Consider the following 217985-nt stretch of genomic DNA (forward strand, 5'->3'; position numbering starts at 1 on the left):
GGCCCAGGTGCCCCTCACACTTGGAGGTAGAAGTGGGGAGGGAGAGCGTTGTAATTAGACCAAATTCACTCTAGATTTTGAGATCTAGGGAAGGAAAGGCTTAGGTTGCTTCTGGAGAAAGTACAGGGAACCTGGTGCTGCAGTGAACGTCATTGATCTGTGTTTCTATAAACATAATCCTTTGACGTGGACCTGTTGACAGAAATCTAGGTACAATGTAAATTTTGATTGCATAGTTAGCTCTTAAAAGCCCCATACCTGTGTCTGCTTGAAAGTAGGAGAGAGACAGTAGCATCGCTGCAGGCATATCACAGAAGAGCGGATAGACGCTTCCCTGACTGCTTAGCAAAGGGAAGCTCCCTGCCGTGTTCCAGGACACAAATACCGTTACAGAATCCTCTTGAACAAAGATGCCAGAACCCCAGAAAAGCCACTGGCCAATTTGATGGGAACTTCATGAGGATGTTGATGCCTTGGTTTGTGAATGTTCTTTACAGACAAGGAAAGAAGGAATTCTGGAGAGACCAGGAAAGGCAATTTATAAGGTGCAGTACAGTTAACAGTATAGTTGTGTAGTGGGAAAAGCCGTCATATGCAATGCTAGCATCCCAGTTTGTGTCCTGGCTGCTCCACTTCCAATCCAGCTTCCTGCTAATGGCCTGGGAAAAGCAAGTGTTTGGGCTCCTGCCACCCATGTGGGAGACCTGGATGAAGCTCCTTGCTTCGGCCTGGCCCCGCCTTGGCGTTGTAGCCATCTGGGGAGTGAGCTAGCAGATGAAGGATCTCTGACTTTAAAATAAATGATCTTTTATTTTAAAAAAGTTTAGCTTTAAAGATACTTGGCTTCTAATTAAAGAATCCATTCTATAGTGATGCCATTTCCTGATGCTGCTCAGATAAGCAGAGATACAAGGTGACAGATCTGCGAGGCAAGGCCATGGGATATCCCCCAGCTCAGCAGTCCTAAAGGATACGGCTTTTGACACAGGAGTTCATCCTGAGACTTTGTAAGGAGGAAACAGCATACAAAGAGTCGCATGCTTACATAACTGCTCAACGTGTTCCCCTTAACAGATGTGGCTTTCTATTGAGAGATCAAGTAGATCCTAGTTCAACCACGGTTTGGAGACCACATGTGTTAGAAATGATAGGAGGTGACACAAGATGTCATTTACCCTCATGTTAGAAAAAGCATTTGTGTAATGAGACTCCAGTTGGACCTTTAGGATACTGCGGTGTTGGAGCAGCAGGCTCCCAGGCTGTTTGGAATACTTGCAGTGAATTTGTGGGGTGGAGGGAGGGGTGAGAAGGAAGAGCTGACACCATTGGAACCAGAACCCTGGTCCCATGAGTGGGTCAGCCTGCTCCTTGAACCAACCAACCTACCTATGAATCCTCACTTCTGCGCCCTGAAGACAGATCCCACTTCCTGATGTAAACCAAGAACCGGGCTTGGCCCCTCTGGCCCCTGACAGAGCAGCTACCCAGTGGATTCCCACAAGGCTCGTGTTCCATCTACCTCTGAGGAAGTTTGAGGGAAGCATTTTCCCCTGGGCCCCTCATCTCAACTTGTAAACATGTCCTCATTTCAAGAAAAGAAAGAAAACTAGGTAAGCGTTAGCTTTGGGGAAGAGAAGTTCTAGTTGGTAGTTAATTGCACTCAATAAACGTAAATCGGCATACTATTCTGAGTGTTCCGATCAGTTACCTCACTTTATCCAACATATGGATGAGGAAAACAGGCCCAGAGAAGGTCAGCGGCTCGCTTAACATCACACAACTAGTAAGCAGCAGAGGCTGTAACTCGGGCTGCCTGGGTACCCGAAGACAGAAAACGTGGCGTGGGCCAGTCATGTGTGTGTGTGTCTTGGGGGCACTCGTGTGGAACCAAGGTCACTGACTGGCAGAAGCGCCTTAGTTTCCTTTGTACCCTCTAAGCCCATGCCCTTCCTGGAGCCAAGGTCAGGCTTCCCTGCCAGATTCTCTACCCATTCCCCCAAGGCAGAATCCTACATCTGCTCCCATCGCCATCCTGGAAGAGCCACCTGTCAGTCTGAAGGGCTTTGCTGCCACGTGAGAGACAAAGGCCCAGGTCAGATGCAGACCAGTGAGTCAGCAGCACGCTCCATGCTGCTGCTGGCCTGGCTGGTGGCCTTGTCCTCGGGGCCACAGGAAGGGACAGGAGGGCAAGTGCAGCCTGGCCTCCTGGAATACCTGGCAGGCCCAGGGCAGGCCCTGGGAGGAGCTCCCTCTACTCGGGTTTAGTTCCTTTGTCCCTGGGAACCTGGCAGCCACACTGGGGCTAGGAGGATGTCCCCATCAGAATGCCTGAGTCTGCTGGAAGGTGATGACCTTCTTGGGTCATCAGTTCTTGCCAGCCTCCTGCTGCCCAGCTGTGGCTGTTGACTCGGCCATGTCTTGACCCTCCTGTCCCCTTGCCTGTGGTGTTCTCTGCCTGGACTGCCACTGTCCTTGCTGAGGGAGACAGTCTATCTCCAGGGTACGGTACGTATTAAGTAGTGTGCCATGGGTTTCAGCCAGCAGTGCAACTCACAGGACTAGGGTCCCATAAGATAACGGAGTAGAAACATTCCGGTCACTTAGTGACGTCACATCTGTTGCCATGTCATAGCACAACACATCCCTTGTGTGTGGTGACGCTGGTAGAGAAACCTAGCACACTGTCAGTCACAGAAGAGGACTCGCAGCACGCGCATGTATGGACAGCAGGTAATACGCGGTAAGTGTCCCTGGGTTGGGCATTTACTCTCATTACTGTTTGTATTTACTGTGTATTTTGTCCAGCTTGTAGAAAGTTTCCATAAAGCAGTGTGCCGTGTCAGACCAGCAGAGCCTCATCCATCTTGTGTCACCGTGTTCCCTAAGGAGGTCAGCTCTGGTGGCTGACCTGTCCCCCTAGGCGTGTGAGTGCACTTTGATGTTTGCACAATGGCACAGTTGCCCAATGTTTCTCAGAAGGTGTCCATCCCCGTGGTTAGGTAACACGTAACTATGTATAACAGAGGCCACAATGCTGAAAGACCAGCACAGAGTCTAAGGAACGAAGTTCTTAAAGAGTTCCATTCTAGTTATCACAAACAGCTTCTCACACCTGCCTTCTGTAGGTTTGCAACAGCGGTTTATTGAGCCTGGTCGGTGAGCCTGTGGCCTTCCCGGAGCTTGTGGGCCCAGGCCTGGCTCAGGCCCACAAAGACACCAATCCCCAGGACAAAAGCAACGGCCAGCAGCAGAAGGACCACCCAGAGCAGAGGCTTCGGGTTGGAGTTCCTGCCGGAGCCTGCAGAGAAAGGATTTGAAGGGTGGCAGGGCTGGGTGCTGCCCCTCCAACCTCGCCTGCACACCAGACCTTGGTCCTCGCACCGGGCAGCACCGCAGCTGTCTCACTGCAGATAAGGTGACCTGGGGCTATCTCTAGTTCCCAGTTGCGCCACCTCCTGCCCTCACGAAAGCTACAGCTTTCCCACTTTGTCAGTAATCTTGGAGGGGCTGAGGACTTAAAGGGCCAGCCCACCAGCCCTTGTACCTGTGGACTCCAGTGTGGGCTCCTGCCTGTGAGAATCCTGGAAGCCCACTGGCCCTGGAGAACTCACGATGTCCAGGGGCCTGGGGGTGCCGTCATGGTAACCTGAGGATCGTCGGCGTTCTGTCCAGGGGAGAACAGGAGCTTGGACTCCCCTTCCAGCCCCTGGGGTTCAGAGCCCAGGCACAGGCCCGAGGACGTGTGTGCTCCCACCCGACTCACTGGCAGTCCTGGAGCTACACGTAGATGAGCAAGTCTCTGGCCCTGAAGGGTGGCAGGCTGAGGCACTGCAGAAGAAGTAAACCTGGTGGGAGAAGGATGCCACGGTGTGGGGTTGGCTCTGCCACCAGGCAGGAGGTGGAGGCAGACACAGGACCCAGGAGCAGGGCCAGTCAAGGCTGCAGCTGCTGCCCATGCTGGCAAGGTACAGAGCTGCACCTGCTGCTTCCCAACATGGAATCCGTGTCCTCCTCCTCCCAAGGGTCCCGGTCTGCACTGGAGGACGTTGCAGGCAGAGTGGCATTTGGTGGAGCCCCAGCACTCAGCCTGCTCCTCCCACGCTGCCTGCAACCTCAGTGCCCCAGGATCGCTCCCTTCTACCTGCCCTGTCCACCCGACGGAATTCCAGAGAGGCAGGGCTTGGCCAGAGTGCAAATATTTGTGGCTTCCACCCTCTGACCCTCAGAGACCAGCGGCAGGGGCAGAGGGAAGGCAGGGTACAGCTGCTTCCAGAAACCCAAGGGCAAGGGAAGTAGCTCCAAAGGGTAGAAGTAGGAGGAATGGACCTGATCCAGCACCCAGGGCCCCACCCACGGGCACCCTTCTTCCTACAGGGCAGCGTCTCCTGGCTCAGGAGGCAGCAAAGGCCAAGCTGAGAATGAAGCCTTCCCTGGTGGTGCTTACCAGTGAACTCCATCTCCATCTGACAGGATGATGGGCAGTGATTTAAAGACATGTCTGCGTGAGATACGACCCCTCGCGCGATAGAACAAACTATGCCACAGTGTCATTTGTGGGGTCACTTGTATGTCACATGGAACACCTACATATACCCTCAGCTTATCTACTTGGACCTTCTGGAGAAATTCTAAGTTCTAAGAACTTCAAAGCAGAAGTACATTAGGTGTTTCTAGAATCAGAAGCATGAGCACTCTAGAACACTGACCAGCATGCGGATTTTGGATCGATTGCAGCCACACTTAGCAGCGCTCTTTCCTCCTGACCTGAAGCCAGGACCCATCTCATCGCTAGATAGTCAGTCCCCTTCCCTTAACCCCACTAAGCCTGGGCCAGGCACAAGGACTGTGGGTGCTTCGTACCAGTCCCCTGAGGGCTCGCTGAGCGCCCGAGTCCAGGAAGGTGAAGGTGGCAACCGTGAAACGCTGGTAATGAGACCGGAAGGGCAGCTCTGCCCGGTCCAAGGCTAGCACTCGGGTTCTGTAGCTGTCGCCCTTGAAAGGACACCTGGGAAGGACAGCAGTCAGGGTGGCCGCCTCTGTGAGGCGAGGCAGGTGGGTGGGGAGGGGATCCTCAGGGCAGCCTGGCCACTCGGGCCACTCACCCATCTGACAGGAGGGGCCACTGGGGCTGCTGGACGGGGTTGGCACTGGGAGTGGCCCAGCACTGGTGCAGCTCCAGCACCAGACTGGGGTCTGTCCTCTGCAGCAGCCGGACCTCCACGTGTACCGGTTCTCGGAGCAGCCTCACGAGGGGGTAGTCCTCCTCCTCATAGAAGGAGCTAAAAGTCTCATCTGTGGGGACAGGGACCCGTGAACCGAGGGCAAGTTGTGCATCCGGAAAGTAGGGGCCAGAGGAAAAAAGCAGGGACACTGTACCCCTGGCAATCCGTAGCTCCAGGCGCAGGGGGCCAGCCTGAGTTACAGGGGCAGGCAGTGGAGGTGAGAAGATGGACGCCTGGATGGGCAGGAAGTCGCTGGCATTGAAGATACAGCGGACGAGAAGCCTCAAGTCCCAGCGTGAGAGGATGAGAGAAGGACACAGTCAGTTTCTGGTGATATAGACTAGGTACCAACTGCATAGATCCAAACACGGGCACTGTACTGTCTCGCGGGGCAGCAGATGCTCCCGAGCCATCACATCTTAGTAAGGCGGCCCAGGAAGCTCGCCCTGCCCCATCCTCTGCCCACCTGGCCTTCCCAGGACATCTCAAGCTCATTATGTCATGCCTTGGCTCCAGGTTTGTGCAGGATTAAGATGAGAAGGAGCCCCAGGAGACTGGCACTTGGCCTGGCCAGGCTGCCCAGATGCCTGCCTTGTTCTGGCATTCGAGTCCCTCGCAGCCTGTCAGTGGAGCCTGGTGGGTAGGCCTAGGAGCTCTGTTGTATGAAGCTTAGCTAAGTTGTTCAACCTAAGCCTTGGTGTCTTCGTTTGCAAGATGGTGATGAACATTGCCCTCCAAAGCCTCTAAGTCCAAGGGCCTGAAGCTTGGCGTAGACTTGTTACCCTGCCTCCCAGCCCAGAGCCGCTTAGTGATTAAGACAAAGACACTTGAATCCTGACACCAGTCCTCTGCCCTCCCAGGCTCGTGCATGCAACTTGGGAACAAGGAGACGCCTGGGCATCCACATGGCCCCAAGTGCAGTTTCCACATCCCGTGGCTCACGCCTTAGCTCTGATGCGGGAAAACAAGCAGAAGCTGGCACCTCGCCCCGGGTCACAGTAGCAAGGAGGTGTGGGGGGTGGGGGCTCTGAGCCAGGTGTGACAAGGACCGATTCTCTTGGAGTCAGCCCCAGTGGCCTCTGGGCAGCTGAGACGGTTGTGCCACAAGGCCAGCAGGTCTGGAGGCCCCTTTCAATGAGGGGCTCTTCCCCCAGCTCCTCCCTCCACCACATCCTCAACTTCAGCCCGAGCCACCTTCTGCCTCCTCTTTGGCTTCCCGAGACCAGGAGGTGGCAACAGCCTCAGCTGCTGAGCTTAGATCTCAGAGGGGTAGAGCAGGGCCTGAGGGACTCCAGTCCTCTGGGACTTGATGTTAGCTAAGCTACCCGGGGCAGACCCAGCCCTGGAAGGGGGCCCTTCCCCTGCCCACTAGGGTGGCTGGGAAGAGCCAAGGTTGCAGGGCCAGGTAAGTAGCAGAGCCTGGATTTGAACAAAGCCTGTCCTAGGCTCTCCTGTGGTCCCTCACACCCAAGCCCACCGCCGGGCCCGTTAGAGGGTCTGCCTCACCGGAAGGAGCTGTCCCGTGTGATGGAACCCTGCGGCCCCTCCCGGACATCGATGTCAGACACCAGCTGGTTCTCGTAGAAGAGCTGGCTCCCCAGCACCTGGGAGGAGACAGCCGGCTGAGGCCCTCCCAGGGGCAGGACCCAGCACCGCCCACAACCCTCAGGCCCCGCTGCTACCTGAACTGTGGTGCCGCAGTGGGTGAGGGGGACGTGGAAGATGACAAAAGCACTGGTCTTCTGGGCCGGGGAGCAGCGCGTGGGGGCATAGGCCAGGTGGACGTTGGCCAGCGTGATTCTGTGTGCCAAGGCCATTTCTTGGGCAACAACCAAGATGAAGTAGCCGTTTCGGAAGCACTGGACAGTAGCTGGGGCAAAGGCAGGCCAGGGCCTTGGGTTAGCAAGTCTGCAGCTGGGTGGCATGGCTACTTTGGCCTCAGCCTGCGTGTCAGGGGCCTGGATTCTCTTGCCCTCCATTCAGGCCAGGCTTGAGAAACCCTCTGTGGACCAACTTTCTCATCCATGGGACGCAAGGGCTAGATTACAGCTTGAAAATGTGGTCACAGGGCACTTTGTCAGCCACCCTCCTGTTTCAGACAGAAAGATAAACAGGTCCACTTATGGTGCCCCTGGTCAGCTATTAGAAGGCAAGCTAGGGTGTGCGGTCACCCAGCTAAAGGGCCCTTCTGCAACCCACTCTGGGGGTCATTGCGTGCAAGGCTGAGCTTCAGCCGGGGGACCAGGGTGGGACTCAGTGTTGGAGGCGGTACCTGTGTTGCCATAGTAGCAGGGCACCTCCCTGGCACTGTCATAGCAACAGCCGGCCTGCTCACAGGCCTCCTTGGAGCTGCTTTGCGCTATGCAGGGGATGTGCCCAGAGGCCACCTGGCACCGCTCCTGGGGCAGATGGCTACCTAGGGTTGGAGACAAGCTGGTGAGAGAAGTGGCCCCTTAGGACCAGCACAAGGCTGTGAGGTCACCCCACGCTCTAGAAGGCACCAGCCAGAGGACACAGACACACACGCACGCCCTGCGTACCTACGGCATCCGGCTTGTCCACTTCCCAGCGTTCCACCTGAGCCAGCACGGCGGGGGTGGGGCCAGGTCCCAGGGAGGGCCCAGCAGGGGTTGGGAGCATGAGGCTGTGCTCCAGGTACAGAGGGCTGGGGAAGGTGTGGGCTGAGGAGAGGTGGAAGGGGAGAGCATGGTGGGTAGTAGGCGAGGGCGTGGTGGGGGGCACCTGGTGGGAACCCACGGCCCAGGTGTGGCCAGGTTTGGGACAGATCAGAACCACCTCCTGTGCGACCTCCACGTGACCATCAGGCAGCATTGCTTCTATGAACACCGTCAGGTGGGAACGCCCCTCCTGCAGATGAGAGGGCCGTGAGCGGCGAGGCGAGGCCACCTGGCATCCCAGGCAGAGCTGAGCGGGATTTGTGGTGGGCCCGGGGAAGGGCCTGTGCCCAGGACTAGATGTCCGTTACTGCCCTACCCTGGCCCCGAACTCCCCTGGTGACCTGGGCTCCAGTCCCTCCCCAGCCCAGGGGGGGCTTGCTCCCTGCCCCACATCACCTTCTCCAGCACGTGGCAGCCTTTGTAATCAGCAGAGAAGACGGCGGGCGCCTGGGGCTCGGCGCTGACCCAGTGGAAGCAGATGGAACAGTTGTTCACCTCAAACCGGTTCCCGAATTCATCTGGGGTAGAGGAAGTGGGGGCAGGCTGCCGAAGGGGGAAGTGAGGGCTGCTGGGCTCTGCTGGAAAGACCCCCACCCGGGAGGCGTGGCAACAGCACAGCTCTGCACCCTGGCTTGCTGTGGCATCTGGGCAGCCAGGCTGCAGCAGGCAGGCTGGGAGAGGCAGAGGAGAAAGGGAACATGGGAGGCAGGTGTTGGGCAGAGGCCGCATCATTTCCTGTAAGCCTGGTTTTTCACGATCTGTGGGCAGGGGGAGGTGGAGATCCTGGGGCACACACAGCGAGGCGCAGAACCAGGATTTGAGGCGCCCAGGGTTTTGTAGAAAGAGCCGAGCCTGTTCTTTGAGTTAACTGGCTGCAGCAGTCCCCTGGGCACACCTGCTGGGTGTTCTCCCCGTCCTCCTGCCCTTGTTACCCCAGAGCAGCCAGGACACCCTCTAGGTGGGCACGCCCCCTGCACTCCCGTTCAGAGCAGGCGTCATCTCTCCTACGGTGCAGATGAGGGAACGACAGAGGTCAATCAGCTCAGACGCCCAAGATGGCACAGCCTAGAAGCTGCAGATTCAAATCCCGATTCCAAATCCCCACTCTCGATTCTCGACACCAGGCCACATCCACTCGGAGAGTGGGCTGCAGGTGGCAGCCTCGGCACCCACTTGGTGTGGTTAGATGTGCAGAGCCCGCCCTGCCCCAGCCCTCTGCTGAATCAGGACCTCAGGAAGGTGGCCAGGTGTGGCCTGTGTACGCTGATGGGGCAGAATTCTCCTGGGCAAACCCGGGAGTCGGAGGAGGCAACGCTCTCTCCCCATCCCCGTTACAAGGTGAGGGGCTGGGATCTGGCATCCCCAGGCAGGAGGGAGCCCCTGCTTTTCTCACTCCTGCTCCCAAGGGGGATGGCTCTGGGTTCCACAACACAACACTCACCCACCACCTTGAAACGGATAGTCCGGCCCGGCCTGGGGAGCACCACCAGTTGCATGCCCCGCATCCCACAGTCATAGCTGTACTGGAGGCCTGGGAGGCCGGGCTCAGGGTGTGGCTGCTGACCCAGCCCCAGGGAGGCCGCCACCAGCAGTAGTAGGGCCACCAGGCGACCCCCAGTCATGGTGGAATCTCCTGCTGGGTACTAGCACACAGACAACACAACAGCCCTGCCTCAGCCTTATATGAGAGAGGCAGCAAGTGGATGCCACTAAAGGCAAAGGGGCGCCACCTGGGGGCACACCCACCTGGCCACTAGGGGCTGTGGTGAAACTCCTACCCTAAAGTCAGGGGAAGGCACCTTCCCAGCCCGGCTCTGTGGGGCTGCTCTGCAAGCTGCCCTCGGCCCCTGCCCTGGCCTTCTCCCTTGCAGCTGGGGGGCTGCTGCCGCTCAGCAGGAATAGCTGTGGCTCTAACTGGGGAGGAGGGGGGCTCCAGGAACGGTGAGGCTACAGGTGAGCAATGGGACAGGAGCTGTGCCTGCATGTGGTTCTGGAGGGTTCGGGGCCTGCTGCTCCGCTGCCTCCCTGCCCAGGCGGCCTCTCCAGGCCTCCTGCCTGCCGTGGGTCTCGGGACCATGGGGAGCTGCAGGCTGGCAGACTGCTTCCCCAGGAAAGCCAGAGCAGGGGGACAGGGTCCCTGCCCTCATGGGGGATGGGCTGACAGGTGAGGAAATGACCTCGTGGCACCGCACAGAGCCACTGCTAATCAGTGGCTCACAGATGGAGCATCCCTAGGCCAGAGATCCAAGATGCCCAAAACCCAAAGTGGAAAACGTCCCCCAAGTGGAAAATTCTACGCCGGACCTCAGGCGACACTCTCAAAGTGCAGGTGCACTGAAAATAGTGTATAAGCTACCTTTAGGCACCGTGTATGAGATGTATGCGAAGCTTGGAGGAATTTTGGGTTTCGGCCTGGGTCCCAGCCCTGAGCTGTCTCGTGGATACACAAGCATTCCAGAATCCCAGGCATTCAGATAAGGGATGTTCAACGTGCCCCAGCTACATGAACGGGGGATCCCGGGTGGGAGGGCGGAACAGAGAGCAGATTAGGTGAAAGCTAAGGAAATGGACGTTAGTGAATCCTAGTGTGTCTGCACTGGCTCATGAGTTGTAATAAATACCTAGTGCTAATGTGAGCTGCTAGTTAGGGAATGAGTGTGGACTCCCTGGGAGCTCTGTACCAGCTTCTTGGGTTTTCTCCATAAGCAAGGCTGTCCCACTGCGTGCCGTGAGCCCATCACCCACGCACTCTCCATGCCCGCTTCACGGCCCAGGCCCTGGCAGTCTACAGATGGCCCACGTTAGCAGCACAGGTTAATATTATCTGCAGCAGCCCAGAGGGCATGGGGCTGATTCAGCCCCGGAGGAGACCCTAAGCTGTGACCCAGCACCTGTCATTTTTCTGAAGCTCTGATGTCCCCTTTGTAAATCGCAGGCTTACAGGAAATGATGTGGCCTCTGCCCAACGCCTGCCTCCCGTGTTCCCTTTCTCCTCTGCCTCTCCCAGCCTGCCTGCTGCGGCCTGGCTGCCCAGATGCTGGCCTCATTGGGTGGACAGGACTGGAAGAGGCCGAGGGAGGGCGGGCTGACTCGTGTTGGGTAATGGTTCGGTGTTCGACCATGATGAATTTTGCTGGGGCTGGAGCTCAGCTGAAGGGGCTTATGGGTGGCCCTGGGAGCAGTGGCCAGGCTGCAGGTGGGGTCGTGGGGTGGGCACAGGGAACTGGCGGGGAGGAGGTGGGGAAAGGTTTTCAGAGGCCCAGAGCAAGGGACTGGATTTGAGCCGGGAGTGTGGGGAGGGAAGTCGCTGGGAGGGGATGAGACTGGAGGGGGAAGTGGCTGGTGAGGAACTTTGCATTTTGAAATAACTTCAGGCTCACAGAAAAGGATGTGCATGTAGCCATCTCCCAGATTCCTCAGATGCTAATGGTTAGTTTTTCACATTTGCTGCAGCTCGCTGGCTTTCTCTGTACACATTTGAGAGTTGGTTGCAGACATAACAGAGTCCTCTCTACCCCCAAGTACTTCTTCATGTGTGTATTTCCTTAAAAAGAAGTAACCATATTAGGAAATCAGCATTGTTGTAAACACCAGTATCTAATCTACAATCTCACTAAACAGTCACCAATTGTTCTGATAGTGAGAGTTATGGCTAAGAGTGCTTTGTTGTTGTTGTTCTAGGTCTGGGGTCCCCCGCCAGGCTCAGGCTCGGGATCCGGCAGTCCCTTCTGCCCCCTCCCCCTGGGCTGCCCCCCCCCCATGTCCCTTTGTGTTCTGTGCCCCTGACAGTTTTGCAGACAGACTGGGTACTTTGCAGAGCGGCCCGCAGGTTGGATTTGTCCGGTGCTGCCTTCTGATTGGATTCAGGTGATACTTTTTCTTTTACTTTGAGAGAGAGAGAAGGAGAGAGGGAGAGAAGAGAGAGAGAAGGAGAGGAGAAGGAGAGGAAAAGGAGAGGAGAAGAGAAACTCCCACCTACTGTTTCATTCCCTAAATGCCCACAACAGCCCTGGCTGGGCTGGGGACTGAAGCTAAGGGCCCAGAACCAATCCAAGTTTCCCAGGTGGATGGCAGGCGCCCAGTGAACCGAGCCATCACCGCTGCGTCCCAGGAAGCAGCAGAGCCGGGTGTTGGGCTCAGGTATTCTGATGTGGGACGCGGGTGCCCTCAGTGGCATTTGATTAAAAAAAAAAAAGTTATTTACTTGAAAGAGTTAGAGAGGAGAGACACACGCAGAGAGATCTTTCATCAGCTGGTTCACTCCAAAATGGCCACAACAGCAGGGGGTAGGCCAGGCCCAAGCCAGGAGCCTGGAGCTTCTTCTGGGTCTCCCACATGGGTACAGGGGCCCTGGGACCTGGGCCATCTTCTGCTGCTTTCCCAGGTGCATTAGCAGGGAGCTGGATCAGAAGTGGAGAAGCCGGGACTTGAATAGGCACTCATATGGGATGCAGGCACCGTGGCACTGCGGGTAAGCCAAACACCCTCTCCCCCCGCTCCCCGCCCAGGTTGTAGGTTTTGGCAGTGTATCAGCACGGGCCTCCTTAACCGAGTCCACAGACTGGGTGACTTGAACCACAGAGGCCTGTTTTCTCAGGGTTCTGGAGGCTGGATGGCCAAGCCTGGTTTCCTCTGAGTCCTCCCCCGATGGCTGTAGGTGGCGCCTTCTCCCTGAATCTACACAGGATCTTCCCCATCTCTCTGAGCACACAGGCAGGCCCCTGGCCTCTCTCCCTGTGGCCATAGTTCCTCTTCAGTCAGGAGTAGGGTCCAGCCCAGCAGTCTCACTGTCACTCAAACACCTCTAAAAGGCCCCGTCTCTGAATACAAAGGGTCTCCAAAAAGTTCGTGGAGAACCTGTTATGGAAAAGCTGTGCATGGATTGAAAACATTTTCTGCACTGAGATAGACTCACTTTTTTTTTTAAGATTTATTTATTTATTTATTTGAAAGGCAGAGTTACAGAGAGCAGACGCAGAGAGAGAGAGAGAGAGAGAGAGAGAGAGAGAGAGAGAGAGAGAGATAAAAGTCTTCCATCCACTTCCCCATTTGGCTGCAATGGCCAGAGCTGCGCCGAACCAAAGCCAGGAGCCAGGAGCTTTTTCCGGGTCTCCCACGCGGGTGCAGGGGCCCGAGCACTTGGGCCATCTTCCACTGCTTTCCCAGGCCATAGCAGAGCTGGTCGGAAGTGGAGCAGCTGGGACTTGAACCAGTGCCCATATGGGATGCTGGCACTGTAGGCGGTGGCTTTACCCTCTACGCCACAGCAACGGCCCCGATAGACTCACCTTTTAACTCCACCTCCCTGCTGATTTTGGAAGTCCCCTTGTACGGTCACACTCTGGAGGCCTGGAGTTGGGGATTCAACAGATGACTCTGGTGGGGGTGACGGGGACAACTCAGCCCATGATGCCCGTCCTTGGTGCGTCCTCTTGGGCGGCACCTCCCGCTGCCTGGTCCTGTTCCAGTTGTCGTGACCTCAGCAGCTTAGCGTGGTCTCGGGCAGGTTTCTCTGTGTCTCTCGCGGTGACTGTGAGCATCTTAGGCGGAGACACTGGGAGACTCTCTCCTCAGACAGGTGCCCCAGGGTTGTGTCCATCTTTCCTTCCGCAGCGTCCCTGGCTGCTCTGGGCTTCACCGTGAGGAGCGGGAGCGGGGCCTTGGGGAGTCACACGTCTGCTTCTCTCCTCTACCTGGAAAGCAGGGAGGACGGTGGCTACGGTGGGGACGGAACTGGTGCACACAGAGAGCTGTTTCCTGACTGATGTGGACCTCACTCATGGACCTCCACATTGCTTTTTAAATAACTTAGTCTGCCACGACTGCCCTTTTAATTACGGGGTGGAGGGAGGAGAGAGAGAGAGAGAGAGATACAGACACAGTGAGAACGCCCATTCACTAGTTCACTGCCCAGTGCCCACAAGGGCTGGGACTGGGCCAGGGCTGAAGTCATGAGCAGAGAACTCAGTCTGAGTGCCCCATGTGGGTGGCAGGAGCCCAGTTACTGAGCCATCACCTGCTGCTCCCAGGGTGCGCTTTGGTAGGAAGCTGGAATTGGGAGCTGCAGCTAGGAACCAGGCCCAGGGACCCTGGTGTGGGTGTGGGCCTTAACTGATGCCTTAACCACTTGTCCAAATGCTCACCCCGACTGCCCATTATTACAGGCTCATGGGTGCCAGAGCTCATCTGTCTGGGAGAGAGCCAAGCTCCTCTGCTCGCCTGCTAGAGACCTCAGAGACGTTGCTTACCTGCTCCGTGACTCGTTTTTCTTGTCTGAAATGGGGCTATACAGTACCTAAATCATAGAATGGCTCTGAGCGGGCTGGTACTGTAGCATAGGAGGCTAAGTCTCCGCCTGTGGCACCGGCATCCCATATGAATGCTGGTTCAAGTCCCAGCTGCTCCACTTCCAATCCAGCTCCCTGCTAATGGCCTGGGAAAGCAGTGGAAGATGGCCCAGGCGCTTGGGCCCCTGCACCTGTGTGGGAGACCTGGAAAAAGCTCCTGGCTTCAGATTGGCTCAGCTGCAGCTCTTGTGGTCAATTAGGGAGTGAACCAGCAGATGGAAGACCTTTATAACTCTGCCTCTTAAATAAATAAATAAAATAAAATCTTAAAAAAAAAAAAAGAATTGCTCTGAAGAGTGAGAATTTATGTGACGCCCACAGCATAGGATCTGCACGTGGGGGCCATTTGGACAGGAACGCTATTAAGCCACCCTTGGTTTAGTGATGAGGAGAGAGGAGGGTTGGACTGAGGGGACTGTGACAAATGCCTACTGGTGAGAGGAGGCAATGAGGGAACAGCAGAAATAAAGCTGGAGGCACAGGGTGCCAGGGCTCCAAGGAGCTTATTAGCTGGGAGGAGTCAACGCCCCCCCCCCCCCCCCAAGGTAACTCTGCCTGAGCCTCTGCAAGACACCATGTGGGGGACTGCGGGCAGCTCCAGGACCTCCCCTTTGTGGGCTGGAGGATTCCAGGGCAGCCCTCATCACTTCCGGCTGCGGGTCCCACTTCCTCTTTGGCTGACTTGTTCAAAGTCGCCAGAAAGGAGCAGGAACAAGCTGCTTCCCGAGGCGTGGCCAGAGCGAGAATGCCCTTGTGGGCTGGCCCATGCCTGGGGGACCCTCGACTCTGCGGCCAGGGATGCTGATGGTCTCAGGAAGGGGCCCTGCAGGAGGAGCAGGGGAAAGGCATCCCAGGGAGTAACTACGGCACAGAGGCGGGAACAGAGGGCACAGGGCAGCTGTGGGCATGAGGAAGAGGGCACTGGGACTGGTGAGCAGAGCTGACCGGAGGCCTAGACTGCTGTGGTCAGGAACTTGACAGCTCTCGCAGGCAGCAAAGACGCAGCCGAGTTGTTGAAGAGTGAGATGAGTTGTGTGTGTGTCGGGAGGCAACAGGCTCCGACTTGGCTCTTCCACAGCAGGAGGTGGTGCTGAGGGGAGCAGGACCTGCCCTGTGCCCCTTCTGCTCTGACATTGAGTTCCCAACGTGGAGAAGGATGCACTTTAGGGACTGGGACCTGCGCCCTGGGGATGGTTGCATCCTTCTCTGAGTCCAGAGGGACCCAGGGCAGGGGACACAGCAGGGCAGGGCTGAGCTGGGCGCTTGGAGCCTCATGGAGGAGCTACGAATGCCCCAGGCCCAAGGACCCCTGACTCTTCCCTCCGAGTGCTCCCTTTTCAGTGTGGTCCAGGGACCAAGAGCATCAGCCTCCCCCAGGGCTCTGCATAGGAATGCAAGTTCCCGGCTCTACCCCAGACCTGTTGAATCACTCTGGGGGTGGAGCTTTTTTTTTTTTTGGGTGGGGGGTGGGGTCCATACATTGTTTATATTAATTTTTAAGATTTATTTATTTATTTGAAAGGCAGAGTTACAGAGAGAGGCATCTTTCATCTGCTGGTTCACTCCTCAAATGCCTGGCACTGGGCCAGGCTGAAGCCAGGAGCCGGGTCCTCCATCCGGGTCTCCTGTGGGGTGGCAGGAAGTCAAGGTGTGACTCCCCCCCAGCTTTCCACATGTGCTGCGACTGAACTGGCAACCCCACAATGCCCACCCCGAGCAGCCAGGCCTCCACGGCCTTCCAGGTGGTTCAGCTGCACACCCAAGGTGACCAATGCCGCCCTACACCCTTCCAGGCCTCTGCCCTCCTCTGGCCCCTGAGCTCCATGAAGGTGCACCTGACAGTCTTGGGGCCCCCTGCCTACCCCAACCCGTGCACTGGCACAAGTCTGACGCCTCGGAGGGCTTCACCAGGGGAGCCTCCTGTCCGTTGCTCCCAGCCAGGGAGTGCCCACCCAGTCTACCTAGGGGACGAGGCTCTTCCTCTTTAAGGGGCCAGCACTGACTCTGTTTCCTGATGCCCCCTGGAAGGAGGCACAGCAGGAGCCTCCCTAGTTGACTGCCCACCCCTGGCGTTCTGTGCCACCACAGCTCTCAGAGAACATACGAGGAGACCCATTCCCATAGAGAGAGGGCAGGCAAGGCCCACAGAGGGTGGAGGGGGTGGGGGGTGGGCACTACAGGGTCCCAGGGGACAGAGCTTTCCTCGGAAAATGTCTCAGGGCCCTGCTTCTGTGGAACACTTGCTGGTTTGTTTGTTATGTTACTTTTTACTGCTTCTTTGTTTACAAATCAGCTGTCCCCCGAAGGGCTGGGAAGCAAGCTATGATGGTGATTTCAAGACTGGACACTAAGGCTGAGAAGGGCCACAGGAGTGAGGGTGTTAGCTGGGAAAGAAGACCCTCAGCAGGGCAGCGGGGAGAGGTCGGGCAGGCTTCTGACTGCACAAACACCTGTAGAGGGGCCGACGGCTATGCCCTGTGCTGTCTAAAGCCCTGGTGCTGGGATGTGTCCGTGGTTGGGGGAGGGTTCTGGCTCAGTCCCATTCACCATCTGCACGACAGCCCTGCTCTGGGTGGTGCAGCAGGAGCACCGCTTAAAATCCACATTTTGGGTCCAGCATTGTGGCACAGTGAAAAAGTGAGCGAAGCCGCCCACTGTGACGCCCGCATCCCATATCAGAGGGCCGGCTGAGTCCCGGCTGCTTCACTCTCCGATCTAGCTCCCTGTTAATGTGTCTGGAAGGCAGCCGAAGATGGCCCATGTACCGGGACCCCTGCCGCCCACGTGGGAGACCTGGATGGAGTTTTGAGCTCCTGGCTTTGGCCTGGCTCAGCCCTGGCTATTGTGACCTTTGAGGGGTCAGATAAGATTTCTTTCTCTCTCTTTCCCTCCTTCCTTCCCACCCTGCCTTCCTCCTTCCTCTCTATCACTCTGCCTTTCAAATAAATAAATAAATCTTAAAGTGCTGGAACATAAACATTTACTGCTGGGAAGATACTGGCCCAAGGTCACACCACTAGGAAGAGGCAGTACTGGATCCAACACCACAGTGAGGCCCTAGAGCCATGGCCTTAACCACTGCACCACACTACCAGGCGGGCTGCCTGGCCTTGGCTGTGGCTTGGCTGGGGCAGGGGTGCAGGTCCTTTCTGCACAGTGGAGGGAGTGCGTCCACCCTGTTTCCAGGGCCCTGGTCTTTGAAGCCCAAGCCCAGGGCAGACATTTCTCCTGCTGCTGGTGACCTGGGCGATGGAGGCTTCTTGTGCTCTGCCCGTGGCAGGAGATAGCAGGCCTGTTACCGGCTCCTAACGTTGTATTTGTATTTGTGTTCCGCTCACAGCAGCCATCTTTCAGCAAGACCTGATTAAGCGCTGGGCTCTGCTTGAAGCCTCTGTCTAAGTGTTAGGTAGGAAGTCAGTTATGAGCTTATGTGTGTGTGACATAAAATCCTAAAGAGAAGACATCTATGTCCAGCATATGCATCTGCTGACAATGTTTCAGGGTCAGCCGGCCTTCGCATCCTGCCCTGCCCCCTTCTACCTGATAACCTGCCAGGTGGGGGTCCCCGCCCCTTCTGCCTGACAAATCTTCCACAACCCCCCAGATGCAGCCCAGTATCTGCATTTCAAACACCCTGCTCTGATCCCTATTCTCTAGGGGGTCCTGCTCACCCTTCCTCTGAACCCAGGATGGCGCCAGCTAGGCTTCCTCCTGTCTGATACCTTCAAGGGAAAACTCAGATAGGAGCTTCTTAATATTTACAGCCATAAAATCCTTTGTTTCAGGAGGAGATGTGTGAAGACAAAGACCCATCTCCTTAAAAACCCCCAGCCTCAACCGGACTGCGTGCTCAGCCCTCTGCCTCTCTGCTGAGCCGCCCGCCTGGTCTGGCCAGGTGTAATCTCTCCACTCAACCATGTAACCTCTACCCCCCACCCCCCAATCTCTCAGGCTCTGTCTGGAGAGGTGCCCATCCATCCTTACGGATGTCCCTTCCCTAATAAACCTTGCTATTTTATCTCCCACTACTCTCTGTCTCACGCCTGAATTCTTTCTTGCACGAAGACAAGAACCCTGCGATTTCTCTGGTAACATAAGTGGGAGAATTCCAGCGGCTCCCAAGAGATGCTGGGCTGGAGGAGTGGCCCCCACCCCAGCACACTTGGCACTTGGTCATCGAAGGGTGGTCAAGAGTCAGGGTAGGGGCCGGCGCTGTGGCGCAGCGGGTTAACGCCCTAGCCTGAAGTGCTGGCATTCCATATGGATGCCGGTTCTAGACCCGGCTGCTCCTCTTCCGATCCAGCTCTCTGCTATGGCCTGGGATAGCAGTAGAAGATGGCCCAAGTCCTTGGGCCCCTGCACTCGTGTGGGAGACCTGGAAGAAGCACCTGGCTCCTGGCTTCGGATCGGTGCAGCTCCAGCCGTTGCAGCCATCTGGGGCGTGAACCAGCGGATGGAAGACCTCTCTCTCTGTCTTTACCTCTCCCTGTAACTCTTTCAAATAAATAAAATAAATTTTTTAAAAAACAAAGAGTCAGGGTACAGTAGAATGCCAATGCATAGATTCAGTCTTCTCCCCTCCCCTAGGGCTTCTTTAAAAAAAATGCACTTCTTTGAAAGACAGAGATACGAAGGGAGACACTGGAGAGGGAGAGAGAGGGAGAGAGGGAGAGAGAGAGAGAGGGAGAGAGAGAGAGAGGGAGGGAGAAGAAATCTTCCATCTGCTGGTTTACTCCCCTAAGCCAGGCTGAAGCCCGGAGCCTGGGACTCCACCTGGGTCTCCCATGTGGGTGGCAGGGGCTCAGGCCATCTGCTGCCGCCCTCCCAGGTGCATTAGCAGGGAGCTGGATTGGAGTGGAGCAGCCGGGACTTGAAACAGGTACTCTGATGTGGGATGCTGGCTCAGCAGGCAGTGGCTTAACCTACCGCACCACCACAATGCTGGCCCGTCTCCTAGGGTTTTGAGCCTATTTAGAAAATAAAAGCAGTGTAGCCCTTGCCCTGTACCCATTTCCCTCCCAGGGAGAGGAGCTGTTTTTGTCGGGCACTTACTGTGCACCAGGTAACACTTCCTCAACCCTTGCCCTGACCTGACAGGCAGGCATGATCACTGCCAGTCCCAGGTGGCAAAACTGTGTTGAGGCCACAAAGGGAAGTGACTGACCTTCCTGTGAGAGGGGCGGGGGTAGCGCGGGCAGCGCCAGCACGGGGCCCCAGAATAGCCAGACGGGCTCCCTCTCTTGAGGATTATGGTGTCGGGCAGGGTATCCCAGGGACAGTGGGCAGCTGGTCAAGACGTCCCCTGGCCCCTGCACTCGTTCTTGTCACTCTCCAAAGCATGCTGGGGCTCCCACTTCCGTGCACACAGCAACGACACCATGTGCATGTGCACTGCTCTTGGGGCTTCTGCAACGTCTCCTCCGTGGCAGGGATGGAGCAGGAACTGCCAGCATGGATGGAGAGGAATGAGACTTGAACACCAGTGTGACACTTGGCAGCTGTCCCCGCCTTCCGCCACCCCACCCCTAGACACACAAGCACGCACGCACTCTGGGGCTGAGAGCGGTTTCCTCCCTCAACCTCACTCCCTGCCTCCGCCTGCCTGCTGCCTCTCTTCTGCCTACTGCTGGGAGCTCCCTGCTCGCTCGGCAGGGCCTGGAATCCTGTGCCCTTTCTGTGCTCAGGTAAGGAGGTGGGGGCCCAGGGATGGGGTTGTCCTGGTGCCTCCCTGGATCCAACAGAGAAGGCACAGTTTTACCAGGAGAGAGGGCTCTTACCAATTAGGAGGCAGAGACCAGGGGAGGCTAGATGCTCAGAGGAGGGGACTGCATTTTCCCAGACCTTAACTGGATGCCAAACACAATGGTAAACCGTTCATGTTGTCTCTTTCAATGTGTGCAAGCCATTTGGGTGGCAAGATTACACTAGCAGGCTTAGGATAACTGATCCAAGTTCACCCAGCCAGGAGGTGAAGAGCTAAGATTCAAATCCAGGTCCTGGATTCCCAAAGTTTGTATTCTCTTCTCCCAGCTCCCTATCAAAGCATGACCCCAGCTGCTGCACCCCCTGGAGGTCTGGGGGCTGTCTCCATGTAGCTAGAGGGCCAGGTCTGGATGGTTCCCAGGGGTGCAGCAGGACTGTGCGCTCTGGGCAGCCCCAGGGGACTCAGACAGGAAGCGATGTTTCTGGGCACAGGGTGGGGAGGGTGGTGCACTTATCTGTCGGTGGGGAATGAGTCCCAGCCCCGTGGCTGCGGCCGAGGAGCACTGGGCATGTTGTTGAGCTTCTCAGAACCTGTTTTCTCTTCTGAAAAATAGGGTCTCATTGCGAGTGTATTTGCTCTATAAGCCCAAAAACTTAGGAATTATGGCCACTTTCAGGGTGTGCAGGCCCAGCTGCTCCCCTCCCACCTGCCTGCAGACCCTTGACCCCAAGGCCTTGTCTCCCAGGGAAACTCCAGTTTTGTATGTCAGGTTACTACCCTAAAGGACTGTGGTCCCTGGAGAGGAATCCACTTTCTCACCCTGGACGACAGTTTTCTTGCCCCCCCCCCACCCATTATCTCTAAGCAAGGATAGAGCCCCAGCCGCATTCGCGTTCTCCACTGTTGCTCCTGTACATGGTTCTGCAGTTTGGGTGACTGGGCCAGGTACTTGTACATATCAGCCTCAGTTTCCTGTTCTGTAAAATGGGATGGAGCAGACCCGTGACATGAGAGTGCCTCTTGGAAGGATCTGCTGCAATCCTTGCTGTGGCCTGGGAACCCAGCACAACTAGAGCACCCCCCAACCCCCACAGGGAGTGGCCCACTTGATTCCTCACTGGAGGGTCTGGGGTTCTTGGGGAGGCTGCGAGCACGCACATCCCAGCACGGTGCCTCTACTAGAGCCTGGCTTGTCCAGCAGGTCCCTGAGCAGCTGCTTGGCACCTCCTGTGTGAGCAGGCGTGGGTTTGAGGGCATCAAGGAGGGAGCAGGGTTGAGTTTCCTGCGGCAGGCAGGGATGAGATTCTTGGCCCCTGGGCTCCTAGGGCCCCCATCAGGTGGTTCCTCCTGCAGGGCTCACGCCCTCCTCTTATCTTATTTCCTCTCCTACTTGCGGAGGAGGGGCGAGTTTTCTCTTTGCAGCCAACACACTCAATCTGCCACTATGGTGGACGCCAAGGGTGCTGGAAGCATCTGCAGAGAGGCAAGGTTGGGGGTGCTGTGAGTGGGAAGGGGTGGCCCAGACTGCTCCTCTCTGGACCCTACTCCCCCACCGGGGCCCAGAGTCATCCCACAGGGGTTCTGGGGAGTGGGTAAAGGAGTCCTTGGTGGCCGACCCCGCTGTCTTGGATCTTTTGCTTAATAATCACATGACACCGGTACAGCCTTGCTGTGTGCGTTCTACACGCTTTAGTGTATTAACTCATTTAACTCTTCCAGTTAAGCTACCCTATGAGCCAGGTACTGTCAGGACTGCTACCCAAGCCACATGGGGAGAAAACCGGCGCAGGGAGGGTCAATGCCTTGCCTGAGGTTGTACAGGGAGGAGGAGGGGGAGCTGGAATGTTATCTCCCATCCCAGCCAACCCCAGCGCCTTTTCCCCACCACAACGCTCCCCTGGGTGCCTCCTCCCTGTCCCCACAGGGCCCCACCATGTTGGCCAACGCCACGCTGAAGCCGCTGTGCCCCCTCCTGGAGCAGATGAGCCAGCTGCAGAGCCACAGCAACTCCAGCATCCGCTACATGGACCACGCCTCGGTGCTGCTGCACGGGCTGGCGGGGGTGCTGGGCCTGGTGGAGAACGGACTCATCATCTTCCTGGTGGGCTTCCGCATGCGCCAGACCGTGGTCACCACCTGGGTGCTGCACCTGGCGCTGTCCGACCTGCTGGCCGCCGCCTCCCTCCCCTTCTTCACCTACTTCCTGGCCGTGGGCCACTCGTGGGAGCTGGGCACCCCTTTCTGCAAGCTGCACTCCTCTGTTTTCTTCCTCAACATGTTTGCCACGGGCTTCCTCCTCAGCGCCATCAGCCTGGACCGCTGCCTGCAGGTGGTGCGGCCCGTGTGGGCGCAGAACCACCGCACGGTGGCCGCGGCGCACCGACTCTGCCTGGCGCTCTGGGCCCTGGCAGTGCTCAACACCGTGCCCTACTTCGTGTTCCGTGACACCATCCCGCGGCGGGACGGGCGCATCATGTGCTACTACAACGTCTTGCTGCTGAGCCCCGGGCCGGACCTCGATGCCACCTGCAACTGGCGCCAGGCGGCCCTGGCGATCAGCAAGTTCCTACTGGCCTTCCTGGTGCCGCTGGTCATCATCGCCTCCAGCCACGCGGCCGTGAGCGTGCAGCTGCGCCACCGCGGCCGGCCGCGGTCCGGCCGCTTCGTGCGTCTGGTGGCCGCCGTGGTGGCGGCCTTTGCGCTCTGCTGGGGGCCCTACCACGCCTTCAGCTTGATAGAGGCGCGGGCGCACGCGGTGCCGTCGCTGCGGCCGCTCGCCTGGCGCGGGCTGCCCTTCGTCACCAGCCTGGCCTTCCTCAACAGCGTGCTCAACCCGCTGCTTTACGTGCTCACCTGCCCCGACGTGCTGCGCAAGCTGCGGCGATCGCTGCGCTCGGTGCTGGAGAGCGTGCTGCTGGACGACAGCGAGACCGGCCTCGACTCCCGCCGCCGCCGCCGCCGCACCTCCTCCACCGCCACCTCCGCCACCTCCTTCTCGCTGCGCAGCCACCTGCCACCCGCGCTCTGCCCCGCGCGCCTCCCGGGATGGCTGAGGCGCGGCAGCGCAGCGACCCCGCAAAAGGCCCAGGCCCGCGATGAGAGGGGACCCCTGAACTCGGCGGTGAGCACCACCTCCGAGTAGGACCCGAGGTGGAACATCGCGGTTAGAACGTAGACATCCAGCCTCCAGCCTCCCGGTCCCGGGGTGGCTCCCGGTGGCTCAGGGAGTCAGTTAAAGTAGTTTTCCCAAACGTGGCCGGGCCTAGGATTCCCCGGTGTTACGGTGCAGTTTGGCTCAGCAGCTGTGTGTTGGGGCCAGGCACCCCCCTTGCCTGCACCACACTTGGAGTGACAGGTTGATGTCCTATCCTCAAACTAAGGCAGCAGTCCCAAGGGTGCACCTCCCGGGATGGGGAAAGCTGGGGTTCCGTGTAACCAGGGGTGTATATCAAGCAGTGAGAGGGAAGCTTGGAGAGCGCTGGCTGTTCCTCGCTCCTCCACCTCAGCCATTTAGCCAATGTTTATTGAGCTCTGGCTGCTTTATCCCAGCCATTGATTCCAGTGTTTACAGGTGAGCCAAGGAGGCTGAGCCCGGCTAAGGGAATCACCCAAAGCTTGGGTGCCACTGAGGACAGGGTCTGCTCTCTCCCCTGAAGGGTGCCCACCTACCATCTGGTGGATGAAAGAGCATCCTGGGACCCACCCAGGTACGATGGTCTTCAGTCTTTAGTGTGGAGAATGTGGCACCTCACAGCTCACCTGACCACGGCACCCTGAGCCCTGTGCAGGCCTGTGTTCTGCAGGATGCCTGCTGGGCATTTGGGAATCCAAGATCTTTGTAGCACCTGCTGGGGGCCAGCCAGCGCTCCCAACCCTGTGTAGATGAAGTAACCCGTGTCCCTGTCCTCGCATTTGCACTGTATTTACTTCCTCTTTTAGCCAGTACTGTCACAGCCTGATGGGCACGAGTTACTCAGACTCTAGGGGCTTTGGCAAGTCTGGGGTCCGAGAGGAAACCTGGCTCTCCCCCGGCTCCCAGGGCTGAGAAGTGGGGAGGAACCGTGGACTGGAGGGTGGAGACCACTGCTGTAACTCTCCCTCTCAGGGACAGATAGAGCTGGGGGCTGGGACATTTGTCTGGTGGAAGAACTGGGATGAAAAACTCTCTGACAACCGTGGTCCAGTGCTCCTGACGTCACTGAAGGCTGGGTCCACTAAGGCTGGGCTAGATGGGGGCAGGCCACGCCAGGGCAGCTGCCGGGCAAAGCAGAGACAGACGCCACCCAGCCTCCCTCCAGCTTAGCACTTTCCCATGTGCCACCGCATGTTTCACTTATCTAAGTTTCTTCCATCAGAATAAAAGCTCCAGGATGTATTCCACTTGTTTATTACATTTCTCCATCAGAATGAAAACTCCTCGACGTGGTCTGTTGACTGTATTCCCGGGTGCCTAGCTCAGGCCTGGGCACAACACCCGTTCAGTACCTGTCTCTGTCACAGACTGGACCAGCACGGATTAGATTCTTGGGGCTTCTGCAGGGCCTGGCACGAGAAGCCTGGCTCCCTGAACCTCCCCACTTTCATCTTTCAGTGTTGGAAAGTGGGGCGGAGCCGGGGTCACTGGGCTGTGGAGGTGGCCACAGCAGCCTTTGGGAAAGCACGGAGATGGGGGGACAGATCTGGGAGTCCTGACTGCTGGCCTCCAGGCCCCGGAGATGGACATACACAGCATACTGAGGAACCAGAAGAACTTCCTGCTCTTGGTCTGAAGGCACTTGGAGAAGGAGGGATAAGGGAGGGAGTAGCCGACCTCTTCCCTCCTCCCAGTCTCTGCCAGGTGCCAGGACCCTTCAGGGCTGAGCCCAAGAGGCCCAGAAGCCCCATCTAGGGTGGTCCCAGGTCTGGGGCCACAGAGCTGGATGCCAGCTCCGGCAGAGGCTCGAGACTGCAGGAGCTGACGCGCTTGTTGGCCGTGGAGAGCCCGGCTGTGCTGAGCTCAGACCTTGGCGGCTGGCCGCTGCGGCGGCTGCTTCTGCAGCAGGGCCAGGGTGTCCCGCTTCTCAATGGAGCGCAGCTGCTTCTTCTTTGCCCGCTTGAGCTTGGCCGGGTTTCGGATCTGGGAATGGGGGGAGGGGAGGGCATTAGAGCAGCTGGAGTCTCTGTCCCCATTCCCTAGCAGGCTGGTGTCCGCGGGGGTGTGAGAGCAGGACGTGGAGCTGGGGGGCCGAGGCACCCCAAACACCACATCCGTCCCAGCTGCGGTGTGCACGCCCGCAGGGGGACGGGGGAGGTGAGACACTCACCACTTGGACGACCTCTGCCTTCCGCTCATTCTCCAGGCGCCGCTTCAGGTTCTCAGCCCGGCGCTGTTTCTTCTCCTGGAACAACAGGGGGAGGGGAGTTGAGTCTGGGGGCCAAGGCGGCCCTGGTTTCTCAGTGGAGTGAGAGCTGCAGACTTCCGGGCACAGAGGGGATGGTCTTCTCTCTGGGCTCCAGGTTGTTCCTGGTGGTGAGTGGGAGGCCAGCGGGGGACATCCCGTGCCCAAGGGTCTGCGGTGGGGGTGAGTTACTGACTCCACAGCAGACGCTGGGACCTGGACAGGTGGTGGAGGGCAGGGGCTTCCACAGGAGGGCTGGGTGGTCCGCAATCAGGAAACTTCCTAATGCAGACAGTGCCCACCCTCATACCTCCCTCTCCGTCAGCTGTCAAGGGAGAAGAGGTGGGCTCTCCCTCTCCCTTGAGGCCCACGTGCCAGAGAATGCAAGGCCAGGTGAGGGCGGGCTCCTGAGAGCTCCCAGGAGGGGTGGAGCGGCTGAGCTGCAGAGGGGCCTTGGGACTGTCTGGCCTGGGATCCAGTCTTGACTCTGCTACCTCCTAAACAGGAGACTGGCTAAGTCCCTGTGTACTACCTTCCCTTTCAAGTGAGAACGACCATGGCACCTACTTCCCAGGATTATTTTTGGAGCTAAGCAAGAGAACACACGTGTAGGATTGCAACAGGAATCCAGAGGGAGTGCGTTTTGGGGACAGGAAGGCCCAGGGTTTCTTGATCATGCTCACTCTGTACCCTGGCAGGGCTTGCAGGGATGTTGGCTGCAAGGCCTCTGCATGGGCAGGGGCCTCTCTTGGCTTTGGCAGCTCAGGGCAGTGGCAGCCCATGGGGAGAAATGAGAAGTGTGACAGGGGCAGGTTGGGCTGGGCAGGAGCAGCAACCTGAAGGAGGGTAGGAGGGCAGCCGTGTCCTGCTCCAAGGAGCTGAGGCCCCAGAGGAAGTAAGGTTATGGTGGCAACCATTGTCCCTGTGCCGCTGGCTGAGCCGGGGGACTCCCAGCAGGGGACAACAAGCCACTGACTGGCCTGCTCCCTTTTCTCAGTGGCCAGGGGCGAGTTAACTGTGGCTCAGGGCTCCTCCTTTGCTCCTGGGGTCAGTAGGCCAGTAGCATTTCCTGATAACCCTGGTGCTGGGGGTGGGGCAGCGTTGCTGGGCGATGCCACTGCCGCTGCCACCACCACCACCACCTTTCTCTGGTGTTACCTGCAGAGTGCCCCCTTCCGTCCGTTCCATGGGCTTCCTGGAAACTGAAGATGCTGGGTGTGACCCTCTAGCGGACCGCAGGGGAGGCCTGCTGTCCATGTCACTGGTGTGTGGAGTGGCAGCCACATATTGGCAACAAGGTGTTTCCAGTCTGTAAGGCCTTCCCAGCTGAGCAGGTCCCAGGAGATCGACCCTGACCCACCACACCGAGGGCTCCCATAGCCGGGAAGGCCACCCAGCCTTCCTGATCTCAAAGAGGCCCAGACTGGGCTCAGCCCGCACTTCTGTCCTGGCTGGCTCCCCCAGGCTGGGGAATGTCTCTGACCAGGTTCACCTCCCCATGCACCTGTGCCTGCCACAGCAGACACGGCCGGCCCAGAGCTCCAGCCTCCACCTGCCCTGCCCCCACCTGGCGACGCTGCTCCTTCTCCTCCTCCAGGTGCCGGGCAAACTCCTTGGTCAGCTTCCTCTCCTGCCGCTCCTTCATCTTGCGCTGCCAGGAGGTGCGCAGGGGCTTGTCCTGAACCATCTGGGAGAACCTGGGATGGGGAGAGGGGGCACCTGCAGGTCTGTGGGCCGCTCGCCACATGCTCCTGCCTCTCCTGGCACTCAGCCCTCCAGGTCTGCAGACACCCGGGCCAGGACATGCCCTGATGGCTCAGCTGCCATTTCCCAAGCCTCCTCTCTCCCTTTATAGAGGAACAAACCATGGCTCAGAAATGTTAAATCACTGCCAAGCCCATCTTGTTCCTGAGTCACAGGCAGGACTTGAACCCCTGTCTGTCACCACAGCGCCCAAGCCACATGTGCTCTGCTGACCGGCAGGCCTGGGTGTGAATGCCTCTGGGGACGGGGCACTCACTCCCTACAGAGGGGGCCCCTCCACTACTGAATGGTGGGCCCAGTCCCTTGTAAGGTTCCCACTCTGTCCAGGCAGAGACATGAGGGTGGGGTGTCAGGGCAGTCTAGATTTTTCTAAGAGTGATGAGGACTTCAGAGTCGTAGGAGAAACGAGGTCCTCTGTGTTTGGGTACAGACTGGAAAGGATTCCTGAGGGGATGAGGTATCCAGGATGGACGTTAAATATTCCAAGGAGGGGTGTAGCAGGTAGAGCTGCCAGACTCCGCCCCTTTGTTCCCAAGGGCTCCTTCCCATCAGCCCCAACACTTCACTTCCTTCACCCCAACAGACATTTACTGAGTACATACTACGGGGGCCTCACGCCTGCCTTTAAGGTCACAGTTCAATTCAGGGCAGATCTACAGAGAGAAGCTAAAGGGATTTTTTTTTTAATCATAAAGGCAAATAACTGTAATCTATCCTGGCGGGTGAAGATATCCCTGCGTGTAAGAAGTAGTATCCTTTCTGCCTCCTTCTTGGAGAAAGCAGACAGCAGCAAGCGTTTGCTGAATGAAGACGCAGCTGAAGGGGCTAGGAGAGAGGCCAGAGAGACGACCGCCGAGGGCCTGCGCTCACCAGCCCTGGCATCCCAGGGCACACTGCCACGTTCTGGTTATACCTGCCGGTCTGCGGACCTCTCCTCCGACTCGTCTGTCTTCTTCAAGCTGCCCCAGGGACAAGGCAGGGCCCCAGCAGCACAGAGAGGCACCTCGCCCCTGCTCAGGCTGTCCCCCGCCTCACCTCTTCTTGGAGCGGTCCTTCCACACCCGTCCGGATTTCGGCTTCCCCTTCGGGATGACGGGGATCTGCTCCTTCTTCAGCTTCTTGGACGCTGGGCCCTGGGCGGAGGAACCGTGCTGCTTCTTTCCCCAGGGGCCGGCTGTCTGCGTCTCCCCGGCCGCAGGGGGCTGGCTTGGCTCACGCTGGCCGCGGGGGGAGCCGGGCGCCTGCGGTAACCGCTCCTGCAGTGGCCGCGAGGGCTCCGGACCCGGCGCCTGCTGACCAGGGTGCGGCTCTGGTGATTCTGGGCCCAGCTGCGGCTGGGAAGACCCCGGGGTCAGGTCCTCCCTACTCCGGGCCAAGGTCAAGTCCAGCTCTCCTTGGCCCTGGGGGAACCCTGGTGCTTTCCCACATGGCTTTGGCTGACGCTGGGGGGGTTCAGGATTCAACTCCGGCTGTCTTCGAGGAGATTCCAGGCCTGCCTCTTGCTGACGCGGGGGTGACTGTGGGCCAGGCTCTGGCCGCCCCAAGCCCGCATCCTGCCGCGGACTGGGTGATCCCGGGCTCGTCTCCTGCCGAAGTCGAGGAGACGATGGGCCGGGCTGCAGCACACCCTGAAGAGACTCAGGCTCCCTCGTTTCTCCTCCGTTCGACTCGACCTCCACAAGGGCCCGTCTCACCTGCGAAAGTGACGTGAGGCGCCCGGTGGACTCAGGGTTTAGGCCCCCGAGTCGCCGGCTGCGTCTAAGTGGTGTATCCATGGCCCAGCCCGAAAGTTTTCAACTTGGAGCCCACGTGTAGTCCCTGCGGCCTCTGGGTCTACGGCGCCTTCCTATGACGTCATACGCCGCCACGTCTGTCCCGGGCAGGAGGGGGCTGTTGCTGGGGAAGCCATATTTGTGAGGGGCGGAGAGGCGGAGTCGTCGGCTTGGCGGGGGCTGGGCTTAGCAGGCGCAGGCGCAGTGCGTGGGATTAGCATTTGCCTTTCTTTCATACCCAGTTTTCCGGACAGAGGGTCGGAGAAGGGAGAGTGCAAGAAGGGAAGTTGGGGGCGGGAACCCATTTCTGGGAGAGAAGAGGATTGGGAAAAGCTCCATGGGAGTCCGTCCCGTGCGGTTGCTCAGGGTCCTGGCCCTCTTTGGGCCTGAGTTTTCTCCTTTGTGACAACAGTGTTTTTTTTTTTTTTTAAGATTTATTTATTTATTTGAAAGAATTACACACAGAGAGAAGGAGAGGCGCCGGGGGTGGTGGTGGTGGTGGTAGTCTTCCATCCCCTGGCCCACTCCCCAGTTGACCGATCTGAAGCCAGGAGCCAGGAGCTTCTTCCGGGTCTCCCACATGGGTGCAGGGGCTCAAGGACTTGGACCATCTTCCACTGCTTTCCCAGGCCATAGCAGAGAGCTGGTCAGAAGTGGAGCAGCCGGGATTCGAATGAGTGTCCATATGGGATGCCGGCACTGCAGGTGGCAGCCTCACCTGCTATGGCACAGCCCCGAACAACAGTGGTTTTGCGCCAGCGATCCTGTCGGAGTGCTGACTGCCGGAGTGAGTGGCTTGGGCATCGCACCCCGGCTGTCCCTTCCTGACTGTGCTTTCGTGCTCAGTCCGTGGCTCCCCCCGTCCCACGTGTAAACCTTTTGAGAGAAGTTTGGTATCAGTAAGATGCACCACTGTTGTCCCATGGTTGGGCCATCCCTGAGCGCCTGTGTGTGAACCTCCCCCTCCTCCTGTTGGTTTCACCTGGAAGGTGTGTTGCACACTGAGTGCTTGTGGCCTGGCCAGTGGGCAGGATTTTGGCGCCTGGAGGAGACTGACTCGAGGCCCCTTTGCGTGGGAGCTATGATTTATTCCCAGCACCCTTTTTTCTTAGGAAAAACGTTTTGGAAGTGATTAACTGCATCTCAGCTCTTTCCAATGTTATTCTTGGACCGGCTTGGGGATGGCCTTCAGCGTTCCCAGGAATGGGATTAGGAGAGGGCCTGGGAAGTTGTCCAAGGTTACCCAGCCAGGGTGTCTCAGCATTGAGCCCAGCCTGCACCTGCTGAGTCATTCTGCTGCCGAATGGAGTGTCCGCTGGGACACGGGGTGTCTTTTCTCCTGGACAAAGGTCCCTGGGGAATGGTGAAGTGGACTGCCAATCCTTTATAATCATCCCGCCTGTTAGCCTGTGCCACGGCCTCAAATATGCCTCCCAGTGGATTCCACCCGAGTCCTCCCTAGGGGACGGTTGTGGCCTGGCTTCTCCCCTGTCCCTCCACGTCGACAGAGATGGAGCCAACTGTGTGCACTGATCCCGTGGTCAGTTCCTGCCCCCGTGCCCTTCCAAGAAGCTCCGTCTGTAGGCTCAGTGCCCTTGTCTCCCGTCCCCCCAGTGCAGAAGCAGGTCAGACACTGTCTCGCCCAGCTCTCCCAATTCTCAGATGAGTGGGATCCATCCAGTTTCTTTCTTTTTCTTTCTTTTTTTTAAGATTTATTTATTTATTTGAAAAGCAGAGTTACAGAGAGGCAGAGGGAGAGAGAGAGAGAGAGAGAGAGGTTTTCCATCCTATGGTTCACTCCCTGGATTGCTGCAATGGCCAGAGAGCTGTGCTGGTCTGTAGCCAGGAGCCAGGAGCCAGGAGCTTCATCTGGGTCTCCCATGCAGGTGCAGGGGCCCATGGACTTAGATCATCTTCTACTGCTTTCCCGGGTCATAGCAGAGAGCCAGTTCAGAAATGGAGCAGCCGGGACTCGAACTGGTGCCCATATGTGATGATGGCACTGCAGGCGGTGGCTTTATCCTCTATGCCACAGCGCCGGCCCCCATCCAGTTTCTTAATTTCCCTGCCCTTGCAGGGAGACCTAAATGGTCCGGTGCTCGTAATCACACCAGGAAGTGTTATCAGGGCAACTGGAGAACCTGTGGGTCTCCCACTGTGGTGGCCCTACTTCCCGACTTTTGTCCCCAGCTGGAAGGATCACGCTCAAGTGCCAATTAGATTGCAACCAGCCTGCTTACAAAATCAGAAAGGGGCCGGCGCTGTGGCGTAGCAGGTAAAGCTGCTGCCTGCAGTGCTGGCATCCCATATGGGCACTGGTTCGAGTCCCGGCTGTTCCACTTCCGATCCAGCTCTCTGCTGTGGCCTGGGAAAGCAATAGAAGATGGCCCAAGTCCTTGTGTTCCTGCATCCACATGGGAGACCTGGAAGAAGCTCCTGGCTCCTGGCTTCGGATGGGCACAGCTCCAGCCATTGCAGCCAATTGAGGAGTGAACCAGCAGATAGAAGACCTCTCTCTCTCTGCCTCTCCTTTTCTCTCTGTGTCACTCTGACTTTCAAATAAAAAGACATCAGAAGGTGGTCTCAGGTCCCCACCAGGGTGGTGAGAGAGGGGCAAGTCTTCCAGAGGGGAGCCCTTTGGGTGTGTCTCAGGAGTGTGTGAAGGTGCTTAATCAGCATCGGCCTCAGGTGAGCTCCGCCCCGGAACCCCTCGCTCCCACGTGAGCTTGATTTGTCATTGTCATTCTGCGGGGTATGCAGAGGCCTGGAGGGGCTCCTGTAGGTGGAGAGGAGCCTGGTTTCCCACAGTCCTCTGCTCCCTACCGCAGCATCCAGCTTCCTTGCCTGCAGAAGATATGGGGGGGTTGCCTGCAGATACCCCCAGCAGGGTTGATCCCCAGCTGCCCACGAAGGTAGCCTAGACTCTTTTGATTTCCTCCCCATCTCACTTTTCCACTCCCCCCCTTTTTTTTACAGGCAGAGTGGACAGTGAGAGAGAGACAGAGAGAAAGGTCTTCCTTATGCCCTTGGTTCACCCTCCAATGGCCGCCACGGCCGGCGCACTGCGCTGATCTGAAGGCAGGAGCCAGGTGCTTCTCCTGGTCTCCCATGGGGTGCAGGGCCCAAGCACTTGGGCCATCCTCCACTGCACTCCCTGGCCACAGCAGAGAGCTGGCCTGGAAGAGGGGCAACAGGGAAAGAACCCGGCACCCCGACCAGGACTAGAACCCGGTGTGCCAGCGCCGCTAGGTGGAGGATTAGCCTATTGAGCCGTGGCGCCGGCCTCCACTCCCTTAAGGTACATGCTGGGATCATTTTTCAACAGCCTGCACTTAAATCCCTTTTTCGGAGTCAGCTGCTGGAGGAACCCAGCCTTAAACTCTGGGGCAAGCAAAATCCACTTACTTTCTACAACAACCCTGTGAGGCAGATGCCATTATGACTGTCGTGTTACAGACAGCAGCGCCTCGCTGCCCTCTGACTGGCCCGCATGTGGGCTTGCTTGCCCATTCCCCTCACCTACCCTGCGCTGTGCCCCGGGAGGTGCTGAGTGCATGTCGCACATGCTGTGCAGAGTGTGCTGAGCCAGCGATGCCTGGCTTGCCTCTGTATCATGAGATCTGCTGACAAGGAAGCAGAGTGACCGCAGGTAGAGCTAAGACATGCATCAGGTGTTCTTTCGGAGCCATTGATCCTCCGCCCAGCCATGGAGGCTGCACCTAGGAGCTTAGGAGAGTCCCCAGATGTCAGGGGCCACAGTCCTGAGGTGGTGGGCTTGGCGGCACTAACTGGGCATCTGTGCCAGGCCCCCTCCTGGGTGCTCATTGAGTCCCTGGGAGCCTCAGCTGGGGAAGGTGAGTTTCAGCCCAGTGCTGAGAAGGCTTTGCTGAATGAGTGAAGAATGGATGAATGGGGCCGGGTGGTCATCTCCATTTTACTGACCAGGAAATCTCAGGTCTGGAGAGGTGGTGATTTGGTGCCAGGTGACACAGCAGAGGGATAGGCCAAACCCAAGTACTCGGCATCTACTTCCACTGGGCCCAGGACAGGGAGGCAAGGGCTGGGCCTGTGTAAGGACTTCCTTGGTCTGAGAAGTCTCTGGCACCTGGGATGTGGGGGAGAGGGCAAGAGCAGATGAGGTACAGCATCCTAGGGCCACGACTGCCCTTCACTAGGCCGGGCGGGTCTGGGCCACGCTCTTGCCACCTGGAGAACAGTCATTTATCTCTTCTAGAAGCACTGCTTATCCGGGAAAATTTTCTTCTTCCTCCAGCTGTGCTTCCCATGACAACGGGACACATCTTGGAGAAAGATACCAGTGCTCTGCACTCTCCCAGAGGGTGGTATCCAGGGTTCCTGCAGGCAGCCGGGTAGATCTGTCCCCTCCCCACTCCACGACCTCTGCCAGCGCACCTGGGTTTCCATCCTCTTCCCAGCACCGCCACCCTGTGCTCGCCCCATTGAAGCCCTCAGTCTGGTTCCAGCCACTGCCAGGCTGTGCCCTCTGACCCTGGACTTGAGTGTTGGCTTATCTGGAAAGTGCAGGATTTTTCATCAGTCCCTGTTGTGGTTTGCTTTAACCTCTTGGTGGTTCAGTGCCCCCTTCCCCTTTTGCCTGGCCGAACAGTTGCTGCTCGGTACTGGATCAGGCCCTCCTGAGAGCGTGAGTAATCACCTTCATTCTTGACACCAGCACTGACCTCGGAGGCTCATCTTTGTTGCATGTTCCCAGCAACTCACAGTGAGTTTCAGGTCCTGGGAGTAGGGGTGAAGTGATCTCAGCAGAGGGGCTGGGGGTGGGGTAGGAGTGGTTCTGGAGACCCCAAGTGTGGGACCTTCCAGCTGTCCCCCAGGGCAGGTGCATAGGGCGGCACTACTGTGCCTGGAACGGTCCTCTTTGCAAAGCTCCTGGGCACCTGCCACTGCTCGGAGCTGAGGGGAGCAGGCTTATCTCCTGCTTTGCAGTTTCTGCTGAAACAGGAAGGGGGCAGAACTCCTGCCAGGTTGAGGGGAGACACCACTTCCTCTCCTTCCTCTGCTGGGGACTTGATAGTCCCCCTCCCCACAGTGTGTTCCCCTGCCCTCTGCAGGCCAAGGGGGTGGCAAAGGGGCTGGAGATGAACACCTGAGCCAGGTGGGAGGTAGATACCCCCATGAAGCAGCACATCACCTCATCCCATCTCCCCCCACCCCAACGCACCCAGTAGCAGTGCTTCCAAAGCCTGGTGGAGCTGCGGAATCCCTTGGAGGGGCTGTCAAAGCCCATTCCTGGGCCCTTAACCCTGAGCGCTCCTTCAGTAGGACCGGGTGGGGCCGTGATTTTGCATTTTGAACAAGCTCCTAGGTGCTGCTGCTGGGCTGGGGACCACACTTTGAGGAGCAGTGCCCTGGAGAAGCAAGGAGCCACACCCGGAGAGCTGAACAGGCGCTGAGTTCTCTGCCAGTGTTTATTCGTCCACCACGTGTTGTGTTTCTTGAATGTTTGCTCTGTGGCAGGCACTAGAGGTACAGCAATCAAAGGACAATCATGGACTTTGCTTTGAAGGAACCTCCACTATCTTGGGAGCTGTGGATATTACACATCTGAATCTGAAAATTCTGCTTTGAGGAAGGCTGAACAGCAAGTATTTTCCCTATTAAATAATTAAATTTATTTTAAATGCAGACAGACACGGGGAAGATAAAGATCTTCCATCTGCTGGTTCATGCCTCAGATGCTCCCAATAGCCAGGGCTGAACCAGCCCAAAACTAGAGCCTGGAACTCCCGCCAGGTCTCCCATGTGGGTGGCAGGGACCCCTCCACTTGAGTCATCAGCTGCTGCCTCCCAGGGTGTGTGTTAGCAGGAAGCTGGACTTGTAAGTGGAGCCGGGACTAGAACCCTGCCACTCTGTCCTTGTGGGCTGTGGGCATCTAAGCAGTGCCTTCACTGCTGTGCCGAGAGCCTGCCCTGTGGTCCCTATTTTTACAGATAAGGAAATAGCAATCTCGGAGAGGTCCCGTGATTTGCTTTCAGTTACCCAAATGCTTGGTGGCAGGACTTCCTGACTTGCTGTTTGGCCCCCGACCTCTGGATGTGAGCTACCTCAGCCTCGTGGGGTTGGATTAGAGCTACAGACCCTGCACATTTGTAGCCAGTGGGGGGCCCCTGGGGGCTTCATCCCTGTGTATGGAAGGAGAGCTTGACAGACAGAAAAACAGACCTACAGACAAGCCATGTGCTCACACATGCAGATTCTCAGTTCTTAAGACCTGGATAATTATGGAGTTTCACAGTGAGTCACTTCCCCCACCTTCTTCTCTGTTTACTTCTCCCTGTGCTCTCATTTCCTCTCTCTTTCCAGTTCTCTACAGCTTTGCTCCTTCCTCAGTGATATCTGCTTCAGCAGTGGGAGCCCCTCCCCACCAATATGGCAGCCGCATCGCCATGACAACCTCTGGAGACCTTGTAATGGTGACCAAGATGGAGTGCACCCAGGGGCAAATTATGAGGCCCCTTCCCGGAACCACAGACCAACTTGGCCCCTGGTTTAATGGCAGCAATCTGTTGACCCTGTGGTGGTGGTGGGGAGCCGCTGTCTTCCTGCCCATCACAACCAGCCCCAGATCCAACCTAGCAGCCAGTGCAGCACCAGCTTGGTGAGAGGAGCCTTTTCCGACGTCAGCGGTCTCTGTTCTTCTCATGGAGACCCCAGAACATCAAGCCCAGCTGTTTCTTCAGGACCTCAGACGCCATGACAGAATTGATGAAAATGTATTCTATTGCAGTGGATTAAAATACCATGCTGGTGTACCAGTTCATGGGAGGCTGGAATAATCAATTGAGATTCTGTGAGGAATGGAGGGCTCTTTGTAGGTACTGTCTCATCTCATTCCCATAGCAACTCCACGAGAAAGTGGATCCCACTGCCTGGTTTTTCAGAGACAGAGAAACTTGTCCCCACAAGGCAGCTGGCAAGGGGCAGAGTGTGGCTTTGAATCCAGAACTCTGCTTCCAAAGCTTGTGCGCTTTCATCCACACCTCACTGCCTCTGTTTCGGCACTTGTAAGAGTAAGTCCCTTGTTCAGTCTTTTTTCTGTTCTTTGGGAATAAGCCAGACCTTTCCGGGCTGGCACTGGGCCATGATGGGTTAACCCACTGCCTGTGAGATCAGCATCCATTCTAGGCACTGGCTCAGCCCCAGTTCCTCCCCAGAATTCTGCCCCAGTTCCTCACTAATGTGCGTGGGGAAGCAGTGGGAAGATGGCCTGAGTACTTGATCCCCTGTCACCCACGTGGAAGATCTGGGTGAAGCTCCTGGTTCCCGGCTTCCACTGTGGTCATTGTGGGAGTGAACCAGAAGATGGAAGATCCCCTCGCTCTCTCTCTCTCCTCCCTCTAACTCTGCCTTTCAAATAAAATAAATAAACTTAAAAAAAGTTAGGGCTAAAGGGTGCATTCCATAAAAGGCAGGCACTGATGGATCAAAGGAGTATTCTGCTGCTCTTTTACAAGTATTTTCTGCTCAAAATGAAATGTTACACAACACTCAGATAATATCACCTTCTGCTCGAGCGGTTTTAGCTCTCTGTTTTCGAGATGACTCTGGGGAGATCAAGATACCCTACTTTTTTGGAAATTAGGCACAGGAGGTGTACCAAGTTGGCTGTGGTGGTATCTCCCATCCGTGTGCTTTTCTTACCACATGACTGGGACCCCTCTCCACCTTCTCTTAGGTAATGGGGTCTTTTTCCCTGGACTCTAAACCTGGGTGGGTCTTTGAGGTTGCCTTGGACAAAGAATATGGCAGAACTGTTGGCAGATGACTTTCTGTTTTAAAAAGATTTATCGGCCGGCGCCGTGGCTCAATAGGCTAATCCTCCACCTTGCGGCGCTGGCACTCTGGGTTCTAGTCCCAGTCGGGGCTCCGGATTCTGTCCCGGTTGCCCCTCTTCCAGGCCAGCTCTCTGCTGTGGCCAGGGAGTGCAGTGGAGGATGGCCCAAGTGCTTGGGCCCTGCACCCCATGGGAGACCAGGAGAAGCACCTGGCTCCTGTCTTCGGATCAGCGTGGTGCGCCAGCCGCAGCGGCCATTGGAGGGTGAACCAAGGGCAAAAGGAAGACCTTTCTCTCTGTCTCTCTCTCTCTCACTATCCACTCTGCCTGTCAAAAAAAAAAAAAGATTTATTTATTCACGTGGGGGAGAGAGAGAGAGAGAGAGAGAGAGAGAATTTTCCATCTGCTGGTTCACTCCCCAAATGGCTGCAATGGTCAGGACTGGTCCAGGCAAAGCCGGGAGTCTGGAACTCCATCCTGGTCTTCCACATGAGTGGTAGGGTCCCAAAAACTTGGGCCACCTTCCGCTGCTTTCCTAGACACATTATAATGGAGCTGGATTGGAAGTGGAGCAGCCAGGTCTCCAACTGGCATTCTGATGTGATATGCCAGCATAGGCGGCAGCTTAGCCTGCAGCACCACAATGCCAGCCCTTACTGTTTTAAAATTTTTTTTAAAGCGTTATGTATTCATTTGAAAGGCAGAGCCAAAGAGAGACGGGGGAGGGAGAGGGGGGGGGGAGAGAGAGAGATCTTCCACCCTCTGGTTCACTCCCCAGATGGCTGCAATGGCCAGAGCTGGGCTGATCCAAAGCCAGCTGGGACCCAAACCAGTCCCATATAAAACGCTGGCACTGCAGCCGGCAGTCTTACCTGTTACGCCACAGTGCTGGCCCCTAGACCCTTATTTTTGAGGGTAGATCTTAAGAATACCACACACTGGGAAGTCGAGAAGTTGTGGCAAAAAATGTCCTACATGAAAGACCTCAGTGGGTGAGACCCCAGAGGAAACAAGTGGCCATCAAAGAAGGATGTACTTTTCTCTAAAGGGAGAAGAGAACTTCCACTTTGCGTATGGCCTTCTTCAAATACTGACGGAGTTTGTGGACTCAAAAGGCTTCCATAGCATAGGTAGCTCATGTCAAGAGCCTCAGGTGATCACTGATGTCATACATGAGTATAAATCATTAAATTAACAACAGGAGTCACGGTGCACTACCTTCCCAGGCAGGACCTGTGTCCCCAAAGAGTTGTATTATAATTATGTCTAAAGGCTCACAAAAGATGTATCATTCTTGGGTGTTTCTTTAAAGTTAATTAAGTTCCTAAAAAAGAAGTGAAATTAACTTCAAGTTGTAATGACATTGAACAGGCCTTGTCTGGACTGTTGAGGAACAGTTTTCTGTGTGTGTGTGTGTGCAAATTGTTGAACTCTTTACTTAGTATAGAGTTGGTCTTCTGTGTACAAAGTTAATCGAAAATGGAGCTTAGTGGAGAATGGGACTGGGAATGGGAGAGGGAGGAGGGGGAGGGGTGGAGGGCAGGTATGGTGGGAAGAATCACTGTATTCCTGAAGTCGTGCTTATGAAATGCATCAAGTATGTGTTCCTTAATTAAAAGGTTTCTTTGGGAACAAAATAAATAAAGTGAAAAAAAAAAAAAGATTAGCATGTGCACTGTCTGGCCCTCACTATATGCCAGCTGTTGGGAGTCAGCCACTGAGGAAACCCACATCATCCTCACACAGAGGTGCCATGCAGACACCAGTGAAGGGGTTCCGGCTGGTGGCCCACATCACATGCCAGACACGAGGGAAGATGCTTCCAGGTGATTCCAGCGTAAGATGCAGATGCTCTCAAGATGGGGACATGAGACCATATCTGATGTAACCAGCCAGGAAGGCAGCTGGACCCAGTGCTGAGACCCATAGGGTCTACGGGAGGCCTTCCTGGAGGAGGCAGGGTAGGGGATTGAAGGGCTGGCATGTGGGCAGCTTCCTGAGCCACGGACCCCAGGAACACTGAAATGCCACAGGAGCTCCTCAGAAATCTGCTGCCTGTTGATTCAGGCTTCCACCTGTAGATGCTCACCTAGGAAGTCAGTACGCTTGCTTCCACGATAAATAATAGCCTTGCATGGGAACAAAAATCAGTCCCCAGCACGTCTCCGAGAATGTTGTCTGAGAGAACAGAACTATGGAAAGGAAACCCCAAACACCCAAGGCTGACTGCAAACCCTATTCAGAATACAGCTTGTGGCTGCCCCACTGTAAGTAATCTCCACTGTTCACACATGGGGCGGGGGAGGGGAACCTTGTCCTCTCTGGGACGATGCCATGGGAGTGCTCCTGCTGCATGTGATAGATCTCCCCGGAACCACAGGAATGAGGGTTGCAACTCTTATTAATGCGGAAAGAGCTGCTTCCCATTGTCACTCTGCTAACACTAGGCGTGCGCTGGAAGACGACCCGTTTGGATGGTGCTAAATTTTTTGCCTGCCCTAGGAGCCCAAGTGTCTCTGATCTGCTCTGAAGGCAGGGCTTGTGCTGGGCCATGTGGAATAATTTTAGAATGTTCTAAAAGCCAGAGTGAGGGGAGCTCAGGCTGACCACAGCTGGAAGAGTGGTTGTCAGTGGAAGCCCAAGAAGGCACCAGCTTGGTGTCCCTGACCGTGACATACTGACTGTTCCCTTATTGACAGATTCTGTTGCCTTTTTTTTTTTTTTTTTTGGACAGGCAGAGTTAGACAGTGAGAGAGACAGAGAGAAAGGTCTTCCTTTTTCCGTTGGTTCACCCCCAAGTGGCCACCACGGCCAGCGCGCTGCGCTGATCTGAAGCCAGGAGCCAGGTGCTTCCTCCTGGTCTCCCGTGCGGGTGCAGGGCCCAGGGACCTGGGCCACCCTCCACTGCATTCCCGGGCCACAGCAGAGAGCTGGATTGGAAGAGGAGCAACCGGGACAGAATCCGGCGCCCTGACTGGGACTAGAACCCGGTGTGCCGGCGCCGCAGGTGGAGGATTAGCCTAGTGAGCCACGGCGCCAGCCATGTTGCCTTCTGCAAATAAGTGTCTTCCTGGGTGCAGCCTGGAGCAGAGCTGACCCTGAAGGGTCCTGCAGCCTTAGCCGGGGCACGTGAATCTCTGACTCATGAATTTGGCACCTTGTGGGTGCCACCTGGCAGTTGTCCAAGTCCTAGGCTCGATGCCACACCACCACCACCACCTGGTGGCCTCTTGTCCTAAGTGTCTGAGGTTGCCTGTCTGTAGAGAACAACTTTCCTAGGGTCCACAGTGATCATCTGATTTGGATTCTTCTGTCTAGAAGGGACACCAGGACAACAGGTGCAAAGGAGGCCTCGGTCAGGGGCATCTGGTCACCCTTGTTTGGTGCTCCCTAGCTGCCGGGACGTGCACTCTGCAATCTGCTGCCATGTGTCAGTCGTGGGTACCAGGAAGCACTGCCTCTGGGTGCCCATGAGTACTCTTTCTTCCCCTAGGAAATGCCTGTGGGTCTTCTCAGTCTCTCCTGGATCAGTGACACATCCATCAGCTCTTCATATTCCTGACTTCCACCTCTGTGTGTTCAAGCAACGGCAGCCTGAAAGCACTGCATTAGAGCCCCTTCACCAAGATGGCACTGAAGGTGAGGAAGGTTCTCCTGATCCTCCCAAAGCTTACACGAAACACTTTAAAGACCAAGCAGGCAGTGCCTGGGCAAGTGTTGTGGCGCAGTAGGTCAAGTTGCCACTTGGGACACTGCTTCCTTCTAATGCTCCCGGGAGGCAGCAGATGATGGCCCGAGTAATTAGGTCCCTGTCACCCACGTGGGAGACCTGGATGGAGTTTCAGGCTCCTGGCTTGGAGGGCATCTGGGGAGTGAACCCGTGGACGGAAAACCCCTCTCTCTTCTTCCCTCATTCTCCATCACTCTGCATTTCAAATAAACCTTTAAAAGAAGAAGGCAGTGCTGAAAGGTGTTCAGAACCACTGCAAAAGAGTATCTGCATGCTACCTACCTTCCAGTGGCCCAAAATGCTACTGCCCCAATGTCCCTGGAAGAGTGTCCACGGAGAAGTGAGTGGATCCTGACCCTGAGTCAGTCATGAGTATAGAGGATCCCCGTGTGCACTGGGGATGTCTAAGCCATCAAGCTCCTGATTAAACTGAAGAAGCCGCTCTGTAACACTGATGTGCCCAGGTCAACGCCCTGATGGGGTCTGCTGAAGGGAAGAGGGCCCAGGACCCACTGGCTCCTGATTGTGATGCTTTGGTGTCCCCAACACAATTGGCATAACCTAAACCGAGTCCAGCTGGCTCATTCTAAATAGATGCATTTTTCACCGTAAAAAACACTGTATTAAAAAAAATTGCATCCATATTGAGCACGTACAGACTTTTCCCCTCGTGGTTCCCTAACCAGTGCAGTGTAACAATTATTTATGGAACATTGACATTATATTAGGTATTTTTTTTTGACAGGCAGAGTGGACAGTGAGAGAGAGAGAGAGAGAGAAAGGTCTTCCTTTACTGTTGGTTCACCTCCCAATGGCCACTGCAGCCGGTGCACTGCTCTGATCCAAAGCCAGGAGCCAGGTACTTCTCCTGGTCTCCCATGCAGGTGCAGGGCCCAAGCACTTGGGCCATCCTCCACTGCACTCCTGGGCCACAGCAGAGAGCTGGCCTGGAAGAGGGGCAACCGGGAGAGAATCCGGCGCCCCGACCGGGACTAGAACCCGGTGTGCCGGCGCTACAGGCAGAGGATTAGCCTATTGAGCCGCAGCGCCGGCCTATATTAGGTATTATAAGTGATCTAGAGGTGGTTGCAAGTATACTGGAGGGTATGTGTGGGTCCTAGGCAAATACTGTGCTGTTTCATGTAAGGGGCCCGAACATATGCAGATTCTTGTATCTGGTGGTGGTGGTGGGGTGTCCTGGAACCGTCCCCGATGCCTGGGAAGGTATGGTAGACAGCACCACTTCCTAGTGTGAAGGTAGCTCTTTTCCAGTCACTCCTCCAGCCAGTGCTTCACATATGTTAGCCCATGTGGTCTTCACTCCACAAGGTGTGTGCACACACACATGTGCACACACATGCACACATACACACACAGGTGCATGCACACGCACACGCATAGTTCCCATTGCTTCTGCTCCTCAGGAGGATGCTGACCAGTACGCATGGGGAGGTTGACGTGAGGAGGAGGTGAGCCCAGGAGCCTTCTCGGGGGAGGGGTCCTGCGGATGGGACGTAGGGATTTTGGTGGCTGCAGTGAATGCGGAGCAGTGGGGAGAGGGGACGATGTCCCTGGGGGCTTGGGGACACTGTGGGGCAGGCGAGGTGAACAGGTGCCCCTTTAGAAAACTTACAGGAAAGCCTTCCCCATTCCTCTGTGCTTTCAGAGTCAGACTTTGGGGGCCCTGGGCCTCGCTGAAGTCATTGCCAGGGCTGGGAAACGCTGTGGGTGCCCTCGGTTTGGCGCCCTCATCTCAGCTGGAAGTAAAGCTGAGTGTCCCGGGGGAGTTCCGTGGGTCCCTTGGCCCTCGGCACGGTTGCTGCTTCAGGTGGGGCCGGCAGCTCTGGGTTCAGCCTTTATGTTACTCTGCAAGCTCTGATCCGTGCTGTGACTTTCAGAGTAGATGGAAAACGCGGAGCCTCCCGGAAGTTGACAAATTGGGGAAGACAATGCAGCTCGGGCCTCCCAAAGCAGGGCCTCTGCCCCCTTCCCCAGCTGTGGGTAAGGCTTTCCTTCCTGCGGTGAGCGGGGCGAGACCATCGCGGCATCCTTCACATAACTCACCACTTACCACTTGTCTCTTGCCGCCACGTGGGCCACAGAAGCTCAGACAAGGCCATTGCTGACTTAGCAATGGACATGCGGGGCCACTTCTGCCTGTTCTGCCTGTGGCAGGCAACATTAATCAGCCCTCAGAACCTATGTGCCACTGATCTATGTGTCCCCTTTTGTGTGAATTGTGCAATTCCACCCCCCCCCCCCCGCCAAGAAAGATCTGCTGAAGTCCCGACCTTGGGTGCCGGTGAATGGGTCCCTTTTGGAAACGGGGTGTCTGTAGACACAGACAAGTTCAGATGAGGTCAGTGGGATTGACTGGTGTCCTAAGAAGAGAAGGGTGCCACGGGGGGCAGAGGTGGGGGCATGATGCGTCTACAAGCCAAGGAACACCCAGGATTGCCGGTGACCACCAAAAGATGAGAAGGCACGAGACCAGACTCTCCCCCAAGCCTGCAGAGGCCAAGGAGCCTGCCAAAAGCTTGATTTCCGGCTTCTAGCCTCCAGAATTGCAACAACTTTCTGTTGTTTCAAGCTACTTAGTTTATGGTCATTTATTTAGGCAGCTCCAGGAAACAAGTCCAGCATCCCAGTTCTCCAGATTTAAAAACAGATGGCTCTGGTTGGAGTTATGGCGCAGCAGGTTAAGCGGTCACCTCTGACACTAGCACCCCACATGGGTGTTGGTTTGAGTCTCGGCTGCTCTACTTCCCATCCATCTCCTTGCTAATGTGCCTGGGAGAGCAGCAGAAGATGGCCCAAGAGCTTGGGCACCTGCTGCCCACATGGGAGACCTGGATGGAGCTTCAGGCTCCTGGTTTTGGCCTGGCCCAGCCTTGGCTGTTGGGGCCATCTAGGGGTTGAGAACCAGCAAATGGAAGACCTCTCTGTCTCTCCATCTCTGTAACTCGGCTTTTCAAATAATTTTTTTTAAACCAACTGATGGCTATGGCTGGGATCTCTCAAGGGACAGGACGGATGCCAGCCTGAAGGTGTGACTGTGGAGGTCCAGCAGGGTCAGTGCTGCCTGGGTCTGCATCCAACCTATCTTGCTAGGGACACCTTGGTGGCCAGGGTGAGGTCCTGGCAAACACCAGTTGTGGCAACGGAGAGGGGACTGGGGCATTTTCCAGACCCAAGTGAGATGCAGGAGGCTCACATGGGAGGGGAGGGTGGCAAGGAGCTCAGACCCGTGGGTAGGTGGGCTTGAAGACCCCACTTCCCCATCATCACTCACACGGAATCTCCCAGGATGTTGGTGCCCACAGCCAGGGTGACAGCGCTCACTCGGTGAAGTGTGCAAATGACCAGGATCGCTGCCCCTGAAATGAGGAAATGCACAGAGACAGGGAGATTGATGGGCCCGGGAGCCCAGGAGCAGCTGCTTCCCCGTAAAGCCCGCAAGCTGGGAAGGCTGCTGAGATTATTTACGGCTCACCACAGTGTGGCCACCCGGCAGGTGCAACGGGGTGTGGGGGAACAGAGGGACATGGCTGACTCCCCCCACCACGCTCTGCTGAGCATGGAAAGACAGGGTTCTGGGAGGTGATGGCCACAGATGCCCAGGAACACGGTCTAGGGCTCCTCAAGCTTCACTGGGCATAGGAACTGCTTGGGGTGCTTGCATTGCAAACCAGCTCCCTGGTGATGCCAATGCCGCAGGCCCCTGGACCAAGGCTTGAGGAGGGAGGGACAAGTCTCATATTTTGCAGATGATGAAGTTTAGGCTGAAGGAGGGATGCAAGCTATTCAGTGACAAGGTCAGCTGGTGACCGACCTGGAATTCACATGCTGGACTCCACGTCCTGGGGCTTTGTCCCCTGGCAGCCGTTGCATTGGGTGCCATGTTGTGGGGAGACCTCCAGGCACCTCATCGATGTTTTCCCTCAAGGCAGTTTATTAGGGTGGGGGTCTTTCCCCGCAGCTCCTGCCATGTGCTGGGAAGCAGCTGTGGCTTTTTAGCTGACCCCTACCCCAAAAGCCCAGCTCCTGCCCTGGGTGCCCGGGGCCTGCAGGGGGCTTCTCATTTGGGGTGGGCCCAGAGCTTCCACTGGGAGCAGCTCCACCACCTGTGACTTCCTGCCCACTCTGCCCCAGGGGCCCCAGGCGCAGGGGCATGCCGGATGTCAGGGCCAGGGTCTCCAGGGCATTCCCAGGCATCCCTCCTGCCGGCAGGTGCCAGTGTGGGGTGGGAAGCTCCACATCTGACGCGAAGCGAGCCAGCGGCCATCTGCAGGCCCTGGTGTGCTCCCCGGAAGGGATTTTCTCCCAGGGGCTTCCAGGACTGAGCTGGGGAATCATTCGTTTGGATGACTGCCAAAAGGCATCTTAGGCGAACCCCCTCTGTGCCTTCTTCCTTGGCAGCTAAGGGAGCCTTGCCAAGCTCACACAGCCCAGCAGGGGCAGGACCAGGCCTCTGCGGGCCCAGCTGGGCACCACACATTTGTAGAGCCCTCGAAGCCTTGGGTTAGGGCCCTCTCACACACTAAGCCCAATCTTCCTTCTGGGAAGTTTGATTTTTTAAACCAACACACAACTGTCTGTGCTTATCTGTAGGCTGCAGTACTGTGATTTAATTCATGTACATGATGCGGAATGCGGTTTGTCTGGATAAACTTGTACGTCTTCTCATGGTTCAAAGGGACCACATAGGATGTCGTTGTGCTGAAGGGGCTCCCAGCTTGCTGGGGACAATGGCACAGACTGAGAGGCCAACCTAACCTTTCTGCTCAAGGCTCTTGGTCACCATTTTTGGTGGGGAACGAGACACCTGCTTTCTTGGCTCCTTGGTGGTGCGATTCTCCTGGCTGCCAAAGGGCTTGGAGTGTGAGACCCTTCAGGACGAACACCAGCCCACGAGAGTCGACGGTGTGCGAGGGCACAAGAGTGACAGGGCACAGAAGGCGGCTCCGCAGGGGAGAGGGAGGAGGGGTTGTGGCATGGCAGCTTTCCAGTCACGAGGACCAGACACAGGGGAATGGAGACCCTGGGCGTTTGGGGCAGGTGAAGGTCAAGTGGGGTATGGCGAGTGGGAGGGATTTCTGGAAGGTGGGGAGGAGGTTGGTGGGGCTCTGGGGCCCAAGGGTAGCATGTGAGGCTCCAGGCTTTCCTGACTCCTGCTCTCTGGGCTCACAGGAGAGTGGTACCCAGACAGGTGAGGCTGCTGCTGAGCCCGGACTCCCTTCTTCCCTCCCTCTCCTGCTGGGCCCAGAAGTCACGTTCTTCCAGACAAGAGCCAGGGCGTCAGAAGAGCCTCTCTCATACTTGGGCCTGGGAAAGACAGTGGGGGCAGGCGGGCGCTGTGGGCACAGAGAAGTGACCAGGCAGGGAGGAGGCGGGGAGGGATGAGGGAGGAGGGAGGCTGTGTCACATGGGGGAGCAGAGCTGGGAGTGGTACCACAGCCTGGGTTTCTCTTCTCCAGACCGGCCAGCTGTAGCACTGCCCTGCAGGCCAGGGGCAGGCCAGGGGTGTCTCCAGCTGACACTGAAACAGGAGAGCCTGTGGCTGCTCCCGCTAGCTGGGTGTTGGGGGCAGGCTGCAGCGGGAGCCAGCTGTGCCTCCCCCACCTCTTTACTCCACATTCTATGCTCTTTCCTTCCCCTTCCTGGAAAGGATCGAGAAATCTTGTGAGGTCCGAGTCTGGGTTCTTCTCATCCCAGGGAACGAACAGAGAATGGGGGCAGGTGACAGCATCTTTGGGTTTCAGTGGCTGCCCCTAGTTGGGACATTTAACCTCCACAGGTTCAACTCTTCACATTATTCCTGGCTCACCTCTTACCCTGCTCCATGGGCCAGGGGGAGAGAAGAGCAAGGTTTAAATAGCTAGGCCACTGCCACCACCTTCCTCTCCGTGAGCCGTGCTCTGGAGCATGTCTGGGCGGGTGGCAGGTGGAGCAAGCTGCTCCCCTGGTTGGTCTACTTTGCGTTATTGAACATTCTGGATCTTTCCTCCGCGTGCGTCCGTCTGACCCCTGTGCTTGGTGATGTTAACCTCTCTGTCAAGGGGGCGCCCTGTACACAGAGGGCACCTTTGCTCCCTGCTTCTCTCATCTCTGCCTTGCTTTGCCCATCCTTGTCCCCATGCCCGGGACGCTGGTCCTCTCTTTGGGATCAGCTCAGGCCCTGAGTCCCCTGCAGTCTCTCTCCAGCTGCCTACCCCTGTCTGAGTTTGGGTTCACATCTCTGTGTTCCCATGGTGCTGGCCCTGGTACCCCAAGTCTACCGTGTGATCCCGTGCCTACGTTTTCACCCCTTAGAGCTGCCTGCAGGAGGGTTCTCCTCCTGCCTTGCAGGGAGGCAGAGCCTGAACTGCACCGTCATGTTCTGCCACCGAGGAGCTGACTACGCCACTGCCTCAGGTCTCAGCTTCTTCACCTGAAACAGAGGCAACCGTCATCCTCTCCTTATAGGATCCTGGAGGATTAGGAGGTGAGGCCACATCCAACGTATGTGAGCCAACAGAAAGAGGCCACACTGCAGAGTGATCCCGAGGTCAGGCTCCGGCACCCCATTGAGTGCAATTCCTGGTTCTACTTTCTTACTGTGTGACTTCAGCAAAGTCACTTAACTTTTCTGAGCCTGTTTCCTCCACCATAAACTGGTTTTCATGAGGACTTCTTACAAATGTGCTTAGAAGAGGCCTGGCCGAGGGACGTTCTTCAATAGCAGATTGCAGGGCTGGTGCTGTGGGGTAGTGAGGGTAAGCCACCATCTGCCAGCATCTCATATTGGACTTCTGGTTCAAGCCCTGGCTGCTCCACTTCTGATCCAGCTCTCTGCTGGTGCACCTGGGAAAGCAGCAAAATATGGCCCGAGTTCTTGGGCCTTTGTCATCCATGTGGGAGACTCTGACGGAGTTTTGGGTTCCTGGCTTCTGCCTGGACCACTCCTGGTTGTTCTGGCCATGTAGGGAGTAAACCAGCAGTTGGAAGACTTTCTCTCTCTCTCTCTCTTTCTCTCCTCTCTGTCACTCTGCCTTTAAATAAATACATCTTTAAAAAAAAGTCCTCACACTCATGACCCTTGGCTAGGTGACTCTAGCTGTCAGTTTGTGGGGAGCCAGACCTGGCTCTAGCCTCTCCCCCATCAAGGGCCTGCTGGATAAGCCTTGGTGAGACCTTCCCCAATCTGGACCTCAGTTTCTCTCTCTGTCACAAGATGGGTAAGTGAGATGATCCATGAAAATTTTTCCAACACAAAAATTCAGTGAGGGGCCAGCACTGTGGTACCTCTGGTTAAGCTGCCTCCTGCAATGCTGGCATTCCATATGGGAGTGCTGGTTCGAGTCTCACCCACCTCCCTGCTAATGCACCTGGGAAAACAGTAATGATGGATGATGGCCCAAGTGCTTGGGCCCCTCCACCCACATGAGAGACCTGGATGGAGTTTCTGGTTCTTGGCTTTGGCCTGGCCCAAGACCTGGCCATTGTGGCCAACTGGGGAGTGAACTAGCAGATGGAAGATCCCTCTTTCTGTCTCTCCCTCTCTCTCACTCTGCCTGTCAAATAAAATAAATCTTCAAAAAGTTTTTCAATGATTTTATTTATTTTTTAAGACTTATTTATTTGAAAGGCAGAATAACAAAAAGGAGAGAAAGAGCAAGAGAGCGAGAGATCTTTCACCCATTAGTTCATGCTCCAAATGGCCACAACAGCCAAGTCTGGGTCAGGCTGAAGCCAGTCTTCCACATGGGTGACAAGGACCTAAGTATTTGGTCTATCACCTGCTGCCTTCCCAGGTGCATTAGCAGGAAGCTGGATGGGAAACAGAGCAGCAAACACTTGAACCGGCACTCCAATGTACTGGCATTGCAGGTGGTGGCTTAACCCTCTGTGCTACAATGCCAACCCCCAATTCAACGCTTTTTAGTATATACAGGATCACCGCAATTAATTTTAGAACACTTTGATCACTCTTCCCTGAAAACCCTATCTGCATGATCTCTTTTGTTTTAGCCTATATATGTGCACCGTAAAAGGACACTTGTCACTGCCACAAGCGGAAATTCAGTATCGCTCACCACAGATAGAAGAGAAGCATGCAAGCAAAGCCAGCGGAAACAAAGCAGCCCCCTTTAATTCTGGCTGCACGCCCTGCTCTGCCGCAAGCCAGGTCTGCCGTCTTGGTCCGAAGAGACATTAGCAGGTGCTGGACAGGAGTTGAAGATGTTCTCAATCCAGAGGAAGACATTCCCCTTACGGAAACCAAAGAGGTCAGAAAGGGAAGACTGTCATCAACGCATTCTGTGGTGTTTATTGTCTGAAGCCGGCCAGGGGGGCTGGGGGCCTGTGGTCCCCTCAGACGTAGGTAGAATGTCCTTCACAAGCAGGCTGTCAGCTGTGCCTGGAAATCCCGTCTCCAGACTGACTGGCATCTCCCCCAGTAATAGCTTCTTGTGCTGCCTGTGTGGCCTGGCGGCTTTAAATCACACCTTCGGGTGGGTGCGATCTTCCACCCAGAGCTGGCAGGGGAGGGGGCTGAGCCCCTGGGGAGAGTTGGAATGGCTCCAGGAGACCCCGGCTATCTTGTGTGACCTTGCAGCTTTAAATCATGCCTTCAAGTTAGTTGCAACCTTTCACCCAGAGCAGGCAGAGGAGGGGGCTGAGCCCCTGAGGGGGAGACAGGCCATCTCCAGGAGACCCCCGTTATCTCCATGAGCCCCAAGCCGATCAACATACGTATGTGAAACCCCCATCCAGTGGGCGCCCCACAGCATGCCCCATGAAAACAACAGTAATGCCTTAAAAACCCCGGCCACTTCCTCAAAGCCAGTGTCCCACTTGGGCACTCCACCTGCTGACCTCTCGGACCAGACGCCTTCTCTGTTGCTTGCCAATCAAATAAAAGTTTCTTTTCTGTCAAATAAGTTTCTGCCTCTTTGCAAATTGTTCCCTGGCTTTTTATTTCTATACTAAGCTGAGGAAAAGAACGCACGAAATTCCCCCGGCAACCTCCCTCTCCTCTGTGACCAGTAACATAACATTTCCCCTTGGAGACTCGATTTGGGCAACACCAAGTCGCTACTTCATATCCAGAGTCCCTGATCTCAGGCCAATTCCGTGAGGGAGGGATTATCGCTCCCATAGAATGAGGCTCATGGAAGTTAGGTGTTTTCTATACGTCCAGCAGTGAGCAAGTGGTGCAGGGAGTTCTTAGTCCCAGGCACTCTTTCTGGGCCCTGAGAGGTGCTCTCGCCCCCTGCCCTGTACAGGGGGCACAGGGCCCCTGGGTACGTGCTGGTTGTGGGGGCCCTCGCTCACAGCCTGTCCCTCCCCAGGCTCAGGGCTCACCCGGCAGCATCTTCGCTAGGGAGTGCAAAAGACGGTGGGAACACAGCTGATAGAGCCTTCTGGTGGTCTATTTGTCCTGAAGCCGTGGACCTGACCTCTCTCACCAAGAGCGTGCTGAGGGCACGTGCTGGCTGCTACTTCCTTCTCCTCTTGGCTCATGCTCGCGGAAGCCTGCGGTGGGAGCGCTGGCGGGGAACCTCCAGACGACTCGGCCCTAGTGCCAGCATTTGTTCAGACTCACTGACCCTGCGTTTTCACACGGCGTGTGATGAACAAGGATCTCTAAGTGCAGGACAAAAACCCGAGTTTAAGTCGTGGATTTCAATAGCGCTACAAAGTTAGGGTTTAACATATTTGACTTTTTCTATAGCATTTGTCCACGAACTAAAGAGACACGTGCAACATTTTCTTCCTTGACAAGTGAGGTGTGCGATTTCATTTTCTTAAAACAAAACAAAACAACGACAAAAAACACAGGCAAGAAAGGAATACACAAGGCTATGACACAGGCTATTCTCTCTGAGCCTGGCATCACTCAGGGACAGCCAGTCCCAGGTAACCCTGATGGGATGCAGTGTGAAGACCATGCTGTCACTTCTGGAATGTTCTCTCCAACAACCTTCCCCTGCACCAACCAAGCCCTGAGGGTCTTGACGGTACCTGCAGGCTACAGGAAAGAGGGAGAATGGAGGAACATGTGACAGGATGCTGTGACGAAGCTGTCAGACTTTACTGGACAACCGTCTGTGTTTTGAAGACAAATTTGCATCATAAGAAAAAGGGAAAGATTGTTCTAGAAGAAAAGAAACTAAGGCTGTGCAACAATCAGGTCAGTCTGTGAGCATTAGTCCAGGCTGGAAATAAGTCCCAATACAGGCACTTTAGGTCCTTGAGGGCAATTTGAATATGGACAGGGTATTAGTTAGGACTATAGAATTGTTTTAGATTTTCTTGGTGTCACACTAACATTGTGATTATGTAGGAAAAAGTCTTTTTTTTTTAAAGATTTATTTATTTACTTAAGAGACAGAGTTACAGAGAGAGGGAGAGACACACAGAGAGAGAGGTCTTCCATCTGCTGGTTCATTCCCCAAATGGCTGTAACAGCTGGAGGTGTGCCGATCCGAAGCCAGGAGCCAGGAGCTTCTTCCAGGTCTCCCACATGGGTGCAGGGGCCCAAGGACTTGGGCCATCTTCTGTTTCCCAGGCCATGAGCAGGGAGCTGGATTGGAAATGGAGCAGCCAGGATTCGAACCGCCACCCATATGGGATGCCGGTGCCACAGGAGGATGCTTAACCTACTACCCCACAGTGCCAGCCCCAAAGTCCTTATTCTTAAGAAATCATCCAGGTGGAAGAATTTAGAGACAAAGAGTTACAATGCCGGAGATGTACTTTAAGCAAAAACGTTTATATGAATTTTTGCATGTGTATGTATATTTGAGGATGGAATTAAAGTGGAATTAAAACGTAAATTTATTCTGGTGTAAAGTTTTGAAATCCATGTCTATGAGGAGGTCTTCAGAAGTTTATTGAAAATGCATATTATGAAAAAGCTATTCATGGTTCTCATAGCTTTTGTACCAAAATAACCTTAACTTTTCATTGAATCTTTCCAGAAACTTGCAGAAATCCCTTCATCTCTGTACATATTTATGTCCCATATACATGCTATCTAAACACAAACGTGGTTTTTAGAAGCTATACATCTAGATGGAGGAGAGAGAAAAGAAATATACAAAATGCTACCCTTTTAAAAATTATTTATTTGAAAGTCAGGGTTACACACAGAGAGAAGGAGAGGCAGAGAGAGAGAGAGAGAGAGAGAGAGAGAGAGATCTTCCATCCACTGGTTCTATTCCCCAATTGGTCGCAACAGCTGGAGCTGAGCCAATCTGAAGCCAGGAGCTTCTTCCAGGTCTCCCACATGGGCACAGGGGCCCAACCACTTGGGCCATCTTCTACTGCTTTCCCAGGCCACAGCAGAGAGCTGGATTGGAAGTGGAACAGCTGGGACTCGAACCAGCACTCATATAGAATGCCGGCACTGGAGGTGACAGCTTTACCCACTATGCCACAGTGCCTGCCCCTACCACTCCTTTTTAATCTTTGTGGTGGATATAAGAGTATTCATTCCTTTAACTTTTCTGTAGGTTTGCATTTTTTCCATAATGGGCAAAATGATGTTAGGCTTAGTTTTGGGGCAGAATGCATTTTTTAAAATTAATTAATTTATTTGAGAGGCAGAATTACAGAGAGGCAGAGGCAGAGAGAGAGAGAGGTCTTCCATCCACTAGTTCACTACCCAGATAACGTCTGGAGCCAGGCCAATCTGAACCCAGGAGCCAGGAACTTCTTCTGGGTCTCCCACATGGGTGCAGGGGCCCAAGGACTTGGGCCATCTTCCACTGCTTTCCCAGGCCATAGCCAAGAGCTGGATCGGAAGCAGAGCAGCCGGGATTTGAACCAGTGTCCATATGGGATGCCGGCACTCCCGGCGGCAGTCTTACCTGCTACACCATAGCACCGGCCCTGGCAGAATGCATTTTAAAATGTGGACTAAAACTTAACCAGAGCATCCATGGCGCTCGAAGACTGCTTTCAGCTTCTAGCCGATGTGAGGAGTTCTGTATTCTGTGCCAAAGACGCCGGCTGTGGAGCAGGCCTTGGCCTTGACAAGCTGCACAGGGACTGGGCCGTGGCCTTGCTCTTTGAGGTCTGTTAACACAGCAGGGTCTTTCACCAGCCTCTCGCAGGGCCAGGCCCTGTTCCTGGGCAGGCTGCTCTGGCAAGCCTTTTGAATTTTGAAGAATGTTAAGTTGAACCTGCTGCATTTCTACCTTCATTGATGCAAACCGTCAGTCTGGCCCAAAGCTGTATTTCTAACAGGGGCTTGGAGAGGGGAAGGAGCTGAGTGGCAATCATGCAGTTAGGGGCGGAGCTGGAGTTTGCACTCTGGTCTCCTGGCAGCCAGGCTGGGGTCCTCTCCCTCAGATCCTCTCCTCTCCTAGGATTGCACCCGCCCTCATCACGCGATCCCCCTCTGCCACTCTCTCAGCCCCTCGTGACTCTATTTTACATTCTAGTCCAGAGCCGGCTGCAGTCTAGGGGGGTGAGACGCAGATCTGCAGTGGAGGACAAGTGCCATGGGCAGGCCAGCGATGGCACTCCCGAGACAGGAGTGGCAACGGGGGAGTGACAAGCAGACAGGAGCAGTCAAAGAACTTTGAACCCCAGGGATATCCAGTGCCAGGGCACATGGTACGTGAGGCATACTTCACAGCAGGGATTTTATCAGCCAGTGGAGAGCAGATAGCTCTCCCAGGTACCTAAGCACGTGGGCTGCCACCTGTGTGGGGCCCTCAGCTGGGTGGGAAGTGGCCTGTCTGGGATTACAGGGTTCCCACAAGCTCCCAGGCTGACTTTGCTGCATGGACACCTGTGGGAGCCTTATTTATTTATTTATTTATTTATTTTGCACCAGTCTCCCAAGTGGAACTTCAGGCAGGGCCTGTGCTAAAGCCAAGTTTGAGCATTGTTGGGGTAGGGATGGGGGCAGCACTTTGGTTCGGAGCCAAACTGGCTGGATCCAGATCCTTGCTCTGCCAATTTCTGTGTGTGCTTATGATGCGCCTACTAATTTATCTGTGTAATAAGTAAAATAAATAAATACCCGTGAGTCTGTATGAAACAGAGACAGTAAAGGCCCAGACTGACAGGAGGATTAAGTGATGGTGACCTTGGCCCAGAGCTGGGGTCTGCAAATACCTGAGTGAGGACAGTCTGGTGGAGGAGGGGTGAGGGTGACGGCTAGAGGCAGGGCTGTGCCTGGAGGATCAGGGGAGCCTCAAGGAAGCTGGGGTGGCTGGAGCAGAGTGAGCGAGAGGAGAAGCAGTAGGTGAGGTCAGGGAAGTGGGAGGGGGAGTCAAGTTTGGTTTTATTTTTGCTGTTTTTCTGTCTCTTTGGGGTTAGCTTTTATTTTATGGAAAGATAATGATTTCTCATTTGTTGCTGTTACAAAGTGCCCTTTGAAAATGATCTTAGAAGAAACAATCAATGTAAGGGAACAAAGAATGCAATAGAGCCCACAGACAAGCAACATTGGAAAGGCTAGGAGGCTGGGGAATGGGGAGGGGCGATGCTCTCTCCCTCACCAGCATCACCTGGCCCAGGTAGGTGATGTGTTGCCAGCAACCTTGGATGTCAAAACCAGGTCCTAGAATTAGAGCCAGGATGTCAGTTTTCAAGGTGGAGGCCACTTCAAGCCCCACCCCTCATTTCACAGATGGAGACAAGGGTACCTGCTGGTGGTTCATCTCACTCAACATCCCGCTGCCCCCACCCCAAATCCAGGCATTCAGATGTACAAATTCCCCCTGAACCCTCTCAGTAAGGTTTGGCCGCAAGGACTCCTTTGGCTCCAAAGACCTACTCCTGTGGCTCCCACTGTGGATGGCAGGAGGGAGTGGAGGGTCTGCCTGGGGGCTGCTGGCCTAGGACCTGCCCCAGGGGGAGGGAGGGTGGGAGCAGGCCACGCCCAAGTTCAGCTGAGCTATCTGTGGCTTACCAAGTCAGGTGCTGGCGTGCTCCTGGTAGGATGGGACCACCCCTGCTTTGACCAGCACTGTGTCCCCTTTGCGGCCACCACCCTCTGTCTTTCCAGGCAGAAGTGGTTGTGGGTGAGTTTTGAGGGTCTGGGGAGCCCTGGCTGACTCTTCACCTCTGAGTTTGCTCCTTTTGTCTGTGGTCTTGAGTCACATCCTCGTAGGAGGGTGGCGGCCCCACCGTTGGAGCCTGGAGTTCCCACGGTGTGTCGGGAACAAGGAATGACTCCCCCGCCTGCAAAAGAGGAGTCCCCGTGCCCAGAGCAGATTGGCAGCCTCCAAAACCTTTGCCCACCGTGTCACTTTTGAAGTCTCAAGATCCCCAAGAAGATGGAAGCTGAGGGATGAAGGGGACTTGCACCATGCCAGCGTGTGACAGTCTCCAGTCTTCCTGGGTTTAGGAAGGCAGCCAAGGAGAGGCCCTGAAGTCTCTGGTCCCAGGGACTCACCCTGCTGGGATCTGGGAGGAGGACTGGGCCTCCCTATACACCAAGTCCTTCACAGCTGGAATGTGCTCTGGGGGCAAGTCTAAGGTCCCAGCCTCTCCAGGGACAGCTGCCACGTCCTCCCTGCTGGTCCGTGGTGAGGGCCCTGACCTAGAGCCACAGAGCCCGTCTTTGGCACTGTACTCCCGGTGAGGAGGCACGAAGGCTCCCAGGGGAGGCTTATTATGCTCCTACCACAGCCTAAGGCCACACAGGCTGTCCTGTCACTGTTGCTGCTGCCCCTCTACTGGCAGCCCCTCGTCCATCTTTATTTGCAGGTTCAGCTCTTGCCTGGTCTGCACAGGTCCCCCTGGAGCCTGCAGAACTGGGAGCTGTTGTTCTGAGCACCTGTGGCATTTTCCCTTGAACTTGACCCTTGAATTGCCCTTCTCTGTCCCCCATGACTTGGCTCCCCTACTGGATTGTAGGTTGCTTTTTAGCAAATGCTCAGGACGAGTGAATGAGAGATGCAGTCCTGTGAGCCCTGCCTGCCGTCCCCCCTCTCTGAGCCCTCTGCTCCTCCTGTCCCCGTGTCTTGGGGCTTTGTCACCCCAGACAGGGCCTCACCTCTGCAGACAGGCGCTCCTCCCGATGGGCCAGGATGGCTGTGGGCACCGGCAGGAAGAGTTCCAGGAAGGTGCAGCAGAGCAGGGCCAGCTCCAGTCTCTGGATGTGGACCTGAGGGGCAGGGGCACAGGCACGGCCTGGCTGGCGTCAGCACCCAACACGTGGGCTTGGCAGGGGAGCAGGTGTTGGGGCTCTGTGGGGCGGGGCTGCCTTAGTCACTGCTGCACATTCAGTGCCTGCACGTGGGGTCATCAGTGAGTCTTCACCTAATGTATGTGGGCTGGAGAAACTCAGGGCTCCGGGAGAACTGAGGGTGTCCCTAAGGGCCATTGGATGCAACCCCACTCAACAGATGGGGACACCTAGGCCCAGGGAACAGGGCCTCTTGTACAGAGGGGGAGGAGAAGAGCTGGGCCTGGCACCGCCATGCAGAGAGCTGACATCTCACAAGGCCGCTGGCATTTGGTAAGGAAGCATGTGTGTGTCCATGTATGTATGCATAGGTATGTAGCGGGGAGATCGGCAACGACAAACCACCGTGGCCCAAACCCTTGGGATCTGGCCCAGAGGCACCCAGTCTAGGGGCAGCTGATGCCCCTTGTGCTGCACCCATGATGCGGTGAAGAAGGCACTGGACTTGGAGTCACGGACCCAGCTTGGAGTCCTCACTGCTCCCCTGATTTGCTCATCTAGCCTCTCTGGACCTCAGTGCGCACGCCTATAAAATGGGGATGACAGAGTGGACCGCGCTGGCTCTGCAAAGCTGCCAAGAGGCTCATGGCTAACAGGGGTCCCCGGAGGACATGAGGTTTAGAGGCTTGACTGGGGCATCAACAGCCCTGGGTGGGGGTCCTGGCTTTGCAGCCAACCTGCTGCCCCATTGTAGGCAGGCCCCTCCCAGTCCTCGGGCTTGTTTCCCCATCTACAGAAGTGGGATTGGACTCAGTGACCTGGGGATCCATCCAGTGCCTGGACACTGACCAGTGCGGGGGCCAGGCAATCCCCCTCCACTGTGCCCCGGGATGGATGGGAAGAGCTCTATCCCCGAGGGCTCCATTGTCTGCACCTGGAGAAACTGGCTGAGCGCTGGAAGCATCCTCTTAACCAAGCCCAAGGCAGTGCCTTCGCCGGGGAGCCCAGCCACTCACAATGAAGTTGGGGTACGGTTTCCAGACTGGGGACTCAAATGAGTTCTCCAGAAAGAAGTCCTTGGCGATGACCAGGAGGCCAGACAGCACGCAGAGGAAGCTGATGAGGCTTGTCAACAGGCACAGCACCTTCTACGAGCAGGAGGGAAAGTCAGAGCCAAGCCCCAAAGCTCAGGGACCTGGGCTTCTGTCCTTTTCCCAGGCCTGTCAGGAGCTTGCTGTGTGCCCAGAAAGACTCAACCCACCCCTGGGCCTGGGCTTCCTCACCTGCACCTGAAGAGCAGGGCCACTGGCCGCTGGGGGGACCCACCCAGCTCTCAGAGTCCCTGGGACAAACTGGGAGAGCCCAGGAGCTGCCTATAGAGCCCCAGAGCTTGGTAACCAAGAAGACACTCCCTGCTGGCTCCCCCATCCTACATCAGATAGGCCAACTGGCTGGGCACTGGACACCCAGGTGGTCCCTCGCCCAGCCGCTTCCCCACAGGAAAGGGTGGGGGCCCTGGAGGTGCCCTGTCCTCCACATCCAGTGTCTTCCCACTCCACTGTGATCCCTGAAGTGGTGGTCCTGGGTTCAGCATCTTCTTTGGTTAAGCCCTATTCTAAGAGTCTCTTGCCCAGTGAAACTCTTCCAACGAGCACACAGTGAGTATATGGAATCTCCACGCTTCTGTGCTAGAATGGCTCTCACTGCCATGAGCGGGCCCTGAGCTCAGCTCTAGGAAGAGGAAGGATGACAGTTCTGTGGCTCTGCAGGTCTGGGGGAATGGACAGGTGCTTGCCAAGCGTCTCCTGCCTCTGCGGCACAAGCTCCCCCCTCCCATCCTCTGCCACTCCCAGCCCCAGGCAGTCATGGCACTGCTGGGCCAGGGCTTCTGGGTAGAGGCTGGGAAAGGGATCCATCTACCACCACCCATCTGTCTCAGCTTGGGGGGGGTGGTCTACCCTGTGCCTCCATGGCCCACCTTGGGCTATACAGATGCTCAGACACCTGCTGCCCACATAGAACTTATTGTTTGGTAGGGATAGGTCAGTTTGAAGGGCCAGCTGGAGGTGGACAAGACACAGAGGCTGAGCCTTAAGTCAAAGAAGGAAGAGGGGGTGGGCATCTGGCCTAGTGGCATAGTGCCTGGGTTTAAGTCCAATCTCTGCTCCTGATTCTAGCTCCCTGCTAATGCACACCCAGGGAGGCAGCAAGTGAGGGCTCAAGTGCTTGGGTCCCTGCTACCCACATGGGAGCCCTGGATTGAGTTCTCAACTCCTGGCTTCAGTCTGGCCCAGCCCCAGATGTTGTGGGCATTTGGGGGAGCGAACTAGTGGGCAGGAGCTCTTTCTCTGTCTCTGCTTCTCAAATCAACAATTTTTTTAAAAAGATTTATTTATTTATTTGAAAGAGTTACACAGAGAGAGGAGGAGAGGCAGAGAGAGAGAGAGAGAGAGAAAAAGAGAGAGAGAGAGAGGTCTTCCATCTTCCATCTGCTGGTTCACTCCCCAATTGGCTACAACAGCTGGAGCTATGCCACTCCAAAGCCAGGAGCCAGGAGCTTCCTCTGGGGCTCCCACGCAGGTGCAGGGTCCCCAAGGACTTGGACCATCTTCTACTGCTTTCCCAAGCCATAGCAGAGAGCTAGATCAGAAGTAGAGCAGCTGAGACTCGAACCGGCGCCCATATGGGATGCCAGCACTGCAGGTAGTGGCCTTATGCATGGCCCCCAAATCAACAATTTTTAAAAGAGATGAGAGACATGAGCAGGGGGAGAGGGCAAGGTGTTCAGGCAGGGGTGATGCTGGTAAAAGGGGTTTGTATGTCTGTGTGTTGAGGGGGGCAGGGGGACTTCAGGTCCCTCTGCCTGACACACAGAGACGGGAAGTCAGTGGAGGTCCACCTGTGGGCAGGGCTGCAGGCCTAGCAGACTTGTGGTCAGTGGTGCAGTGATGGGGTGGGCTTACATTGTAAAGGGGCCATCGGGCTGCGGTGTGGAGAGAAGGCCAGAGCCGACCAGGGCATAAGTGGGACCACCATTCTGCTGGGGTACCCACTGCTGAACTCAAGGCACACACCTGCTCCCAGCAAATCCTGGAGGTCGGCCTCTCCTGTCACTACCCACAGATGCCCGATTGGGACGGGAGAGGGTGGGCTTGATGCCCACTCACCAGAGGTGATCTAGGAAAGGTCTTCATGCATATCGCCGAGACCCCTGAAACGAGAAACTGCAGGGCAGATTGGAAATCAGGGCAGAGAAGCTGTGGCTCCTTGAAACCACAGCCATCCTCTCCCCAGTCTGTGAGACCACCAACCCCTGGCAGCAGATGAGGCTGAAAACCCCACTCCTCCAGTGACAGGAGCTCACACGCGGCCCGTTGCACGCACACCGCACCTCACCTGACCCATTTCCCCTCCTGGGACCAGGCTATCCTCACAGCCCTCCCACCCTTCCTGCTCGCCCACATTATAAACCCACACCACCCCTCTGGAATCCGCTGCACTGTCCCCTCTGCCCCAGCCCCTTCTCCTATCCTGAACCCTGCAGTTAGGAGGAATCAGCACCTGGTTCTAAGGTGATGGTGGTCATTCTTCCTTATGTTCACTGAGCACTTACTATGTGCCAGCCCTGGGTGCCACACGTGTAGAAAGTTCTATCATGTGTGGTGAAAGCTCCAATCTGGGGGTTTTGGGGACAGAGGACTGAGGTGGAAGTGGGGGTCAGGACACTTGCCCAAAAGGGGCTCTGGAGCTGGGACGTGGTGCATTAGGAAGACTCCTCCAAGGAGGCAGGATGGGGTGGGCGCTGCGGGGACCTGGACGAACGCAGTGTCTGGAATACGTGCACTGCTGCTCTCGTCACTCCCGATGGCCTTGGAGGCCAGGAGCTGCACCTTGCATCCCAGGTGCTCCTGCAGCTCCACCCTGGCAGAGACCAAGGACACCAGAGATGCAGTGCTAGGTCCCAAGGCAGCTCTGGCTGTCCCAGCTCACGCTCAACCTCCCCCCCCCCCCATGAATGAGTTCAATTAGGGGAGGGTGCTGAGAGCCTGAGGAATGGTCTTCGGAGGCTCAGGAGCAGTAGGGCCCCCAGAGGGGGAACTCTTTCCAGTGGGACCGAGAGAACAGAAGCAGAGATGGACAGAGACTGGAGAAAGGAAACTTCGCCCCTGCCAGCTCTCTCCACTCCACTGTGCATGGCCCCAAATGCCCGGCTTTCCAGGCCTTGCCACCCCCCTACCCAGCTCCTACTCACGGAGGCAGCCCCCCAGAATGGGTACCAGCACTTCAGCACCACCAGGTGAAGGTTCTTGACTGTGCCAGCCAGGAAGCCCCCAAAGAGCAGGTGCAGCAGGCCAAGAATGACCTGGAAGGCCTGGGTGGGAAACAAGGCAAGGACATCAGGTGGCTGCCCTGGACCTCCTGGCTGAAGCGAGTTTCCTCCTTACCCTCCTAGGAACCCCATCTGCAAAGACGGGACCTGCGCAGGATTTCCCATGGGGAGGCCAACTGTCCTGGAGCTGAGCCCCTCCTCGTGGTTCCCCCTGCTCAAGCTCATGGGGCGGCAGGTGCACACAGAGTTCTCTCCACACTGCAAGGCTTTTCTCTCTCCTCGGGGCTCCCAGCATGCTTCCCGTGTAGCTCCCCTCACTCCCTTCCTGCTCTGCCAGGGCCCATGGAGTGGGCACTCACACCCAGCTGCTGGAGAAGGCTGCTCCTTTTCCGGGGCTTCTGCTGCTGCCAGCTTGGAGCCAGACGCTGGGGCTGGATCACATCCGGGAACACAGCTGTGTGCCCAGGTTGGGTTGGGCTGCAGGCTTGCCACAGCGGGAGCGCCCCAGCACCAGAGCTGGAAGTAGCTACACCTGCTCCGCAGGCGTCCGCCATTGACTCAGGCTGGGCGCCCTCCCTGCAGACCAAGAAGAAGCCTCAGTCAGAACCTGTCCTGTGTCTGAGGCTTGTGCCTGTCTCTGCCTGTCACCTTTGCCTCTGGGCTGGGGCTTTCCAGAGTGGTGCTTGCCCTGCCCAGAGCCCCTGACCTCGATTTGATCTGGAATAATCTGGCCCTTGGGGATGGGGAGCAACTGGGCTCACAGCCTTTCTTGGGTTGCCAGAATACAGGTCCTTTTAGGGTAGAAAAACGAGGACTTGGGTGAGACAAACTCAATCAAACTGACCGCACTGCAGTCTGGAAGGAGCCAGAGACCAAGGAGGCCTGAGCAGGTGTGGGGAGCTTCGCTAACAGCCCATTCACCAGCCCGGGACGAGCTGATGGAGGAAAGGTGGGAATCAAATAATTGTCCGACCAGCTGTGGTGAGGCCCATGCCTCTCTGGTCTGGGAGGATGGGGGAGGGAGAGAGAGGACCCTTCTTTGCTGAGGACTCTCCATGACCCAAGACAGAGCCAGGGAGTTGATATTTAACAGTGTCAGCACTTACGAGTACTTGTTCTGTTCTGGGCACTGGGATGGGCATTTTCCATGCATTATTTGACTGTATCCTCATCCCAACCCTACGAGGTGAATACTGCCACCCTGTGCTCACTTCTGTTGTGCAGGTGGGGTCCAGAGAGGTTCAGCCACTTGCTCAGTGTCACACAGGCAAGCTATGATGGGGGCTCAAAGCATGGCGGGCTTTCCGTGGAGGGGAGGGAGCCTTGGGAGGTTGGGATGGACAGTAGCTCATGTGAGTAAATGCCCAACAGAGAGGACAGGGAAGGACACTATTTCAGAGCCAAAGGCCAGATGGGGACGTGCAGTTGGTGGGCACTGAGTGAGGGACGGTTTTGTGAGCTGACCTCCCTTAATACCCAGGGAGTGGACACAATTACATAGAATAAGGAACCAAAGTTCAGAGAGGTGGAGTGCCTTGTCCAAGGTCACACAGCAAGGAGATGCCTGGGATTGGAACCGTGCACGGTCTGACTGATCAGCAACGCTGTGGGGTCAGGCTGCTGGGTGGGATGGGACCTCCTGTCAGATGTTCCTTGGCCTGCGAGGAGGTCCCCTGATTTAGTGGGGAGGATGGTCGAGGGGTCTCCCTCCTTCTTGGGTTTCAGAGCCACGCTCAGATACGTGGCCGCACGAGTCTCTTTGCTGCGATCTGAGTCGGCCATGTTGGCCATTGTCCCTCTCTCTGCGATCTGAGTCGGCCATGTTGGCCACTGTCCCTCTCTCTTCAGAGGCCCCTGCATATGGCTGGACCGAGGGATGGGGTTCAAAGTCTGTTCCGTGGAACACTGGTCCTGGCAGATCTGTGGTAAAGGGGTTCTGCTGCCAAACACGTTTGGCAAACCCTAAACAGCATTGTCTCCCTCTTTTGCTTGTTAAAGGCTGCGAGAATTCCTGCCATGGAGCATTCTGCTTTAATGTGAAGGGCCACCACATGACAGCAGCGAAGGCACCGCTTGGGATGCATGCATCCCCTAGTGGAGTGCCTGGATGGGTGCAAGACTGGACTCTGCTTCCTGTCCTGCTTCTTGCAAATGCACTCTGGGAGGCTGGGAGCTGGCTGGAGTTCCTGGCTCCTGGCTTTAGCCTGGCCCAGCTCTAGCTGTAGGGAATGAACCAGTGAGGGCAAGATCTCTGATTGTCTCTGTCTCACTACCTTTCAAAGAAATAAAATCAAATAAATAAGAACGTAAATATTTATCAAGGGCATTTACCAAACCTGACTGGCTCTCCAGCCTTGGTTCTTCCAGCCCAGTGATTTGATGAACTGGAACCCTGTGGGGTCTGCTTGTGGACAAAGCAGCCTCAAAATCCCAAACTCCTGCTTTTGGGCTTTTTCTTTTGGCCTTCTTGGTCTCCCTTGGGTTTTCCTGTCTGCATAGCACAGCAGGATGGCGCTTGGGTGGTGATCTCCAGGGCTCCTCTCCTTTGCAAGTAGCTCTCATGGGAGGCAGGGGTGGGGAACATGGGCTCATGATCTGGCTCTGCCAAGGCAACTGCAGGTGGGACTTGCGGTCAATACATCCATAGCAGGCTCATTTGCCGGTTGACCATGTGGTATGCCCTGCGAATGATGTTATCGATCTCCAAATGGCCCTTGGCAGAGAAAAGGTTCCCCACTCCTGATTGGAAGTCCCCACCAGGAGCTTCCTGTAACTGGGGGTGTGGTGGGGTGTGGGAGGGAGGAGCTGAGGAGGACAGGGCCATGGATTCCGGAGGGAAAGGCCTGTTTGTTTTGAAGTCTCCTTACCACTTGTCAAGGCTAATGAATTCTGATTCTTAGAATATTTATGTCCTGGACAGGTAAAGACACCACCTAGCAGTGCTGGCATCCCATATGGGCGCTAATTCCAGTCCTGGCTGCTCCACTTCCGATCCAGCTCCCTGCTATGACCTGGGAAAGCAGCAGAAGATGGCCCAAGTGCGTGGGCCTCTGCTACTCACGTGGGAGACCTGGAAGAAGCTCCTGGTTCCTGGCTTTGGCTTGGCTCAGCCCTGGCCATTGCAGCCATTTGGAGGGTAAATCAGCAGATCTCTTTCCTTCTCTCTCTGTAACTCTGCCTTTCAAACAAATAAATAAAAATAAGTCTTTTTTTTTAAAAGCATATTTATGCCCTGCTCTCCTGCCTACCCCAGCTGCAGGACCCATGCAGGGTTGTCTGGGGGGGCGGGCAGCAGACCATCTGGGAGCAGTGGGGGTAACTTCTGTAGCTTGCTCTGGCCAGGGCCCTCAGCCAGCTCAGGACCCACAGGTGCAGCCAGCCTGGCTCCTGAGGGAAACGCATGGGACCTCGGTGCTCTGCTGGGTCCTGCGCATTTTCCCTTTCCTGCCATGGCTCTAGAGGGCCCCAAGGACAGGGGTAGAGCTGGCCAGGACCCCTGGCCCTTCCTCTACCTCAGCAGAGCACCAGAGTGGGTGGACCATGAGCACGGACAGTGGATGAGCTGGGGCCCAATCCTAACTCTGCTTCTGGAAGCCTAGACCTTGGACGGGTTGTTGTGTCTCCCCACCTGCCTGTCCCTGGGGTGCCAATGGGATAATGCCTGCCTCAGGCCAGCCAGCCAGTGTCACCTGTGCCGGCCTGCGGCACGATGAACTGGGTCTTCCTGAAACAGAGAGTGGGAATGCGGGGACAAGGACGCAAAGAATGGAGCCAAGACAAGTCCTGATCAAGGCTCGTTTATTGAATAAATGCAGTAGTATTTAAACATGACCAGTTGTTTACAAGGAGGAGCACTAAAGATTTACATATCAAAACGGCTCTTAAGGTTACAATAAAAACACTTAGGTGATAAATGAAGGTTACAGGTGTGACTGATTATTTGTTATCATCTCTTGTGAAAGGTTTAGGTTCCTCCTGCCTCTTCCCAGAATCTCCCCTAGCCTAATTGTCTGTGCCGGGAAGTCTCCATTCATATGTTTAAGTGTAAACAAAGGGAGTGACTACCTGTGGCTGCCCACATTTCCCCCTTTTTTTATTTTTTTGAGGCACTGTTCCTGTCTTAGGTTGCCCGTGTCTCTTCTTGTCCTTACCCGTCATTGGACACCCCAGACATTCTCTGAGGCTCCTGTCTTAGGTTGGTACAAGGAGACTGAGTCTTACCCGTCATTGGAATTCAATGCCATCCTTTTTGGCTCAGGGGTGAAGCTGTGAATGCAACTTTAAAATCTCAGACCAAACGGTACCAAATGGCACAGAGAGGCCTTGGAATATACAGGGGAGCCACAGGCAAAAAGGCAGGAGCAGCAATAAAGGACCCAGCAACATCAAAAGCCAGTGGGTCCATTGAGATCCACCAAAAGAAAAGACATTAGTTAGAAACATATGCTGAAGTTCACCTTTTAGCTGCTGTACCAGATATTTTATGTAAGGAACATTATTTGAGATAATAATCAAGTCACAGCTTATAAGATCTTTCAGTATTAAGTAGTTAATGGCAGCTAAATGTAGCCAGAAATTGCTACTTTCAACAGAGAAGGAGGAATTGACCATAAGAGTTACTTCAACAGTTTTGACCAATACATAAACGAGGCTTCTTTTCTAGAATTGACAAAGGTATACCCGAGTCTGTCAGTGTGACCAGTTTTGATATGCTAAAATCAGTATTTTCCCTTTTCGATTGATCAGTCACATTAAGCCATTGGTTTTCAACTATAACCCTCCCAGTACGGAACAAGGTTTGATTGTTCCTTACCCATTGTACAAATTCTGCTGTTTTAATTCCATTATTATAAGTGCATGAACAATTTTGAACTACTGGTGCGCACCAACAGAGTCCATGGCCTAGGTTAGTTTGATGTGAGCCGGCAAGCTTCATTCATCTTCAGGGGGATCCCGATCAGCAATGTTATCATAATGAAGATCAAGGGGTTGCTTCGTGACATTGTCTGTTTGCCGCACAAGTCGCTCAGGTAACCATCGTACTCCATTGTCTTTTTGCGAGAGTATAGAAACATGTCCACATCCCCATATTAAAACAGGGTCAGGTCCATACCATTGAGCAGTTAGAGGGTCTTTCCACTTCACGTAGACTTGTTGTCTTTCGGTTTCAGGATGCCAGTGACGATCAGCTGCAGATTTCCCTTGATTATCCAGTATTAAAAAATTTAAAATGAAAAGAGTATGTGATAGCCATTTTTGTGGGGAATATGCCATGGTCCCGTATTCCCCCTTTTTTATTTTTTATAAATAATTTTTAATGTGGCATGTGCTCGTTCCACAATACCTTGTCCCTGGGGATTATAAGGAATCCCGGTGATGAGAGATGTGGAAGTTAGTACAGAAGTGCTTAAAAGAGTTGGAAGTATACGCTGGGCCATTATCAGTTTTTATCTGTATAGGGGTTCCTAGAACAGCAAAGGCCTGAAGGCAATGAGATGTTTGGCAGCCTCGCCGGATTGTGGGGTGGCAAAAACAAAACCTGAACATGTATCTAAAGAGACATGTATGTATTTTAGTTTACCAAATTCAGGGAAATGGGTAACATCCATCTGCCAAAGCTGATTAGGCATAAAACCTCTAGGATTTACACCATAATGAGGGACTGGGAGAAATGTGACACAGGAAGGGCAGGATTTTACAATTTGTCTTGCCTGTTCCCGGGTGATTCCCTATCTTACTGGTAAGGTCTGGGCATTGAGATGATGCAAATCATGACCACGGGACGCTTTTTAGATTTTGTCAGTCCCTCTTTATAGGATCTGGCTACTGAGCCAGAGACTGGAGCAGTTAGAAAGAAACACGTTTATAGCTGAAGTTTAGCATCATTTCACATATTGGCACCACTTTTAATCTAAACACCCCAATTGGTTATTATCTCTGCAAGATGAGAGATATATCTTTTGACATCTCCAGGGGCCCTCTGGAGGTATCAAAAGTCCAGAAAATTTAAAACTTTGATTTTCAGAAAGTCTGTTAAAGGTGCCAAGAGAATTTAGAGTATCTGGTCAAAATAGAATTCCTTAACATTTAGTCAGGGCAATTTTAACACTTTTAGATCACATCTGGTCATAATGTTATTTAACATAACTTTTTAAGACTTAATGCTTTTTATCAATTAGGATCTGGCTACTGAGCCAGAGACTGGAGCAGTTAGAAAGAAACACGTTTATAGCTGAAGTTTAGCATCATTTCACATATTGGCACCACTTTTAATCTAAACACCCCAATTGGTTATTATCTCTGCAAGATGAGAGATATATCTTTTGACATCTCCAGGGGCCCTCTGGAGGTATCAAAAGTCCAGAAAATTTAAAACTTTGATTTTCAGAAAGTCTGTTAAAGGTGCCAAGAGAATTTAGAGTATCTGGTCAAAATAGAATTCCTTAACATTTAGTCAGGGCAATTTTAACACTTTTAGATCACATCTGGTCATAATGTTATTTAACATAACTTTTTAAGACTTAATGCTTTTTATCAATCATAACTTAACAGACAATAGAGTACACAGATTACTTTGGCAGAATATGGATTCTATGTTTCTTGTTGAATAAACCGGAAATAAAAACCTTGGATGTAGGAATTAGCACACGAAATTATCACATAACTCAGAACTATTTAACAGAGTTAAAAAGAGCTTACACGACCTAACTTTAGAAATGGCAGAGTAACTGATTAAGCAGACACTGTTAAAAAGAGACGTTACAGTTTTTGCAACAACAGATTTTAAGATTTACGATTGAGACCATTTCCAAATAATTACTAACATTAGTACACATTTTAAAAAATCCCATTGTTATAACAGAAGATCATACTTCAACTTTAGGTTAGTGTAATTTTGGCATTAACATTTAACTTATAGAAAACTCTGTAAACAATGTTTTAAAATCGTAAACTTTTTACAACTTTTCATGACTTGCTCACACCTTCTGAAACTTCATACCTGTAGTTAGTTTTACAGTCTTGAATTGTCATGTGTGGACAACCTATGAGAATACATGCTGACAAACTTAAACAGTCTCTCTTATCAAATTTAAGATGTTAAAAGTACACATAATACATTTTTCATGTTTTACTTAGCACCGATGCCTAGATAACTTAAGACACTGAGTTATTAATGAATACCACACCAATATCTGAATTAAAAGTCAAAATTACATTTCCATGCTTTTAAGTAACATGAGGATAACACCACTTGAGCAGCAAACACAGTCACTAGTGCATATTTACAACTTTGAAAAGATCTTCATCCTTAAGAGAAACAAGTTTAAAGCATATCAAAGACATGTAAAACTGAGTAAGCAAACCAAAGGGCGTTTGCATTAGCCCAATTTTCTGAACCAATCTATATTGGCTTACTTTAGTTAACAACATAAAGGCTTGTATACAAAGATTTTACTCTCATTTTTATAAGACTACTCTAGCTGAAAAGCAAAAACATGAATACAACATAGATATGACATCATTTACTATTTACTACATTTTAATACACTTTGTATAATTTGAATTGACTCAAACAGCTGTTACTTTAACAAAGTTAGTCTCATCCTTTGAGAGTTCCAGGGATCCGACTGGAAGCCCCAAAGTTGAAAGACTCGGTTTAGAATTTTAACTATCAGTGAGTCAAACCATTTTAGTCAAAAATTAGTACGTTTAACCAAGGCTGTGGGCTAGATCTGATCAGTGTTAGGTAATCACTCAAACATTAAAGACAGGCAAATAACATAAACAGCTTCGTATTGTAGTTTTTCCAATCAAGACTCATACTGGCAATAAAAAAATGCGAAACCTTCTAGACACATGAAAACTCTCAGATAAGTTAGCTACAGCAGTACAGAAAAGAGTTGATTATCAGCGTATGAGCCCATTGCTTTAAGTTTTTATTAACTGTAAAGAGAAAAACCCATCAAGTTGGAAAGCTTTAATGGATTAAGGTTCTTGCTCCCTTAGGTAAGGCCAGCAGTAGCCAGAGATATTTTCCCTGCCCCCCTCCTAGTGAGGAGGTTATTGAATTGGAAATGGAGACTAAAAAAGCGGCCCTGGGGAGCCCTTTCCCAAGAGATATCTGGCTAAGCCTGCTTGGGTGTGGCAGGCCACATTGGCTGGAATAGAGTGTAGAGAAAGGCTGTGGTCCCTCATTTACAGGGAAGACTGCACACGACAGGGCCTAGCAGGGCTGGCCATGGGGTTGGGTAGGTGCGCTGTTTCACCAAGAGTGCTGGGAACCTCCATAGCGCCTACTCTGATTAAAACGGCCACCAAGTTGAGATCTTCAACCAGAGCCAGATCCAATCAGGCTACTGCAACCACTCAATTAAAACAGATAATTAATAATAGTGTACAAAAGCTTTTCAAGACATACCAGAAACTACCATAAGCTGCAAAGATGGAAAAACATTTATCAGGTTGGAAAGGGTTATCGAATTAAGACTTTTCTCTAGGTCAAGATACCTGTGGAATTTTTCCTCTCTCTTTCTCCTGGCCATAGGTATAGGGAGCAGTGGGCTCATATGCATCACAAGCAGATTTTCAATCTTTTAACATTTTAAAGGGGACTGGATGGTGACTGGCATTTCTTGGCCATCTTCTGTATGTACTTTCACTGGAAAAGCATCAAAAGATTTTGGCTTCCTCCTGGCCTTGCTGTGCTGCTTTTCTCAGGGTTTGAGTGACATTCTTTTTAAGATATTTGGCAAACATTCCCCTTCTTGACAAAGGGATAATTTTTTATCATTATTTTTTATAAATAATTTAAAGGGAGGGGCGGAGGGAGTAACTTTTTCCATAGAACTAGAGGATCCGCAGGATCGATTATCCTCGCCATCACAGCTTCTGGCTTCCTCAATTTTCTCATGTCCTCCCGATGCATCTCATCTTGTAGGCCTTCTTCAATAAACCAAGGACATGCAATTTCTATGGTTTCTATAAATTGCTCTATTACTTTCTTTTTTAACCCTATTCCTTGCGTCTGCAATAATGCCTTCACTGCCTTTACTACTGGGGGATTTTTCCCGATGCTTGTCCCATAATGCCTGCTCAAAATAAATCTCCACAATTTTGGTGTCGGGTACTCACCACAAATTGTATACCTCTATAGTCGCGACTCCGTGAATCCAGGTTCCTCACTGCTTCTCTAATTCTCAGGTCCCACGTTCGGGCGCCATTTGTGCCGGCCTGCGGCACGATGAACTGGGTCTTCCTGAAACAGAGAGTGGGAATGCGGGGACAAGGACGCAAAGAATGGAGCCAAGACAAGTCCTGATCAAGGCTCGTTTATTGAATAAATGCAGTAGTATTTAAACATGACCAGTTGTTTACAAGGAGGAGCACTAAAGATTTACATATCAAAACGGCTCTTAAGGTTACAATAAAAACACTTAGGTGATAAATGAAGGTTACAGGTGTGACTGATTATTTGTTATCATCTCTTGTGAAAGGTTTAGGTTCCTCCTGCCTCTTCCCAGAATCTCCCCTAGCCTAATTGTCTGTGCCGGGAAGTCTCCATTCATATGTTTAAGTGTAAACAAAGGGAGTGACTACCTGTGGCTGCCCACAGTCACCAGCAGCCACCGCTTGCCTGGAACCCTGCCAGGCAGCCTGCACCCAGTGCTGTCTGGCTCTCTGCTAAGGCGGGACCTGCCCCACCCTAATCCCAGGAGTCGAGGGCTCATTGCCTCCTGCTGCTTGCAGGGGGAGAGGGCTGAGAGCTCTGAGCTTCTGGGCAAGCAGCGAGGTGTGGAGAGTGTCCTGAGCCCCCAAACTGCCCTCCTCGGATCTGTCCGTGGAGTTCTGCACTGGACTCACAGGGACCCATGCAGGAATGAGAGCGAGCTGCCCAAGGCAGTAGGTGGCTGAGCAGGCAGGGAAGACCTGGGCTTGAATAGTGTGACCCTAGGCTGATGGTGCAGGGGAGGGTTTCTGAGCAGGTGTGTGTGCATGTGTGCCTATGTGCCTACGTGTGCACGAGTGTCCAGCAGAGAAAGGCAGATGTGTCAGGGAGGCTGATGGGAGGCTTCCCTTAGAGTACTGGGGTTTCAACGTACACCAGTGAGAACGCGTGCATGTGCCCAAACCAGCCTGTGCCCAGTCTATCTAGACAGTGCCCAGAGGTTCAAAGGCAAGGAGCCCAAGGGTCTGCAGGAAGCAGAGAGCCCTCTCGGGCTAGGGGGTGGGTGTCAGGAGGCCTGGATCCCAGGCCTGGTCCCTTGGCTTCTCTGGGTGTCTGTGTCTCTCAAACTGGTGTGTGTGTGTGTGTGTGTGTGTGTCTCCCAGACTGCAATGGCTGGGCTGAGGCTCCCCTAGCACAGGATGGGCTAGGGGGAGGGGGCAGGGAATCCCTCCCTGGGGAGAGGCTGATGGTGGCTCCCCCACCCCCGCCATCTCCCAGATCCTCTTCCTTGGGTGGGCCCCCCATGCTGTACCCATTGGCTCCCTTCTGGGAGTTTAAATCACGGAGTGGCGTGGGGTATAAAGGCTGTCCCCTTGCTTCAGGGAGGACCAAGCCTGGCTCCCGACCCCACCCCCCCATCCATGCCCCTCTTTGTTTCTCTGTGGGGGCTGCTCACCTGCTCTGGGAGCTTCGCTCTGAGTGTCGGTCACGTCAGGGACACGGCTGCTGGCTGGAGCCGCCCCGGGGCCCTGGGAGACAGCACCAGGAAATCAGAACATTGTTCCAGCATTCGACCTTGGATCTTTTCACTCTGCGCCGGCTAGTACAGCCTTCCCGCCCCCACACCAGGGCAGGTGAACATCCTTCGCCGTCTGGAAGTCTTGGCTCTCTTCAGTGGTTGCCGGCTTCCTTTGGCAAGTAGATGTGGACAACTAAGCCATTTCTCGGGCAGCACTGACAGAACGCACATGGTTGCAACCTACAGAGTCAGAGGCTGAGCCTTTAGAAGAAATCCTTTCATCTGGGGAAACTGCAAGCGCTCACCAAGGCGGCATGAGCCAATCCTCCCCGGCCACCCATCTCCCAGCTGCGCCTTGGACGGCTCTTGCCTGGTGTTCTCCCCTCAGTAAGTGAAACTCAGCCACAGCGCTGTGTGAAATAGATTAGTTTGTTTGAAAGGTCAAAATGAGAGGGGGAGAGAAGGAGAGAGAGAGAGAGAGAGAGAGAGAGAGAGAGAGAAAGCTCTTCTCTCTGCTGGTTCACTCGCCAAATGCCTGCAACAGCTGGGGCTGGGCCAGGCCAAAGCCAGGAGCTGGAACTCCTTCTGGGTCTCCCGGGAGGAGGGGGGTGGCAGGGGCCTAAGTACCCAGCTGTCACCTGCTGCCTCCCGGCCGCGTTAGCAGGAAGCCAGGGCGGAAGCAGAGGCAGGACTCAGGAGGCTGAGCAGCGGCTCAGTCCTCTGCGCACCATTTCATTTGTGTGCGTTTTGGTTTTTAATCTCTAAAAGATACGGTCTCTTTAAAACACCATGACCACAACTAAAAAGCTAAAATCAAGTCTCAGTGTTTTTTTTTTTTTAAAGGTCTCATTTATTTATTTGAAAGGCAGTTAGAAAGACACAGAGGTCTTCCATCCTCTGCTTTACTCCCCCAAATGGCCGCAATGGCTCCTGGCTGGGCTAAGCCAAAGCCGGGAGCCAGGAGCTCCATCCAGTTCTCCCACCTGGGTAGTAGGGGCCCAAGTGCCTGGGCCATCTTCTATCGCCTGCCCAGGGACATTAGCAGGGAGCTGGATCGGAAGCGGAGCAGCCGGGACTCGAACCAGCGCTGCCGCCAATATGGGATGCCCATGTTGCAGGTGGCAGCTTAGCTCCTGCACCACAGCGCCAGTCCCCTGGGTGCTCCTTGAGGCACATCTGTGCTCAGCGTGGGACCACGAAGCCCCGCAGAGCTCAGCTGCACGTTTAGCAAGGAGGTGAAATGCAACACCTGGAATCAGGAAAACCTTGGCCGCCCGGTTTCTGCTGCTTCATAGCAATCAAACATATTGTCAGTGTTCCAACAGCTCTGCCGGTCCCATAAACGTCTTGTTGCCTTTGATTTCCTTGAATTAGGATCTTGGCATGGCCTGCAAATTGCATTAGGCAGACTGGCTGGGCCATCTTGCCTCTCTTTGCCCCGACTCTCGGGGGTGTGGTGTGGTGGGGAGTGGTGCAGACCCCCACTGGCTGTTCTGGTGTAGGAGGAGTGGGCGTCCGTGGCCCCAGCTCCCACACTGGGCTCCTGCTCTGTTATGTCCAGAGCGGGCAGGGGAGTGGCATGCTGAGCCCCCCGAGTTCTTAGACGTCTGCGGTGCTGGGACTTGCCCACTTTGGCTTGCTGAGCGCTTCAGCCCCACTCTGGATCTTGGCTGCCTGGGCTCCAATCTCGATTCAACAACACTTTGGAATGTGTGGTCTTTGGCAAGTTACTTGACCTCTCTGGGCCTCGGCTCTCCCTCTGCCAGATGGGGATGATAATGCCCGAGGAGTGGCTGGAGGGGTAGATGAGGGGGCAGGTGACAGGCTCCAGGCAGGGCCTGGCGTGGAGGAGCTACCGTGCAGGAAACTGGAGTCTCTGTGACTCTCAGGGGCACCAAGGCTCTGTGGCCCTCCACGTTCAGTGTGGCAGGTGCACGAGGGTCACTTGCTCGCTTACCTGTCATGCCCACTCCCTGGACTGTGCAGCCCTCCTGTGGGGGTGAAGGGTGAAGTGTGGGGGGATGCTGGCAGCTCTGGGAGGTCCACTTTCCTGAGGGCGCCACCTGCCTACCCCAGCTCTCAGACCCACATCCGGCCTTTAGCCCGAGGGCATCAGGCGAGGTGGGCAGGGCGGGAGTTGCATTCCGCCTGTGCTTCGCTGCTATCTTTTCTTTTCCAGAGATGAGTCATGCAAGCTTGGAACTGGGGCAGGGGTCAGATTAGGAAGCTGACGTCGCGATGTGGGTGCGTGACGATGAAGATGATGATGACGGGTCAAAGGGGGATCGGTGGCCAGGCTGAGCTGAGACGGCTCTAGAGAAGAGAACTGGCGGGGGGGACTGTGCATGGGGCAGAAAGAGGGAGGCCGAGAAGGACGCTTGTGTAGTGGGCTGGGCTGCGGTGACGTCTGCAGTCACACTGATTGACAGCAAGAGACACAGCAGGGCAATTGGCATGGGCTGGAGGAGGACAGGGCGGGGGCGGCTTTCCAGTGGGGCCAGGAAGCAGACGCTGAAGCTGGCTCTAAGAAGGGATGCAGGAAGAAAGGGACTCGGGAGCTGGGAGCCGTCAGGGTGGTGATGGCTGGCTGGCTGCCGCGAGCTCTGTGGGAGCAGCCTCCAATGTCCTCAGGGCCGGCCAACAGGCACCTGCTGAATTGATCACACCCACGTGCGGGAGATCACCTTGCAGTGCTGCTGCGTGAGGCCCGGGTCCCGGGTGAGCCGCATGTCGGGCACGGATGGAGCTGTTCCTACTGAAATAAGGATGTTTGAAAGCCCACTGACTTCCGTGAGACTGATGACATTGGTCTTGCACCGATTTCAGTGGGGGTGGAGGGAGTGGAGGCTCAGGAGAGAGAAGCTCGCAGCTGAGGGGATTCAGGGCGTCCAGACAGGGCTTTGCAAGCTGTGGGGAATGAAATCCATGAATTCTCACTCTGAGTTTAAATGGGCAGGAATGTAGCTGCGGTGGACTGGGTGGCGCCCAGTGACCCTCCCCTCTGAGTGCAAGTGAGGCATGCCACACACTTCTTTTTCTCTTTTTTTAATTTACCCCATTAAAAAATTTTATTTATTTACTTGAAAGTCAGAGAGAGAGAGAGAGAGAGAGAGAGAGAGATCGAGATCTTCCATAACTGATCACTCCCCAGATGGCAGCCATGGCTGGGGCTGAGCCAGGCCAAAGCTAGGAGCCAAGAGCTTCTTCCAAGTCTCTCACGTGCATAGCAGGGGCTCAAGCATTTGGGCCACCCTCCACTGTTTGTTTCAGGCCATGAGCAGGAAGCTGGATTGGCAGTGGAGCTGTCTGGACTCAAACCAGCATCTATATGGGATGCCGTTGTCACAGGAGGCAGCTTTACCCGGTCCTGGGACTCACTTCTAACCTATAGACTGCTCACATTGCAAAGACGACAGGGTGTTAGTCTCATAATTATCTTGTTATATAAGACTTCATTTTAAAACTCTTTATTTCATTTGAGAGGGAGAGGGGAGAGAGAGAGAAACACTCTCTCACCCAGTGGTTCACTCCCCAAATGCCTGCAATGGCCAGGGTAAGCCAGGCTGAGCCTGGGGGCTGAGAACTCAATCCAGATCTCCCATGTGGGTTGCAGAGACCCGAGTAGTTCTGTCCTCATCCACTGCCCCCCCCCCCCCCCAGGGTCTGCACTAGCAGGAAGCTGGAGTTGGGAGCAGAGCTGGGGCTTGAACTCAGGCACTCAGATGTGGGATGCGGCCGTCCTCAATGGCTTCTTAACCACTTGGCCAGACACCTGCTGGTGTCTTGGGTTTTGAAGGAGAAGCAGGTGTCTGTTAGATGGAGAAGTGTGCATGCTGCGGGACACGGCCCCAGCCCAGTCTTTGGGATGAAGAAAGAGAAGGAAGGACAGGGGTTGGTGGACAGCTTCAGGTAGTGAGAGTGTGGAATCCACTGTCAGATGGCGCTGGGTTCACATCCCAGCTCAGTGGCCTGGGGCATGGGCTTTCACTTCTCAGCGTCTTGTCGGCTGCAGAGTGGGGGTATGCATGCTGAGGTGGAGGCAAAACAACACCACACAGAGCACAGCTCCTGGCACCCGTAGGTGCCCTTTGGCTGTGACAGTGTTTGACAGTGACCGGCATGCTCTGATAGTCACTCTTAGAAGTCCCTGAGGTTACAGAGTCACGACAATGAGGCCAGCTCCAAATGTAAGCCATGCTGTTTATTTTCTTCCATGGCGTGGATGGGACAGGCCCCCTGCCAGAGCTGCAGGTGTCTCCTTTTCCCCTGGAGCCCCTGCCCAGCTTCCCGTGGGAATCCCCAGGGATACCCTTGCTCCTGGGGTTGTGGGGGTGGGGAGGGGAACACTGGAAGGCACAGGGAGGTCCCCAAGCTGCCCTGGGGAGGGAGGCCGCCTTCACTGGGCACCTGTCCACGTGGTGGCGGTGGGCAGAGGGGTGGGCTGGCTTCAGTCTTTCCTGCAACGCCCCTGCCCTGGGAGGTGGTCAGGGCTGGCGTCTGTAGGACTTTAGGAGCCCAGGGCAGCTGGCTGGGTCTGACATGCTATGCGGCTCAATGCCAGAGAGACTCCAGGTAGCAAAGCCGAGGCCCACTGATGTGGCGGCGGACAACGAAGGACAGAGCTGCTCTCAGGGCCACGAGACCAAGGTCAGGTCCATGGCCCCGGCTTGCCCTCTGCCCTGTGTGAAACTCCAGGGTCAGGCCCACTCCGGGTGGGCCAGGGCAGGCCCGGAACCTGAGTCTCCAGGCAGACTTGGACTGCCCCTGGGGAGTAGGGAAATGCAGAGCAGCCCAGGGCCCATCCCTGGCCCACCCAGGGCACTGGAGGACAGGGACACATGCCCTTGACATCAGCCTCCTGTCTTTTAGGACAGGAACCACTGGGGGAGGGTGGGGATACAGGTCCCCTGGGGAACGCTCCCCTAAGGAGCCACCGTAGGTGTGGGTGGGGGGATCACTGGGTAAGGTTCCCCATGAACCTGTGGGGATGGGGAGAGGTGGGATTGGGAGGGAGAGTTTGGGTTCTCGAGCTGCTACTCTGACGACTCCTTGGGCGTATACGCCACGTTGTCATAGGCAGGGGGCGGAGAGGCGGCTGGGCTGGGGATGTTGAAGTCCGTGCTGAAGGCGTTTGGGAGGAAAATAACCGGCTACAAAGAAAACACCAACCCAGCGAATGCAGGCCTCCAGGGCGGTGTTACAATAGTGCCCTCTTGTGGACACTTAGAACACAGCGCCTTGGTAAGGAGCGGTGCAAGTCTGATTGGTGCTTCTAATATTTCAGAAAACGTTTTTTGGGGTCAGCTGTGATGCAGGCATGGGGAGTACAGCAGCCAGTGACACAGACACAGGGCCTGTTTCTCTAGCAGCTAAAGTCCTGGGGCTCCTTCTCTCTGGATTGCCCCTGTACCCCGTTCAGGGCTTCCATGTCTCTTGCCTGGATCCCCACTATTCTGCTGCATTTGACAAACCCCTTTGGTCAATTTCCCTAAAACCAGCTCCCTCTCCTGCTCCAAGACCACCAATGACCCAGACCACCAATGAACCCCTCCCCCCAGCCCCAACCCAACCCCACACCTCCCATGAACCGGCCCCACCTGTGCCCTGTAGCCCTGTATATCCTGCCCCAGGTGGCCTCTGCTCCAACTGGTCTGCCTTCTCCCTGGTCCTGAGCACTTCTTCCACCTGTTTCCATGTTCACTAACCGCACTCCCCACCCCCACCATTATGTTGGGAACCAAGTTCAGGTCCGACAGCTGCCCTTTCTGGTGACCCTGGTGGACTTTTTTTTTTTTTTTTTGACAGGCAGAGTGGACAGTGTGAGAGAGAGACAGAGAGAAAGGTCTTCCTTTTCTTTTGGTGCAGCCATGCATCGCGCTGATCCGAAGCCAGGAGCCAGGTACTTCTCCTGGTCTCCCATGCAGGTGCAGGGCCCAAGCACTTGGGCCATCCTCCACTGCCTTCCCGGGCCACAGCAGAGAGCTGGGCTGGAAGAGGGGCAACCGGGACAGAATCCGGCGCCCCGACCGGGACTAGAACCCGGTGTGCCGGCAACCGCTAGGCGGAGGATTAGCCTATTGAGCCGCGGCGCCGGCCCGACCCTGGTGGACTTTTGAGGAGCCCCACTTCTCCCGGCACAGAGGGCCCAATTGTCTCCCTGCCCAGGTGCTCAGCTGTGCACCAAAGCTCTCAGCCCAACCTCATAGAGCAGCTGGTCTTCGGTGCTGGCGCCCCCCTGTGGCGACGAGGAGAACAACCCTGCCTTCATGGATGGGGAGGGTCTGACAGTGGGGACTTATCGCTGGCTCTCCCTTGTCCTGTTTCCCACAGGGGACAGGAAGGGGGCTGGAGGCAAGGAGCCTGCCAGCCACCAGCCGACCTCAGCTTGGAGCACTCACCGTGTTGGCTTGGGTGCGGGTGGCTTGGCACGCAAAGTGGGTGGCAATGACTGCGATGAAGAACTCCAGGATGGTGAAGATGGTGAGCACGGCCAGGTAGCCCCTGCCCACATCCTGGGGACCAACGGCCACAGTCAGGGCCGGCCAAGAGTTCTAGAACAGGAGGTCCCTGGGAGAGAAAGCCTTGCCCACGGTCTCACCACCAGGTGGTGGCTGAGCTGTACCCAGAGCCAGGGCTCCTGTGGCCAGCTCTGAGCCTTCGTCTCCGCGCCACCGTGCTACATGTGCGTGCCCCTGTTGTAAGGTCAAGTGAACACCCACAGTCTATTGGGGCCTCCCTCCCATTCCTGGATCTGCCTCTGCCATCCTCCAAGGTTACTACCGTGGGGAGGGGGGCATCTGACAACACACCCAGTTAGTGACGCCGAAGTCCATGAGCAGAATGGCTGTCCCAGCAAAGGCCGCCATGGCGCTGAGAATGTTGGTGCCCAGGCTGCTCCTCACCTGCGGGAGCCAGGGAGACCGGGGGTGGAGGGCAGGAGCGCAGGGAAGAGGCAAAGGGAGAGAGAAAGGACAGGCAGGCTCCCCCTGCCCAGACTCCCGCAGCCATGCTGTGGGGGTGGTAGGGCTTGCTCTTATCAACCTCTCTCCTCTCCTCTCCTCTCCTCTCCTCTCCTCTCCTCTCCTCTCCTCTCCTCTCCTCTCCTCTCCTCTCCTCTCCTCCCCTCCCCTCCCCTCCCCTCTCCTCCCCCTCCCCTCTCCTCCCCCTCCCCTCTCCTTCCCCTCCCCTCCCCTCCCCCTCCCCTCCCCTCTCCTCTCCTCTCCTCTCCTCCCCTCCCCTCCCCTCCCCTCTCCTCCCCCTCCCCTCTCCTCCCCCTCCCCTCTCCTTCCCCTCCCCTCCCCTCCCCCTCCCCTCCCCTCCCCTCTCCTCCCCCTCTCCTCCCCCTCCCCTCCCCTCCCCTCCCCTCCCCTCCCCTCCCCTCCCCTCCCCTCTCCTCCCTTCCCCTCCCCTCCCTTCTCCTCCCCTCCCCTCTCCTCTCATCTCCTCTTCCTCCATGGGACTTCAGGAGGGCCCCTGACCCCTGCCTCTCCTCCTGCTGGGAAGCCCCACCCCTCCGTGGCCTCTTGCCCACCCCTTCCTGCCTCTCCCCCTCTGCTCTGGGCCGCGACACTTCTGGGCTGCTCCTGAGACTCACCAGGCAGCTGGCGTGGTTCTTCTCGGCAGCCACGGAAAGGGACCCGGAGATGATGAACTGTGGGCAAGAGGCCACCAGTGAGGCTTCGGCCAGGGCACCGCGCAGGGCATGTCCTGCCAGGCCACGGGCGCCAGGGAGAGGGCAGCCGCGGCCTCCTGGCTGCTGTCTCCTCAGCTTGCTGGCCCCCGGATGTACCGCACGTAGGAGGCAAGGGTTTGCACTGACCTCACTCCGGGAGCCCCATGGGGAAGGCACGGCTCCTCATGAGACACTGACCGAGTAGCAGCTGTGGCCGTGCACATCACGGAGTTGAGGAAGGCAGACAAGACCCCTGCTCTTTGGGCTCCCGTTCCAGCCCGGCCAGATGGACACTTAGCAGATAAGCAGTGACAGACATGATGGAGGGATGGTGATAGGGGCCACTTGTGGGGGCAGGGAAGGCCTCGCTGGGCAGAGATGCCGCCGAGAGGATGCAGGGCACGCGGGTGCAGCAGCGCCCCAAAGTGGCTCCCCATGGCCTGTGTGCTGGTGCCGGTTCTGTAGCTGACACTTGGCAGGCTGGCAGCTTGCCCGTTTGCACCCGGCTGCCACCCACAGAGAGGTCAGTAGGCAGCGAGAAGGCTGGGGGAGGCCCGTGGGGCTGAGCGGCGGGGTTGGGCCGGGCGTGGTCACAGCAGTGGCATCGGGGCTCAGGGCTGGGCACACTTCCCGGGAATGGGACGACTGTGGCCACCCGAGGAGCTGAGGGGGTGCATCCCGGCTCCTCTCTGCTTCTGCAGCCTTCCGGGGCTGTTTGGTGGGAGCTGTCACACACAGGCCTGCGTCAGCCTTGGGGTTATGCTGAGAGTTTGGGCAAAGCTGTCCTGTGCCCCGCCAGGCGCCGCGCCAGGGATAGTGGCGGGGTGACCCGGGCAGACCCCTACCCTCCCTGCCCCCGCCCCGCGCCTGCCCCGCACTCACGCAGGCTCCTCCCCAGAAGGGGACGCCGGCGTCGATGAAGAGCATCGCGAGCGGGCCGCGGCGGACCATGAGCAGCACGCTGCCGAAGCCCAGGTGGATGAGGCCGATGAGGATCTGCACCGTCTGCGGGGGGCGCCACGGCTCAGCCCGCTCCGTGCCGGCGGCCCCGGGGCGCCCCTGGCTTCCCAGAGCCCCTGGCTAACAAACTCAGACCGCGCGAAGGGCAGGTTTCGGAAGAAAGCCTGCTCCTGGCGGCCTGCGGGATCCCCGGAGCCTGGCAGCCTCGCTGTGTCGCTATGCACCCGCCCTACCTCCGCCCTCCAGCCTGTAGGCGACGTCTCGTCCTGTGCACCTGTCTTCGCGCCCACCGCGACCCATCCCCGCAGGGTGCCGTGGCCGTCTCCCACCCAGCTGACATCTCAGCCTGCTTTTGTTTTTCTTTGAGAGTTGGCTCTCAGCCCAACCCCCCTCCCCCCACCCCCCACCCCGCCCCATTTCCAGTAGAGGGATGGTTTTTCCAGGGTGGGGGCTTCGGGCGGATTCTGCCACACTGCCTCCTCTAATTTCTGGAAGTGGGTAGGAGATGTGGAAGATTCCCGAATCCAGCCTAAGCCCATCCCTGCAGCCCCTCCCAGCTCCGGGACCTGCATGGGACCCGTCAGTGACCAGCTTGCTTGACCACCACACACCCCTATGTGCCTCTCCAGTGCGCAGCTCTGGCTGTGAACAGCTTGCGGGTGGCCTGGAGTCCGTTTCTAACACAAGTGCCAAGAATCCCGGTGTTTCTGAGCATGGCTTTTTTGAGTCTCCTGCCCATGGCTTCCTGCAAGTCTGTCATCTCCTTGGTTTCCTATACGGTGTGGTCACCCAGCTGCCAACGCTGGGTGCTGGCTCTATGGTCAGGCCACCGCAGTTCCTTGGTAAACTCTGGCCGCCACACAGCCAGTGGCCGTCTCACAGAATCCCAACATGGTGCAGTAGGTATGGGGACCCCGAACCAAGGCTCAGGGGTGCCCGAGCTCTCCTAGCTAGAACGTAGCAGACTGGCTAAGTCCAAGGCCAATGTTTGTCTCGCTGGGTAGCGCTCCCTAGGACCTGTTTGTATTTTTCTCTGTTGATGTTTTCCAGCCATTTGTACTTGTCTCGTCTCACGCTTTTGGGGGGCATCCTCCATGCCCAGAGTCTGCTCTGAGGTTTCAGGACCCCGGCATTCGGTGCCCCATCTTTGCTCACTGTCTGCCGTCCCTGTGGGAGCAGTTTTTGGAGTGGAATTCTCCAGCCCAGCGTGCTCCAGCCTGAGGCCCTGGGCGCCACACTGCAGAGGGGTTGAAAGGGGAACTTTACAGTCGGGCCACCCTAGGTTACCAGCTTACCAGCTGGGGCGCCTTGCACAGGGACTTACCCTTGACAAGCCTCAGTGTTCTAATCTGGCCAATGGGAACCATGAGCCCTGTCTCACGAGGTGGTAGTGAGAATCCAAGACGATGCACGCACAATCCGTGACACAGTGCATGCGCCTCTCAGGGACCCTTAATAAACAGGAGCTGCCATCATCCTCGTCACCATTGTGTATGAAGGCTTTCACCTTCCACTTGGAAAAACTGAGGCCAAGGGACACACTGAAGAATCTACGTGTGTGTAATATTTGTAAGGTTAGATAAGCAAGGGGCTATTAGCTACTCGCCACACATTGAGTTCCAATGCCATATAAATGGACTGAAACGCAACCTGGAAGTTTATTTTTTTGTAACAAATAGCTGGATTTCTGTCAATCGCAGACAGCTGAGCTTCAGCCAGTCACAGGCAGCCAGCCAATCAGATGCTGCCAAAACAACACAGACACCACGTTGTAGCCATTCAGGTGATTTCTCTACTTTGTGTCTGTGTGCAGCCTATAAACGCTCACTGCTCACACCACTGGGTGGCGCTCTCGGGACCTCTCTGGTGGTTCTGAGTGCTGCCCCATTGACCGTTGTTGTTCCTTGCTCAAATCAACTCTGTGAAATTTAACTTGCTTAGAGTTTTTCCTTTTAACAACACGCTCACATCTATAATTTGTCCGTCTTCTCTAGCTATTATTTTACTCCCTCCCAGGGACCAAAGTCATCTGAGGTTGGACAGGAGCGTGGAGGCTGTCTCTCCTGGATTCTCAGTCCTACCACTCTCACCTGCCACCTCCAGCTCCTCGCCTCTCCCTCCTCCCAGTCATGCCAGCGCTCCACGTCTTCCTTGTGACCTCAGGGCCTTTACACTTGCTGTTCCCTCTACCTGGTAAAGCCTCCCCCACCTCCTCCACCACATCTTCTCTTGGCTGCCTTCAACCCAGCATCCAGATGTTGGCTTAAATGTCCATCTCCCCAGAGAGAACTTTCCGTCCGCCCCTGCTGGAGTTGTTCCTCCCCATCCATCATTTTTAACCTCATCAGCCTCTTGTCCGTTGTTTACTGAGCGCCCTGAGGGAGGGACCTTGTCCCCCTGGTATGTGGAGGAATCCTCCCAGCCCTCCTGAGTAGTTCTTGACTGTGCCCCTCTCCAAGGTGTGCGTAGATGCTCTGTTGCTGGGTGCTCATTGCCTGTCCATCACCCCTGCTTCCTGTCTCGCGGTGAGGCTGTTCTTACCCCTAACGCTTTGGGCTCTCCTGTAAGGAATGTCTCCATGGGCCGGAGGTCTGGCGGCTGGCTGGCCCGTGGAGTCTGCACCCCCAGTGGTGGCTCCTCAAACTGCATGATCCCGGGATGCTGGCACAGGGAGGGTGGTCGGATGGCTGGAGGCGGGCGCAGGCCGCTGGCGTTGCTGGGGGGGATGACGACAAAGACCCCATTGCTGGCGGGAGGTGTGGACATGGTGCTCAGAGAGCCTGGGAAACAAAAGCTTGGGAGACAACGATCATACGTTTGCTTTGTGGCCCGTAAGCAACATGCCCACGGGTCCTTGCGTACAGCGGCCCGGTGAAGATGGCACCAAGTTCTCGGATCATAGTCCAGGAAGCCGAGACTCAGAGATGCAGAGGTGGTCGCGGCTGAGCCGTGAGTTCTGTTCTCTCTGCCCCCAGAAACCCTGCTTTTAATCTCTGCGCTGTCCTATGCAGAAGAGACTTTGTAGGCTCATGTGTTCCAACAGAGAGGGCAAGTGGCTTGCCAGGGACACACAGCAGCTGGGGGGCCTGTTTCTTCACCTCTGGACCCGCCCCTCCCTGCCCCTCCCTGCCCCTCCCTGCCTCTCCCTGCCTCTCAGCCCTGTCACAATCCTGCAAATCCATCCCCGGGGAATTCCCTGCTCTGAGAAGCTTTCTCTGTGGCCACTCAGGCAGTTGCCAGGGAGGTGGCCAACACATATACGGATTCTGGAAACTTTAGGTGTGTCTGGCTTGGGCTAACTCTTAGGGAGACGATCCCACCCTTTTTACCCACAGGTCTTGGCCTCCAGAGATGGACAGGCCTCCTCTCATTTTGAGGGACGGGTGGGTGGGGCATGTACCAATAGCTGTGCTTGAGGGATGAGGAAACAGATTCAGAGAGGGTGAGTGTCTCCTCCGTGGTCACACAGCAGCTCAGCAACAAACTCCCGGCTCCCTGTGGAAGGAGTTCTGACTTTCTCTGGAATGTATGCAGCCCTGGATCTGTTTCTATCCAGTAAGGGGACCGAAGCCAGGGCATCACTCATCCAAGTAACAGCTCTCCAATGCTTAGCATTCACAGAGCAGCCAATGCAAAACCAACGGGGACTGGACGAATCTGTCAGCAGGCAGGTCCACTTAGGAAACCGCCCACACACCCTTACCGTCACCTGGGGAGGCGATCTGTTAGAGTCAAGGACAAACCCCACACACAGACCCAGCTGTGCTCAGTGAGAACCTCAGCTCTCTGCCCAGGGGGCTGTCATTCACCAGGGCTGAGTGACGGCTGCGTCAGAGGCCCACGGTGGTGTGTGGGTCCACGCGGGGCCATTCTCTGGGGGTCAGGGAGGACCAGTACTGCCCATTTCGGAGGGACTCTTGCTGGGTTCTGGCCCTGGGTGGGGCCTGAGCAGCCCGAGAAGGGAGCATATGCATAATTAACAACTTCTCTCCAGGGAGGGGTGGGTGGGTGAGAAATTCGATAAAGCAGAGACCTCATGATTCACAGGAGAAGTCACCTACAAAAATAGGCTCTCTGCCGACGGGCGGGGTAAGTGGTGATCACAGGCATGGGAGTGCCACAGTCATCGCCCTCCCTCCCCCCAGCCCTCCCTCTTGTCCCGAGGCCAGGGACTAACCCGACTCCCCAGGCCCCTGCCTTGTGCTACCCATAAAGAGAACCCTGTTTTCTCACCAAGTGAAGAGCCAACGTGCCCCAAACTCCAATGCAAGCGTGTCAGGGACAGACAAGTGGAAACAGGGACAGTCACGGGTCTCTACCACCTGGAGTGTGTAAGGCACCTGCTCAGACATCAGCGGCAGGTGTGCCAACACCTGCCGAGGTAGCAGGGGTCGTCACAGTCCCCCAGGGGCATGGTTCTCTACAGTTTAGAAAGAGCTGTCAAACCCTTGGCACAGGTCTGTGAGGCAGGTGCGGGCTGGCCCATTTTGCAGACCAGGAAAGTGAGGGTCAGAAATAGCCATGGGAGAGGGGAGAAAAGCATTTTGGTGTGATGGGTTGAGCTACTGCTTGTGACATGGCATTTCATATAGGAGTGCCAGTCCCAGTGCTGGCTGCTCTGCTTCTGATCCAGCTTCTTGCTAATGTGCCTGCAAAAGCAGCAAAGAAACTACTTGGGCCCCTGCCACCCATGTGGGAGACTAGGATGGAGTTCCTGGCTCCTGTCTTCTGCCTGGCTCAGATCTGGCTGTTGTAGCCATTTGGGGGAGTGAACCAGAAGATGGACCATTCTCTCCCTCTTCCCCCACTCCCTTCTTGTCTCTGTTGTTTGTCCCTTTAAATAAATAAATCTTAAAAAAGAAAGAAAGAAAGAAAGAAAGGAAGAAAGAAAGAAAGAAAGAAAGAAAGAAAGAAAGAAAGAAAGAAAAATAGCCAGGGGCTTGAAGGCTAACATGCTTGTCATTGATGTTGAAGCCAAAGTTGCAGCTGCGTCCAGACACTGGAGGGCGCTGTGCCACTAACGGCCTGGTACGACTTAGGGAGAGCTTAGGGAGAGGAGGTGGATGAAAACCTGTTAGAGGCTTTTGCATTTGCTACCAAAGGGTTGGGAGCGGGGATTGAGGGCAGGTTTTGGGAGAGAACACTTTTTTTTTTTTAAAAAAAGATTATTTATTTGAAGGCAGGGTTACTGAGAGAGGGAGAGGGTGAGGGAGAGGGAGAGAGACAGAGAGGGAGAGAGAACTTCTATTTTGCTGGATGACTCCCCCAAAGCCTGCAATGACCCTGGGCTGCACCAGGCTGAAACCAGGAGCCTGGAGCTCCATCTGGGTCTCCCACGTGGGTGGCAGGGGCCTAAGTGCTTGAGCCATCTTTTTCTCCTCTCCCAGGTGCATTAGCAGGGAGCTGGGTTGGAAGTGGAGCAGCCAGGACTCCAACCAGTGCCCGTAGGGGATGCTGGTGTTGCTGGCGTTGGCTTAACCTGCTGTGCTACAACACCAGGCCTGTGAGAGAACATTTAGGATGATCTGAACCCTGGATAGGGAGGAAGGAATGCAGCTGTGTTCACTGTAAGATAAGGCAGAGGCAAAATTTATACGTACGTCCTGTTATTGAACCTGCCAGAGTTCTGAGTCGGTGGAGGGCTTTTTTTTTTTTTGGGGGGGGGTGATACACAGGAAAACACAGGGGACAGGGTTTCTCCACAGAATGCTGCAGTCATCAACCTAACCTCTGCTGGCCCCGGGAGGGTGATGCCAGCTTAGGACATCCCCAGGCCCGCTCATGCCCCTGTTTCATTCCTTCCCTTTGTACGGCCTTGGAGAGGTCGGAGGCCCCAGTTTGCAGCTGTAGAGGAGGAGGGAAAGCAGGTAGGGAAATCCCTTCTTCCAGGCAGAGGGCTGACATGACAGTCACAATGCAGAACAAGCTGTTAAATCAGGGCGGCTTGCCTTGCCCGAGGGCAGCCAGAGAGGCTGCAGGACAGCTGCGGATCCCCCCTTATAAAGTCCCTGTGGGCCTTACAGGAAACGATGCCCACCTAGGCCTGGCATGCAGAAGGCACCTGGTCTCGTTAGCTTCTATTAGTGGTATCAACCTTGTGGGGTAGGCACTGTTTTGCAGATGACAAAGCTGGGCTCAGAGAAATTCAGGCTGCCCCGGGGTGCTGAGCTGAACCGCACCTGAGGAGCTAGGATTTGTCGTGTGAACATCTCTGGGCATCAGGTTTATTTCCATGGAGCTGGGAGCTGGCTTCATTTACAGCCTGGTGCTGCTGCCTGGGGAGGGTGTCCTGGACGAAATGCCCAGGAGTGCATCTGGTGGGGGCTGCACAGCTGGGAGGAGGCAGCTTTGCTTGGTGGTTAAGCCTCAGGCCCTGGGGTTAGCCTACTAAGAATCCGCCCTGCCACGCTGCAAGCTTACGTAGCTGTGAGACCTTTGGCAGTTGCCTGGTCTCAGTTTTCCCTTCTGTCCAATGGGTGACTGTGGTGTTGGTGGGGTGCTCCAGGCTGGCCCCTGTCTGCAGCTGTGTTCTCCGGCCCCACCACTTGGTGGGTCAGGCGGGAATCACTCCTGAATTCTAAGTCTGGTCCCAGCACACCAGGCTGCCTGGAGGCAGTCCTGGGGGCCTTCAGTCCCAGCCCCTCCCAGACAACCCAGAGCTGGCCTGCAGGCCTGGAGAGGATGCCAACAGACTCAAACACATGACAGAGGAGTCACAAGTCCCCCCAACCTGCTCGCTCTGGCCTGGGCCAGTCCCACCACTCAGCCCCCTGCAGGTTCTGCTCCATTCCACTCTGCTGCCCAGCCCCACCGAAGGGACAGTGACGGCCCCTTCCCTTCCCTGGGCCTCCCTCGGCCTTAGAGGTATTTCCTGGTAGCCCCTTTGTGCGTGAGAATCCCTGTCAGGTCCTCCCTTTCTCTTAGAGAAGGGGGCAGGGCAGGGCCCCTGCGTCTGGGTTGGAATCCCCTTTCGTGATAGTAGGGACTGGGTTGGGGGTGGGGAAGGCTCCTTCCCCTGAGAGGATGGTTAGAGTCCTGGGGTCCTCTCTCCTCCTCTCCCCTCCCCACCCTGGGCTGGCCGGCGCCTGTCTGTGGCAGGACAGTGTGGTTCAGCCGTCCTCAGAGCCCTCCTGCCCTCCCCGAGTACTGGCTGGGTGGGCAGGACCCATGGGAGGCGAACTTCTCTGTCCAGGGGTCTTTCTCCTTGTCCTTCCCCGGGATCTCACATGCCCCCGCCCCACGTCCTTTGCTGTGCCCCCAGGGTGGCGGAAAGGGCAGCGAGTACTCACCGGGCTGTCACCGCTGCCGTGCCGGCCGCTGGCTCCTGCTGCCTCTGCTCTTCGGCAGCCGCCTCTCCCGACTTCACACATTTTCGTGTGAAAGCCTTGCTGTTCGTACAGGGCTGGGACATCGGCTGCTGTTCTGGAAGTTCTCACTCCCTCCTGGCTCTGAGATCTCCACCTTTGGCCCGAAGGAGGGGGCCGAGGAAGCCGTTCCAGCCGATTCCCATCTTTCAAACTACAGGAGGTGAAACTGAGACCCAGAGAGGTGAGTGGGCTGCCGGGGTCCCACCGTAAGTGTCAGAGTGAGGAGGGGAAACCCAGAGTCCATGAAGGAACAGGGGTGCCCCATGGCAGAGAAGGGGCCAGGTGGCCCACAGCTTCCCCAAGGAGTGGAGCAGAGTGTGTGTGTGTGTGTGTGTGTGTGTGTGTGTGAGTGCGTGAGCATGCACATATATGTGTGAGGGGTCCGTGTGCCTGTGAGTGCGTGGGTGCACAGAGTGGCGTTCGGGTGGCCTATGGATGCGACACCTTTGCATATGAGCTTCTGAGTTCAAGTTCTCACCCCAGGAGCCTCTGAAGCCTGTGTCAAAGTCAGAAAGACACCACAGGACCTGTGGGCTCAAGATGGCCCAAGGAATAGGCTGCAGGGGCCTTGCTGGGCCAGCTCTCAGCTACCCCAGGTTTAGAACAGTGTGGCAGTTGAGTGCAAAATGGCCTTTGTTTCCCCCACCTCCATCCATGAATCCACAGGTCTTGCAGCTTGAGCTGGAGCCTATTTTGCCTGTTCCCTTGAAGTGGGACCACCTCGTGGTTTCTCTTGCCAGCAAGAAGAGCCCGACATGGCACATGCTGGTTCTGGTCTGAGGCCTCTTGTTCTCTTGGGATGCTGTGCCTACCGTGGGAATGTCTGGACTGGCCATAGGGGATCATTCTTATGGAGCAAAGCAGAGCCATTCCACAGAGCCCCACCCATGCAGCCAAGGTCAGCAGGGCCATCTAACCAACTCCAGGTGCATGGTTGAGTCCTGCCAAGCCCAGATCAGATCTGTAGAACCGCCCAGCTGACCAATACATTGGTGAGCAAAAATCAGTGCTACATTGCCAAGTTTTTATAGGTGTTTACTCCACAGCACTTAGGTGGTGATAGCTAAGTGATACAATCATTTCTTTTTTTTTAAAAAAGATTTATTTATTTATTTGAAAGTCAGAATTACAGATAGAGAGATGGAGAGATAAAGATCTTCCATCTGCTGGTTCATTCTCCAACAACTAGGACTGAACCAGGCTGAAGCCAGGAGCTTCATCCGGGTCTCCTAAATGGGTGCAGGGGACCAAGCACTTGGGCCATCTTCTGCTGCTTTCCCAGGCACATTAGCAGGGAGCTGAATAGGAAGTAGAACAGTCGGGACTGGAACTGGAGCTCAAATGGGATTCAGGCATTGTAGGCGGCAGCGCCAGCCCCCTAGTCCATTTCTTTATGGTGATCTTATCACTTCTTACATCAGCAACTCCATAGGATAGGGACCAAACCAAGCATTGTCAGGGCTCAGAAAACTATACCCCAAAGTGTGGGGAGCAACTCGGACTAGACTGTTACTGGAATTAAGACTTATTCTATGCATCTGCTCTCCCACAATATGGCGCTGAGAAGGGAGTAACAACTTCCACGCAGCTGCCTCTCGCCAACTTGAGTGATGACCTGCAGGAGCTGATCCTGCTCCTGATTGGAGGAGAGCAGCGTACTCGGCGTGTGGGTAGCAGAGTTGGGATTGGTGGAAGAGGACTATAAAGGAGGAGAGAGACAACATGCACCAGGAGCATCTATCTGAAGGAACACCTGAGCAGCCCCCGAGAGAGCCGGCCGGCGGTGTGCCACTCCCCCGTGGAAGTGGGGAAAGTGGCAGGGGGAACCGCCCTTCCACGGAGGTGGAAGGGTTGGTAGCCAACCCGGGAAGAACCAGCAGCAAACCCGGGGAGGGCCGAGCAGACGAAAGAACAACGCAGGGTCTAGTGTCGCTCCTCCACGAAGAGGGGGAGCGACATAATGGTGCCATGACTCGGATAGGAAGCCTAGGCAGGGTTTAGTGTCGTTCCTCCACGAAGAGGGGGAGCGACACCAAAGTATGGTGCTTTGTCATGCTGAGTGCTATGAACTGAAAGGGAACAAAGCTCTCTCTGTCCTTCTCTGTTCTCTCCCCTTGACACCCACCCCCTAGTCAGGGGAGGAGGCTTTCTCTGAATTTCCCTTTTCTTTTCTTTTCTTTTCTTTTCTTTTCTTTTCTTTTCTTTTCTTTTCTTTTCTTTTCTTTTCTTTTCTTTTCTTCAAGATTTATTTATTTATTTATTGGAAAGAGTTACAGAGAGGCAGAGGCAGAGAGAGAGAGAGAGAGAAAGAGAGAGAGAGAGAAAGGTCTTCCATCTGCTGGTTCACTCCCTAATTGGCTGCAACAGCCGGAGCTGCGCCAATATGAAGCCAGGAGCCAGGAGACTCTTCTAGGTCTCTCACGTGGGTTCAGGAGCCCAAGGACTTAGGCCATCTTTTACTGTTTTCCCAGGCCATAGCAGAGAGCTGGATCTGAAGTGGAACAGCTGGGTCTCAAACTGGCACCCATATGGGATGCTGGCACTGCAGGCAGTGGCTTTACCAGCTACACCACAGTGCCAGCCCCTCCTTTAACTTTCTTTTTCTTTCTTTTTTTTTTTTTTGACAGGTAGAGTTAGACAGTGAGAGAGAGACAGAGAGAAAGGTCTTCTATCTGCTGGTTCATTCTCCAAATGGCTGCAATGGCCAGAGCTGAGCTGATCTGGAGCCAGGAGCCAGGAGCTTCTTCTGGGTCTCCTACATGGGTACAGTGGCCCAAGGACTTGGGCCATCCTCTACTGCTTTCCCAGGCCATAGTAGAGAGCTTGATTGGAAGTAGAGAGGCCAGGACTTGAATTGGCGCCCGTATGGGATGCCAGCGCTGCAGACCAGGGCCTTAACACACCATGCCACAGCGCTGGTGCCTTCTTCTTATATTGAGAGGAAAATAGCCAAAACATCTTTGGCAGAAGGTTCTACATTGAGCTAAAGGATCTAAAACATGTTTAGGAGGCCACTTTTTTTTTTTAAGATTTTTAAAAAAATTTATTTGAAGGCAGAGTTACAGAAAGGAGAGAGAAAGAGAAAGAGAAAGAGAGAGAGAGAGAGAGAGAGATCGAGAGAGATCTATGGGTTCACTCCCCAAATGGCTGCAATGGTTGGAGCTGTGCCGATCCGAAGTCAGGAGCCAGGAGATTCTTCCTGGTCTCCTGGTTCCATGCAGGAACCCAAGCACTTGGGCCATCTTCCACTGCTTTCCTACGCCACAAGCAGTGAGCCGGATCAGAAGAGGAGCAGCTGGGCCGTGAACTGGCTGGCACCTGTGCAGGCAGAGGCTTAGCCCACTACGCCACAGCGCTGGCCTGGAACCCTCAGATGTGGAGAGCACATTTTCTCTTCCCCTCCGGGATGCTGAAATGCACAGACTAGGAATGAACAGCGGGGCAGGTGGGAATGTCCAGACCCTAAGCCCAGCTGGGCACTTAGCCCCCTGCTCATCGATCACAAGTTTCCTGGGTGATTTGGCTGCTCCAGGAAAATCACTCTTTCTATTCAGTGCTTCTTTTCCTCATTTTTCCTTTTGGGAATGTTTGATTCTTTCCTGTTAGTTACCAGTTCTCAGACTGCCCTGGAAGTCTCCAAAGATGACCAATAGTTTTTTTTTTTTTTTTTTTTTTTTTTTTTTAGTGTTATTATGAGGCCTTGTATTTCAGTGCATCACAGGTGCTGTCGCTATTATTATTCTGGAAGCCACCTCACCTCTTCATGATCCAACAACTAAAGGGCTAGTGCCTGGTGCACCTGGGGACTTCCACAGCCCTGAGCCTCCACTGTGGCCTTTATGATTCTGAGTGGTCATTCTTGGTTGTTCCCTCACCATTTATACGAGATCAGGTGCGTTCAGGGTGGTATGGCCATAGGCTCCCTCACCATTTAGTACAGTACCTGGCACACAGCAGGTATTTATAATGCCCATGGATTGTGTACACAATGGGGCACAGTTTCTTGCAGCCGACCCAGAGTGTCATGGGCGCTGCGTGGACCTGTGCTCCTTCCCTCCCGCTGCACTCTCTCAGCCAGGCTTGGTCAGAGGCTGGGATGTGGCTGTGAGTCCAGTGCTCTGCATCTCAGCCTCTAGGCTCTCCTTATGGGTGAAGCAGGAAGGGATTCCCCCTTCAGGCCCCTTTGCCTGTCCTCTCCCCAGGGATCAGCTCTGTGTGTGGGCGCTGCTCCTTGGCCAGTGGTGCGTTATCTTTTCCTGCCTGTGGGCTAGAAATGGGGGTTGCTTTTTAGGGAGAAAAGGAAACTCCATGATCCCAGGTTGGGTGGTGGGCAGAGAGCAGGTCAGGAGACAGGGAATCCTGCCTTGTGCTCTTTGCTCCTTGACTGTGACTCAGAGAAGGGCTTGTCTCCCAGTCTCAGTTTCCTCATCTGTAAAATGGGCTGAGAATATGTATGTTGGTGTTGGAGATGGAATTACATGTGCCCAGTGAAACGTGGGTGCTATGCACCTGTTAGCACCCCACTGCCCTCTCCCCCAGCACTCTGGTTCTTGCATGTAAATGGTCTCAGAAGCTACATTCTATTGGGTATACAGTGGTCATAGGGCCCTCTAGTGATTGGTGACAGAAATGTGTCAGCAGACGTTGTGATTAGAGAACTTCAGGCTACCAGGTGGCACAGCATGGGGGTTTCTGATCCTTCACCTGTTTCGTTGTCTCCCATTCTCACTCTTGGCAGAAAAGAATACTTGAGCATAATCGTTCACTGAAATGATGCCAGGAACAGAGCGAGAGAACATTCTGCTGGTCCCCTGTAGATGACTCCTTTGGAAATAGCCCTGAGGGATCTGTCAGGAGCCACCACCACCTTCCTGCATGGCACTGAGGATACAGGTCTCATCCAGACCTCATGGTTGGTTGTCAGGTAGCAGTCAGAACTCCACAGGAGGGCAGAGGGACAGGAGAGGGGGGAAGGGACCCCCGCAACGGAGTCCAGGGGATGCAAGATGAGTGCAGAAGACCTGCTACTCCCTAGGAAAACTTTATGCAAACAGGGAAAGGATCCTTCATTAAGTGCTAACATCGTTTTAAGTGAGTGTAGGTGTTATTGCATAACCTCAACATCTCTTCTTCTGGGCCAGGAGTGGGCATACACTCTCCCATTTGCACACCCTAGAGTGCTGGAGCACACATACACACACTGCTAGCTGGCATGGCACACACTCTGTATGGCTCCTGGTACTTCCTGGGAGTGATTGTGTTAGGGTTAGAGTCAGAGGAGAGAACAGGAGTTGAACCTCTAAACGTTGCATGGCTGAGGCAATAATTTAGAACTGGCTTCTCAACAGGGAGTACATACCAGGAGCAACAGAACAAAAATGCACCTGCAGTGTGCCAAGGTTCAAAGATATCTAGAGATGAAGGGAAATTATTTATGAGTCATGAAAAAGCCATTAGTAGCAAACAAGAATGAAGCTTAGTGGTGCGGAGGGGGAGGAAATAGTTGTCATGTTAGTCTCGCAATAATGTTATGTCAAGGTCATGAAGTTTCAGAAGGAAGAGAGGACTCTGCTGCAGTGGTTCCTCCTTGTTCTGGAAGAGGCTCCCCATGCCCACTATCTCCGGGTAACATCAGCTACTTCCTGGTATGAAGGTTCAGAATACGTAGCATAGGCAGGAATGGTGGTGCTAATGGTGGCCGGACTGGTGGCAGTGTGGACAGGGCCAGTGGCAGAGTTGACAGGGATGACAACACTGTTGACAGGGCCGGTGGTAGTATTGACAGGGCCATTGGTGGTGTTGACAGGGCCAGTGGCGGTGTTGACAGGGATGACGACACTGTTGACAGGGCCGGTGGTAGTACTGACAGGGCCGGTGGTAGTACTGACAGGGCCGGTGGCGGTGCTGGTTGTGTTGATACCGAACATGGTTGAAAGCATTGACGTGCTCTGAAAAGCAAAGGACACAAAACCATCATCTTCCTCTGTAGTAAATCGCAAAAGTGGCTACAGATTCTCCCTCTTTCTGTTCCCATGCCCTTGGGTAGGTCCTCGCTCACTTGGTCACATGAGTTTCTCTGGCTAAGGGAACATCAGCAAATGTGAAGTGTTTGTCCATTGGGGCTTGCCCCCTCTTGTTGCTCTTAGGAGTACCAAACAGAAAATAGCCCAGGCGGGCCTGCTGGGGAATGAGAGATGAGTGGTCTGGTTGTCCCTGACGGTAGCCAGCTTGCCAACTGCCAGACGTGTGAGCCCATCCATGACCATCCAGCCCCTCAGCAACTCCCCGGTAGATGGCAGACGCATGGCAAGTCCAGCAGAGATGGGAAGAACTCAGAACAGCCAGAGAGTCATTGGCTAAGTAAGTAACTGTCCAATATGCCACTAAGTTTGGGTATTTTTTGATATACTTGTGCAGCAAAAACTAATTGACACAGAACTTGCAACTACAAGTTAAGAAACAAAAATGTGACCTATGCATTGACTTTGGGTCAGGCTGGCAGGTGGGAGCTGGAGGATTAATGAGTAAATCTCCTATAAAGGCTGGAAGAATGGTGATCTCACTGCTGGGGGATGCTAGAAGTGGGAGAGGAAACTGCCATGGGGTATGGGGTGAACTGTTACCCATGTTCTGCAGCGGGGAAGCTGGGCCACATTTTGGGAGACAAAATTTACCTAATGAACTTTGTGTTTGGCAAAGGAGGAAATAAAATAGAATATTAGAAAAGTCATTTGGGTGCTCCTAGCTGTGGATGGTACAGTTCTGTAAGAAAGAGAGCAGATAGGGACAAGAGTTTTTGGTATAGCAGGTAAAGCCACCACCTGCGATGCTGGCATCCCATAGGGGTGCTGGTTCATGTCCCGGTTGCTCTGTTTCTGATCCAGCTCCCTGATAGTAGCCTGGGAAAAGCAGCTGAAGATGGACCAAGCATTTGGGTCCCTGCCATCCATGTGGGAGACCTGGATGAAGCTCCTGGCTCCTGGCTTCTTCCTAGCCCAGCCCTGGCTGTTGCAGCCATTTGGGGAGTAAACTAGCAGATGGAAGATCTCTCTCTCTCTCTCTCTCTCTCTCTCTCTCTCTCTCTCCCTCTCCTCCCCTCCCCCCTCTCTCCCTCCCTCCCTCCTTCCCTCTTTTTTTCCCTCCCTCCCTCCCTCCTTCCCTCTTTTTTCCCTCCCTCCCTCCCTCTGTAGCTCTGATTCTTAAGTAAATAAATGAACCCCCCCCCCCCTTTTTTTAAAGAAAGAGAACAGATGAAGAAGGAATGATCCAGTGTACAAGGAGTACTCTGAAGGAAGACAGTGGCCCAAGATTTCTAGAGTTGGAAAGTAAGACCAACTCTTCTTATTTGTAAGGTCCCCAATGGATAAATGACATTCAAAGTAAAACTATAATACCTGAGAGTGAACATCAAATCAAGGACATGTTTATACAATCCTTTGTTAAGATCTTTGAAAGGTTTAAGGCAGGGGTTGGTGTTGTGGAATAGTAGGTTATGTATCCACCTGCGGCACTGACATCCCATATGGGCATTGGTTCCTGTCCTGGCTGCTCTACTTCTGATCCAGCTCCCTGCTGATGGCCTGGGAAAGCAGTAGAAGATGGCCCAAGTGGTTGGGCCCCTGTGCCCATGTGGGAGACCTAGAAGAAGCTCCTGGCTCCTAGCTTCAGATCAGCCCAGCTCCTGCTGTTGTGGCCATTTGGAGAGTGAACCAGTGAATGGAAGACCTCTCTGTTTTTCCATCCACCTATAAGTCTGCTTTTCAAATAAACAAATAAATATCTAAAAAAATGTTTAAGGCAATGTCTATTAGATCTTTTAGCTATGTAGAATGACTTCTAAGTCTTCAGAGCCTTGGTTAAAAAATACAGGTAGATGTTGGCAGATCTAGAGAGAGAAACATATCTTGAACACGGCCTCAAGTGTGGCAAGAGCTCTACTCTGTTACATCAAATACCCTCAGAGTTTTAAAGGGAATTGTATCAACAAAGGTACCACTTGACCAAAGATGATTGAAATGGCTCCAACTGCAAAAAACCTTTGGGTTTATCTATACAGGAGGCAGAATGAGAAAACTGTTTGTTTTTATTAAGGTGGAAAAGATGGGCCATTTCTTATGGAAAAGTTGGAGCCAAGAGTCCATAGGTGGAGTCAAGATCTTGGAGAGCAGTGAATTCAAGAATCCCTCCAAAAAAGCAACAGAAAGAAATGGTCGACTTGCAGAGGGCAAAATTGGCCCCCTAATTAAGAAAAGTACGCTGCTCCTCAGTAGGGCAGGGCTTGTCCCATAGGATTTCAGAATTAGCATGGAGCAGTGGCTGTCCTGTACTTTCTGTGCTCCCCTTGTAGAATGGGAGGGTGTATTCTGGTTATCCTATTCTGTCTCACTGAGGTATGTTGAGTACATGGTGGACAGATCTTGTTCTTAGTTCATAGGTTTCTGGATCAAGAACAGTCACATCTCCAAATCCCTCAGCTGCATCTAGATCTGATGTGCTCTCTGGGCTTCCAGCCTGGTGCCATAACCGAATAGGATGTTTGGGATGAGTATATTATGTGTATTGGACAAATGTGAGTAATTTGTGGACAGGGAAAAACTGTTACAATCTTAAAAACTGCCGGATTGAAGACTGCCACAAGTCCTCATATTCAGGATCTGGCATTGTGGTACAGTGGGTTAAGCTTCCGCCTGTGATGCTGGCATCCCATATGAGCACAGGTTGGAGTCCCAGCTGCTCCGCTTCTGATCTCGCTCCCTGCTAATGCACCTGGGGAGGCACTGGAAGATGGCTCAAGTACTTTGGCCCCTATCACCCATGTGGGAGACCCAGATGAAGCTCCTGGCTTAGGCCTGGCCCAGACCTGTCTGTTGTGGTCATTTGGGGAGTGAACCAGGAGATGGAAGGATCTCTCTCTCTCTTTCTCACTTTGCCTTTCAAATAAATAAATAAATAAATACATCTTTTTTTTTTTTAAAGTCCTCATATTCATGACCCTTAGGTCTAGCTCTTCTCAAGAGGCACAGCTGTTTCTCTACTCATTGAGTCTAGGTTTGCCCAAGTGAATGACTTTGATCTATGTGACATTAGCACATTGGCACAAGCAAGGACTTAAAGTGCTAGTCTGTGGGAGCCTGATTGTCTTGCTACTCTGGGAACCCAGCTACCCATATTGGCACCCTAGAGGATGATATAACAAGTGGAGCTGAGATGGATTATTCCCCTAAGGAACCTGGCTATGGTTTGGGATGTTAGTTTACGTGTTGGTCCTCAAAATCTTAGGTTAATGGTACTAAAGGGGTAGAAATGCAATCCAATTATGGTGTTTTAAGAAGATGAGGCCTTTGGAAATGACTGGATTGGATTGAGTCATTAGGGTAGAGTCCCTGTGATTAAATCCTGGTGGCATTTTAAGAAATCATATGGGGGGGGCAGTGTTCTGGTGCAATGAGTTAAGTTGCCACCTATTACATTGGCAACACATATTGAAGTGACAATTTGAGTTCTGGGTGCTCTGCCTCTGATCTGGCTCCCTGCTAATGGGAAATCAGCAGAAGATGGCCCAAGTACTTGGGCCCCTGCCACACACATGGGAGACCTGGGTGGTGTTCCCAGGATCCTGATTTTGGCTTCACCCAGCCCTGGCTATTGTGACCCTTTGGAGAGTAAAGGTCTCTTTCTCTGTGTCTCACTCTCTCTATGTCATTCTGTCTGTCAATTTTTTTTTTTTGTAAAAAGAGATCATAGGACAGACAATGGACAGACATGGAGAGACAATGTGCTTTCTCCTGCCATGTGATGCTCTTCAGTTACCTGGGAATTCAACAACAACACCATCACCAGAGACTGACTGAATGGGTGAATGGGACCTGGCTGATCTTGGACTGTGAACCTCCAAAACCGTGAGCTGAAATAAATCTCTATTTTCTTCATAAGTAATTTCTTTCAGGTATTTTGTTGTAGTAAACAAAAAGCTAATACACCCCTGTACACCAACAATTCCCCAGCCCACCTGGCAGCTGGCAGTAGGTACAGCAGAAGAGTTACTCCCTCATTATGGCCCTGCTTGGTGATACTTCAAAAACTGAACAAATGGTTGCTGTTTGAAGGGACTAAGTTTTGGGGTAGTTTGTATCCAATAAAACGTAACCGCTGTACCCTCTCTTAGACTTTGCTTATTCCACTCTTGGGCACCCATTGCTCCAGCCCATTAGCTTATGTTCTGATTCTGAAACAGAGCCCAACACTTACCTCAACATTTTTGCAGCAGACAGCCTGGCACCCAAAATGTGAGATCATACATGTGAGGATCAACTCCAGCAGGGCGAACGGGAGGAGACAAGCAGAAATTGGCTTCACATAACGCTGGAGGCATAGAGGAATTAAAGAATTTTAGTCCTTAGGGTGAACTGTCTAGGTGACAGTCAAGACCTGTAGAGCTCACCTTAGGCAAATACCACATGTTTCCCCTGGATGGCCCAAGACCCTCTCTTTGTGTGGTACCTTGGAGCAGCTGCTGTGGGCCCTCCTCTTATATGCCCTGTTTATCCCATCTGTGCATACTGGCCTGACTTCCAACTGCCAGCTCCTGCATTTCTTGGCCTTGGGGCTCCCATTGACCTCTGGGACCACTTTACTGATTGTAAAAGAGGCTGGGAGTTTTGAGGAGCTAATTCCCTTGACGAGCAGCCCTGTGTCAATGACCATCAGGGTTTGGTGTATAAAGACCCTAGCTCCCTCACCCTTTAGGCTGGCGTTTGCTTCCTTTCCCAAATCAACTGCATGTCTCCAAGTCTGCTTTTGGGAGGAACTCAAACTAAGACACCCCTCAGCAAGTCCACGGCCAGGTAAGCCTCTGTGAGAGGGCTGAGCTCCTTATGGAGGGTCAAGCGATGGATGCCAGTGAGGTCAGGATCATCAGCTCTGCCTGGCTGCTGGCTTTTCTAACCCTGTTTCCTGTCGCTCTGCCTGGATCTGCTCTTGGTAGGAAGCCTAAGAGCTAAGACAGAAGCCAAGGCAGAAGTGAGGACACCCCACAGTGCCAGTGTGCTCTGGGCCTTGGCTCCACCCACAGTACTGTGGCAAGGTCCTCAGAGTTCCTCCCTCATCCCCTACACCCTTTCTTTTTGCAGCAGAGGCTGGGAAACCCAGGGTTTGGCCCATTCCTATTGAGATCAGAGCCCTGTGCTATACTACACTCATGTACTCCTTGCTGGTAGAGGTCCTGATTGCCCAATGACCCCCTTTATCACTAGGAGATATTGCTGCTCCTGAGTCCCCAGGACCACAATGCACCCCTTGTTGGGACATCCTGTTGCATCATGTTCAACTCTAGAGGCCAGCACCTTGCCTGGGTTTGTGGTTTGCTGCCGTACTTTCTAGATACCAAGTCACATCAGCAGAATCAGGTTTCTTCCTAGGACCTGCAGGAAGCTCTCCCCTTAGGGACTCCCCCTTGTAGGGAGCTCAAGTTTAAGACCCTGGGCCCTGCCAGTCTTGCTTGTCCTGCTTGGTTAACTAGTCTTGAGGATGGACCAAGTTGCCGCCAACTGTGGGACAAGTTATTCTAATTGTCATTCCCAATGCCTACTCAAGTACTACATCAATGCTGCAGGTGTCTTCCTCATATGCCTTTGGCCCTGACTATCTCCCTGTCTACCTCTTGACTTCCATTTTTCCTGAGGGCTTCCTTCAATGACAAGAGACCCCTCTGCCCACATGCATAGCAGGCTGGAGGGGGTGGGCAGTTTTCAATCACCAGAGGAGGGAGTTGGTGGATAAATATTGCCACAGCCTTACAGGATATTCTGAGGGCATAGTGGTCATTGTCTGCCGGACCCCAGAAGGATGAGGCTTCATCAGCAAGTTGCTGAGCACAGTCTTTATCCTGGGGCTTCCTCCCTGTGGCTTCTCTTACTTCTTTCCTCCCCTCCGGGCAAATCCCAAGATCATCTCTGAAATAAATGACTTGCATTGACCCATCCCATTTGCGATAGACTGATCCTCAATGGATTCCTGGGGGCAGGTGATCTTGTGAATTTGAAGGTGGCAGCTGCACCTGGCTGCTTCCCTGGGCACTTTCAGCAGGAACTAGAATAGGTATGAGGTGGCAGGTCTCTCGGCTTCCCCTCGCTGAGGCTCCACATTCACAGAGTTTGGGTAAGGGTTGAATAATTCTTGGTCATGGGGGCTGTTATGCTGGGATGTACTGCAGCTGCACTTCCTTCCTGCTCTGGAAGTAATCTTGTAACCCTTTTGGTCCTCAGGAAGCACAGGGGCCTGGCAGTCAAAATGCTCACCTGTAGGTGATAAAGCAGAGGTGATAAAACAGCCAGGTCTGCAATAAGAATGAAGATCCCCAGCAGGGAGAAGATGGCACTCATGATGTTCACAACGATGCTGCCATTCACCTGCCGCATGTGGAAGGAGAGGAGGTGGTGAGCAGAGTTCGAAGCCTGGGTGTGGGAAACCTTGGCAAGGAGGACAAAAGAGGGAGCCAGGGAAGAAAAGAGATGGCCAGGAGCAGGCATTTGGAGCAACAGTTAAGAGCCTGCATCCTATATTGGAGTGCCTGGGCTCAAGTCCTGGCTCCTCTCCCAATTCTAGCTTTCTGCTAATGTGCACCCTGGGAGGCAGCAAGTGATGGCTCAAGTATTTGGACCCCTGCTGCCAAGATTCTTGGATTGTGATTCTTGGATTGAGTTACTGGCTCCTGAGTTTGGCCTGACCCAACCCTGGCTCTTGTGGGCATTAGGGGAGTGAACTGGCTGATGGATGATGATCTCTCTGTCTGTTGGTCTCTGTCTCTCTGTCTTTCAAATAGATATAAATTAATTAAATAATTTTTTAAGATTTTATTTGAGAGGTAGAGCCACAGACAGAGGGAGAGACACACAGAGAGAGGTCTTCTATCTGTTGGTTCACTCTCCAAATGGCTGCAATAGCTGGAGGTAGGCTGATCCAAACACAGGAGCTAGGAGCTTCCTTCAGGTCTCTCACATGGGTGCAGGGGCCCAAGAACCTGGGTCATCCTCTACTGCCTTCCCAGGCCACAAGCAGAAAGCTGAGCAACTGGGACATGAACTGGTGCTTGCAGGGGATGCTAGCAGTAATGGGCAGAGGCTTAGCCTATTATACTATAATGTAGATAAATTAATTAATTAATTTTAAGCAAAAGCAAAAGAAAAGAGATGGTTAGGCAGGATGGAGAAGCCAGTTAATTGCAAATATAGTGAGGAGGTGAGAGAATTATTCTTCAATAAATTTTCAGGGTCCTTTGAGGGGAGGGAAAATCCTATGCTGAGCTGCTAAGGATTAGGAAGTGAGACCCTGAAGACAAGGAGGTGGACCTGCTTTGCAGAAGAAATGAGCAGGGGTTCCGATTCCAAGGCTGCCTTGAGAGGGAGGAGTAGGAAGGACATGGTCCCTGTGGCGGGAGCCTGGAGCCTGGCTGTGCAGGATTGGTTGTGCAGGATGGGGAAAGCTTTTCAGGGCTGAGAGTCTAATGTCCCATCTTAAGGGATCTGTGGCTTCGTTGAGATATTGAAACCCTCTGGTTATTTACGGTCTGTGTCCTCCTCAAGTCTCTCCCTTGTGGAGATGGGGAAAGCATGAAGAGGAAAAGCCTGCATTTCACATGTGGGCCAAGGCCAGGGCGGCTGTGACACAGAGAGAGCAAGGTGGAGATTTCAATCAGGAGTCAGGTCTTGGAGAAGAGGGGGCCAGGAGGTGCCAGGAGGTGGTGGACTTCTTGGCGAGGGCATTGGACTTTGGTGTGGGCAAAGACACCATTGGCCTGGTGTGTGTCAGACAACACAGCCCCTCGTGGACTCACTGCCTTCTCATTCAGAAGACAGAAGAGAGAGGAGAAGCCATGTTGACAAAGTGAGGGGGAGAAGGTGGATTTGGAACCAGGCATGAGAGGAGTGGTCTGCATTTATCCTGAAGGGGCCACAGCGAAAATCAAAATATGACCAGAAATTTTGCTGGATGCTAAGACAGAACGCAATACCCTAGACGTTCAGGGGAAATATGGGCCCTAGACCCTGTGGTTGGGTCTCTGCATTGTTCACAGCAGACGTTCCTCTCACTTTTAGATCCAGCCAAAGAGTCAGGTGGGAGACACCTTACAAAAATGGCTGAAATGTACACGTATTACTATTAGACTCAGGCCTAACTTTCGCATCATTCTGAGAATACTTAGGCTGTTGCTCTAAGGAATGCTTTTGAGTTTCCCAAAGGAAAAATTTCTAAGTAGTCAAAAGCAATAGGTAAAATCCTACCTTTGGGATCATAGCTCTGGTTCCCATCCCCGCTCTGCCCTGTTCTGTCTGTGTGATCTTGTGCAAGCCACCTGACCTCTCTGTGCCTTTATTTCCTTATCTGTGAGATGAGGGATAATCGAACTTTAAAGCATTGTGAGGACTGATGGAATAAGGTATGTAAAAGTACTGAACTCAGGGGCTGGCGTTGTGATGCTGTGGGTTAAGCCACCACTTATGACTCTGGTATGCCATATCAGAGTGCCAGTTTGAGTCCTGGCTACTCTACATCCCATCCAGCTTCCTGCTAATGCATTTGGAGGGCAGTAAAAGTGTTTGGGCTCCTGCCACCCATGTGGGAGACCAGGGTGGAGATCTTGGCTCCTGGCTTTGGCCAGGCCCAGCCCTGGCTATTGTGGCGATTTGGGGAGTGAATCAGTGGATGAAAGACTGCTCTCTCTTGTCATTTTGCCTTTCAAATGAATAGATAAATCTTTTTTTATTTTTTTAAAGTATTGAACCCAGGCCAGGGCCAGGACACACATCACTATGAGACCTCTTTCCCCTTAAATAGTAGAGGGTCAAATTCTACCATTCCCAGGTCGTCAGAGATAGCACTTGTACTCACCGCACAGGTGTTGTGGCTTTTTTCAGCCCATACCGAGATGGATCCAGATATAACAAACTACACAGCCAAAAAAAAAACCAAACAACAAAAATGAATGATCCATTGAGTTATAGGTTAAAAAAGACAACCATCCAGACAGATGTGTGTCCCTCTGTCTCTAAGTTCTATAGAACTTCTTTTCCAAGATGTGCAAGTCTGTTCCTTCCAGTCAACATTTTCACCATCTCAATGGTGAGGCAGCAATTATGCTAAATCCCAGGATATTCAAACTCCTGTATGTCTAGGCTAAAGCCTTCCTTTCTCCTAAAAATCTGAATTTTTTATTCCAGGATGCTATGAATCTCATTCTTATTTTTGTAGTTTGGTGTTCTCCTTGAGTCTACCTCCTGTACATACCAATGCCTAAACTCCTTTTTTTCTCATCTACAATTTTAGTAGCAAACATTGGATGAATTATGCTTCTCTATCCTTTTCACAAATAGATTTTCTTAAAGCAGCCCTCAGCAGAGCCCTGGGGAAGTCTTCAAACCTCACCTGGTTCTCACAACATCCCAGGACACGCCTGGCATCATTCAGATCATGCTATATGGGAAGTTCTGCCCGCAGGCACTAGGAAGCATGCATAAGACTAGTGGCATAGTCTGCAGTTTGGCAGACAACCCAAATGTTGGTCATGGGTAAGAAAATTGTAGTGTGTAGTGGATTACTATCAACTACTGAAAATGAATGAAGTGTGGCTGTTTTGAGATGTCCAGCAGGGAGTAAAGCTACCAGAGTGTGGCTGTGGCATGATTCCGTTAACACAGGTTTGTGAATATGCAACACCAAGCTACTAATTGGTTAGGCTACAGGTAGGTGTGATTAGACTTTAAAGATAGATAAAGGAATGGTAAACACAAAATTAAGAATAACAGAAAGGGGATACTCTTAGGGATTTAAAAACTGTTGGTGATGCTTTGATTTTAAATTAGGGTTATTTTTGAAAAATTAATTTTTTTGTTAATTCAATTGTAGTAAAATGCTTGTATCATATAACTCACAGTTCCAAGTTTTATCCAGTGTGCAGTTCCCCAGGGCCAAGCAAGCTCATGTTGTTGTGTAACCACCACTACCACCACTACTACCTCCAGAGTGCCTTTCATCGTTGGGGACTGAAACTCTGTTCTGATTCAACACTAACTCCCTTCTCCCCAGCTCTTGGCAATCACCTTGCTAATTTCTCTCTTTATGAATTTGACTACTACAGATAGTTCAGGTGAGTGGAATGATGCACTTGAGAATTCATTTTATTCTTGTTTAAACTTCACCCCACGCGATGTACTCAGGGCTGTGCTGGTAAATGTTTAACACCTGCTTTGTGAGGTGGCAGCAAAGAGAAAGCCCCCAAATTGGAGCGTGTGTTGACTTCTGCGGTGGAAATCACTATGGCCAACTTTCTGTTACCAAGTGCTTTGATGGTCTGTTTACATAATTCCTGATCATTTTACGATGCACTCATGACTGGTAGGTGGGTACTGTCTCTGGCACACACCTTGAGGCACTCTGGTTTGCATATGAGATATTTCATCAAATCAGTAGCCAGAAAGAGTAGAATAGTCAAAGGACATGGTAGTTAATGTCTGTGCCAGACTTCCTGAGAGGCAGGAGGAGGGGTTGCTGGGAAAGGGTGGGGTTGGATCCGGAGTCCTTGGCTGCACCTGTAGAGTTAGGTGGCTGGCTCTGGGCCCTATTCCTGGAAATGGGATTCCAAGCTCCTTCTTCCTCTACTTTCTCCTTGTCCCCACCTGGCGGCCCTGGAAGGAGGCAATATGGCATCATACTTACCATTATTCCTCCCCAGAATAGGTACCCTGAAAGCCCAAGCACAGAAACTTGGTCATACAGCAGAGGGGTGATTCCGTAGACAATATGCATCAAGCCGATGAAGATCTGAACAGCCTGTCAAAGGGAACAAGTTGCAGTGAGAAAACAGAATGGGGGCCTTCAGGCAGTTGAATAGGTGTTTTTGCAGCCCTGGCTGTAACCTGGAATCCCCCCAAGTGTGAGTCATGTTGGGGCTCACCCAGATCAACTGGGTCAGCATTGCTGAGGGTGAGGTCCATGCCTAAGTGTGTTTTAAAGCTCCGTGGGTAATGCTAAGGTATCCCCAAGGATGAGAGTCACAGGCATAAAGGAAAGGTGAGATGGTTTAGAACCTAGGAAGGAACATCTTCCCACAGACTCAGATCTCACAGGTGTGCTGAGAGATGGCTTCAGCAGGAGCTTTGGTAACAAGACACCTGAGCTTGTATCCTCCCTCCTGCACTGGCCAACTGTGGGATTCTGAGTTTCCTTATCTGTAAGATGGGGGTAATAGTACTTGGCTTGTAGAGTTGTGGATTAAAAGGGCTCATAAAGCTTGCACATCAGGTCCATCGGGTAATAGGTGTTTCAATGCCTTCTGCTGACACAATTCTTCTTTCCATACCCCATACCCTTCCCAGCCTTCTTCATGACATGCCCACAATTCCCCTTGGTAATGGATGTACTGAGATATGCTCTGTCCCTTCATCCTCATGAATTCGCATCTTTCCCTCAAGTATGATCTAAGTTCTTTTTATGACCCCAATTCAGGGTGAGTCTCCCTCTCTTTGGGGCTGATACAGCATTTGTTATTCTTGAGACCCCGAGGGTGGCATTGGGCTTCTCTGGGTCTCAGTTTCCTGAGTGTTCAAATTATCAACATGGAAAAGATTCAGCTCTCATGGTCCATGAATCTATGAATGTCACTTTGTAAGACAGGGTGCTTGATTCTGTCTGCATGCCTACTTTAACTGTATCTGCTGTGGTTTGGATGTTGAATGTTCTCCAAAGGCCCATTTGTTAAAAGATTGGTCCCCAAGGTGGTGCTATTGGGAGGAAGTGGAAGCTTCAGGAGGTGTAGTGAGATGCCCTTAGGTCATGGGGGATGTGGCCTCAGAAGGTACTTCCTGCATGAGGGTGTGATAAAGCCTGAGTCTGGCTTGCCCACTCTTTCTGCTTGCTGGCTCACCATGTATCCTTCCTCTGCCCGCTCTATATGATTGCTATTTGTCACCCTCACAGAGGCCAAACCGATGGGACTGCCTGATCTTGGACTTAACCTTCTGGTAAGGGCTGTGGGACTTGGATAGGGGAAGGAATACACAGGAAGCCAGGAAGCAGAGTGGATGAGAGATATGAGGCTGTACACAACTTATATAACCAGTCTTCTCATGAGAACTACTCTCTGAGGGCACATCCACAATGACCTAAGGACCTCCTGCTAGACCCATCTCCTAGACACCATCACTGAATCATACCTCTATCAAATTCATAACTCTGGAACTTGACTGCCTGAACTGAGGAGTGGGGGCCTAAACCATGTCCAAACGACAGTGTTACCTTATAATAATTGGGAGCCAAAGTTAGAAAACATTCCCCCCCATGTTAATTAATAATAAGAAGAGCAACCATAATACAAATTTTTAATTACTACTTAATGTCATATACAATCTCTACCTTTTGGAAGATTGTCACACATATTTGGATTTATTTTTTTTTAATTATTTTATTTTATTTAAGGGATGCACTCTACTTAGTGTAGGGTTAGTTTTATGAGTGTAAAAATTACTTGTTCTTGTTTTTAAAGATTTATTTATTTATTTGAAGGTAGAGTTACAGAGAGAGAGAGAGAGAAGGAGAGACAGAGAGAGAGAGAGATTGATCTTCCTTTTGCTGGTTCATTCCCCAAATGGTTACAACAGCCAGGGCTGTGCCAGGCTGAATCCAGGAGCCAAGAACTTCCTCCAGGAAGTCCCACATGAGTTCAGGGGCCCAGGCACATGGGCCATCTTCCACTGTTTTCCCAGGTGCATTAGCAGGGAGCTGGATCAGAAGTAGAGCAGCCAAGACCCAAACTGGTGCCCATGTGAGATGCTGGCACTACAGGCTATGGCTTAACCCACTGCACCACAGTGCTGGCCTCAGTCACACATTTGTAATCTTGTTGCTTATGACCAGGACTTTATTCCTGATACTGTTTTATAGAATTTAGTCCAGGATTTGATCTTGATCAATTGGGGTTGCAAATAGTGCCTTGTTCTTGGTATAACTCACTTGTGTACTCCTGAAGGATCAACAGGAGGGGTAGGTTGGGTGGGTGATAGTCTGTTTTCCATTGCTATGCTGAAATACCCGAGGCTGTATCAGTTGTAGAGAAAGAAGGTTTATTTAGTTCATAGTTTTGGGGCTGAAAATCCAAACAGCACGGCACTGGCTCTGGCAAGGGTGCCCAGGCTCTGTCATGATGGTGGTGTGGATGAGAGGGAGAGATCCACAGCAAAACAAGAAGCCAGAAAGAGGGAAGGAATCTGTCTTGCTCTTTTTATAGCAAGCCTTCCTCAAGAACTAGCCAGGTGTCACATGAGAAACACATAAATCACCTTTGAGGCTGATGACCCCAGTGACCTTCCAGTTGGCTCCATTTCTCAAGGGATCCAGCACCTCCCAACAGCACCACGTGGGGACCAACATGCTTCTAACACACAAGCCCTTTGGAACACACTCACACTGTATTCAAACCACAGCAGGGTGTCAGTGAGTCTGTTCCCTTCCCAACACTGTTCTTGTCCTCTTTCCTCCAGGAGGGAGTTGGCAACCTCTCGAGGAAGCTGGAAAATTTTTGCTCCTTGAGCATCCATGCCGACCTGTGTGTATGCCTTATGGCAATTGCCAGAAGGGAGTATAACTATGATAGCTGCTATGAAAAGAGAGAACCTCCACGGTGTTCCAAGACAGTGTCTTGGCCATCTCTGAATCTCTAGCTCCTTACGGAGGGTCTGCCATGTTGATGGGTGAATGCATATAGATTGAGTGCCGTTATGAGCCAATTCCCCTGCTAAGAGTAGGCCAGGCACCCAATGGGGCCCAGGACCCAAACTTCGCAAAGTGCCAAATGAAACTGGAGGAGGTAGGAAAAAGGCAAGACTTTTCTTGGTCCAAGAGGAAATCAGACAATGTCAGACGAGGAGGAATTTAAGCAAGATGCTTGCTACACCTAAAGATGAGAAAATTGAAACCCAGCGAAAGGGAAGGATGTACCTGAGGCCGCTCAGCAAGTCCAGCTAGTTCTTAAACATGGATCACCTGATTTCCTGGTCAATGGTCTTTTTACTGAAACTGTGTCTGGGGCTCACCCTTGCCCCTGACACCTGGGTGAACGATGTCTCAGCAGTTTTACAGCCTCCCCAAAGGCTGTGGATCCTGATTAACAAGTGGGGGGAAGAAAAGGGAGAGCCTGGCATTTGTAGGGTTGCCCTGGGCCCAGCTTCCCGAAACTACCACTCCTCTTTTGTCCTTTGCCCTTGAAATCCACTCCCTTCCTCATCTAAATACACTAGAGGTTTATGAAGTGCCCCAAACTAGAGAGAAGAAGAAATCATACTCACCCCTAATGTTTTGCTCTCATCATTGATGAATTTCTTGGGATTAAATGCAGAGAATGCTTCAAATGACATGCTCCATTGGGACTGGTTTGGGGTGTATACTGGCCCGGGGATGGCATTTGGAGGATTCTGAGGAGCTTCAGGCAGGGTCTGGATGGCTGTCGGTCCTGCTGAGTATTGGATGACTCCAGAGGGAGTCTGCACATTGACTGTTGTCCCTGGATGCTGGAGTCCAGGTGCTTGACTCTGTATACTTGGCATTCCTGCTGGCTTCTGGCTCTCCATGAGTGGGTTCTGTAAGTTTGCTCTTCCTGGGTCACACTGGGTTACTTTTGATGGGACTGGGTAAGCAGCTACCCTCGAAGTCTGCTCAAGGCTTTCAGAGGCCACAGTATACCTGGGATGGGTGACATAGGCATTGCCTGGAGCAACGATGCCTGGAACACTGATGGCTCCACTCCCCTGCTCAGTCATAGTGCACAATATCTGCAAAACAGGCAAGAAAGTCCATTTCCATCCTCTAAAGTAATGGACAGTTCACCTTACCTCATTCTCAGCTTTAGTTTCATCTATATACAATAAAACCACTTCCCATGGGACTGTACAGAGCAGCTTCTTGCTTTCTTTGGAGTCCCTGTTCTTGGGGTGTACTATTTTCTTTTTAGAGGTTTGAGTTTTCAAGACTAGGTTTCCTGAGGCTGTTTAGCTCCTTGAAGTCCCTTGCTTATGATTTGGGTAGTGGGTTTGTGTAGGCCCCTGTCATTGATGTGACAACCTACTCGAGTTTGTTAATGGGCACAGGTTACCTCCCTTCCATCTGGAGAGGGGCTGTGGGATCAGTGGACTGGGAGTGACCATGCTTTCCCATCTGTTCATGGACGGGGTTCATGTTGGTGTGGGATTAGGACCAGAGAGACCTTTTGCTGAATTCTGTTTATTTGTGTTCACACCATTCTGGTCCAGGACACTGGAGATGATGGCAGTGGCCACATCCTTACTAGCATGCAGCTTCTGTTATACTCTGGAGTTAGCTGAGGAGGGAATTGCGTGGAGGTAAGCTCTCAGATGAGGTCCTGATTCGACCTCTCTTAAGCTGGATCTGGAGACTTGCTTAATTTTTCTATGCTCATGAGCAAGTATGCAATAAGAGGAGGGAGACATGTTGCTTCCTCCTAATGAGTGGAAAAATATCCCATTCAGATGAGGGGAAAGGTCACCTGCTAGTTGTGGTTGCTCGTCTTATCTCTGATCCTAAATTATACACTCATTGCTGGCAGGAAACCAAATCTCATGGCACAAAACAGCACACACTGGGTTCCAGAAGTATGCTACCAGCTGCTTTCTGCCTTCTCTAAACCATGAGTTTAATGTGGGTCTATAGCATTTTCTTCAGTGTTCTAACTGCTGCCACAGTGGGAAAAGCCCCACAGTCAACTGTCAACTTGGCTTTGGTACTGGCTGATGGATTGGCACTATTTAATATTAATCATCTGGCACATAAACTGAAAGGCATACCAACATCAAGATTAGGCAATTAGACAGCCCTGGGCCTATTCTGCATTTGATAGTTGTGTGACCTTGGGTGAATTGCCTAAGCTCTCAGTTTCCTATCTATGAAAGGTGGATGACAATAATGCCTTCCCCAGAGGGTGTTTTAAAGATTGCGAAAGTTTCTAGCACAGGGCTTGGCACAGAGAAAATATTCAATTAACATCTGTTGTTTGTGGAAGGGTAAAGACCACACATAAAAGAAGGGTTGCTGTTTTAGGTATTTTAACTGACCCCAAACTATTTTGTTTCCAATACTTATGTCAGTGGATCTCAAATTGTGTTCTCCAGTATCATTGGGGGAATTTATTGGAAATGTAAATTCTCCATCCATTCCCCAACTGAATCCCAACCTCCCCAGGGTGGGGATCTACCATTTGTGGTTTCACAAGTGTTCCAGGTAACTCTGACACAGTACAAACATGAAAACCACAGCCATACGGAAATGTCCTACACTTCTCCGTGGTGGTTTTACTTACCTTTCCTTGGATCTCAACAGTTAAAAATATTGGCTATATAGAATTTGAGGGAATTCTCAACTTATTTTTTTAAATTTTTTTCTTTTTTTTAATTTTTTTGACAGGCAGAGTGGACAGTGAGAGAGAGAGAGAGACAGAGAGGAAGGTCTTCCTTTGCCGTTGGTTCACCCTCCAATGGCCACCGCGGCCGGCGCACCGCGCTGATCCGATGGCAGGAGCCAGGTGCTTCCTACTGGTCTCCCATGTGGGGGGTGCAGGGCCCAAGCACTTGGGCCATCCTCCACTGCACTCCCTGGCCACAGCAGAGAGCTGGCCTGGAAGAGGGGCAACCGGGACAGAATCCGGCGCCCCGACCGGGACTAGAACCCGGTGTGCCGGCGCCGCAAGGTGGAGGATTAGCCTAGTGAGCCGCGGCGCCGGCCTCAACTTATTCTTTATTTTAAAGATCTTGCTGCTCTCTAAGTCTCTTTGAAACTCTATTTTTTCCATAAAAATAATTGTCACTGGTTCATCATGTGGCAGCAAAGGCACTGGCCATGTCTTTCTACTCATTTTGTTCCCACCCACACCCTGTGATGCTGAGGCTCTCAAGACGGAACAAGTGCCAATGATCATGCAGTTATAGCAGTGATCAGGAATTCAGTTATTTCTTCTGACTGCGATTTCCATCACACTGTATTTTCATGTCTCAGCAGAATATCTGCCAGATGACATACACATGACAGAGCGTTGAGTGGGGACCACTTCCATCTTGGACTCTGGGCATACCTTGCATTCTCAGAGAAAGAGAAGGTTTTCCAGGGGAGTGGCTTACCCTGATGACCACAGCGACCCGGGGTGTTGTTGATGCTTCACATGCCTGTGGTCGTGTGAAGGCAGCTCATTCAGTGATGGATCACTGCTGTGACCATATTGCAGATAAAGTAGCTGAGGCCAAGAGAGGTTAAGTAACTTGACCATAATCACACAGCTAGGAAACGCCAAAGCTGAAGCTGGAACTATGAGAACTGATGGTCTGTTTTCAATTTTCATAATGAATGCTGGTGCTGAATGTCACACTCCGATTGTAGGAAAAAAATTGAGCTCTTTCTATCTTTACTTTTTAGAGTAGGCTTTCTTCCTCCTTGGGTGAAAACAGCAATTGAAGACCCAACAGCTGACACTGACAGCCGGGCCCTGAGACGGATGCTCCTGAGATATCTTCAGTTCTACCTCTTATGAGGATAATAACAAGAACAAGAACCAAGGAGGCTGATCTGTTAGAAGCTTTTCAACTAGTTTTAGATCAAGGCCCTATATGAACCTTCACAATGTGCTCCAAGCTGCTGGACTCAGGGAGGGCTCAGCCAATAAGATTCCCCACAGGGTTTCCAGTCTTCTAAGGCTGTCTGTGCAGAGATCTGAACTAGTTTCAGGAACCTGTTCTAAGTCTTCAGTTACCACCCAGCTGGTCAAACTGCATCTCCAAGGGAGAACTGCAGAAAGTCCTGTCCTGCTGGAGGGCACCCCTGACCTTCAAAGCTCACAAGGGATGCTTGCCAGGCCTGTTTAGGGATCATCTAGTGACCATCAGGCTGTTGCAGAGAAATGCACAGGATTCTTACCTTGCAGTTCTGACAAACCTGTGACTGCTCCTTCTCCGGCTCCGTGTGTTTCTGTATGCAGGTCTAGAAATTCTTGATGAAAGGAGAAAAATCAGGTTTCTCTTTCAGGCTTCAAAGTCCACTTTGTAGTTTCAGTTACAGAGAATGAGTCTAATATCTAACCTCCATGCTGTGTTCATTTGTCGCTTGAACTATTTATGGCCTTGGCTGGAGTGGGATTACATGGAAAGCAATCCAAAGTCTGTCTTTGAGAAAGTTGAGAAATCCAGAAGTCATTAAGATCAACAAAATTGATCAATCAGTAAGATTGTACCTATTAAGCAATTAATGAGTATTTATTGAGTTCCTGGCATGTGTTAGATGGGTTTTTAAATGCTGGGATACAAAGTGTGCCGGAATGTGCAATGAGTTGGCGAGCCAGAATATGACCATTGTTGGATAGCTGTAGCACACATATGGCTGGGCACAAAGAAACAGATCAGCAGTGATCAACCATCTGGGGAAGTGACACAGATCTTGGTTGTTCTTGGGAGTGTACTGAGTGACTTGAACCTGACATTCAACTCGGGTCAGGCATGGTAAGGGAGGTTGGAATAAAGCTTTGTGAAAGGCAAAGCATATTCCAGAACATAGTATGAGGGGACAGGCACATGTCTGCATCTAACTCATCCTTCAAGGCCCATCTTGAAGAATTTTCCTCCAGAAAGTCATCCTTCAACTTTCCATTCAAAATTAGTTTCTTTAAAAACCAAATGTTTCCAATATGACTGCCCGGGGATGGTGGTATTGCCAACTTTTTTATCCTAGGATCACCCTGTCCTTTAGCTTCACATGGATTGCCTAAAGCCACAACCCTGTTTGTGGTGTCCCCACTCCCAGTTCAAGTGGTAAATACAGAGAGTCTTTGGTTGTTGACTATGATTTTCTTAGTCACTTCTTGCCACAAGTTCTTAATCATTCCCGATCTCACTCACATCTCATCTTTCACAGCTCTTTCTTCACTCCACATGGACTCAGTCATGGAACATAGCTCCTGTTATGAGGTGATGTCTCCTGCCCCACCAAAGACATATTGGAGTCTTAACCTCTTATCCAATTCCTTAGAATGTGGCATTATCAGGAGACGGGGCCGTTACAAAAGTGATGAAGTTAAAATGAGGTTCATAGAGTGGATCCTGGTTTAATAGCACTGGTGACCTCATGAAAAGGAGGAAGATGGACACGGAGACAGACAGGCACACGAGGAGACTGCTGTGTGCACGAGTGGTAGAGGTAGAGCCATGGGTCTCCAAGTCAAGGAAACCTCAATGTTTTCATGAAGCAGCAGCCAGGGAGAGTGATGGCACAGACTGCCCCTTGCAGTGCTTAGGGACCCACAAGAACTTGCGTGAACAGGCCAGTTGTTTGTTGTGAACCTCTACTGGTTCACTCCCCAAATGGCTGCAATGGCCAGAGCTGGGCTGATCTGAAGCCAGGATCCAGGAGCTTCTTCTGGATCTCCCACATGGGTACAATGGCCCAAACACTTGGGCCATTTTCTACTGTTTTCCCAGGTCATAGCAGAGAGCTGGATCAGAAGAGGAGCAGCCAGGACAAGAGCCAGTGCTCATTTGGGATGCCAGCACTGCAGGTGGAGGCTTTACTTGTTAGACCACAGTGCTGACCCCAACTCCCTATTTCAAATAAGGAAGAGCTGATGCTGCCACCAACTGGATCGCACCCTGTGAGCTCAAACAGCTCCTTTTTCTTTTTTTCATTTTACTCCTGAGAGGGAAGCCCTCCCCTTCCCCACTGTGCTCTCTCCCGGGTCAAAAGCTCACAATCCATTGCTAGAATTAACTGTGGAGTTACTAGAAGAACCATCCAGTGCCTGGCTAACCCCAACTTGCATCCTGCTTGGCCCCCAACCTGGGTGCCAGTTTGGGAGATCTGGATGACAGCCATCTTGCTTTGCTCTGACTACAAAAAAGCAACACAAAATGGAACTAGAAACCCAAACCACCCAGAATCAAAAGTCCAGTTGATTCCTGCAGATTTTCTGGTCATTGAGCAGATCCAGGTGAACAAAGCACCCAAGGTATGAAATGGTACTTACAGAGGTCATGATTAGATTAACCCAGACATGAGCTCCCCTTGCCATAATGAAAATGAACAACTTATTTCCTAAACCAAAAGAGGAAATGATATAGAAGAAAAAGATACCACAGAAGAAACTGAAGAAACAAAAATGTATGGTTCAAGAATACATTTTGTATAAAATAAATACAAATTGGGGCCAGCGCTGTGGCATAACAGGTAAAGCCACCACCTGCAGTGCCAGCATCCCATATGGGCACTCGTTCAGGTCCCTGCTGCTCCTCTTCCAATCCAGCTCTCTGCTGGGAAATCAGTAGAAGATGGTCCAAGTTTTTGGGTCCCTGCACCTGCGTGGGAGACCTGGAAGAATCTCCCAGCTCCTGGCTTTGGATTGGCCCAGCTCTGGCCATTGCAGCCATTTGAGGAGTGAACCAGTGCATGGAAGACCTCTTTCTCTGCCTTTCTCTTTCTGTAATTCTGCCGTTCAGATAAATAAATAAATATTAAAAAATGCAAATTGAAAGAAGGATAGAAAGAGGTGGGGATGGGGGAGTGGGGAGGAGAACTTGAGCAGGTAGGAAAAGATGGCTCAAGTTGCGCAGACAGAGAGGTTGAATCTAAGGGGCACTCAGGGAATTTGTGTGAGAACAGCTTCTAGAACAGGATCCCAGCTCCCTTTACATGGCCTCACCATGCCCCTCCCAACACCCCAGAACCATAGTCAAGTCCTGTGGGCACCAAAAGGAGGTGCCCACTCTGCAAAGAGCTCATGGTCTCCCATGGAAAATAGACTTCTGAATAATAGCAGGATTTGTATGCAAGCTTTTAAAACAGGTTAAGGGCCAGCACCGTGGCTCACTTGGTTAATTCTCCACCTACAGCGCCAGCATCCCATATGGGCCCTGGATTCTAGTCCTGGTTGCTCCTCTTCCAGTACAGCTCTCTGCTGTGGCCCGGGAAAGCAGTGGAGGATGGCCCAAGTGCTTGGGCCCTGCACCTACATGGGAGACCAGGAAGAAACTCCTGGCTTCAGATTGGCGCAGCGCCGGCCGTAGTGGCCATTTGGCGAGTGAACCAACAGAAGGAATACCTTTTTCTCTGTCTCTCTCTCTCACTGTCTATAACTCTACCTGTCAAATAATAATAATAATAATAATAATGAGGCTAATTCCCACCCTTCCCAAGACCAGCTGAGTCCTAATTGGGAGTCATCCCTTCCAGATCTTCCTTCTAAATCAAAAGGCACTTACCACAGCCATCCTGAAACCCAGATGAGTGTGCCAGGCATGTGCTCCTCTGCTCAGCCTTTTATATTATTACAGAGGACCAGCTAATGGGTCTATCTGCTCAAAATAAAGCAAAATTTCAGAGTTTATTTGCATAAGAAGAAATTAATGAATTGTGGAACAGTAAACCCAGAGAGGTCTAATGGTCTGAAGAAAAAAAATCATCATGGACAAGTTTTTATAAGGCAGATGTACAAACAAAGCCAAACTGTTATTTGATTGGTTGCAGTTAGAAAAGTGCTTGCCTTCTTAGTTCCTAGCCCATCCCAGGTTTTGCTTTACTGCTGTGATTGGCTGTGTTTCAGTTTTGCTTTATTCTAACTGGAGTATTTACCAGAAATTACTCAAGACAAGATTCAGTTGTATTGACTATTATGGGCAAGTTTGCTATTCTTTACTCAGGAATTTTTTCGGGTGTGGTTTGCATGTTAACTTTGTAACCACTCAGAATTTCACTTCCATTCTGCCCTGCTCAGAGTTTCTCATTCCCCAGCAAAGCACTGAACCAAAGTCCCAAACCTGAGAAGTAATGGCAAAGTAGTACCAGCTGGTCCACAACAGACAGAACCAGGAAGAGAGGTGGTGCCCCTGAAAAGCCAAAAAACACCTCCTGAGTGCCCTTTCTGCCTGGGCACGGCCTGCTTTGAGTCAGTGTGGTGTCCCCCATTGTCACCCTGATTACTGACCCAGCCTTCTCTGTGATAACAAGCAAGCCCCATACCTCGATGACTGCAACAGCCAGTGCTTATTTCTTGTCCATGTAACAGGAGGGCTGTGGGCCACTGAGGTTCTTCTGGACTCAGATGGGTTTAACTTCAGGCAGAAGGTCAGGTTCAAGTGCACACCACCTGGGTTTACATTCTGGTTTCCAGATTATAGGAGCAGCCACTGCTGCTGCGGACAGGTTGTCCTCGTGGCAAAGAGCTCAGTAACTTAGAAAGCTGGATGTGACCATGAAAGTTTACCTGAATCACCTGCAGAACATGCATGGTTGCTCCCATTGGCCAAACAGGTCACATTATCAATCCAAGTGCTGAGGAACATGAACAAATCACATGATGCAGGCAGGGACACATAATGCATTACCCTGAGGGTGTGCAGTGGGGATGGGGAGTGAGGGAACCCATTTAAATCAGGAATGTCTTCCTGCAGCCATTGGGAAAAAGAGAGCCCTGGAAATTCTTTGCTGTCAGGGTTGTGGAATGAGTATGAGTGAATGTGTGGGCTGCTACGTCCATCAGGGGAGAGTCTAGGTTGAGGTGCTTGGTATCAAAGTGTGCACTGCCTCTACTGGAACACCTTGGCTGCAGGTAACACAAGTATATCACTCAAGGTTCTGCAGAGACACAATGTAACAGGAAATGCAACCTCGAAGTGTGGCCTCACTAGGAGATGGGGCCATTACAAAAGTGATGAAGTTAAAATGAAGTTCGTAGGGTGGATTCTGATTTAATAGCACTGGCAACCTCATGAAAAGGGGAAAGATGGACACGGAGACAGAGAGGCACATGAGGAGGTGGTAGAGGCATGGCTGTGGGTCTTCAAGTCAAGGAGTGTCCAACGTTGTCACAAAGCAGCAGCCAGGGAGAGTGATGGCGCAGACTGTGCCCCACGGTCCTTGAGGGTCCACCACTGACACCTTGACCTCAGACTCTGACCTCCAGAACCAGGCGACAGGGACTTGCATGAATAGGCTATGTGTTTGTGGCACTTGGTTCTGGCAGCTCTAGGAAGTGCATGGAGCTCCTTTGCTTTATTTTCAAAAGCTGTCCCCATTCAGAGCAATTTTATGCAACAGAATTGTCTCAAAATGGGGTGCACAGGGCCGCCAAAGTTGGCCGGGCAGCAATCATAGCAGAGGCCCTAATGTGGAGTCTTGGATCTCAGTTCCTGGCCTGCTCCTGACCCAGAGAACTGAACCTGGGTCCTTTCTCCCCAACCCAGGCTTTCCTCCAGATTTCCAGGCCCCTCTCCTGCCTCCCTTCTTTTACGTTTTTTTCCCTTCCCAGGGCTTCACTGTGCCTCTGTAGAGCTGCCCCCAGAATCTCTGGTTCTCCCCAAGGTAATGTGAAGAGCAGTGAGTTCCCTCTCCCCACCCCCCGCTCCTGACCATTACCCGGAGTGGAATTCTCCCACCGTGAAAGCTCCAAAGAGAGTTATTCCCTAAGGAGTGTGCTGTCACTGGTGTACAATACATGGTTTCTCTCCAACACACTCCTGTAGCATTTCTTTGAGCCTTCTTTTGTGCGGCTCCACCACTATCTGTGAATATGCTTAGTCTTCCTCATTAGCCCTTCCTTCCCAAGAACCACAGAAACAGCAAACTCAAGTGTTAGTTTTTTATTGGTGCCCTTTCAGTTGAGATAGAAAATCCTATCAATGAAGTTGGCATACCCTTACTGCAGACTGAAAGTTTCTTTTAATGATTTATTTATTTGAAATGCAGAGTGATAGTGGGGCAGTGGAACACACATGCACACACAGACAGGTCTTCCATCTGTTGATTCCCTCCCTAAATGCCTGCAATAATCAGGGCTGGGCCAGTTCAAAGTTAGGAGGCAGAACTTGCAGCTGGTCCTGCCCTCTGTTCCCCTTTTTCCTGATTCTCCCTCTCCTTCCTTTTCTGCTGCTCTCAAAAACCTTCTTTTTTTATTTAGGAAATATAAATTTCCAAAGTACAGTTTATGGATTACAATGGTCCCCCCCGCATTATTTCCCTCCCACTCGTGCCCCTTCCACCTCCTGCTCCCTCTCCCATTCCATTCACATCAAGATTCATTTTCAATTCTCTTTATATACAGATCAATTTAGTATATATTAAGTAAAGATTGCATCAGTTTGCTCCCACACAGAAACACAAAGTGTAAAATAATGTTTCAGTACTAGTTATAGGATTAATTCACATTGGACAACACATTAAGGACAGATCCCACCTGAGATGTAAGTACACAGAGACTCCTGTTGTTGACTTAACAATGTGACACTCTTGTTTATGGCGTCAGTAATCTCCCTAGGCTCTAGTGATGAGTTGCCAAGTCTATGGAAGCCTTTAGGGTTCGCTGACTTTGATCTCATTCCAACAGGGTCATAGTCAAAGTGGAAGTTCTCTCCTCCCTTCTGAGAATGGTACTTCCTTCTTTGATGGCCTTGTTCTTTCCACTGGGATCTCACTCGCAGAGATCTTTCATTTAGGTCTTTTTTTTTTTTTTTCCAGAGTGTCTTGGCTTGCCATGCCTAAAATACTCTCATGGGCTCTTCAGCCATATCCAAATGCCTTAAGTGTTGATTCTGAGGCCAGAGTGCTATTTAGGACATCTGCCATTCTACGAGTCTGCTGTGTATCCCGCTTCCCCTGATGGATTATTCTCTCCCTTTTTGATTCTATCAGTTAGTATTAGCAGATACTATTCTTGTTTGTGTGATCCCTTTGACTCTTTTTTTAAATTAAAAAAAATTTTTTTTCATTTTTTGACAGGCAGAGTGGATAGTGAGAGAGAGAGACAGAGAGAAAGGTGTTCCTTTTGCCGTTGGTTCACCCTCCAATTGCCGCCACGGCTGGCGCCATGCAGCCGGCACACTGCGCTGATCCAAAGGCAGGATCAGGTGCTTCTCCTGGTCTCCCATGGGGTGCAGGGCCCAAGCACTTGGGCCATCCTCCACTGCACTCCCTGGCCACAGCAGAGAGCTGGCCTGGAAGAGGGGCAACCGGGACAGAATCCAGCACCCTGACCAGGACTAGAACCTGGTGTGCCAGTGCCGCAAGGCGGAGGATTAGCCTATTGAGCCACGGCGCCAGCCCCCTTTGACTCTTAGACCTATCAGTGTGATCAATTGTGAATTGAAGTTGATCACTTGGACTAGTGAGATGGCATTGGTATGTGCCACCTTGATGGGATTGTATTGGAATCCCCTGGCATGTTTCTTTTTTTTTCTTTTTTTTTTCATTTTCAATTCTCTTTATATACAGAAGACCAGTTTAGCATACATTAAGATTTCAACAGTTTGCTCCCACACAGAAACATAAAGTGAAAAATCCTGTGTGAGTACTAGTTATAGCATTAAATCACAATGTACAGCACACTTAGGACAAAGATCCTACATGAGGTGTAAGTGCACAGTGACTCCTGTTGTTGACTTAACAAATTGACACTCTCGTTTATGGCATCAGTAATCACCCTAGGCTCTTGTCATGAACTGCCAAGGCTATGGAAGCCCCATGAGTTCACTGACTCTGATCATATTTAGACAAGGCCATGGTCAACGTGAAAGCTCTCTCCTCCCTTCAGAGAAAGGTACCTCCTTCTTTGATGACCCGTTCTTTCCACTGGGATCTCACTTGCGGAGATCTTTCATTTAGGTTTTTTTTTTCCCTAGAGTGTCTTGGCTTTCCATGCCTGAAATACTCTCATGGGCTTTCCAGCTGGATCCGCATGCCGTAAGGGCTGATTCTGAGGCCAGAGTGCTGTTTAGGACATCTGCCATTCTATGGGTCTGCTGTGTATCTCACTTCCCATGTTGGATCATTCTCTCCCTTTTTGATTCTATCAGCTAGTATTTGCAGACACTATTCTTGTTTATGTGATCCCTTTTATTCTTACTCCTAATATTATGATTAATTGTGAACAGAAATTGATCACTGGGACTAGTGAGATGGCATTGGTACATGCCACCTTGATGGGATTGAATTGGAATCCCCTGGTATGTTTCTAACTCTACCATTTGAGGTAAGTCAGCTTGAGCATGTCCCAAATTGCACATCTCTTCCCTCTCTTATTCCCACTCTTATATTTAACAGTGATCACTTTTCAGTTAAGTTTCAGCACTTAAGAAGAATTGTGTATTGATTACAGTATTCAACCAAAAGTATTAAGTAGAACAAACAAAAAAAAATACTAAGAGGGATGACATATTAAGTTGCTCATCAACAGTCAGGGTGAGGGCTGACCAAGTCACCGTTTCTCATAGTGTTCATTTCACTTTAACAGGTTTCCCTTTTGGTGCTCAGTTAGTTGTCACCTATCAAGGAGAACAAGTGGTATTTGTCCCTTTGGGATTGGCTTATTTCACTCAGCATAATGTTTCCAAAATTCCTAACAGGGATCACTTTTCAGTTAAAATTTAAACACCTAAGAATAATTGTGTATTAATTACAGAGTTCAACCAACAGTACTAGAACAAAGCAAAACAAAAATACTAAAATGGATAAAGTATTACATTGTACATCAACAGTCAGGACAAGAGCTGATGAAGTCACTGTTTCTCATAGTGTCCATTTCACTTCAAAATGTTTCCCATTTGGTGCTCAGTTAGTTGTCGCCGATCAGGGAGAACATATGATATTTGTCCCTTTGGGACTGGCTTATTTCACTCAGCCTGATGTTTTCCAGACTCCTCCATCTTGTTGCAAATGACTGGGTTTCATTGTTTTTGACTGCTGTATAGTACTGTATAGTATTCTATAGAGTACATGTCCCATAATTTCTTTCTCCAGTCTACTGTTGATGGGCATTTGGGTTGGTTCCAGGTCTTAGCTATTATGAATTGAGCTGCAATAAACAGTAAGGTGCAGACAGCTTGTTTGTTTGCCAAATTAATTTCCTTTGGGTAAATTCCAAGGAGTGGGATGGCTGGGTTGAATGGTAGGGTTCTATTCAGGTTTCTGAGGAATCTCCAGACTGACTTCCATAGTGGCTTAACCAATTTGCATTCCCACCAACAGTGGGTTAGTGTTCCTTTTTCCCCACATCCTCTCCAGCATCTGTTGTTGGTAGATTTCTGAATGTGAGCCATTCTAACTGGGGTGAGGTGAAACCTCATTGTGGTTTTGATTTGCATTTCCCTGATTGCTAGTGATCTTGAACATTTTTTCATGTGTCTGTTGGCCATTTGGATTTCCTCTTTTGAAAAATGTCTATTGAAGTCCTTGGCCCATCTCTTAAGTGGGTTGTTTGTTTTGATGTTGTGGAGTTTCTTGATTTCTTTGTAGATTCTGGTGATCAACCCTTTATCAGTTGCAGAGTTTGCAAATATATTTTCCCATTCTGTTGGTTGCCTCTTCACTTTCCTGACTGTTTCTTTTGCAGTACAGAAACTTCTCAATTTGATGCAATTGCAAATGTTAATTTTGGCTTTGACTGACTGTGCTTCTGGGGTGTTTTCCAAGAAGTCATTGCCGGTACTATATCTTGCAGGGTTTTTCCAATGCTCTCTAATAATTTGATGGTGTCAGGTCGTAGATTTAAGTCTTTAATCCATGTTGAGTGAATTTTTGTGTAAGGTGAAAGGTAGGGGTCTTGCTTCATGCTTCTGCACGTGGAAATCCAATTTTCCCAGCACCATTTATTGCATAGACTGTGCTTACTCCAGGGATTGGTTTGGATCCTTGATCAAATATAAGATGGCTGTAGATGTTTGGATTGATTTCTGGTGTTTCTATTCTATTCCATTGGCCTATCCATCTGTTTCTGTACCAGTACCATGCTGTTTTGATTACCACTGCCCTGTAGTATGTCCTGAAATCTGGTATGGTGAGGCCTCCGGCTTTGTTTTTGTTGTACAAGATTGCTTTAGCTATTTGAGGTCTCCTGTGTCTCCATATGAATTTCAGCACCATTGTTTCCAGATCTGAGAAGAATGTCTTCGGTATCTTGATTGGTATTGCATTGAATCTGTAAATTGCTTTTGGGAGAATGGACATTTTGATGATACTGATTCTTCCAATCCATGAGCATGGAATATTTTTCCATTTTTCGGTATCCTCTTCTATTTCTTTCTTTAAGGTTTTGTAATTTTCATCGTAGAGATCTTTAACATCCTTGGTTAAGTTTATTCCAAGGTATTTGATTGTTTTTGTGGCTATTGTGAATGGGATTGATCTTAGAAGTTCTTCCTCAGCCATGGCATTGCCTGTGTATACAAAGGCTGTTGATTTTTGTGCATTGATTTTATATCCTGCTACTTTGCCAAACTTTTCTATGAGTTCTAATAGTCTCTTAGTAGAGTTCTTTGGGTACCCTAAGTAAAGAATCATATCATCTGCAAAGAGGGATAGTTTGAGTTCTTCCTTCCTAATTTGTATCCCTTTAATTTCTTTTTCTTGTCTGATGGCTCTGGCTAGAACTTCCAGAACTATATTAAATAGCAGTGGTGAGAGTGGGCATCCCTGTCTGGTACCAGATCTCAGTGGAAATGCTTCCAACTTTTCCCCATTCAATATGATGTTGGCCGTGGGTTTTTCATAAATTGATTTGATTGTATTGAGGAATGTTCCTTCCAAACCCAGTTTGCTTAGAGTTTTCCTCATGAAAGGGTGTTGTATTTTATCAAATGCTTTCTTGGCGTCTACTGAGCTGTGGCATTGCCTGTGTATACAAGGAGGAATCAAAATGAAATGAAACAACTTGTAGAAAATTAAACTGTGATAGTGACGAGAAATCATAATGAAGAATTCAATAGATCAAATGACAAACACATTAGAGAGCCTTAAAAACAGAATGGATGAAGCAGAAGAGAGAATATCAGACTTAGAAGACAAAGCACAGGAAAATATACAATCAAACCAAAGAAAAGAAGAGGAAATTAGAAATCAAATCATCTATTATTTTTCACTTTATGTTTCTGTGTGGGAGCAAACTGCTGAAATCCTTACTTAATGTATACTAAGCTGATCTTCTGTATATTAAGATAATTGAAAATGAATATTGATGTGAATGGAAGGGGAGAGGGAGTGGGAAAGGGGAGGGTTGTGGGTGGGAGGGACGGTATGGGGGGAAGCCATTGTAATCCATAAATCGTACTTTGGAAATTTATATTCATTAAATAAAAGTTAAAAAAAAAGAACTTTTGCCTGTTTGGGCATAGTTTGATTCAAATTTACCCTTTAAATGATCAAGTAGGTGCTTGACCTAGTAATTAAGACATCTGCATTCCATACTGGAATGTCTAGTTTTGATTCCTTGCTCTGGGTACTGACTCCAACTTCCTGCCAATGCAGACACTGGGAGGCAGTAGTGACCGAGTTCTTGCCACCCAAGTGGGAGACCTGGATTGAATTGCTGGTTCTTGATGCAAGAAGCTGCTGGGGGTATGTGGGGAGTGAAATGGGATGAAATCTCTTTGTCTCTCTGAATCTCCAATAAAGAAAGAAAGAATTTTTTTTTTTTTAAATATTGTCGGGAATCTTCAGGATACTATTAAAAAACCCAACATTTGGGTTCTAGGAGTTCCTGAAGGCATGGAGAGGGAGAAAGGATTAGAAGGCCTTTTTAGTGAGATATTACCAGAAAATTTCCCAGGTTTGGAGAAGGACAGAGACATCCTAGTACAGGAAGCTCATAGAGCCCCTAATAAACATGACCAAAAGAGATCCTCACCACGATACGTTGTAATTAAACTCACCACAGTGAAACATAAAGAAAAGATCCTAAAATATGCAAGAGAGAAACGTCAGATTACTCTCAGAGGATCTCCAATCAGACTCACAGCTGACTTCTCATCAGAAACCCTACAAGCTAGGAGGGAATGGCGAGATATAGTCCAGGTACTAAGAGAGAAAAATTGCCAGCCCAGAATATTATATCCTGCTAAGCTCTCATTTGTGAATGAAGGTGAAATAAAGACCTTTCACAACAAACAGAAATGGAAAGAATTTGTCGCCACTCGTCCAGCCCTGCAAAAGATGCTTAAAGATGTATTACACACAGAAACACAGAAACATGGTCATCAATATGAAAGAAGGTAAATGAAGGAAATCTCACACCAAAAGATCACAGGAAGTTCAAAACATATATCAGAAAATATCTTTGGCAAATGGCAGCGCAAAGCTACTACTTATCAGTAGTCACATTGAACGTTAGTGGCCTGAACTGTCCAGTTAAAAGACACCGATTGGCTGATTGGGTTAAGGCACAAAACCCATCTATTTTCTGCTTACAAGAAATACATCTTTCCAATAAAGATCCATACAGACTGAAAGTGAAAGGCTGGAAAAAGATATACCATGCCAACAGAAATGAAAAAAGAGCGGGCGTAGCCATCTTAATATCAGACACCATAAACTTTACCACAAAAACTGTTAAGAGAGACAAAGTGGGGCACTATATAATGATTAAGGAATCAATTCAACAGGAAGATATAACAATTATCAATGTATATGCACCTAACTACAGGGCACCAGTTTATCTAAAAGATTTGTTACGGGACTTAAAGGGAGACTTAGACCCCAATACAATAGTACTGGGGGACTTCAATACTCCACTCTCAGAAATAGACAGATCAGCAGGACAGAGGATCAACAAGGATACAGTAGATTTAAATGACACTATAGTGCAAATGGATCTAACAGCTGTCTATAGAACTTTCAATCCTACAGCTAAAGATTTTACATTCTTTTCAGCAGTACATGGAACCTTCTCTAGGATTGACCACATACTAGGCCATAAAGCAAGTCTCAGCAAATTCAAAAGAATTAGAATCATACCATGCAGCTTCTCAGACCATAAAGGAATGAAGTTGGAAATTAGCAACACAGGAATCCCTAGAGCATATGCAAATGCATGGAGATTGAACAACATGCTCCTGAATGAACAATGGGTCATAGAAGAAATTAAAAGAGAAATCAAAAATTTTCTGGAAGTAAGTGAGGATAACAGCACAACATACCAAAACTTATGGGATGCAGCAAAAGCAGTGTTAAGAGGAAAGTTTATATCAATAGGTGTCTACATCAAGAAATTGGAAAGGCACCAAATAGATGAGCTTTCACTGCATCTCAAGGATCTAGAAAATCTGCAGCAAACCAGACCCAAATCTAGTAGGAGAAGAGAAATAATTAAAATCAGAGAAGAAATCAACAGGATTGAATCCAAAAAAAAATTACAAAAAATCAGCCAAACGAGGAGCTGGTTTTTTGAAAAAATAAACAAAATTGACACCCCCTTGGCCCAACTAACTAAAAAAAGAAGAGAAAAGACCCAAATCAATAAAATCAGAGATGAAAAAGGAAACATAGCAACAGACACCACAGAAATAAAAAGAATCATCAGAAATTACTACAAAGACCTGTATGCCAGCAAACAGGGAAACCTATCAGAAATGGATAGATTCCTGGACACATGCAACCTACCTAAATTGAACCAGGAAGACATTGAAAACCTAAACAGACTCATAACTGAGACATAAATTGAAACAGTAATAAAGGCCCTCCCAACAAAGAAAAGCCCAGGACCAGACGGATTCACTGCTGAATTCTACCAGACATTTAAAGAAGAACTAACTCCAATTCTTCTCAAACTATTCATAACAATCAAAAAGAGGGAATCCTCCCAAATTCTTTCTATGAAGCCAGCATCACCTTCATTCCTAAACCTGAAAAAGATGCAACAGAGAAAGAGAATTACAGACCAATATCCCTGATGAACATAGATGCAAAAATCCTCAATAAAATTCTCGCCAATAGAATGCAACAACACATCAGAAAGATCATCCACCCAGACCAAGTGGGATTTATCCCTGGTATGCAGGGCTGGTTTAATGTGCGCAAAACAATCAATGTGATACACCACATTAACAGACTGCAGAAGAAAACCATATGATTATCTCAATAGATGCAGAGAAAGCATTTGATAAAATTCAACACCCTTTCATGAGGAAAACTCTAAGCAAACTGGGTTTGGAAGGAACATTCCTCAATACAATCAAATCAATTTATGAAAAACCCACGGCCAACATCATATTGAATGGGGAAAAGTTGGAAGCATTTCCACTGAGATCTGGTACCAGACAGGGATGCCCACTCTCACCACTGCTATTTAATATAGTTCTGGAAGTTCTAGCCAGAGCCATCAGACAAGAAAAAGAAATTAAAGGGATACAAATTAGGAAGGAAGAACTCAAACTATCCCTCTTTGCAGATGATATGATTCTTTACTTAAGGGACCCAAAGAACTCTACTAAGAGACTATTGGAACTCATGGAAGATTTGGCAAAGTAGCAGGATATAAAATCAATGCACAAAAATCAACAGCCTTTGTATACACAGGCAATGCCATGGCTGAGGAAGAACTTCTAAGATCAATCCCATTCACAATAGCCACAAAAACAATCAAATACCTTGGAATAAACTTAACCAAGGACGTTAAAGATCTTCTATTTATTTCTTTAATATTTTATAATTTTCATTGTAGAGATCTTGACATCCTTGGTTAAATTTATTCCAAGGTATTTCATTTTTTTTTGTAGCTATTGTAAATGGGATTGATCTTATAAGTTCTTTCTCAGCTATGGCATTGTCTGTGTGTACAGAGGCTGTTGATTTTTGTGTATTGACTTTATATCTTATGAATTTACCAAACTCTTTCATGAGTTCCAATAGTCTCTTAGTGGAGTCTTTTGGATCCCCTATTTATAGAAACATGTCATCTGCAAATAAAGGTAGTTTGACTTCCTCCTTCCCAATTTGTATCCCTTTGATTTCTTTTTCTTGCCTAATGACTCTGGCTAAAACTTCTAGGATTACATTGAATAGCAATGGTGAGAGTGGGTATTCTTGTCTGGTACCAGATCTCAGGGGGAATGCTTCCACTGGCTGTGGGTTTGTCATAAATTGCCTTGATTGGGTTAAGTAATGTTCCTTCTATTTTCAATTTTCTTAGAGTTTTCATCATTAAAGTGTGTTGTATTTTATCAAATGCTTTCTCTGCATCTATTGAGATAATCATATGGTTTTTCTTCTGTAGTTTGTTTATGTGGTATATCACATTGATTGATTTGCAAATGTTGAACCATCCCTGCATTCCAGGGATAAATCCCACTTGGTCTGGGTGGATGATCTTTCTGATGTGTTGTTGAAATCTATTGGCGAGAATTTTATTGAGGATTTTGCATCTGTGTTCATCAGGGAAATTGTTCTGTAATTTTCTTTCTCTGTTGCATCTTTTTCCGGTTTAGGAATTAAGGTGATGCTGGTTTCATAGAATTAGGGAGAGTTCAACAGTTTGCACCCACACAGAAACACAAAGTATAAAGTACTGTTTGAGTACTAGTTATACCGTTAATTCATATAGTACAACACATTAAGCACAGAGATCCTATATGGGGAGTAAGTGCACAGTGACTCCTGTTATTGATTTAACAATTGACACTCTTGCTCATGGCATCAGTAATCACCTGAGGCTCTTGTCATGAGCTGCCAAGGCTATGGAAGCCTCTTGAGTTCGCCAACTCCAATCTTATTTAGACAAGTCCATAGTAAAAGTGGAAGTTCTCTCCTCCCTTTGCAGAAAGGTCCCTCCTTCTTTGATGGCCTGTTCTTTCTGCTGGGATCTCACTCGCAAAGATCTTTCATTTAGTTTTTTTTTTTTTTTTTTTTTTTGCCTCAGTGCCTTGGCTTTCCATGCCTGAGAAACTCTCCTGGGCTTTTTAGCCAGATTCAAATGCCTTAAGGGCACATTCTGAGGCCAGAGTGCTATTTAGAACATCTGCCACTCTATGAGTCTGCTGTGTATCCCGCTTCCCATGATGGATCGTTCTCTCCCTTTTTGATTCTATCAGTTAGTATTAGCAGACATAAGTCTTGTTTATGTGATCCCTTTTACTCTTAGTCCTATCATTATGATCAATTGTGGACAGAGATTTATCACTTGGACTAGTGAGATGGCATTGGTACATGCCACCTTGATGGGACGGAATTGGAATCCCCTGGCATATTTTTAACGTTACCGTTTGGGGCAAGGCCATTTCATATTCAGTAAGCTCCCTCCATAGTCCACCGTTTTGTAAGCAAGAAAAGACTTTTAAAGATTTACTTATGGGGCTGGTGCTGTGGTGTAGTGGATAAAGCCACACTGGATGTGCTGGCATCCAGCTCTCTGCTATGGCCTAGGAAAGTAGTAGAAGGTGGCCCAATATTCTTAAGGTTTTCATCATGAAAGGATGTTATATTTTATCAAGTACTTTCTCTGCATCTATTTGAGGCCATCATACAGTTTTTGCTCTTCAGTTTTTTTTTTTTTTTTGACAGGCAGAGTTAGACAGTGAAAGAGATAGACAGAGAGAGAGCTCTTCCTTCCATTGGTTCACCCCCCAAATGGCCACTACAGCTGGCGCACTGGGCCGATCTGAAGCCAGGAGCCAGGTGCTTCCTCCTGGTCTCCCATGAGGTTGCAGGGCCCAAGCACTAGGGCCTTCCTCCACTGCCTTCCTGGGCCACAGTAGTGAGCTGAACTGGAAGAGGAGCAATTGGGACAGAATCCGGCACCCCACCTGGACTAGAACCCAGTGTGCCAGCGCCGCAGGCAGATGATTAGCCTGGTGAGCTGCGGCACCAGCCTCTTCAGTTTGTTTATGCAATGTACCACATTTATTGATTTGTGAGTGTCGAACCATCTCTGCGTACCAGGGATTAATCCCACTTGGTCCAGGTGAATGATCATTCTAATGTATTGTTGGATTCAATTAGCTAGTATTGCTGAGGATTTTGTATCTATGTTCATTAGGGAACTTTCCTATAGTTCTCTTTCTCTGTTGTATCTTTTTCTGGTTTTGGAATGATGGTGATACAGGCTTCATAGAAGGAATTTAGGAGGATTATCATCCTTTCAATTGCTTTGAATAGCTTCAGAAGAATTGAAGTTAGTTCTTAAATGTCTGGTAGAATTCAGCAATGAAGCCATCCATCCAGTCTTGGGCTTTTCTTTGTTGGGAGGGTCTTTATTACTGATTCAGTTTCTGTCTTGGTTATTGGTCTGTGTAGATTCTCTGTGTCATCATGACTCAATTTTGGTAGATTGTATGTGTACAGAAATCTATCCATTTCTTCTAGGTTTCCCAGTTTGTTGGCATACATCTCTTTTTAGTAATTCCTGATGATTCTTTTTATTTTTGTGGTATCTGTTGTTGCATTTCCTTTTTCATCTCTGATTTTATTGATTTGGTCTTCCCCCTCTTTTTTTTTTTTTGGTTAGTTTGGCCAATGGTGTATGAATTTTGTTTATTTTTTCAAAAAACCAGCTCTTGATTTCACTCTTTTGTATTTTTTTTGTTTCAATTTTATTTATTTTTTCTTTAATCTTAATGGTCTCTTTCCTCCTACTAGCTTTGGGTTTGATTTGTTGCTGTTTTTCTAGGTCCTTGAGATGCATTGATAGCTCATTTATTTGATACCTTTCCAACTTCTTAATGTAAGCACCAATTGCTATAAAATTCCCTCATAACACTACTTTTTCTGTATCCTATAAATTTTTTTTAAACTTGTATGTAATGAATATAGATTTCCAAAATACAGCTTATGGATTACATTGGCTTCCCCCCCTCCCCAATGACTTCCCTCCCATCTGCAACCCTCCCCTTTCCTGCTCTCTCTCCCCTTCCATTCATATCAAGATTCATTTTCAATTTTCTATATATACAGAAGATCAGGTTAGTATACATTAAGTAAAGATTTCAACGGTTTGCACCCACATAGAAACACAAAGTGAAAAATACTGTTTGAGCACTCATTATAGCATTAGATCTCAATGTACAGCACATTAAGGACAGAGATCCTACATGAGGAGTAAGTGCACAGTGACTCCTGTTGTTGACTTTACAAATTGACACTCCTGTTTATGGCATCAGTAATCTCCCTATGCTCCAGTCATGAGTTTCCAAGGCTATGGAAGCCTTTTGAGTTCTCCGACTCTTATCTTGTTTAGACAAGGTCATAGTCAAAGTGGAAGTTCTCTCCTCCCTTCAGAGAAAGGTACCTCCTTCTTTGAAGACCTATTCTTTCCACTGGGATCTCACTCACAGAGATCTTTCATTTAGGTGGTTGGTTTTTTTTTTTTTCCAGAGTGTCTTGGCTTTCCATGCCTGAAATACTCTCATGGGCTTTTTAGCCGGATCCGAATGTCTTTAGGGCTGATTCTGAGGCCAGAGTGCTGTTTAGGACATCTGCCATTCTATGAGTCTGTTGTGTATCTCGCTTCCCATGTTGGATCCCTCTCCCCTTTATTTATTCTATTGGTTACTATTAGCAGGCACTAGACTTGTTTATGTGATCCCATTGACTCTTAGTCCTTTCATTATGATCAATTGTGAACTGAAATTGATCACTTGGACTAGTGAGATGGCATTGGTACATGCCACCTTGATTATCCCATAAATTTTTGTGCTGTATTTTTTTTTCAAGAGACAAAATTTAATATATGCACACAGTTTTTATATATAATGCAGCATCACACCATGTAAGGCGTTTATCTTATTTTATACATTCAGATATGTTTGAAACACTTCTTAAGGCTACAAAACAGAACATAGAAAAATAAACAGGAATATATTCAACACTTACAAAAAGTGATATGATAAAGAATATAAAGTACTATGTTCCTTTCAACACTTCAAAAGATATGTATATATATAGTTTTTTTTACAAGTAACATCACAAGTGATCACATCTTCACATGCTTTTAAGTATTATTTTTACTCAGTGTAAGACTATTATCATTTTCCATACATAAATTTTTTTCTAGCTCTGTAACAAATGCAATTTTTAATCCATTCAAGTAAATTCAACCCCAAAGTTGCTGCTGCTCAGCATTAAGACATGCACCCACCCCTTATGATTTTCTAAAACTTGTATTTCAGGGGGGAAATTTTTTCTTAAAAAAATTAGTGGGAGAGTAAATAGCTGACACTAGTAGCAAAACCTCAGATCTTTGAAACTGACATACTGGAAGTGAGCCACTGAGATTCTGAACGAAAATAATAGCATTTAGACATAAAATAGGGAGCAAACTATAGTAAACAGAACCAGTGTAGCCAAATACACATTCTCTTCGGCTACACCAGAATGGACCTTGCTGAAGTACCCATAAGTGAAAGGACAGTTTATCTCATCTAAAACAAAGTAAAACAAGTGAGGCAAAAATAAATATTGCTAATTTCTAAGATGGCTGAACATTTCCTAAACCACAAATGGTTAGAAAGGAATTTTATTGCACCAAGTCAATCATAAGCAAGTTTGCAGTTCACAGGCATTTAATCTACCCTTGAGTCAAAAAGGAAACACCACACTGCAAGAACATAGGGTCTGCATCAAATAAGCTGCATCAGCACTGCAGTTTGGGAAAACCTACTCATTGCCAGTTCAAGGCAGGGTCTGAGCTTCAGTCTGCATGAAAATAAACGCGTGGGTTACCAGGAACAGCATGGGGAATGCACAGACACCAGCATCTTGCTGCCAATAAACACCTGGGGCAAGAGTTAAAGGTATGTCTGAAGGGAAATGAACTTGAAAAGACACACAGTACTAAAAAGGGGGGCTAGAATCAAGTTCAGCAAAAGCACCTAACTAAAAACGAACAGGTGAGCTTTGGTCAGTCTAAATACTTGTTCTTCAAAAATGTGTATGTATGATCATAATACAATAAAGTTTTGGTTTCCAAATCAATACAAATGATTCTCAGTTCTATACTTTTGCAGCTTTTCTCTTACACAGAAGTATTTTATCTCATGTCAATAGACAATATGACATAGTTAAAATTAAGGAGGACAAAAGCTTGCTTGGCCCTAATTTGACCTCAACATAAGGCAAAATCCCCTGGACTAGTACATTTAAAAACAAACCTAAAAGAAGAAAACAAAACTGACGTTCATGCAAGAATTAATATTTAAAAAACTATCAAAAGTCAGAATTCTGTTATTCCAGAGGTCACTGAGGAAAGTACCATCTGCTCAAATTCTTTCAGCACTGTTTCCATCATGTCCTAGAGGTGAGATACAGGAAACAGGAAGCAAATCAGTGTTTCCTTCAGGAGCTATAGAGTACTGTTACTCGATTGAGGTAAGACAGCACGGCCGTGAAGAAATCAACTAAGCATTCTTTCCTATCCAATGTTTTAACATTTCCAGAAACTGAGCTCAAACCCCAGTCAATAAAACGAAGCACACTGGAAACAGCCACTTCTTTTGGACTCCTGAGATCAACCATTCAACTTTTAAATTGGTATTCATATCAAAATGTGATTTTCACAAAAATGATCAGATAAACACTACTACACTAAAAAAAAGCATGAGCTGAAAGCGGAGGACCCTCTACCTTCTCATTGCATAATTTAGCCACTGGCTTAAGCAGTACCTTCACAAATGGTTCTAGCTTAGAAGGTGATGATAAAAATTCCTTTCAACAGATTCTCCCAAGAATTTTTTTCTTTGCCATACAACCACTTCAGTCTACAAAATTTTACCTAGCACCATCATAATAAAATGTTATCTTTCAAAGTGCTCTCTAAAATCCTATGTTACAAAATATCTAAATGCTAATCACTACTCAAATCAGCAGTTACACAGACATTAGGTAATTAAAACAGCACAGAGGTAAATAACCATTATTACAGTACAGTGGAGATTCACTGAGCCAAGCTGGCATCCAAACATTCCTATAGGTTAACAGAGAACCCAGAAAACTCGTCTGTTTCAGTTTGTCAAATTCAAGTGAATTGTATTTGCTTTTAAAGTAATATGCTTCAAAAAAACAAGAAAGCCACGACATCTAGTTTTGGCTAGGTATAATTACACATGGCATGCAAGGAGAAATTACTACTATATTATTTGCATAGCACTCAAACTTCCTGATAAAAAGGTAATCAACATAAAAAAGCAGGTAGATTTTCACATTGGTATGTACAAAAAGAAATATAAGCTAGTTATTTTACAAAGTAACACAAATGAATGAATACTGTGCAGACAGTCCAATGTCCAAAGGAGAAGAGAGTGCAACATGCCAAGGAAACCTCTAGTGAATACTGCAAGGACTGGAAGGAACAAGATCCAAGACTTGCAACCTCAGGGTAACAAACTATCCAATGCAAAGCGAAACCACTTTCTAGCAGCGTCCTCTAGAAACGACCTGGAAGTCACAATCATCTCATTTTGTACAATGATTCCAGCCATGACAAGCTGAACATGCAAATGTAAGGTGAGACACATAACCAACAAATGGTGCAAGGAGAAAACAAAACACAGGAACTCTATAGAAACCTGTCAAGCTAAAATTTTTTAACATTTCTTCTCACAAAATATTTAGAATCTGTCAGTGCATTAGTGTTAAAGTGGCATTAAAAAACTTCCGCAGTTTTAACAGATGCAGATTATTTTCAGAATGCATAGCATCTACGTATCTTTCGAGTAGGCACCATGATATTTACACCAGTGCTAAGAATTCTTGGTGGAAACAGCCATTTCAGTGGATTTCCTACTATTTCCTAAACATCTATTCTTGTATGCACTCTCAAATTCAACAAATACTCACCAAAATTCAAAAATATACCCTATGAATATTAAAAGAACTATGTACAACATTTCTAAGACACAAGTAATAGGTTGCCTTATATGAAATATTAAAGAGAAGACATTATTCAAGTTTGACAGATATTGAGATGAAAGGCCTTTGGGTTGGAAGCATTTTAAAAGACAACAGTGTTTTAGGCTGAGAACTGTTTGAGCCCAGTTTACGACTAAGGCATTGCATAATAAAATAAACATTTCTATTTGGTGCAATGTTATATTTTGGAATCTATAGTGTGTCAAATGGTATATTTTCTTGTCACTTTAGTAAACACTATAAAGCACACATTTCCAACATTTAAAATCAAACTTATACAAGGAAAATAAAACAAACACTAAATCTATAATGTTTTATATTAAGTTGTTTATAAAAAATACTTTAACAAACTTATTTCCTAATTGTTAGGGGAGAAGTCACCTGATAAATCAAACTGTGAGTGAAGTGGCAATGCCAGAAATCCACCTGCCCCCTTGAAGTCCTGTCCAGATTCTCTCGTCCAGGATGGGAGCGAGGCTAAATGTGGAGGGGAGGAGACAGTTCCAATTTGGGTTTTTATTTTAATGTATTTTTTAAAGCCTTCAGAAACATTCCACCTAAGAAAGGGTTTCTGCTCTAAAAGACTCCAGCAACAACCATCAAGTGTGTTATCCCCTGTGGCCACCTCCCATCCCTGATCTCCTCCTGTCACCCCTATAGGGCCGTCCTCTGACATTGCGATGGTACTGATAACCTTCATCCCGGCCTCTGCTTGGCTGCCCTTTCCAAGGCTCCTCAGCTCTCAGGTGTTGATAGCCACCCCTACCGGAATAGCCCCAATCACTTTTGTATTTCCTGCCTCCATAAGTTTGATTATAGAACTGCTTAGATCTACCACTTCTCAAAATATTAGATACTTCATTTTCATCTTCTGAACTCTCTTCTTTTGGTCTTTGCACTCTGCTATCCACAGAGTTGGCCCCAGGGCTGACCACATCAGCAGCAGTCTTAGGATCTTTTACTTTTTTTGGTTTTTCTTTCAGACTCTGAATGGTCCTTTTAGGCTCAGGTTCAACTGGCACAGTTTCCCTCTCTCTGTTTAGAATCTGAGTGGGAAGATGAGCCTTTCCCTCTCCTCTGGGAGGGACGGAGGCCAGTGCCAGATCTGCTTTCCTTGTCTGGGATGACTGCTCTGCCCGGCCTTCATGCTTACTGCTCACACTTGCTTCAGGGAGAGAATGTGCACCTTCACCCCTGGCTTCGGGAAACTCCTCTACAGCTGAAACGGAAGCACATTCTTTAGACAGATCCAGATTTTCCAGCGGTAGATCCAATTCTCCTTTCTCGTCAGAGGGCAGCACAATATTCTGCCTCATTACTGGGTTTTCTATGAATCCCTGAAAAGGGTACCCATACCAAACATGAGGGAAGAAAGGAGGCGCAATGGGAACTGGGCCTAAGAATGGATTAGGTCCAAAGGACGGTTGTGAGAACATATTCTTGCCACTTAGTGATTCGTCATATTCAGCATGAAGAAGCTGCCCAGGGTTCTCAGATTCAAGATCAGCTTTGTAAGACAACTGTCCGTCACTTTCAGACACCTGAGATGGAGGGATAACCAGAGGTGAAGAAAACGTTGGCGGTCCAATCTCTGCCTGTGGTATTTGGCCATTAACACTGGCCTCAGTCTGCATAGGAAAGTGTGTGTCGGTGCAGGTACAATCACTTTCATTCTGAGCAGAAGGGGCTTCTTGGAACCAAGGATTATGAGGATAGACAGGGACAGGGACCTTTGGGTACATCCTGCAGGCTGCCAGGTAGGCCTGGTGCAGAGGGTACAGGTAAGAATGTGGGGCCCACATCGGACAACTATACGCCTTCACTCCAAGATTGAAGAAGAAACGAAGAATATTCTTGTCTTTAGGCAAGTCCTCTCCAGTGTGACACAGTGAATAAGGTGGTGCAATGGCTCGATCTCCCTTTTCATTGTAAGGAAACCCAGGATACAGTGGGTCCTGGTAAAGGCTCAATGTCTGAGGCAAAGGCATCAAGGGCTGGTTAACTGCCTGTATTGACACAGGAACTGTTGGTCCAAAAGTTGTAGGTTCACTTGGCCAGGCTGGCACAGTGGCTGGTAAAGAAGGCACCGCAGGAGTTAGATGGACCTCTGGAGACACTAGAAGGGGAGCTGGATTTGACAGACACATGTTCTGCTGGCTTTTGTTCTGCAGGAGATGGGCACTCTAATTTCTTTGACTTCAATGGGGATGAAACTCTTGCACATCTATCATCACTAATATTCTCTAATGTACTTGGTTCAGGTTTTTTATCCAAGTGAGTAGAACCATGGACAGAGTCTTTGTCCTTCCGTTCTTCTGTGTCCATTCTCCGCCTGTTTCCTTTTCTATCACTTCCGTGGGATGATTTTCTCTGGACACATGGGTTGCTACTTTGAGAAGCTGATGTACTGACTAATGACATGGAAAGGGCGGGGAAAGCCTGTTCATCTCTGTTCTGAATCTCATAAAGTAAACGAGATTCTTCTATGGCTTGCTTCTCTCTGCGTTCTTCAGGGGAGGGGCCAAAATAGTGAGATTCTCTATTCATGTGATCAAAATCCTCAGCTCTCTCACGATCAGTTTTCTCATGATCTGTGAAGGTGTCCGGGCAAGATTTTTGTGTTCACTGGAGGATTTCTGAGACTGTGCCCCTGAAGAGTGACTAGAGAATGCATGTTGTCTTATTCCCAAAGGATGCTGGAGCCGAGGAGGTAGTACTGATGGGGCTTTTATTGGCTTGCTTGGATTCTTTGGCCCTCTGTAATCCATTTCAGAATGAAAATTTTGTCCCGAAGTAGAAGGTTTTTTCATCTTCTTTCCTGACACTGTGCTCCAGCTTTGTGGGGGAGGTGGTTTGAGGGTCTTCACGGCATGTTTTTTTCCCAATTCTTCAACCAAAACTGGTCCATTCTCAGAGTGAACTCCTTGAATATCTGCATTAGGAAATTTTCCATTGTGATCCAACCTAACTTGGCATTTCTCTCCAACTTCATATTGTAAACCAGCAGCAATGGAATAATCACGCTTTTGTTGAGCTTGTTTAGACTTCAGCCAAATTTCATATTCCACATTTCTGTAGACTGCTGGATTGAGTGACTTAAGAACCTTTCTAGACAAGGGAAGGCTAGTAGAATTCCCATTGTTCTTCAAGTGCTCATCGCCTGACAAAGGTTTAAATCCATTCACATCATTAGCAGTTTTCCTCTTGCAACTATCATCCTCTGAATCTGATATTTCACTGTTGTTTCCATCAGCTACTTCAGAAGTGTCTAGTCCCATCACGATTTTACTGACATCAGCTTTAAATACCTTCTCATATAGCAATTCATAAAGAAGAGACTGACACATAGCAGAACTATCTTTATACTTTATGGGGTAAACAATATCATAGTGATTTCCATTTGAAAAACACAGTAATACCTTTTCAGGAAAATTATTTTCAGTTACTTGTGCTGGAGAAACATTTGGTTCCCGATAAATTATACAATCTTTCCTGTACATAAGAGAAAGGGCACTTATTTCCACTTGTCCTACCCACTCCTGTGGATTTTCCAAACGCTTTAAATACTCTTCAAGTGATCAAATTTCTCTCTGTTTTCTCGAAGATAGTGAATACAGGCCATTCTAACTTCAACATGACGAGACTGAGAGTGCAACACCTGCTCCGCCACGGCCCGGAACAGGCACGACCCGTCCTTGGCGACCAGTTTGCGATACAAGCCCAGTTTCCGCAGGTAGGCGTCCATGGGCGTCGCGTCCTCGCGGGGCCCCGCGCCGCCCTGGTCCCCGCCGTCCGGGGCGCCGACGGCCGCCTCCATGTTGCCGGTTCCGCTGCAGGCCAGGCGCGGCGCGGGCTAGCCCCACATGGCCGCGCCGCCGGCAGCTCGACGCCCCGGCCTGGCTCCGGCTCCGGCTCCGGCTCCGGCTCCGGCTCCGGCTCCGCGAGCGGCAGCAGGCGTCGGCGCGAGGCAGCGGTCCGCGCTCCCCAGACGCATAGGGCGAGCCCTGCCTAGTGCATGGCCGGCCGCACGCGACCGCCTCCCCGGAGGGAGCACGCGCCCAGAGAGGAGACGGCGTGGGGCGGCAGGGAGCGAAGAAAATCCCGAGGGACGAGAGTCGCGTCCCGGGGGCCTCGCCGCCCAGTCAGGAACCGGGCCGGGGGTCGCCGCCCGCACGAGTTTCCTGGTCCCGACCGGCATTGGAGAGAGGAAGCCCCCGCCCCCGGCGCGCTCGCGGGGCCGGCTCAGGTGAGGAAACCAGAAGAAAAGAGCCGCGGCCTCGCGTCTCCCCACCTCGCCGGAAGGCGCCTGAGGGGCCAGTGCTGTATTTTTATCTTCGTTCATTTCCAGAAATTTTTTGATTTTTCTTTCATTTCTTGTATTACCCACTGTTCTTTCAGGAACATGTTTTTCAGTCTTCATATGTTTGCATATGATCTAGAGACTCTTCATTTATTGATTTCCAGCTTCCTTCCATTGTGATCATAGACAATGCATGGTATTGAATTTGCTGAGACTTGCTTTATGGCCTAGCATGTGGTCTATCCTAGAGAACATTCCAAGTACTTATGAGAAGAATATGTTTTCTCTAACTGCAAGGTGAAAAGTTTTGTAGATACCCTTTAGGTCCATTTGGTCTGTAGTGTTGATTAGCTCTATTGGTCTTTATTGATTTTTCTGTCTATTTGATTTGTCCATTGCTGAAAGTGGAATGTTAAAGTCCTGCATTACCATTGTATTGGAGCTTATGTCTCCCTTTAGATTCAATAATATTTCTTTTAAGTAGCCAGACACCCTGTAGTGTGTGCGTATATATTTATTATAGTCACATGTTCTTATTGAATTGATCCCTTCATGATCACATAGTGTCATTCTTTATCTCTTTTAACAGTTTTTGTGTTAAAGTCTATTTTGTCTGATATTAGGATGGCTACACCTGTTCTTTTTTGTCTTCTGTTAGCATGGAGTATCTTTTTCCATTCCAACCTTTCACTTTCAGTCTGCATATGTCTTTATCAGTGAGATGTGTTTCTTGTATCCAGCAAATAGTTGAGCTTTGTTTTTTTTTTTTTAATTTTTTTTTACAGGCAGAGTGGACAGTGAGAGAGAGACAGAAAGAAAGGTCTTCCTTTGCTGTTGGTTCACCCTCCAATGGCTGCCGCGGCTGGTGTGCTACGGCCGGCGCAACACGCTGATCCGAAGGTATGAGCCAGGTGCTTCTCCTGGTATGCCATGCGGGTGCAGGGCCCAAGGACTTGGGCCATCCTCCACTGCACTTCCAGGCCACAGCAGAGAGCTGGCCTGGAAAAGAAGCAACCGGGACAGAATCTGGTGCCCCAACTGGGAATAGAACCCAGTGTGCTGGCACCGCAGGTGGAGGGTTAGCCTATTGAGCCGTGGCACTGGCTGAGTCTTGTTTTTTAATCTTTTCAGTTGGCCTGGGACTTTTAACTGTAGAGTTGAGGCCATTTACAGTCAAGGTGACTATTGATAAGTAATGACTTGGGCCTGCCATTTTTCCATAAATATTCCTATTGTTTGCTTTGGATTTCCTTTGTAATTTTACTGGGAGATTTTCTGCATTCACCTTCTTTAATATTGATGACCATGTTTCTGTGTGTAACACATCCTTAAGCATCTTTTGTAAGGCTGGGCAAATGGTGACAAATACTTTCAATTTATGTTTGTCATGGAAGGTCTTTATTTCACCTCCATTGATAAATGAGAGCTTTGTAAGGTAAAATATTCTGGGTTGACCATTTTTTTTCTTAAGACTTAAACTATGTCTTTCCATTCTCTCCTAGCCTGAAGAGTTTCTGATGAGAAGTCAGCTGTGAGTATACTTGGAGATTCTTCGAAAATAATCTGGCATTTATTTTATGCATTTTAGAATCTTTTCTTTATGTTTTATTGTTGAAAGTTTGATGACAATGTGTCATGGTGAAGATGTTTTTCTGGTCATGGCGATTAGGGGTTCTATGTACTTCCTGTACTTGGATGCCCCTTTCTTTCATGAAATTTGGGAAGTTTTCTATAATTAATTCAGTAGACAGATGTTCTAGTCCATTCTTCCTTTCCACACCTTCAGGAACTCCTATAACCCATATGTTGGATTGTTTCACGGTATCCCATAAATCCCCAGCACTGTTTTTAATTTTTCTGATTTATTCTTTTTTTTGTCTGACTGAAAAATTTCCAAAGATTTATCTTCTAGCTTATTTTTCTTTCTTCTGCTCCATCAAGGCTGTTTTTAAGGCTTCCCAGTGCATTGTTTTCTTTGATTTATTGCATTCTTCATTTCTAATATTTCATTTTTATTTATCTTTAAAATACGAATTTCATGGGAAAAATTCTCACTCATGTCATGTATGGATTTCTTTATTTGTTTTAAAGATTTATTTATTTATTTGAAAGGCAGAGTTACAAAGAGGCAGAGAGAGAGAGAAAAAGAGAGAGAGGCCTTCCATCCACTGATTCACTCCCCAGATGGCTGTGCCAATCCAAAGCCAGGAGCCAGGGTCTTCCACTTGGGTGCAGGGGTCCAAGGACTTGGGTCGTCTTATCCAGCTTTCCCAGGTCATAGCAGAGAGCTGGAATGGAAGTGGAACAACTGGGACTTGAACTGGCACTCATATGGGATGCTGGCACTTGCAGGCAGTGACTTTACCTGCTACGCCACCACACTGGCTCCCATGTATGAATTTCTTTAGTTTGTGGATTTGCTCCTGAATTTTTTGAGCAATCCTATAATTAATTTTTTGAATTCTTTTTCTGGCAATTCTTCAGTCTCTTCATGTTTACATTCTAATATTGAAATGTTGTTGTGTTCTAATGTGGGGGTCGTGATGCTTTCATTATTCTTGTCTCTTAAATTTCTGCATTTATTTATTTAAAATTTTATTTATTTATTTATTTATTTATTTATATAATTTATTTGTAGACAGTTACAGAGAGGCAGAGGCATAAAGAGAGAGAGAGAGAGAGAGAGAGAGAGAGAGAGAGAGATAGAGAGGTCATCCATCCACTGGTTCACTCTCCAAATGGTTGCAATGGCTGGAGCTGGGCTGTTCTGAAGCCAGGAGACTGGAGTTTCTATTGAGTCTCCCATGCTGGTGCAGGTGTCCAAGGACTTAGGCAATCTTCTATTGCTTTCCCAAGCCATAGCAGAGAGCTAGATTGGAAGTGGAGTAGCCAAGACTCAAGCCAGCATCCATATGGGATGCCTGCACTGCTGATGGTGGCCTTACCCACTATGTCACAGTGTTGGTCCCTTTGCATTTATTTTTTGGCATTGTATAGACAATTATTATTTTACTTTGAAAATATTTGATTAATTTATTTGAGAGAGAGAGTTACAGACAGAGAGGGAGAGACAGAGAGGAAGATCTTCAGCTGGTTTACTTTCCAAATGGCTGCAATGGCCAGAGCTGAACTGATCCAAAGCCAGGAGCCAGGAACTTCTTTGGGGTATCCCATGTGGGTTCAGGGGCCCAGAGGCCCAAGCATAGGATCATCTGCTTTTCTGTGCTAACACAGAGAGCTTGATCGGAAGATGGGCAGCTGGGACTCAAACCGGATCCCATATGTGATGCCAGCACTGTAGGCACAGGCTTAGCCCACTACACCACAACGCTGGCCCTGATACTTATTGTTTTTTTTCTCCTTTTTTTTTTTTTTTTTTTTTTGACAGGCAGAGTGGACAGTGAGAGAGAGACAGAGAGAAAGGTCTTCCCTTGCCGTTGGTTCACCCTCCAATGGCCGCCGCTGCAGCCGGCGCACCGCGCTGATCCTGGCAGGAGCCAGGAGCCAGGTGCTTTTCCTGGTCTCCCATGGGGTGCAGGGCCCAAGCACCTGGGCCATCCTCCACTGCACTCCCTGGCCATAGCAGAGAGCAGGCCTGGAAGAGGGGCAACCGGGACAGAATCCGGCGCCCCAACCGGGACTAGAACCCGGTGTGCCGGCGCCGCAAGGTGGAGGATTAGCCTAGTGAGCCACGGCGCCGGCTCCTTCCTCCTGTTTTTAAATGTGAGCTTTTATTGCTATAATTTCCTTTTTTATAGAACGCTTTTATTTAGTGATACATATTTAATAGGTACAGCTTTAGGAACATAATGGCACTTACTGATTTTTTTTCCAATGGCCTTTATCTTTTTTTTTTTTTTTGACAGGCAGAGTCAGACAGTGAGAGAGAGAGAGAGACAGAGAGAAAGGTCTTCCTTTTTCCGTTGGTTCACCCCCCAAGTGGCCGCTACAGCCAGCGCATTGTGGCCAGCATGCTGCGTCGATCCGAAGCCAGGAGCCAGGTGCTTCCTCCTGGTCTCCCATGCCGGTGCAGGGCCCAAGTACTTGGGCCATCCTCCACTGCACTTCCGGGCCACAGCAGGGAGCTGGACTGGAAGAGCAGCAATCGGGACAGAATCTGGAACCCAACCGGGACTGGAACCCTGGGTGCCGGTGCCACAGATGGAGGATTATCTTAGTGAGCTGAGTGCTGGCCATTGGCCTTTACCTTTGAGCTATGCTTCTGTGGCTTAGTGGCATGTCTGCACTTTCAGTGAATGCCCAGAAGTGTCCTGGATGTGGCCAAGGAGCTCTGATTAGTGCTCCATGTGGGTTGAGTGTTTGGGGAACACCCAAGTTGGGCCTGGTGGATTTCCTCTTATTAACAGAAAGTGGTGGGGGTGGGAAATGGTCACCCCTGTTCATGTGATCACATCCTCACCTCCTCTCCTCCAAGGTGATCAATGCCTGAGTGTTAGCCCACAGTACTTACAATACTCATCCTTGCTTGTGCATGAGCCACACAAAAAATCTGTGCAGTCCTCAGTGTGAGCATAGAACCCACTGAAATGACTCACCCCAGGCAATCAGCTAGTAGACTGAGCTTGTAGAACCACGCAGTGATTGCCCAGAGACCCAGCTACACCTTGCACCCTCTCATGCTGTCACAGTTTCTACAGTTTTAGCACCTGGGGCTCCCAAGGTCACAGGGTGCAGAGCATCCACTCTGCCCCACTAGCCTGTGCCATCCACAGAGGTGCTGGGATATTCCCTGAGCCAGCTGCCTGAGTCCCACCTAGGCACTGGGAAATGTTGAGGACCTGGGGGCACCTCACAGTCATATGTAGGTGCCTAGGGCCCTGTCAGTCTTCCCAGCCAGACTCAGAGTCAGTGGGGAATGCAGATTTTTCCCTTTGATAAAATTCCTGGATCACATATGTGCACAATACCCACTGGCCGCAGCCCTACTTGTTTCATAATCATATTGGGCACATAAAAGAGTCTCTGCACCCAGTACTAATATCCAAAAATGTTCCTTCTTCCAGCCCATCGTCGGGTACCTCCCGCCCTCCCCTCTTCCTCTGAGCTGCTGCAATTGCCTCTGCTGACAAGGTAGTGACTGTCCTTGCCAGTTGTTGCTGGGTGTGCACTGGGTGTGTAGTTGTTACCTACTTATTCCAAAATGGTGCCCGTCTGCAGCTGGTTGCCAGCTGCCATTGAGGAAAGCATGGGGAAAGAGGTATGTGCCCTTTCTCTTTTTCCCTGGGTAAGTGTGCACCATGTTCTCCTCAGGGCTCTGGGCCAGACTCAAAGACAATGTAATCCGCTGGGCTCTCCCCCTGGCTATATCACCGGTGGCATGGGCCACTACAGTTTGATCTCACCTTGCTCTCCAAAGCTGGCACTTTCTCTGGCTCAGGGCCGCTGGGGTCATCTGTTGTATCCATGCTCATTGCTGGCTGTCCACACCTTCCAAACACATCCACGATCTCTCTCCTCCTTCTGCAGAATCTCCACTGCAATTTTCCCTCCAACTCTCCCCTGATAATGCACTTACTCCACTTTTTTTCCCCACTATTTTCACCTAGCTTTGAGTGTACCACCTTGTCACTAATCCGCTGACTTGGAATCTCCTCTACGTTCATTCCTATGGACTCCTAAGGGCACAGTTTCAAAAACTGGCTGCAGGACCCCAGACTCCCATGAGTCAGGTGGTGAAAACAGCACTTCAGGTGTTTAATAACAGAGACAGTCAGTTAGGTAGGTCTGCTGAGTTGGAAGTCCCAAGCCCCTGTGTGTAATTCTATCCTCCTACTTGTCAATCAAAATATCCCCTTTCCTGGAGTGCATCTGTTTCATCTGGGACTCAAGGAAGATGCCATGAAAATATAGATATTGAGCTGAACGTGGAATTTGTGGAGGTGCTGTATAATTCCCTTGTGACTTCACACCTAAGAAGTGCGACCCTGACCTTATAATGGAGGCCAAGTAGGAGAAACTCTCTTCAGCCAGAGACACAGCTGGAGGTACTGTCAGGTGTTCTGTCTCCCTTCTCCCACCCCTTCTCTTTTTGGACAAATTTTTGGCCCACTGCCTCTATATGAGGCGATCTGCTCATGTGTGTGTGTGTGTGTGTGTGTATGTGTGTGTGTATGTGTGTTCACTTTCTCACCTTTTTAATAAAATCTGTCTCTTTGTGCACGTTATTTGTGTCAGCACTTAGAATGTACATTTTTGTATAGAAGACTTCAAGGAAACATTAAAACCCACCTCATCAGTTTTAGCCTATATTGACTTTAAGTTCTTGATCGCCTCTGAAATTCCAGGCTTTCATAAATTCTTGAGGAAGATATTACTAAAATATTGATTTTTCTCTTGAAAACTTTTACTCTTCTTAGTTTAGCAACGGTCTTATATTACTTGAGCCAGAAACCTTGACACTGCCCTCAATTTCCATGTCTTCCTCAGATCCCCCGATATCGTCAGTGCCATTCATGAGCCCCAGAGATCTCACCTGCACACCTGACCCTCGAATTACCTCTTTGTTTCCCCTGTCATTGCCCAGTTCCGGCATTTGCAGGTAGTTTGTGGCCATGCATATCACTGCACACTCCCCCCTGCCATGATTATGTCTTACAGATCCATTTTCATTGCTTTCTCCATGGGAGCCTTGATCATCAAGGGCAGGAGGGAGGGGATGGGCCACAGGCATTGTGTCTCATTGTAACAAGTGACATGGACATCAGGACTCCAGTGCACAGAATGTGGACTTGATCATCGTCTTGTCTTTGATTTCTAGGGTTGGAAAACTCTCTCTAAAGGGCCAGACTGTACCTATTGCAGTCTTTGGGGGTCTGGGTCCTTGTCATATTGCCACATATTTGAATGACAAGCATTCAAAGACAATATGAGTGTGGCTGTGTTCCAGTGAAACTTCCATTACAAAGAAGGCCATGCTGGGCTGGATTTGAGCTTGGGTCTCAGTCTACCAAACTCTGTGCTGGCTGCTTACTGAAGCTCCTTGGGACTGCCTTGCTTCCCACTTCACCCTCCTCTGGTCCTTCCCTTTCAACTCAAGCAGTGCCATCTTTCAAAACCCTAAACAGGTCACTTGATTCTGATGCTTGAAGTGATCCAAGGACTTGTAGCCCTAGAATAAAACCCAGATCCTTTGTGTGGCCGTGGTCACTTTTCCAGCCCCAATTTTAGACACACTCAATCTCCCTATTGAAGTCCCATGATCTCTTTTCAGTTTCCTGAAACTCCAAGCTCTTTCCTGCCTGATGTCACTGCCTCTGCAGAAATTGGCTTTGATGGCCCCACCCTGTGCAGTCAAATCTCCGTGCAGACGTCCATCCTACATCTATCTCTTCTTCCTACTCTCTATTTATGCCTATGAGAGTGTCCTGTTTGTTTCTCTCACCTCACTTTGCTTCACTTGAAAGACCATGTGACTTGCCTGTCTCATACACTGCATGGAATCTCCCAGAGGCCAGGAACTACATCTGTTTACCACTGCATTACCAGCACCTGGGAGACAGAGAGCGGAACAACTGGGTGGATGGATTTATCATGGCTTCTTTACTGGAAGGAAGATGGTACTTTTACTTCAACGAAATATTCAGTGAACAGCTGCCATGTGTCAAGGCTTATCCAGAGCATGACAGGAGAGCAGGAGTTGTTGAAGACATGGTGTCTACACTCAGGAAGACTGAACCTGCCCAGGGAAGCTAATGCATCAACATGAGTGGTCCCAGAAGGAAAGGTCATGGAAATGTGGCTCATAGCATGACACTGGGGTTGGGCTGGGGGGCGGGGCCCTGGGAAGCAGGTGCCTTTCCTTGACATGACACACCCCCTTACATTGTAATAGATCTTGGGAAGACTGAAATGACTCTCCCAATGTAATGTCTCAGTTCTTAGGGAGGATGGGATCAGCTGTGAATGCAAGTGCAATTAGCTACTGTGAAATGTTAAATCACAGTTTTTTTTAAACCACAATATTAAAAAGTCATGATTAAAAAAACTCCAAACTCCACTCCTCAGATTCTGCATGTCCTCACTGCCTTGTCGCATTTGCAAGCACCTGCTTCTTTGCTCCTACCACAGATCTGCATGCTTCACTTTATAGGAACCAATCATATATTTATAGCCTCTGCATCCAGTTGCTGGCATAGAACTCCTAAAACCCTTACAAATTGGGAACAATAAGGGTATTTTGTTGCACTATTTGGTCTTGAGCCAAAACTCCTAATCTTAGGATTTCCTGGGTGACAGGAGAATCATTTGTTCCACTGGGGTGATTCTTGTTGGCTCCTGCATGGCAGCTGCTCATCAGGAAGTCAGAGCCCTGATTAGAAGCTTGGAAATTTCAGCCTCATTCGTCTCCTCTAGAAAGGGGAGAGAGGCTGAAGATTGACAAGGAAGCCTCCAAAAGAATCCCTGAACATCAGGGTTCTGAGAGCTTCTTGGTTGCTAAACAGAAAGCAGGTTGCACACCTGGTGAGCCGTTGAAGATTCACCATTCTTTTTGGTAACCTGGTAAGTGGAAATGCTCTGTCTTGAGTTATGTGAGCTGCTCTAGCAAAGAAGGGTATCATGGGAAGCCTCAAATGGTAACCAGTTGGATGTTGAACCAAAGGCCTGGGCCTGCAACTGGCCTCTGCTGTGGGGTACGTCTTGTGCAACACAACCCTTAACCTCTGGGATCTGATGCTAAGTCCAGGTAGACAGTGTCACAAGTGAATCAAAGTACAGGATACTCAGTGATGTCCACAGGAAAAGCCACCTGTGTGGGAAAAATCCCACCACATTTTGGTGACAGAAATGTTGAGTTTTTCTTTTTTCATGACTCATATAGAACCCCGGGTAGCTTCCCTAAGGAAGTGACACTTGAATTTGCTAACTGGCAGGCATTTCAACCAGGAAAGAGCCAGTCTCTTTCATAAGGAATCCTCAGTTAGAGGATGGTGATTCAGGCACCTGGGTCTTCTGGGTTAATCATTTTGCAGCAATTTATGGCACTGATGAGCACATTGGATTCTCACATCAGCTCCATGACACCAGCTTAAGTACTCTTGAATTAGTAGGTGAAGGGTAGTGCGATAGTGGAGGGACATGAGGAGAACAAGTTGCACGCACAGGAGAATGAGGATTGCATTGAAGAACCTGGAGCAGAACCAGAAGACAATGTGTTAAGATGAGGGTTGTTTTGTGGGTTAATTCTTGCCAAAGACAAATCAGATGAGGTTTGAAGTAGACCTTTGGATGTGGAGGGCATTGGTGACCTGGTGAGAGCCACAGCTTCAGTGCATAGGAACTGGGGACAAAACCAGTCAGTGGTAGCGGAGTCTGAGGAGTAGAGACAGAGTGTTATGATCAGGAAACCCATTTTCCCCACTACTTGCCCTTGTTTTGGCAAGGGGATCCCTGGACTGGCCATCTGGAGATCTGGTTCCAGCCCAGGTTGGGCTCCCATCTGGGCTGAAGACCCTGGGAAAACTTCTGCCCTCAGTCCCTCTGTGTTTTCATCTATGCATAGACCTCCAAAGCCTCTTCTAATTCTTTTGTTACATTGATATGGAGTGGAGTGGAGTAGATGAAGCCTTGTAGATGGGTGGCTTCTGGACTGGTACATAAAAAGCACAGAATTTTGTTCTCCACAGGAGGCACTGTCACCCCAGGTTTATGTGTGTGGGGTCTCCCTGGGCCTCAGAACCCAGGACTATCAGGACAGGCAGTAGGCTACAGAAGGAACTGTGGCGCTCTCCACACTATGGTGATTTCAGCAGGGCAAGAGTCTGCATCAGATATTAGGTGCTTCCTACCTGGAGAAGCAGCAGGTGAATTAGAAAGTACTTTTTCTGAGATGACCTGTACTACAGGGGCTGTACCACTTCCACAATGTCAGAGTCACCCTACCTCAAAAAAGTCAGGAAAGATGCTCTGACTACAGAGTGTAGGGTCAAGTGGAAGATCAGAGTTCAGGATGAGAGGGCGTGGAGTTGGAAGGGTCTTTGGGAAGAAGCAACCTGGCAGGTGGTGTGGAGAAGGGCAGACTGGCTCTGTCTACTCACTGCTCAGAGAAGGGAGCACAGGATGCCATCTTTCAGAGCGCTTGATGTGCTAGCACCCTCACTTACACAACAGAGGCACAAAGGGCCAGCCTAGAACCAGAATATTGCACATCCATATTTATTTTGTAAAAGCCCAATTTCATCACCTGTGATTCGAAAGGCCCACACTTCTAGCAAATGAAAACCTACCTGAAGCCTGGCAACCTTGGCTGTTCCCAACCAAATGAGGGCCATCAGCAGGATTCCAGGCAAAGAGAGGCTTGTGCAGAAGGGTGAGGAATGCCAGACACCACTTCTTAGGTAAATCTGAGGCTGGAACTATTCGCAAGAGTAAAGTTACTTTAAGCCCTGCCCCATGATCATTCTGGGCTGATATTGCCTGTGTTATGTGTCCCTTTTTTCCCTTGGAAAACTGATGTCTGCTAATTCCCCAGATCTGGTGATGGCTCTCACAACCCGTGCACCAGCCACACCAACTCAGCTTTCACTCCCCAAACAGCTTCCCCAGCCAGGTGTGGGCCAGGCCAAAGCTAGGAGCCAGGAACTCCATCCTGGTTTCCCACATGGTAATAGTTGGGCCACCCTCTGCTATCTTCCCAGGGGCATTAGTAGGGCGTTGGATTCAAGGCAGAACAGTTGGGACTGAGGTGGGAGCTCCAATATAGGATGGTGGGGTTGCAAGTGTCCGTTTAACCAAGTGTTTCTCTGCTGAAGGAGACTCCAGGAGGTGGCATAGCAGGGGAGTTACTGGTGTTAAAGAGATGGGCTCTTCCTGTAAGCGGGCTTAGGGGATCTGTGAAAATAGTTTGCTATGCGCTTCACCCAGAAAGCCCCACAACATCATGCAGATCCTGATTCAGATCTTTCTCTTCCTCTTCCTGCCCCGTCCATCTGCCTTTCAAGTAAATCAACAAATCTTAAAAAGGGGGGGGGGTGGCTTTGTGGCACCACACAGCCACTGCCCCTCATACTGGCATCCCATATCAGGGTGCTGGTTCCAGTCCCTGTTGCCCTGCTTCTGATCCAGCCTGCTGGTATTGGGCCTTGGGAAAGCAACAGAAGATGACCCAGGTCCTTAGGCCCTGAAGGGAGCGGCCGTGAGCCGCCATAAAAGTGGCCTTGATGAAATAAAAAAAAAAAAAAAAAACCGGAACTGAGACAAACAGTTCCAAAACTGTCATGGGAAATGGGGGAGTAAACTGGTTCACCAAGAAAGCAGTTAGCTACTACTCAGAGATAAGGGCAACAGAACATCCTGTTATGTACATAAACCCCCTCCCCTGTGCTTGCTCAAGCTTAACAAAGGAACTGCAAGGACGTCAGGCACGTAGCCACCCGTGTCTCTTCCTGAACAACCCCCCCCCCACATACCCTTTCGACCTAGTACTTTTCCACTGACAATACTTCCCTCCCCGCTCCCAAACTGCCATATTAGGTCAATTGCTGAGAATTATCAATGAGCTATTTACACCAAGTAGAATGTTAATTTATGATAATTGTGTGGCTTTTCGCTTTAAATACTGCATGTAATCAGGGCTCGGGGCTCCTCTCTTTCTCGCTGCTTGGGCAGCAGAGGGCCCATTTGCGCACATGAAATAAAACTGCCTCTTGCTTTTTGCATCGCCTGGTCTGGAGTCTGTGTTTCTGGGGTCGTCACAGAAGGGCACCGCTTTTGGGGTCCTTCAGGCCCCTGCTCCAATGTGGGAGACTTGCATGGAGTTCTGGGCTCTAGGTTACAGCCTAGCCCCACCCTGGGCCAGTGTAACCATTTGAGGGTGAACCAACAGATAGGAGCAATCTCTTTCTTTTTCTCCCTCTCTCTGTAACTCTGTTTCAATGAAATGAATAAATCAATCCTAAAAATAGGGGCTCAAATCACATTCACTTTAGGAACACCCAAAAAACTGCCCAGGCCATCAAGGGTGTGCACATCTGAAAAGTCACAAGTATCTGAAAGATGTGACTTTAAAGAAGCAATGTGTGACATTCCAATGGTGGAAGTGGTAGGTGTGCCCAGGCTAAAGAGTGGCCCGGACCCAGCATTGGTATCCAAAAAACAGTGCTGAATTTGTCTTGTACATACTCCAATATGCTGAACTGAAGAGTTTGAAGCAGATTTTCTGGATATTGAATGGATCCAGGTGAACAAAGCATCCACCGTACACAGTTGTACTTACAGAGAACACAGTCAGATTAACCCAGACATGAGCTCCCCACAGTGAAAAGGAACAACTTATTTCTAAATCAAAACAGGAAGTGGCACAGAAGAAAAAAGTCACCCCAGAATAAACTGAAGAAACAAAAACTTATGTCTCAGGAACAAATTCAGTTTAAACTAAATGCAAATTAAAGAAAAGAAAGAAGTGGTGATGGGGAGGTGGGGGAGAAGTTGAGCAGGAGGGAAAAGATGGCTCAAGCTGTACAGGCACAGAGTTTGAATCTACAGGGCACGCAGGGATCTTGTATAACAGCTTCTAGGACAGGGTCCCAGCTTCCTTTACACGGCCTCCCCATGTCTCTCCCAGCACCTCAGAACCATAGTCAAGCCCTGTGGACACCAAAAGGAGGTGCCCACTCTGCAAAGAGCTCCCGGTCTCCCATGGAAAAGAGACTTCTGAATAATAGCAGGGTTTCTATGCAAGCTTTCAAAACAGAGGCTCATTCCCACTCTTCCCAAGACCAGCTGAGTCCTAATTGGGAGTCGTCCCTTCCAGATTTTCCTTGTAAATCAAGAGGCACTTCCCTCAGCCATCCTGAAAATACGCAGAGTGCCTCAGGCACCTGTTTTGATGAAAACAATTGCCAGGGGCAAGAATTTATAAGGCAGATGTGCAAGCACAGCCAGACCGTTATCAGATTGGTTGCAGTTATAAAAGATCCTATTTTGGGCTTGCCGTGTTGGAAAGTCCCTAGCCCATCCTGTTTCACGGCACTGCTAGTTTCAGTTTTGTTTTCTTGTATGTAATTCAAGTGTTTAGCAGATTATTGGAGACAAGATTTTCTGCATTGTTCTTTATGTGCAAAGTCCAGGATATTTCAGAGAATGTTTGTTTTTCTTTACTCAGGAATTTTTTCCGGTGTGGTTTGCATGTTAACTTTGTAACCACTTGGAATTTCACTTCCATTCTGCCCTGCTCAGAGTTTCTCACTCCCCAGCAAAGCACTGAACTAAAGTCCCAAAGCTGAGAAGTAATGGCAAAGTGGTACCAGCTGGTTCACAGCACACAGAACCAGGAAGAGAGGTGGTGCCCCTGGGAAGCCAAAAGAACACCTCCTGAGTGCCCTTCCTGCTGGGGACGGCCTGCTTTGAGTCAGTGTGGTGTCCCCCATTGTCACCCTGATACTGATACAGCCTTCTCTGTGATAACAAGCAAGCCCCATACCTCCATGACTGCAACAGCCACTGCTTATTTCTTGTCCATGTAACAGGAGGCCACCAAGGTTCTTCTGGACTCAGATGGGTTTAACTTCAGGCAGAAGGTCAGGTTCCAGTGCACACCACCTGGGTTTACATTCTGGTTTCCAGATTATAGGAGTAGCTGTTAATGGGGACAGGTTGTCCTCATGGCAGAGAGCTCAAGTTTAGAAAGCTGGATGTGACCATGAAAGTTTACCTGAATCACCTGCAGAACATGCATGGTTGCTCCCATTGGCCAAACAGGTCACATTATCAAACCAAGTGCTGAGGAACATGAACAAATCACATGATGCAGGCAGGGACACATAATGCATTACCCTGAGGGTGTGCAGTGGGGATGGGGAGTGAGGGAACCCATCTAAATCAGGAATGTCTTCCTGCAGAAATTGGGAAAAAGAGAGCCCTGGAAATTCTTTGCTGTCAGGGTTGTGGAATGAGTATGAGTGAATGTGTGGGCTGCTACGTCCATCAGGGGAGAGTCTAGGTTGAGGTGTTTGGTGTCAAAGTGTGCACTGCCTCTACTGGAACACCTTGGCTGCAGGTAACACAAGTATATCACTCAAGGTTCTGCAGAGACACAATGTAACAGGAAATGCAACCTCAAAGTGTGGCCTCACTAAGAGATGGGGCCATCACAAAATTGATGAAGTTAAAATGAAGTTTGCAGGGTGGATTCTGATTTAATAGCACTGGCGACCTCATGAAAAGGGGAAAGATGGACACGGAGACAGAGAGGCACATGAGGAGGTGGCAGAGGCAGGGCTGTGGGTCTTCAAGTCAAGGAGTGTCCAACGTTGTCATGAAGCAGCAGCCAGGGAGAGTGATGGCGCAGACTGTGCCCCACGGTCCTTGAGGGTCCACCACTGACAGCTTGACCTCAGACTCTGACCTCCAGGTCCAGGTGACATGGGCTTTCATGAATAGGCTATGTGTTTGTGGCACTTGATTCTGGCAGCTCTAGGAAGTGCATGGAGTTCCCTTGCTTTATTTTTTTTTAACTTTTATTTAATAAATATAAATTTCCAAAGTATAGCTTATGGATTACAATGGCTTTCTCTCCCATAACGTCCCTCCCACCCGCAACCCTCCCCTTTCCTGCTCCCTCTCCCCTTCCATTCACATCAAGATTCATGTTCAATTCTCTTTATATACAGATGATCAGTTTAGTATATATTAAGTAAAGATTTCAACAGTTTGCACCCACATAGAAACACATAGTGAAAAATCCTGTGTGAGTACTAGTTATAGCATTAAATCACAATGTACAGCACTTTAAGGACAGAGCTCCTACATGAGGAGTAAGTGCACAGTGACTCCTGTTGTTGACTTAATAAATTGACACTCTTGTTTATGGCATCAGCAATCACCCTAGGCCCTTGTCATGAGCTGCCAAGTCTATGGAAGCCTTTTGAGTTCACCGACTCTGATCATATTTAGACAAGGTGGTAGTCAAAGTGGAAGTTCTTGCCTCCCTTCAGAGAAAGCCCTCCTTCCTTGAGGACCCGTTCTTTCCACTGGGATCTCACTCGCAGAGGTCTTTCATTTAGGTAATTTTTTTTTCTTTTGCCAGGGTGTCTTGGCTTTCCATGCCTGAAATACTCTCATGGGCTTTTCAGCCAGATCCAAATGCCTTAAGGGCTGATTCTGAGGCCAGAGTGCTGTTTAGGACATCTGCCATTCTATGGGTCTGCTGTGTATCCCTCTTCCCATGTTGGATCGTTCTCTCCCTTTTTCATTCTATCGGTTAGTATTTGCAGACACTATTCTTGTTTATGTGATCCCTTTTATTCTTAGTCCTAATATTATGATCAATTGTGAACAGAAATTGATCACTGGGACTAGTGAGATGGCACTGGTACATGCCACCTTGATGGGATTGAATTGGAATCCCCTGGTATGTTTCTAACTCTACCGTTTGAGGTAAGTGAGCTTGAGCATGTCCTGAATTGCACATCTCTTCCCTCTCTTATTCCCACTCCTATATTTAACAGGGATCACTTTTCAGTTAAGTTCCAAGATTTCCCTTGCTTTATTTTGAAAAGCTGGCCCCATTCAGAGCAATTTTATGCAACAGAATTGTCTCAAAATGGGGCACACGGGGCTGTGGCCGTGCAGCAATCATAGCAGAGGTCCTAATGTGGAGTCTTGGATCTCAGTTCCTGGCCTGCTCCTGACCCAGAGAACTGAACCTGGGTCCTTTCTCCCCTACCCAGGCTTTTCTCCAGATTTCCAGGCCCCTCTCCTGCCTCCCTTCTTTTACGTTTTTTTCCCTTCCCAGGGCTTCACTGTGCCTCTGTAGAGCTGCCCCCAGAATCTCTGGTTCTCCCCAAGGTAATGTGAAGAGCAGTGAGTTCCCTCTCTTCCCCCCGCTGCTCCTGACCATTACCCGGAGTGGAATTCTCCCACCGTGAAAGCTCCAAAGAGAGTTATTCCCTAAGGAGTGTGCTGTCACTGGTGTACAATACATGGTTTCTCTCCAACACACTTCTGTAGTATTTCTTTGAGCCTTCTTTTGTGCGGCTCCACCACTATCTGTGAATATGCTTAGCCTTCCTCATTAGCCCTTCCTTCCCAAGAACCACAGAAACAGCAAACTCAAGTGTTAGTTTTTTATTGGTGCCCTTTCAGTTGAGATAGGAAATCCTACCAATGAAGTTGGCATACCCATACTGCAGACTGAAAGTTTCTTTTAAGGATTTATTTATTTGAAATGTAGAGTGATAGTGCGGCAGTGGAACACACACGCACACACAGACAGGTCTTCCATGTGTTGATTCCCTCCCTAAATGCCTGCAATAATCAGGGCTGGGCCAGTTCAAAGTTAGGAGGCAGAACTTGCAGCTGGTCCTGCCCTCTGTTCCCCTTTTTCCTGATTCTCCCTCTCCTTCCTTTTCTGCTGCTCTCAAAAACCTTCTTTTTTTTTATTTAGGAAATATAAATTTCCAAAGTACAGTTTATGGATTACAATGGTCCCCCCCCATAATTTCCCTCCCACTCGTGCCCCTTCCACCTCCCGCTACCTCTCCCATTCCATTCACATCAAGATTCATTTTCAATTCTCTTTATATACAGATCAATTTAGTATATATTAAGTAAAGATTGCATCAGTTTGCTCCCACACAGAAACACAAAGTGTAAAATAATGTTTCAGCACTAGTTATAGGATTAATTCACATTGGACAACACATTAAGGACAGATCCCACCTGAGATGTAAGTACACAGAGACTGCTGTTGTTGACTTAACAATGTGACACTCTTGTTTATGGCGTCAGTAATCTCCCTAGGCTCTAGTGATGAGTTGCCAAGGCTATGGAAGCCTTTAGGGTTCGCTGACTTTGATCTTATTCCAACAGGGTCATAGTCAAAGTGGAAGTTCTCTCCTCCCTTCCGAGAATGGTACTTCCTTCTTTGATGGCCTTGTTCTTTCCACTGGGATCTCACTCGCAGAGATCTTTCATTTAGGTCTTCTTTTTTTTTTTTGTTCCAGAGTGTCTTGGCTTGCCATGCCTAAAATACTCTCATGGGCTCTTCAGCCATATCCAAATGCCTTAAGTGCTGATTCTGAGGCCAGAGTGCTATTTAGGACATCTGCCATTCTACGAGTCTGCTGTGTATCCCGCTTCCCTTGATGGATTATTCTCTCCCTTTTTGATTCTATCGGTTAGTATTAGCAGATACTATTCTTGTTTGTGTGATCCCTTTGACTCTTTTTTTAAATTAAAATTTTTTTTTCATTTTTTGACAGGCAGAGTGGATAGTGAGAGAGAGAGACAGAGAGAAAGGTGTTCCTTTTGCCGTTGGTTCACCCTCCAATGACTGCCACGGCTGGCGCCATGCAGCCGGCACACCGCGCTGATCCAAAGCAGGAGCCAGGTGCTTCTCCTGGTCTCCCATGGGGTGCAGGGCCCAAGCACTTGGGCCATCCTCCACTGCACTCCCTGGACACAGCAGAGAGCTGGCCTGGAAGAGGGGCAACCGGGAAAGAATCCAGCACCCTGACCAGGACTAGAACCTGGTGTGCCAGTGCCGCAAGGCGGAGGATTAGCCTATTGAGCCACGGCGCCAGCCCCCTTTGACTCTTAGACCTATCAGTGTGATCAATTGTGAATTGAAGTTGATCACTTGGACTAGTGAGATGGCATTGGTATGTGCCACCTTGATGGGATTGTATTGGAATCCCCTGGCATGTTTCTTTTTTTTTCTTTTTTTTTTTTCATTTTCAATTCTCTTTATATACAGAAGACCAGTTTAGCATACATTAAGATTTCAACAGTTTGCTCCCACACAGAAACATAAAGTGAAAAATCCTGTGTGAGTATTCCCACTCTTATATTTAACAGTGATCACTTTTCAGTTAAGTTTCAGCACATAAGAAGAATTGTGTATTGATTACAGTATTCAACCAAAAGTATTAAGTAGAACAAACAAAAAAAATACTAAGAGGGATGACATATTAAGTTGCTCATCAACAGTCAGGGTGAGGGCTGACCAAGTCACCATTTCTCAGTGTTCATTTCACTTTAACAGGTTTCCCTTTTGGTGCTCAGTTAGTTGTCACCTATCAAGGAGAACAAGTGGTGTTTGTCCCTTTGGGATTGGCTTATTTCACTCAGCATAATGTTTCCGAAATTCCTAACAGGGATCACTTTTCAGTTAAAATTTAAACACCTAAGAATAATTCTGTATTAATTACAGAGTTCAACCAACAGTACTAGAACAAAGCAAAACAAAAATACTAAAATGGATAAAGTATTACATTGTACATCAACAGTCAGGACAAGAGCTGATGAAGTCACTGTTTCTCATAGTGTCCATTTCACTTCAAAATGTTTCCCATTTGGTGCTCAGTTAGTTGTCGCCGATCAGGGAGAACATATGATATTTGTCCCTTTGGGACTGGCTTATTTCACTCAGCCTGATGTTTTCCAGACTCCTCCATCTTGTTGCAAATGACTGGGTTTCATTGTTTTTGACTGCTGTATGGTATTCTATAGAGTACATGTCCCATAATTTCTTTCTCCAGTCTACTGTTGATGGGCATTTGGGTTGGTTCCAGGTCTTAGCTATTATGAATTGAGCTGCAATAAACAGTAAGGTGCAGACAGCTTTTTTGTTTGCCAAATTAATTTCCTTTGGGTAAATTCCAAGGAGTGGGATGGCTGGGTTGAATGGTAGGGTTCTATTCAGGTTTCTGAGGAATCTCCAGACTGACTTCCATAGTGGCTTGACCAGTTTGCATTCCCACCAACAGTGGGTTAGTGTCCCTTTTTCCCCACATCCTCTCCAGCATCTATTGCTGGTAGATTTCTGAATGTGAGCCATTCTAACCGGGGTGAGGTGAAACCTCATTGTGGTTTTGATTTGCATTTCCCTGATTGCTAGTGATCTTGAACATTTTTTCATGAGCCTGTTGGTTGAGGTCCTTGGCCCATCTCTTAAGTGGGTTGTTTGTTTTGATGTTGTGGAGTTTCTTGATTTCTTTGTAGATTCTGGTGATCAACCCTTTATCAGTTGCAGAGTTTGCAAATATATTTTCCCATTCTGTTGGTTGCCTCTTCACTTTCCTGACTGTTTCTTTTGCAGTACAGAAACTTCTCAATTTGATGCAATTGCAAATGTTAATTTTGGCTTTGACTGACTGTGCTTCTGGGGTGTTTTCCAAGAAGTCATTGCCGGTACTATATCTTGCAGGGTTTTTCCAATGCTCTCTAATAATTTGATGGTGTCAGGTCGTAGATTTAAGTCTTTAATCCATGTTGAGTGAATTTTTGTGTAAGGTGAAAGGTAGGGGTCTTGCTTCATGATTCTGCACGTGGAAATCCAATTTTCCCAGCACCATTTATTGCATAGACTGTGCTTACTCCAGGGATTGGTTTTGGATCCTTGATCAAATCTAAGTTGGCTGTAGATGTTTGGATTGATTTCTGGTGTTTCTATTCTATTCCATTGGCCTATCCATCTGTTTCTGTACCAGTACCATGCTGTTTTGATTACCACTGCCCTGTAGTATGTCCTGAAATCTGGTATGGTGAGGCCTCCGGCTTTGTTTTTGTTGTACAAGATTGCTTTAGCTATTTGAGGTCTCCTGTGTCTCCATATGAATTTCAGCACCATTGTTTCCAGATCTGAGAAGAATGTCTTCAGTATCTTGATTGGTATTGCATTGAATCTGTAAATTGCTTTTGGGAGAATGGACATTTTGATGATACTGATTCTTCCAATCCATGAGCATGGAAGATTTTTCCATTTTTTGGTATCCTCTTCTATTTCTTTCTTTAAGGTTTTGTAATTTTCATCGTAGAGATCTTTAACATCCTTGGTTAAGTTTATTCCAAGGTATTTGATTGTTTTTGTGGCTATTGTGAATGGGATTGATCTTAGAAGTTCTTCCTCAGCCATGGCATTGCCTGTGTATACAAAGGCTGTTGATTTTTGTGCATTGATTTTATATCCTGCTACTTTGCCAAACTTTTCTATGAGTTCTAATAGTCTCTTAGTAGAGTTCTTTGGGTCCCCTAAGTAAAGAATCATATCATCTGCAAAGAGGGATAGTTTGAGTTCTTCCTTCCTAATTTGTATCCCTTTAATTTCTTTTTCTTGTCTGATGGCTCTGGCTAGAACTTCCAGAACTATATTAAATAGCAGTGGTGAGAGTGGGCATCCCTGTCTGGTACCAGATCTCAGTGGAAATGCTTCCAACTTTTCCCCATTCAATATGATGTTGGCTGTGGGTTTTTCATAAATTGCTTTGATTGTATTGAGGAATGTTCCTTCCAAACCCAGTTTGCTTAGAGTTTTCCTCATGAAAGGGTGTTGTATTTTATCAAATGCTTTCTTGGCGTCTACTGAGCTGTGGCATTGCCTGTGTATACAAGGAGGAATCAAAATGAAATGAAACAACTTGTAGAAAATTAAACTGTGATAGTGACGAGAAATCATAATGAAGAATTCAATAGATCAAATGACAAACACATTAGAGAGCCTTAAAAACAGAATGGATGAAGCAGAAGAGAGAATATCAGACTTAGAAGACAAAGCACAGGAAAATATACAATCAAACCAAAGAAAAGAAGAGGAAATTAGAAATCAAATCATCTATTATTTTTCACTTTATGTTTCTGTGTGGGAGCAAACTGCTGAAATCCTTACTTAATGTATACTAAGTTGATCTTCTGTATATTAAGATAATCGAAAATGAATCTTGATGTGAATGGAAGGGGAGAGGGAGTGGGAAAGGGGAGGGTTGTGGGTGGGAGGGACGGTATGGGGGGTAAGCCATTGTAATCCATAAATCGTACTTTGGAAATTTATATTCATTAAATAAAAGTTAAAAAAAAAGAACTTTTGCCTGTTTGGGCATAGTTTGATTCAAATTTACCCTTTAAATGATCAAGTAGGTGCTTGACCTAGTAATTAAGACATCTGCATTCCATACTGGAATGTCTAGTTTTGATTCCTTGCTCTGGGTACTGACTCCAACTTCCTGCCAATGCAGACACTGGGAGGCAGTAGTGACCGAGTTCTTGCCACCCAAGTGGGAGACCTGGATTGAATTGCTGGTTCTTGATGCAAGAAGCTGCTGGGGGTATGTGGGGAGTGAAATGGGATGAAATCTCTTTGTCTCTCTGAATCTCCAATAAAGAAAGAAAGAATTTTTTTTTTTTTAAAAAAATATTGTCGGGAATCTTCAGGATACTATTAAAAAACCCAACATTTGGGTTCTAGGAATTCCTGAAGGCATGGAGAGGGAGAAAGGATTAGAAGGCCTTTTTAGTGAGATATTAGCAGAAAATTTCCCAGGTTTGGAGAAGGACAGAGACATCCTAGTACAGGAAGCTCATAGAGCCCCTAATAAACATGACCAAAAGAGATCCTCACCACGATACGTTGTAATTAAACTCACCACAGTGAAACATAAAGAAAAGATCCTAAAATATGCAAGAGAGAAACGTCAGATTACTCTCAGAGGATCTCCAATCAGACTCACAGCTGACTTCTCATCAGAAACGCTACAAGCTAGGAGGGAATGGCGAGATATAGTCCAGGTACTAAGAGAGAAAAAGTGCCAGCCCAGAATATTATATCCTGCTAAGCTCTCATTTGTGAATGAAGGTGAAATAAAGACCTTTCACAACAAACAGAAATGGAAAGAATTTGTCGCCACTCGTCCAGCCCTGCAAAAGATGCTTAAAGATGTATTACACACAGAAACACAGAAACATGGTCATCAATATGAAAGAAGGTAAATGAAGGAAATCTCACACCAAAAGATCACAGGAAGTTCAAAACATATATCAGAAAATATCTTTGGCAAATGGCAGCACAAAGTTACTACTTATCAGTAGTCACATTGAACGTTAGTGGCCTGAACTGTCCAGTTAAAAGACACCGATTGGCTGATTGGCTTAAGGCACAAAACCCATCTATTTGCTGCTTACAAGAAATACATCTTTCCAACAAAGATCCATACAGACTGAAAGTGAAAGGCTGGAAAAAGATATACCATGCCAACAGAAATGAAAAAAGAGCGGGCGTAGCCATCTTAATATCAGACACCATAAACTTTACCACAAAAACTGTTAAGAGAGACAAAGTGGGGCACTATATAATGATTAAGGAATCAATTCAACAGGAAGATATAACAATTATCAATGTATATGCACCTAACTACAGGGCACCAGTTTATCTAAAAGATTTGTTACGGGACTTAAAGGGAGACTTAGACCCCAATACAATAGTACTGGGGGACTTCAATACTCCACTCTCAGAAATAGACAGATCAGCAGGACAGAGGATCAACAAGGATACAGTAGATTTAAATGACACTATAGCGCAAATGGATCTAACAGCTATCTATAGAACTTTCAATCCTACAGCTAAAGATTTTACATTCTTTTCAGCAGTACATGGAACCTTCTCTAGGATTGACCACATACTAGGCCATAAAGCAAGTCTCAGCAAATTCAAAAGAATTAGAATCATACCATGCAGCTTCTCAGACCATAAAGGAATGAAGTTGGAAATTAGCAACACAGGAATCCCTAGAGCATATGCAAATGCATGGAGATTGAACAACATGCTCCTGAATGAACAATGGGTCATAGAAGAAATTAAAAGAGAAATCAAAAATTTTCTGGAAGTAAGTGAGGATAACAGCACAACATACCAAAACTTATGGGATGCAGCAAAAGCAGTGTTAAGAGGAAAGTTTATATCAATAGGTGTCTACATCAAGAAATTGGAAAGGCACCAAATAGATGAGCTTTCACTGCATCTCAAGGATCTAGAAAATCTGCAGCAAACCAGACCCAAATCTAGTAGGAGAAGAGAAATAATTAAAATCAGAGAAGAAATCAACAGGATTGAATCAAGAAAAACATTCCAAAAAATCAGCCAAACGAGGAGCTGGTTTTTTGAAAAAATAAACAAAATTGACACCCCATTGGCCCAACTAACTAAAAAAAGAAGAGAAAAGACCCAAATCAATAAAATCAGAGATGAAAAAGGAAACGTAACAACAGACACCACAGAAATAAAAAGAATCATCAGAAATTACTACAAGGACTTGTATGCCAGCAAACAGGGAAACCTATCAGAAATGGATAGATTCCTGGACACATGCAACCTACCTAAATTGAACCAGGAAGACATCGAAAACCTAAACAGACCCATAACTGAGACAGAAATTGAAACAGTAATAAAGGCCCTCCCAACAAAGAAAAGCCCAGGACCAGACGGATTCACTGCTGAATTCTACCAGACATTTAAAGAAGAACTAACTCCAATTCTTCTCAAACTATTCAGAACAATCAAAAAGAGGGAATCCTCCCAAATTCTTTCTATGAAGCCAGCATCACCTTCATTCCTAAACCTGAAAAAGATGCAACAGAGAAAGAGAATTACAGACCAATATCCCTGATGAACATAGATGCAAAAATCCTCAATAAAATTCTGGCCAATAGAATGCAACAACACATCAGAAAGATCATCCATCCAGACCAAGTGGGATTTATCCCTGGTATGCAGGGATGGTTTAATGTGCGCAAAACAATCAATGTGATACACCACATTAACAGACTGCAGAAGAAAACCATATGATTATCTCAATAGATGCAGAGAAAGCATTTGATAAAATTCAACACCCTTTCATGATGAAAACTCTAAGCAAACTGGGTTTGGAAGGAACATTCCTCAATACAATCAAATCAATTTATGAAAAACCCACGGCCAACATCATATTGAATGGGGAAAAGTTGGAAGCATTTCCACTGAGATCTGGTACCAGACAGGGATGCCCACTCTCACCACTGCTATTTAATATAGTTCTGGAAGTTCTAGCCAGAGCCATCAGACAAGAAAAAGAAATTAAAGGGATACAAATTAGGAAGGAAGAACTCAAACTATCCCTCTTTGCAGATGATATGATTCTTTACTTAGGGGACCCAAAGAACTCTACTAAGAGACTATTAGAACTCATAGAAAAGTTTGGCAAAGTAGCAGGATATAAAATCAATGCACAAAAATCAACAGCCTTTGTATACGCAGGCAATGCCATGGCTGAGGAAGAACTTCTAAGATCAATCCCATTCACAATAGCCACAAAAACAATCAAATACCTTGGAATAAACTTAACCAAGGACGTTAAAGATCTTCTATTTATTTCTTTAATATTTTATAATTTTCATTGTAGAGATCTTGACATCCTTGGTTAAATTTATTCCAAGGTATTTCATTTTTTTGTAGCTATTGTAAATGGGATTGATCTTACAAGTTCTTTCTCAGCTATGGCATTGTCTGTGTATACAGAGGCTGCTGATTTTTGTGTATTGACTTTATATCTTATGAATTTACCAAACTCTTTCATGAGTTCCAATAGTCTCTTAGTGGAGTCTTTTGGATCCCCTCTTTATAGAAACATGTCATCTGCAAATAAAGGTAGTTTGACTTCCTCCTTCCCAATTTGTATCCCTTTGATTTCTTTTTCTTGCCTAATGACTCTGGCTAAAACTTCTAGGATTACATTGAATAGCAATGGTGAGAGTGGGTATTCTTGTCTGGTACCAGATCTCAGGGGGAATGCTTGCACTGGCTGTGGGTTTGTCATAAATTGCCTTGATTGGGTTAAGTAATGTTCCTTCTATTTTCAATTTTCTTAGAGTTTTCATCATTAAAGTGTGTTGTATTTTATCAAATGCTTTCTCTGCATCTATTGAGATAATCATATGGTTTTTCTTCTGTAGTTAGTTTATGTGGTATATCACATTGATTGATTTGCAAATGTTGAACCATCCCTGCATTCCAGGGATAAATCCCACTTGGTCTGGGTGGATGATCTTTCTGATGTGTTGTTGAAATCTATTGGCGAGAATTTTATTGAGGATTTTGCATCTGTGTTCATCAGGGATATTGGTCTGTAATTTTCTTTCTCTGTTGCATCTTTTTCAGGTTTAGGAATTAAGGTGATGCTGGTTTCATAGAATTAGGGAGAGTTCAACAGTTTGCACCCACACAGAAACACAAAGTATAAAGTACTGTTTGAGTACTAGTTATACCGTTAATTCATATAGTACAACACATTAAGCACAGAGATCCTATATGGGGAGTAAGTGCACAGTGACTCCTGTTATTGATTTAACAATTGACACTCTTGCTCATGGCATCAGTAATCACCTGAGGCTCTTGTCATGAGCTGCCAAGGCTATGGAAGCCTCTTGAGTTCGCCAACTCCAATCTTATTTAGACAAGTCCATAGTAAAAGTGGAAGTTCTCTCCTCCCTTTGCAGAAAGGTCCCTCCTTCTTTGATGGCCTGTTCTTTCTGCTGGGATCTCACTCGCAGAGATCTTTCATTTAGTTTTTTTTTTTTTTTTTTTTTTGCCTCAGTGCCTTGGCTTTCCATGCCTGAGAAACTCTCCTGGGCTTTTTAGCCAGATTCAAATGCCTTAAGGGCACATTCTGAGGCCAGAGTGCTATTTAGAACATCTGCCACTCTATGAGTCTGCTGTGTATCCCGCTTCCCATGATGGATCGTTCTCTCCCTTTTTGATTCTATCAGTTAGTATTAGCAGACATAAGTCTTGTTTATGTGATCCCTTTTACTCTTAGTCCTATCATTATGATCAATTGTGGACAGAGATTTATCACTTGGACTAGTGCGATGGCATTGGTACATGCTACCTTGATGGGACGGAATTGGAATCCCCTGGCATATTTTTAACGTTACCGTTTGGGGCAAGGCCATTTCATATTCAGTAAGCTCCCTCCATAGTCCACCGTTTTGTAAGCAAGAAAAGACTTTTAAAGATTTACTTATGGGGCTGGTGCTGTGGTGTAGTGGATAAAGCCACACTGGATGTGCTGGCATCCAGCTCTCTGCTATGGCCTAGGAAAGTAGTAGAAGGTGGCCCAATATTCTTAAGGTTTTCATCATGAAAGGATGTTATATTTTATCAAGTACTTTCTCTGCATCTATTTGAGGCCATCATACAGTTTTTGCTCTTCAGTTTTTTTTTTTTTGACAGGCAGAGTTAGACAGTGAAAGAGATAGACAGAGAGAGAGCTCTTCCTTCCATTGGTTCACCCCCCAAATGGCCACTACAGCTGGCGCACTGGGCCGATCTGAAGCCAGGAGCCAGGTGCTTCCTCCTGGTCTCCCATGAGGTTGCAGGGCCCAAGCACTAGGGCCTTCCTCCACTGCCTTCCTGGGCCACAGTAGTGAGCTGAACTGGAAGAGGAGCAATTGGGACAGAATCCGGCACCCCACCTGGACTAGAACCCAGTGTGCCAGAGCCGCAGGCGGATGATTAGCCTGGTGAGCTGCGGCACCAGCCTCTTCAGTTTGTTTATGCGATGTACCACATTTATTGATTTGTGAATGTTGAACCATCTCTGCGTACCAGGGATTAATCCCACTTGGTCCAGGTGAATGATCATTCTAATGTATTGTTGGATTCAATTAGCTAGTATTGCTGAGGATTTTGTATCTATGTTCATTAGGGAACTTTCCTATAGTTCTCTTTCTCTGTTGTATCTTTTTCTGGTTTTGGAATGACGGTGATACAGGCTTCATAGAAGGAATTTAGGAGGATTCTCACCCTTTCAATTGCTTTGAATAGCTTCGGAAGAATTGAAGTTAGTTCTTAAATGTCTGGTAGAATTCAGCAATGAAGCCATCCAGTCTTGGGCTTTTCTTTGTTGGGAGGGTCTTTATTACTGATTCAATTTCTGTCTTGGTTATTGGTCTGTGTAGATTCTCTGTGTCATCATGACTCAATTTTGGTAGATTGTATGTGTACAGAAATCTATCCATTTCTTCTAGGTTTCCCAGTTTGTTGGCATACATCTCTTTTTAGTAATTCCTGATGATTCTTTTTATTTTTGTGGTATCTGTTGTTGCATTTCCTTTTTCATCTCTGATTTTATTGATTTGGTCTTCCCCCTCTTTTTTTTTTTTGGTTAGTTTGGCCAATGGTGTATGAATTTTGTTTATTTTTTCAAAAAACCAGCTCTTGATTTCACTCTTTTGTATTTTTTTGTTTCAATTTTATTTATTTTTCTTTAATCTTAATGGTCTCTTTCCTCCTACTAGCTTTGGGTTTGATTTGTTGCTGTTTTTCTAGGTCCTTGAGATGCATTGATAGCTCATTTATTTGATACCTTTCCAACTTCTTAATGTAAGCACCAATTGCTATAAAATTCCCTCATAACACTACTTTTTCTGTATCCTATAAATTTTTTTAAACTTGTATTTAATGAATATAGATTTCCAAAATACAGCTTATGGATTACATTGGCTTCCCCCCTCCCCAATGACTTCCCTCCCACCTGCAACCCTCCCCTTTCCTGCTCTCTCTCCCCTTCCATTCATATCAAGATTCATTTTCAATTTTCTATATATACAGAAGATCAGTTTAGTATACATTAAGTAAAGATTTCAACGGTTTGCACCCACATAGAAACACAAAGTGAAAAATACTGTTTGAGTACTCATTATAGCATTAGATCTCAATGTACAGCACATTAAGGACAGAGATCCTACATGAGGAGTAAGTGCACAGTGACTCCTGTTGTTGACTTTACAAATTGACACTCCTGTTTATGGCATCAGTAATCTCCCTATGCTCCAGTCATGAGTTTTCAAGGCTATGGAAGCCTTTTGAGTTCTCTGACTCTTATCTTGTTTAGACAAGGTCATAGTCAAAGTGGAAGTTCTCTCCTCCCTTCAGAGAAAGGTACCTCCTTCTTTGAAGACCTATTCTTTCCACTGGGATCTCACTCACAGAGATCTTTCATTTAGGTGGTTGGTTTTTTTTTTTTCCAGAGTGTTTGGCTTTCCATGCCTGAAATACTCTCATGGGCTTTTCAGCCGGATCCGAATGTCTTTAGGGCTGATTCTGAGGCCAGAGTGCTGTTTAGGACATCTGCCATTCTATGAGTCTGTTGTGTATCTCGCTTCCCATGTTGGATCCCTCTCCCCTTTATTTATTCTATTGGTTACTATTAGCAGGCACTAGACTTGTTTATGTGATCCCATTGACTCTTAGTCCTTTCATTATGATCAATTGTGAACTGAAATTGATCACTTGGACTAGTGAGATGGCATTGGTACATGCCACCTTGATTATCCCATAAATTTTTGTGCTGTATTTTTTTTTCAAGAGACAAAATTTAATATATGCACACAGTTTTTATATATAATGCAGCATCACACCATGTAGGGCATTTATCTTATTTTATACATTCAGATATGTTTGAAACACTTCTTAAGGCTACAAAACAGAACATAGAAAAATAAACAGGGATATATTCAACACTTACAAAAAGTGATATGATAAAGAATATAAAGTACTATGTTCCTTTCAACACTTCAAAAGATATGTGTATATATACTTTTTTTTACAAGTAACATCACAAGTGATCACATCTTCACATGCTTTTAAGTATTATTTTTACTCAGTGTAAGGCTATTATCATTTTCCATACATAAATTTTTTTCTAGCTCTGTAACAAATGCAATTTTTAATCCATTCAAGTAAATTCAACCCCAAAGTTGCTGCTGCTCAGCATTAAGACATGCACCCACCCCTTATGATTTTCTAAAACTTGTATTTCAGGGGGGAAATTTTTTCTTAAAAAAATTAGTGGGAGAGTAAATAGCTGACACTAGTAGCAAAACCTCAGATCTTTGAAACTGACATACTGGAAGTGAGCCACTGAGATTCTGAACGAAAATAATAGCATTTAGACATAAAATAGGGAGCAAACTATAGTAAACAGAACCAGTGTAGCCAAATACACATTCTCTTCGGCTACACCAGAATGGACCTTGCTGAAGTACCCATAAGTGAAAAGACAGTTTATCTCATCTAAAACAAAGTAAAACAAGTGAGGCAAAAATAAATATTGCTAATTTCTAAGATGGCTGAACATTTCCTAAACCACAAATGGTTAGAAAGGAATTTTATTGCACCAAGTCAATCATAAGCAAGTTTGCAGTTCACAGGCATTTAATCTACCCTTGAGTCAAAAAGGAAACACTACACTGCAAGAACATAGGGTCTGCATCAAATAAGCTGCATCAGCACTGCAGTTTGGGAAAACCTACTCATTGCCAGTTCAAGGCAGGGTCTGAGCTTCGGTCTGCATGAAAATAAACGCGTGGGTTACCAGGAACAGCATGGGGAATGCACAGACACCAGCCTCTTGCTGCCAATAAACACCTGGGGCAAGAGTTAAAGGTATGTCTGAAGGGAAATGAACTTGAAAAGACACACAGTACTAAAAAGGGGGGCTAGAATCAAGTTCAGCAAAAGCACCTAACTAAAAACGAACAGGTGAGCTTTGGTCAGTCTAAATACTTGTTCTTCAAAAATGTGTATGTATGATCATAATACAATAAAGTTTTGGTTTCCAAATCAATACAAATGATTCTCAGTTCTATACTTTTGCAGCTTTTCTCTTACACAGAAGTATTTTATCTCATGTCAATAGACAATATGACATAGTTAAAATTAAGGAGGACAAAAGCTTGCTTGGCCCTAATTTGACCTCAGCATAAGGCAAAATCCCCTGGACTAGTACATTTAAAAACAAACCTAAAAGAAGAAAACAAAACTGACGTTCATGCAAGAATTAATATTTAAAAAACTATCAAAAGTCAGAATTCTGTTATTCCAGAGGTCACTGAGGAAAGTACCATCTGCTCAAATTCTTTCAGCACTGTTTCCATCATGTCCTAGAGGTGAGATACAGGAAACAGGAAGCAAATCAGTGTTTCCTTCAGGAGCTATAGAGTACTGTTACTCGATTGAGGTAAGACAGCACGGCCGTGAAGAAATCAACTAAGCATTCTTTCCTATCCAATGTTTTAACATTTCCAGAAACTGAGCTCAAACCCCAGTCAATAAAACGAAGCACACTGGAAACAGCCACTTCTTTTGGACTCCTGAGATCAACCATTCAACTTTTAAATTGGTATTCATATCAAAATGTGATTTTCACAAAAATGATCAGATAAACACTACTACACTAAATAAAAGCATGAGCTGAAAGCGGAGGACCCTCTACCTTCTCATTGCATAATTTAGCCACTGGCTTAAGCAGTACCTTCACAAATGGTTCTAGCTTAGAAGGTGATGATAAAAATTCCTTTCAACAGATTCTCCCAAGAATTTTTTTCTTTGCCACACAACCATTTCAGTCTACAAAATTTTACCTAGCACCATCATAATAAAATGTTATCTTTCAAAGTGCTCTCTAAAATCCTATGTTACAAAATATCTAAATGCTAATCACTACTCAAATCAGCAGTTACACAGACATTAGGTAATTAAAACAGCACAGAGGTAAATAACCATTATTACAGTACAGTGGAGATTCACTGAGCCAAGCTGGCATCCAAACATTCCTATAGGTTAACAGAGAACCCAGAAAACTCGTCTGTTTCAGTTTGTCAAATTCAAGTGAATTGTATTTGCTTTTAAAGTAATATGCTTCAAAAAAACAAGAAAGCCACGACATCTAGTTTTGGCTAGGTATAATTACACATGGCATGCAAGGAGAAATTACTACTATATTATTTGCATAGCACTCAAACTTCCTGATAAAAAGGTAATCAACATAAAAAAGCAGGTAGATTTTCACATTGGTATGTACAAAAAGAAATATAAGCTAGTTATTTTACAAAGTAACACAAATGAATGAATACTGTGCAGACAGTCCAATGTCCAAAGGAGAAGAGAGTGCAACATGCCAAGGAAACCTCTAGTGAATACTGCAAGGACTGGAAGGAACAAGATCCAAGACTTGCAACCTCAGGGTAACAAACTATCCAATGCAAAGCGAAACCACTTTCTAGCAGCGTCCTCTAGAAACGACCTGGAAGTCACAATCATCTCATTTTGTACAATGATTCCAGCCATGACAAGCTGAACATGCAAATGTAAGGTGAGACACATAACCAACAAATGGTGCAAGGAGAAAACAAAACACAGGAACTCTATAGAAACCTGTCAAGCTAAAAATTTTTAACATTTCTTCTCACAAAATATTTAGAATCTGTCAGTGCATTAGTGTTAAAGTGGCATTAAAAAACTTCTGCAGTTTTAACAGATGCAGATTATTTTCAGAATGCATAGCATCTACGTATCTTTCGAGTAGGCACCATGATATTTACACCAGTGCTAAGAATTCTTGGTGGAAACAGCCATTTCAGTGGATTTCCTACTATTTCCTAAACATCTATTCTTGCATGCACTCTCAAATTCAACAAATACTCACCAAAATTCAAAAATATACCCTATGACTATTAAAAGAACTATATACAACATTTCTAAGACATAAGTAATAGGCTGCCTTATATGAAATATTAAAGAGAAGACATTATTCAAGTTTGACAGATATTGAGATGAAAGGCCTTTGGGTTGGAAGCATTTTAAAAGACAACAGTGTTTTAGGCTGAGAACTGTTTGCGCCCAGTTTACGACTAAGGCATTGCATAATAAAATAAACATTTCTATTTGGTGCAATGTTATATTTTGGAATCTATAGTGTGTCAAATGGTATATTTTCTTGTCACTTTAGTAAACACTATAAAGCACACATTTCCAACATTTAAAATCAAACTTATACAAGGAAAATAAAACAAACACTAAATCTATAATGTTTTATATTAAGTTGTTTATAAAAAATACTTTAACAAACTTATTTCCTAATTGTTAGGGGAGAAGTCACCTGATAAATCAAACTGTGAGTGAAGTGGCAATGCCAGAAACCCACCTGCCCCCTTGAAGTCCTGTCCAGATTCTCTCGTCCAGAATGGGAGCAAGGCTAAATGTGGAGGGGAGGAGACAGTTCCAATTTGGGTTTTTATTTTAATGTATTTTTTAAAGCCTTCAGAAACATTCCACCTAAGAAAGGGTTTCTGCTCTAAAAGACTCCAGCAACAACCATCAAGTGTGTTGTCCCCTGTGGCCATCTCCCATCCCTGATTTCCTCCTGTCACCCCTATAGGGCCGTCCTCTGACATTGCGATGGTACTGATAACCTTCATCCCGGCCTCTGCTTGGCTGCCCTTTCCAAGGCTCCTCAGCTCTCAGGTGTTGATAGCCACCGCTACCGGAATAGCCCCAATCACTTTTGTATTTCCTGCCTCCATAAGTTTGATTATAGAACTGCTTGGATCTACCACTTCTCAAAATATTAGATACTTCATTTTCATCTTCTGAACTCTCTTCTTTTGGTCTTTGCACTCTGCTATCCACAGAGTTGGCCCCAGGGCTGATCACATCAGCAGCAGTCTTAGGATCTTTTACTTTTTTTGGTTTTTCTTTCAGACTCTGAATGGTCCTTTTAGGCTCAGGTTCAACTGGCACAGTTTCCCTCTCTCTGTTTAGAATCTGAGTGGGAAGATGAGCCTTTCCCTCTCCTCCAGGAGGGACGGAGGCCAGTGCCAGATCTGCTTTCCGTGTCTGGGATGACTGCTCTGGCCGGCCTTCATGCTTACTGCTCACACTTGCTTCAGGGAGAGTTTCCCTGGCTTTGGGAAACTCCTCTACAGCTGAAACGGAAGCACATTCTTTAGACAGATCCAGATTTTCCAGCGGTAGATCCAATTCTCCTTTCTCGTCAGAGGGCAGCACAATATTCTGCCTCATTACTGGGTTTTCTATGAATCCCTGAAAAGGGTACCCATACCAAACATGAGGGAAGAAAGGAGGCGCAATGGGAACTGGGCCCAAGAATGGATTAGGTCCAAAGGACGGTTGTGGGAACATATTCTTGCCACTTAGTGATTCGTCATATTCAGCATGAAGAAGCTGCCCAGGGTTCTCAGATTCAAGATCAGCTTTGTAAGACAACTGTCCGTCACTTTCAGACACCTGAGATGGAGGGATAACCAGAGGTGAAGAAAACGTTGGCGGTCCAATCTCTGCCTGTGGTATTTGGCCATTAACACTGGCCTCAGTCTGCATAGGAAAGTGTGTGTCAGTGCAGGTACAATCACTTTCATTCTGAGCAGAAGGGGCTTCTTGGAACCAAGGATTATGATAGACAGGGACAGGGACCTTTGGGTGCATCCTGCAGGCTGCCAGGTAGGCCTGGTGCAGAGGGTACAGGTAAGAATGTGGGGCCCACATCGGACAACTATACGCCTTCACTCCAAGATTGAAGAAGAAACGAAGAATATTCTTATCTTTAGGCAAGTCCTCTCCAGTGTGACACAGTGAATAAGGTGGTGCAATGGCTCGATCTCCCTTTTCATTGTAAGGAAACCCAGGATACACTGGGTCCTGGTAAAGGCTCAATGTCTGAGGCAAAGGCATCAAGGGCTGGTTAACTGCCTGTATTGACACAGGAACTGTTGGTCCAAAAGTTGTAGGTTCACTTGGCCAGGCTGGCACAGTGGCTGGTAAAGAAGGCACCGCAGGAGTTAGATGGACCTCTGGAGACACTAGAAGGGGAGCTGGATTTGACAGACACATGTTCTGCTGGCTTTTGTTCTGCAGGAGATGGGCACTCTAATTTCTTTGACTTCAATGGGGATGAAACTCTTGCACATCTATCATCACTAATATTCTCTAATGTACTTGGTTCAGGTTTTTTATCCAAGTGAGTAGATCCATGGACAGAGTCTTTGTCCTTCCGTTCTTATGTGTCCATTCTCCGCCTGTTTCCTTTTCTATCACTTCCGTGGGATGATTTTCTCTGGACACATGGGTTGCTACTTTGAGAAGCTGATGTACTGACTAATGACATGGAAAGGGCGGGGAAAGCCTGTTCATCTCTGTTCCGAATCTCATAAAGTAAACGAGATTCTTCTATGGCTTGCTTCTCTCTGCGTTCTTCAGGGGAGGGGCCAAAATAGTGAGATTCTCTATTCGTGTGATCAAAATCCTCAACTCTCTCACGATCAGGTTTTCTCATGATCTGTGAAGGTGTCCTGGCAAGATTTTTGTGTTCACTGGAGGATTTCTGAGACTGTGCCCCTGAAGAGTGACTAGAGAATGCATGTTGTCTTATTCCCAAAGGATGCTGGAGCCGAGGAGGTAGTACTGATGGGGCTTTTATTGGCTTGCTTGGATTCTTTGGCCCTCTGTAATCCATTTCAGAATGAAAATTTTGTCCCGAAGTAGAAGGTTTTTTCATCTTCTTTCCTGACACTGTGCTCCAGCTTTCTGGGGGAGGTGGTTTGAGGGTCTTCACGGCATGTTTTTTTCCCAATTCTTCAACCAAAACTGGTCCATTCTCAGAGTGAACTCCTTGAATATCTGCATTAGGAAATTTTCCATTGTGATCCAACCTAACTTGGCATTTCTCTCCAACTTCATATTGCAAAACTGGTCCATTCTCAGAGTGAACTCCTTGAATATCTGCATTAGGAAATTTTCCATTGTGATCCAACCTAACTTGGCATTTCTCTCCAACTTCATATTGTAAACCAGCAGCAATGGAATAATCACGCTTTTGTTGAGCTTGTTTAGACTTCAGCCAAATTTCATATTCCACATTTCTGTAGACTGCTGGATTGAGTGACTTAAGAACCTTTCTAGACAAGGGAAGGCTAGTAGAATTCCCATTGTTCTTCAAGTGCTCATCGCCTGACAAAGGTTTAAATCCATTCACATCATTAGCAGTTTTCCTCTTGCAACTATCATCCTCTGAATCTGATATTTCACTGTTGTTTCCATCAGCTACTTCAGAAGTGTCTAGTCCCATCACGATTTTACTGACATCAGCTTTAAATACCTTCTCATAGAGCAATTCATAAAGAAGAGACTGACACATAGCAGAACTATCTTTATACTTTATGGGGTAAACAATATCATAGTGATTTCCATTTGAAAAACATAGTAATACCTTTTCAGGAAAATTATTTTCAGTTACTTGTGCCGGAGAAACATTCGGTTCCCGATAAATTATAAAATCTTTCCTGTACATAAGAGAAAGGGCACTTATTTCCACTTGTCCTACCCACTCCTGTGGATTTTCCAAACGCTTTAAATACTCTTCAAATGATCCTTCTATGAACGCTTCAAATTTCTCTCTGTTTTCTCGAAGATAGTGAATACAGGCCATTCTAACCTCAACATGACGAGACTGAGAGTGCAACACCTGCTCCGCCACGGCCCGGAACAGGCACGACCCGTCCTTGGCGACCAGTTTGCCATACAAGCCCAGTTTCCGCAGGTAGGCGTCCATGGGCGTCGCGTCCTCGCGGGGCCCCGCGCCGCCCTGGTCCCCGCCGTCCGGGGCGCCGACGGCCGCCTCCCTGTTGCCGGTTCCGCTGCAGGCCAGGCGCGGCGCGGGCTAGCCCCACATGGCCTTGCCGCCGGCAGCTCGACGCCCCGGCCTGGCTCCGGCTCCGGCTCCGGCTCCGGCTCCGGCTCCGGCTCCGCGAGCGGCAGCAGGCGGCGGCCGAGGCAGCGGTCCGCGCTCCCCAGACGCATAGGGCGAGCCCTGCCTAGTGCATGGCCGGCCGCACGCGACCGCCTCCCCGGAGGGAGCACGCGCCCAGAGAGGAGACGGCGTGGGGCGGCAGGGAGCGAAGAAAATCCCGAGGGACGAGAGTCGCGTCCCGGGGGCCTCGCCGCCCAGTCAGGAACCGGGCCGGGGGTCGCCGCCCGCAGGAGTTTCCTGGTCCCGACTGGCGTGGAGCGAGGAAGCCCCCGCCCCCGGCGCGCTCGCGGGGCCGGCTCAGGTGAGCCTGCCCGCCTACCCCGCGCGCTCCCCTCGCCGGGCGCTGAGGAAACCAGAAGAAAAGAGCTGCGGCCTCGCGTCTCCCCACCTCGCCGGAGGGCGCCTGAGGGGCCAGTGCTGTATTTTTATCTTCGTTCATTTCCAGAAATTTTTTGATTTTTCTTTCATTTCTTGTATTACCCACTGTTCTTTCAGGAACATGTTTTTCAGTCTTCATATGTTTGCATATGATCTAGAGACTCTTCATTTATTGATTTCCAGCTTCCTTCCATTGTGATCATAGACAATGCATGGTATTGAATTTGCTGAGACTTGCTTTATGGCCTAGCATGTGGTCTATCCTAGAGAACATTCCAAGTACTTATGAGAAGAATATGTTTTCTCTAACTGCGAGGTGAAAAGTTTTGTAGATACCCTTTAGGTCCATTTGGTCTGTAGTGTTGATTAGCTCTATTGGTCTTTATTGATTTTTCTGTCTATTTGATTTGTCCATTGCTGAAAGTGGAATGTTAAAGTCCTGCATTACCATTGTATTGGAGCTTATGTCTCCCTTTAGATTCAATAATATTTCTTTTAAGTAGCCAGACACCCTGTAGTGTGTGCGTATATATTTATTATAGTCACATGTTCTTATTGAATTGATCCCTTCATGATCACATAGTGTCATTCTTTATCTCTTTTAACAGTTTTTGTGTTAAAGTCTATTTTGTCTGATATTAGGATGGCTACACCTGTTCTTTTTTGTCTTCTCTTAGCATGGAGTATCTTTTTCCATTCCAACCTTTCACTTTCAGTCTGCATATGTCTTTATCAGTGAGATGTGTTTCTTGTATCCAGCAAATAGTTGAGCTTTTTTTTTTTTAATTTTTTTTACAGGCAGAGTGGACAGTGAGAGAGAGACAGAAAGAAAGGTCTTCCTTTGCTGTTGGTTCACCCTCCAATGGCTGCCGCGGCTGGTGTGCTACGGCCGGCGCAACACGCTGATCCGAAGGTATGAGCCAGGTGCTTCTCCTGGTATGCCATGCGGGTGCAGGGCCCAAGGACTTGGGCCATCCTCCACTGCACTTCCAGGCCACAGCAGAGAGCTGGCCTGGAAAAGAAGCAACCGGGACAGAATCTGGTGCCCCAACTGGGAATAGAACCCAGTGTGCTGGCACCGCAGGTGGAGGATTAGCCTATTGAGCCGTGGCACTGGCTGAGTCTTGTTTTTTAATCTTTTCAGCTGGTCTGGGACTTTTAACTGTAGAGTTGAGGCCATTTACAGTCAAGGTGACTATTGATAAGTAATGACTTGGGCCTGCCATTTTTCCATAAATATTCCTATTGTTTGCTTTGGATTTCCTTTGTAATTTTACTGGGAGATTTTCTGCATTCACCTTCTTTAATATTGATGACCATGTTTCTGTGTGTAACACATCCTTAAGCATCTTTTGTAAGGCTGGGCAAATGGTGACAAATACTTTCAATTTATGTTTGTCATGGAAGGTCTTTATTTCACCTCCATTGATAAATGAGAGCTTTGTAAGGTAAAATATTCTGGGTTGACCATTTTTTTTCTTAAGACTTAAACTATGTCTTTCCATTCTCTCCTAGCCTGAAGAGTTTCTGATGAGAAGTCAGCTGTGAGTATACTTGGAGATTCTTCGAAAATAATGTGGCATTTATTTTATGCATTTTAGAATCTTTTCTTTATGTTTTATTGTTGAAAGTTTGATGACAATGTGTCATGGTGAAGGTGTTTTTCTGGTCATGGCGATTAGGGGTTCTATGTGCTTCCTGTACTTGGATGCCCCTTTCTTTCATGTAATTTGGGAAGTTTTCTATAATTAATTCAGTAGACAGATGTTCTAGTCCATTCTTCCTTTCCACACCTTCAGGAACTCCTATAACCCATATGTTGGATTGTTTCACGGTATCCCATAAATCCCCAGCACTGTTTTTAATTTTTCTGACTTATTCTTTTTTTTGTCTGACTGAAAAATTTCCAAAGATTTATCTTCTAGCTTATTTTTCTTTCTTCTGCTCCATCAAGGCTGTTTTTAAGGCTTTCCAGTGCATTGTTTTCTTTGATTTATTGCATTCTTCATTTCTAATATTTCATTTTTATTTATCTTTAAAATACGAATTTCATGGGAAAATTCTCATTCATGTCATGTATGGATTTCTTTATTTGTTTTAAAGATTTATTTATTTATTTGAAAGGCAGAGTTACAAAGAGGCAGAGAGAGAGAGAAAAAGAGAGAGAGATCTTCCATCCACTGGTTCACTCCCCAGATGGCTGTGCCAATCCAAAGCCAGGAGCCAGGGTCTTCTACTTGGGTGCAGGGGTCCAAGGACTTGGGTCGTCTTATCCAGCTTTCCCAGGTCATAGCAGAGAGCTGGAATGGAAGTGGAACAACTGGGACTTGAACTGGCACTCATATGGGATGCTGGCACTTGCAGGCAGTGACTTTACCTGCTACGCCACCACACTGGCTCCCATGTATGAATTTCTTTAGTTTGTGGATTTGCTCCTGAATTTTTTGAGCAATCCTATAATTAATTTTTTGAATTCTTTTTCTGGCAATTCTTCAGTCTCTTCATGTTTACATTCTAATATTGAAATGTTGTTGTGTTCTTTTGTGGGGGTCATGATGCTTTCATTATTCTTGTCTCTTAAATTTCTGCATTTATTTATTTAAAATTTTATTTATTTATTTATTTATATAATTTATTTGTAGACAGTTACAGAGAGGCAGAGGCATAGAGAGAGAGAGAGAGAGAGAGAGTGAGAGAGATCTGGTTCACTCTCCAAATGGTTGCAATGGCTGGAGCTGGGCTGTTCTGAAGCCAGGAGACTGGAGTTTCTATTGAGTCTCCCATGCTGGTGCAGGTGTCCAAGGACTTAGGCAATCTTCTACTGCTTTCCCAAGCCATAGCAGAGAGCTAGATTGGAAGTGGAGTAGCCAAGACTCAAGCCAGCATCCATACGGGATGCCTGCACTGCTGATGGGGGCCTTACCCACTATGTCACAGTGTTGGTCCCTTTGCATTTATTTTTTGGCATTGTATAGACAATTATTATTTTACTTTGAAAATATTTGATTAATTTATTTGAGAGAGAGAGTTACAGACAGAGAGGGAGAGACAGAGAGGAAGATCTTCAGCTGGTTTACTTTCCAAATGGCTGCAATGGCCAGAGCTGAACTGATCCAAAGCCAGGAGCCAGGAACTTCTTTGGGGTATCCCATGTGGGTTCAGGGGCCCAGAGGCCCAAGCATAGGACCATCTGCTTTTCTGTGCTAACACAGAGAGCTTGATCGGAAGATGGGCAGCTGGGACTCAAACCGGATCCCATATGTGATGCCAGCACTGTAGGCACAGGCTTAGCCTACTACACCACAACGCTGGCCCTGATACTTATTGTTTTTTTCCTCCTGTTTTTAAATGTGAGCTTTTATTGCTATAATTTCCTTTTTTATAGAACGCTTTTATTTAATGATACATATTTAATAGGTACAGCTTTAGGAACATAATGGCACTTACTGATTTTTTTTCCAATGGCCTTTATCTTTTTTTTTTGACAGGCAGAGTCAGACAGTGAGAGAGAGAGAGAGAGAGACAGAGAGAAAGGTCTTCCTTTTTCCGTTGGTTCACCCCCCAAGTGGCCGCTACAGCCAGCGCATTGTGGCCAGCATGCTGCGTCGATCCGAAGCCAGGAGCCAGGTGCTTCCTCCTGGTCTCCCATGCGGGTGCAGGGCCCAAGTACTTGGGCCATCCTCCACTGCACTTCTGGGCCACAGCAGGGAACTGGACTGGAAGAGCAGCAATCGGGACAGAATCTGGAACCCAACCGGGACTGGAACCCTGGGTGCCGGTGCCACAGACGGAGGATTATCTTAGTGAGCTGAGTGCTGGCCATTGGCCTTTACCTTTGAGCTATGCTTCTGTGGCTTAGTGGCATGTCTGCACTTTCAGTGAATGCCCAGAAGTGTCCTGGATGTGGCCAAGGAGCTCTGATTAGTGCTCCATGTGGGTTGAGTGTTTGGGGAACACCCAAGTTGGGCCTGGTGGATTTCCTCTTATTAACAGAAAGTGGTGGGGGTGGGAAATGGTCACCCCTGTTCATGTGATCACATCCTCACCTCCTCTCCTCCAAGGTGATCAATGCCTGAGTGTTAGCCCACAGTACTTACAATACTCATCCTTGCTTGTGCATGAGCCACACAAAAAATCTGTGCAGTCCTCAGTGTGAGCATAGAACCCACTGAAATGACTCACCCCAGGCAATCAGCTAGTAGACTGAGCTTGTAGAACCACGCAGTGATTGCCCAGAGACCCAGCTACACCTTGCACCCTCTCATGCTGTCACAGTTTCTACAGTTTTAGCACCTGGGGCTCCCAAGGTCACAGGGTGCAGAGCATCCACTCTGCCCCACTAGCCTGTGCCATCCACAGAGGTGCTGGGATATTCCCTGAGCCAGCTGCCTGAGTCCCACCTAGGCACTGGGAAATGTTGAGGACCTGGGGGCACCTCACAGTCATATGTAGGTGCCTAGGGCCCTGTCAGTCTTCCCAGCCAGACTCAGAGTCAGTGGGGAATGCAGATTTTTCCCTTTGATAAAATTCCTGGATCACATATGTGCACAATACCCACTGGCCGCAGCCCTACTTGTTTCATAATCATATTGGGCACATAAAAGAGTCTCTGCACCCAGTACTAATATCCAAAAATGTTCCTTCTTCCAGCCCATCGTCGGGTACCTCCCGCCCTCCCCTCTTCCTCTGAGCTGCTGCAATTGCCTCTGCTGACAAGGTAGTGACTGTCCTTGCCAGTTGTTGCTGGGTGTGCACTGGGTGTGTAGTTGTTACCTACTTATTCCAAAATGGTGCCCGTCCGCAGCTGGTTGCCAGCTGCCATTGAGGAAAGCATGGGGAAAGAGGTATGTGCCCTTTCTCTTTTTCCCTGGGTAAGTGTGCACCATGTTCTCCTCAGGGCTCTGGGCCAGACTCAAAGACAATGTAATCCGCTGGGCTCTCCCCCTGGCTATATCACCGGTGGCATGGGCCACTACAGTTTGATCTCACCTTGCTCTCCAAAGCTGGCACTTTCTCTGGCTCAGGGCTGCTGGGGTCATCTGTTGTATCCATGCTCATTGCTGGCTGTCCGCACCTTCCAAACACATCCACGATCTCTCTCCTCCTTCTGCAGAATCTGCACTGCAATTTTCCCTCCAACTCTCCCCTGATAATGCACTTACTCCACTTTTTTCCCCCACTATGTTCACCTAGCTTTGAGTGTACCACCTTGTCACTAATCCGCTGACTTGGAATCTCCTCTACGTTCATTCCTATGGACTCCTGAGGGCACAGTTTCAAAAACTGGCTGCAGGACCCCAGACTCCCATGAGTCAGATGGTGAAAACAGCACTTCAGGTGTTTAATAACAGAGACAGTGAGTTAGGTAGGTCTGCTGAGTTGGAAGTCCCAAGCCCCTGTGTGTAATTCTATCCTCCTACTTGTCAATCAAAATATCCCCTTTCCTGGAGTGCATCTGTTTCATCTGGGACTCAAGGAAGATGCCATGAAAATATAGATATTGAGCTGAACGTGGAATTTGTGGAGGTGCTGTGACTTCACACCTAAGAAGTGCGACCCTGACCTTATAATGGAGGCCAAGTAGGAGAAACTCTCTTCAGCCAGAGACACAGCTGGAGGTACTGTCAGGTGTTCTGTCTCCCTTCTCCCACCCCTTCTCTTTTTGGACAAATTTTTGGCCCACTGCCTCTATATGAGGCAATCTGCTCATGTGTGTGTGTGTGTGTGTGTATGTGTGTGTGTATGTGTGTTCACTTTCTCACCTTTTTAATAAAATCTGTCTCTTTGTGCACGTTATTTGTGTCAGCACTTAGAATGTACATTTTTGTATAGAGGACTTCAAGGAAACATTAAAACCCACCTCATCAGTTTTAGCCTATATTGACTTTAAGTTCTTGATCACCTCTGAAATTCCAGGCTTTCATAAATTCTTGAGGAAGATATTACTAAAATATTGATTTTTCTCTTGAAAACTTTTACTCTTCTTAGTTTAGCAATGGTCTTATATTACTTGAGCCAGAAACCTTGACACTGCCCTCAATTTCCATGTCTTCCTCAGATCCCCCGATATCGTCAGTGCCATTCATGAGCCCCAGAGATCTCACCTGCACACCTGACCCTCGAATTACCTCTTTGTTTCCCCTGTCATTGCCCAGTTCCGGCATTTGCAGGTATTTTGTGGGCATGCATATCACTGCACACTCCCCCCTGCCATGATTATGTCTTACAGATCCATTTTCATTGCTTTCTCCATGGGAGCCTTGATCATCAAGGGCAGGAGGGAGGGGATGGGCCACAGGCATTGTGTCTCATTGTAACAAGTGACATGGACATCAGGACTCCAGTGCACAGAATGTGGACTTGATCATCGTCTTGTCTTTGATTTCTAGGGTTGGAAAACTCTCTCTAAAGGGCCAGACTGTACCTATTGCAGTCTTTGGGGGTCTGGGTCCTTGTCATATTGCCAAATATTTGAATGACAAGCATTCAAAGACAATATGAGTGTGGCTGTGTTCCAGTAAAACTTCCATTACAAAGAAGGCCATGCTGGGCTGGATTTGAGCTTGGGTCTCAGTCTACCAAACTCTGTGCTGGCTGCTTACTGAAGCTCCTTGGGACTGCCTTGCTTCCCACTTCACCCTCCTCTGGTCCTTCCCTTTCAACTCAAGCGGTGCCACCTTTCAAAACCCTAAACAGGTCACTTGATTCTGATGCTTGAAGTGATCCAAGGACTTGTAGCCCTAGAATAAAACCCAGATCCTTTGTGTGGCCGTGGTCACTTTTCCAGCCCCAATTTAAGACACACTCAATCTCCCTATTGAAGTCCCATGATCTCTTTTCAGTTTCCTGAAACTCCAAGCTCTTTCCTGCCTGATGTCACTGCCTCTGCAGAAATTGGCTTTGATGGCCCCACCCTGTGCAGTCAAATCTCCGTGCAGACGTCCATCCTACATCTATCTCTTCTTCCTACTCTCTATTTATGCCTATGAGAGTGTCCTGTTTGTTTCTCTCACCTCACTTTGCTTCACTTGAATGACCATGTGACTTGCCTGTCTCATACACTGCATGGAATCTCCCAGAGGCCAGGAACTGCATCTGTTTACCACTGCATTACCAGCACCTGGGAGACAGAGAGCGGAACAACTGGGTGGATGGATTTATCATGGCTTCTTTACTGGAAGGAAGATGGTACTTTTACTTCAACGAAATAGTCAGTGAACAGCTGCCATGTGTCAAGGCTTATCCAGAGCATGACAGGAGAGCAGGAGTTGTTGAAGACATGGTGTCTACACTCAGGAAGACTGAACCTGCCCAGGGAAGCTAATGCATCAACATGAGTGGTCCCAGAAGGAAAGGTCATGGAAATGTGGCTCATAGCATGACACTGGGGTTGGGCTGGGGGGCGGGGCCCTGGGAAGCAGGTGCCTTTCCTTGACATGACACACCCCCTTACATTGTAATAGATCTTGGGAAGACTGAAATGACTCTCCCAATGTAATGTCTCAGTTCTTAGGGAGGATGGGATCAGCTGTGAATGCAAGTGCAATTAGCTACTGTGAAATGTTAAATCACAGTTTTTTTTTAACCACAATATTAAAAAGTCATGATTAAAAAAACTCCAAACTCCACTCCTCAGATTCTGCATGTCCTCACCGCCTTGTCACATTTGCAAGCACCTGCTTCTTTGCTCCTACCACAGATCTGCATGCTTCACTTTATAGGAACCAATCATATATTTATAGCCTCTGCATCCAGTTGCTGGCATAGAACTCCTAAAACCCTTACAAATTGGGAACAATAAGGGTATTTTGTTGCACTATTTGGTCTTGAGCCAAAACTCCTAATCTTAGGATTTCCTGGGTGACAGGAGAATCATTTGTTCCACTGGGGTGATTCTTGTTGGCTCCTGCATGGCAGCTGCTCATCAGGAAGTCAGAGCCCTGATTAGAAGCTTGGAAATTTCAGCCTCATTCGTCTCCTCTAGAAAGGGGAGAGAGGCTGGAGATTGACAAGGAAGCCTCCAAAAGAATCCCTGAACATCAGGGTTCTGAGAGCTTCTTGGTTGCTAAACAGAAAGCAGGTTGCACACCTGGTGAGCCGTTGAAGATTCACCATTCTTTTTGGTAACCTGGTAAGTGGAAATGCTCTGTCTTGAGTTATGTGAGCTGCTCTAGCAAAGAAGGGTATCATGGGAAGCCTCAAATGGTAACCAGTTGGATGTTGAACCAAAGGCCTGGGCCTGCAACTGGCCTCTGCATTGGGGTACGTCTTGTGCAACACAACCCTTAACCTCTGGGATCTGATGCTAAGTCCAGGTAGACAGTGTCACAAGTGAATCAAAGTACAGGATACTCAGTGATGTCCACAGGAAAATCCACCTGTGTGGGAAAAATCCCACCACATTTTGGTGACAGAAATGTTGAGTTTTTCTTTTTTCATGACTCATATAGAACCCCGGGTAGCTTCCCTAAGGAAGTGGCACTTGAATTTGCTAACTGGCAGGCATTTCAACCAGGAAAGAGCCAGTCTCTTTCATAAGGAATCCTCAGTTAGAGGATGGTGATTCAGGCACCTGGGTCTTCTGGGTTAATCATTTTGCAGCAATTTATGGCACTGATGAGCACATTGGATTCTCACATCAGCTCCATGACACCAGCTTAAGTACTCTGTTGAATTAGTAGGTGAAGGGTAGTGCGATAGTGGAGGGACATGAGGAGAACAAGTTGCACGCACAGGAGAATGAGGATTGCATTGAAGAACCTGGAGCAGAACCAGAAGACAATGTGTTAAGATGAGGGTTGTTTTGTGGGTTAATTCTTGCCAAAGACAAATCAGATGAGGTTTGAAGTAGACCTTTGGATGTGGAGGGCATTGGTGACCTGGTGAGAGCCACAGCTTCAGTGCATAGGAACTGGGGACAAAACCAGTCAGTGGTAGTGGAGTCTGAGGAGTAGAGACAGAGTGTTATGATCAGGAAACCCATTTTCCCCACTACTTGCCCTTGTTTTGGCAAGGGGATCCCTGGACTGGCCATCTGGAGATCTGGTTCCAGCCCAGGTTGGGCTCCCATCTGGGCTGAAGACCCTGGGAAAACTTCTGCCCTCAGTCCCTCTGTGTTTTCATCTATGCATAGACCTCCAAAGCCTCTTCTAATTCTTTTGTTACATTGATATGGAGTGGAGTGGAGTAGATGAAGCCTTGTAGATGGGTGGCTTCTGGACTGGTACATAAAAAGCACAGAATTTTGTTCTCCACAGGAGGCACTGTCACCCCAGGTTTATGTGTGTGGGGTCTCCCTGGGCCTCAGAACCCAGGACTATCAGGACAGGCAGTAGGCTACAGAAGGAACTGTGGTGCTCTCCACACTATGGTGATTTCAGCAGGGCAAGAGTCTGCATCAGATATTAGGTGCTTCCTACCTGGAGAAGCAGCAGGTGAATTAGAAAGTACTTTTTCTGAGATGACCTGCACTACAGGGGCTGTACCACTTCCACAATGTCAGAGTCACCCTACCTCAAAAAAGTCAGGAAAGATGCTCTGACTACAGAGTGTAGGGTCAAGTGGAAGATCAGAGTTCAGGATGAGAGGGTGTGGAGTTGGAAGGGTCTTTGGGAAGAAGCAACCTGGCAGGTGGTGTGGAGAAGGGCAGACTGGCTCTGTCTACTCACTGCTCAGAGAAGGGAGCACAGGATGCCATCTTTCAGAGCGCTTGATGTGCTAGCACCCTCACTTACACAACAGAGGCACAAAGGGCCAGCCTAGAACCAGAATATTGCACATCCATATTTATTTTGTAAAAGCCCAATTTCATCACCTGTGATTCGAAAGGCCCACACTTCTAGCAAATGAAAACCTACCTGAAGCCTGGCAACCTTGGCTGTTCCCAACCAAATGAGGGCCATCAGCAGGATTCCAGGCAAAGAGAGGCTTGTGCAGAAGAGTGAGGAATGCCAGACACCACTTCCTAGGTAAATCAGAGGCTGGAACTATTCGCAAGAGTAAAGTTACATTTTGTGTTTAGTTAGTAAAAGTGAAGAAACAAACAAAACCACAGGAAATCTTGCAGTGTTCCTGGGCACAGGAAGTGTGATAGACCTGCCCTTTATTGATTATAGCCATAACCCATCAGAAGGCAACCTGTTGCATGCCAGGAGGCCATCACAGATAACAGCACTTAAGGAATCACCTATCAATAAGGAAGTCATATACACCCCAGTTTGTCTTTGGAACATGTCCTTCTCATTTTATGAATAGTCGCATACTAACCTCCTGACTCAGAGATTTCTTATGTGAAGGCATTATCCATTCCCGAGTTCTGTAGCGTCAGTAGTAACAGCTTATACAAGGGCTGGTCATTTCAGTGGAAGACCCATTCTCTCCAATGATCTCCTAAACAGTGTCGTTCCATTCTCCATTGAAAAGAACCCTTATTGCCCCCACCACCCCATTCAAGTGTTGCTTTTTCAAGCAGCTTTGTTTCCCACCTTCCTCATGCCTGCCCCTAACACTGCAGAATCCATCACACCTGTCTCTGTATTCCTTCTGCCCATCTCCCTAAGGCTACTTGTGTCAGAGAAAAGTGCTCACAGTTTTCTGTCTCATGTTGTCACAATCCCTGAATTCAAGAATTATGTCATGTTCATCAATGTTCACCCTCCTCCTGCAATGAATAGAGCCTGGAACATGCCAAGTGCTTAGCACATATTTATTAGATGAATTAACAATTGAGCGAGTGAAGACCTATAGGCTGTCATGCAGGGAAGCCCTCTGGTGTGAGCATTATAATACCTGGGTGTGAATGCTGCACGCACATACAAATGCGTATCTGCCTAGAGTAGAGCTTGTAGTTAAAATCCACTTACAATTCTTATCTTCTTTTCAGTATATTAATAGAGGGATTTCCCAGGCTGAAAGGAAGCATGAAGTCCAGATTGCAAGCATTTGGAGAGACATTTTCCTTGGTTAAACCAGAAGGGAGGAGCCTGGTTGTGGAAGCCCAGAAAGAGGAGGACTTTTAATCCAGCATCTTTAGCCTTACTCGGTTATTGCCAAATGTTGTCTCGGGGGACGAGTTCATGAGTCATGTTTGGGTTTTCAATATGTATATGGAGACTTGGTGCATACACGTACACCTGGAAGACACAGGCAGATAGAGGTGTGCTTATTGGGTAGGAGAAGGAGGGCATGTGTGCAGGTCCATAGACACCCCACAGGATTCTTTCTGCCCCTGGGCAGAAAGATGAAGCCCCCCTCAACTCCATCCTCTTTGGAACATCTTCCCACCCGCAGATTAGCCTCAGGACTCACCATTGCAGGCTGAGGAGTTTGAAGAGTTGGAGGAGTTTGATTCGTTTCTTGACTTCTTGAATTATTCACAAGGGTAACTATCCTCTTCAAGATCCTCCCACCAAAGTTGAGCATCCCAGAGAGCTGAAAGCAGAGCACATTGAGAAGAGATGAGCATTGAAACGGGCATCCAAATAACTGAGCTGGCATGGTGGCTCTGTCATGGATCATCTCTGTGTCTTCAGGGAACTCCGCTGTCCTCTCCAGACCTCATGGGGAAGTGTCTCATTGGGTTTTGTGAGCCTGAAATGTGGGTATAAGAGAACCATTTCTTTTTTTTTAATTTTACAATGCTATTAAGAATATACTAGAAAATTATACATTCCAAAAGTGTATTAGCTTATAATGACTTCTGCTGTAGCTTTTGTTCAATGATGTCTGAGAAACGAGGAACTTTTTTTGAAATAGCCACACGATGTCTTCACTCATATTAAAGCAATTTCTTGACTTTGTTTTAAAATGTAAAAGTGATGAAAATCCCAACTCACAAAGGTAGGTAGTTGCAAATGGCACGAGGATTTCTAGAGCCATCTTTGCCAAGTTTGGAAACACTGTGAATTGAGCACACCAGAAATCCTCTAGTTTCATTGTCTCAAATTCCATTAGGATTTGGCCACTAGCTCGTAATTCGGAAAGATCATTTTTCATTAAATAGCCATCATCAACAAAATCAAGGTTAAAAAGAAATGGATCCAGTACCCATTTAAGAGAATAATTTCTTGAACTCGCTATCAGTGTGCCTCTAAGGGAAAGGCAGGCATGGTTTAGGAAAGCTCTCAAAAGGTGGATGCATGAGCACTTTCTGGATAAAAAATGGGTTAGGAAGAGAGAAGTGATGTGATCTTCCATGTCCAGGGGTTTCTCTGGCTTCTGCGCTAAAAACAGCTGTGAAGAGGCAGGACTTAGAGAGCAAAGCAGGCAGTGGATGTTGTGGGAATGTGTGAGAGATATGGTGGCTTGGGCCATGTGTAATGCAGGAACTGGGGGAAAATGCTTGGCTTCTGGATGCGTTTTGAAAGTAAAACCACAAGGCTTCTCTAGAGAGTTGGCTGTGGGGTGTGAGAGAAACAGCGTTAATGATTGCTCCAGGGGTTTGGTCCCAGCAAATGAAAGGAAGGGGCTGCTGCCAGTTGGAATAAGGGAAAGTGAGGTGAATGGATTGGGAAAGTTGTCACAATCAAAATGGAGTCACTTGTGTCAATCCTGCCAAAGGAAATAAATAAGCCAGGAGATTACAAAGAAACAGGTCTTACACCTGATTGCCTATTAGGTACTATCATGAAAGACTGTGCCAGAACTACACTATTCCACTGAGGCCGCTACAGACTTACCAGAAAAGTACTTCTGTGAGGACAGCTGCCCAGGAACTGCCTGCTCAACCTCAAACTAAAATCACCCTGGTGATGAACCATTGTGGCCCATGCTTATGGTTTAATTATATCTGGTGCAGTCTTTCTCCTCTCTGCCTCTCAAACTTCCCCTTGTCCCAGTCTACATTAATTTGCCTATAGTTTTCCATGACATGCATGTTCTCTGTGCAATTTTGTGTTATTTCCCAGACCACATGGGATATATGGTTTGGAACTTAGTCAAGACTTGACTATTGGATTTGCCAGATTGGAGTCGGGGAGGGAGATTTTGGCTGCCGCCGTGCCTTTGGGAGTCGTTGTTAACAAGAAGCTGTTTCAAGCCACTGGACTGGATGAGATTGACAAGGCAGTGAGTAGAGAGAGAAAAGGAGAGGACTGATGATTGAGCCTAAAAGATATGAAACAAAAGAAGAATCGCAAAGGAGACAAAGACAGCAATCACCCAGGCTGTGGCTTGGAAGCAAGCAAGTGTGTCCAGAGGATGGAGGAATGAGTAGAGTGTTAGAGACAGCAGGTTTTTAGAGAAATGAGGGTGAAATTTTGATTGGAGTGGGCTCCGGAGAGAACATGAGAGAGTTGGTGACAGTGGGCATGGGCAAGTCTTTTAAGGATTTTTCTGCAAGGGGGACTGGATGTTAGGTCAGTAGCTTGTGGGAGAAACAGGAAAAAGGGAAAGCTTTTTGATGGAAAATGAAAGCATATTTCTTTTCTTTTTAATTCATTCATTTATTTGAAGGGCAGAACAACAAAGAAAGAGACAGAGGGAGGAGGAGAGGGAGAGAAAGGAGGGGGGGCGGAGAGAGAGAGAGAGCGAGAGAGTGAGAGAGAGAGAGAGAGAATGAAAGTGCTTCCATCCACTGGATCACTCCCTGCAAGCTCAAACAGCTCCATTACTTCCACTTACACCTGAGAGGGAGGCCCCTCCCCACACTGTGCTCTTGCCTGGGTCAAAAGCTCACAGTCCATTGCCAGAAAAACCACAGATTTACCAGAAGAACCATCTAGTGCCTGGCTAACCCCAACCAGCATCCTGCTTGGCCCCCAACTTGCTAACTCAGAAAGTCCAGATGATAAACATACTGCTTTGCTTTGACCACAACCAAACCAAACAAAATGAAACAAAAATCCAAATACCCCCAAAACGAAAAGTTCTATTTATTCCTGCCCCCTTTAAGCCCTGCCCCATGATCATTCTGGGCTGATACTGCCTGTGTTATGTGTCCCTTTTTTCCATTGCAAAACTGATGTCTGCTAATTCCCCAGAAATGGTGATGACTCTCACGACCCGTGCACCAGCCACACCAACTCAGCTTTCACTCCCCAAACAGCTTCCCCAGCCAGGTGTGGGCCAGGCCAAAGCTAGGAGCCAGGAACTCCATCCTGGTTTCCCACATGGTAATAGTTGGGCCACCCTCTGCTATCTTCCCAGGGGCATTAGTAGGAAGTTGGATTCAAGGCAGAACAGTTGGGACTGAGGTGGGAGCTCCAATATAGGATGGTGGGGTTGCAAGTGTCCGTTTAATCAAGCATGTTTCTCTGCTGAAGGAGACTCCAGGAGGTGGCATAGCAGGGGAGTTACTGGTGTTAAAGAGATGGGCTCTTCCTGTAAGCAGGCTTAGGGGATCTGTGAAAATAGTTTGCTATGAACTTCACCCAGAAAGCCCCACAACATCATGCAGATCCTGATTCATATCTTTCTCTTCCTCTTCCTGCCCCGTCCATCTGCCTTTCAAGTAAATCAACAAATCTTAAAAGGGGGGGGTGGCTTTGTGGCACCACACAGCCACTGCCCCTCATACTGGCATCCCATATCAGGGTGCTGGTTCCAGTCCCTGTTGCCCTGCTTCTGATCCAGCCTGCTGGTATTGGGCCTTGGGAAAGCAACAGAAGATGACCCAGGTCCTTAGGCCCCTGCTCCAATGTGGGAGACTTGCATGGAGTTCTGGGCTCTAGCTTACAGCCTAGCCCCACCCTGGGCCAGTGTGACCATTTGAGGGTGAACCAATAGATAGAAGCATTCTCTTTCTTTTTCTCCCTCTCTCTGTAACTCTGTTTCAATGAAATGAATAAATAAATCCCAAAAATAGGGGCTCAAATCACATTTACTTTAGGAACACCCAAGAAACTGCCCAGGCCATCAAGGGTGTGCACATCTGAAAAGTCACAAGTATCTGAAAGATGTGACATTAAAGAAGCAATGTGTGACATTCCAATGGTGGAAGTGGTAGGTGTGCCCAGGCTAAAGAGTGGCCCGGACACAGCATTGGTATCCAAAAAACAGTGCTGAATTTGTCTTGTACATACTCCAATATGCTGAACTGAAGAATTTGAGGCAGATTTTCTGGATATTGAATGGAACCAGGTGAACAAAGCATCCACCGTACACAGTTGTACTTACAGAGAACACAGTCAGATTAACCCAGACATGAGCTCCCCACAGTGAAAAGGAACAACTTATTTCTAAATCAAAACAGGAAGTGGCACAGAAGAAAAAAGACAGTCTAGAATAAACTGAAGAAACAAAAACTTATGTCTCAGGAACAAATTCAGTTTAAACTAAATGCAAATTAAAGAATGGAAAGAAGTGGTGATGGGGAGGTGGGGGAGAAGTTGAGCAGGAGGGAAAAGATGGCTCAAGCTGTACAGGCACAGAGTTTGAATCTACAGGGCACGCAGGGATCTTGTATAACAGCTTCTAGGACAGGGTCCCAGCTTCCTTTACACAGCCTCCCCATGCCCCTCCCAACACCTCAGAACCATAGTCAAGCCCTGTGGACACCAAAAGGAGGTGCCCACTCTGCAAAGAGCTCCCGGTCTCCCATGGAAAAGAGACTTCTGAATAATAGCAGGGTTTCTATGCAAGCTTTCAAAACAGAGGCTCATTCCCACTCTTCCCAAGACCAGCTGAGTCCTAATTGGGAGTCGTCCCTTCCAGATTTTCCTTGTAAAGCAAGAGGCACTTACCACGGGCATCCTGAAAATATGCAGAGTGCCTCAGGCACCTGTTTTGATGAAAACAATTGCCAGGGGCAAGTATTTATAAGGCAGATGTACAAGCATAGCCAGACCGTTATCGGATTGATTGCAGTAATAAAAGATCCTATTATGGGCTTGCCCTGTTGAAAGTGCCTAGTACATCATGTTTCACTTCACTGCTAGTTTCAGTTTTGTCTTCTTGTAATTCAAGTGTTTTGCAGATTATTGGAGACAAGATTTTATTGCATTGTTTCTTATGTGCAAGGTCCAGGATATTTCAGAGGATGTTTGTTTTTCTTTACTCAGGAATTTTTCCTGGTGTTGTTTGCATGTTAACTTTGTAACCACTCAGAATTTCACTTCCATTCTGCCCTGCTCAGAGTTCCTCACTCCCCAGCCAAGCACTGAACCAAAGTCCCAAACCTGAGAAGTAATGGCAAAGTGGTACCAGCTTGTCCACAGCACACAGAACCAGGAAGAGAGGTGGTGCCTCTGGGAAACCAAAAAACACCTCCTGAGTGCCCTTCCTGCCTGGGTACGACCTGCTTTGAAGTCAGTGCGGTGTCCCCCATTGTCACCCTGATACTGACCCAGCCTTCTCTGTGATAACAAGCAAGCCCCATACCTCCATGACTGCAACAGCCACTGCTTATTTCTTGTCCATGTAACAGGAGGGCTGTGGGCCACCGAGGTTCTTCTGGACTCAGATGGGTTTAACTTCAGGCAGGTCAGGTTCCAGTGCACACCACCTGGGTTTACATTCTGGTTTCCAGATTATAGGAGTAGCTGCTAATGGGGACAGGTTGTCCTCGTGGCAAAGAGCTCAGGAACTTAGAAAGCTGGATGTGACCATGAAAGTTTACCTGAATCACCTGCAGAACATGCATGGTTGCTCCCATTGGCCAAACAGGTCACATATCAAACCAAGTGCTGAGGAACATGAACAAATCACATGATGCAGGCAGGGACACATAATGCATTACCCTGAGGGTGTGCAGTGGGGATGGGGAGTGAGGGAACCCATCTAAATCAGGAATGTCTTCCTGCAGAAATTGGGAAAAAGAGAGCCCTGGAAATTCTTTGCTGTCAGGGTTGTGGAATGAGTATGAGTGAATGTATGGGCTGCTACGTCCATCAGGGGAGAGTCTAGGTTGAGGTGCTTGGTGTCAAAATGTGCACTGCCTCTACTAGAACACCTTGGCTGCAGGCAACACAAGTATATCACTCAAGGTTCTGCAGAGACACACTGTAACAGGAAATGCAACCTCAAAGTGTGGCTTCACTAGGAGATGGGGCCATCACAAAAGTGATGAAGTTAAAATGAAGCAGCAGCCAGGGAGAGTGATGGCACAGACTGTGCCCCATGGTCCTTGAGGGCCCACCACTGACAGCTTGACCTCAGACTCTGACATCCAGATCCAGGCGACATGGGCTTTCATGAATAGGCTATGTGTTTGTGGCACTTGATTCTGGCAGCTCTAGGAAGTGCATGGAGTTCCCTTGCTTTATTTTCCTTTTTTTTTAAACTTTTATTTAATAAATATAAATTTCCAAAGTACAGCTTATGGATTACAATGGCTTTCCCTCCGATAACTTCCCTCCCACCCGCAACTCTCCCCTTTCCTGCTCCCTCTCCCCTTCCATTCACATCAAGATTCATGTTCAATTCTCTTTATATACAGATGATCAGTTTAGTATATATTAAGTAAAGATTTCAACAGTTTGCACCCCCATAGAAACACAAAGTGAAAAATCCTGTGTGAGTACTAGTTATAGCATTAAATCACAATGTACAGCACTTTAAGGACAGAGCTCCTACATGAGGAGTATGTGCACAGTGATTCCTGTTGTTGACTTAACAAATTGACACTCTTGTTTATGGCATCAGCAATCACCCTAGGCCCTTGTCATGAGCTGCCAAGTCTATGGAAGCCTTTTGAGTTCACCGACTCTGATCATATTTAGACAAGGTGGTAGTCAAAGTGGAAGTTCTTGCCTCCCTTCAGAGAAAGCCCTCTTTCATTGATGACCCGTTCTTTCCACTGGGATCTCACTCGCAGAGGTCTTTCATTTAGGTCATTTTTTTTTCTTTTGCCAGGGTGTCTTGGCTTTCCATGCCTGAAATACTCTCATGGGCTTTTCAGCCGGATCCGCATGCCTTAAGGGCTGATTCTGAGGCCAGAGTGCTGTTTAGGACATCTGCCATTCTATGAGTCTGCTGTGTTTCCCTCTTCCCCTGTTGGATCGTTCTCTTCCTTTTTTGTTCTATCGGTTAGTATTTGCAGACACTATTCTTGTTTATGTGATCCCTTTTATTCTTAGTCCTATCGTTATGATCAATTGTGAACAGAAATTGATCACTTGGACTAGTGAGATGGCACTGGTACATGCCACCTTGATGGGATTGAATTGGAATCCCCTGGTATGTTTCTAACTCTACCGTTTGAGGTAAGTCAGCTTGAGCATGTCCCGAATTGCACATCTCTTCCCTCTCTTATTCCCACTCCTATATTTAACAGGGATCACTTTTATGTTAAGTTCCAACATTTCCCTTGTTTTATTTTCAAAAGCTGTCCCCATTCAGAGCAATTTTATGCAACAGAATCGTCCCAAAATGGGGCGCATGGGGCTGCCAAAGGTGGCCGTGCAGCAATCATAGCAGAGGTCCTAATGTGGAATCTTGGATCTCAGTTCCTGGCCTGCTCCTGCCCCAGAGAACTGAACCTGGGTCCTTTCTCCCCAACCCAGGCTTTCCTCCAGATTTCCAGGCCCCTCTCCTGCCTCCCTTCTTTTACGTTTTTTTCCCTTCCCAGGGCTTCACTGTGCCTCTATAGAGCTGCTCCCAGAATCTCTGGTTCTCCCCAAGTTAATGTGCAGAGCAGTGAGTTCCCTCTCTTCCCCCTCCTGCTCCTGACCATTACCTGGAATGGAATTCTCCCACCGTGAAAGCTCCAAAGAGAGTTATTCCCTAGGGAGTGTGCTGTCACTGGTGTACAATACATGGTTTCTCTCCAACACACTCCTGTAGCATTTCTTTGAGCCTTCTTTTGTGTGGCTCCACCACTATCTGTGAATATGCTTAGCCTTCCTCATTAGCCCTTCCTTCCCAAGAACCACAGAAACAGCAAACTGAAGTGTTAGTTTTTTATTCGTGCTCTTTCAGTTGAGATAGGAAATCCTACCAATGAAGTTGGCATACCCTTACTGCAGACTGAAAGTTTCTTTTAATGATTTATTTATTTGAAATGCAGAGTGATAGTGGGGCAGTGGGACACACACACACACACACAGACAGGTCTTCCATCTGTTGATTCCCTCCCTAAATGCCTGCAATAATCAGGGCTGGGCCAGTTCAAAGCTAGGAGGCAGAACTTGCAGCTGGTCCTGCCCTCTGTTCCCCTTTTTCCTGATTCTCCCTCTCCTTCCTTTTCTGTTGCTCTCAAAAACCTTCTTTTTTTTATTTAGGAAATATAAATTTCCAAAGTACAGTTTATGGATTACAATGGTCCCCCCCCATAATTTCCCTCCCACTCGTGCCCCTTCCACCTCCTGCTCCCTCTCCCATTCCATTCACATCAAGATTCATTTTCAATTCTCTTTATATACAGATCAATTTAGTATATATTAAGTAAAGATTGCATCAGTTTGCTCCCACACAGAAACACAAAGTGTAAAATAATGTTTCAGTACTAGTTATAGGATTAATTCACATTGGACAACACATTAAGGACAGATCCCACCTGAGATGTAAGTACACAGAGACTCCTGTTGTTGACTTAACAATGTGACACTCTTGTTTATGGCGTCAGTAATCTCCCTAGGCTCTAGTGATGAGTTGCCAAGTCTATGGAAGCCTTTAGGGTTCGCTGACTTTGATCTCATTCCAACAGGGTCATAGTCAAAGTGGAAGTTCTCTCCTCCCTTCTGAGAAAGGTACTTCCTTCTTTGACGGCCCTGTTCTTTCCACTGGGATCTCACTTGCAGAGATCTTTCATTTAGGTCTTTTTTTTTTTTCCAGAGTGTCTTTTCTTGCCATGCCTAAAATACTCTCATGGGCTCTTCAGCCAGATCCGAATGCCTTAAGGGCTGATTCTGAGGCCAGAGTGCTATTTAGGACATCTGCCATTCTACGAGTCTGCTGTGTATCCCGCTTCCCTTGATGGATTATTCTCTCCCTTTTTGATTCTATCAGTTAGTATTAGCAGATACTATTCTTGTTTGTGTGATCCCTTTGACTCTTTTTTTAAATTAAAAATTTTTTTTTTCATTTTTTGACAGGCAGAGTGGATAGTGAGAGAGAGAGACAGAGAGAAAGGTGTTCCTTTTGCCGTTGGTTCACCCTCCAATGGCAGCCGCGGCTGGCGCCATGCAGCCGGCGCACCGTGTTGATCCAAAGGCAGGAGCCAGGTGCTTCTCCTGGTCTCCCATGGGGTGCAGGGCCCAAGCACTTGGGCCATCCTCCACTGCACTCCCTGGACACAGCAGAGAGCTGACCTGGAAGAGGGGCAATCGGGACAGAATCCAGCACCCTGACCGGGACTAGAGCCTGGTGTGCCAGTGCCGCAAGGTGGAGGATTAGCCTATTGAGCCACGGTGCTGGCCCCCTTTGACTCTTAGACCTATCAGTGTGATCAATTGTGAATTGAAGTTGATCACTTGGACTAGTGAGATGGCATTGGTATGTGCCACCTTGATGGGATTGTATTGGAATCCCCTGGCATGTTCCTTTTTTTTCTTTTTTTTTCATTTTCAAATCTCTTTATATACAGAAGACCAGTTTAGCATACATTAAGTAAAGATTTCAACAGTTTGCTCCCACACAGAAACATAAAGTGAAAAATCCTGTGTGAATACTAGTTATAGCATTAAATCACAATGTACAGCACACTTAGGACAAAGATCCTACATGAGGTGTAAGTGCACAGTGACTCCTGTTGTTGACTTAACAAATTGACACTCTCGTTTATGGCATCAGTAATCACCCTAGGCTCTTGTCATGAGCTGCCAAGGCTATGGAAGCCCCCTGAGTTCACTGACTCTGATCATATTTAGACAAGGCCATGGTCAACGTGAAAGCTCTCTCCTCCCTTCAGAGAAAGGTACCTCCTTCTTTGATGACCCGTTCATTCCACTGGGATCTCACTCACAGAGATCTTTCATTTAGGTTTTTTTTTTTTTCCCCCAGAGTGTCTTGGCTTTCCATGCCTGAAATACTCTCATGGGCTTTTCAGCTGGATCCGCATGCCTTAAGTGCTGATTCTGAGGCCAGAGTGCTGTTTAGGACATCTGCCATTCTATGGGTCTGCTGTGTATCTCACATCCCATGTTGGATCGTTCTCTCCCTTTTTTATTCTATCAGCTAGTATTTGCAGACACTATTCTTGTTTATGTGATCCCTTTTATTCTTAGTCCTAATATTATGATCAATTGTGAACAGAAATTGATCACTGGGACTAGTGAGATGGCATTGGTACATGCCACCTTGATGGGATTGAATTGGAATCCCCTGGTATGTTTCTAACTCTACCATTTGAGGTAAGTCAGCTTGAGCATGTCCCAAATTGCACATCTCTTTCCTCTCTTATTCCCACTCTTATATTTAACAGCGATCACTTTTTAGTTAAGTTTCAGCACATAAGAAGAATTGTGTATTGATTACAGTATTCAACCAAAAGTATTAAGTAGAACAAACAAAAAAAATACTAAGAGGGATGACATATTATGTTGCTCATCAACAGTCAGGGTGAGGGCTGAACAAGTCACCATTTCTCATAGTATTCATTTCACTTTAACAGGTTTCCTTTTTGGTGCTCAGTTAGTTGTCACCTATCAAGGAGAACAAGTGGTATTTGTCCCTTTGGGATTGGCTTATTTCACTCCGCATAATGTTTCCCAAATTCCTAACAGGGATCACTTTTCAGTTAAAATTTAAACACCTAAGAATAATTGTGTGTTAATTACAGAGTTCAACCAATGGTACTGGAACAAAAAAAAATACTAAAATGGATAAAGTATTACATTGTACATCAACAGTCAGGACAAGAGCTGATGAAGTCACTGTTTCTCATAGTGTCCATTTCACTTCAACATGTTTCCCATTTGGTGCTTAGTTAGTTGTCGCCGATCAGGGAGAACATATGATATTTGTCCCTTTGGGACTGGCTTATTTCACTCAGTATAATGTTTTCCAGATTCCTCTATCTTGTTGCAAATGACTGGGTTTCATTGTTTTTGACTGCTGTATAGTATTCTATAGAGTACATGTCCCATAATTTCTTTATCCAGTCTACTGTTGATGGGCATTTGGGTTGGTTCCAGGTCTTAGCTATTATGAATTGAGCTGCAATAAACAGTCAGGTGCAGACAGCTTGTTTGTTTGCCAAATTAATTTCCTTTGGGTAAATTCCAAGGAGTGGGATGGCTGGGTTGAATGGTAGGGTTCTATTCAGGTTTCTGAGGAATCTCCAGACTGACTTCCATAGTGGCTTAACCAATTTGCATTCCCACCAACAGTGGGTTAGTGTCCCTTTTTCCCCACATCCTCGCCAGCATCTGTTGTTGGTAGATTTCTGAATGTGAGCCATTCTAACCGGGGTGAGGTGAAACCTCATTGTGGTTTTGATTTGCATTTCCCTGATTGCTAGTGACCTTGAACATTTTTTCATGTGTCTGTTGGCCATTTGGATTTCCTCTTTTGAAAAATGTCTATTGAGGTCCTTGGCCCATCTCTTAAGTGGATTGTTGGTTTTGATCTTGTGGAGTTTCTTGATTTCTTTGTAGATTCTGGTGATCAACCCTTTATCAGTTGCAGAGTTTGCAAATATATTTTCCCATTCTGTTGGTTGCCTCTTCACTTTCCTGACTGTTTCTTTTGCAGTACAGAAACTTCTCAATTTGATGCAATTGCAAATGTTAATTTTAGCTTTGACTGACTGTGCTTCTGGGGTGTTTTCCAAGAAGTCATTGCCGGTACCTATATCTTGCAGGGTTTTTCCAATGTTCTCTAGTAACTTGATGGTGTCAGGTCGTAGATTTAAGTCTTTAATCCATGTTGAGTGAATTTTTGTGTAAGGTGAAAGGTAGGGGTCTTGCTTCATGATTCTGCACGTGGAGATCCAATTTTCCCAGCACCATTTATTGCATAGACTGTCCTTACTCCAGGGATTGGTTTTGGATCCTTGATCAAATATAAGTTGGCTGTAGATGTTTGGATTGATTTCTGGTGTTTCTATTCTATTCCATTGGTCTATCCATCTGTTTCTGTACCAGTACCATGCTGTTTTGATTACCACTGCCCTGTAGTATGTCCTGAAATCTGGTATGGTGAGGCCTCCGGCTTTGTTTTTGTTGTACAAGATTGCTTTAGCTATTCGAGGTCTCCTGTGTCTCCATACGAATTTCAGCACCATTTTTTCCAGATCTGAGAAGAATGTCTTCGGTATCTTGATTGGTATTGCATTGAATCTGTAAATTGCTTTTGTGAGAATGGACATTTTGATGATATTGATTCTTCCAATCCATGAGCATGGAATATTTTTCCATTTTTCGGTATCCTCTTCTATTTCTTTCTTTAAGGTTTTGTAATTTTCATCGTAGAGATCTTTAACATCCTTGGTTAAGTTTATTCCAAGGTATTTGATTGTTTTTGTGGCTATTGTGAATGGGATTGATCTTAGAAGTTCTTCCTCAGCCATGGCATTGCCTGTGTATACAAAGGCTGTTGATTTTTGTGCATTGATTTTATATCCTGCTACTTTGCCAAACTCTTCTATGAGTTCTAATAGTCTCTTAGTAGAGTTCTTTGGTTCCCCTAAGTAAAGAATCATATCATCTGCAAAGAGGGATAGTTTGAGTTCTTCCTTCCCAATTTGTATACCTTTAATTTCTTTTTCTTGTCTGATGGCTCTCGCTAGAACTTCCAGAACTATATTAAATAGCAGTGGTGAGAGTGGGCATCCCTGTCTGGTACCAGATCTCAGTGGAAATGCTTCCAACTTTTCCCCATTCAATAGGATGTTGGCCGTGGGTTTTTCATAGATTGCTTTGATTGTATTGAGGAATGTTCCTTCCAAACCCAGTTTGCTTAGAGTTTTCCTCATGAAAGGGTGTTGTATTTTATCAAATGCTTTCTTGGCGTCTATTGAGCTGTGGCATTGCCTGTGTATACAAGGAGGAATCAAAATGAAATGAAACAACTTGTAGAAAATGAAACTGTGATAGTGACGAGAAATCATAATGAAGAATTCAATAGATCAAATGACAAACACATTAGAGAGCTTTAAAAACAGAATGGATGAAGCAGAAGAAAGAATATCAGACTTAGAAGACAAAGCACAGGAAAATATACAATTAAAACCAAACAAAAAAGAGGAAATTAGAAATCAAAAAATATTGTCGGGAATCTTCAGGATACTATTAAAAAACCCAACATTTGGGTTCTAGGAGTTCCTGAAGGCATGGAGAGGGAGAAAGGATTAGAAGGCCTTTTTAGTGAGATATTAGCAGAAAATTTCCCAGGTTTGGAGAAGGACAGAGACATCCTAGTACAGGAAGCTCATAGAGTCCCTAATAAACATGACCAAAAGAGATCCTCACCACGATACGTTGTAATTAAACTCACCACAGTGAAACATAAAGAAAAGATCCTAAAATATGCAAGAGAGAAACGTCAGATTACTCTCAGAGGATCTCCAATCAGACTCACAGCTGACTTCTCATCAGAAACGCTACAAGCTAGGAGGGAATGGCGAGATATAGTCCAGGTACTAAGAGAGAAAAAGTGCCAGCCCAGAATATTATATCCTGCTAAGCTCTCATTTGTGAATGAAGGTGAAATAAAGACCTTTCACAACAAACAGAAATGGAAAGAATTTGTCGCCACTCGTCCAGCCCTGCAAAAGATGCTTAAAGATGTATTACACACAGAAACACAGAAACATGGTCATCAATATGAAAGAAGGTAAATGAAGGAAATCTCACACCAAAAGATCACAGGAAGTTCAAAACATATATCAGAAAATATCTTTGGCAAATGGCAGCGCAAAGCTACTACTTATCAGTAGTCACATTGAACGTGAATGGCCTGAACTGTCCAGTTAAAAGACACCGATTGGCTGATTGGCTTAAGGCACAAAACTCATCTATTTGCTGCTTACAAGAAATACATCTTTCCAATAAAGATGCATACAGACTGAAAGTGAAAGGCTGGAAAAAGATATACCATGCCAACAGAAATGAAAAAAGAGCGGGCGTAGCCATCTTAATATCAGACAACATAAACTTTACCACAAAAACTGTTAAGAGAGACAAAGAGGGGCACTATATAATGATTAAGGAATCAATTCAACAGGAAGATATAACAATTATCAATGTATATGCACCTAACTACAGGGCACCGGTTTATCTAAAAGATTTGTTAACAGACTTAAAGGGAGACTTAGACCCCAATACAATAGTACTGGGGGACTTCAATACTCCACTCTCAGAAATAGATCAATAGGACAGAAGATCAACAAGGATACAGTAGATCTAAATGACACTATAGCGCAAATGGATCTAACAGCTATCTATAGAACTTTCAATCCTACAGCTAAAGATTTTACATTCTTCTCAGCAGCACATGGAACCTTCTCTAGGATTGACCACATACTAGGCCATAAAGCAAGTCTCAGCAAATTCAAAAGAATTAGAATCATACCATGCAGCTTCTCAGACCATAAAGGAATGAAGTTGGAAATTAGCAACTCAGGAATCCCTAGAGCATACGCAAATGCATGGAGATTGAACAACATGCTCCTGAATGAACAATGGGTCATAGAAGAAATTAAAAGAGAAATAAAAAACTTTCTGGAAGTAAATGAGGATAACAGCACAACATACCAAAACTTATGGGACGCAGCAAAAGCAGTGTTAAGAGGAAAGTTTATATCAATAGGTGCCTACATCAAGAAATTGGAAAGGCACCAAATAGATGAGCTTTCACTGCATCTCAAGGATCTAGAAAACCTACAGCAAACCAGACCCAAATCTAGTAGGAGAAGAGAAATAATTAAAATCAGAGAAGAAATCAACAGGATTGAATCAAGAAAAACATTACAAAAAATCAGCCAAACGAGGAGCTGGTTTTTTGAAAAAATAAACAAAATTGACACCGCATTGGCCCAACTAACTAAAAAAAGAAGAGAAAAGACCCAAATCAATAAAATCAGAGATGAAAAAGGAAATGTAACAACAGACACCACAGAAATAAAAAGAATTATCAGAAATTACTACAAGGACCTGTATGCCAGCAAACAGGGAAACCTATCAGAAATGGATAGATTCCTGGACACATGCAACCTACCTAAATTGAACCAGGAAGACATCGAAAACCTAAACAGACCCATAACTGAGACAGAAATTGAAACAGTAATAAAGGCCCTCCCAACAAAGAAAAGCCCAGGAACAGATGGATTCACTGCTGAATTCTACCAGACATTTAAAGAAGAACTAACTCCAATTCTTCTCAAACTATTCAGAACAATCGAAGAAGAGGGAATCCTCCCAAATTCTTTCTATGAAGCTAGCATCACCTTCATTCCTAAACCTGAAAAAGGTGCAAAAGAGAAAGAGAATTACAGACCAATATCCCTGATGAACATAGATGCAAAAATCCTCAATAAAATTCTGGCCAATAGAATGCAACAACACATCAGAAAGATCATCCATCCAGACCAGGTGGGATTTATCCCTGGTATGCAGGGATGGTTTAATGTGTGCAAAACAATCAATGTGATATACCACATAAACAGACTGCAGAAGAAAAACCATCTGATTATCTCAATAGATGCCGAGAAAGCATTTGATAAAATACAACACCCTTTCATGAGGAAAACTCTAAGCAAACTGGGTTTGGAAGGAACATTCCTCAATACAATCAAAGCAATCTATGAAAAACCCACGGCCAACATCCTATTGAATGGGGAAAAGTTGGAAGCATTTCCACTGAGATCTCATACCAGACAGGGATGCCCACTCTCACCACTGCTATTCAATATAGTTCTGGAGGTTCTAGCCAGAGCTATTAGGCAAGAAAAAGAAATTAAAGGTATACAAATTGGGAAGGAAGAACTCAAACTATCCCTCTTTGCAGATGACATGATTCTTTATTTAGGGGACCCAAAGAACTCTACTAAGAGACTATTGGAACTCATAGAAGAGTTTGGCAAAGTAGCAGGATATAAAATCAATGCACAAAAATCAACAGCCTTTGTATACACAGGCAATGCCATGGCTGAGGAAGAACTTCTAAGATCAATCCCATTCACAATAGCCACAAAAACAATCAAATACATTGGAATAAACTTAACCAAGGACGCTAAAGATCTTCTATTTATTTCTTTAATATTTTATAATTTTCATTGTAGAGATCTTGACATCCTTGGTTAAATTTATTCCAAGGTATTTCATTTTTTTGTAGCTATTGTAAATGGGATTGATCTTATAAGTTCTTTCTCAGCTATGGCATTGTCTGTGTATACAGAGGCTGTTGATTTTTGTGTATTGACTTTATATCTTATGACTTTACCAAACTCTTTCATGAGTTCCAATAGTCTCTTAGTGGAGTCTTTTGGATCCCCTCTTTATAGAAACATGTCATCTGCAAATAAAGGTAGTTTGACTTCCTCCTTCCCAATTTGTATCCCTTTGATTTCTTTTTCTTGCCTAATGACTCTGGCTGAAACTTCTAGGATTACATTGAATAGCAATGGTGAGAGTGGACATTCTTGTCTGGTACCAGATCTCAGGGGGATGCTTGCACTGGCTGTGGGTTTGTCATAAATTGCCTTGATTGGGTTAAGTAATGTTCCTTCTATTTTCAATTTTCTTAGAGTTTTCATCATTAAAGTGTGTTGTATTTTATCAAATGCTTTCTCTGCATCTATTGAGATAATCATATGGTTTTTCTTCTGTAGTTAGTTTATGTGGTATATCACATTGATTGATTTGCAAATGTTGAACCATCCCTGCATTCCAGGGATAAATCCCACTTGGTCTGGGTGGATGATCTTTCTGATGTGTTGTTGAATTCTATTGGCCAGAATTTTATTGAGGAGTTTGCATCTATGTTCATCAGGGAAATTGTTCTGTAATTTTCTTTCTCTGTTGCATCTTTTTCCGGTTTAGGAATTAAGGTGATGCTGGTTTCATAGAATTAGGGAGAGTTCAACAGTTTGCACCCACACAGAAACACAAAGTATAAAGTACTGTTTGAGTACTAGTTATACCATTAATTCATATAGTACAACACATTAAGCACAGAGATCCTATATGGGGAGTAAGTGCACAGTGACTCCTGTTATTGATTTAACAATTGACACTCTTGCTCATGGCATCAGTAATCACCTGAGGCTCTTGTCATGAGCTGCCAAGGCTATGGAAGCCTCTTGAGTTCGCCAACTCCAATCTTATTTAGACAAGTCCATAGTAAAAGTGGAAGTTCTCTCCTCCCTTCGCAGAAAGGTCCCTCCTTCTTTGATGGCCCGTTCTTTCTGCTGGGATCTCACTCGCAGAGATCTTTCATTTAGTTTTTTTTTTTTTTGCCTCAGTGCCTTGGCTTTCCATGCCTGAGAAACTCTCCTGGGCTTTTTAGCCAGATTCGAATGCCTTAAGGGCACATTCTGAGGCCAGAGTGCTATTTAGAACATCTGCTATTCTATGAGTCTGCTGTGTATCCCGCTTCCCATGATGGATCGTTCTCTCCCTTTTTGATTCTATCAGTTAGTATTAGCAGACATAAGTCTTGTTTATATGATCCCTTTTACTCTTAGTCCTATCATTATGATCAATTGTGGACAGAGATTTATCACTTGGACTAGTGAGATGGCATTGGTACATGCCACCTTGATGGGACGGAATTGGAATCCCCTGGCATATTTTTAACGTTACCGTTTGGGGCAAGGCCATTTCATATTCAGTAAGCTCCCTCCATAGTCCACCGTTTTGTAAGCAAGAAAAGACTTTTAAAGATTTACTTATGGGGCTGGTGCTGTGGTGTAGTGGATAAAGCCACACTGGATGTGCTGGCATCCAGCTCTCTGCTATGGCCTAGGAAAGTAGTAGAAGGTGGCCCAATATTCTTAAGGTTTTCATCATGAAAGGATGTTATATTTTATCAAGTACTTTCTCTGCATCTATTTGAGGCCATCATACAGTTTTTGCTCTTCAGTTTTTTTTTTTGTCAGGCAGAGTTAGACAGTGAAAGAGATAGACAGAGAGAGAGCTCTTCCTTCCATTGGTTCACCCCCCAAATGGCCACTACAGCTGGCGCACTGGGCCGATCTGAAGCCAGGAGCCAGGTGCTTCCTCCTGGTCTCCCATGAGGTTGCAGGGCCCAAGCACTAGGGCCTTCCTCCACTGCCTTCCTGGGCCACAGTAGTGAGCTGAACTGGAAGAGGAGCAATTGGGACAGAATCCGGCACCCCACCTGGACTAGAACCCAGTGTGCCAGCGCCGCAGGCAGATGATTAGCCTGGTGAGCTGCGGCACCAGCCTCTTCAGTTTGTTTATGCAATGTACCACATTTATTGATTTGTGAATGTCGAACCATCTCTGCGTACCAGGGATTAATCCCACTTGGTCCAGGTGAATGATCATTCTAATGTATTGTTGGATTCAATTAGCTAGTATTGCTGAGGATTTTGTATCTATGTTCATTAGGGAACTTTCCTATGGTTCTCTTTCTCTGTTGTATCTTTTTCTGGTTTTGGAATGACGGTGATACAGGCTTCATAGAAGGAATTTAGGAGGGTTCTCACCCTTTCAATTGCTTTGAATAGCTTCGGAAGAATTGAAGTTAGTTCTTAAATGTCTGGTAGAATTCAGCAATGAAGCCATCCAGTCTTGGGCTTTTCTTTGTTGGGAGGGTCTTTATTACTGATTCAATTTCTGTCTTGGTTATTGGTCTGTGTAGATTCTCTGTGTCATCATGACTCAATTTTGGTAGATTGTATGTGTACAGAAATCTATCCATTTCTTCTAGGTTTCCCAGTTTGTTGGCATACATCTCTTTTTAGTAATTCCTGATGATTCTTTTTATTTTTGTGGTATCTGTTGTTGCATTTCCTTTTTCATCTCTGATTTTATTGATTTGGTCTTCCCCCTCTTTTTTTTTTTTTGGTTAGTTTGGCCAATGGTATATGAATTTTGTTTATTTTTTCAAAAAACCAGCTCTTGATTTCACTCTTTTGTATTTTTTTTTGGTTTCAATTTTATTTATTTTTTCTTTAATCTTAATGGTCTCTTTCCTCCTACTAGCTTTGGGTTTGATTTGTTGCTGTTTTTCTAGGTCCTTGAGATGCATTGATAGCTCATTTATTTGATACCTTTCCAACTTCTTAATGTAAGCACCAATTGCTATAAAATTCCCTCATAACACTACTTTTTCTGTATCCTATAAATTTTTTTTAAACTTGTATGTAATGAATATAGACTTCCAAAATACAGCTTATGGATTACATTGGCTTCCCCTCCTCCCCAATGACTTCCCTCCCACCTGCAACCCTCCCCTTTCCTGCTCTCTCTCCCCTTCCATTCATATCAAGATTCATTTTCAATTTTCTATATATACAGAAGATCAGTTTAGTATACATTAAGTAAAGATTTCAACGGTTTGCACCCACATAGAAACACAAAGTGAAAAATCCTGTGTGAGTACTCATTATAGCATTAGATCTCAATGTACAGCACATTAAGGACAGAGATCCTACATGAGGAGTAAGTGCACAGTGACTCCTGTTGTTGACTTTACAAATTGACACTCCTGTTTATGGCATCAGTAATCTCCCTATGCTCTAGTCATGAGTTTCCAAGGCTATGGAAGCCTTTTGAGTTCTCCGACTCTTATCTTGTTTAGACACGGTCATAGTCAAAATGGAAGTTCTCTCCTCCCTTCAGAGAAAGGTACCTCCTTCTTTGAAGACCTGTTCTTTCCACTGGGATCTCACTCACAGAGATCTTTCATTTAGGTGGTTGGTTTTTTTTTTTTCCAGAGTGTCTTGGCTTTCCATGCCTGAAATACTCTCATGGGCTTTTCAGCCGGATCCGAATGTCTTTAGGGCTGATTCTGAGGCCAGAGTGCTGTTTAGGACATCTGCCATTCTATGAGTCTGTTGTGTATCTCGCTTCCCATGTTGGATCCCTCTCCCCTTTATTTATTCTATTGGTTACTATTAGCAGGCACTAGACTTGTTTATGTGATCCCATTGACTCTTAGTCCTTTCATTATGATCAATTGTGAACTGAAATTGATCACTTGGACTAGTGAGATGGCATTGGTACATGCCACCTTGATTATCCCATAAATTTTTGTGCTGTATTTTTTTTCAAGAGACAAAATTTAATACATGCACACAGTTTTTATATATAATGCAGCATCACACCATGTAGGGCATTTATCTTATTTTATACATTCAGATATGTTTGAAACACTTCTTAAGGCTACAAAACAGAACATAGAAAAATAAACAGGAATATATTCAACACTTACAAAAAGTGATATGATAAAGAATATAAAGTACTATGTTCCTTGCAACACTTCAAAAGATATGTATATATATACTTTTTTTTTACAAGTAACATCACAAGTGATCACATCTTCACATGCTTTTAAGTATTATTTTTACTCAGTGTAAGGCTATTATCATTTTCCATACATAAATTTTTTTCTAGCTCTGTAACAAATGCAATTTTTAATCCATTCAAGTAAATTCAACCCCAAAGTTGCTGCTGCTCAGCATTAAGACATGCACCCACCCCTTATGATTTTCTAAAACTTGTATTTCAGGGGGGAAATTTTTTCTTAAAAAAATTAGTGGGAGAGTCAATAGCTGACACTAGTAGCAAAACCTCAGATCTTTGAAACTGACATACTGGAAGTGAGCCACTGAGATTCTGAGCGAAAATAATAGCATTTAGACATAAAATAGGGAGCAAACTATAGTAAACAGAACCAGTGTAGCCAAATACACATTCTCTTCGGCTACACCAGAATGGACCTTGCTGAAGTACCCATAAGTGAAAAGACAGTTTATCTCATCTAAAACAAAGTAAAACAAGTGAGGCAAAAATAAATATTGCTAATTTCTAAGATGGCTGAACATTTCCTAAACCACAAATGGTTAGAAAGGAATTTTATTGCACCAAGTCAATCATAAGCAAGTTTGCAGTTCACAGGCATTTAATCTACCCTTGAGTCAAAAAGGAAACACTACACTGCAAGAACATAGGGTCTGCATCAAATAAGCTGCATCAGCACTGCAGTTTGGGAAAACCTACTCATTGCCAGTTCAAGGCAGGGTCTGAGCTTCGGTCTGCATGAAAATAAACGCGTGGGTTACCAGGAACAGCATGGGGAATGCACAGACACCAGCCTCTTGCTGCCAATAAACACCTGGGGCAAGAGTTAAAGGTATGTCTGAAGGGAAATGAACTTGAAAAGACACACAGTACTAAAAAGGGGGGCTAGAATCAAGTTCAGCAAAAGCACCTAACTAAAAACGAACAGGTGAGCTTTGGTCAGTCTAAATACTTGTTCTTCAAAAATGTGTATGTATGATCATAATACAATAAAGTTTTGGTTTCCAAATCAATACAAATGATTCTCAGTTCTATACTTTTGCAGCTTTTCTCTTACACAGAAGTATTTTATCTCATGTCAATAGACAATATGACATAGTTAAAATTAAGGAGGACAAAAGCTTGCTTGGCCCTAATTTGACCTCAGCATAAGGCAAAATCCCCTGGACTAGTACATTTAAAAACAAACCTAAAAGAAGAAAACAAAACTGACGTTCATGCAAGAATTAATATTTAAAAAACTATCAAAAGTCAGAATTCTGTTATTCCAGAGGTCACTGAGGAAAGTACCATCTGCTCAAATTCTTTCAGCACTGTTTCCATCATGTCCTAGAGGTGAGATACAGGAAACAGGAAGCAAATCAGTGTTTCCTTCAGGAGCTATAGAGTACTGTTACTCGATTGAGGTAAGACAGCACGGCCGTGAAGAAATCAACTAAGCATTCTTTCCTATCCAATGTTTTAACATTTCCAGAAACTGAGCTCAAACCCCAGTCAATAAAACGAAGCACACTGGAAACAGCCACTTCTTTTGGACTCCTGAGATCAACCATTCAACTTTTAAATTGGTATTCATATCAAAATGTGATTTTCACAAAAATGATCAGATAAACACTACTACACTAAAAAAAAGCATGAGCTGAAAGCGGAGGACCCTCTACCTTCTCATTGCATAATTTAGCCACTGGCTTAAGCAGTACCTTCACAAATGGTTCTAGCTTAGAAGGTGATGATAAAAATTCCTTTCAACAGATTCTCCCAAGAATTTTTTTCTTTGCCACGCAACCATTTCAGTCTACAAAATTTTACCTAGCACCATCATAATAAAATGTTATCTTTCAAAGTGCTCTCTAAAATCCTATGTTACAAAATATCTAAATGCTAATCACTACTCAAATCAGCAGTTACACAGACATTAGGTAATTAAAACAGCACAGAGGTAAATAACCATTATTACAGTACAGTGGAGATTCACTGAGCCAAGCTGGCATCCAAACATTCCTATAGGTTAACAGAGAACCCAGAAAACTCGTCTGTTTCAGTTTGTCAAATTCAAGTGAATTGTATTTGCTTTTAAAGTAATATGCTTCAAAAAAAACAAGAAAGCCACAACATCTAGTTTTGGCTAGGTATAATTACACATGGCATGCAAGGAGAAATTACTACTATATTATTTGCATAGCACTCAAACTTCCTGATAAAAAGGTAATCAACATAAAAAAGCAGGTAGATTTTCACATTGGTATGTACAAAAAGAAATATAAGCTAGTTATTTTACAAAGTAACACAAATGAATGAATACTGTGCAGACAGTCCAATGTCCAAAGGAGAAGAGAGTGCAACATGCCAAGGAAACCTCTAGTGAATACTGCAAGGACTGGAAGGAACAAGATCCAAGACTTGCAACCTCAGGGTAACAAACTATCCAATGCAAAGCGAAACCACTTTCTAGCAGCGTCCTCTAGAAATGACCTGGAAGTCACAATCATCTCATTTTGTACAATGATTCCAGCCATGACAAGCTGAACATGCAAATGTAAGGTGAGACACATAACCAACAAATGGTGCAAGGAGAAAACAAAACACAGGAACTCTATAGAAACCTGTCAAGCTAAAATTTTTTAACATTTCTTCTCACAAAATATTTAGAATCTGTCAGTGCATTAGTGTTAAAGTGGCATTAAAAAACTTCTGCAGTTTTAACAGATGCAGATTATTTTCAGAATGCATAGCATCTACGTATCTTTCGAGTAGGCTCCATGATATTTACACCAGTGCTAAGAATTCTTGGTGGAAACAGCCATTTCAGTGGATTTCCTACTATTTCCTAAGCATCTATTCTTGTATGCACTCTCAAATTCAACAAATACTCACCAAAATTCAAAAATATACCCTATGAATATTAAAAGAACTATATACAACATTTCTAAGACACAGGTAATAGGCTGCCTTATGTGAAATATTAAAGAGAAGACATTATTCAAGTTTGACAGATATTGAGATGAAAGGCCTTTGGGTTGGAAGCATTTTAAAAGACAACAGTGTTTTAGGCTGAGAACTGTTTGCGCCCAGTTTACGACTAAGGCATTGCATAATAAAATAAACATTTCTATTTGGTGCAATGTTATATTTTGGAATCTATAGTGTGTCAAATGGTATATTTTCTTGTCACTTTAGTAAACACTATAAAGCACACATTTCCAACATTTAAAATCAAACTTATACAAGGAAAATAAAACAAACACTAAATCTATGATGTTTTATATTAAGTTGTTTATAAAAAATACTTTAACAAACTTATTTCCTAATTGTTAGGGGAGAGGTCACCTGATAAATCAAACTGTGAGTGAAGTGGCAATGCCAGAAATCCACCTGCCCCCTTGAAGTCCTGTCCAGATTCTCTCGTCCAGGATGGGAGCGAGGCTAAATGTGGAGGGGAGGAGACAGTTCCAATTTGGGTTTTTATTTTAATGTATTTTTTAAAGCCTTCAGAAACATTCCACCTAAGAAAGGGTTTCTGCTCTAAAAGACTCCAGCAACAACCATCAAGTGTGTTGTCCCCTGTGGCCATCTCCCATCCCTGATCTCCTCCTGTCACCCCTATAGGGCCGTCCTCTGACATTGCGATGGTACTGATAACCTTCATCCCGGCCTCTGCTTGACTGCCCTTTCCAGGGCTCCTCAGCTCTCAGGTGTTGATAGCCACCCCTACCAGAATAGCCCCAATCACTTTTGTATTTCCTGCCTCCATAAGTTTGATTATAGAACTGCTTGGATCTACCACTTCTCAAAATATTAGATACTTCATTTTCATCTTCTGAACTCTCTTCTTTTGGTCTTTGCACTCTGCTATCCACAGAGTTGGCCCCAGGGCTGACCACATCAGCAGCAGTCTTAGGATCTTTTACTTTTTTTGGTTTTTCTTTCAGACTCTGAATGGTCCTTTTAGGCTCAGGTTCAACTGGCACAGTTTCCCTCTCTCTGTTTAGAATCTGAGTGGGAAGATGAGCCTTTCCCTCTCCTCCGGGAGGGACGGAGGCCAGTGCCAGATCTGCTTTCCGTGTCTGGGATGACTGCTCTGCCCGGCCTTCATGCTTACTGCTCACACTTGCTTCAGGGAGAGAATGTGCACCTTCACCCCTGGCTTCGGGAAACTCCTCTACAGCTGAAACGGAAGCACATTCTTTAGACAGATCCAGATTTTCCAGCGGTAGATCCAATTCTCCTTTCTCGTCAGAGGGCAGCACAATATTCTGCCTCATTACTGGGTTTTCTATGAATCCCTGAAAAGGGTACCCATACCAAACATGAGGGAAGAAAGGAGGTACAATGGGAACTGGGCCCAAGAATGGATTAGGTCCAAAGGACGGTTGTGGGAACATATTCTTGCCACTTAGTGATTCGTCATATTCAGCATGAAGAAGCTGCCCAGGGTTCTCAGATTCAAGATCAGCTTAGTAAGACAACTGTCCGTCACTTTCAGACACCTGAGATGGAGGGATAACCAGAGGTGAAGAAAACGTTGGCGGTCCAATCTCTGCCTGTGGTATTTGGCCATTAACACTGGCCTCAGTCTGCATAGGAAAGTGTGTGTCAGTGCAGGTACAATCACTTTCATTCTGAGCAGAAGGGGCTTCTTGGAACCAAGGATTATGAGGATAGACAGGGACAGGGACCTTTGGGTACATCCTGCAGGCTGCCAGGTAGGCCTGGTGCAGAGGGTACAGGTAAGAATGTGGGGCCCACATCGGACAACTATACGCCTTCACTCCAAGACTGAAGAAGAAACGAAGAATATTCTTATCTTTAGGCAAGTCCTCTCCAGTGTGACACAGTGAATAAGGTGGTGCAATGGCTCGATCTCCCTTTTCATTGTAAGGAAACCCAGGATACAGTGGGTCCTGGTAAAGGCTCAATGTCTGAGGCAAAGGCATCAAGGGCTGGTTAACTGCCTGTATTGACACAGGAACTGTTGGTCCAAAAGTTGTAGGTTCACTTGGCCAGGCTGGCACAGTGGCTGGTAAAGAAGGCACCGCAGGAGTTAGATGGACCTCTGGAGACACTAGAAGGGGAGCTGGATTTGACAGAGACCCATGTTCTGCTGGCTTTTGTTCTGCAGGAGATGGGCACTCTAATTTCTTTGACTTCAATGGTGATGAAACTCTTGCACATCTATCATCACTAATATTCTCTAATGTACTTGGTTCAGGTTTTTTATCCAAGTGAGTAGATCCATGGACAGAGTCTTTGTCCTTCCGTTCTTGTGTCCATTCTCCGCCTGTTTCCTTTTCTATCACTTCCGTGGGATGATTTTCTCTGGACACATGGTTGCTACTTTGAGAAGCTGATGTACTGACTGATGACATGGAAAGGGTTGGGAAAGCCTGTTCATCTCTGTTCTGAATCTCTTAAAGTATAAGAGATTCTTCTATGGCTTGCTTCTCTCTGCGTTCTTCAGGGGAGAGGCCAAAATAGTGAGATTCTCTATTCGTGTGATCAAAATCCTCAGCTCTCTCACGATCAGGTTTTCTCATGATCTGTGAAGGTGTCCTGGCAAGATTTTTGTGTTCACTGGAGGATTTCTGAGACTGTGCCCCTGAAGAGTGACTAGAGAATGCATGTTGTCTTATTCCCAAAGGATGCTGGAGCTGAGGAGGTAGTACTGATGGGGCTTTTATTGGCTTGCTTGGATTCTTTGGCCCTCTGTAATCCATTTCAGAATGAAAATTTTGTCCCGAAGTAGAAGGTTTTTTCATCTTCTTTCCTGACACTGTGCTCCAGCTTTCTGGGGGAGGTGGTTTGAGGGTCTTCACGGCATGTTTTTTTCCCAATTCTTCAACAAAAACTGGTCCATTCTCAGAGTGAACTCCTTGAATATCTGCATTAGGAAATTTTCCATTGTGATGCAACCTAACTTGGCATTTCTCTCCAACTTCATATTGTAAACCAGCAGCAATGGAATAATCACGCTTTTGTTGAGTTTGTTTAGACTTCAGCCAAATTTCATATTCCACATTTCTGTAGACTGCTGGATTGAGTGACTTAAGAACCTTTCTAGACAAGGGAAGGCTAGTAGAATTCCCATTGTTCTTCAAGTGCTCATCGCCTGACAAAGGTTTAAATCCATTCACATCATTAGCAGTTTTCCTCTTGCAACTATCATCCTCTGAATCTGATATTTCACTGTTGTTTCCATCAGCTACTTCAGAAGTGTCTAGTCCCATCACGATTTTACTGACATCAGCTTTAAATACCTTCTCATAGAGCAATTCATAAAGAAGAGACTGACACATAGCAGAACTATCTTTATACTTTATGGGGTAAACAATATCATAGTGATTTCCATTTGAAAAACATAGTAATACCTTTTCAGGAAAATTATTTTCAGTTACTTGTGCCGGAGAAACATTCGGTTCCCGATAAATTATAAAATCTTTCCTGTACATAAGAGAAAGGGCACTTATTTCCACTTGTCCTACCCACTCCTGTGGATTTTCCAAACGCTTTAAATACTCTTCAAATGATCCTTCTATGAACGCTTCAAATTTCTCTCTGTTTTCTCGAAGATAGTGAATACAGGCCATTCTAACTTCAACATGACGAGACTGAGAGTGCAACACCTGCTCCGCCACGGCCCGGAACAGGCACGACCCGTCCTTGGCGACCAGTTTGCGATACAAGCCCAGTTTCCGCAGGTAGGCGTCCATGGGCGCCGCCCTGGTCCCCGCCGTCCGTCCGGGGCGCCGACGGCCGCCTCCCTGTTGCCGGTTCCGCTGCAGGCCAGGCGCGGCGCGGGCTAGCCCCACATGGCCGCGCCGCCGGCAGCTCGACGCCCCGGCCTGGCTCCTGCTCCGGCTCCGCGAGCGGCAGCAGGCGGCGGCCCGAGGCAGCGGTCCGCGCTCCCCAGACGCATAGGGCGAGCCCTGCCTAGTGCATGGCCGGCCGCACGCGACCGCCTCCCCGGAGGGAGCACGCGCCCAGAGAGGAGACGGCGTGGGGCGGCAGGGAGCGAAGAAAATCCCGAGGGACGAGAGTCGCGTCCCGGGGGCCTCGCCGCCCAGTCAGGAACCGGGCCGGGGGTCGCCGCCCGCACGAGTTTCCTGGTCCCCACCGGCGTGGAGCGAGGAAGCCCCCGCCCCCGGCGCGCTCGCGGGGCCGGCTCAGGTGAGCCTGCCCGCCTACCCCGCGCGCTCCCCTCGCCGGGCGCTGAGGAAACCAGAAGAAAAGAGCCGCGGCCTCGCGTCTCCCCACCTCGCCGGAGGGCGCCTGAGGGGCCAGTGCTGTATTTTTATCTTCGTTCATTTCCAGAAATTTTTTGATTTTTCTTTCATTTCTTGTATTACCCACTGTTCTTTCAGGAACATGTTTTTCAGTCTTCATATGTTTGCATATGATCTAGAGACTCTTCATTTATTGATTTCCAGCTTCCTTCCATTGTGATCATAGACAATGCATGGTATTGAATTTGCTGAGACTTGCTTTATGGCCTAGCATGTGGTCTATCCTAGAGAACATTCCAAGTACTTATGAGAAGAATATGTTTTCTCTAACTGCGAGGTGAAAAGTTTTGTAGATACCCTTTAGGTCCATTTGGTCTGTAGTGTTGATTAGCTCTATTGGTCTTTATTGATTTTTCTGTCTATTTGATTTGTCCATTGCTGAAAGTGGAATGTTAAAGTCCTGCATTACCATTGTATTGGAGCTTATGTCTCCCTTTAGATTCAATAATATTTCTTTTAAGTAGCCAGACACCCTGTAGTGTGTGCGTATAGATTTATTATAGTCACATGTTCTTATTGAATTGATCCCTTCATGATCACATAGTGTCATTCTTTATCTCTTTTAACAGTTTTTGTGTTAAAGTCTATTTTGTCTGATATTAGGATGGCTACACCTGTTCTTTTTTGTCTTCTCTTAGCATGGAGTATCTTTTTCCATTCCAACCTTTCACTTTCAGTCTGCATATGTCTTTATCAGTGAGATGTGTTTCTTGTATCCAGCAAATAGTTGAGCTTTGTTTTTTTTTTTTTTTTTTTTTTTTTTTTAATTTTTTTTACAGGCAGAGTGGACAGTGAGAGAGAGACAGAAAGAAAGGTCTTCCTTTGCTGTTGGTTCACCCTCCAATGGCTGCCGCGGCTGGTGTGCTACGGCCGGCGCAACACGCTGATCCGAAGGTATGAGCCAGGTGCTTCTCCTGGTATGCCATGCGGGTGCAGGGCCCAAGAAGGACTTGGGCCATCCTCCACTGCACTTCCAGGCCACAGCAGAGAGCTGGCCTGGAAAAGAAGCAACCGGGACAGAATCTGGTGCCCCAACTGGGAATAGAACCCAGTGTGCTGGCACCGCAGGTGGAGGATTAGCCTATTGAGCCGTGGCACTGGCTGAGTCTTGTTTTTTAATCTTTTCAGCTGGTCTGGGACTTTTAACTGTAGAGTTGAGGCCATTTACAGTCAAGGTGACTATTGATAAGTAATGACTTGGGCCTGCCATTTTTCCATAAATATTCCTATTGTTTGCTTTGGATTTCCTTTGTAATTTTACTGGGAGATTTTCTGCATTCACCTTCTTTAATATTGATGACCATGTTTCTGTGTGTAACACATCCTTAAGCATCTTTTGTAAGGCTGGGCAAATGGTGACAAATACTTTCAATTTATGTTTGTCATGGAAGGTCTTTATTTCACCTCCATTGATAAATGAGAGCTTTGTAAGGTAAAATATTCTGGGTTGACCATTTTTTTTCTTAAGACTTAAACTATGTCTTTCCATTCTCTCCTAGCCTGAAGAGTTTCTGATGAGAAGTCAGCTGTGAGTATACTTGGAGATTCTTCGAAAATAATGTGGCATTTATTTTATGCATTTTAGAATCTTTTCTTTATGTTTTATTGTTGAAAGTTTGATGACAATGTGTCATGGTGAAGGTGTTTTTCTGGTCATGGCGATTAGGGGTTCTATGTGCTTCCTGTACTTGGATGCCCCTTTCTTTCATGAAATTTGGGAAGTTTTCTATAATTAATTCAGTAGACAGATGTTCTAGTCCATTCTTCCTTTCCACACCTTCAGGAACTCCTATAACCCATATGTTGGATTGTTTCACGGTATCCCATAAATCCCCAGCACTGTTTTTAATTTTTCTGACTTATTCTTTTTTTTGTCTGACTGAAAAATTTCCAAAGATTTATCTTCTAGCTTATTTTTCTTTCTTCTGCTCCATCAAGGCTGTTTTTAAGGCTTTCCAGTGCATTGTTTTCTTTGATTTATTGCATTCTTCATTTCTAATATTTCATTTTTATTTATCTTTAAAATACGAATTTCATGGGAAAAATTCTCACTCATGTCATGTATGGATTTCTTTATTTGTTTTAAAGATTTATTTATTTATTTGAAAGGCAGAGTTACAAAGAGGCAGAGAGAGAGAGAAAAAGAGAGAGAGATCTTCCATCCACTGGTTCACTCCCCAGATGGCTGTGCCAATCCAAAGCCAGGAGCCAGGGTCTTCTACTTGGGTGCAGGGGTCCAAGGACTTGGGTCGTCTTATCCAGCTTTCCCAGGTCATAGCAGAGAGCTGGAATGGAAGTGGAACAACTGGGACTTGAACTGGCACTCATATGGGATGCTGGCACTTGCAGGCAGTGACTTTACCTGCTACGCCACCACACTGGCTCCCATGTATGAATTTCTTTAGTTTGTGGATTTGCTCCTGAATTTTTTGAGCAATCCTATAATTAATTTTTTGAATTCTTTTTCTGGCAATTCTTCAATCTCTTCATGTTTACATTCTAATATTGAAATGTTGTTGTGTTCTTTTGTGGGGGTCATGATGCTTTCATTATTCTTGTCTCTTAAATTTCTGCATTTATTTATTTAAAATTTTATTTATTTATTTATTTATATAATTTATTTGTAGACAGTTACAGAGAGGCAGAGGCATAAAGAGAGAGAGAGAGAGAGAGAGAGAGAGAGGTCATCCATCCACTGGTTCACTCTCCAAATGGTTGCAATGGCTGGAGCTGGGCTGTTCTGAAGCCAGGAGACTGGAGTTTCTATTGAGTCTCCCATGCTGGTGCAGGTGTCCAAGGACTTAGGCAATCTTCTACTGCTTTCCCAAGCCATAGCAGAGAGCTAGATTGGAAGTGGAGTAGCCAAGACTCAAGCCAGCATCCATACGGGATGCCTGCACTGCTGATGGGGGCCTTACCCACTATGTCACAGTGTTGGTCTCTTTGCATTTATTTTTTGGCATTGTATAGACAATTATTATTTTACTTTGAAAATATTTGATTAATTTATTTGAGAGAGAGAGTTACAGACAGAGAGGGAGAGACAGAGAGGAAGATCTTCAGCTGGTTTACTTTCCAAATGGCTGCAATGGCCAGAGCTGAACTGATCCAAAGCCAGGAGCCAGGAACTTCTTTGGGGTATCCCATGTGGGTTCAGGGGCCCAGAGGCCCAAGCATAGGATCATCTGCTTTTCTGTGCTCACACAGAGAGCTTGATCGGAAGATGGGCAGCTGGGACTCAAACCGGATCCCATATGTGATGCCAGCACTGTAGGCACAGGCTTAGCCCACTACACCACAACGCTGGCCCTGATACTTATTGTTTTTTTCCTCCTGTTTTTAAATGTGAGCTTTTATTGCTATAATTTCCTTTTTTATAGAACACTTTTATTTAGTGATACATATTTAATAGGTACAGCTTTAGGAACATAATGGCACTTACTGATTTTTTTTCCAATGGCCTTTATCTTTTTTTTTTTTTTTGACAGGCAGAGTCAGACAGTGAGAGAGAGAGAGAGAGACAGAGAGAAAGGTCTTCCTTTTTCCGTTGGTTCACCCCCCAAGTGGCCGCTACAGCCAGCGCATTGTGGCCCGTGTGCTGCGTCGATCCGAAGCCAGGAGCCAGGTGCTTCCTCCTGGTCTCCCATGCGGGTGCAGGGCCCAAGTACTTGGGCCATCCTCCACTGCACTTCCGGGCCACAGCAGGGAGCTGGACTGGAAGAGCAGCAATCGGGACAGAATCTGGAACCCAACCGGGACTGGAACCCTGGGTGCCGGTGCCACAGACGGAGGATTATCTTAGTGAGCTGAGTGCTGGCCATTGGCCTTTACCTTTGAGCTATGCTTCTGTGGCTTAGTGGCATGTCTGCACTTTCAGTGAATGCCCAGAAGTGTCCTGGATGTGGCCAAGGAGCTCTGATTAGTGCTCCATGTGGGTTGAGTGTTTGGGGAACACCCAAGTTGGGCCTGGTGGATTTCCTCTTATTAACAGAAAGTGGTGGGGGTGGGAAATGGTCACCCCTGTTCATGTGATCACATCCTCACCTCCTCTCCTCCAAGGTGATCAATGCCTGAGTGTTAGCCCACAGTACTTACAATACTCATCCTTGCTTGTGCATGAGCCACACAAAAAATCTGTGCAGTCCTCAGTGTGAGCATAGAACCCACTGAAATGACTCACCCCAGGCAATCAGCTAGTAGACTGAGCTTGTAGAACCACGCAGTGATTGCCCAGAGACCCAGCTACACCTTGCACCCTCTCATGCTGTCACAGTTTCTACAGTTTTAGCACCTGGGGCTCCCAAGGTCACAGGGTGCAGAGCATCCACTCTGCCCCACTAGCCTGTGCCATCCACAGAGGTGCTGGGATATTCCCTGAGCCAGCTGCCTGAGTCCCACCTAGGCACTGGGAAATGTTGAGGACCTGGGGGCACCTCACAGTCATATGTAGGTGCCTAGGGCCCTGTCAGTCTTCCCAGCCAGACTCAGAGTCAGTGGGGAATGCAGATTTTTCCCTTTGATAAAATTCCTGGATCACATATGTGCACAATACCCACTGGCCGCAGCCCTACTTGTTTCATAATCATATTGGGCACATAAAAGAGTCTCTGCACCCAGTACTAATATCCAAAAATGTTCCTTCTTCCAGCCCATCGTCGGGTACCTCCCGCCCTCCCCTCTTCCTCTGAGCTGCTGCAATTGCCTCTGCTGACAAGGTAGTGACTGTCCTTGCCAGTTGTTGCTGGGTGTGCACTGGGTGTGTAGTTGTTACCTACTTATTCCAAAATGGTGCCCGTCCGCAGCTGGTTGCCAGCTGCCATTGAGGAAAGCATGGGGAAAGAGGTATGTGCCCTTTCTCTTTTTCCCTGGGTAAGTGTGCACCATGTTCTCCTCAGGGCTCTGGGCCAGACTCAAAGACAATGTAATCCGCTGGGCTCTCCCCCTGGCTATATCACCGGTGGCATGGGCCACTACAGTTTGATCTCACCTTGCTCTCCAAAGCTGGCACTTTCTCTGGCTCAGGGCTGCTGGGGTCATCTGTTGTATCCATGCTCATTGCTGGCTGTCCGCACCTTCCAAACACATCCACGATCTCTCTCCTCCTTCTGCAGAATCTCCACTGCAATTTTCCCTCCAACTCTCCCCTGATAATGCACTTACTCCACTTTTTTTCCCCACTATGTTCACCTAGCTTTGAGTGTACCACCTTGTCACTAATCCGCTGACTTGGAATCTCCTCTACGTTCATTCCTATGGACTCCTAAGGGCACAGTTTCAAAAACTGGCTGCAGGACCCCAGACTCCCATGAGTCAGGTGGTGAAAACAGCACTTCAGGTGTTTAATAACAGAGACAGTCAGTTAGGTAGGTCTGCTGAGTTGGAAGTCCCAAGCCCCTGTGTGTAATTCTATCCTCCTACTTGTCAATCAAAATATCCCCTTTCCTGGAGTGCATCTGTTTCATCTGGGACTCAAGGAAGATGCCATGAAAATATAGATATTGAGCTGAACGTGGAATTTGTGGAGGTGCTGTATAATTCCCTTGTGACTTCACACCTAAGAAGTGCGACCCTGACCTTATAATGGAGGCCAAGTAGGAGAAACTCTCTTCAGCCAGAGACACAGCTGGAGGTACTGTCAGGTGTTCTGTCTCCCTTCTCCCACCCCTTCTCTTTTTGGACAAATTTTTGGCCCACTGCCTCTATATGAGGCGATCTGCTCATGTGTGTGTGTGTGTGTGTGTATGTGTGTGTGTATGTGTGTTCACTTTCTCACCTTTTTAATAAAATCTGTCTCTTTGTGCACGTTATTTGTGTCAGCACTTAGAATGTACATTTTTGTATACAAGACTTCAAGGAAACATTAAAACCCACCTCATCAGTTTTAGCCTATATTGACTTTAAGTTCTTGATCGCCTCTGAAATTCCAGGCTTTCATAAATTCTTGAGGAAGATATTACTAAAATATTGATTTTTCTCTTGAAAACTTTTACTCTTCTTAGTTTAGCAACGGTCTTATATTACTTGAGCCAGAAACCTTGACACTGTCCTCAATTTCCATGTCTTCCTCAGATCCCCCGATATCGTCAGTGCCATTCATGAGCCCCAGAGATCTCACCTGCACACCTGACCCTCGAATTACCTCTTTGTTTCCCCTGTCATTGCCCAGTTCCGGCATTTGCAGGTATTTTGTGGGCATGCATATCACTGCACACTCCCCCCTGCCATGATTATGTCTTACAGATCCATTTTCATTGCTTTCTCCATGGGAGCCTTGACCATCAAGGGCAGGAGGGAGGGGATGGGCCACAGGCATTGTGTCTCATTGTAACAAGTGACATGGACATCAGGACTCCAGTGCACAGAATGTGGACTTGATCATCGTCTTGTCTTTGATTTCTAGGGTTGGAAAACTCTCTCTAAAGGGCCAGACTGTACCTATTGCAGTCTTTGGGGGTCTGGGTCCTTGTCATATTGCCAAATATTTGAATGACAAGCATTCAAAGACAATATGAGTGTGGCTGTGTTCCAGTGAAACTTCCATTACAAAGAAGGCCATGCTGGGCTGGATTTGAGCTTGGGTCTCAGTCTCCCAAACTCTGTGCTGGCTGCTTACTGAAGCTCCTTGGGACTGCCTTGCTTCCCACTTCACCTTCCTCTGGTCCTTCCCTTTCAACTCAAGCAGTGCCATCTTTCAAAACCCTAAACAGGTCACTTGATTCTGATGCTTGAAGTGATCCAAGGACTTGTAGCCCTAGAATAAAACCCAGATCCTTTGTGTGGCCGTGGTCACTTTTCCAGCCCCAATTTAAGACACACTCCATCTCCCTATTGAAGTCCCATGATCTCTTTTCAGTTTCCTGAAACTCCAAGCTCTTTCCTGCCTGATGTCACTGCCTCTGCAGAAATTGGCTTTGATGGCCCCACCCTGTGCAGTCAAATCTCCGTGCAGACGTCCATCCTACATCTATCTCTTCTTCCTACTCTCTATTTATGCCTATGAGAGTGTCCTGTTTGTTTCTCTCACCTCACTTTGCTTCACTTGAAAGACCATGTGACTTGCCTGTCTCATACACTGCATGGAATCTCCCAGAGGCCAGGAACTACATCTGTTTAC

General features: G+C 48.4%; 6 protein-coding genes, 5 long non-coding RNA genes and 3 pseudogenes across 25 annotated transcripts; 4 read left to right on the forward strand and 10 right to left on the reverse strand.

Moving 5' to 3' along the window:
* Positions 1-3140: 3140 nt before the first annotated feature.
* On the reverse strand, positions 3141-9522 carry ZP1 (zona pellucida glycoprotein 1). The gene is given in 12 exon segments (NM_001270480.1): positions 3141-3298; positions 3545-3664; positions 3764-3845; positions 4861-5005; positions 5103-5292; positions 5377-5504; positions 6729-6826; positions 6905-7092; positions 7495-7638; positions 7763-8090; positions 8297-8418; positions 9342-9522. Coding segments are annotated over 12 exon segments (1884 nt in total).
* Positions 9523-9605: 83 nt separating this feature from the next.
* On the forward strand, positions 9606-18273 carry LOC149128291 (uncharacterized). 6 transcript variants are annotated; one of them, XR_016216713.1, is made up of 4 exons: positions 9606-9853; positions 11690-11767; positions 12285-12371; positions 18033-18273. It is a non-coding gene; the product is annotated as an uncharacterized LOC149128291 (long non-coding RNA). The 6 variants fall into 6 exon arrangements; XR_016216712.1 differs by lacking the exon at positions 11690-11767 and adding an exon at positions 17588-17653 and having other exon boundaries at positions 9609-9853; XR_016216716.1 differs by lacking the exons at positions 9606-9853; positions 11690-11767 and adding exons at positions 11788-12040; positions 17588-17653.
* Positions 13124-14259, reverse strand: LOC149128292 (uncharacterized). Its single transcript, XR_016212284.1, has 2 exons — positions 14149-14259; positions 13124-13593 (listed from the first exon to the last, which is right to left on the reverse strand). It is a non-coding gene; the product is annotated as an uncharacterized LOC149128292 (long non-coding RNA).
* A 1083-nt stretch (positions 18274-19356) lies between the features above and the next one.
* PTGDR2 (prostaglandin D2 receptor 2) lies at positions 19357-24326 on the forward strand. The gene is made up of 2 exons (XM_008272029.5): positions 19357-19931; positions 21876-24326. Exons 1-2 carry the CDS (start codon positions 19497-19499, stop codon positions 23091-23093), a joined length of 1653 nt encoding a protein of 550 aa, XP_008270251.4. The 5' UTR covers positions 19357-19496; the 3' UTR covers positions 23094-24326.
* CCDC86 (coiled-coil domain containing 86) lies at positions 24323-28996 on the reverse strand. 2 transcript variants are annotated; one of them, XM_051854729.3, is made up of 4 exons: positions 28129-28996; positions 26897-27026; positions 25255-25329; positions 24323-25067 (listed from the first exon to the last, which is right to left on the reverse strand). In XM_051854729.3, the coding sequence occupies exons 1-4, from the start codon at positions 28866-28868 to the stop codon at positions 24948-24950; spliced, it is 1065 nt and encodes a 354-aa protein (XP_051710689.3). In that variant the 5' UTR covers positions 28869-28996; the 3' UTR covers positions 24323-24947. The 2 variants fall into 2 exon arrangements, with proteins under 2 accessions (XP_051710689.3, XP_089164423.1); XM_089308297.1 differs by having other exon boundaries at positions 28007-28924.
* Positions 28997-53667: 24671 nt separating this feature from the next.
* Positions 53668-70998, reverse strand: MS4A10 (membrane spanning 4-domains A10). Of its 4 annotated transcripts, none has more exons than XR_016216764.1 (8): positions 70495-70998; positions 60232-60448; positions 59795-59914; positions 58710-58766; positions 56559-56690; positions 55411-55521; positions 54322-54593; positions 53668-53970 (listed from the first exon to the last, which is right to left on the reverse strand). XR_016216764.1 is itself a non-coding variant. In XM_070061685.2 (8 exons), the coding sequence occupies exons 2-8, from the start codon at positions 60424-60426 to the stop codon at positions 53958-53960; spliced, it is 747 nt and encodes a 248-aa protein (XP_069917786.2). In that variant the 5' UTR covers positions 60427-60448; positions 70495-70998; the 3' UTR covers positions 53668-53957. The 4 variants fall into 4 exon arrangements, 3 of the variants coding, with proteins under 3 accessions (XP_069917786.2, XP_089164542.1, XP_089164539.1); XM_070061685.2 differs by having other exon boundaries at positions 54475-54593; XM_089308416.1 differs by lacking the exon at positions 70495-70998 and having other exon boundaries at positions 54475-54593; positions 60234-60368.
* A 3739-nt stretch (positions 70999-74737) lies between these two features.
* Positions 74738-87380, reverse strand: MS4A15 (membrane spanning 4-domains A15). 3 transcript variants are annotated; one of them, XM_002709014.6, is made up of 7 exons: positions 86479-87380; positions 81731-81983; positions 79112-79234; positions 78152-78208; positions 77367-77459; positions 76956-77069; positions 74738-75707 (listed from the first exon to the last, which is right to left on the reverse strand). In XM_002709014.6, exons 1-7 carry the CDS (start codon positions 86598-86600, stop codon positions 75591-75593), a joined length of 879 nt encoding a protein of 292 aa, XP_002709060.4. In that variant the 5' UTR covers positions 86601-87380; the 3' UTR covers positions 74738-75590. The 3 variants fall into 3 exon arrangements, with proteins under 3 accessions (XP_002709060.4, XP_089164549.1, XP_008270233.4); XM_089308423.1 differs by having other exon boundaries at positions 74738-75678; positions 86479-86600; XM_008272011.5 differs by lacking the exons at positions 81731-81983; positions 86479-87380 and adding an exon at positions 79423-79561.
* On the forward strand, positions 86600-96488 carry LOC138848864 (uncharacterized). The gene is made up of 2 exons (XR_011387016.2): positions 86600-86737; positions 96292-96488. It is a non-coding gene; the product is annotated as an uncharacterized LOC138848864 (long non-coding RNA).
* On the reverse strand, positions 91626-114033 carry MS4A18 (membrane spanning 4-domains A18). 2 transcript variants are annotated; one of them, XM_089308436.1, is made up of 8 exons: positions 113844-114033; positions 110518-110589; positions 106890-107372; positions 103267-103380; positions 101443-101499; positions 98853-98963; positions 96805-96918; positions 91626-92504 (listed from the first exon to the last, which is right to left on the reverse strand). In XM_089308436.1, exons 3-8 carry the CDS (start codon positions 107358-107360, stop codon positions 92172-92174), a joined length of 1200 nt encoding a protein of 399 aa, XP_089164562.1. In that variant the 5' UTR covers positions 107361-107372; positions 110518-110589; positions 113844-114033; the 3' UTR covers positions 91626-92171. The 2 variants fall into 2 exon arrangements, with proteins under 2 accessions (XP_089164562.1, XP_089164556.1); XM_089308430.1 differs by having other exon boundaries at positions 110518-110762.
* An 18803-nt stretch (positions 114034-132836) lies between these two features.
* LOC149128293 (OTU domain-containing protein 4 pseudogene) lies at positions 132837-136158 on the reverse strand (annotated as a pseudogene).
* Positions 136159-168318: 32160 nt separating this feature from the next.
* On the reverse strand, positions 168319-171885 carry LOC149128294 (OTU domain-containing protein 4-like; annotated as a pseudogene). The gene is made up of 2 exons (XR_016216773.1): positions 170912-171885; positions 168319-170809 (listed from the first exon to the last, which is right to left on the reverse strand). The product of XR_016216773.1 is annotated as an OTU domain-containing protein 4-like (transcript).
* A 7547-nt stretch (positions 171886-179432) lies between these two features.
* LOC138848874 (uncharacterized) lies at positions 179433-188012 on the reverse strand. The gene is made up of 4 exons (XR_011387018.2): positions 187965-188012; positions 183592-183714; positions 182142-183416; positions 179433-181044 (listed from the first exon to the last, which is right to left on the reverse strand). It is a non-coding gene; the product is annotated as an uncharacterized LOC138848874 (long non-coding RNA).
* Positions 188013-206961: 18949 nt separating this feature from the next.
* On the reverse strand, positions 206962-210324 carry LOC100353402 (OTU domain-containing protein 4 pseudogene; annotated as a pseudogene). Its single transcript, XR_016216721.1, has one exon. The product of XR_016216721.1 is annotated as an OTU domain-containing protein 4 pseudogene (transcript).
* A 1292-nt stretch (positions 210325-211616) lies between these two features.
* LOC149128295 (uncharacterized) lies at positions 211617-212695 on the forward strand. The gene is made up of 2 exons (XR_016216774.1): positions 211617-211765; positions 212371-212695. It is a non-coding gene; the product is annotated as an uncharacterized LOC149128295 (long non-coding RNA).
* The last annotated feature ends 5290 nt before the right edge of the window (positions 212696-217985 follow it).

The sequence above is a fragment of the Oryctolagus cuniculus genome, chromosome 1, assembly GCF_051225735.1.
Source record: "Oryctolagus cuniculus isolate XC-2025 breed Fujian yellow rabbit chromosome 1, ASM5122573v1, whole genome shotgun sequence".
NCBI lineage: Eukaryota > Metazoa > Chordata > Mammalia > Lagomorpha > Leporidae > Oryctolagus > Oryctolagus cuniculus.

Coding starts and splice junctions, on each gene's coding strand:
- PTGDR2 (XM_008272029.5), top strand. CDS start 19,497: ATGGTGTCGGGCAGGGTATCCCAGGGACAGTGGGCAGCTGGTCAAGAC. Junction 19,932..21,875: donor TGTGCCCTTTCTGTGCTCAG/GTAAGGAGGTGG, acceptor CTGTCCCCACAG/GGCCCCACCATGTTGGCCAA.
- CCDC86 (XM_051854729.3), bottom strand. CDS start 28,868: ATGGATACACCACTTAGACGCAGCCGGCGACTCGGGGGCCTAAACCCT. Junction 27,027..28,128: donor AAGGACCGCTCCAAGAAGAG/GTGAGGCGGGGG, acceptor TCCCCATCCCAG/GTTCTCCCAGATGGTTCAGG. Junction 25,068..25,254: donor AGGCAGAGGTCGTCCAAGTG/GTGAGTGTCTCA, acceptor CCCCATTCCCAG/ATCCGAAACCCGGCCAAGCT.
- MS4A10 (XM_070061685.2), bottom strand. CDS start 60,426: ATGGCGGACGCCTGCGGAGCAGGTGTAGCTACTTCCAGCTCTGGTGCT. Junction 58,767..59,794: donor CATTCTGGGGGGCTGCCTCC/GTGAGTAGGAGC, acceptor TCTGCCCTGCAG/TTTCTCGTTTCAGGGGTCTC. Junction 56,691..58,709: donor CCTTTCCTAGATCACCTCTG/GTGAGTGGGCAT, acceptor TCCTGCTCGTAG/AAGGTGCTGTGCCTGTTGAC.
- MS4A15 (XM_002709014.6), bottom strand. CDS start 86,600: ATGTCCCAGCCCTGTACGAACAGCAAGGCTTTCACACGAAAATGTGTG. Junction 79,235..81,730: donor GAGAGCCCAAAGCGTTAGGG/GTAAGAACAGCC, acceptor CGCCCCCCGCAG/ACGGTGCAGATCCTCATCGG. Junction 78,209..79,111: donor CCTTCTGGGGAGGAGCCTGC/GTGAGTGCGGGG, acceptor TCTTGCCCACAG/TTCATCATCTCCGGGTCCCT.
- MS4A18 (XM_089308436.1), bottom strand. CDS start 107,360: ATGACTGAGCAGGGGAGTGGAGCCATCAGTGTTCCAGGCATCGTTGCT. Junction 103,381..106,889: donor ATGAGAGCAAAACATTAGGG/GTGAGTATGATT, acceptor TCCCTTTGACAG/GCTGTTCAGATCTTCATCGG. Junction 92,505..96,804: donor TCTGCTGCAAAAATGTTGAG/GTAAGTGTTGGG, acceptor TTTGCTTTTCAG/AGCACGTCAATGCTTTCAAC.